The sequence below is a fragment of the Mauremys reevesii genome, linkage group 2, assembly GCF_016161935.1.
Source record: "Mauremys reevesii isolate NIE-2019 linkage group 2, ASM1616193v1, whole genome shotgun sequence".
Lineage (NCBI taxonomy): Eukaryota > Metazoa > Chordata > Testudines > Geoemydidae > Mauremys > Mauremys reevesii.
Genome location: NC_052624.1, coordinates 232,717,250 through 233,005,607, shown reverse-complemented (window position 1 = coordinate 233,005,607; position 288,358 = coordinate 232,717,250). Strand labels below are relative to the sequence as shown.

At 42.2% G+C, this 288,358-nt stretch overlaps 2 protein-coding genes across 18 annotated transcripts; one reads left to right on the top strand and one right to left on the bottom strand.

The window, feature by feature from the left end:
• Positions 1–110,646: 110,646 nt before the first annotated feature.
• On the bottom strand, positions 110,647–167,860 carry GDAP1 (ganglioside induced differentiation associated protein 1). 7 transcript variants are annotated; one of them, XM_039524032.1, is made up of 7 exons: positions 167,139–167,335; positions 163,301–163,545; positions 125,393–125,585; positions 123,458–123,631; positions 118,895–118,989; positions 118,277–118,391; positions 110,647–114,170 (listed from the first exon to the last, which is right to left on the bottom strand). In XM_039524032.1, exons 3-7 carry the CDS (start codon positions 125,496–125,498, stop codon positions 113,788–113,790), a joined length of 873 nt encoding a protein of 290 aa, XP_039379966.1. In that variant the 5' UTR covers positions 125,499–125,585; positions 163,301–163,545; positions 167,139–167,335; the 3' UTR covers positions 110,647–113,787. The 7 variants fall into 7 exon arrangements, with proteins under 7 accessions (XP_039379966.1, XP_039379971.1, XP_039379969.1 ...); XM_039524037.1 differs by lacking the exons at positions 163,301–163,545; positions 167,139–167,335 and adding an exon at positions 167,821–167,860 and having other exon boundaries at positions 125,538–125,585; XM_039524035.1 differs by lacking the exons at positions 163,301–163,545; positions 167,139–167,335 and adding an exon at positions 167,821–167,845.
• Positions 167,480–287,819, top strand: JPH1 (junctophilin 1). Of its 11 annotated transcripts, XM_039524022.1 has the most exons (7): positions 167,481–168,019; positions 174,444–175,200; positions 235,756–235,874; positions 265,616–266,277; positions 266,997–267,034; positions 285,244–285,339; positions 285,509–287,819. In XM_039524022.1, exons 1-6 carry the CDS (start codon positions 167,641–167,643, stop codon positions 285,260–285,262), a joined length of 1,974 nt encoding a protein of 657 aa, XP_039379956.1. In that variant the 5' UTR covers positions 167,481–167,640; the 3' UTR covers positions 285,263–285,339; positions 285,509–287,819. The 11 variants fall into 11 exon arrangements, with proteins under 11 accessions (XP_039379963.1, XP_039379962.1, XP_039379958.1 ...); XM_039524020.1 differs by lacking the exon at positions 266,997–267,034; XM_039524029.1 differs by lacking the exons at positions 266,997–267,034; positions 285,244–285,339; positions 285,509–287,819 and having other exon boundaries at positions 167,480–168,019; positions 174,444–174,629; positions 265,616–265,804.
• The last annotated feature ends 539 nt before the right edge of the window (positions 287,820–288,358 follow it).

The following is a 288,358-nucleotide window of genomic DNA, read 5'->3' as shown; positions in this document are numbered from 1 at the left end:
CAAACTTGATTGTCCAAAGGACAAAAAAAGTGGGATTGTGGAATACTTCTTGGTGGGCTCCCAGAGCATGAGTCCAGTGGAATTGCATCTTCCCTGCAAAGCAGTCAGGCTTGAAACCTGGGCCCTGGCTTGACTCAGTCTCAGACCCTCCACCCCTATGGAATACTGGAACCCAAGGTCCAAGTCCTGGGTTAGTGTGATTTGTATGTAGATAGAAATGGGGGTTAGGTTTGAGCCTGAGTTCAAACCCTGGGCTTACATTTCACTGTAGACATACCAATAGTGAGAACTTTAGTACACCTAACTGAAAAGTTCAAAAGAATTTTTTTTCTTCAAAAGAAAAGTTCAAAAGTTCAAAGTTAGAAAACCTATATGCAGATTTTCACGTTTCAAAAATGCCCCATTCTCATTTAAAATGAAGAATTTTTCAAAAAATTTCTGAGGACCACTATTTATCATTTTTCAAACAGAAGTTCCCTTGCTGACAAATATACAGTGCAAAATTTTGAATTCAAAATTATATTTTTCAAAACATACAAACTGTTCTAAGCACTTTTGAAAACCCCACCCTAAGTTTCTAATGCCTGCCTTTCATAGGGTGACCAGATAGCAAGTGTAAAAAATCAGAACAGGGGGTGGGTGATAATAGGTGCCTATATAAGAAAAAGCCCCCAAAATCGGGACTTTCACTACAAAATCAGGACATCTGGTCACCCTATCTTTTCATATGACAATGAGAATTCTACAGAAGTCTTTTGAAAAAAATGGCAAAGTTTTGAAATGGTCTGGAATGGCCCTTTACTTTTGCACAGCTTCACCTGTTCCTATAGCTAGTTCTTTTCCATTGCCACACCTTAAGCTTCCTTTACTAAACTTGTGAACCTGGCAAATTTAGGAGGATCCAAATGTGAAAACATTGCTTAGCATACACTTTGGTTAAACAGTGAGGCTGTAGCATGAGATCTATTTATGAAAGAAAGTATTCACAAAATGTGAACACGTCCTGGTGAGTTCACAAAACCTTTGAAAAGTTTGTTGAACTTGCAACAATTCAAACCCCACTCCATTCACTCATTCGCATTTCTGAATCTTGGACTCAGATCTTCTTAAATTAGTCTGATCTTTGGGAAGTAGAGAGATAGAAGTTATTGGAGGATCTGTTTGGCTAAATGAGTATGGATTCTGTGTAGAAGCCTGCTCTTTGGCCATCAAAAAGACACAGGCATGCATTGATGTAGATCATCATTAGTAGCCAAAAGCCCAGGGGTTTCAAATGTAATCTTGATATGTCCCTTGTTTTATGACCATAACTCTTTTTAGTGGCATTTCCAAACAATACTTGTCATTATTAAGGAATGCAAAGAAACATACGTTTCAAGGTCTACAGACAGAGGAAAGATTCCAGGGCTATCCACTATCCCTCCGTTATTCCCCTAACACCTCAGAATCATTAGTAATGACTGAAAAGGGAATCCCTTCTCCTGCCTAAGAAAAATTGAGTTCATCTAGTGCCAAGATGAATTGGAAAACCATCTCCGTTAATAACTAACATAATGAGGTAAATGTAACCCTATTACCTAAGTCTATCTAAGCTTAACAACTTGGCTATAAATAGCAAACATTACAGAGTAGCTGGCATACTTTTATTCAGTGACTTCACTTTTAATGATGTGGAGGTCATACTGAGTTAAAGACCAATTTTGGTGCCTCTTAAAAGTAAGTCCTTTTAAAAATTTAACCTATTTCGGGTCCCACTCTAAGTTCTCCCTTTTCTCCCTCTTTCAGGAAAAGCCTTCTCACTGTGCTGAGATTACCGTATTTTATGTCAGAAGCAAGTAGTGGTGCACTTGCGGCAGGCAAGAGATTGCTACTACCCTGCAGCAGGCTTAGAAAATGTGCTGCTGGCCTGTGGAGTCAGGAATAAGCCCTCTTCCATCCGCTCCCAAGATCGCCTAACCTAGAAGGCAGCAACAAGCACCCTCCACCCCACGACATTCACTGACCTAAAAGACCAGGCTCTACCTCTCCATGAACAGATCCTTGCTTGTGAACCAGGACACTCCTCGCCAGCCCTCAGGTGATAGGTGAATCCTTTTATACTGCTCACTGACCAGGGAGAGGCGGTTGGCCAATGGAGACTCCTGTGACTGTGGGGCTTGTTTCCGATCCTTAGTCCGTTCACATCTCCGAGCGGAGTTCCTCTGGGTGGTGTCTGCTGGCTCCCTTGATGCCTTCGAGGAGCAGTGGGCGCTGTCCGGGGTTCTCTGCTCGGTGTCTCTGTCAGGCTCCCTTCTTATGACCCTTTGACTGCACTCCTGTCCCTGTTCTTTTATTAGTTGTCCCCCGCAATTAGTGGGTTTCTGAGGCCCTGTGGAACCTCCCCTTAGGCTGGGGGGGTTCCGTTAGCATGGGGCGGGCTTTGCCCACCTCGTTTCCTGGAAACCCAATAGATACTGCTCACTTAAGTGTCAGCTTTCTCCAGCTCTTGAGACTCCCCTCCCCACCCATCAGCTATGGAGAAGAAAAAATAGAAGTGAGTCTTTCCTATTCACTTTCAGAGAGCAGGGATCTTGTACCCCTTGCTGAGGAAAGACTTTAGCTGATTTCAGCTACACTTAAAAACAGAAAAACGTACAGCTTATTAATCAAATACCGCATACCGGGCTTGATCCTGCAAGATAGTGAATGCACTCTACTCCACATCTCTCAGGAGGCATTCAGCACTTGACAAAGTGTGCCCATAGCAACCAGAAATGCTTTCTTGATAGGGACACAAGACAATATTTACAACCCCAGTTCTAAATTGATTTTTTTAAGCAACAAAATCTTTCACAACAATGGAAGACTGAACATGGGAAAAAACATTTTTGAAAAAGCTCTGAGAAGTGTTTTAGTCGTTGCTTAATTATACAAGTTTGCAAAATATCTGCAGCTGTTTAACCCCAGACTTACATCAGGACCGTCTCTAGTGCATGAATCAAACAGAGGCATAATAAAAGTACAAAGCTGACTACACTTCAGGAAGGTCAGGGACAGGAAGTTAGGTAGCTAGTTTTTCCAAGTTAGTCAAACAACAAGATTTTAACAGGCACAGTCTTTTGTTTACTAGGCATGGCCTTTTGTATACAGCACTGTGCAGCACAGCCATGAATGGCAGCAAATATTTCAACACTAGGTGTGCATCCCATGTGGATTCTTCCAAATGTGTGTGTGCATCTGCAACTAGCACTCAAATGCCATTACAAGTATACTCAATAGGCTGCCCAACAGATTGAGCAAGTATGTGAACACACATGGTAACAGTTTCTTCCTGGAGTTTGGAGATATTCCCAGGGTTTTGACTGTAGCGTCAGCAAGCTGATGGAATGGCATGTTTTTCATCTACAATAAGTCATTGGGTGGTACCCCTGTGGTTAGAAGGGACAAACGCAGCTAACATTTTCCAGGACAGACTGCAAATTAGCTGAGTGTTCACATGTTACTGCTAGCACTGAATAGCCATCTGAAAAAATACAATAGTACTTAGTTATGTGCAAGATGCCATCAGTACATTGATTAATGTACTCAGAGGCTGACTTGAGGTGTAATATTGTAAATAGATTTTGGGAAAAAGTGGAGGCCAAGGACCAGATTCACAATGGACTGAGATGCCTAATTGTCACTGTAAGCACCCCTGGCATTTGCCAAACCCCCGCTCAGCTGCCATCTAACCTGTACATGCCTAAACTCACTCAGGGCCTACATTTTTGCTGTAAATGTTCCCTAGGCGCCTAAGTGTCTGCCTCTGGGCGTGCGCACTGCTGCCTCATTCTTGGTGTCCAGATTCCTAAGACCCAGTATAATCCACAAACCAGGGGGAAACAGTGGTTCCCCTGCCTATCTGCACCTGTGGGACCCAATCCAGTAGGCATACTCATGCTTCAGTTCCCTAGGTCAGGCTATCCATCACTGAAGCATCATATAACCTCAGCTTTATCTCTCTATTTATCAGGGTGCTCAGTTTGCGAAGGACATTCTCACTGAGGTGCCCCATTACTTACAGCATTTTGCAGTACAGGCTTCAACTTCTTTGTCAGTGCCGGCCATATTATCGACAGCAGAGCCAAGGCCAGATGAAATCATTGACAATATTGTCCAGATGGTCACCCACTAAGACGCCTGGGGTACGTTCAAAAAGACCAATCAGAAGCATCATGTTGGTTTTACCTCGGTTAATTTTCAAGTGACTTTTGCCGCTGAGATTTTCCAGGGCTTTAAGGGCCACAACACTCAGCTTTGCAATGCCTTTGCAAATCTATCCCCAAGTGCACTCTTGATTTTAATTGGGGTGAGTGAACTTCTTTCAAGTAATTTTGAACCCACTCAAACTTTATGAATTCAAACTGTTCACACTGGAAGCTAGAATTAACCCAGAATGGAACTGGTTTTTGCCACTATAATCACTGATGCAGGACCTCCAGCAGCGGAAAGTTGTGGATGTGGAGCCTCTCCTGCACCAGAAGGCACAGAGGCTGCCAGCATGCCCAAAGAGTGGGCAGAGGCAGCTGGGAGGGATATTGCTAGTGAGGTCAGGAGACACACCGATTCAGTGAATCCCTTGTGCACCAGTGGATCTCCTAGGTAACCTAGGGTTGCCAACTTTCTAACTGCACAAAACCAAACAGCTCTGCCCCACTCCTTTCCTGAGGCCACACCGCAGCCCAGCCCCTTCTCTGAGGGCCCGCCCCTGCTTGCTCCATCCCCCCTCCCTCTGTCGTGTGCTCTCCCCCACCCTCCTCACTTTCACCTGGCTGGGGCAGGGGGGTTGAGTGCGGGTGGGGGGGGTGAGGGCTCCAGCCAGGGGTGCAGGCTCTGGGAGGGAGTTTGGGTACAGGAGGGGATTCCAGGCTGGGGAAGGGGGTTGGGGTGCGGGAGAGGGTTCGGAGTACAGGGTCCCAGTGGCGCTTACTGCGGCTTCCGGAAGCAGCCACCAGGTCCATGCGGCCCCTAGATGCATGGGCGGCCAGGGACGCTCTGCGCGCTGCCCTCGCACCTGCAGGTGCAGTCCCCACAGCTCCCGTTGGTTGCAGTTCCTGGCCAATGGGAGCTTCAGAGCTGGCCCTTGGGACAGGGGCAGCACGCAGAGCCTTCCTGGCCACCCATGCATCTAGGGCCTGCAGGGACATGGCAGCTGCTTCCGGGAGCCATGCAGAGCTGGGGGTTGCCAGGCGTCCAGTTTTTTACCAGAATGTCTGGTCGAAAAGGGACCCTGGCAGCTCTGGTCAGCACAGCTGACCGGGCTGCTAAAAGTCCGGTCAGTGGTGCAGCAGGGCTAAGAAAGACACCCTGCCTACCCTTGCTCTGTGCAGCTCTTCGGAAGCAGCCAGCATGTCCAGCCCCTAGGCGCAGAGGTGATTAGGAAAGCTCCACGTGCTGCCCTCGCCCGCAGCACCAGCTCCGCAGCTCCCATTGGCCAGGAACCATGGCCAGTGGGAACTGCATTTCCCGGCCAATGGTGGTTTGGGGATGCTGACCAGAGCTGCCAGGGTCCCTCTTTGACTGGGGGTTCCGATCGAAAACTGTATACTTGGCAACCCTAACTAACACGTTTTCATTGAGCATGGGCAAACAGATTTTTCTGAAGCTTACAAATCTGAATGAATTTTCACAGGGATACCAAAAAGCACATCCCTGACATCAGGGAGTGCTCCCTCCCAAAGTTCAAGACCCTGCTCCAAAGTATGGATGTGCTACAGCTTCTCAGACAGGTGTAAGATTTTTTTTTTAAGCATGGAGAAAACAATATATTTTCCTCTAGGTTCTTTCTTGGTAACAGCTGAACCATTTTAGCTGATCTTTTCAAAATCATTCAGCCTGAGGCAGACACCCAGGCAGGAAAATTTCAGTTACAGTTTGGCCGAAATATAAGCAACTGAAAACAAGGTCTTATAAGCGGAAGTTCATGTAACTTTAGCTATAGGTGTCACTATCAGCTATAGTAAGAAATACTGCTGCCAACAGTTCCAATTGGGCAGAGACAGACCTGGGTTTTCAGAACACATCCCAGGTAACACATGTTCTAATCAATATCTAAGAACTGTATAGAGACAGCTCTAAACTGAGCTGCTCCCAACCCACCCTTCCCTGCACAGCCTGGTTGCTTCTCCTCTCTGTCAGCAAGCAATAGCTGGCTCCAGCCTGTCTCCCATACAGCTGCTGAGAGAGGCAACTGGCAGAGCATGCGAAAGGGGGGCTCTTAAGCTACTGACAGGAGTAGAGCCTGTATGGGACACCGAGAGGCATGAAAGGCTGGTGGCAGGAGGAATAGAGAAAACAACCACAAGGAAGATAGAAGGGAGAACCAGCTAGAAAGGAGGGGAGAGAATGGGGAAAGCAGTTGCAAGAGAGCAAAAAGGGGCAGATCTGACAAAGCAGCCATAGCAAGAAGGAGGGACACCGTGATAAGAATGCCTGCACCCTGTCTCCTCTTGCTCCCACCAATGGAACTGCAATGGTGGGAGCAGAGACAAAGCTACTCTGTCTTTGTCTGTTGCTCTACTTTCCTCCTCCCATTTTTCCAGGTGGTGGAAGAGACAGAGGCCAAGCTTGTGGAAATAGTTTTCCAGGTTGCAGTGAGCTTGCCTGCTGAGCCCCAGTAACAGAAGGGATTCTTCTTGTCTCTTGCTTACATACTAATATAGCAGGTTGTCTCTTCATCTCTTTAGTTCTGGCTCAACACCAATGCAGTCTGGTTATGTGCCTAAGTTATAAGTCAAGCCAGAAAAGTAATAAATCATACAATGGGTTTTTATGAAAACAATTTAATTCCAAAACTGATTTTCTGTTAAACAGGCACGACTCTGATATCTTTTGACTGCTCTGCAAAATTAAAAAATTCATATAATAAGCAATTTAAATAAAATCGGTAGAATATATTTGCTTTTGTCACGTGATGATGGTATAATTATTGCCATAAATATTATCCAGGAAAAGGTCTAGTACAAAAGAATCATTTTCAGACAGGTATAAACACACACACACTTCCACTAAGCCTGCTGTAACTAAAAGTAAGAAAAGATTAAGTTATGTTGTGTTTTTCAAGTATCTTAAATAGGAAATTAAAATTATGCCAGCCTTACAGTACCTTTGGAAAGCGATTTGTTTTAATATCAGTTATGCTAATTTTATACCTTTCCTGGTGTTTTTATCCTTTTTTTTTTTGTTAGGAAATTTGAGGAGGGTTTGGGTTAAGAAATTTGTTTTCTTGTGGTCCGTGCATCTTAAACCCTAGTCCTGCAAACACTTATGCACATGCTTTCTGCATGTAAGTAGTCCTGGTGACTTCTAGTCAGGTGCCTAAATTTAAGCAGATGTGTGAGTGTTTGCAGGATTGGGGCCTTACAGTGTTTCTGGGATGTTCGCACAAATTGCAAAGAAAATCTGAGCCTCTGAAGAGGTATCAAAGCTAAAACATTTTTGGGATTTTCAGTAAAAGTCATGGACAAGCGAGAGGTCTCTGCTCATAATGAAGTTGATGCCAGAGCTGTAGTTCACCCTTTTCATGGAGAAAACCCAAAATAGTATAGGTAAGAACTAACTGTGAGGAACTTAAAGTAGCACTAACATACAAGAGCAGCAGAACTTAAAAGGTTACATACACTTCCACTAATGCTGGCTGTTTACCATCTTCTGCATCCTTATGTAGACCACAGTGTACATGAGAACCAGAAAGATTTACACAAATCCATGCAAATGTAAACTGCTGATCATTTTACCAAAAAACTTTTTACATAATAATAATAATAATAGTCAAATAGGTACCTAGGTGCATCTGTGCATGTGGGTAAGGTTGAGTACAATTTCACATTTGGGCATAAAAACTTTAGGCTGGCATTAACAAGGGGTGTAATGGGGGTTAGATGCCCAATTCCCACTAAAAATCAATGGGAATTGGGGGGGCTCACTGCCTTAGGATCCTTTGAAAATCCCAACTGGAAATCATAGTGTCCAGCACCTCTTAGTAAATCACAAAACCACTGGAAGGAAAAAGAGCTACAATGGAGTAAAGGGCTAGCCTACCCATTTTTAGCCTCTAATGTATAAAGAAATTGTCCACATATTAGATTGGAATTTCTGCTTACCTCTCTGCAGTTGAATTTTGCTAATGCTCATCTCTCCTAGTTCTTTTTCCACTGCTATATATTATATATAACACACACACTCACATAAAAAAAATCACACAGCCTCAGGTATTTACAACATATATTTTGGATTAAAAACTTGAAATGTAGGCCTCTAAGAGTATGTCTACACTGCAAAAAAAAACAAAAAAGGCAGTGAGTTCTCGGAGCCTGGGTCAACTGATTCAGGATCATGCTGAGGGGCTAAAAAATAGCAGTGTAGACATTCCCACTCAGGTTGAAGCCCAGGTTTTGAGATCCACCTCTCTCCCTGGGTTTCAGAGCCTGGGCTCCAGCCTGAGCAGGAATGTCCACACTCCTATTTTTAGCCCCTCAGCATGAGCCCAAGCCAGTTGACCTGTGCTCTGAAGCTCACTGTCACAGGTCTTTTTTTGCAGTATAGGCATTCCTTTAGTTGTGCCCACAAAACAACATATATGCACATATTGTGCGAACAAAACAGCTATTTAAGATTTCACATAGTGCTGTAAGAATAACTGTCATGCCAGACACGACAAAGTGAATACAGAGTCATTAATTCACTCTTTAGATTAAGTTTAAGGTTTGGTTTCCCAGTAAACAGACAAAAATTCCCACGTTTCTCATGACAACTTTTATATGCAAAATTTTAGAAATTTACTACCAATTTCTACATCCTCACACAATTAAACCAGACTATGCAGCTAACACGGAAGCCCATGTACTTCTCCAGGTCAAACCCTTAATGTCAAAGAAATAAGTTGAGCCAGCCTGGCTTTAGTTGTGTTATCCAAGATCTGTAGAGGATTTCCTCTGTTTTTCATGAATGGCTCACTCCATTGGAGGCAAAACAGCTTTTCAATACCCTTTAAACTGTTCATGCCTTTAACACGTGGCCCTTGCTGTTAAGTAAAACAGGTTAGCGAGGAGGTTCTTGGTCTCCTCCAGTGTTACTAGAAGAATTCTCTGCTTTCCACTTTGTCTGCCCAATCTTTATTCTGAATAAGCAAAAGTCACTCCACACTGAGATGAAAGCCACGGACCCTGAGAATACTCAGTTGAAAGCCCAGAATTTCTAAAATGGTACCCTGGCAAAGAGCCAGGTATGTGTGAGTGGGTGTGGATCAGCAGAATTGCAGCTCTAAGGTAAATGACAACAGTGAGAATGTGCAAAATTGGTGGCTATTAAGCACATGCAGTAAACAATGACAGAGAGATCAGTTAACTGAGCAGCTAGCTGCTCATAGCCCACTCATAATGGTCACAACTTGTTTTGAAGGTCAGCTGTCAATCGTAATGCTGAGGTAATGGTTGGTACTGATCATGTGCGAATGGGGTAATTGCTTAAGGCAGGGATCGGCAACCTTTGGCACGCGGCTCGCCAGGGTAAGCCCCCTGGCGGGCTGGGCCAGTTTGTTTACCTGCCACGTCTGCAGGTTCGGCCGATCATGGCTCCCACTGACTGTGGTTCACCGCTGCAGGCCAACGGGAGCAGCAGGAAGTGGCAGCCAGCACATCCCTCGGCCAGTGTGTGTTTTTGTTTTACTTCTGTAAAACTTAAAGTACAACTTTAGAACTGCTGTCAGTGATTTGTTACCAACTGGTCGCTTGTAACAAATCACTTCATTTAGAATCAATTAAATTATATGCTATTGTAGTTGAATGCTCTTTAACTTGCAATAAAGGATTTATGTCTCACAGATTTTGTGTTTTGCTTAGGATTTAGGATAAACTGTATTAGGGATTATTAGTTACATTAATAAGATACTTTGTTTTGGAAAGAATACTGCTTGTATCAATTACACTGCTCTACAGCCAAAATGCTTCTGAAATAAATGTAGTCAAACTTTACTAATTCTGGGTCACTGAGAACGAAAATGATGCTTAAAATTGTTGATTGGCTCTAGTTTTCAAGTTATGCTATTGGGTCAGTATATACAACCCTTGACTTGGGAATAGCGGAGGATAAGTGAGTTATAAAGGGAAGGGATCTCAATTTAAACCAGAAATGACTGAAATACATCTTTTATTGGATCTATGAATAAATCTATGACTGGGTTTGGACAGTACTTGCTTTTTAGGCAAAACAATGAATGATGCAATCTGAAGCTGGTATTGTGTCATACATGATATGAATTGCATCATGTTATTCCTAGAAGTCATGGATGATGCAATCATAATGAAGCTTACATCACTCTGCTGAACAAATTGCCCTATATCAGCTCTAGAAATCATACAGTGTCGTGCTCTCTTATTTGTCAGTGTTTGATTTTGCAAAGGGACACATTTCTGTTTAGCCAAAGTGAGCAGAGATGCCTCGTACTTGTGTGAACAGTGCAGATAACTTCTGCTATGTTTGTGGTGAAGTGACTTTTGCATCACAAAAGCACAATATAACCACTATGGTTAAGAAAGCCTATCACCTTTATTTTGGCTGCAAAATTGGAGATCAGGACAAGAGGTGGGCCCCACATATATGCTGCAACACTTGTGCAACAAATCTTCACCAGTGGTTGAACAGGAAAAGGAAATCTATGCCTTTTGCAGTGCCAATTATTTGGAGAGCGCCAACAGATCATACCAGCAATTGTTACTTCTGCATGGTGCCTCCAGTTGGGAAAGGTGTGTCAAAGAAGAAAAAGTGGACTGTGCATTATCCAAACATTCCATCAGCTGTACGCCCAGTACCCCACGGAGAAGGACTGCCGGTTTCTGATGCACCAGAATCATTCTCACTTGAGTCAGACGAGGAAGAGGAAGAGGATGAAACTTCTGGTCCTGAACCATCAATGTCACAGGACCCACATTTTCTCCCATCCTCCTCCTCTGAACCACACCTCATAACACAAGGTGAACTGAATGACCTTGTCAGGGATTTGGAACTACCCAAGAGTAAGGCAGAGCTGTTGGGCTCCAGACTACAGCAGTGGAATCTCCTGGCAGGTGATGTTAGGGTTTCCATGTTCCGTGACCATCAAAAGAATCTTGTCCCATTCTTCTTCATGGAAGGTGATCTTGTAGCCTGCAACAACATCGATGGTGTGATGGCAGCCCTCAACTTTGTTCACGATCCAGATGAGTGGAGACTGTTCATTGATTCATCGAAGACGAGTCTTAAAGCTGTTTTACTGCATAATGGCAATGTTTTGCCATCAATTCCAGTTGGTCATGCAGTCCATATGAAGGAAACCTATGACAACAGGAAACAACTTTTGAGGTGCATAAACTATGACCAACATCAATGGCAGCTTTGTGGCAATTTGAAGGTTGTTGCTCTCTTGCTTGGTCTGCAGACTGGATACACAATGTACTGCTGTTTTCTCTGTGAATGGGATAGTCGTGCAAGAGAGTCCCACTACATCAAGAAAGATTGGCCACTCTGACAGTCATTGGAGCCTGGGAGGAAAAGTGTTCAGCATCCACCACTTGCTGCATCAAGGAAGATTTTGTTACCACCCTTGCACATCAAGCTGGGTCTGATGAAGAACTTTGTCAAGGCCATTGACAAAACACAAGCAGCTTCAAGTACCTCCGTGGAAAATTTCCAAGGTTAAGTGAAGCTAAGATAAAGGAAGATGTCTTTGTTGGTCCTCAGATTCGTGAACTTCTTCGAGATGATGCATTTGACCATGCACTGCGTGGCAAGGAAAAGACGGCATGGAAAGCCTTCCAGTTAGTGGCAATAAATTTTCTCGGAAACAACAAAGCAGACACAGGGGCGGCTCTAGGAATTTGGCCGCCCCAAGCACGGCGGCACGCCGTGGGGGGCGCGCCGGCAGTCGCCGGTCCCGCGGCTCCGGGGGACCTCTTGCAGACATGCCTGTGAAGGGTCCGCTGGTCCCGTGGCTCCGGTGGAGCATCCGCAGGCATGCCTGCGGGAGGTCCACCAGAGCCGGTCATCCCACGGCTCCGGTGGACCTCCCACAGGCATGACTGTGGAAGGTCCGCCGGAGCCGCCTGCCACCCTCCCGGCAAAATACCGCCCCAAGTGCGCGCTTGGCACGTTGGGATCTGGAGCCGGCCCTGGGCAGACAACTACAGGTTGTTGGTGGAAAACCTCCTCAAGGCATACAAAAGCCTTGGTTGCAACATGTCACTAAAGATACATTTTGTGCACTCTCATCTAGATTTTTTTTCCACCGAACTGCGGAGCAGTGAGCGACGAGCACGGCAAGCGATTTCACCAGGACATTGCAACAATGGAGAAACGCTATCAGGGCAAATGGAGCCCATCAATGCTTGCAGACTATTGCTGGACGGTGACAAGAGATGCTCCATTTAATGAGTACAAGAGACAAGCCAAGAAGCGCCGAGTAGACACTGAATAGGACTAAACTATGTACATAATAGTTTTTTGCCTTTTGTTTCGTAATAAATTTTAGTTAGATAACCCTTTTGCTGATTTTTAAAGTGTTACATCAACAGGACAGGTGAAATATTATCATGTAAAGCAACCATAAACACATGAAAAGACCTAGGTTTATAATTTATGATTAAAACTCTACTATCTACACAATATACATAGACATAAAATGTAAAAACTTAAATATCTTAGAAACAGTAGCCAGTTGTTTTAATTGTCATATTTGAATTCAGCACATTAAAATACATAATAAAAAGGACATTTTATCACTGAAGCAGACGACTTCTCAAAAATTGTAGACCAGTGTTACTTTATCAGAAGGTTATATCACTGTTCTTTCTTTAACAACCCTGGAAACTTTTACCTCAGGAATAACAGACTGAGGTAGCAATAGGCAGGTTATTACAGCAGCATCCCAAAATCCATTTTTCAGGGTAACACCAGTTGTTGGATTATGCACAGACTGTATTCATAATGGAAAACTGCTTTTTTGGGGGGAGGAAAAGGGTCATCTTGGTGTTAAGGTAGGTGAGAAAGCTGCAGTCTTCATAACACATTGCCTGTAACTTTTCCTTTTCTACTCTTACAGAGAAATGTAATGTTACACTAAGTATTAAGTCAGAAGATTAGAATCTTTGGCCTCTTACCCAGCCATGATCAAACTTCTTTCCCTCCTCCCTCACCCTTTTTCAGAGGCTTTCCTGTCCAACCCCAACAGCTGTTTGTCTTTTACAAGCTCTGTCTTCTCACAGCTGCACTACAAAGCTTTTCCAGCAATCTGCCCAGTCTCTAAGTCTTTCTCTTGGCTCTACAGCTGATCCAAAGGCTCCACCTGTGTCTCCGGGTTATCCCCAGTACTCAAAGGTAACAGGATCTCACATGAATTTTACTGGCACCTTTTTAATAGCAACACTTTTTTTAACTTCACTGAAACAAGGAATAAACTGAAAAATATATGCAGAAATAAGGATATTTTACTGTCAAGGACATAAAGATGGATAAGAGTAATAGAGTCATAGAAACTGAACTGGTAAAGGACTACTGGCTACCTGGTCATTTTGTCTTCCCGATGCCCATTCAGGATTATTCCCCACAATATATTTAGAGGGAACGAAGGAGAAATTTAAAAATATGTCATCTTTTTGCAGGGCTCACAATGACTTTATTGCATTGCTTTGTAACCCCCTGTATTCTGCTTCAGGACACAGCCTTGTGTTCCTATATAGAATTCCCCCACTTTCCTTTCACTGCCCTTATTCTCCCAAAGTGCTTTGATGCTCCTCTTTTATTCATCTGTAACAGTGCTTGACTGGAGTGAGTGAAGCCAAGACCTCTAGATCATAAGCATGAGCCCTGACTACCTGAGCTAGTGGATGAGCTCTGTTAATTTAGAGATAACAAACAGACTCCTAAACCTTTATAGATTTTTCTAGCCATTAGTGGGGGACAGAGAGCCTCGCTTTATTTGTGTGGATTGTATATCTTAACTTTGCATTCCTCCAATGTCCACCATTCTTCCTCTTCTTAAGTCCTCACAAAAGAGCAACTGCAAAAAAACTTTCTTTCAGGACATAGCCTTTCTCAAGCCACTTTCCTGCTCTGTTGAGTCTGTCATAACATATTTCTTCCATGTGGATTTGTTAACCATGCTGATAATGGAAAATCTTTGATTGGACCAGAAGATTTATTTGTACAGCACACAGTGGGGTCCTGATCCTGATTGGGGCCTTTAGGAATTACTGCAGTATAAACAGCAATCATATACAGATGTTAACATATTTTTCAGATTTTGCCTAAGTTTTGATTCGTCCACAGAAATAGGCTCCTTGTCATTTTTGACACTTTTAGTCTCAAGTCCACTCTAGCCTACTGACAGTTGCAAGCTAAGTTTTACACGTGATCGAACCAAGGCTTCCATTTACCCTGAATTCTAAATCAGTAATTATTTCACTCAAGTAAACAACTAAGTGTTCATTTTAAATATCATGAAAATTCATCTATTTGATGAACTATTTGTAACAAAACTTTATTCAATATCAAGTCTGTTCTCTTAGGGCTTGAGCCTGCTTGCATTCAAGTTAATGAAAAAATGCCCATTGATTTTAACATAGCAGGCTCAAGTCTCTATTCCTCAGGCCAGCAAGAGTATGCCTTTGCAGAAAAGGAGTAGATTAGTGTCATGACCAGCCATACCTTGACTCTGAAGTGGCACACCTGTCATCCACAAACAGCTGAAGTCAATTATCTTGGCTAGAAAGGAGAGGCACAGTATTCTATTTTAAATAACACAGTTGTTAAATGTAATAATTTTTCAAACTTATAAATAGCATAATATTAAACATGACAAACATAAAAAACAGGAACTACAGAACTATATCAGAGGGGTAGCTGTGTTAGTCTGGTTCTGTAAAAGCAGCAAAGAATCGTGTGGCACCTTATAGACTAACAGACGTTTTGCAGCATGAGCTTTCATGGGTGAATACCCACTTCTTCTTGCATCCGAAGAAGTGGGTATTCACCCACGAAAGCTCATGCTGCAAAACGTCTGTTAGTCTATAAGGTGCCACAGGATTCTTTGCTGCCATTACTGAAGATTATCAGTATAGCGCATTATAACCATATCCATATACTTGCGCTCTGCATACATTGGAGTACAATTTTTACAAATTACATTGGACGGCCTTCTTGTAAAATTATGAAATGTCATTATTCAACTATTAGGAATCTCAGGAAACCTTATAAATGCTAAAAGGGAAGCACACAGGTGCATTTAGAAAGCAGAGAAGTGAGAAACTGACTTAAATACCAATTTAAGACCCACATTAAGAACTATTTTGAGGACTTACTTCTATGTGGTGTGTAGAACTTGTACTCAAGCAAATTCATCTTGCAGATTATGTGACACTATAGTTATGAAGTTTAAAAGTAGCTTTAATAAATGTAGGCCTTGTTCTTGCTCCACCTGAACATAAGAATGGCCATACTGGGTCAGACCAAAGATCCATCTAACCCAGTATCCTGTCTTGTGATGGGGCCAATGCCATGTGTCCCAGAGGGAATGAACAGAACAGGTAATCATCAAGTGATCCATCCTGTCACCCAGTCCCAGCTTCTGGCAAACAGAGGCTAGGGACACCATCCCTGCCCATCCTGGCTAATAGCCATTGATGGAACTATCCTTCATGAACTTATCTAGTACTTTTTTTAACTCTGTTATGGTCTTGGCCTACACAACATCCTCTGGCAAGGAGTTCCACAGATTGACAGTGTGGTGTGTGAAAAAATACTTCTTTTGTTTGTTTTAAACTGGCTGCCAATTCATTTCATTTGGTGACCCCTAGTTCTTGTGTTATAAGAAGAATTAAATACTACTTCCTTATTTACTTTCTCCATGAGTCATGATTTTATAGACCTCTATCATATCCCCCCTTAGTTATCTCTTTTCCAAGCTGAAAAGTCCCAGTCTTATTAATCTCTCCTCATATGGAAGCCATTCCATACCCCTAATCATTTTTGTCCCCCTTTTCTGTATCTTTTCCAATTCCAATATATCTTTTTTGAGATGAGGCAACCACATCTGCATGCAGTATTCAAGATGTGGGCGTACCATGGATTTATATAGAGGCAATATGATATTTTCTGTCCTATTATCTATCCCTTTCTTAATGATTCCCAACATTCTGTTTGCTTTTTTGACTGCCGCTGCACATTGAGTGGATGTTTTCAGAGAACTATTCACAATGACTCCAAGATCTCTTTCTGGAGTGGTAACAGCTAATTTAAACCCCATCATTTTGTATGTATAGTTGGGATTATGTTTTCCAATGTACATCACTTTGCATTTATCAACATTGAATGTCATCTGCCATTTTGTTGCCCAGTCACTCAGTTTTATGAGAGCTTTTTGTAGCTCTTCGCAGTCTGCAGGGGACTTAACTATCTTGAGTAGTTTTGTATCATCTGCAAATTTTGGCACTTCACTATTTACCCCTTTTTCCAGATCATTTATAATATGTTGAATAGGACTGGGCCCAGTACAGACCTTGGGGGACACCACTGTTTACCTCTCTCCATTCTGAAAACTGACCATTTATTCCTATCCTTTGTTTCCTATCTTTAACCAATTACTGATCCATGAAAGGACTTTCCCTCTTATCCCATTAAAATCAATGAGAGCAAGAACAGCCACTTAGAAACATTTTATGAAATTCACAGAAATTAAGTTTGCTGTCATATGCTAGAATTAGTAAATGTTGTCTTTATTCCAGTTTTTGCTGAGCAATTTCTGCTGGCAGAAACAGGTGAACATGGAAACTGGGCATGTGCTAAGAAGAAAGCACCTGTCACTGGCAAAAATTGTGTTTTGCATCAAAAATGCCTCTCAAAAATGTATAGGCAAATACACAATGGAGGTAAACCTCAACATCCTTAACATTTTTAATCAGGCCATACCCCAGTGATTTCAGTGGCAGGTTTGTCTGTGTGTAGATTGAGTGAACATTCAATATGGAGCTCAGAACAATGAGAATTATGCTTCATGCTCAAGCTATGGAAAACCCTTCCTCTCCCTATTAGGTTTGTTGGGCCTCAAGATTTTGACAAATAAATCGAATGCTTGTATTTTAATAGGCGAGGAGTTTGAAACCACTAGTGAGGTTGTCCAGGCGCATTTTATTACAGCTACTTGAAATGTTCTCATGAAAAGGTGCTTAATGTTGCTTTGCCTTGCCAAGACCTTTTTTTTACATAGTTTATTAAAAAACAGTCTAGTAGACATTTGGACTTCCTAATAATTTTTTTAATAATATACATTTAGCTGGTAAAAAAGGCTGAGCAAATGGTTCATTAATAATGACTAATCAAACCACACCAGCCTTTCAGAAGTGAACCATGCATATGCCAAACCTAAATTAATTAGTGCTTATAAACCAACTCCTTACAGTTTTGGACTGTGTCATATTTTGGTTATTAATTCCATATGTTTTCTACTTTCCATATTAAACAAGTGTCCCACAGCCCTCACTTTCCTACTTCTAGTTACTAAAATACAGCCTCCAGCCTCTCTAGCTTTCATAGCTACTGACAGCTTGAGTGGATCAATTTTGTTGTTTTGTTAAAATTCTAAAACATCAAGGACCAGATCCTCAGTTAGTGTTACTCAGCACAGTTCTGTTAAATGTAATGAGCTATGCTAATTTATACCAGATGAGGATCTGTCCCCAGATGTGTAAGATTATAGTGAAACCAATTTTCTCAAACGTTCTTTGTCACTTCAGTATGTGCAGCTTGGTATTGTGCTCCCCCTGGGTGAAATACACCCCATGGCAGACAGCCAACGCTGACCCTGTATGCCACTGAAGTCCCACCTATGCAGGCTCTCTGCACAGAGGTGAACTTTGCTTTCTTTTTACATCTTTCTGAGAGCAGATATAGCCTTCTAGAGCTATGCAAAGCTAGCACTATGTAGAGTAAAGGGGATTGCTTGGTACTTTGATGGGAAACTCCCAAGGAAAATGTAGACTGCAACAAGAATAGGTAGGGCAAATCAAACAGCACCACAGTTTATACTAAAGCAATGCATCAGCATAGTGTTACAGTGCAAAATGAAAATTCTGGCCATGTATAGTTAACAAGGTTCTAACTGTACTTTTTGAAGAATAAGGATTTAAGGCCCCAATCCAACAAAGCACTTAATCACTGGCTTAATTTTCAGCACAAGCAGTCATACTGAAAATGAGGGGACAACTCCCATTCTTAAAATTAAGGATTTGATTAATTGCTTTGCTGGATTAGGGCCTTGATTTCTGGTGCACTGGCCAAATTCCAAACCAAGTCATGGCAATCCCTTTCTGCCTACATAAGATTCTATTGTCATTTCAGCTGGATCTGTTATTCTTTATTTCCCTTCCTTTAAACCTATATTGGGTGAAGCAGCTGGTGCAGAACAGTTGCTCCACAGAGCTGGCTCCATTCCAGTAAGAGTGAAAAGATGTCTACACAGCACAACTGTGAAGCACTTTGGGCTGAAAGGTGCTGCACAAATGCAAATCATTAATAATTAACAATAGTGCTGGTTGCATAGATTTCTATGTTGCTATATTCAGCTAGCAATATAGTGTAATGAGATATATGCAAGGAAAAAGAAAGGACAAGTGGGTATCACAGATGGTAAAACTATTCCATTTCTTTTTCAGGAACTGGATTCAGAGCTACCAAATTCCAGCCACAGGCTTAAAGGAGATATGATCATTGCTGGAAAGAGATTGTATAGAACATGAGGGAGTACGGGATTAGCTTCCTTCACCTAGCCCTGCCCATCTCTCCCCTTCCTCAATTGCCATCCTTGCTGACACACTAAGAGAGCATCTATCAATACATTATTTTCCCTCAGTGCTCCCTGCTGCCTAATATCCATGGCCAGAATGGGGAGCCAAGCAGAGGACCCCTGTTAACTCCTTTGATCAGCACTTGTGTTCTTGCTCTGGTCAGGCATTTCACAGAGTGTTGATGACCAGAGTAAAGAAGTGGAGCAGAATGGAGGGTTGAAGAATTCCCATATCACTGGAAGGATTGTGAGTGCTGGCGAGGGACTGGCCCGCTCTGTTGCTTTTTTCCCCTCTATACCCCATTGTCTCTTGTCCCCGCTTCCCTCCTTAATTGCCTTGTTACCCTCACACTTTTCTCCCTTCTGTTGCCTCTCCTCCATGCCTGCTGCTCCCACAGCTCTCTGTGTTGTTTAACTGCAAGACTTCCAAGTGTAAATTTCCTTTTCCTCAGCAGTGCTTGAGGCACAACTGGGCTCTGCTTCTCTCCTCTTCCTCTGATTCAGAGGCAAATGGCCACTTAACAGTGGGAATCCTTGTGAGAGTTAAACACCAGGATTTGCCCCTTATTCCAATTTGCCTTAAAGTCCTGCAGCACAGGGTTCTATGGAACAATGGGATGAGGGAGCACCCAGAGGATGAAAGGCAACAAAAAGAAAAGAGTAAAGAGGAGGTATCTTAAGGAGGAGATAAGATACATACATGGGGAGGTGGGACAAGCTAACAAAAGGGAGGAGAGGGCAGAAAAGAGACAGCAGCCACCACTTTTCTCCATCCTACCAGTGATGTGGGAATGATCCACTCAACAACTCTACTCCTCCCCTTCAGTCACTCTGACCATCAGCACAGAAAAGTGATGGGGGGAGAAGCAAAGGAGATACTCTGCATTAGTGCCGAGTATTAGATAAGCCACATGAAAGAAAGATTCCTTTAATAGGGTACACTCATTTAACACAGGAGGCTTGACAGCAATGCTGAGAGTACGCGAGAGAAACACATGCTCTCCTTTCTGGTATCATACATTCTCAATCCTAGTGATGGCATATGAAAGATTAGGAAGGGAGGACCAAATTCATCCCAGGTGTCACTCTTATTGTTACAACAGGGTTGAGTTTGGCTAACTCAGTTGAGTTTGGAACTAGATAGCAGGCTGAGAATCTCATAAATTCAGTCTTCCTTGTCATATTTTAGTACTTTGTTTCCTAGTCCCAAGTGAAATAAGGGACAAAAGAGGCACATGAATAGGAAAAGAAACAAAGCAAACAATGAAAATACTTTTTAAAAAGTGTGGTTTAAGTTACCTCAGAATGGTCGTTTTAGCTGAACTTCCTCACCTCCACCTATCCTAACAATCCCTTTTGTCTTTCACTGTTTGTGACCAAAATGTTTTAAAATTAATAAATAAGCGAATTTTAATCTCCATGCTTCCATGTAAATAGCATCTTTTATCCCAAAGTGCTTAGGATACCCTCACAAATCCCCTGTGAGTTAAGTATCGCTTCTCAGCTCTCTGCGCTAAGAGGTGAAAACATTATCTAAAATTTGTATCTGCTTTACAGGTAGGAGACTAAGGCACACAAAGACTAAGTTACTTGTGCAAGGTCATTCAATGAGATCTTCTAAATCAGGGCACCCAACCTACACCCGTGGGCTGGACACTGCCTACTGGAGCATTTAATAAGGCCCACAGCGTACTTTGACACAATATACTAATGGCTGATTCATTAGTGTTTTGTCCTCATGTTTCCAGCATTTTAGTTTACACAAGTGTGTAAATAGGCAAGGCTGTACATTGGGGCGGGCAAATTTTTGGCCTGAGGGCTGCATCGAGTTTCAGAAATTGTATGGAGGGATGGTTAGGGGAGGCTGTGCCTCCCCAAACAGCCAGGCATGGCCCGGCCCCTACCCCCTATTCAACTCCCCCCGCTTCTTGCCCCCTGACGGCCCCCCTGGGACTCCTGTCCCATCCACCCCCCTGCTGTCTGTCCCCTGAACGCCCCTGGACTCCCTGCCCCTAACTTCCCCTGCCATCCCATCCAACCCCCTCCTTCCTGACTGCCCTCCGGGACCTCTGCACCTAACTGCCCCCACCACCCCATCCAACCCCTCTTCCTTCCTGACTGCCCCCCCGGGACCCCTGTCCCATCCAACCACCCCATCTCCCTTACCACCCCGGAACCCCTGCCCCCATTCAACCACCCTGTTCTCCGCCCTCTGACTGCCCCCACCCCTATCCACAGCCCCTGACCACCCCCCGAACTCTCCTCCCCTCTATCCACCCTCCTCCCCCACTCTCTGCCCCATTACCACGCTGCCTGGAGCACTGGTGGACGGCAGCGCAGGCTGCACCAGGACAGGCAGCTGCGCCGCCCGGCTGGAGCCAGCCACGCACCACGCAGCACAGAGACCAGGTCAGGCCAGGCTCTGCAGCTGCGCTACCCCAGGAGCTCGCAGCCCCGCTGCCCACAGCATTGCACTGATGGCACAGTGAGCTGAAGCTGTGGGGGAGAGGGGACAGCAGGGGAGGGGCCGGGAGCTAGCCTCCCGGGCCAGGAGCTCAGGGGCCGGGCAGGACAGTCCCGCAGTCCATATTTTGCCCACCTCTGCTGTACATAGAAACAACCTATCTAAATACATACAAAAGAAGCTGAACTTAAAATATAAATCAGTACAGGTGATTTTAAATCTTATTAAAATACATAGAATCTGTTTGGTCCACACAAGGTTGTGCCTAGGTTTACATGGCCCTCCTGTGTAATAACATTGGCCATCACTGTTCTAAATTCCAACTCTCCTCCCTTCCCCTCCCCTGATCATCATCTCTCTCTCCAACTCCTTCTCCTAGTTTTTATATCTTCCACTGCCTTTCCCCTAATACATGCAGGTAAGTGCACAGACATACCCACAGGTGGAAGGGCTGCTGTCAGTTTCCATCCATGTTTTCCTGGGGGAGGGGTTGTTTTTGTTTGTTTGTTTTGTTTTGTTTGGGCAATTACACCCTGGCAGAAGCTGTGTATGGAACAAGCAAATACGTTTTACAAATTCTGTCTCAGCTGTTGTATACAGACTTTCACCCTATGATACCCTTTCCATGCAAGGGTTCTTGGAGGAGAGTATATTCCTTTGTTTGCTGTCTCATTTCACTCAATTGATTTGAATTTACAGAAGCCCCACATCATCTAAACCTATTTAATCTGGATAGTGAATCAAATGGATGGCTTGACATAATACAAAGCAATTTCTTTATGTATAACAGTCTTCCTACAGATCATCAGAAAGGATTCCATCCTGCAAGTTGCTGAGTGTCCTTAGCTCCCATTAATTTAAGCATGAGATGAAGTCACATAACACATCTTAGGCGATTCTCATTGTTTTACAATTCATGTAGAGGGAGCCCAAAGATTGTGCACAGACTCAATCAGTCGCAAAAAAGGAAAGTGTGTTTTTAAAAAGCTGAGATTTATAGAGGTGTCTCAGATGGAGGAAGAGAGTGTTCCAGGGTGATGGAACAGCACAATTGAAAAAAAAACTAGCTGTAGAAAGTAGACAGAGAAGAGACAAAAGTGTAGGAGCAGAGTTAGCATAGGCAAGGTGTAGGGTTGCATTAGATGAATATGAGGTCAGAGGCTGGGTGGACCAAATCTCTGGAGAGCTCTAAAAGCCAGGGGCCTGACTGTCCTCTTGTAAATTGTGAGTAATGCCAGTGAAGCCAATGAGCTATTTTGGTTTTGAACTGGCATGAACAAAGCAAAGTACAATTGGAGTACAATTTGGAACTGGAATTGGTGATGTTAATGAAGGTGACAGAAGATGGGGAAGATACAATTCTTGAATGAAAGTCTGACCACAGCACTCTGGACCCCTGTCATTTTAAGAGCAGGCACTGAAATGGGAAAAAAAAGGAATTGTAACAATCAAGAGGGGAAATGATTAATGCGTCAATAAAAATTTTAGCTTAGGTGTAAACAAATCTTGCACTTAGTTTGAGCAGAGCAAGGCACTGGACATTCCTGCAATAACCAAAGTTCTTTGTTTCATAAAAATGTAAAACTTTGCATAGCATAATATACACAAATGGACCATAGAAAAAAGTCCAATACTGACCATTGTTGCCTTTTTCTGAAATTAAAGAGTTTTTACCTGCCTGCAGAACTTTCATGTATGTTTTAATCTTATATGAGTCTCCTCTTCTAATGGCAAGAGACTTCAAAGAGCCTATATCATATTATCTAGTAGTGTCTGTTTGCTCTGCTGAATCCTGCCCATATTGAAGCTAGTGATGGGTTAATTTCATATGGACTAGCAAACAAGTTTATTTGAATAAGTTCCCCAAACTGTGCATGTTTATCTGAAATTTAGTCAAAACTTTGGATCATTTTGAGCTTCCATGAATTCCACCTTGACTGAGAGGACTCCTATAAATAGGAGATAGATATATCTCATAGAACTGGAAGGGACCCTGAAAGGTCATTGAGTCCAGCCACCTGCCTTCAGTAGCAGGCCCAAGTACTGGTTATGCTCCAGGTCCCTAAGTGGCCCCCCTCAAGGATTGAGCTCATAACCCTGGGTTTAGCAGGCCACTGCTCAAGCCACTGAGCTATCCCTCCCCCCTCAGACCTTTAATCATCTATCCCATGTGCAGGCAAGTCTAGTTCAGCTATTCTGTACTCTGATTCAAGGTACCCTTCTTGGGATACAGCTCATCCACCCACAACTTGTGGAAGAAAATCATTGAGAGGCCAGATGGTGCATATGCCATAGAAGGCAGTGCTCTACTGTGACCAATTTGTATGGATGATTCAATGTCTTTCTTATTTCCATCCATCAATGGTTACATCCCTGTAGAAGAATCCACTAACACCTCCACGAATCTTCCTGCTGCAGTTCAGCAGTCTTAGTATTATTCTGTATTGCCCCTGCAACTCTTTCTAGAGTACACTCTACAATTCTGAAATCTGCAATAGGGTCCAACATAAAGCACCAAGAAAGCCCTAGTATACTCTTAAGATGAATAAGAAACCCTTCACCAGGGTCCAATAGAATGGCTACAAGTATCCCACTATCTACTCTTAACAGCAACAATATAGTTCAGTGGCATGACCTCAGCACTTGAAGTTAAGATTTCCTGAGGCCTAATCCAGGCTTTGACTCTGATTTGCTGTGTGGCCTTGAGCAAGTCACGTTACCTCAATCTCTCCATCTGTAAAATTGCAGTAAGATTTAGTAATCCACCTTGGTTGGGTGCTGTGAGGATTAATTAGTTAAATGTTTGATGTTGATGTGGAGCAAAATGTTCAAAAGTGTATTGTGCTCATCTAACTATTACGCAGTTACTACCTCTTGAGTGGCTTGCAGGTCAATTACCTCCCATTCCTCCTCAATAAGACTTCATACCAGAGGGTCACAGGGTGAAGGAAATCCCTAAATATGTCTGATGATGGTGAGATTGATGTAGTTAACCCTTATTGGTCCTTAAAGCTTTGAGTTTGGTCTGGGGGATGAATAAGTGTTCAGGTTTGTTCTTACTTTGTCAAAAATGGTTAGTCTCTGACATTGTAAGCTCTCACTTTGTCAGAATCATTCCTAACCCCCTTCATATTCCCCACAGGGTAGAGCTAGGCAAAGTTTCCAAAGAAAAAAAAACATTTTTTCAATGAAAAAAAAACCCACTGTTGACTTTCACGAGGTTTTTTAAAAAAAAATCACAAAATATTAATCAAACAATTTTTCATTTTCAAACACAAGGTTTAGTAAACAAAATAAAATGTTGCTATGTTTTTGAAAATTTGTCCAATAAGAAGGTCATGAAAAAGAGTCTATTTCAAATCCTGTGAAACAGAAACAACTGAAATTTTTCACAAAAAGTGATATGTTCTGAAAATGGGATTTAGAACTAGATAAATGTAGGTTAGTTTACCTATTGCTCCAAGTAGAATTAAAATCATATGCAGATAACACTATTCTCTCTGCAGCTGACAGAAGAATAATTTTAATGATAGATGCAGAAGATCAGCCAAACTCTGTTCTGCCTTATGGCACTCTAAATCAGGAGTTATGCCATTCAGTTGATTGGACTACCCCAGATTTGCAGCAGTGTAGATTAGAGCAGAATCTGGGTTTACATATCGATCGGTAGGTGGTGCTCTAAATTGGTAAATAGTATGAATCTGTAGTTTTGGTTGTATGCATTCTTATTCTGAAGAGAAGCAATTCCTGTTGGTTTGGCAACATTTTGCCTGGGTGCTGCAATGTCTTGCATTGCTGTACTTTACTGGTGACAAAGTATTGCACTACACATCATGTAGTTATGTTGCATAATCAATTAGTAATGACCCTGTTCCCTGCAGATGTTCTGACACAATTACAAAATATAACCTTTTATTTGTTACAGAATGTATTCCCTGTTAACGTCAAAGCCAAGTTAACACATAAGCACAACATTGACGCAGAGAAGCAGTCTGAGTAGTGTGCTTCTCATTTTTTACTGTAATGACAAAGCATTACCAAATAGGGACAGGAAACTACAAACACTTTGCTCCAAGAGAGTGACCTCCAGTGGCAAAACTAGGCAGAATAAATGCAACCTATATTGTGCAATAAATATATATGACATTTGGATGCAGACGGCTTTTGCTCATTCATGTGAATTTTTTACTCATGGAAGAGAGATGGCTAAAATAACTAGGTGAAGCAATACAGTGTGAGTAGGCCCAGGGCAGAATCTCAAAGAACTCTTACCATTCTTACCACATCCTGACGTGCAACATAGAGACTCCAGGGCAAAGATTCCAAATTGTAATAGAAGGTGTGATGGTTTCTTTTCTTTAAGATGTGATGCCTATGTAGCTGTGTAAAGTTGTTCAGACTGTCCAGAGTACTAGCAGAATGGGGTACAACTAGATGGAGTAGTTTTTAAAAGGCACAAATGGCAACCAGGTAATTTTTAAATCAAGATTGGATGTCTTTCTAAAAGATATACTCTGTTTCAAACAGGAATTAATTCAGGGAAGTCCTGTGCCCTGTGTTATGCAGGAGGTCAGGCAAAGCAATCCCTTCTAGCCCTATACTCTATGAACTCCCATTGACTTTTTAATCTCTCTGACCCTGCAGAGCACTCACTTTGTGTGGGTGAGCCCTGTTGCAATCTGTACTCATGCCGTGATTAGACTATAAGATCCCTAGGGCAGGTATAATGCTTTGTTAGTGCTAGGTACACTGTCAATGGGCAGGGAGTAAAAGTTTGAACAACAATCCCATTCCAGATGTGTTCGAGCCTGTTGAAATGAACCCAGGTGTTGTGAGCTAGTTTCAGCATGTGTTTTACATGAGGTCTCTACACTAATATCACAATATGGTGCTATTTGGCCCAGCCAAAATTGGTAGAGGGGTTGGGAGAGAAAAAACTGTGGTTCCATCCCACCTCTGCACAGGTCAGCAAAAGAGGTCACAGAGAACTCTTTCAAAGGATATATTATGGGTGTGCTCCTGGAGACTCATATCCAGGGTCTCATGCTAGGAGAGTGTAGTCCTTGCCCCCCTGCTCCTATTATCTATTCCCTACAGGTTCACAAGAGCCCTTACATAAAGTTTTCAAAAGCATCTGAGTGACATGCTAAGTCCCATTTTCAAAAGTGACCTGAGTCACTATGGCACTTCAAGTTTTACCCTTTAATCTGTTCAGAATGTTCGTTGCCAGAGATGAATCATAAGAATGGACGTACTGAGTCAGACCAATGGTCCATCTTGCTCAGTATACTGTCTACCGACAGTGGCCAATGCCAGGTGCCCCAGAGGGAGTGAACCTAACAGGTAATGATCAAGTGATCTCTCTCCTGGCATCCATCCCCACCCTCTGACAAACAGAGGCTAGGGACACCACTCCTTACCCATCCTGGCTAATAGCTATTAATGGACTTAACCTCCATGAATGTATCCAGTTCTCTTTTAAACCCTGTTATAGTCCTAACCTTCACAACCTCCTCAGACAAGAAGTTCCACAAGTTAACTCTGCGCTGTGTGTAGAAGAACTTCCTTTTATTTGTTTTAAACCTGCTGCCCATTAATTTCATTTGGTGGCCCCTAGTTCTTGTATTAAGGGAATAAGTAAATAACTTTTCCTTATCTACTTTCTCCACATCACTCATGATTTTATACACCTCTATCATATATCTGGTTCCACTTTGGTTTAGGTGGAGCCCGTCTCTCCTTTATAGGCTCCCCCCATTCCCCATGAATCATGTTAACCCTAGCATTCTGTAATTGTGTATATGCAGTAGCTACTAGCTTTAGAGTATGTGTTATTGAATACTGCAATAGACTGCCTAGGATGAGGGGAAGAGTTGTGGTTCTTAGCAGAAAAGAGGAATTTTTGCCTGCAAAAGAAGACAAAGGTTTTAATTAAAGCAAAATTTCCAAAGCTCTAAGTTGCTTGTCAAATCTCTAAGTCACCAGAGATCAGCTCTCTCCCCTGCTGTACTGACATAGTCACAATCTGAGACATTCAAACATGAAGCTCTCTCTTTGCAAGTGACAAAAGTTAAATGATCTTGATGATGGCCCTCTACTCTATTCACTTCCTACTTTGGTCCTCCAGAATGTGGACACCTTGAAAGGCTCATCTCGGCCCTTAGGCATTTATGAAGGAAGGGTGCTTACAGATGGCAGGGAATTATGTTGTTAATTGTAATAGATTATTAATTTCAGGAATGCTGACATATGGGAGAGTCACCTGTCTGCATAGAGAGCCTTAAACAATAACTTGCAGAGGGGTGAATTGCCCCCTTTCATCTCTATCAGGTAATAAAGCTGACTCATTGTCATGGAGGGCCCTGCCACCCCCAAAGAGGATTATCTGTGTAGCAGAAGAGGAAGGGTGTATTGGGTCCACCCACTCAAGTAGATACCCCAGAAGCCAGAGTGCAAGTACTGAAGGAATCCATGCCTCTCTCAGGGGTCTGTGTTGGGACGGTTGAGAGGGCATCTGCTGCTACTGCCTCTGCTCCTACCCAGAAGGGGGCCCTAGCATCCATTGCCACCCAAAGTAAGGGTGGGGCCGTAGCATGGGGGCATGGCTACAGTGTAGCAGTGGGAGCCCTCAGGTTCTGGTAAGTCTAGACAAGGGCAGCTGTATGTATTTTGCCACCTTAAGTATGGCAGGCAGGCGGCTTTCAGCAACGCACTTGCGGGAGGTCTGCTGGTAACGTGGATTCAGTGGCATGCCTGCGGGAGGTCCGCCGGTCCTGCGCCTTTGGCATACCCGCCGCCGAATTGCCGCTGAAACCACGGGACCTCCCACAGGCATGCCACCGAAGCCTGCCTGACTGCCGCCCCCCACGACTTGATGCCCCAGGCACGCACTTGGTGTGCTGGTGCCTGGAGCCACCCCTGTGCCTACAGCCCATTGATGGCCTTATTCTGGGGACAGTTATTTCACAGTCTTCACATGAAATTTCATAGCAGCTTTTGAAATGGAGCAAACAATAGTGACATTTAAGAACATTAGAATGGCCATACTGGGTCAGACTAATGGTCCATCTAGCCCAGTATCATGTCTTCAGACAGTGGCCAGCATCAGATGCTTCAGAGGGAATGAACAGAACAGGGCAATTTACTGAGTGATCCATCTCCTGTTGTCCAGTCCCAGCTTCTAGCAGTCAGAGGGTTAATGACACCCATAGGTTGGGGTTACATTCCCTGACCATGTTAGCTAATAGTCATTGATGGACCTAACTTCCATGAACTTACCAAATTCATTTTTTAAACCAGTTATAGTTTTGGCCTTCATAACATCCCCTTGCAATGAATTCCTCAAGTTGACTGCATTGTGTGAAGTAGCACTTCCTTATAATTGTTTTAAGCCTACTGTCTAGGAATTTCATTGGGTGATCCTGGTTCTTATGTTATGTGAAGAGGTAAATAACACTTCCTTATTCACTTTCTCCATACCATTCAGGATTTTCTAAACATTTATCTGATCCCCCCTTAGTCATCTCTTTTCTAAACTGAACAGTCCCAGTCTTTTCAATCTCTCATCCTATGGAAACTGTTCCATACCCCTTATTATTTTGTTTTCCAATTCTATTATATATATATTTTTAGATAGGGTGACCAGAACCGCACACAGTATTCAAGGTGTGGGTATACCATGGATTTATAGTGGGATTATGATAGTCTCTGTCTTATTTTCTATCCCTTTCCTAATGTTTCCTAACATTCTGTTAGCTTTTTTGACTGCTGCTGCACATTGAGCAGACATTTTCAGAGAACTATCCACAATGACTCCAAGAGCTCTTTCTTGAGTGGTAACAGCTAACTTAGATCCCATCATTTTGTATGTATAGTTGGGATTATGTTTTCCAATGTGCATTATTTTGCATTTATCAGCACTGAATTTCATCTGCCATTTTGTTGCCCAGTTACAAAGGTATCTCACAAAACTGGGTAACTCTTCACAGTGAGCTTTAGACTTAACTATCTTGAGTACTTTTGTATCATCTGTACACTTCATCCCCTCACTGTTTACCCCTTTTTCCAGATCATTTATAAATATGTTGGAGTAATGGTCCCAGTACAAATCCATGGAGGACCCAGCTATTTACCTCTCTTCACTGTGAAAACTGACCATTTATTCCTACCCTTTGTTTCCTGTCTTTTAACCAGGTTCTTATCCATGAGAGGACCTTCCCTCTTGTCCTATGACTGCCTACTTCACTTAAGAACCTGTGGCAAGGGATCTTGTCAGAGGCTTCCTGCAAGTCCAAATACACTACATCCACTGAATCACCCTTGCCCAGATTCCTATTGATACATCAAAGAATTCTAGTAGATTGATGAAGCATGATTTTCCATTACAAAAGCTATGTTGACTCTTCACCAACAAATTGTGTTCATCTGTGTCACAGGGTGAGCGCAGGTTCTCCTACTTTTGTGGCTGCACCCTGTGTTTAGGCTGGTTTAATAAAGAGTGTTCACTCCCTCTTTTGTTGAATCACCCCAGTGTCTTTATTTACAGTGCTCGTGCAGTGCCCAGATCCCCCAACAGTTAGTGCCCCACAGACCGTCCCTAGGGTTTCCTGGCCCTTGAGGCTTCCTTCTTGGCAAGGAGACAGAGATACTGCCCTCCTGTCTCCTCCCAGGCTAGCCTGCCCACTGAGGTTTGCCCAAGGCTTTTACAGCCTTCTCCTACCTCAGCTCAGCTGTCACTACTTAGCCCAGCAGGTTTGTCTGGGCCAGCCCTCGTTAGGGCTTGCAGCTGGGCTCCTGCTGGACACCGAGCAGAGAACCCCGACACGCCCACTGCCTCGGCGCCAAGGAAGGCGGCCAGCGGACCCGCCCAGGAGGAACCCGCCGGGGACGTGACGAGACGGAGGACGGAACAAGCCCCACAGTCAGGAGTCTCCTGTCGGCCAGCCTCCTCCTCTCTGGTGGGATGGCCTTTTTTTTTTAGGGGGGGAGGAGAGGGAGACCAGGAGGGGACCCCGCCACTGGGGGTGAGGATAGATATAGAGAGGAGGGGAAAGGGAGGTGAAACGTGCAGTGCAGAAAGAGGGTAACAGAATGAGGGGGAGGGCAGGGTATAGGGGCTGCAACTCATGCCAAACAAACTAGTCTCCAGGCAGGGGCGCCAGGGGGGGGGGGCAGGTGTGGGGTGGGGTGTGCTGACCACACACTGTGCACTCTGTGCCGGAAGGAGGAACCACCCTGAAATATACTGTAACTGAAGAACTGAAACTGATCTCCTAGAAAGGAAAGGTCCCTCAGCCACCTCCCCACCTTTTTTTGCCAGGCCCCCAATTTTTTTTTTTTTCCATCCCAGATCCTAAATGCCAATCCTCATTCAATGCCCAACCCACAAACCAAAAACCACTGACCTGCTGAGTACCTGTGTCTCTACCCCTGGCCTACCAGCCAGACAGCAGGCTGTAGCCAGCATTTTGGCAGGGCTTTAAAGGGGTTTTACCCCTGCCCTGCCACAATCTGATAATTTTGTTTTTTACTATAGTTTCAACCAATTTGCCTGGTACTGAAGTTAGTCTTACCAGCCTGTAAATGCCAGTGAAGACTTTTAAAAAAAAAAAAATCAACATTACATTAGCTATCCTCCAGTCATTTGGCACAGTGGCTGTGTCATAGGTCTCACCCCCACTTAGAGCTGTTGGGTTCCAAAATGGGGACCTGCCTTGGTTTCCCTCCAAACTAAAATCCTAGTTTAGATCTGGTAAAAGCTGCCACCACCCAATCAGGTGCATGGATTGGAACACAGTCCTTCCCCAAAATCCTTGGGGATCCCAAGAGCCCCAAATCTATGGAGTTCTTACACCCAGGAGAAATAAACCATTCCCCCCTGCTTCCTCTCCCCTCCCTTTTCCTAGGAGAGATACCGGGATCTAACTACAGAGGGATGCCTCCCCCTCCCCTTTCCCTGAGAATCCACCCAAAGAAAGATTAACCAAGTCCTTTACAGAAAAGATTTATTAAAGAATAAAAAGAAAGTAACTGTCTCTGTAACCAAGATGGAACAATACACAGAGTCTAACCTATAAACCTGGAGAGCATTCCCCCTCCCCCTTTCTTTCTCAGTAAAAGCAAAGTAACAGCAAACAGAAATAAAGAATTTCCTTCAGCAAACACACAATTGCAAATGTAGAAATCAAATTATAAGACTAATCCGCCTTTCTAATTAATACTCACTATTAAATCGTAGGAACTACTCCAGGAGAACTTGGAGACATGACTGGCCTCTCTTAGATCCAAAAAGAGAATGCAGAGCCAATAAGGAACACAGACAAAGGCTTCCCTCCACAGAGATTTGAAATTATCCTGTCCCTTGATTGGTCCTCTGGTCAGGTGTTTCTCAGGTTACTGAGCTTGTTAACCCTTTCCAGGTAAAAGAGACCTTAACCCTGATCTGTTTATTTATGACAGGCTGATTTAAGCAGTAGGTTACATACCATAGTTAGTAGTTAAATAGGAATTGCAGAACGTGAGAGCATAAGAATGGTCATGCTGGATCAAACCAACAGTCCATCTAGCCCAGTATCCCATCTTCTCACTGTGGCCAATGCCAGGTGCTTCAAATTCTTTTTTGGCCTAATTATACTTTTACATTTGACTTGCAGAGTGTATGCTCCTTTCTATTTTGCCTCAAATCACCTTTTTTACTCTGTTGCTTAGCCATAGTGGGATTTTTTGATGCTCTGTTTAATTTGGAATAACCATATAGTCTGAGCCTCTATTATGGTGTTTTAAAAAAGTTTCCATGCAGCTTGCAGGCATTTCACTCTTTTACTGTATTTGCCCCCTACAATGATTTTAAATTTAGTTACATTATGGTTACTACTGCTGAGTGGTTCTGCTATGTGCACTTCTTGGATGAGATCCTGTGATCCACTTAGGACTAAATCAAGAATTGCCTCTCCCCTTGTGGGTTCCAGGACTAGCTGTTCCAAGAAGCAGTCATTAATGGTATCTAGAAATTTTATCTCTGCATCCCATCCTGAGGTGACATGTTCCCAGTCACCATGGGGACAGTTGACATCCCCCATTATTGTTGGGTTTTCTGTTTTTGTAGCCTCTCTAATCTCCCTGAGCATTTGGTCAGTAGTATATTCCTACTGCTAGACCTCTTATTATTCAAGCATGGAATTTCTATCCATAGAGATTCTATGGTACCGTTTGATACATTTAAGATTTTTACTATACTATATTTGACTTTATTCTTTCTTTCACATATAGTGCCTCTCCCCCATCAGCACAACCTACTCTGTCATTCCTATATATTTTCTACCCTGGTATTATCGTGTCCCATTGATCATCATCATTCCTTCACATTTCTATGATGCCTATTTTATCAGTATCCTCATTTAATACCAAGCACTCAAGTTCACCCATCTTAGTATTAGACTTCTAGCATTTGTATAAAAGCACTTACAAAATGTGTCAATATTTAGTTGTCTGCCTTCATATGATGTACTTGAATGGGACTCTTTCCTTTGACTGTTTCTCTTCAGTTTCCACCTGTCCTTTATTGACTTCTATCCTCTCCTCTTTACTAGGCTATAGGGGAAGATTTATTAATGGATTTTCTAATGGATGTGATTGTCTGAACTGTGTGTTCCTTCACACCTGTCGGCTTTCCCCCTGCCCTTAGTTTAAAAACAATTTAAGCTCTCAGTATATATCATTAAATTTAATAGTTACAATAGTAAGGAGTTTTCAGGGTTTCAAAATCAGAAAGCAACACTTTCTTTCCATTGCTTCAGTTTGGACTTTGATGTTTTATAATTTACTTGTAAACATCAGGTCTTAGGCTCAAATACTTATTCTAAATTATTATGCTTTTTCCCTGTTTCTTAGAATTGTCTTTCATATAATGTTTTCCAGACCAGTGCAGCTTTTCATAAACAGTGTAGCAGAACAGTAATAGCACTGGTGCAGGTTTGCTGAGAGTGAAGCCATACTAGCTCTGGCTGGCTGTTGGCAGAATTTGCCAACTGTATGATGCAAGGTCACTCCATTTTTTTCTTGGCACCAGCCAAATCTCTCTATCGCTTTCTTCCAGCGTATTACATCTTTGCCAATTTTTTCCTAGTGCACTTCAGTCTAATTTATCCCTGAAGCAGAGAAACAACTATATTTTGACATTTGGCAAAAACAAAGTCCAGAGAATAATGACTCAGAAAAATAAAGTAAAATAACTAGCTTAGTCTTCTAACTCAAAGGTGCACAATTAATAGATGCTCAGGATCCTAGACCAAACTTTTCAAACCTGGCACCTAAACAAAAGGGCCCTTGCATTCACCATTGTAATCTGTGGGGGCTCAGCACATTTGAATATTAGGCCACTTATATTTTAGAGGCCCACAAATGGATTTATATGTTTAACTATAGGCAATTAGATTTGAAAAGTTTGGCCCTAATCTCTAAAGTAATCCAGCCAAAAATACGTGGTCAGACTGATATACTAGGGGAGAGAATGGTTACTAGCTGTGTCATACCCCTTCAATTGTCCACTCCTTTACATGGAAATATCAGGAGGAGCCATACAGCATTCGTTGTTTCTCATTGGATTCCAAGTGCCATAAGGATCAATAGTGAGAGGAGGAGAAAAGAAAACACAAGTGAGGTGTATAGAGAACAGCAGAGGGAGAAAAAAATAGGGTATACATTTCTGAATTAAAGACCACTAAGCATTATGATGGTAGGCTGGTACTTCAGTTAGTGTTCCTAAATTCTTTACAACCTGTCTCAACAGAAATATAGAAATTGTCATACCACAACTGACTTACAGCTCATCTGCTCTGAAGGCCTGCTAATGCTAGAAATGATTCTTCAAATGCTTCCATCATGCACTTAGTTGTGAATACTTCTCCTGGAGAGAAAATGCAACTGCAAATTCTGACCTTAATATTTAAGTGTCTAGTTTTTGTTTTTGTTTTTTAAATTACCATAACAGTGGGTCACCAAATTCTGTGCCTCTGCCAGCATGAACTCCTCACCTGTGCCTGTGACACCTAACAAGGCAGATAAGAATGTTACTCACCCTATGCAGTAACTGAGGTTCTTTGAGATGTGTGTCCCTATGGATGCTCCACTTTAGGTGTGCTTGCATCCCTGCATCTAGGATTGGATATTTTTGGTAGCAGTGCCTGTTGCGCCTTTCCACCTCCCCATCTTGTGTAGTGAGCAGTGGCTATATTGCACTGTACGGTCCAACTGCCCTCAATTCCTTCTTTACCTGCAGAGTCCATGTCTGAACTCTGAAGCAGAGGGGAGGAGGGTGTGTAGTGGAACACTCATGTGGCCACACAGGGTGAGTAACCGTCTCTTCTTCTTCTAGTAGTGTCCCATATGGGTGTTCTACTTTAGATGACTGGAGAGCAGTGCCCCTCATTGGAGGCATAGAGCTTTGGAATCGGATCTCTTAGTGATGATAACTCAGTCAGTCCTAATAGAGCATCTGATGTCGAGTCTTGCGCAATTGCATAATGTTCTGTGAACATGTGCGCTGACGCCCAGGTCGCTGCTTTACAAGTGTCTGTGATTGGTACATTGTTTAGGAAAGATATAGAGGTGGAAAGCAATCATGTAGACTATGTTTGAGTAATGAGTGGTGGCTGAAAATTGTGTTGACGGTAACAAAAGTGAATGCATTCAGAAATCCATTTTGGGAGCCTTTGTTTTGATATGGCAGATCCTCTTGATCTTTCTGCAGTAGGCAGGTACAGTCATAGTGACTTTCTGAACAGTTTAGTTCTTTCCAGGTAGAAGGGTGCTGGCTTCTAACATCTAGTGTGTGGAATAAGACTTCTCATTTACTTCCATGTGGTTTGTGGAAGAAGAACTGAAGGTGAATTGATTGGTTTAGGGAGAATGAAGACAGTACTTTAGGTAGGAACTTAAGGTGTAGTCATAATGTGACTATCTTTGAAGAAGATTGAGTAGGAAAAGTGTGCCATTTTCCGTTTTCTCTGGCAGATGCGATGACCCTGAGAAAGGCTGTCTTCATCAATAGATGTATGTAGGAGCAAGTTGCCATGGGTTCGAACGGGAAACCAGTGAGGCAGCTTGAGACTAGGTTAGGATCCCAAGGTGTAGTAGGGTCTCGTACTTCCTGGTATAGGTTTTGAAGTCCTGTGAGAAATCTCTTTGTCACTGGATGGGTGAAAACCGAATGATCATTGACCTTGTGATGGAAGGCTGTGATAGCTGTGAGATGTAATCTAATTGAGCTTGTGGATAACCCTGACCTTTTGAGTTCTAAGAGGTAGTCCAGTATCAATGGCAAGGGAGAGACTATAGCTGTGACCTGTTTCTTGTCACACCAGGTCTGGAATCTCTTCCATTTGTAGAGGTAAGTACACCTGAACAGATCATCTCAGCAGTCTGGGTCTCAAAGATGAGCAGTTCTTTTGGGAGTCAGAATAAGGATGACGCTGATGCTGGCACAACAAGAACTGTGAGGGGCATTCACGTTGGTGCCATGGGAGGTCTGTGTGTTGGTGCCGATGGTGCTGAGATCATTCTGCATTCTCCTATTGTCTAGTAAGTGGCGCCAAGGGTTTCACTGGTGCCAAGATACTCAATACTGTATGTTTAGTCCCATCAATCCTGTCTTTGAGGCTTTGGGCTTCTCTTTGCCACTAATACCTGATGGTACCATCTTATCCCGTCCTGCCCTCTTGGGGTCCTTGGATTTAAGCCAGTAGCAGATGTCCCAGGGGAATCAAAGATACTGAGTCTTCTGCCTAATGGTGTCGAGGCTACCTAAATTTTGGGGGGACCTTTTCCTCTGGGATAGCTCTTTGGTGGACAAATTGGTGGCCCATTTCTTGGTGTCATGGTGAAAGTCTGCTGACTTTCTCTTCATAGGCAGTGAAGAGTGCGGAGCAGCAGATGTCAGGACCGATGATGACCACTGTCCAGGAGGAGTGACGTGCCTGGGGTCTGAGACTGGCCACAGTGAACTTTCCATCATTAAGAGCTTCAGCTTTAGGTCATGGGCTTTTTGGGACCAAGCTTTCAGCTTGAGACAATGGGTGCACTTTTTTGGTATGTGTGTCTCTCCAAAGCAAAGAATGCACTGGGAGTGCCCGCTGCCGATCCGGATGGCCTTCTGGCAGGAGAAGCATCATTTGAATCCGGGGGATCCAGGCATAATCCCATGTAGGGATAACCTCCTTGAAGGGGAAAATGTGGGAATCACTGCTCTAACCTAAGGAGTAATGAGGAGGGAACAAAACAGATTTTTTTTTTCAATATGGAGGGAAAAAAAGGTGGTGGTGGGGAAAACAGAAGCGACTATTAACTATCTAATTTTAATGGAAATATTATCACTACAAAAAGGTACTAAAGAAAATTCTCTAGAAAAGGCTCTGCTAGGAACTCCCTCTCGGGCCAAGGGTTGTTGAGCAGGAACTGAGGGCAGTTGGACCACACAGCACTATATAACCACTGCTCATAACACGAGATGGGGGAGCACATGTGCAGTCCAACGGGCACTGATACCAAAAATCTCCAGTACCAGGTGCAGGGACACAAGCGCACCAAAAATGGAGCACTGGTGTGGGACACTACTTGAAGAAGAAACTGCAACTCTTGTTGATGCTCTTACTGTGACTTTGGCATTGCTGTGTCAGAGAACTCATCCTACTTGCTTTTCCTCCCCTGAGAGTGGAGACTTTCTTGTTTTTCAGGATGGAGTCACACCACTGACCGTCAGATCTGAGTGAACACTGAATTTAAACCAAATGCACTAGCTAAAAGAGACACAAGAAATAAAATAAATGTATCAGCTCTATTTTCATCTATGCTAAGACTGCACAGAGCCTTCCTAGATTGTGACTATGTTGTCTAGCTCAAAGGAAAAATGAAGCTATCTATGACCTTACACACTGGAAGCTGTGTGTCCCCCTACCGTACTTGTCTATCCCCTTCCCCTTATTTTTTTCCCTCTTTTTCTCTCCCTCTCACCCCCCCACCCCAAAGTTCAAGGCCAGTAAAAATGCAACTTGCTTCTTCTAAATAGTCCATGTCCCCTCTTTCAGGAAAAGTCCATCCTTCTGTTACATCTCCCAGAAACCTGTGGTATTGTTCTCTCACTATGTTGTACCAAGTTCTTGGCCCTGCTACTAGCCCTGTTCCAACAATTCACATGGGCCACAATGTCAGCTTAATCAGCCTCCTGAGGATTCCCCAGGTGGTATATAGCTGCCACAGAGGTTCTGAGCAATTCCTCCTTTGAGAGTTTGGTGCAGAGGCTTTGGCCATGGAAAGGAGTATGGCTGGAGCACCACAGCACTCCAGTAACCCATAGCTTCTGGAACAGTCCGTGGGAACCAGAGGCAGCTAAGCATAACTGAGGGTAGGCCTGAATCCACTTTATGTTGTGGTACAAGCTGGTTCAGCCCCTGGCAGGCTCCAGGATCTATGAGCCACAAAAGTAGTGTAAAGCCACTTTTAACAATCTTCTGCTTCCTAGTCCTGTGCAGACAGCAGGTTGGTCAGACTGGAGGAGCCGGCCCATTGTCTCCTATACATGCTTGCTTGTGCCTTCAGAACATGTCCCATCTAGCCACCAACCCTTTTCCAAAGTCTTAGTCTACAGTAAATCTCTTTTATTTTCATAACAGGCTCTTACTGGATCCAGCATCAGACCTTGCTTCTGCTCCTTCTTGGGCTTCCAGATAACTGCACCCAGCCACTTGCAAGTTAAATGACACTCCTTCTTGGGGGCTGGTTTATTAAAACACCACCACAGATAAGACACATTAACTTGGATCAGAACACTCTTTCCCCTAGCTAAGCTCAGCTGTTCCTTCCCAAAAACACAGATCTTGATGCTTGGCATTTCTTCAAGCCTCTTAGGGTACTTCCTCACTGCAGCTGGAAGCATGCTTCCCAGCACTGAGATACATGCCCTAGTGTTGCTTGAGCTAGCTTGCTAAAAAATAGCAGTGTGGCGTACCAGCCCGGGTATGTACCCAAGTATGTACCCACAGGTGTGAACATGACTGTACTCTGGTGGCTAGCATGAGCCACTGCCCATGCTGGTGGGCCATGCTGCTGTTTTTATTATGCTTGCTTGAGCAGAACCAGTGCATGTCTGTCTACCCACGCTGGGAAGCACACACCCCAACTGCAATGTAGCCATATACTAAACATTTCTGCTGCTGCCCCTCACTGCAGGCAGCTCAAGACAGGCTTTTCCATCTGGTTGGAGTGCAGAACCCAATTCCCCTGAGCCTGTCCCTGATACCAGGAGTCACCCTCCAGATCTCTCTCATCAGTCATCCTTGCACCAGGGCTTTATTCTTCATTGCATGCATTCTCAGTCCCAATGCCTCCAAGCATTACCAGGCCATCTTATAGGAAGCCCTTCCCCCCATCCCAGGCTGCCATCACATGATGTCTGGTCACCTGACCTAGCCACTGACCAAACCTATAACAAGGCAGAGGTGGACTAAGCCCAAATCCCATAAAGGGGACAACCAACTCTATGATGGTTTCCCTACAAAGACACTATAACCAATTTAATAGAGGACGCAGATGTACAAAAAAAAATAAGCTACCTTCAGATGTAGCCACCCACTGTGATCATCATGCTATTTCTTCTTCGTATTATCCCTCACCAGCAAGTTTCACGAGTTAACATGGGAGGGGCTTTGACAGTTCTTTTTAATTCAGCAGATTTCTAGACCGTGGGGGCCCTGTGTGTGACAATGCTGAAAAGCCTGTTTCTGGGCCTCACTGCTGTTAAACAGGGTGTTTCTTTGAGAAGCTGCAAGTCTGGCAATTGGCTATAACCAGACATTCAAACACAGAGCAACACACAGCAGAAAAGCTTGCTTGAAGGCTCTGCAGTTATCTAAGAGCAAATGCAAAGCAGAAGACGGCACTCAGGTTTCCAGCCCCTATTCGTTCCAACATTCCTTCTCTTCTAAGATCTACTATGAGAATGCAGTGTCTGCCTCTACATTGAGAGGGGGACTCTGAAGGGCATTACGGGCCAAGAGGACCAGGTGATTCTCACAGAAATAACAGTAAGACTGAACCCAAATACTGCTAGTTCCAGCTCTATCAGGAAATCATGAGTCTCATGCTGATCCAAAACATCATTGTACAGTAGGTGGCCTTTTGCAGGGATTCCTCAGCCCTTTCCTGAAAATCCAAATCCAGTTCTGAGAGAAAGATTTCAGATTAGCTAAATAATGTTCATCTCAGATAGCATAACCTAACGAATCTACTGGTGATTGTACTGGATACTATTTCCATGAGGTTCTGGTGGGATAATACCCCAACCTCCAAATCTTAAATTAGACATGTTGTGCTAAATTCTGTTCTTACATATGCCTGTGCAATTCATTTGAAATCAATAGGTTTACCTGTATGGTGTAAGTACCTGAAAACAGAATTAGGTCACTTATGCCCAAGGTACTGTTCAAATGGATTCAGGATCAGGAATGTTTCCTGCCAGAGATCCACTTCATGGATTACAGTATCCAAGCAGATATTGTCCCTCATGCTATAAGCAGCGTATCTGATATCATGGAAGCTAGTAACATTGTCACTAAAACAATAGAATTATAATGTTGGTCAGTAGAACCCTGTAACAGGGTTAGGACCTCTCTACTGCTCCTTCCCTGGGATGGGTGTGGCAGAACCCTGAGGACTCCAGAAGGGGGCCGTTGGGCCTAGTCCACCCCATCACAAGCCCATATTCACATTTGTATTCACATTTGTTTTAAATGACTTAGACAATGCAGTTGCCAGCATTCCTTTAAAAACCTATTCCACAAATGAATAGATTTCATCGGAGGGAACTTTTCTCATTTTTATCGGGGACTGTAATATTTCATTACAGCAGTGTGCCAGGCAGTGTACAGAGGTAGGCACAATGCCTACCCTGAAGATCTTATAGTTTTGCTTTAACAAAAGACCCACAAAAATGGAAAGGCTAGCAGTGGATCCAGTCACCACCATACAAAGCAGGCTGTAGCTCAACTCCCTAAAATTCTTTCTCCATTTATCAATTTGTCTTAGTGATACAAAGATCTTCAGGCGAACGGGATAGTGTCATCAACCCTATAAGCCAACTCATCGGAAATGGAAAGTGAGTCTATGAATCACGATCAGCTGTGAAGAACTTCTGCCAGGGTGTTCCCCAGATTGGAATTTCTTTAATTATAAAGAAGACATCTGACAATAAAATACAAATTGACCCAGTTAATAAAAAAAAATTCCAAAGCTCATGCAAGAAAGGCTGTATGGCATCCTAATAGCTGGGGTCTAGGCTGAAAGGAGGAGATTTTGGGGCAATTCCACTGCAAGATCAAGGATTCCATAAGCCTCTGTGAAAAAACTGTCTCCATCAGATTAGAAAGTCTATGGTCCTTTATAAAAAAAACAAAGAGGCTAATTCCAGTGTCGTGGTTAAATCCATTCTCAGTTGAACAGGTCCTAGTGCCTAATGCTCTGTATGAGTCTTGTGAGTGTATAATTCCCACTGTAGTTATCTCCAGAGACACCACCTTCATCTCTAGCAATCATTGAAAGCCAACTAATTACCAGCATTAATCCCCAGTGATAACCAAAATACTTCTGGATTTCACTTTGCAGAATGGAAAAAACTGATGTAATGGGATGTTCAGAGGGCCAGATGTCCTGGTTTCTAGTCTCTCTCCCCAAAAAAGGGATGGCAGATAAAGATGCCTGGCTCCTGCCCTAGACTGGAGGCATCACAGTCTCAGCCCGCCCCAGGGGTTACCTCTCAAGCAAAGCATGGTAGGAGGACCCAGGACCACCCTCTCCACTGGGTCCCAGGCCACAGCCATGTGGGAAACAGCAGTAGCTGAGTCCTCTGCACAGAGAATCTAAGCCTTATGTCCTGGACCATGTCCTAACTATATCCCTTTCAGCTTGGTGTGTGGTCCCCTACAGTCCAAACAATCAGGAGTTTACCAGAGTTCAAATGAGCAGAGCCCCTCAGAACCTGTGAGCTCTCTCTCTCTCTCTTTATCAAAAAAGAAAAGCGGGGTGGGGGGAATTGGAGAATGTACCATTTGTGGGGCTCACCTGTGCTGTGGCCCCATCTCAGGCTCAACCTTCTGTGTGACTTTGTGATGGGTCTTCCCTCCAACCTGTTCACTCTTCCACCCTCTCCTGGCCTCTGAGCTCTTCTTAGAGCCTAGTCCACCCCACACCTTTTAAAAATGGGAGTCTAAAGCATTTGTCAATCAGCAAGCAGGGTTATTACTTAATCATTGAGAATACTGTATATCTCTGGTCTGATATATTATAGTCCACCCAGTTAAAATGAAATCACAAATAATTTAGAGATGTTTATGCTAGGAAAACTGTGGGTGGATAGGGAAAGTTGACATCATCTCTGCTGTCTGATGTTGCCTTTGGAATAATGTACAATACTGCAGCATTCAACTTAAATTCTCAGCCTGATAAAGCTATAAAGAAAAAAATTGTTCCACAAATTTACTGCATCCAGATAACAAAAAACTATGTGAACAAGTTGTTCTTTAAAAAGACCATTGTAAGATCTTTTACACTCTAGATTTCCCCAAGGGGGAAAGAAGAACTCTCTTTTCTTTATTCATTATTGACTAGATTATCGGAGGTTACTTTGAAATAATTTTACGCAGTTATTATTGGAAGGCTGGTTTCTACAACACAAACTTCAGACTCTGTGAAAAAATCTTGCAGCTCTTAACTGTTTATATTAGAAATATGTTAAAAAAAAGAATTCCAAGATCAAACATCACATCTAAACATTCAGTAACATTTTGGACCACATCATTTTACAACACCTGCTGTGATGTAAAGAAACGATCAGATCCTCTGCATCATCCTGGTTATTGGAAATTTTTAAGCTTTTGTGAGAAAGCACATACACACAGAGAGAGAAAAGCAGAAAGGACCAAAGGAGCAGGTTACCCTGACAATAAACTGAAGTTAGCCAAATATGACCTAATTTCTCCACCTAACAATCCAGGAAGAATTGTTTCCAAATGATTTACTTACATGGAGAAAATCCTTTTTTGGTGTCCCCTGGCTGTTGCTGTTTAAAAAATAAATGCCCAAAATGTTAACCCTTTCTACAGTTATCTAAGGTGCTGAATATTCTTTTGTGGTTTACCCATTTCCCAAAGGGTCCTTTACCTTTAGAGTAGTGGTTCCCAAACTTGGGATGCCACTTGTGCAGGGAAAGCCCTTGGCGGGCTGGGCTGGATTGTTTACCTGCCACGTCTGCAGGTCCGGCCGATCGCAGCTCCCACTGGCTGCAGTTCGCTGCTCCAGGCCAATGGGAGCTGCTGGAAGAGGCGGCCAGTACGTCCCTCGGCCCGCGCCACTTCCAGCAGCTCCCATTGGCCTGGAGTGGCAACCCATGGCCAGTGGGAGCCACAATCAGCCAGACATGCAGACGTAGCAGGTAAACAAACTGGCCCGGCCCGCCAGGGGCTTTCCCTACACAGCGGCATCCCACGTTTGGGAAACACTGCTTTAGAGTCTTATTATTGAATATTTATATTGCAATAATTTCATGAGGCTCCAATCATGATTAGGGCTCCATTCTGCTAGGTAACATACAAACATATATGGAGACCCGGTCTCTGCCCTAAAGAGCTTACGGTCTAAGTAATGACTCTGGTGACAACTTGGTGTCATGAAACATCCAGACCAGAGCAAGCAGTGAACAGACCTACTAAGAAACAGGCAGTGTAATGACATCTAGTGTGTCTTAAAATTGTTCATTTGCCTGTATTATAACACTGAAGTTGCAACTCTAGAAGAAAGAAAGAAATTCAGATATATGGGACATAGTCCAGTAATGCCTATGGGCATACCACTCCAGGCTGCCATCTCATCACCTAAGAAGGGCCTAGCCCAGTGTTTCCCAGTATAGTGCTGTGTCAATAGTAATAGCACCTAGCTACAAAATAAACTACAAACAAATGCAAAAAAATATGCAATAGAATCAGATGTTGCTGGGATAATTTTGTGTTTGTGACTTGCTTTTATAAGCTCATTGATAATTTTCTACAGAAACGCAGGCTTTGCCTACATGAGGAAATTGTAACCTATGCAACGTCCTTTAGTGGATAAGGTTTAAGAATGGCTTAGGTCAATAAGCAATTGATTTAAACAACATCAGTATAAAGCACTCAAACCTATTTAAGAGTATGTTTACACAAAGAAACTGTACCAATTGAACTAAGGCATGGTCTACACTACCGCCTGAGTTGATGTAAGTTACATCCCTCAGGGGTGTGAAAAAAATCATCCCACTGAGCGACATAGCTTACATCAACCTCATGTGCTATCTACACTGTGCTATGTCAGCAGGAGATGGTCTCTCCCTGACTTAGCTTCCACCTCTTGGGGAGGCGGAATATTGAAGTGGATAGGAGAGAGCTCTGCCATTGACTTATCATGTCTTCACCAGACCCACTAAATTGACACTGCTGCATCAATCGCAGCAGCAGCAATTTAGCATGCCAATGTAGACAAGCCCTGAATCTGTTTAGGAAATGATTTTTGTTAAACTGGTGTAATCTCTTTGTGTAGATGACTCAGAGAGAAGGAGCACTAGCACTGGAAATGTCTGTCTCTCATAAATCAACTGAAATATGTGGCCTATATTAGTCATCCGTGGTACAAATGGAATCTACCTACTTATTGGCTAAAATGCTTCCTTACATGCTAGAAATGCCCAGCATGCAAGTGCTCAGCTCTTGTTCCTGCTTTCTAATCTCAATGTTTCCTGACTTGGAAGGTCAGACATAGTAGCCAAGATAGTCATTTGAAAACAAATATCACAGATATCTGAGACATCAGTGTTTGATTTGCCTAGACTTCCCAACAATCATAGAAAATCTGACTTCTCATTGTCAAGGATTGTTGGGTGGCTCCTAAATTCCTACACTGAAGGCACCTACTCATAGATTCTCCTGACTGGAATTCAGCAAGAGAATCAATCAACTGGTGACTTGCTGTTCTGTGTGCCTGCAAAAGTGACCAGTGCTTTCTCTGGTAATATATAGAATGAAGTCCTGCCTCAGTTAAAGTCAGTGGGTTTTGCCATTGACTTCAATGGAGCAAGCATTTCACCTACACTGTTTTTTTCTGCTGGGCTAGCTACAGCATCCATGGCAATATCCAGCCCTCCTCACAGAGTTCTGTAGCACTAGTAGGCAGAGGAGGACAGAAAACAAGGCAGCAATACAGCAGTGGGAAATGGAATGAGGCAATGAAGAGTCCCTGCCTGAAGAGAAGGAGAAAATATCGGGAAGGGAGACATAAGAAAATTGCAGGGAGAAAAGAGGAACAGAAATAAGAAATGCAGGAGGGAAAAAATAAATGAAAAGAACTAATTAAAGCAAGCGGGAATTTTAGAAAGATTTATAAAGAAAAGGGGATAAAATGGGACCAAGGACCCCACTCTAGGAGCCATGGTAGCTGTTTCTTAAATTATTTTATTAATCCAGTTACTTAGTCCTTTTTTCTCTCAGTATTCTGTGTAAAATGTAGTGCCATTTTATGCATATTAAAGGAGGGTGTCTCATATTTGGGTTATTTTTCCCATATCATGGAACACATTGACTGGCAAGCATGTTGAGAAGAATGGATTTGGCTCCCATCCCCAGAAACAAGACTGTCACAAACAGCACCACCACAACATTACTTTCATGTCCTCTTTCACTGTATGCCTGCTATTGTTTGCCAAAGCTCATGGTGGCAATCAAGGAAATTGCCAGTCACTGCTAGCGATTTATCTTTTTGTAGACAATTCCCTGGAAGATAGTCTCACAATCTCCATTAGGAGACAGAACAGTTCAGACACAACACATTGAATGACCAGATGATGGGATAACCCCAAAACAGCATAGCTATGAGTTTTTTTAAGTGTTGTGTTATATAAGTCTTCTTTGGATGTATTGTCATTGGTAGGTTTTGTAGAAGTGCATTTTAATATGAATGGAAACAGATGGGTCTTTTGGTATTCTAAAAGTACAGAGCAGTGTGGCTGAAGAAGGAGGATAGAAAATAAAGGGGTCATTTAGGAGAATGGGATGTGGGAAGAGATGAGGTCTGAGATGTAGGCAGGGTTGGTACTGTTGCAGAGCACTGAAGGTGAGGATGAGTAGTTTAACTTTGATAAGAAAGTCAAGGGGAAGCCAAAGAAGGGCGATTTGTTCAGAATGACGGGAGTGCAATATGCTTTTGGCATCCATTTTTGGACAAATGCAAGGAAGAAGATAAACTTAAAGGCCACAGAAGAGAAAGTTACAGTAGTTGAGGTGAGAGATGCCTCAGACAGACATTGAACAGTAGTTTAGTAGTTGCTCTAGGAAAGAAAGCACAGATTCTAGTAATATTGTAAAGGAAGAAAACACAGGGTTTGGCAGTAACCTGGTTCCTTTTTAAAATGTGCCAGCAAATGCAGAAGGCAAGCATAGAATACAGAACAATGCAGTACCTTGCAAGTAGAGTTAAAATAAATCCTTTCAGACATCTTGAGAAAATGTATCTAATTTACATCACCACCCAATCCAACTCCTAGAGCAGGGGTCGGCAACCTCTGGCACACAGCTCGCCAGGGTAAGCACTCTGGCGGCCAACAAATCCCTCAGCCGGCGCCGCTTCCCACAGCCCCCATTGGCCTGGAGCGGTGAACCGCAGCCAGTCAGAGCCACAATCGGCCAAACCTGCGGACGCGGCAGGTAAACAAACTGGCCCGGCCTGCCAGGGGGCTTACCCTGGCAAGCAGCATGCCAGAGGTTGCCAACCCCTGCCCTAGAGTTAGAGATGTACAAGACCTAGTAGGACATTTCAAATACTGTTCTCTAAACGTGTTCTGTCCTTACACTTTAATCTCATGCTCTCTCCCCCTAGTGCCTCAACTTATATGGCTCATCATCCTCTCAGACTCAACATGGCCAAACCAAACTTATATTTTTCTTCCTAAACCCTTTCCATTACAACCATTCTCCATGACTATAGTTAACATTTCTCTCTTTCTTTGCTCTTTTCCCCAAATGTAGGCTGGGGCCAAATCCTGTCACACTTCCTCTCAAAAATCCACCCCACCCTTTTCATTCCAACTGATAAATTGCTTGTACACGCCCATACTATTTCCCACCTCAGCAATTGAAACCTCTTCACTGTTCAGTATAACTACCTCGCCCCCTGCAGTTGGTCCAATATGCTGTCAAAGTCATTTTTTAAACCATACACAACATCCCCTGGTAATGCTTCACTGGGTCCCCACTGCACCACATATCACATACAAGATTCTCATCCTTCCTCCAAATGGCCCTGTATCACTCAACACCTAACTATAACTCTAGTCTTGAACCCAATTCTCAGTTCTAGCAAAGCTTTTCTTGTCACATGGCCCAAGACATGGGCAGAGGTATCCTATGTCATCATTGTAGCACTGCAATTCTGGTACTGGACAGAGGCTGATTTAGCCCCCAGTGTAGATTAAAAAAGACTCAAGGTTGCTCCAAATTGTGTCCTCACTGCTTTTGGCACCAAGAAACTAATCAGCAATTGAGTATAGCCAAAGTCAGAAAACCCAACTAATGTCCTACCCATGACACCTTTCCATACACCAGCAGGTCTGTAAGGAGGGTGAGGCCAGAACTCAATGCCACATGTGGATTGCCCCTGTGCTGGGGCAATTCCCAGCTAGCCATACTGACCTGAGTAACATGATGTATCGACCAAACACATATCCATTGGCAATGAATCAATAATAGTATGAAAGAGGAAAAAGACAGACTAACTGAGGAGGAGAACATACTGAAGGATCATTGATAGGTCATTGATCCATTTGTTTTCCATGGGGCTTTCCCAGGGTTGCCTTTTCCAGCAAACTTTCTGATCACACTGATTTCCCTTTCCAACAATTGGCTTGCCACACAAGATGATTCATATGTGATATGAGCCTTTGGTGAATCAGATATTTTCCAGTAAACATTCAGTCTTTCATCAAGGATTTCTTGAGGGAGCTTCCTGCTGTAAAATGGAGACACTTTTTAATTATTATGGTCTCTACATTTCACTATTTGATTGTAAATATTTTGCTTTCATGGAAAAAACCTGAATCCCTTGGTTTCCATAGTCTCATTTGTTTGAAAAGAGATCTCTCTTTGACACCACCACTCAGAAAAATACAATAAACGTTTCATACAGCTTGCTTCATTTTGGAATATTGGCACAGCACTCCAGCTTGTGTTGGGGATTTTTTGTCCTTTTTTTTTTGGCATTAGTCAGACTGTATTATGGTCCAGTTGCAGATGGACTAGTTCCAGCCCTCTTCAAGAGCTTTGGGCTTATTTTCAGGAATTTCCAAGATCTGTTAAGGCACCCATAAACCTATCTGTTGCACAGGAAGCATTCTGAATACTATAGCATGTATTTCTCCTACATGAGAATGATAAATAAGGAGTGTCAAACTCATGTGTGTCCTACAAATTAATTGGAGATTTCACTTGATATGTATGTAAATAATGGACAATTTTCAAAGGTTGTCTTTCATCCCTCTGCCCAAACCTATGTTTTTCAAATTTCTAAAGCCATAATATGTAGCTGTATTTAATTTTCTGAACAGAGACGTGACATGGCTGAAAATTAAGAGTGCAGTAATTGACTAAAGGGATTATGAGGAAATAGATTATTTCATTCAAGACAGTATATCAGTAGGCTTCATTTTGCATGAAAAGTAGGTCTACAAATATAGTATGAAAGGCAGGATTAAGAGAAATTTAAAATGTATTGCTATTGATCATGATTTAAATAGCTTTTGAATAGAGCTTGTTAAACAGGAGAAAGCTTTTAGACCTTCATTTGTTAATACCATTCAAACATCTGCTATGCACATTCATGAAACGGGGCTATGCTATGGGCAGCTGACTGCACACAGTGTTGTGAATACTTCAACAGATACAAAGGGTTCCAGTGAATTGCCCAGCGGGGATATCCTATCACACCCCTCAATTTTTCTGAAGTTGAATACTTCCTTCAATATTTGTTGGTCACACTTCAATCTAGACTGATAGGACTAGTTGGGTTGAAGGTATTTAATTAGCTGAGCAAGCTGGATCATTTTTACTGCACACCCCCTTCAGACTGTGTAAAAATCCTCACCACCTCACTGCCCAATTGCTTAGAATCTACAGTTACATTTCAAATCTTATTCCATTTTGCTATTTTCTGTAATGTGAGTTGTTTTCTGAATTTATCTTTCCAGCATTGCATTCCACACATGATTTTTGGCATTTCAACTACGGCATAATTGGTGTCTAGTCCTTTCACTCTGAGAAACAAGTACCTGTAGATTGTATCCTTAGTTCAGAAGACATTGTAACAGGCCGTTGTGGCTCCCCTCCTCCCCAGGGAGGGTTGAGCCCCGCCGGACACCAGAGGGGGTGGGGCTACAGAGCAGTGATCCCGCCCCTCACAGGGTCAGGCGGCGACCTGGAAGCATAAAAGCCGGCCGTCAGAGCTCAGTGGGAGCCCAGCCACCGCTGGGAGCAGACCTGCCAGAGAGGGCTCAGGACTGGGAAGCTGCTGGAGCCCAGGGCAGTTGCCCTGACTGGCTGGAGCTTCCCCTCACCCGCTACTGGGAGGAGCCGCCGGAGCTTCCCCACGCCAGCTACGAGGAGGAGCCACCGGAGACTCCCCCTCTCCCTTGCTGTTACCCCGAGGAACCCCCGGAGCAAGCCTGGCCGGACTTCCCGGAGGAGCTGCCGTATCTACCCTCCAGCCCTGGCCGCGAGGAGCCCATGCTATTGGACTTCCCGGGAGCTGACGCCACAGAACAGGTAGGCCCAGAGGGGGGAAATTGGAAGTGGCCCGAGGGCAGCCGACCCCAGTCAGGCTGCAGATCTACCGGTACCTATGTCAGTGTGTTGCGGTCAGGATCCCCACTGACCGCCAGCGGTGGTAACCGCTACTAGGGCCCCGGGCCAGGACGCAGTGGAGTGAGAGGGTCTGCATTCCCCCCTGCCACCCTCTCAGGGTGGCAGACTCCCCCTCTCCCTGGCCTGAGGAGGCCATTAAGACTAGTTTGTTTGCTCAGCCCCTGAAGGGCTTGAGCTGAGCTTGTTGCCCGCCCTGAGCCAGGGCCTGGGCTTTGTACACCTGAACCGCTTGTTGCCTCGCCCTGCCCCAGGATCTGGGCCTCTAGACTGTTTCCTTGCTCTGCCCTGAGCCAAAAGGGGCCTGAGCGTGGGGACTCGGCGTTTGGTGCCCCGCCTGAACTTAGGACTGGACTCCTTTAAACTGCATTGTTGCACAGCCTTGCCACAGAAGGCCTGAGCCCTAACTGCCTTTGTATATTGTTGCGCAGCCTGGCAGCAGAAGGCCTGAGCCCTAACTGTCTTTTTGTATTGTTGCTCAGCCTTGAAGAAACAGGGCAGGACCCGAGTAAGAACAACAGGCCGGTGTGGCTCCCCTCCTCCCCAGGGAGGATTGAGCCCCGGCCACACACCTTTACAACGTCCAGAGTTGTTGTGCATAGTATCACATCTGGTTGGGATGGGACACAGTGAAAGAAGCAGGACATTTCTATAGGACTTACCCTTGACACGGTTAATCAATCTCTCTCTCTCTCTTTCCCCCACGCCTCCTCTAAACTCTGGGATGATTCCTCCACCCTTACTCATGCTAACTCAGTAAGAGTGGGCACAACCGGGCTCACTGTGAAAGGCATTAGCTCATTCTGCTTAGGTCTGCTAAGTCCATTGTTAGGAAAGCTCATTCTTGCTTCCAGCCTGACCTCTCTAACCGTGTATCTTTGTGCGTGTGCAACATAAGGGACTGTTTAGAAGGAAATGATCTATCTGGCAATCCAGGAGGAAACAATGCAACTCTGAAATGTGTTTAAAGATTATCTGGCATTTAACTGCATGCAAAATCTATTAGATTTTTTTTTAATTCCTTATCAGTGCCAGCTATAAGAAAAAATATACAAGATGCAATAATTGTTTTGTATGTACCATACTGCCATTGTAATAATTACACTTGTGAGCTCCCTCCTCTTGTTTTTTTTTTATGAGGAGCTTAAGTGCAAATGTTTAATTCTGCAAAATATTTGCAAACTGAGGTTACAGAAACCCCCAAAGTCGAAGTTTAGGCTAGGAAATGAAGCTGTTTAATACATTCGTTTCCTTATTTACTGAAAGGTTTATTCTCTCATGCTTAGCCAAAAATAGTTGATTGTTTAGTTATTATGGTACAACTTTCTGCCATGTTTGAAGATGTCAGAATTACCACTGCAGGGCCGCCTGAGGGAGGGGGGGGCAAGTGAGGCAATTTGCCCCAGGCCTCGGGCCCCGCAGGGGCCCCCACAAGAGTTTTTCAGGGGCCCTGGAGCAGGGTCCTTCACTCGCTCCGGGGGGCCCTGGAAAACTCTAGTGGGGCCTGGGCCCCCCGGAGCGTCTTCCGCTCTGGGTCTTTGGCAGCAATTCGGCGGCGGGGAGTCCTTCCGCCGCCAAAGACCCCAGGCCCCTGAATCCTCTGGGCGGCCCTGTACCACTGTAGCCCTTAACCTTGGGCATTAGACTTCACTCTATACTAAAACTTGGATTTTAAACAGCCTGGTTTATAGTCTCAAGTCTCACACTGGGGAGGGAGGTTTTTTGTTTGGTTGGTTTGTTCTTTTGGAGCAATATTCAGAATTACTTAGAATGTAGTGGAGAGAAGTTAATGGACAGCAGACAAGCATGGGAAACTGCCAAGATAAAATATATGGAATCCAAACTTTATTGGATCCATTTTTAAAAAAATCCAGTCTCCCACAGCAGATTTAGGATGAAGATATACAACTGAAATGGTTGACTTTGGGCCAAATCCTGCAGTCTTTTCTCAGACCAGTCCCAATAAGACCTGACTTCAATGGGAATTCCTGTGTGTGTAAGGGGACAATTCAGTCTGTCATTATTACTGCTACAGACGTACAAAGGCTGATATGTCAGTGTGTGTTAATAATCTTACTGAAAAGATTAATGCTAATAGGTCTTACACTTTCACACTGCAGAGCAATCCATACAAACAGTGTAATAGTAGGTGTCTTATAAACTGTCAAGTCACCTTGTTTGATTATAATTCATTATAGCTCTACTCTGGAGATTGCTACAACATATAATAGAATATCAGGGTTGGAAGGGACTTCAAGGGGTCATCTAGTCCAACCCCCTGCTCAAAGCAGGACCAATTCCCAACTAAATCATCCCAGCCAAGGCTTTGTCAAGCCTGATCTTAAACCTCTAAGGAAGGAGATTCCACCACCTCCCTAGGTAACCCATTCCAGTGCTTCATCATTCTCTGAGTGAAAAAGTTTTTCCTAATATCCAACCTAAACCTCCCCCACTGCAACTTGAGACCATTACTCCTTGTTCTGTCATCAGGTACCACTGAGAACAGTCTAGATCCATCCTCTTTGGAACCCCCTTTCAGGTAGTTGAAAGCAGCTATCAAATCCCCCCTCATTCTTCTCTTCTGCAGACTAAACAATCCCAGTTCCCTCAGCCTCTCCTCATAAGTCATGTGCTCCAGCCCCCTAATCATTTTTGTTGCCCTCCGCTGGACTCTTTCTAATTTTTCCACATCCTTCTTGTAGTGTGGGGCCCAAAACTGGACACAGTACTCCAGATGAGGCCTCATCAATGTCGAATAGAGGGGAATGATCACATCCCTCGATCTGCTGGCAATGTCCCTACTTATACAGCTCAAAATGCAGTTAGCCATCTTGGCAACAAGGGCACACTGTTGACTCATATCCAGCTTCTCGTCCACTGTAACCCCTAGGTCCTTTTCTGCAGAACTGATTCCTAGCCATTCGGTTCCTAATCTGTAACAGTGAATGGAATTCTTCTGTCCGAAGTGCAGGACTCTGCACTTGTCCTTGTTGAACCTCATCAGGTTTCTTTTGGCCCAATCCTCTAATTTGTCTAGGTCCCTCTGTATCTTATCCCTACCCTCCAGCGTATCTACCACTCCTCCAAGTTTAGTGTCATCTGCAAACTTGCTGAGAGTGAAGTCCACGCCATCCTTCAGATCATTAATGAAGATATTGAACAAAACCGGCCCCAGGACCGACCCTTGGGGCATTCCGCTTGAAACCGTTTGCCAAATAGACATGGAGCCGTTGATCACTACCCGTTGAGCCCAACAATCTAGCCAGCTTTCTATCCACCTTATAGTCCAATCATCCAGCCCATACTTCTTTAACTTGCTGGCAAGAATACTGTGGGAGACCGTATCAAAAGCTTTGCTAAAGTAAAGGAATAACACATCCACTACTTTCCCCTCATCCACAGACCCAGTTATCTCCTCATAGAAGGCAATTAGGTTAGTCAGGCATGACTTGCCCTTGGTGAATCCATGCTGACTGTTCCTGATCACTTTCCTCTCCTCTAAGTGCTTCAGAATTGATTCCTTGAGGACCTGCTCCGTGATTTTTCCAGGGACTGAGGTGAGGCTAAGTTCAGTTCACAACTTGTAAAATGGATATTAAAAAATGACACAAATAGGCAACCAATTGAAATAAATCTTAATTACCAGTGGAGAGATCTTTTCTTGGTTAAAATACTGTATTAATAGTGAAGAAAAGAAGTGATGTAACTGAGAATAGAGTACTCCAAACAGATTTATAGATGGCCATTTATAAATAGTGATGTGAAATAGATGCTATAACATACATCTGTTTTCATGCTTGTGCCAATATTTTACTAGTTGTTCAGACTGAAGACTCAAAGCATACACTTTTCCAGTGCCAAGTGTGTTATTGCTGTAGCAGTTTAAATAAGACCATTAATAACATACAGTACAAATATGTATTCTGCAAAATACATTGCAATTTAAATGCATGAGAAGTGGAGTTTTATTTAAAGAGCTCTAGAATCTACATATCAGAATTACCTGATCCTCAGGAAACCTCCTTGGTTCACAGCATAACTATATATTATAGAACAACACTGGTGATATACTTAAGTCAGTGTGACCTGAGTTGGTAAAAATATGTTCTCTTGCTGCAAAGAGCTAATTTTCACTAAAGCTTAAACAAATTGGAAGCAACAACAATTTAGAAGAATGAGCATGCTCATGAGCACTATGCTGTAGTTTATCATTTTGTATGATAAACAAACCATTATGTTCCTACACCCAAGATCACTGGCATTTTTCAACCAACATTATTCTCTGTATTTATGTTCAGGTACAGTTGATAAGGAGATGTCTTATAAAGAAGAACTTTGAACCAGGAAGATTTGATAGTAAAGGAATAATAGTGTTAGAACAAAGTGAATGTTCTATGCATTTGTTGAAAGAGGAGTTCCCCTTCCTCTGTACAGTAGCCCAGTTTGTACTTTACAGATACACAGAATCTGAAACAGACATTTCTCTGCCTGTTGGTTTGCTTACAGCCTGTCTAGAAACCAATACACTTGGGATATTATAAATATTCTGTATGTGATCTCAGAATATAATAAATTCTACTTTGTCTACTTAGTAGACTGATGTTTCATGTTCCAGAATAAGTGACTCATTGAAGGAGCACCATGAGTAGAGATCCTACTCATTGTTATGAATGAAAAGAAACCTGTTAAACTACAAACAAAATAAATTGTGCATTAATTGCCACACACTGGGAGACAACATTGCCAGACAACGGGGAGATGTTGAGACCATCTTTTAGTTCTGTGTTTGCAGAGTGGGGTCCTGGACCATGTCTAGCACTCCTAAGTGTTATGATAATACAGATAATAATGAAAGTGATCAGCCAGAACATGCAGGAACTTCAATGAGAGTTGACAGTGCTCACCACATTATGAGGTGTCTCACACCCAATAGAGTCAGGCCCCTGGCTTTGATTTAGCTCACCTGCTCTGTTGTTTTAAGGGCAAAGTGTCCACCCCAGTCCCCCATTTGCAATACATAGAACAGTTCTTCCAAAGCAGCCAGCCTCACCTCAAATTCAGCTCTTCACTGCCTCCCAGAAGATCCACATTCCTTCCCATCCCAGCAGCAGAACCCTGGGTCTCTCTCAGGAGAGGGCATACTTCTTCCTAAACAGGAAGAGTCTTAGCGGAGCAGTTGGAACTTCATTTTTCTGACCCCAGGTGCTGCTCTGAGGATTCCCTTTGGGGTTGTCAAGAGTGCAGCACTAGCAGCCTGACCTCAAATCAGGAAGTAAAGCAAGACTGCAAAACAGGGTGTCAGGAGGCAGTACTGAGCTAAAGCAGGGGTCTTTTGTAGCCCCACCAGCAAGCCACAAATGTGTCTGGTGTGGAAGGAGTAGGCAGACCTGGGTAGCCCTAGAATCCTGGTGCCAGGGAGGATGGCAATGATTTGATGCTTTTATACTTCTCTCAGCACTTCCCATGGAAAGGAACTGGTCCCATGCTTTTCCTGGGTATGTGAGAGGATGGCTAAGGGGCAGACAACAACATTAGTGCAGACGACTCCTTAACTGGCTAGTCAGATAAATCCATTAAGTTAATTTGGCTCCATCACCTTCATGATATTACAATACAGGGAAGTTTAAAATGAGTATTTCATGATTGAATTTCAAGAATCTCTAAAACATAAAGTCATTAATAACATGAGTTATAGCATGGCCTATAGTAATTCCATTGTACTCAGGTGATCGTGGAATATCTGCTGAATAGTTCACTCCAACTACAATGAAGTTACAATGAGTTTGGCTTGGGATGCAATAATAACTCATGCTGCAGTCAATTATCTCCCAATAGACCATTGCTTATTTTACTTAAGCTTTGTAGGTGGTATCCAAACATCTGGTCAGCACTCAGAAAGCTGACTGTCCACAAAGTCAACACACAAATCGTTGAAAAGTCAGACCAATACCAAAATGTTGACAGAAGTACCTGGTGGTGCAGGCTGACAAAAGTTTAATAAATTATTACCTGACATGCCAAGAAAATCATATGTTTTTTTAAACAGGTTTTACTATTGTTTCCTGAGAATATGAACAGAAAAAAAATTGCTGCTTCAGATTCCTAGATGACAATTAGCTTTGGCAGAAATTATTTGGATTGGCAAGATCTTTTCAGTTATCCAGCTTTCATTAATACAGGTAGCTAGCTATATTCTGAACAGATGGATATTTTTGTGTTAACTTCTTAAGAAACAATAGTAAAACCAACACAGAGACTGATTTCCTTGGAATATCAGTTAGAAATGTGGTACTGAGAGAGACCTCAAGAAGTCACCTAGTCCATAGACCCCTCACTGAAGCAGGATTAAGTACATATAGACTATCTAACATGTTCTTTAAAACCTTCAGTGACATGGATTCCACAGCTTCCCTCAGTAACCTGTTCCAGTGTTTAACTGTCCTTATAGCTAGAAACTTTTTCTTAATATATAACCTGAATCTCTCTTGCTCCAAACTTAGCCAATTACTTATTGTCCTACCCTCACTGGACACAGACAACAATTGATGACTGCCCCTTTTTTATAACAACCTTGTACATATTTAAAGACTTATGTCCCCTGCTAGATTTCTCTTCTCTACACTAAACATCCCCAGTTCTTTCAACCTTTCTTCACACATCACAATTTCCAAACTTCTTATTTGTGTTACTCTCCTCTGACACTCCAATTTGCTCACCCCTATGTGTGGTACCTAGGGTTGCCAACCCTCCAGCATTGTCCTGGAGTCTCCAGGAATTAAAGATTAATCTTTAATTAAAGATTGTCATGTGATAAAATCTTCAGGAATTCATCCAACCAAAGTTGGCAACCCCTGGTGCCCCAAACACTCCAGTTAAGTGCTAAGTACAGTAGAACAGTTACCATCCTATTGATCTGAATCAAGAGATATTAAAAATTTGACCAGAGAGTGTTGTGGGGTAGAAAGGGGGTAAAAGTCAAAATTGTTGAATGCCAAATAATTTTATTTTAAAAGTTACTAAAAATATTTAGAGAAATGGGAGTGCAGCTCTTACTAATTTGTTTAGCTTATTGCTAATTCATGGCTGTGACTCCCACTACTTCAGTCAAAAGGGTTCTTTTACATACCCCAGGGACTCTATGATTTAGACCAAGCAAAATAATCTATTAACCTAGGCCAGAGGTTCTCAAATTGGGGGTCGGGACCCCTCAGGGGTTCACGAGGTTATTAGATGGGGGGGGGTCATGAGCTGCCAGCCTCCACCCCAAGCCCAGCTTTGCCTCCAGCATTTATAAAGGTGTTAAATATATTAGAAAGTGTATTTAATTTATAAACAATAGGCTTGCTATGTGAACGGGGTCACCAGTACAATACTTTGAGAACCACTGACCTCAGCTATATTAGTATTAAAGAAAGGAAAAGAAAATGTTAAACAAAATACAAGTAACAGAACTCCAATGATAAACTTGTTATTTCTGTTACCATCTCTTCTACACATCTCTCTGTAGAGAGGTATCAACAGAGATTACCCTTTGAGAGTGGACCACCTCTGGGGCCATTCTTTGTTTGGTAGGTTAATACCAAAGCAGATTGTTTCTCAAAATTATTGTGCACCAAACTTAGTCTATCATAGATTCTGAAACTGCTCATAATTTGTTTCAGGACAGGTGGATGAACTCCTTGGCTATTAGTAATAACCAACCAGTTTATAGATGGAATAAGTAAGCAATCTTAGCTAAATCTTAAGAAGCCAAAGCAAATATTTCAATCAGTTATACAGAATAAGCCTTTAGGGAGGTATTTTAAGAGATGCCAACTACTAGTATTAACATCTTTAAATTAAAAAAAATGCCTGTATTTCTATGTTAACCAATATTTAGCACCCTGTCTTCTCTTCAGGAATAAGTAGTCTAACCATTGGCAATTAATAGGAGAAACTGTTAGCATCTTAAATTACAACAGCATTTCCATAATCCAGTAAAACTATTAGAAGAGTTTTAAGTCTAATCCCTGCTCAGTATCTTAGGTAAATTTCTCTCGCCAATCCATTTTAATTCTTGGAGAGGTTTCCCTTGGGTTGGTTTCCTCTTCAGGCGTATCTATTCTTTTTAGCTGTCTGTAATAGCTTGCTTGTAGAGACAGACAAGGATGAGTATGTGGAGTGTTTGCTGTTTTGAACAGGGTAGCAGAGGGTGTGTGTGTGAGGAGTGCTCACTTCAGAGTTTTATAACATTTCCTTCCTATTTCCATGAAATTAGGAAAGCACACTTCAGGCTTGTTTAGAAATAAAAGCTCTTTGCTGCCATCTTTCCATTGGCTTCATGTCATTAGGGGTTGGCTTAGATGATACCATCAGCTTCCAGATTTGCCCTCTGTTTAATGAATATGCAACATTTCTAATTGCATTGTTCTTTTTGTGACAGGAAAAGTCTAAATAATCTTCTAAAGTTAGAGTTTAAACTTCCTTTCTATTCATTTTCTGAGATATTCTTTGAATTTTCTTAGCATGCAACAGGAAATAAACATCTGTTTTTGAAGAATCTAAACAGTCCTTTTATAGGAAAGGTTTCAGTTCTCAAAACAATCTTTTAAAATTAAATAACTCTTAGAAAGTCTTCAGCTTAAGTAGTTATTATAGAAGTTGATTTTTAAAATAGATTTTGGAGGGATGATTCTTGTCTTCCTGACCTGGGTCAGGGAGTTGTTTTAGCACTGACAGAAATTAATTCCCCATTAATAAAAATATTCTCTATTTGAATGGCTTCTTACATTAGAAATTAGTTTAGCAAGGTCATCAGATTCCAACTGGGTAAATAAAGTATTTTACCATTTATATATCGATGACATTAGGAAATTATATTAAGATCTTTGTATTTAGCTAACGTATTTGCAAGTATGCATTTCACAGAGGTGTTTGCCATTAGAATATCTAATAAACAAAAGGTTTAACACATTTCCATTGACACCAGTTTTTCTCAGAGGTTTTTCTGAATAAAGTGTTTAGAGTAATTATACAATTCACTTCAACTAGGATGTTTCTTTGTGGGGGCTTACTTAGAAGTTTTTTCTGGGGAGGTGAAAAAAGCCCATCTTATCTCTAGATTTTTTGCTCTGAGAAATCAACCCTAAAATTCCTTTTCACAGACAGATCTTTTCCTAAAACATGAATGTTTGACATGGCTTGTTCTCTAGCTATAAGGATTACATTTGTACCAAACTGGTATCTTATACATAGTGGAATGTTCTGGTCTACCTTAAGACACTCTTGGGGGTTGGCCTCTTGATCCAAGTTCCTTAAGTTATAATTTGTCTGTTATAGCAATTAAACTTTTATTAAGTCTTTTGTACAAAGCACAGATTTCAATACCCACCATATGTTTTAAACATAGCACAAAACAGTGTAAAAATAAAAGTAAGGTAAAGTTTAAAATGCAACTTTTCTGAGTTTATATACCACTTTAAGGGTTAAAAAGTATGATTTTATGGTTAAGGAGGGGTTATCTTACTGATATTTGTTTGTCTTTGGGAGACAATTTCTTTACTCAGCCTGAACATTTTATAATGTAACTCAATGTACACTGATTGTAATATTTTCAAGCATCTTGGCTGTAACATACTTGTAGCTATACAAAGCTTTTAAACACATTTGTATGACCTAGTTTTTAAACATTTTATATTTGTATTAATATTTTGGTTTAATATTGAAATCTGTCCCCTGCATTGTGAAGTTTGCAGTTTGTCGTCTTTTTACCTGACTGTCAGTCTTATAGAATGTCAATAACTAAGCACTCTTCCAACTCTAACTAGTCAAACTGGATAATTAGGAGACTTTCATGAGACTAAAAGCAGGCCACTCAGAACTCTGTGGAAGACAGGGTCTAAGTCTGTCAGCAAAGCTAAATAATTTGGAACACATGTAGAGTGGAGATGATGCAACAGAAATCACAGTGATGGACTGCAGAACCAAGCCACTTAGAAATATAGTGCCAAGCAAAATTGTTTGAATTCTCACAATCACAAAACAGTTATGGGCCCCCCCAGTACTGTGAACTTTATTTGAACCCCATGGCTTCTGGACATTGATATTAAATATTACCCCATTTGCACTGACCAATGCTACCAACTTGGAAGCTGCTAGAAAGTACAAATAGGAGAGGTTGTGAAAATGATACCAGGTTGAAACACCCACTGGATCAGGCCCATAATCCTGGATTTAAGGTACACTTAGTTAGTTAATAAATATTTTAGAACACACTGTTATGAGCTGGGCTAAACCTTGTGGTGGGATGACATAAAACCTCGCTGAAACCAATTGGTGAATGTGCTCTTTGCTCAAGAGATAGTTAAGAGGCTTGTGTCTAAAACAAGGCCTAGTAGAATCTGCTCAGAAACTAGCACCATGGGAGCAGAGGGTTCCATGCGGTATTGTTCGGACCAAGCATGTGTGTGTCTGTCTGCAGGTGTGAAAAAAAAAAAGACAAGCTGTTCTTATGACAGTGACAATGTAGGAATTGAAGTTGTGCATGGCTAAGCAAAAAGGAGCTCTTCTCTGTTCTGACCCTAACAATGGAAATAACCTTAGGGAAGATTTAATGCAATTCCTTTGTGAAAAAAGGAACTATTGCAAATAAAGTTGCAGCCAGTTGTAATGATCACAGTTTTGTGAGATATGTAATTATTACCTTTTATTGTTCACTTTCAGTATCATCTTAGACCTATATGAGGTATAGGGAGTGTACAGTCACCTGAGTCATCCCCACAATATGAAGGAATAGCATTACAATTGTTCAGGGAAATGGATGGCCCTAAATGCGGGGGTTGGAGGGCTATCTGGTACTTTTTTTGCAATTATGCATTCAGTAGTGTGCTAAAATGCTCAAATTGTCACCAAAGTTTACCCTTGCCACAGGAAAATAAACACACACACACACTTATTTCTAACTTAGCAACTTTAGATTCAAAATTTTTGTTTTTCATTCTGTTTTCCATTTAAAGTAAAAAAAGAAGACAGAGAGAATTCCTCTACTTTCTTTATAGAACAGTTTCTTGACTTAATTGTAGAGATAATTTTAAAAAGTTAATACATTTCCGTACTATTACCACAATCTGATCATTCCAAGGTATTCGTTTTATTAAAATTACACTTATCAATATTATAAGTCAAGAGCATATGTTAGCTCATTTTATCTGAAAAAGGATAGTATTGGTATAACAAACAAGATTACATTTTTACAAAAAAACCAAAACTACAAATAAAGAAGCTCCCCGACTTATGCAAGACATTCCGTTCAACCCGGGAAGCAGCTGTAATTTGCTTAATGGGCATGCAGGCCAATGATGTGTGGGAAATTTTGAGAATTACCTGCTTTTACTACTGGATACCCTAAAATTACTCATTTCTTATGGCTACCCCATCACACTTTCAAGACTGGTTGCAGTAGTGCATTTAGCCATTAGAGGGAGCTCTAAGATAGACTTCCCAGAAATAATGCCCTACCCAGGAAGAGAAGTGTCTCTAGGTTCTGTGTAATGTGATATCTGATGTCAAAAGGCCAGGTCAATATTACCCTGCAAAATTTGAAATTTTCTGTTGCAACATATAGTTTCACCATTTTACTGCTGTGGAGCTGATAATATTAATTTTGAAATAACATAAGGACCAAGAAACAACAAAAAATAATACAACTCTATGCTGCATCTCCTTTTGATCAAGCCAAGACAGAGCTGATACTTCACTCTCTCATTGCTGGGCAGAAGATGGATTAAAGCCATTTGGCTTAGGATCAGTTCAGCCAAAGTGTAGGTTATTAATATGGGCTGTGTGGGGAAACAAAGTCTTTAATTACATGATCACATACTATCCTAATGCACATGCACAAAGAGGCCAAATTAAGGTTGCACAGCCAACTGGGATCCAGGTCTGAAAGCCAAAGCCCGGAGCCCCACTCCGACACCCAGGGCTGAAGCTAAAGCTCAAGCAACTTAGCTTTGAATGATCCCCTGTGGCATGGGATCCCAGGCAACTGCACAGCTTGCTACCCCCTATCGCAGGCCCTGGCTTTTAGAAGCAGAAAAACAGTTGTTGTGGCACAGCTGGGCCATGGAATTTTTATAGCATGTTGGGGGAGGGAGGGCTCAGAAAGAAAAAGGTTGAGAACCTGTAGCAGGGTGGATCCTGCCCTGAGGGGTTTAAAAGCAGCCTGGTAGGGCTTGAGAGCTGCTGCTCTAGGCTGGGCTGATTAAGGAAGTGACTGCAGGTGAGGCCACGCCCCAAACTGAGCGACAGTTGGCCCCTATAAAAGGCCAGGGAAGCCAGAAACTCAGACAGTCTCTCTCTGCCTCCAGACAGAGAAGGGCTTGGCTGCAGGGAGCTAGAAATTGGATACTTGAGTGAAGCAGGGCTGGGGAAAGGCAGAGGAGCTGGGGAGCTCCAGCCTGGAAAGCCCCAGGCTGCGGCCTAGCAGAGGGCCAACAGGTACTGGGGGTTGCAGAGGGCAGCCCAGGGGTAGGCCAAAGCAGCAGGTCCAAACCCCTTTGCCTGTGATGAGTTGGCTGATACTGCAGTCTGCCCCAGGACGTGGGGCTAGACAATGACTGGCAGTAGCCATACATTGAGGCAAGGTGGAGATAGAGGGTGGGGGTTCCCCAAGGAGGGGAAACCCAGAGAGAAAGGGGTTACTGCCAGGGGGCAGCACCCCCAATAAAAGGGCACCGGGTCCAGGGAGGGACACGGGGGGCCTGAAGACAGGCGGATCACTGGCCTGCAGAGGACGCTCCAGCGCTGGACAGAGCTAATTCCCGGAGTCACCAGCAGGAGGCGCCGCAGGGGTGAGTCCGGCCCGTCCACAGAATCCCTCATCTAGGGGAGGTCTGAGCGTGTGGAATGAATTTCCACAGGAATTAAAAGCCATCACATATCTCACCACTTTGCACTCCAAGCACAAGGTGCATTTCTTTGACCTTGTCTTCTCTAATATAAACACGTAGAAACTGGTGTACATATTTTAAAAAATAAAATGGTAGGAGGCTAGAACCATTCAAGTTTGTAAAAGTGCTTTGAGTTTTAGTTAATATAACCGTGCACTTCTCTAGCACCTTCCATCGAAAGGTACACCAGGAGCTTAATCATATTTCATCATCATATGTCCCCTTGGGGAGAGGGTGAGAAAACAAACCCATGACAGATGTTCAGTCACTTAACCTTCCAGCAGGGCATTAAGTAATCAGATACTACTTTGATGAGCGCCATATAAGAACCTATATAGAATAGAAGGGGTTTTTAAAATAGGAAAATGTTACTGAAACAAAAATATGGGTAGGATGACTCAAGGGTAGATGCAATACCTGAAAGTAATAAACTATTTCAAGCTGACACTTAATTTAAATCCTCTAGATATCAGTGGGATTCATGTTTTATACCAAGTTAACAGAAGAAAAATCAAGGCACAAAGTAGTTAAATGATTTGTCAGACTACAGAACTTAAAAGTAAATACAATGGAAAATAGCCTGAAGTAAAGAGATCTAATCCTCTGCTCTGATCTGTAAACCACACCATTCTTGAGAGCATAGTGCTGCATGTGTTTGTTTCTGGGCAGAGAGAGAGAGTCATTTAAAATGACATTGTTGCTTTGCTCAGAAAACACTAAAATAAATACAACTGAAAAACGCTTACTTCTCATTTATCACCAACTGCTGACTATATAAAATACCTTCAAAACCCCGGGCCCCCCAAACCTATTTATTCATTATTGGCTAATAAAAGCTTAATAATGGGTTTACTGAACTAAACTCAACTGCCAGGTGCCAAATCAAATCCTAGCCAATGCAGTTTACTTCAGGATAGCCAGCTCTGCTTGACCTCTTGTTTTCCTTGGAGCCAGTGGCAGTTTCCTTCATTTGTATCTGGAATAATTACATTGCACTTAAGGAGCTACCAATAGAAGAAAGCAAAATAAATGAATTAGATGACTGCACAAAAATAAATCATGGTCCTCTTAATATTTAATTAGACATGCATCTTAGCTCATTTTAAGCTAAAGAAGATTCACTGCAATGCAGTGATTAGAGACAGCTCACTGGCAGGTAATGAGCTGTAACAGTCAGATCTTACTAACCTGCAGCCTTACTAACACTAGCATCCCTTAATGTTAACTTTTGTTTCGGAATTATCCAAAAGCCTTTAATGCCTCTCTCAAGATGCATATAAAAGTTAAAACCAACATTTCCAGAAGTGTCTGATTTTCATAAAGACAAAGCACCTATTGCTCCCAGTAATTTCAGCTGGAGTGTGTTTTGGACAATATGCTCGGCAAGATTTACAAGGAGTGTTTGGTTTGGGTTTTATTAATTTATACGTTTTACTTTATTAATTAAAGTAAAGAAGGGCCTAAGCAAGCTAAACAAGGACAAAGAGAAATAAGAGAGCATAAAAAACACATTAACACACTGGACATGCCAATCCCTTTCTGCAGCCTGAGGTCTTCAAACCACAATTTGAAGACTTCAGTAACTCAGATATAGGTTTGGGGTTTGTTATAGAAGTGGATGGGTAAGATTCTGTGGCCTGCTTTGTGCAGGAGGTCAGACTAGATGATCATAATGGTCCCTTCTGACCTTAAAGTCTATGAGACAGCTAAGTGCAAGCTACAAGCCATTTGCCATTATCAGTGCTGTGCAAAGACTGAACTGCATGCTTAGGCCCACAGCCAGCCTAAGAGAATTAGTGAGGCTTTGTGGAGAGGCAACCAAAGAATGTAACTAAGCAGTGGGGTGAAAAGGGGTCCTGGGGTGTCATGCTCTTCTCTCACACACTCAATCTCTCCCTTCCAACCCATCATACACTCTGTCCCAATTCTTTGATCTTTAATGCATGCCCTCTTTCTCCATCACCCACACACTCTCCTTTTTCCTAAGTTCCAAACATGCTCACACCTCTCATCCCAAAAAACTCCCAGTCAGTCACTCTCTCCCTATACAATGCTCATTCTCCCTCCATTTCTATTCATCATACTATCTCTCCAACCCACAGCTTTGATTGAAATTAATGGAGGGGAACTTGTTCGTTCCACTATTTCAGAGTGTGCCTTACAATAGATGGAATAGATGGAAAAGGAAAAAATGCAGCTACTGTTCCTACTTCTGTGGACCCAGTGAAAATGGCATAGGTGCTCAGGCACTGCAGTGCTGGGGGATGTAAATAGACATTTTTAATACCTGGACTATCAGCAAATATTCTGTTAAGATACTAAAAGTTGATGATCAATATAACACATCACCCAAAAGCAAAGCCTGTTTTTCTAGATACAAGTTTCACAAAAATGCAAAGAATGTTGGAAGCATTTGTACAGTTTGTAACTAAGTTATATGTACTATAAAAATTCTGGTTACACAGACAGTGATGAAATGATACAGTCTTTAGTACAAGTGCTCCCCAAAGAAGCAACACTTTGCCTAGGGGGAAAAAAAGCAACAGAGCATGCCAAGTTCTGATGAACTGACTAGCAAAATTCCAGCTAAAAGCAAAGGCTTCTCAAATTCAAGTTCATTCAATGACAGCAAGGATATGCAAACTCAGAATTGGAGCTGGCTGGGAAACAAGAATTCCATTTCCCTAAAAGAGTGTTGAGTTTGACATTTGTTGTTCCACATCAGAAAGAAAACTAGACCTTTCAAAATTTCTCCCAACAAACCATCTCAGAATAGCCAATAACTCAGTAGTTAGGATACTCCCCTGGGATGAGAAAGATCCAGGTTCAATTCCCTGCTTTCCCAAATTCAGAGGAGGGACTTGTCTTGGGTCTCTTTCACCCCAGGTGAGGGCCCTAACTATTGAGCTACTGGCTATTCTGGGAGCTGAGTCAGTCTCTTTCCTCTGACCAGAAATTCCTTCCTGGACCTGAGAAGCCTTCTTGGCAAAAATGTCATTTCCACAAAACTTTGTTTCAATTAATTGAAAAATTCCCAATCAGATCTACTCACAAGTAGCCAAAAAGGACTCTGAGAGGCAGCTGAACTCTGCAAAGTGAAATAGTAGCATCAACATCCCACATCAACAGGCACAAAGAAATTTTGCGGTTCGATGGAGAAAGACAGTAAATATGAAACTGGCCAAGCCAAAGGACATCGCTGCACTATATATATTAAGAAAGAGATGAGGAATCATGTAACAGTATCCAACTCAGACCAAACAGTGACAGAACCATGCTTTGCACCCCACAGAGTATAGATGCTGTCAGTGCCTAACAATGCTCAAACAAAATCATACACTTGCCAGGCATTTGGTGATCACATATAGCCCAGTTGCTCGTGTTGGTCACAAATGTCCAGTTTTAATCTAATTAAATGTTATTTCAGAGCACACCTTTTGAAACTTCAAAATCTGAGTTCCACTGCAGTACATGAACAAGCACTGATGCACCTTTTGGAATTGTGCTACCCATAGAACCATTTGAGAATAAATAACCCAATATATGCAAGTATTTTCCAAAGGAATTGCAATTTCCCAGGGAATGTGCCTTTTACCTTGACCCAAAAGTTACCCTACTAAGTATGGTGCTCTGCTAAGGGCACTAAATATATTCCACGATTGCCACAAATGGGAATGAGATCAAAAAAATCATTACTAAACACACAAGTCAAAGTATAATATTCCCAAACCAGAACTCAGACCCTGATGGAGCCTTGAGAAGCATAAAACAGTCAGTTGACAATTTTCCACCCTTTAAAGACATTACACTTAAACTCATCAGCCTGCATACAGCACTCTGACATTACACAGTAAGGTATTGGGTGACTAAGTTCTCAGTTGTCATAACTTTTAGCAGAGATTTTGGTACATGCAGATTTCTTCACCTGCCTTTTGTCATCATATCAGCACAACTCAAGAGCAGTATGACATATGAAGGACTTAATGATGTTGTGGCAATCGCTCAACACACACTGTTATTTGGTTATTCTAGACGTATGATGAGCCAATCTTCTGAAGTTATATAGAAAAGGTACAGTCTGAGCGCTGAGAAAAGCCAGATCTGTGTTCCAGAATTCAGTTTTTAGACATCAATTTATTGCGTATGGGAGCAAATCTGGAATAGCCTTCCAAGGGGAGCAGTGGAGGCAAAAGACATATCTGGCTTCAAGACTAAGCTTGATAAGTTTATGGAGGGGATGATATGATGGGATAGCCTAATTTTGACTATTAGCAGTAAATATGCCCAATGGCCTATGATGGGACACTAGATAGGGTGGGATCTGAGTTACTTCAGAGAATTCTTTCCTGGGTGCTGGCTGGTGAGTCTTGCCCACATGCTCAGGGTTTAGCTGATCGACATATTTGGGGTCAGGAAGGAATTTTCCTCCAGGGCAGATTAGTAGAGGCCCTGGGGGTTTTTCACCTTCCTCTGCAGCATGGAGCACGGGTCACTTGCTGGAGGATTCTCTGTACCTTGAAGTCTTTAAACCACAAGTTGAGGACTTCAATAGCTCAGACATAGGTCAGTGGTTTGTTACAGGAGTGGGTAGGTGAGATTCTGTGGCCTGTGTTGTGTAGGAGGTCAGACTAAAAGATCATAATTGTCCCTTCTAACCTTAAAGTCTGAGTCTAAATCAGACTCTCCTAAAAATCATTGTGAAAAAAGAGCCACATAATTATGATCCACAGTACTATCTCAGCAAGGTTATCTGTGCAATTAGCCACATCTCCAGGCTTGAACCAAGCTTGTTGAAGTCAGTTCAGCACTCTATTAATAAAGCAAGGCAATTAACTAATTTGAGATAAAGTAATATGATATTGCTTTCCCTAAATAAAGAGGGCTTAACCATAAATTTTATCCTTTAGGTCTCTGGGTTGGATCACTCTCCAAATGATCAATAGGAACAAGATGGAACCCTTTTTCTTTATCACAAAGGAACAAAATGTCCAATACTTCACTATTTGATTTCTACTAGACAGCTGACTCTACCAGCATCCAAATGTAATTTAATGCAGTAGTGCTTCAGAAAGGCTATCCACTATATCAGCATCACACCAACAAAGAAATGTTATGTACAAATAGAAAAGGAATTATTTGCAGTTGTATTTGACTGCAAGTACTTTTATAAATATATGCATGATCACAGTTTTATGGCTGAGCCTAAAACAATGGATTGCATGTTCTGTAAAAACCCTCTTTGCAGCACCATCCAACTGACTAGACTACAGAGAATTATTCTCCAATTCCAGAGACAACATTCAAATTATGCATCATCCAAAATCATATCTGTTACTGATGAGAATCTGTCATTGCTAGCAATGATAATGCTATTGAAGGAATGGACATGGAGGGACACACAGTACTCCAAATTCCTCCAGTAAGTGATTAAAAAGTGACAGAAATTAAGGAGGGAACTAAGAAGGGTGAACACATGGGAACTGTAAAACAAACAATACTGGATAACTGCACAGACATTAGGAAGAAATATCCCTGACTCACCCTCTAATCATATCAAATAGCATAATCTGTCAAGGTCAGAACATCGGCTGGAGAAGCATCTAGAATACACTCACAGTCTGACTTCACTTGTCAGAGCAGCAATCTGCTTCAATTGTAAGTTCTCTGGGCATGGACTGTGATTTTTGTTTGTCTGTAAAGCATGTAGCAGATTTTTGATCCTATATTATAACAAATAAAGTAGGAGCAGAAAGATGAACTAGGGTAAGAAAGGGCAGATATAAATAGAGGGTGACTCATGTGAACCTAAAAAAAGTCGAGAATTTGTTCAGCGTATGGGCAAAGGTTCAGGCTAGTTCAGAATATGGCAAAGGTTCAGGCTAGTTACCTGAAGGCACCCCAACAAGCATCCCACTTTGTTTCTACAGTTTCAATATCCAGCACAGCCAGAAACACATAGTTTCATGAAGTGTGATGTGTTGTTTAAGTCCAGCTTGGGAAGCAGAATTGTTTTTGCCCTGCTGGGTCTTATCAGCATTGTACAGCAACCTGGCCCAATGTAGCTAAAAGTGTATACAATCAAGTCTTCTAAAAGCAGGGAGTGTCTTCCAACATTAGAACATAAGAATGGCCGTACCGGGTCAGACCAAAGGTCCATCTAGCCCAGTATCTGTCTACCAACAGTAGCCAATGCCAGGTGCCCCAGAGGGAGTGAACCTAACAGGCAATGATCAAGTGATCTCTCTCCTGCCATCCATCTCCATCCTCTGACGAACAGAGGCTAGGGACACCATTCTTACCCATCCTAGCTAATAGCCATTTATGGACTTAGCCACCATGAATTTATCCAGTCCCCTTTTAAACATTGTTATAGTCCTAGCCTTCACAACCTCCTCAGGTAAGGAGTTCCACAAGTTGACTGTGCGCTGCGTGAAGAAGAACTTCCTTTTATTTGTTTTAAACCTGCTGCCTATTAATTTCATTTGGTGACCCTTAGTTCTTGTATTATGGGAATAAGTAAATAACTTTTCCTTATCCACTTTCTCAACATCACTCATGATTTTATATACCTCTATCATATCCCCCCTTAGTCTTCTCTTTTCCAAGCTGAAGAGTCCTAGCCTCTTTAATATTTCCTCGTATGGGACCCTCTCTAAACCCCTAATCATTTTAGTTGCCCTTTTCTGAACCTTTTTTAGTGCTAGAATATCTTTTTTGAGGTGAGGAGACCACATCTGTACACAGTATTCGAGATGTGGGCGTACCATGGATTTATATAAGGGCAATAAGATATTCTCAGTCTTATTTTCTATCCCCTTTTTAATGATTCCTAACATCCTGTTTGCTTTTTTGACCGCCTCTGCACACTGCGTGGACATCTTCAGAGAACTATCCATGATGACTCCAAGATCTTTTTCCTGACTCGTTTTAGCTAAATTAGCCCCCATCATGTTGTATGTAAAAAATAACCCCAACTATACAATGTGCATTACTTTACATTTATCCACATTAAATTTCATTTGCCATTTTGTTGCCCAATCACTTAGTTTTGTGAGATCTTTTTGAAGTTCTTCACAATCTGCTTTGGTCTTAACTATCTTGAGTAGTTTAGTATCACCTGCAAACTTTGCCACCTCACTGTTTACCCCTTTCTCCAGATCATTTATGAATAAATTGAATAGGATTGGTCTTAGGACTGACCCTTGGGGAACACCACTAGTTACCCCTCTCCATTCTGAGAATTTACCATTAATTCCTACCCTTTGTTCCCTGTCCTTTAACCAGTTCTCAATCCATGAAAGGACCTTCCCTTTTATCCCATGACAGCTTAATTTACGTAAGAACCTTTGGTGAGGGACCTTGTCAAAGGCTTTCTGGAAATCTAAGTACACTATGTCCACCGGATCCCCCTTGTCCACATGTTTGTTTGACCCCTTCAAAGAACTCGAATAGATTAGTAAGACACGACTTCCCTTTACAGAAACCATGTTGACTATTGCTCAACAGTTTATGTTTTTCTATGTGTCTGACAATTTTATTCTTAACTATTGTTTCGACTAATTTGCACGGTACCGACGTTAGACTTACCGGTCTGTAACTGCCGGGATCACCCCTAGAGCCCTTGTTAAATATTGGCGTTACATTAGCTAACTTCCAGTCATTGGGTACCGAAGCCGATTTAAAGGACAGGTTACAAACCTTAGTTAATAGTTCCGCAACTTCACATTTGAGTTCTTTCAGAACTCTTGGGTGAATGCTATCTGGTCCCGGTGACTTGTTAATGTTGAGTTTATCAATTAATTCCAAAACCTCTTCCAACATTCTTGCATGCAAAGGTATAACAAAAGAGTTATCGATAACATCCATTTATGCACTTGAAGTTAAGAATGCCATGCCATCAGCAGTACCTTTGCAGTTTATGAGTACAGAACACAGCTGCCCTTTAATTGGAAAGGAATATCATCTTCTACTGAGGAGAGCAGGTGACTGGGAATAAGGGTGGATAAAAATCACATTTTAAAAATCACATTTTTCATTAAATTAAATGCAGGCTTATTTTTAAACTAAATCTATTTGAAATTATAACTTACTAAAATCATTTACATTAAAGAATATTAAGCAGTATGTGTTTGTTACCAAGTTTTAAAAATAATAAAATCACTGACTAAGCACCTGAAGCCAGTCCTAAACCATCTTTTGACAGCAGTAGCCTTTACTGCAGGTGCTAGGAGAATATTTTCTCCATTTCGGTTTATTCAGCTAGTTCAGTTTAATGACTAGATCATTCAAAGTTTAAAAAAAACTATTGGGAGTTGAAAAAGCAGAAAACCTTGTTTTCCTTTTCCAATCTATGAATAAAAACTTGGTGTGATAGGATGAGATCTACTAGTTCTAAAAGCTTGAAATATATGGTAACCAGAAGCAATCAGTTCAATACTACACAAATAATACTTCCTTTGTTTAAGAAATCAGTTAATTTTAAATCTAAAACATGTTTTGATAAACTTTCTGATAAGAAAAAAAGTTTGTATCCAGCACATTTAAAGTAATACAAAAATTAAAATGTTTTTCAACTGAATTTGAAATACGGTCCAAATAGAGCTTGACACAAATAACAAGTAAAAAAATAATCCTTATCTAGTAAGTAAAAAATGCATCATTTACCATTCTCTAACATAAAAAATGTAAAAATTAAGAATCTGAATAAAAGTAAGTTAAAGTGTATAATTACTTAAACAAATGTGTACAGATATAGTGTATTCTCCTGGTGAGTAAAAAGATGCGCCAAATTTAGTGTAAAGGCTGTATTTAGTTGCAAACCAACACGTATTAATGGTTGCCACCCAATGACAATCACCCTTTCTTTAGGCAAATAACTAAAAAGGACTAATGCAAACCGAGATTAAAACTCATTATTTAAATCAAGATTACTGCTTGCTGATTTAAACAATTTAAATCAGATTTTAAATCAACCCACCCTGCTTGGAAATCAAGGCTGGGTTTTTTTTCTCAGTTTTATCATGGATGTGCGATTTTTGCTCTCTGTCAGTTTGGGCAAGATTCAGAAGGTAATACAAGTCATAGGTCAATAACTGGTGTAAATTGGTCAGATTTTGTTGCAGTAGTGTAAATCCCAAATCACTCCATCAGAGGGCCAAAACCTGGTCCAGTCAAGTCAATGAGACCATGATTTGGTCTTGAATCTGGCACAGTGAGTGTAAGTTGTACATCAAATGGATAGAAATGCAGAGATTTATTAAGAAAAGAAAAAAGGGGGGGGCATAAGAAAGTGTGTGTTGAGGGCAAAACATTCCTACCTTTTGGCCTCTGACACATCAGTTATATCAGCATATTGCACCATACCTGCCATCTGTTACTTTGGCCCAGTGCTCTCAATTCCTTTTTCATTTTTATACCCAAAAATAACTGTCTTCATTTTCTCTAGAAGTTTAAGAAAATACAAACAGAAAAAGATAGTGTTGGAGACAGACATTGCAGAAGATTTAACGGCCTTTAAAAAAAGATATAAGTTGATTCCCAGAGCAAAGTCTTATTTAAAAGACATCTTACAGTTTTAAAAAACTATTCAGTTTGACTCAATTTCAAAAATTCAAGTCAATGCTGTCTCTTCAATTCAGACCTGACAGAAGTCACCTGGCATAAGTCACATTACAACTTTGAGGTAAATTACACAGCAGGCAAAAGAGGCATAGTAATAACTAAAAGAAGGCAGAACTTGGCAAAATGGGTGTAGCAGAAACAAACAGGAGAGTAATGTAAATTTGCATCAGTCTTCAATATCTTACACACTTTCATACACTTTTGTTAAAGTAATTTATTTGTTATATACCGCATTCTGCCCCCAGAGCATGGAAATTATGCCCATTTACATCCACTCATGCCTATTACCAACTTACACATTATCTATAAATGTAATCCTTAAAGATAACATTTTAATTTTTATTAAATTGCACATCCATTAAACTTTTTTTGGAACACAAGGCCAAATTGTCTTAAAGGTCTGATGTTGCAAATTTTGCATGTTCCTATTTATACATATTTGCATGTTCAAGTGTTGCTATTACATGTGCAAATAGTTGCTCATGCAAAACATTGCAGGCACAAATGTCGAGGTCTGTTTGAAAATTTGGCCTTTTCACCCTAGGATTCTGCAGAAGAATTTCCTTGATGTGGCCTTAGATAAAAAAATAAGTATTAAGTTAACGTATAAATATAAAATGTATGGTTACTGGCTTTGTGATGTGTTTTGTGTACAATTAGTTCAGTGTTTCTACATTAAAAATATCAGAACACTGAACTTTCATGGCTGCCAAGAAATACATCACAAAATGGAGAATAAAAAGGATAAGGGTTTTCCAGGGTTGCAGCTTTTAACCACTGGCCAGTCTGGTCAGGGCTGGCTTTAGGGCCGATTCCCGGGAATCAGGCCCTGCGCCTAAGAGGGCCCTGCAGCATCCAGAAGAGGGGCCCCGCGCCTCCGCCGAAGTGCCGCCGGAAACAGCAGCAACCGATTGAGCTGCCGCCAAATTGTCACCATCTTCGGCAGCATTTCAGTGGCAGCTCTTTCAAATCAGGCCCCGCACATCCTAAAGCCACCCCAGAGTCTGGTCTTTAGTAGTATAATGAAATGAACATAAGAACATAAGAAAGGCCGTACCGGGTCAGACCAAAGGTCCATCTAGCCCAGTATCTGTCTACCGACAGTGGCCAATGCCAGGTGCCCCTGAGGGAGTGAATCTAACAGGCAATGATCAAGTGATCTCTCTCCTGCCATCCATCTCCATCCTCTGACGAACAGAGGCTAGGGACACCATTCTTACCCATCCTGGCTAATAGCCATTTATGGACTTAGCCACCATGAATTTATCCAATCCCCTTTTAAACATTGTTATAGTCCTAGCCTATAATGGGGAAAAGTCACCACTGTAGTGCATGCAGTATTATTCCAACAATGTGTTCTTTATCCAAGGAACATTGAAAAGCAATAATTTAATCATCTGAAATAAATTAAACCCCCAAATGTTTCATTTTATTATTATTTGGGTTACAGCAATGCCTAGAGATCCTCACAGAGGCTGGGGCCCCACTGTGTTAGGTATTATATAAGCATATTTCTAGAGAACTCCTACTTCTATATAGTTTGCAAGCTAAGTAGAAAATACAAAGGGAGGGCGGAGAAACAGAAGTACGAAGAGATAAAAGAGTACAAAGAGACTGTAGAAAGTCAGTCACTAGAGCTGAACATAGACCCCAGGTCCAGTGCTCTATCCACTCAGTCAGTTACATTTACACATTTTATAGCTTATTCTCAAAGCAAGGATGAACTAGAAAGTCACCAAGAAAAACCCTGTCTGTTTCTTTTTTCTGTTATCATTGTTTTCTTATACTTTATGGAATTAGAAAGTTTGCATGTCTTCAGTTGTAATGAATTGGATTAGAACTCTGGTTTGAAATTGTTTAGCTGTATAACAGTCATCTTCCAATTACTCTGTTTAATCCTTAGCATGTTAAACTAACCACAGCTGTTTCTGTTGGCTGACCAGTTATTCCTTCTGAACTTGTGGTCCTATAAGAGGAGCTGACCCCTTTCTGGAAGGCAATCCAGAATTTTCATTTATCATCTCTCTCTCTCTCTCTCATTCTCCAAGAAAACGTAGCTGTTAAGTATCAGATAATCTGACACTCTTTCGAACACCATATGTTCTTACTTTCCGCTCTGGAATGATGTGTTTTGCTAAACTAAACAAACTTTATTTTAGCAAGAATAACTCAGATTCAAACAGCATAACCCAAATTATTTTCTGACAAAGATTATACACAATTCAAAGATATGACTGTGCTCTTCTATAGCACCTGTCGTATCATATGAGGATCTCAAAGCACTTGACAACCCTTAATTCGTTAAGACTTCTGAGACAGAGAGACAGTATTTTTCCCATTTTAAAAGATACAGAAATGGAGTTTACAACATTAAGGACAAGCTGAGTTTTTCCAAATAGCCTGAGGGCTAATCTGCATATGAATTTATATATTTAAATGAAAATGCAGACTCAATTTATGTATTTGTCCTTGACTCTTCCCCGATAAATGAAATTTATTGTTTGAATTCACCAGAATAAAAATCTGCAGTTAAATCATATGTATCCTCACCTGCCAGATGGAGGTAATTAGCCATAGATTACATTGTGGGCTGCATTTGGCCCTTTACTGCCTGTTGATTTTTTTTCAGACACCTCGAAAGTATTTAAGTCAACAAGTCCTGAAATAATTCATCCTAGAATGCTAAGGAACTAACATTATAGCAGCTGAGTATTGCCTCTTTTTTTCTCTCTCTCTCTTTTTTCCTCTTTTTCTTTTTTAAAATAAGAGCTGCTAAGGAAAGGTCGCAGATCAGCAGAAAAGATAAAACAAAGTACAGACCCTGTGCTTAAGGAAGAGTAAAAAGCAGACGAAGAAAGTGAGAGACCCATAAATGTGACTTTAATATATATTCAAATTTGCTGCAACAATTAATAAAGTAGAGTGGGGTTTTCAAAAATGCCTGAATAAGCTGTGAGCACAAATCCTTGTGTCTGTCAATGGGACTTGTTTTCCAAAGTTACTTTTGAAACTCCCACCCACAATCAATATATATGCTCCTGTAGTGGGGTGGTCACCCCGCTCCTGCCCTGAGGGGGTTAATGCTGCCCTGGAGGAGGCTGCAGCGGGGAAAAGCCAGGCTGATTGGGGGAAGCAGCCACAGGTGGGGCCACGCCCCAATAAGCCACAGCTGGCCCTATAAGAGTGCTGAGGGCCAAAGACTGAAAAAAACACACTCTCTCCAGCTCCATAGAGAGAGAAGAACCTGGCTGCCTGGGATGCTGAGGAGGGTACCCAGGGCAGAGCAGAGGCAGGGCAGAGGGAGCTCCAGCCTAGCAAGGCCCCAGGCTGCAGGCCGAGTTAAGGGCCCACAAAGAGGGTACTAGGGCTGCAGAGGGGCAGCCCAGGAATAGGCAGAGGCAGCTGGTCCAACCCCCCTTGCCAATGATGAGTGGTTTACACTGCTGTCTGCCCCAGTGAGTGGAGACTGGCAGTAGCCACTGAGGCAAGGTGGGGTTAGAGGGTTGGGGGTTCCCCTGGGAGGGGAGACCCAGAGTGAGGGGGTACTGTGGTGGGCAGAACCCTGGGCAAAGGGCACCAGGGTCTGGGAAGTACATGGGGCCAGCGGCAGGTGAAACACCGGCCAGCAGAGGGTGCTCTGGGCTGGAAAGAGCTAATTCCCTGGACGACCAGCAGAAAGCGCCATGCCAGTGGAGTCTTTGCCCCACCACAGCTCCTAATGAAAAATAAGGTGACAGCAACATATATGCTTAAGAAACAAATCATGCTAAACTCATGGTACTTTTTAGTGCCTAAAGGAAATTACACTTGATCTAGTACATCTGACTTAACTAAGGTATTTGATAGGTTCCTGTGACATTCTGATAAGGGAAAATAGAGAAATATGGTTTAGATAGTTATTATAAATTGGATGTTAGGTAGAATATGAGTCAGTGCCATCACAATAAAATGAAGGTGATATCAAATTGTATTGTGATAGAAATATCACATTTAAGATAAACCCGGTAACTATTCCACTCTACTCAGCATTGGACTCATTAGGCCACAACTTTGTTCAGACACAGACAAAATGGAGAGTTCTGAGACTAGGCCTGATTCTCAAATCTGTTATACAAAGTTTTTCACTGATGTAAATCCATTGAAGTCCATAGATTTACATAATCTTAAAACTGATTAAAAGGAGTAGAGAATCAGGCCCTGTATCTTCATATGTGTGTGGACAACACCTAGAATATTTGCAGATGCTACACAAATATGGGTAACCAAACAAATAATAATGCAAGTACAAATGAGAAAAGTCTTTGAAATTAATACCAAGGGGGAAAATAATACCAAGGAAGGGTTAAGATAAGTAGGCATGTTCACTCTAGAGGAAGGTATTGTGAAGGGATATGATTGGCCAGATTCTGTTGTCACCTTTGCCACGGTAAATCTGGACTAACTCCACTGATGTAACCAAGAGCCCAATTACTGTCTACATATACTAATGAGAGCTTTCATAAAGCAATCTATAATTCTTACTAGTCATTGATGACATGAGTCAGGGACTTAGGTTGCAGAAAGGAATTCTTAGGTTGAATATATTTTAATGTTCCTAATAAGAAAAATTAAGAATTGGAACAAGTGATAATTAGAATTCAACTTCATGGGAGATATTTAAGGATAGACTTGACATTTGTGTGTAAATAATAACCCTGTCACAATGGAGAGAGTGGATTAAATAACCAACTAGCAGATTTCTCCAGTCAAGATGATTCTCTCAATCAAATACAGAAGTGTGGCTGTTACAGAGCTAGCCATACCTGTGTCCCTTTCCTGGTGTCAGTGCACCGTCTCGGACATCAGGCCTCATGCCTCTACCTATCCTGGGGTGGAATTCCACAATTCTCCCACTCTCAGAGCAGACCTCGAGTTACAGTACCCACTGTATCAATTGTGCTTACCCAGTAAATCCAACTGGGGTCAGCAGCCGCAGTTCTTCCCTTCCAGAGACTGAGCAGGAGTGTATACAGTGATCAGACAGCCTTCTTAAAACCAAAGCATTGTTTATTCTCACAGTAGAATCAAAGCATAAGAAAAAAAGAGATTACTGGTTTTAAAATCTCAGACATCTAACTTACCTAAGGCTTACCGTCCCCTCATGATAACCAGTGTAGGCCTAGCTTCTTCAGACACCCTAGCAAGTGCGTTTGTTCCAGCCTGGTTCCTGCCTGAACATCTCCTCAATAACTATGTCTTCTTTAAAGAGAGAGAGAACAAACCATTTTTAACCTAGTCAGAGTCCATTTGTTCTTGTCAGTTCCTGTGCTTTTGCCCTTTTGAACCAAACCAGTCCAGGGATGTAAGCAGGAGGTCAAGTCAGAACCCTGAAGTGTATGGTGAGGATTGGTTTATCTTGGCCTATTCTGTCCTTCCTGCTTGTTTTTCCTTTCAGCCAACTATGAATATATTCGTATAGTTTAATAGCACAAAAATCCCAGTTACCAGGTAACATGCAGCATTCATAAGTTATCACACAGCAGCTCCACACCCATCACAATGATTGTTAGGGTATAACTGGACATAGAAGCCCTGTCTTGAGGGACAAAAAATGTGTTTTCCATGATATTAGTTCAGTTCAGTTGAGTTAGCCTGCATCCTGGCAGGGCTTTACAAGCATGTTACTCTAATACCTTTAAAGTGTGGGTGGAACCTAAGCGAAAACACAGTTACAAACATGTTGATTCAAATTAGAAATATGGTACAGATTTTTTAACAGAGAAGGAACAAGCTACTAAAGGAAGTGGTGGATTCCCTACCTCTTAACGGCTTCAGATCAAGACAGGATGTCTTTTTGGAAGATATACTTTAGTCAAATCAATTATTGGGCTCAATGCAAGGGTATCTAGGTGAAATTCTATAGCCTATGCTATACAGGTGGTCAGACTACATGAGCTGATGGTCCCTGCTGGTCTTAAAACTATCAGCCAATGAAAGAGGGTCTCAGTGTCAAAACTCATGTTCAGATTGGTCATTTTGGCCTTTTAGTGTGCAATAGTTGTGCAATGGCTCCCGATGCCACACTTCACTGAACGAAAGAGGAGAATCCCTCTAATATATTAGATGGGTATAATGAAAAAAGGAAATAAGGGGGAAATATTTTACTACCTGCCTCCACATTTCTATTTCAAGTGTGCTTGCCTCCTTTATGGAATCCCTTGTTACATAATCAGATGAAAGAATTTACAAAATAGTCCCTGGTCTCTATTTTATCCACAACTCCAAATATTTTTCTTTTTAAACTGCCATAATTGTGTTTTAATTTTTTTCCAATGATTTGACCTTTACTTGCCCTGCAGTACTCAGTTTGAACACTTTAGTGTTTATGCATTCAGAGTCAAGCACCAGCTGTAACCATAGTTCATCTCAGAAGCAATACATCTTAGATCTGTCTACTAAAATGTAAAGACTTATAGCTGCATTTTGAATATATTCCTACTTTATTACCTGTCATGTTTAATAAAATGCAAAGGCAATACTGTAGATAAAAGATCTACCCCAGAAGGATTAATTGTTTGTTTATTTTCTTTGCATTTGATAATTTGCTGTAATTGCCATTATCAAATATGATTGAGACAATGAGCAATGAGAGCCAAATTCTTATTTCCAGCTGCAATTCACTTCACAGGTGCAGCTTTTTTCCAAAGTTCACCCCCACATTTGCACATCATGATTGACAAATCTGGCTTCCTCCCTCAGCATACATAAAAGGACAGAGCAGAACAAGCGCAGCTGTGGTGCACAGCAGAGGCAGAGTTTAGATTCATACCCGCTTCATGCCAAAGAAAATGGCTCCACCAGAGTTCCCAAGGCCCAAACACATAACGAAGGTTTGGGCACTTTGAGTCCAAGGGAGAAGACCCCCAAACGTTGAGATTTTGTGTAAGTCACTTTGTAGGAGATAAAGAGCCTTTCAGTCACCAACTTCAGTATTTGGCCATTTCTTGCTCACTTTTCTTTACCCAGCTCTTCCCTCTCCCTGTTTCAAATCCAGCACAGTTCGGTGTAGTGGACAAAAGCCATGTAATTTGACAGCTGCTTGGTGACCTTTGCAATCAGTTACACCCAGACCATTTCCCCATGGATAGATGGCCACACTACAGAACCTTCTAGTACAGCTGGCTCCACTTTGCAGAGCCAGTAAAGGGTCCAAGGACTGAATCGACGTGATGCCTGAAGTATCTTCCTACCTTTCAGAGGCAACTCACTAAACAGGAAAGTTTGTATCACTGCTAGTCATGCCATAGTCTGTCTGTCTCTCTTGTGGACAAATCAAGAACTTCAGTTTCCAGGGCTGTCAGGCCAGAACCTTTCACAAGCACTAAGTTCACTTTAAAAATGAACAAATGACTCACTTTGCTTCTGCTTGTCCCTTCTTTAGTTCTTGCACTTAAATGACTACCTAATCTGAGATAAAAATGCATAAATGGGATAAATATTATTGGCCCCTCATTAATACAGTCTTCAGTATCAAGGTGGAGGATCTCAGCAGATTGTGTAAAGCCAGATCACAACTCATATCTAGGGACTTCAATTTTTAAGATCAAATCACACTCCACACGAACTTCTTAGGAACATCTTGTCGATAGTAACCATTTATAAGTTCTCCATAATTTCAAAGATCAGAAATCTTTTTCAGTGTTGGTAATAGTTGTGCACATGCATAAGTAAGTAAAAAGCAAGAATCAAGAGTGGCGTATTTTTAAGAAAAAAGGCCTTTTAGCTTATGGATTCCTCTCTTACATCCCATGTGGCCATCAGGCAATTGAGGCCACTAAATTCTAAAACTTTTTTTGGACAGTTCTACTTTTGCCGTGCTACTAGATCATCAAGGAGTTTTTAAAATGTTGCCTCTTCCACAATTATTGAAGGAGCAAGATATGACTAATATCTGTATTGTGGATGGCTGAGAGAGGTTCCAAGAGATGACTACAGCTGTTCTAGCTTCGGTAAACATGCCGGGCTAAATTCATCCCTGATGCAACTCCAGTTCAGTTGCAGCTTTGCTGCTACCCTCAGAGTCTATGGAGTTACACCAGGAATGAATACGACACATCACTTTTCAATCTTGAAGCACAGTAAATAAAATGCCAAGCATGTTTTCTGTCAGAAAAAAAAAAAAAGCAACTCAATTCATTGATAGGAAGCAATATTTCTGAATGATCAGGAAGGAGTTTTCATAGACCATCTAAGTCAGCAGCAACTATGCTGAGTGTGAGATGGAAGGAAAGAGACGTAAAGGCAGAAATGTATTTTAAAAGCAGATCTGTGTTACAATCAACTGTCTACCACATGGAAGGATTTTTTGTTTTTGTTTTGGGTGAATGAAAATTCAAACACTATACTCATGGTGACAGATATGGACATTGAAAAAGGGAATAGTTAGATACACATCCAAATATGGTGGTATATATTTTCTTACTTAGTATCTTTCATCCATTTTACAGTATTATCTAAAAATGTTCAGATAATAAAATAAATTATATTTTCACGTTTATTCTGAAATGATGTACAACCAGAAGCTGATGTGTTTATTTTTGCATTTTATTAAAGCCAACTATGCAACACGTGTAACGATAAAATAATGAAGGTAAAAATCAGGGCCATAAGACATAATAGGCTAAAACACATTGGAAAAGAAACAATCTGGAAAATTTTATAGAGCACTGTGGATATGTGGGGTGGCCAAAGGAGCCGAGAAAGGGGAAGTGTACACATACCCAGGGAGAGTTCCTAAACAGATGTAAACTAGCATAACTCAATGGCAGACATTGGAGCTTCTCCAATTTATACGAGCTGAGGATCTGGCTTGTGTACTTTGCAAGGTCATATCAAATGGACTTGGTCTGAATTAGTGATATGCAAAACTCAAAGCAAGGGGGACAAAGGAATGAGGAAGGGGAGGGAAATGTGAAAAGAGATTTGGGGATCTAGGGAAAGGTGAGTTGTGAGGAAAAAAAAGTAAAGAGAAATGGACTGAGAACAGAGGGACAGAAAGAGACACAGGAAATCAAAGTAGAGAGAAAAGATCAAGCTATTTGAGGATGCAAGTGCTTTTCAAGCCAACAGAAATTGGAAGTCATTTAGCACCTCCCAGGAATACTCAGCAATTTACAGAAATAAGCCCAAAGACCAAGAAATGAAGAGAGGAACTATAGATAAGCCTGGAGGGGATGCAGCATGGAGCTTAAAAGAAATAAAGTAGGTACAGAATCATGAGAGGAGAGAAAAGAAGAGAAATGCACAGCTAGTAGGGAGGGGAAGAGACCAAGAAAAAGGAAACCAAGAAGGTGAGGGGACAGAGTGACATGGAAGTGACATAGCAGGACTAAAGAGGCATCGGAAGAAAATGGAGAACAGCAGAAACTTTGGGAGCAAGAGAGAAGAAACAAAGAAAGGAATGGGAAAGAAGAGAAGTGAACTACACACTGAACAGGAGAAGAAAATGAGGGTGAAACAAAATATAGGGAAGAAAGAAAAAGGAAACCTAGAGATGGTTGGTGGCCTGGAGAAAAGCCCAGCTGCCTCAGCTGCAAGACAAGAGACTAAGAGATGGAATTTAAGTAAAGAGTTAGCACAATGAAGAGGGAAAGGTAATAACATGAGAGAACAAATGAAAAGGGTCAGTGAAAACATTGCTTTATTTCCCAGGCAAAACTGTGTTGTATAAATTGTGGCTTTTAATATAGTTTTCCAGGTACCGGTTTTTCCCCTGCAGAAGCAAACAACTTGTGGTAGATACCATCTCTGGAACAACTTGGCACCATAAAGGAAAAGGCGCCATCACATCCCAGCTGCTGCTCACCCAGACTGTAAGGCAACAAAACAATCTGTACTTCCCCCATCTACTTGCCAGCTGTCTCATTTTTACTGGTACTATCCTAGGTTTTAAGATCAAATCCCAAGCATTTAGTACAGGCCTGACCAAAGTTTACAGGCATGTGCATCTATGTTTTTTTAATAAGTTGCCTTCTTAGCACGTTAAAGAGTGCTGTCCCCAGACGGCAGCAGTGCGCCCAATGCACTATGCCTTGTGGCTAACTAGTCCCCATCCACCCCTTCTGTACCCTTTATACACAAAGATACCAGCAGAGCAGAGGATGAGGGAGGAAGAGAGTGGAGATTAGCCAACCACAGGCTTCCTGCTTGCTCCAGTGTCAGGAGCACTGTCCCCCTCCCAAAATCTCTCTGTGGCTGTCCTGGCAGGCACAGCTCACCTCCATAGGGGGTAGTCTATAAATTAAGTAACACTTTTCTGGGGATTTTCAAGACCCACCCACCCTTGTATCACTGAAGCAAACATGCAAAATTAAGGATCCCACCCACACCCTAATGTATTACACAATTTATAGACAGAAATGTCTTAGTTGCTGTATTAATCACACTGGCTCCCACACATCTGCCAGGGACAGAGGCCACTGGGAAACTGATGTCCACTAGGCCCTAGGAGGCACAGGATTGCCCACCTAAGCACCACCGTGGAAAAAGAGGAGAGAATTTGGCAGCAGAATCTTGAATTTTTGTTGAGTTTTCTTTCTAATTTCTATCTGTATACTGTGAACATGGATGACAACTGAGGAAATTTTAAATCTGGATGTTACAGCATGTTCCAGAGCCAGATTCTGAGCTGGTGTAAATCAGTATAGCTCCACCATAATTAATGGTGCTACACAGATTAACACCAGCTGAAGATCTGACCCTAACAATACACCCATTATTCTGATCTAGTCCACAGTGAAATGACTGTTAATGGTGTCAGCAGCCCTGACAAGTAACACCAATGAGAAATGTTATCAAATGCCTTGATTTTAAGACTGGCCTTTAAGTAGCTCTGCGTAAGGGTCTGTGTGGTATTGTGTTGCTTATTATGTTTGTCAGTTATTTCTTAATAAGGGAGTACTTCTGTCACCGAGATAACAACTTAAAGTGAGGCACAAAAGTAAGAAACCAAAACACTTGGTGTGTCATCCAGGTTTGTTTGTTTCATTTCACTAGATTTCCCTCTCATGTTGCCTCTCCTGCCTTTAGTCCTTTTTCAGTGACATTTTTTTCTCCAGCTAACTTTTTTCCTGCCCTAGCTCAATCTCTGCCTTTTACTCTCTCCCCAGTGCTCTTTATCCCCTTGTTGGTTTAGTCCCTTCCCCTGCTTCTGGGCACTTACCACCACTCTTCCCCTGCCAGCTAAGGGTTCAGTCCCCTTGCTTGCTCCTCACCTGCTTGCTCCCCTTATTTTCATTCCCTATCTTTTGCACCCCCACCCAGCCCTTCCTCCACTCTCCTGTGTCTCTTTACTAACATCTCCCGACTCCTCCCTCTGAGTTGCGATCTTCTAATACTGAACAAGGAATTTCATCAGTGTAAAGGAAAGTTTTATGGATAATACTGCTGTCTGCTTCCCTGAAAAGTTTCTGCCTAAAACCTTTTCCAGTCCCTCCCATCCGGCTTCCTACTATGTCATGATTTAAAGAAATAGTACATACAATGTCACGCCAGTTACTGCTGCAGAAGCTTATCCCGATCGCCACCTGCTCCCCTCTCTGCTTCCACTCAGTCTTGTAACTGCCTCCATCTGCTCTGTCCTACCCAGCTTGGTTCACAGTGGCTCAAAGAAATAGCGCTGCTCCTTTCCATGACAGGCAGCTCATGTCCTTCGATCTGTCAGCACCTCTATACCCATGAGAGGAGAACAGGAGTGTGTGTGAAGACAGGCAGGGGAAGCTGCTGAGCCACTGTACTGCTCTGGGACTCATGGAAACCCAACTCCCTGCTGGGCTATTCCCTGTTGGGGCTATTCACCATCAGGGTGAATGGGATGAGTTAGTCTCCTAGCACTGCCATCCTAGTGATTGATCTAGAGAAATATAAACAGTTTGCTCATCCCAGCAGGTAGGGAGGATGTGTTGAGAGCCTGGGACTGCTCTAACTTACAACAGGCTAAAACTGACCCCCAAACATCCTCAGGAGAAGTGCAAAGGTAATTTAAAGTCAGCTGTGCCTCCCTTGTTGATGCACTAAGCTTGGGAAGAGAGGAACTCAGGCCTGGTCTACACTAGGACTTTAAATCGAATTTAGCAGCGTTAATTCGAACTAACCGCTCAACCGTCCACACCAGGAAGCCATTTAATTCGAACTAGAGGGCTCTTTAGTTCGAATTTGGTACTCCACCCCGACAGGTGGAGTAACGCTAAATTCGACATGGCTAGTTCGAATTAGGCTAGGTGTGGATGGAAATCGAACTTAGTAGCTCCAGGAGCTATCCCACAGTGCACCACTCTGTTGACGCTCTGGACAGCAGTCCGAGCTTCGATGCTCTGACCAGCCACACAGGAAACGACCCGGGAAAATTTGAATTCCTTTTCCTTTCTGGACAGTTAGAATCTCATTTTGTGGTTGGACATTGGGGCGAGCTCAGCAGCACCGGCAGCAATGCAGAGCTCTCCAGCAGAGGAGTTCATGTAATCTCTGAATAGAAAGAGGGACCCGGCATAGACTGACCGGGAACTCTTCGATCTGATCGGTGTGGGGGGCGAGTAGTCTGTGCTTTTGGAGCTGCGCTCCAACAAACGGAATGCAAAGACCTACAAGAAGGTCTCCAAAGCCATGATACAGACAGAGGATACAGCCGTCATGCAACGCAGTGCTGCGTGAAAATCAAGGACCCCAGACAAGCCTACCAAAAAATCAAAGCGGCCAACGGATGCTACGGAGCCTGCCACCACTGCCCCACCAGTGACCATGGACTCTGATGATGGGACAGTGTCGACGGACAGTTCCTCGACGATGTTCACGGACGGGAAAGATGAGGAAGGGTTTGTGGAGGACGAGGCAGGCGACAGCGCTTACAATACTGCTTTCCCCGACAGCCAGGATCTCTTCATCACCGTCACGGAGATCCCCTACCAACCCTCCCCGGCCATGAACCCGGATCCTGAATCAGGGGTAGGAGCAGTCGGTAAGTGCTTTAACCATGTTAACTTTTATTCTTAATATAACAGGAATCTGAAGTGTGTGAAAAGGAGGTCTCTGTATATATGGTGATAGAACAGAAATCCTCCTGGGAGATCTCCACGAAGCTCTCCTGCCGTTAATCGATAAGCATCAGCAGGAGGTTCCTGGGAAGAGCTGCCTTATTGGGTGCTCCGTGATAGCACACTTTTCCGCGCGAGGCTTTCATGCGGTATTCAGGGAGCACTGCCTCCCAGAGCACGGCTGCATAGGTCCGTGGTTCGTGCTAGATTTCACGCAGCATGCACTCTCTATCTCCTTCAGTGCCCGTCCTCACGGTTATCTCACTCGGAGACTCCTGCATCTAAGTAGGGGAAGAACTGTTACGTTACGCCTGGTCCAAAGTATTTTTAATAAATAAACGGACAGACGGCATAGCACAGACTCAGCACGCAGCTGCATGACGAGCGTAACGGAAAGCCAAATAATCAAATGGACGCTCATGGAGGGAGGGGGGAACGAGGACGCAAGGTATCCCACAGTTCCTGCTGTCTCCGAAAAGCATTTGCATTCTTGGCTGATCTCCAAATGCTTCTAGGGTCAAACACAGTGTCCGCGGTGGGTCGGGGCATAGCTCGGCAATTTACGCACCCCCCCCCCCGACCCGCAGAAGTTAAAGGGAAAACAATCCTCTGTTGACTCTTTTACATGTCACCGTATCTGTACTGAATGCTGCAGATAGATGCGCTGCTGCAGCACTCAACAACAACATCCTTCCTCCCACCCCGCCATGGGTGGCTGATGGTACAATAGGACTGCTACCCGTTCTCATCATCAGCCTATTGGCACATGGGGCAGTGCAAAAGGACTGGTAACCATACCAACTTGCTTGGGACAGGTCGATCAAGGTCGCCTGGTCCTAATTTTTCATGGTAGATGGTGCAGTATGGCTGGTAACCGTCCTCATCATTGCAACAGGGGGCTGAGCTCCATCAGCCCCCACCCTTCATTGTAAAGAAAAGATTCAATTGTCCCTGGACTAGCAGAGGGATGATTGGCTCCCTCCTCCACACCCCTTAATGTCATCTCTGGACTATCATTGCAGCTGGAGGCTTCCTTCCACTCATTTCTCACAAACGACTACCTGTGTCTTATTCATGCATTCTATATTACTTCATCACACAAGTGGGGGGACAATGGTATTGGAACCCAGGAAGGCTGGGGGAAGAACGGAATGAACAGCTGGGGTTGTTTCAGGAGCACACCCTGTGAATAGCATTCAGCTCAAAATTTATGCATGATTGGACAGAGAGCAGCTGTGCTCTCTGGTTCTATGATACAGTGGTTCTCTAGTACACTTGCCCATATTCTAGGCAGGGCTGATTCTATTTTTAGATACCAAAAAAGGAGGGATTGACTCGGGGAGTCATTCCCAAATTTTGCTTTTGCGCCCCTGGCTGATCGGCCAGGGGCACTTATGACAGCACCAAATGGCGCAGTGCAAAAGGACATGTAACCATGACCATCTTATTACCGTCTTCTTACCAGTTCATGGTATGGTAGACAGTACAGTATGCCTGGTAACCATCGCTGCTGTCATGCAAAAGCAAAAGCATGCTGCTGTGTAGCGCTGCTGGTCCGCCTCTGTCAGCGGCATCTAGTACACATACGGTGACATACACAAAAGGCAAAATAGGGTCCATTGTTGCCACGCTATGGCGTGTGCCAGGGCATTTCATGGAAAACGTGCTCGAAATGATTGTCTGCCGTTGCTTTCCCGGAGGAAGGAATGACTGGTGACATTTACCCAGAATCCACCGCACAAATGATTTGTGCAACAGCAGGCACAGGGGTCTCAACAAAAAATTCACAGAGACAGCCTAGACTCAGTTAATTGTTCGCAAAAAAGTATCTTTGCAAGGAATTCACTAACTGTTTCCCATCTCACAGCTTCCACTGTCTCCAGACCTTCCACAGCATCCCCCTCGCAGAGGCTGGCGAAGATTAGGCGGCGAAAGAAAAAGACAAGGGACACGATTTTCGATGAATGTGTGGGCTGCTACCTAGCCGAGGCGGACCAGCAGAGGCAGTGGAGGGAGAAAGTCTCTCTGTACCAGCGCTCACACAGCGAATGGGAGGAGAGGTGGCGTGAGGAACACAAGCAGGCGACTCAAGCAATGCTTGTACTAGTGAGGGAGCAAACGGACACGCTCCGGCGACTTGTGTATGTTCTGCAGGACCGCTGCAGCACAGAGCCCCCGGCAGTATCTCTGCAACCGCCCTCCCCCGCCACAAAGTCACATACCCCCCTCACCCTAAATAACCAGGAGGATGCCCGCCCTGGGCCATGAATACTGTCACTGCACCCCAGCAGAGTGCTCAAGTAACCAAAAGCTCTCATACCCTACGTTTGCATAAGTCCTTCCCTTCCGGACTCAAACAAGTCCCAATCCCAGTCCCATCCCATAACTGTGTACTTAAGTAATAAAAATACTTTGCTGTTAAGTACTGTTTCCGTCATGTTTTTTCACTGAAGACTGTGTTTGAATGGGGTGCGTGGGGAAGTGCGTTGCTAATTTCATAGGACAGGCACCTTTCCCAGGGCACAGACACGGGGGCCGGATCAGCAGCGGGTCACACACACAGTGCAGTCAGTAGGCACCGTGGTCGGTATGGGAGGTGGTTTCCAGGTTCTGTGTGGGCGGTGGGGATGTGACTTTTTAGCGGTTACAGATCTTATACAGCGGTCCTTGTCCTGGACCGCTGAGTCACGCAGCAGAGGAATCTGTATCCGTCCTCCTCCGCCACAAGGCCACATAGCCCCCCGCACACAGAATCCCAAAAAGGAGGGATGGCAGGCTCCGTTGAAACAAGCAGTCCGGCAATGCGGACCGCTGTAGGAGCAGGAGCCTGTCATTCCTTGAGTTTAGAGACGGTCTTTACATCAGCGCACACCCTACCCACCACAGTCTGCATTCCAGTTTCAACCCTTTAACGAAAAGTCATGAATAAAGAAACCTCTCCTCAGTAACAGTGTGACATGTATTTTATTTTTACACGTGTCTTGGAAGTGGGTGAAACGGGGAGAACGGGGTATTTAACCGAAGAGGAGAGTCAACAGTAACTGGGTAAAGAAACAGGGGCAGGTTCAGCTTCTCTGTAAAGAAACTGAACAGTCACAGGTCACGCTGCTCGCTGCTCGCTGGTATTTAAAGAGTTCCTTGTCGCTGTCCCAGGCGCCTGTATAGGGCTTCACGAGCAAGTGCATTAGCGGGCAGGCTGGGTCACCGAGGATCACTATAGGCAAATGCACATCCATAACAGTTATTTCGTGGTACGGGAAGAAACTACCTTCCAGCAGGCGTCTGAGCAGCCCACAGTTCCTGAGAACACACGCATCAGGAACCTTGCCCGGCCATCCGACGTTCATGTTGGTAAAACGTCCCCTATGGTCCCCCAGTGCTTGCAGAACCATTGAAAAGTAGCCCAATTTCTCAGCAGCTGAATGTGGAAGAGGTGGACAATAAAGTGCGAGGAGGAGAAAACGGCGAGGATCGCAGCGGACTCCATGCTTGCAGTGCTGTGGCGTCCACGCTGTCACTGACCAGAAAAGTGCACGAACAGATTGCCCGCAGGCGCTTTCAGGGAGGGAGAGCGTGAGGGCGTGATTGACGGTTCAATGACGACAGTTACCCAAAACCACCCTCGACACATTTTTTCCCCCAGCAGGCTTTGGGGGCTCTACCCAGCATTCCAATGGGCAGCGGGGACTGCGGGAACTGTGGGATAGCTTCCCACAGTGCACCGCTTCCAAAGTCGACGCTGGCCCCGTTAATGTGGACTCAGAAATTCGAATTAGTGTATTTAGTATGGATACACAAATTCGACTTCATAAGGTCGAATCCACAAATTCGAACTAAGTTGATTCGAAATAGTCTTGTAGTGTAGACAAGGCCTCAGAATTGGGAAAGTCATTTAAACCCTTTCAGCTGAATTGACCAGAAGACATGGCACCCATTTAACCAGCAGGAGATGTGACCCTCTGTATCTTATCTTCTCCATCTTAAAAATAGGAGTGATGTTTCTTACCTAATTCACATGGCTGTTGTGAGGATTCTTTATTTAATGTTTGCAAACAGCATTAGCGAGGTAAAGAGCCATCTAATGGCTGGTACTTAATTACTATATATTATTTATTAAAGTCAGATGGAAACTATTTCATGGTGTATGACATTATGTTACGAGACGGCCAATGTCACAAAAGTAATTTCAGCTTTCTGGCAAGACAGCATAGGCTTAGAAGTGACAATTGCAGAATACACACGTCTCTTTGCAAATGTTCACCACTGTAGTTGTTTTTTCCACGGTGAGAAATGCTCCTTACCTTTTAAACTACCAATCTGCTGGGATGAGCAAAATGGATTCAGGTTTTTGTTTTGTTTTTTTTCCCCAAGCAGCATGGGGGTCAGGGTTGTTCTTTTGGAACATGATTTCTGTAGTCTGCATGAGGGTTTATGGCAGTCCAAATGGATTGTGACTCGCTCTTAATTTAAGTTTCTGGCAGGATCTTGCTCTGTATCAACAGGAATTATGATTTCAATACCAGGACTGTTGGAACTGTGCACATTTATATTATCATTCCAAAATAAATTCTCAATGATGGCAAATAAACAATGTCATAAAAATCACAGTTTATTTATCATTGCTAACTTAGAATTCATTTGGATTAAACTGACCCTTCAACAGTTTAATTTTATTTGCAAGCATTTTGACTTTATTGCCACGGCACTAGAAATACTTAAGTTTTCTCTTACCTGCTGTGTCCTTCTGTGTAATAACAGCCTTTCAATTAGCAAAAATGCTTTATAAATAATGGCTTCCATGAACAGATGCTTATTGAAATCCTACCATGTGGGTAATATTGTTATAGTCCAGTGTCCACCTTTTGTCAAGATAAGTGTTTAATCTTTCTCTCTCAAATGCTTTTAAAGCAATTAGTTTACTGGTCTTTAATGACTTCCAATGCATTTTTGGCTTCTTAAAAAATGTCATATGGGAATAGTTACAACTCAGGCCCCCTTGTCAGACTCTGTCTTATATTTCTTCTCTTGGATACACCATTTTAGCAATCTTACTCCCCTGACAACTCACTATAATGATTTTATTAACATTGAAAAAAGCCTCACATGTTAATCTGGAAAGTTTATATTTCTTTCTTATTGGTCCTGAAATATGTAACAGGCTTCACTCACCACCAGGCGCATCGTCATGGCAAAGGTTGGCATAGTAGCTGTCTCACAGGACTAGCGCCTTGGGTTGCCAACACTCCTGGATTGGCCAGGAGTCTCCCAGAATCGGAACTGATCTCTTAGTAGCTACTGAAACCAATCCAGGAGATTTTAATAGGCCACTAAAAGTCTGTTTGGCGGTGCAGCTGGGCCAAGGCAGGCTCCCTACTTGCCCTGACTCCACATGGTTCCCAGGAAGCAACCAACATGTCTGGCTAGGTGCAGGAGCGGCCAGGGGGTCTGAGTGCTGCTCCCACCCCAAACGCTGGCTCTGCAGCTTCCATTAGCTGGGAACCATGGCCAATGGGAGCTGTGAGGGCAGTGCCTGCAGGCAGGGGCAGCGCGCAGAGCTACCTGGCCACCCCTGAGCCTAGGAGCTATACATGCTGGTCACTTCCGGGAGCCGCCCAAGGTAAGTGCTGCCCAGCTGGAGCCCATACCCTTCACCCCTTTCTGTACCCCAACTCCCTGCCCCAGCCCTGAGCCCCCTCCCACACCCAAACTCCCTCCCAGAGCCCGCCCCCTGAAACTCCTCCTATACCCCAACCCCCTGTCCCAGACTCAGCCCAGAGCCCACTCCAAACCCTTTAGCCTCAACTGCCCAGCTCAGAGCTTGCACCCCCTCTTGCACCCCAACCCCCTGTCCCAGCCTGGTGAAAGTGAGGGAGGGAGTGGGGATGGAGAGAGCAGGGGCGGGGCCTCAGTAGGGGCAGGGCAGAGGTGTGGCCTCAGAGAAGGAGAGGGCAGGGGTGGAACAAGGGTATTTGGGTTTGTGTAATTATACATTTGGCAACCCAACTAGCGCCATGGTGGTTTCTCAGCCAATAACGTCTGGTGACCTAGTCCTCTGGCTAGGTAAGTCTTTAGTCCACTCATTCCAGGGTCCTAGTTTTCCAACTAAAAATCCCCAACTTGACTAATACAAAATAAATCCTTCCACCATCTCTGGCTCCCTTCCTCAGTCAGTCCTTGGTTCAGCCTGTAGCCCCCTAGAGAAACCCTATCCCACCCTCAACTCTGGGTTCCAGCCCAGGGCCTTGTACCAAACAATTAGGTCGTTTGCCATCCTCTTCACCCATGCTGCAGTTTTCCCTGAGAAACAGGGGCGGCTCCAGGCACTAGTGCAGCAAGTGCGTGCCTGGAGCGGCAAGCCGCAGGGGGCAGCCTGTCTGTTGCTGTGAGGGTGGTAGTCAGGCAGCCTTCGGCAGTATGCCTGTGGGAGGTATGCCGGTCCCATGGCTTCGGTGGCAATTCGATGGCGAGTACATCGAAGGCAGACGTCCCACAGAAACGCCACCGAATCCGCATGACCAGCGGACCGCCCTAAGGTATGCCGCTGAAAGCCACCTGACTGCCATGCTTGGGGCAGCAAAAAACAAAGCCACTCCTGCTGGGAAACTCCCTATCTGCAGGCTTCTTGCTGACCCACTGGGTCTCCCTGTCTCTTCCCTGTTTAGTCAGGGCACCTCCCAGACTAGAGAGCTTTCCTCACTCTCCCTGCTTGGTCAGGGTCTCTCCCAGCCTGGAGAGCTTCCCTCCTTACTTTGATTCTTTTTCCAACACAAGGCCTTGCAGGAGCCTTCTCAGAGTCTCCACCCTGAACTGAGCCTTGACAGCCCTTAAACCTGGCTCCTTTTGTACAGGAATTACCTGATTCTCACAGTTGGGGCTCATTCTGTAATTGGGGTTGGGTTAGGCCCAGACTCTCCAGACCAAGGGCAAGCCACTCTGTTACATAATCTTGCGTTTGTGCTAGTCCTAGCTAGGCTGGGGAGATATGGGACTTCCTCCTTCCCCTGCATGGATGCTCTTGGAGGGAATTCAAACCTACCTCTAGCTGCAGGAAGGTGGCTGTAAGGGTGGCAATCCTGCAACTCCTCTAAAACAGCTTTGTGACTCCCTATGGCCCCCTTTTGGGTCAGGAACCCCATCATTACAACACTGTGAAATTTCAAATGTAAACATCTGAAAACGTGACATTGACCAAAATGGACTGGGAATTTGGTAGGGCCTACCCATTACCATCAATGGCAATGCCATCTACGAAAGGTCTGTGGATGGGACCCCCACCAGGGGCTAGATTTACAAGAGGGTTTAGTTGCCTAATTGCCACTTTAGGCATCTAAATCCCAGAATCCGGCCCCACTGGGATTCACAAAACCGCCCGCTCAGCTGCCACCAAACCCCACAGGTGTTTAAACTCATTTGGTGCCTAACGTAATAATTCCCAAGGTGCCTATGTTTTTGCCTCTGCATGCTGCAGCCCTATGCCAGGCATCTAGACACCTATAGTCCAGTATAATGCATGAACCAGAGAAAATATGCATACCTCCACCTACCTCTTCTGTGGGGTCCAATCAGGTAAGTGTGCTTAGAGCCTGCTGGATCAGGTCCCTATAGGTGAGCATACTCAAGGCAGCTGAGGGAATCTCCCTCATAACTTTTAGCCCAGTGATTAGGGTACTCTCCTATGAGAGCCCCCCACCCCAGTTTAAGTCCCCTCTACACCTAAAAGTATTTGAAAAGGGACCAACCACCTCTCAGGTGGTATTCCCTAAATCTCTCCTGTTGAAATTGTTCCTCTTTCTGCTAAAATGGCATAGGCACTTAACACCAAGAGAGGGTTTGCAGCTGAAAATCTCAAGCTGAGAGTGGAATCAAAATTCCTGGAAGGGACAGGGTTTAGGACAGGTCCCTCTCCTTGGCATCTCCTATTGGCTATCTTAGGTAAGGAGCTACCTAATATGGTCTTATCTCTCCCCAATCATAGTACAGGTGCCTAACTTAGGCATTGTGAATCCCAATGATTGTCTAGGCACCATAAGTTAGATATGGTGGCGCTGAGCATTGCAACACTTAAGTTTCTTTGTGAAGCTAGCTCAAAGTTAATGGATATTCTGCATGCAAAAGGACTGTTGGTCCAGCTTGCTCTAAGGAGAGGAGTCCAAAACCAAATGCCCAGATTCCAGAAGGGTATGTTACTTCATCATGGTAGATCCAGCTCCACTGATGTCAGTGGGAGTTTTGCCATGGAGAAAGATCAGGCTGCTAGTCACTGGAAAACAGATTTACTCCCTTTAGAGTAAAGAGAGAAAATCTTCAAAAGGAATTCAGTTCAAACCATTATAAATAAAGCATTATTCTTATTAAGAGACATTGTCAAAAAAAAACTTTCGTTTAATATAGAGCCCTTTATACAACATGTGGAAAATCACAGATCAACAGGAAATCTACCGTACATTTAAATAAGATAGGAGACCCTAGGACAGGTCTTCTGTCCCCATTCTACCCTCATTGCATTGTTTGGCAACACAAGACAGGAGAATCTGCAATCCCTCATAGAAGGTAAAAGGAGGAAGTGTAGCCAGAGTATGCTGCACTCTAACTATCCTCAGCTGGCAGACAGCCCCTCTAGGCAGTTGCCTGCTGATGCAGGTGGGAGCAGCTCTTAGGCAGGACAGAAAATTAGGGGGCTACAACCAAGTCCATGATGGGCCCTCCCTCATCTGCTGCTCTCCAAAACAAAATGCTGCAAGGAATCTGGCCTATCAGTGATGTTGGCAATGGAGAAGAGGTGGTAAGAATACTTTGTTTCCTGATAGTTTATATGTATCTTGCTGAGAGAAATGGCTCAACACCAAGACACTGTACTCAGCCCCACTCCCCAACTTTTGAAAAGGTGCAGATCCAGAACCAAACTTTACAACTGATTCCTCTCTTATTACCTATAGTTAACACAAGTTTGTATTGCAGAGGCTAGTTTTCAAACAGAAGGAGCTTGACTGGAAGACCTGAGGTCTGTTCCCAGATGTGAAATTAACTTGCTTTATAACTTTGGGCAAGTCACTTGGCCTCAGTTTCTCTGTATGTAAAAAGTTTCCACTTCTGTAAACCTTTGTAAAGTACTTTGAGTTCTACAGGTGGAAACATAAAGTAAGTGCTGAGTGTATTAATTATTATAAAATATCCACTCCCTCATTTCAACCTTCAGATTGGCATCTACAATATACACAAACACCTCTTTTATATGCCTAGTGTATATGCCAACTGGAGCGCCCAAATGCGGAATAATTATCTGTAGAGGGTAGGAAAATAGACTCAAACATACAATTCACAACACAGACGGCTCAGCAGTGCCATTTGCGCAGACTCTGATGTAGCGAGCAGTGTACAGACCTACTACCCATTTTGCCCCAGCCTGTCTATTGAGCACCCCACCACTCTAAAGAAAATGCAGCTTGCTCTGGCTGATGTATGAGCCTTGCTGTGGACAGCAGTGTGGGTCATGGCCCTCTCTCCCAGAGACAGTAAGGCTTGATAGGCCCTGTTTACAGGAACTGCTGGTGTAATGGCCCCCTGGCTCACAGAATTAGAATCTGAGGCCTGAATTTGTGCACTCAGTAACATCCATGATTTCTCATCTCTTGCTGCCATGGTAACAGCTTTCCCAGCTACATTGTTTTTGCATACATTGCGCAATGTGATTGCTTTATTGTGCCTGAGTAGAGCTACCTGGTGTACAAGATGGTTGGATCTGGCTCCCCGTCACATACTGTTTATCATCCCAGCACCTTATAATACTTACTCCCAGACGTTCCCTTTTAGGTACACAAAGTACTAAATATCTAGTTGCTCGCCCCTTGTGTGTGATGAAATATAAAGCAGCAGCTATTCATTTACCAGCCTTTGTTGGTTCCCTTGTTCACAAAATGATCCAGAGAGCACAACTTCCCAGAAATTACAAGTCTCTCCATCCTCACCAGGCACACGCCACATCAAACAGTCTGGAGATGAAAGTAAAAATAATTCACTGAGAATGAATAAATAAAAAAATAGAGCCACTGAGGTTCGTGTTCAAACATAAGTAATACGTTTTGGACAACTAACACTGGGCCTCACTATATTATCAAGTGGTCTCTAAAAGCTACTTGAGCAGACAGTGTGGAGACACTGGCACTTGAGAAAATTATGCAAATACTGTACCCAAACACTGCTAACTTTAAGCCATCTACTTGTACTGAGTTCCTCTCAGTACAGCACAATGGATACACTTCATCAGCAACAGTTAAAATGTAAGCATGTAAAACCCATAAATATTTGGTGTGGCTTGTTTAGAAAGGAAAATTCCCCCATCTGCATTCATTTGAAATCTTAGCTTTTTCCCATGTAGCACAGGAACACTAAGACAGTCACCCAAATAAAACAAGTAAGCATGTACTGGGCTTTTCTCTAGCTTAATGAAAGAGGAAATTCACATTCACAAATGGCTTGCTAGTTCCTTTCCCGACCTGTCCTATAGTAAGCATTTGTTTGCAAGCACCAAGCAAAATGAAAATCATAACATTCTGTTGTATACATAACCTTTGCACTTCTAGAGTGCCTTCCATCTGATGATCTTTAAGAACGCTACACATATTAAGGCCAGATTGTACAACCATTACTTCTCTTGTGGAGAACTTGCACCAGCAGTCTCACCTAAGTTGATGGGACTACTTGTGCAAGTAAATGTTCCTCAGGGTGAGTAAGAGTTGTACAGTCAGGTTTTAATTAATTAATCTTTACTACATCTATATTCTGTTAGTGCCAGATCCTGAAATCCTTATTCACATTGATTAGCATGTGCATGGTCCCCACTGATTTCAATGGGATTGTTAGTGGAGTAATGCACTTGTTCAGTGTATCAGAACAGGCACAAAGGTAGGTAAAGTCTGTACCAGATTGTGTCCTCCTACAGGAAGATGGGTAAGAAATTCCTTAAAGGAATACAGAGCTGGGACTAGAATCCAAATCTACTGACTCCCCATTAGGGTGACCGGATGTCCCGATTTTATAGGGATAGTCCCGATTTTTGGGACTTTTTCTTATATAGGCTCCTATTACCCCCCACCCCCTGTCCCAATTTTTCACATTTGCTGTCTGGTCATCCTACTCCCCATTAGAAACACTTAGGTGAGCTTGACTTTCAGGTAAACCTAAGATAATACATGGTTTTGAGACCTGACACAAGGCAACGTCAATTGGTGTCACCTGAGTGTTTGCACTGAGTTTTCGGTTTGTTTGTCACAAATCTCAAATTAATATACAGAGGGTGTTAACCCAAGTCAGAAAACATTTTCACAAAGTCTTATGAAGTGAAATTGCCAGTGAATTTGTACAACTGCACAATCCATTAGATTGATCTTTGTGTCACCACACGCTCTCTCTGATAGCAAATACCTGTCACCTGCTGTTGTGGTAATTAGATTACAAAAATGTAAATACTAGACAGATGTAAATTATGAGCCAAGCTCCAGAAGCTGCCTTGACATGAGCTGAATTATGCACATTTTCCGTGGGCCTCATTTTCAGAAGTACTGAATACCCACAATTCCTGTTGAAGTCAGTGGGAGCTGCAAGTGCTCAGCAGCTCTGGAAAATCACTGTATTCTCCTAAACATTCATCTGTCTGAAAAACTGGAAAATACCATTGTTTTGAGGGTGAAGCAATCGAACTGTTAAATGGAGTCCTTTCATTTAAAGTAGTGACTTGGTATTCTCATTTGCAGATTACTGCAAGAAACTCGCATTGAGTTATGGGGATGGAATTTGAGCTCAGACTGGTGGAGATGGGTAAAATGAGAAATATGCATATATTCTCCTAACAGAAAAAAGCTAGGAAATACCAAAAGCATCTGTCACATCAATTAAAGCTAATGCCAGGCAGCTATTATTACCAAGGCCCTCACTTTAGATATGGCATAATAAATTCCTTGCTCTCTTATGCGCAGCTAACAATTTTTCTAAACTAAGCCATTCTCTTTCAGTCACATGCAGCTCATGCAACTCCAATCACCCTCACACATTATACTGTAAATGCAAATTGTGACAATAAAAATATAAACCCCCAACATTCACATTGTTTAATAAAAACATTTAAAGAAAAAAAAATCCTTTCTAAGCTTTCACACTTGTTTTTACAGAATCTAAGCTTCCAGGAAATCTGGCAGAGCTCCCAGCCAATCCTAGGTACCTACAGGCTCTGGCAAGAGCCCTGTGATACTGAATCAGTCTCTGTCTCAGTTTTTCTATCTGTAACACAGGGATAATAATGCCTCTCCACATTATTGTAGTGTTGTGAGAATACAATTCACTAGTGTTTAGAAACTGCTTTGAGCTGCTCGATATAAGGTGCTATCCAAGTACAATGTATTGTTGGTATTGTTTATTGACTTAAAATGTCACCCAGTGCACTGATAAACAGTTGTGTTTGAGATTACTACAGAGCACACCACCATGCAGAGCATGTACCTAGCTGAGCCAGGAAGAGGCAATAAGGTAATAAGTAACAATCCAAACAAATGGATGGCAGGAGGGAGATCACTTGATCATTACCTGTTAGGTTCACTCCCTCTGGGGCACCTGGTATTGGCCACTGTCAGTAGACAGGATACTGGGCTGGATGGACCTTTGGTCTGACCCAGTATGGCCATTCTTATGTTCTTAAAAACCATTGAGGTACAGTCAGAAGCAGCCCAAGATGTTTTGCAGGCCAGGCCAGAAAATGTTTTTGGTGCCCCAGCTCCCTGAGCAGCTGAGCAAAAGAGAGGAAAAAAGCAGAACAGTTCACTGTCCCCTGGAAGTTGGTGCCATGGGCAACTGCCCTGCTTGCCCACCCCTAGAACTGGCCCTGAATACAGTAAAGCAAAAGATGAAGGACCGTGACATAGCTGAACAAAACAAATTCCAAGGTAAAATCATTTTGTGGGATTAATTCCACATATATGCAAAAATATAGCATTTGTTAATGCTTAATACCTGAGAAATGATTGCTTTCTGAGAGTCGTGGCTCATTAATGGAGAAAAGAACTGGGGAATAAGGGATCATTACTTTGGGGAATTATTTGAAATATCACAAAATAACAACTGGAGTACAATCTACCAAGAGTGTATAATTAAACAGAACAGAATGGGTATTCAACAGAAAAATTAAGTGTCAGTGTGATGAAGTTATCTGCCCCATAAAGGTAGTGGTGCCTAGCCATCAGCCCACCCCACTCAGGTGGCATAACCCTTTCAGATTTGCGGAGGCTTTGATGTATGCAAAGGCCTAGGAAATAAGAGGTATTAGTGGAGAGGAAGCAGTCCTGGGAATTAGTGTCCAGGAGAAATCAGTTACTGTTTCTTTAAGGGCCTGGGGGCCGGAGACTTACAGAGGGACAGGGCAAGGCACCCCTCTCACCCAACCATTGGGGAATGAGGTAGAAGAAGAGGAATTCATACATTCTGCTTCTTCCCTCAAAATATAGAGATTAAAGTGTTAGATCTGACATTTTGGGCTAAAGTCAGGGGAAACAGACAAATAAAAATACTGGACAAATATATCAAGAATATTAGGAACTAAGGGGATGAAATGTAGCCTGACACAATAAACTCGCTCATGCTCATAGGGTTAAAATGTGAGAAAAGAGTTAAGTGAAAAAGAAAAGACTAGAAGAGATTAAAATCTATAGTACATTATACCTGAAAAACCATCTCTCCGGCTGTTGATTTAGAATCATATAATAAAATAAAGGAGACGAAAGAGACAGATAAAGTTTGAGTTTATGATAAATGGAGTCTCCATTGCCAAATGCATGTCAATGGATCTAAAGATGAAAAAATAGGTAGGGTGGAAGCAGCCTTTGCATCCCTAAGACTGGAGTTGAGAAATCTAAAAGAACATCTAATTTTATAGCCATTATGGGTATGTCTACACAGCAGTGGAACAGCCCCACAGCCCAAGCCCCACAAGCCCAAGTCTCCTGCACGGGCCAACCACGGGTGTCTAGTTGCTGTGTAGACATACCCCATGACAGCTGATTTGGTGAGAATAATGCTAGCATTAAACTGGATATTGACATCTGGCCTACCACAGCTGTTCTCTTTTCAGATTCATTATCAGCTATACTGACAATTCAAAGGGATACCTCAGGTGTAATAAAACATGAAGTATTATTTTTTCACACCAGAGTTAGTAGGGCCAGGTGTGAACATAGCACTAGCATAGATTCCAGCACACACAGGAATACCTGGCAGCGAAACGGCACATAAAGAAGCAAAACATTATTTAAAACATAGAGACACTGATGTAAAGATTCCTTTAAATAAGCAGGAAATGAAAAGTTTAGTTTAAAAAGGAATGGTGAGAACTGAGGACCAAGGAAAAAGAAAGATTCCATGAAGTAGGCCCCAGCATAGACGATAATGCGCCAGTGCAAAGTTATGAAAGGATCCGTGATGTCCTCATATTTAGATTAACTGGTCGCTGTGGTTTGAATAATAATTTACATTTATTGAATAGAGACGAAGATGGGCGATGTAACATATGTAAGGTTAAAGAAACAGTTGATCACCTGATATGGGAATGCAGGGAGTGTTGCCCAGAAAGAAAGCCTCTTTATGAAGAATGTAGACAAGGGGCAGGCAAACTACAGCCCATAGGCCAAATCTGGCCCACAAACCGTTTTAAGATGGCCTTCGAGCTACCACTGGGGAGTGGGGCTGGAGCTTGCCCTGCTCCGTCACTCCAGCTGGGGCGCTGGGTTGGGCGGGGGTGCACCACGCCGCACAGCCCTGCTCTGGTGCTCCAGCCGGGGTGCTAGGTTGGGCAGGGGCATGCCAGGCCACACAGCCCTGCTCTGGCACGCCAGCCAGGGTGCTGAGTGGGGGGCGCACACCACATGGCTCAGTCCCATTCCGGCACTCCAGCTGGGGTGGGGGCCGCACCACATGGCTCGGTCCTACTCCGGCGCTCCAGCCAGGGTGTAAGCTGCGGCATGGCCCCACTCCGGCTCCTATGTGCTCCAATGGCCCCCTCCAGGGCTCCAATGGGAGCTGCAGGGGGAGTGCCTGCAGATGGGGCAGCATGCAGAGCCACCTGGCCGCGCCTCTGCGTAGGAGCCAGAGAAAGGACATGCCACTGCTTCCGAGAGATGCTTGAGGTAAGCGCCACTCGAAGCCTGCACCCCTGAGCCTCTCCGCATGCCCCAACCCCCTGCCCCAGCCCTGATCCCCCTCCCGCTCTCCAAACCCCTTGATCCCATCCTGGAGCACCCTCCTGCATCCCAAACCTCTCATCCCCAACCCCACTCCAGAGCCTGCACCCCCAACCAGAACCTGCACTCCTTCCCACACCCCTGCCCTAACCCCGATTCCCCTCCCACCCTCTAAACCCCTCAGTCTCAGTCCAGAGCACCCTCCTACACCCCCAACACCTCATCTCCAGCCCCACCCCAGAGCCTGCACCCCTATCCAGAGCCCTCAACCCCTCCCACACCCCAACCCCAATTTTGTGAGCGTTCATGGCCCGCCATACAATTTTTATTACCCGATGTGGCCCTCAGGCCAAAAAGTTTGCCCACCCTGATGTAGACAATTAAAGGTGATACTCTGAAAGGTTTAGTGCAAGTATGGGGAAAGTGGAGTAACATTAAGAAAGCTCTGCTATGCTTTTAAGGCTGTTGAGGAGGGTGAGAGTCTAGTGGCATGAATGTACAAGGAATATAGTAGGTAGTGGTTACGGAGTCAGTAGATGAGTCTACTTCCCCATAAAGCATAATAAGAAGAGGAAGAACTAAGACACTAGTGGGAAAAGGCTACCTGTTGAGCCTGGGGACTAACTGGAGGCATGGAGCAGCTGAAGGGGAAGCTGGTTGATAGTCACAGCTAGCCTAAGGGACCAAGTACAACCCAACAATGGGAGTTGCAGGTTTCCTGTGCCAAAGAGGGAGAAGCTATTGAGGATACTCCACCTCCCTGTTTCCTGAAAGACAGCTGGGAAGACCCTTGTACCTGAGGGGAGAATCTATAGGCCAGCAAGGCCAGGACTAAAATGACTGCATAAACTAACTAGTTCCTTTTCTCTCGCACAACCCAGTGTAGCTCAACGGCATCACCATGAGGCAACAGAACTTCAGTAGCTTCATGCAAGATTCTAACACCTGCTAATGGGGTGAATGGGTGGAAAAACAGAAGAGCTCTGCAGCCCTGTTGCACCTCCTTCTCCAGAGCATGCTGCCTCTTGGGTTCCCCTGTGTAACTTATATCTTCTGTTGGAGCCAGAGGATCCAATCTCTTCTCCGTCTCAGGGTTTCTGAGATAAGGGCCATGAACTTCTGAAGTCCAGAACGTGCTTCTAGTCTCTCCTCAAGACAAATAGCCTAGTAATGAAAGGGACACTCCTACCTCATGTCAGCCCACCAGCCACCCCACCCCTTCAGTTAGAGAGAGAGAGGTTACAGCTACAGGATTTGTGTATAAGTCCCCATGGACATAGGTGACCTAAAAGTGTTCTCCTGTCTGCAATACCTCAGCTCTGACTAAGCTCTCCTATACAGTATTGCCAACTGAAACCATTCAAAATCATATTAGCTTTAAAGTAATGAGCTTTTAACAAAATCACAAAATTGGGAGAAGAGTTGTTAGCCTTCTAGTCTGTCAGCCTTTAGGGCTCACATTTTGAAGCTTTTCTCCACAAACTTGAAGGCTAAATATGTACCTTTTCTTTCTTTTTCAGGAAAGCCAAGATTCTCCCCTAATCCCATGCCTCCAGCATCTGGGGCTTTACAAAAAACACCAACTGTCATGACACAGGGAATAAAATCATGAGTTGGCAACACTGCCTATATAAACCTGTGGGCACCCACCTTCTAGCTGCACACTACATTCTCTGAACATCCTGAGCCCTGAGATCTCAGCCAGACCACATCAACAACCATACTAACCATCAACACAATAGCAAGATTTCCTACATGAAAAAATGCACAGGAAGAGTAGCCAGTGACTCCTTTCCAGGTTCTGAAAGTGTGTCTTTTCTGGCTCCCTCACACTAACTTTTCTCACTTTCAGGACACTCCTGAGTCTATGTTGATCTTTCCATGAGCTCGGCCGCCCTCTGTTCCTCTCTCTGATCCACAGCGTCAGCCATTGTGAACAGCTGGTGCCAGCACACCCAAGACTTCATCCTCCCAAACGGATTAGATATAAACTTTGCCAGTACTACAACATCTATTCATTCTCCTGTTGTTCAGCCAATGAGCTACCTAGTCCATCCAATGTCAAGCAACGCCCATATTGCTGGAGAAAGCGACGCACTGTCAAAACTTCTGTTGGTATTTTTCCTCTGAACCTTGCCCCCACCCCAACTAATCGGTAGCAGTTTGCTCATCTAGGGCTTGGTATGACAGTTGTGCATCCCCTGTTAGAAAAGGGAACAAAAAGTCACATGATTCCTACCACTGAGCGGTAACATTTACCCTCACCAATGATCAGGAAATCGACTGGGACATCCTCTGATCCCAATTTGAATAGGACTGGGACTACCTCACTACCTAACCCAAACAACCAGATTAAGGAGCTTCTGAATCAGCTGCTCCTGGAGCTCTTACTGCCAGGCTTGTTGCTTTTCATGGTGAGCTGGATTTGCAGCTCCTCCCAAATTGCAGCTAAATTTGATGGGTTGCAGTGTGGACTTCTCACTGTTGTTGTTGGACTGCTGCCTATATTTGTTGCTGCAGCAGCAGGATTGCAGTCTGAGCTTCTTGTTGCTGCCGTTATTCTGCTAGCCATTTTGGGAAGGTTTCCATTTTCCCCCCATTGGTACAGAGGGTTTCTGGGAATTTCTGGTACCAGATATGAATGGACTGACCCCTTATCCACCGTATGGTTTGTATTGTTCCTAGGAACAATAATCAAAGGGAAAAAAATCACTCACATTATAAATTTGTGCTGCCTAGGACCTTGTCTGGTTGCTGAAGTCTCCCATATTATAATGGTTAGACAACTAAGGAAAACTAAAGTAAACTGTAGCCTTTGGTACTCTCTTAAACACACAGAATACAAAATTTATGGTGCTATTCTGGAAACAATCCTAACCATACATACTCAAACTTGTTTTAAAAGGATTCCTTATTCCAAAAATAACTCCATATTCTAAAAATTGTGTTCTGTACATAATGCCCATATTAAAAGCTTAAACAAATTGAATGCACTTCTGTGCTGGGCTCCTGTTTTAAAGGAAGCATTATGTGACTTGCAATATATTTAAAACAAATGAAACTTTTAATGTAAACTCCTGAAATGTGATTTGTGGAACAATGACTTCAGAAATCATATGCAAGCCTGGTGTAAGTGGATGTAACTCCACTGAAGTCATTGTAGCAATGGCTCAATCTGGCCCACCTGTGTAAACTCAAATTTTGATTCCCCTAATATTGCCCTGTGCCAATGTTGTGGTTTCTGTCATTTTTTACCTGCCTCTGCCCAGGTGAATCCAGGGTCATGAGCTACTTTGTTAACACCTGCCCTTAGCATGAAGAAACCTTGTCTGTCTGCAGTGGGTCAGCTGCATCAGCCACAGGCACTTTCCTCCCACTGTCTCTCTACTGGCTAGCAACAGGCACACTCCATCCCTCAAGTCCTTTGAGCATCTCCCTGGAGCATCCAGCCCCTGGTTCACAGGACACTTGCACTTTCATAGATTCATTGCTCCCAAAGAAGCACTAAACCCCAGCTTGCCAGTTTCACCTGGGATCACTGCTCTGCTTAACTCACAGCACTTAGATATGTTTATAGTGAAATCAAGTATAAGTGTATTTAACAAAGCACAGAGATTCAAGTATTAACATGTAGAAGTACTGGGAACAAATGATTACATATAAAATCATAACACATTCTAGAGCCTAGACTGAATTAACAATATACTCCTGTGTCTTGTAGGGTACTGTTCATCTAAAATCCTAGAAGCGCTTTACAACCAGGCTAGCTGTGATCCTCCTTTCATGAGACAAGCAGGCCGTTAGTTTGCTTCTTACGTAAAGGATTCAGTGTGTCCAACAATACCAGAATAATCATAGAATCATAGAACTGGAAGGAACCTCGAGAGGTCATCTAGTCCAGTCCCCTGCACTCAAGGCAGGACTAATTATCTAGACCATCCCTGACAGGTTTGTCTAACCTGCTCTTAAAAATCTCCAGTGATGGAGATTCCACAACCTCCCGAAGCAATTTATTCCAGTGCTTAACCACACTGACAGTTAGGAAGTTTTTGTCCAACTTAAATCTTCCTTGCTGCAATTTAAGCCCATTGCTTCTTGTCCTATCCTCAGAGGTTAAGAAAAACAATTTTTCTTCCTCCTTCTTCTAACAGCCTTTACATACTTGAAAACTGTTATCATGTCCCCTCTCAGTCTTCTCTTTTCCAGACAACAAACCCAATTTTTCCAACATTTCCTCATATGTCATGTTTTCTAGACCTTTAATCATTTTTTGTTGCTCTTCTTTGGACTCTCTCCAATTTGTCCATATCCTTCCTGAAATGTGGCGCCCAGAACTGGACACAATACTCCAGTTGAGGCCTAATCAGAGCAGAGTAGAGCAGAAGAATTACTTCTTGTGTCTTACTTACAACACTGCTGCTAATACATCCCAGAATGACTATGACCCCCAGATCCCTTTCCGCCATACTCCTTCCTAGGCAATCATTTCCCATTTTGTATGTGTGCAACTGATTGTTCCTTCCTAAATGGAGTACTTTGCATTTGTTCTTATTGAATTTCATCCTATTTACTTCAGACCATTTCTCCAGTTTGTCCAGATCATTTTGAATTTTAATCCTATCCTCCAAAGCACTAGCAATCCCTCCCAGCTTGGTATCATCTTCAAACTTTATAAGTGTACTCTGTATGCCATTATCTAAATCATTGATGAAGATATTGGACAGAACTGGACCCAGAACTGATCCCTACGAGACCCCACTCATTATGCCCTTCCAGTATGACTGTGAACCACTGATAACTACTCTCTGGGAATGGTTTTCCAACCAGTTTTGCACCCACCTTATAGTAGCTCCATCTAGGGTGCATTTCCCTCGTTTGTTTATGAGAAGGTCATGCAAGACAGCATCAAAAGCTTTTCTAAAGTCAAGATATACTACGTCTACCACTTCCCCACTGCCACAAGGCTTGTTTCCATGTCAAAGAAAGCTATCAGGTTGGTTGGACGTGATTTTTCTTTTTTGACAAATCCTTAGTCTTTATTCATAACCAGGACACTACCCTGCTATTTGTTTCTTCCTGCAGATTTCCGCTTTAGTAGATTTTGCAGTCTCTTAATTAGCACCTGACCAAGTATGCAAATAGGCATACAAGACACAAGTGGCCAGACATGGAGCTAGGTGTGTGTTACCTTAGAAACTATCCTTTCAGGCAGGAGATACATCACCTCCTGGTGACCTCCTTAACTCAAGACCACAAGAACATTATTTTCAGGATAGATATATACCAGTAACTCTTAAATATTATCCATTCATACATTTTGAAATGATTATGACCACAAGTAGGCTAGTGGCTCTTAGTAGCAATGTTGCATGCCACTCTTTGGTGAACTATTATGTATATATACCAGACCCTGGGGATCCCTGTAAAACCCTATGTGCCCCCTGTGCCCTCTGCCAGTTGGCACCAAGAGGTCCCTGGGTCACACTCTAATATTACAACCTGGGTCAATTTTATTGATTGACACTTTTTTTACCTACTTGTTTCTCCATTTCTTTAGCGAGAAGAAGGATGCGCAGTGGCAAAGGATGGTCTTGTGATTAAGGTGCAGGACTAGGACTCTGAAGATCTGGCTTCAGTTCCACCAGCCTTCCTGAGGGAGCTTAGCCAAGTCCATTTAAATAAAACTCTGTGCCTTAGTTTTCCCATCTGTAAAAAGGGGGATAATATTCCTTGCCTTGTCTGTTTGGGCTCCGATTCAGCAAAGTATTTAAACACATGCTTACCTTTAAACACGAGCATGTGCTTAAGTGTCTTGCTCAATCAGTCCCTTTGATTGTCAACACTTGGGGGCAGGGATTCATGCTTATTTCGGTTTTGTACAGCAGCTAATATAATGAGGCTTCAATTTCAGATAGGGATTCTAGGTACAGCTATAATGTGAATAAATAATAATAAAGCACCAAGCATGCTAATTTATTTTCCAAGTACATACTTCTAAGATATTGTCATAGCTCATGCACAGTTAGTGTGAATTCAGTAAATACCATCAACAGATATGTTCCTTGTAAGGAAGGACTTAAAAATGTATAGGATTCTGCAAGTTGGAGCCATTGGGAAGGCCTTTTTTCATTTTGTCAATTTTAACGAAAAACAAGTTTTCACAGAACTGTGTTTTGTAAATATTGAGTTATGCTATTATCTTTGTAAGCATAATTTATGTGTTAATATACAAAATACAGATATGTGGATATAAAGTTATTCATGGATATTTTAAGTGTTTGCAGGATCAATGCCTAAATGTAAAAATTAGCACTGATGCAGTGTTAGGAGTGAAAAAACAGGAACCCAGTAGATAAGACTGCTCCCACAATACTCACCTACATCTTATATATTTTATGGTACATACTAAGAACAAACAATCCATACTTTCAGACCATTGTCACAATTCATGCTCAGTTTGTTGGGCCATAAGATTTTAAAGTAAAAGGAAAACAGAAATAAAAAATACTATGCATGTACAATGTGTCTGAGGGCTTGTCTACACTGAAAAGCTAGGTCACCCCAGCTGCAGCACTCAGGGGTGTGAAAAACCCACACGACGTAGTTAAATTGACCTAACCTCAGTGTAAACTGTGCTGGACCAGCAGAGGAGTTCTTCCATAAACCTAACTACCACATCTCAGAGAAATGGGAAAACCCCTCATGTTGCTGTATTGAATGCTTACCATGAAGCGCTAGAGTGCTGCTGTAGCATTTTAAGTGCAGACATAGCCTTAGTTAACAGTGTTGAAGTAACCTTAGCTTTTGGGATTTTCTGACTTTGGAGTGCTTGATATCTCAGCCTTGGGATCGAAAGTAGAGATTTCCTTTAAAAAAAAGGAAAGAAAGAATAAATTCCAGAGCTACTTCGTTTGCAGAGTTTAGAAGCACCTTTGACTTCCTCAGCACAATTGGTAAGTCTCCCTGACCTGGAGGTATGTGACTTGGGGCACCCTTGACCGAAACCTTCTTAACAGAGGCAATTCTTAATTGAGGCTTTCTTAATAACCCAGTCCTTTAGCCATCAGCTTCTATCTTGCATAGCACAGTATGCACTAGCTAGCTAGATGACAGACCAAAATTATCTGATCTGATCTACCCTTCAACTGAAGAACTGCAAACTGAATCAACTACTGAGTCTACAGTAGAATTCACTCTTGTAAAGAGAGCTCATGCAATGTTTTCTGCATCACTCAGGCCACACATTGACCTGTTTCCCCATTTCTGAAACCAGTCAGGTAACCAGACAACAAGTGTGAAAAGTGTGGGGGGTAATAGGAGCCTATATAAGAAAAAGACCCCAAAATTGGGACTGTCCCAATAAAATTGGGATATCTGGTCACCCTAGAAACCAGCGGCACCTCTCTGCCAAGCAGTATCAGATATCATGCTTAGCAGATCAGTTTACCAGTGGAGGAGAAATTAGTGATGTGAAGTTTGGCTATATTTTAAGTATACTTCGCTTTTCTCTCTCTCTCTCTCTCTCACACACACACACACACTCTCTCTCTCTCTCTCTCTCTCTCTCTGAAATGAGATGATCAAACAGCATACAAACCATTCTTTCTTTCAGAAATCTCAGCCCAGCACCAATGCCCAGGGAGAAACACTGCCTCTAATCAGAGCCCAAGGCAAGGAGCAAACTCTCCTGTCATTTACACAACTCCCTCTACCCAAAACTTTGCTTAAGCAAAAACTATCATCAACATATACATTTCTTCCAAGACTAAAAATTTGCTCATATGCTATGAAAAAGAACATGAAAGACTGAGTGTAATTGTTGTGTCTGGTGCTGCCTGTCCTAACAGACACCATCGCCAGTCAGGATCCCATTCCCTTCCCACTATATGAACAAATAGCCAAAGTATTATTGAACCTGACCGGTTCTGTACACTCGTAACAATCATATACTGCACTGAAACTATAATAGGTTCATACTTTAGGATGGGCAGTTAACATATTCCATGCAGTCACTTCTGGTAAAGCTAGCCACAGTTTGCCCCTGTTCCATTGTGAATCCCAAATTAAAATAATATTCGATTTGCCTGCCCCACTTCTCACATTATTATCCGGGAAGCAATAAATACATAACTAAATAAACAAACCCCAACCTTAACAGAGACAGACTGCAGATTGTAATAGATACTCCTGAATATGTTTAAAAATACTAATTCAGGTACCAGGTGACCTTAAGTGCAGCTTTATACTGAAAAGTCACTCTTCAAATATGGCATTCTGGGATTCCATTTTCACTGGGTCAAATTCTGCCCTTGTGTGTATCAAGTGTAACTTTATTGATTTCAAATGAATTATTCCAGGTTTAAATCAAGGCAACTGAGAGAAGAATTTGGCCTCTTGCCTCTCAGTGATTTTCATCTGAAATGGGCCTGGTTGACAAGATTATTTTTTATAAACTGTTAATCCTGCCAATTCAGCCTGGGAGCTGAAAGTCAAGCCTCGTATTCTTGAACTTTGTCACTAGTAGTAGAGGTTGCACAGATCAACACAGACCCTCATTTATACTTGCATAAGTCCATTGCCTTTAAATTATACCCTTAGTAAAGCCTGTGACACCCTGCTAATTTTCGCTGGAGTTGCACGGGTGTACATGACTGGATTTTAGTGAACAATTTTGCTTGTATGGTGCACCAAGAATTAAAAGAATCAATTGTATTGTCTCTTTCCAGATCATTTGGTTTCCACATTTATCCATACACCTCCATTGCTGTCAGCACAAGGCAGGTAGGTGTGTGTGACAATTTGCTTCCCTTCAATTGACAACCAGCTCACCAAGCCTTTCCCTCACACACCTTCACATGACACCCCATCACATCTACCTTATGTTGTCTTTGTTAAGTGCCAACATTGTACTCCATCTCATCTCCTGTACAGAAGGACTGGGGACCAGCTATTGTCTATAGCAATTTTGGCAGATGGCAGCCTGCTACTCCTTAAAGGTCTTTGTGGCAGGGACCCTCACCCTAAAGTGCCATTTGGCAGTCCTGTGCAGCTTCACCATTAGTCTCTGCCTCAGTTTCCCATAAAGGGCTTTCAATAAATTCAGTGAGGCTTATGGATATTGAACAGGTGGAACATAATGTAGATAGACCTCCACCCAAGCAGGATGGGGACAAGGCTGAGTTAATCTTAGTTCATCAATCACACTTATATCTAGGCCCCATACTAATAAGGCTCTCTTGACTCAGAACCTTCTGAAGACAGGGTCTTTTGTCACCAACAGGAGAAGGGTCTCTCCTCTTGGATCAAGGTCCCCACAGAGGTCAAACCATCAGACGCTTCAGCAGAGCATATAATTCCTCTGATCTGGGACTTCTGCTGCTTTCTGGTGAAGTCCTTCCAATCAGTTTTGCTGATTTGTCACTCATAGCACCTCCCTTTCAGACCCAGGAACATTCTTCCTTGGTTTCCCTTTCTCATGAGCCCTCTCACCAGGTCCCCCCTGAGAACCGTCCCTTTGGAAGCTTTGTCTGTATGGGGGCTGTTCCTCATGCAGGTGCTTCCCTGCTTAACTGCCTCCCAGTTGCTCAGTGAGTTAATTAGTCCCAACTGAACTTGAGTTGCCGCATTTGCCCTTGTGGAGCCTGTCAGAGGTAGGGTGAGCACTATACCCATAATCTAATCTAGGGGATTAGGACAATAAACACCCACCATCATTGCAGTTGGGAACAGCACAAAGCTGTCCTCTGCTGTTGCCTCTGTCAGTGCCCTGAGGCAGAGACATGTGTCATCAGCTCTAGTGAGTGGTTGCTAGTGTAACACTAAGACTCCAGCCCCTTAAAAAATAAGGATGCAAATCTGTTACCTTTATTTACATGAACAATCCCTAATCACAAATATTTCCACTGATGTCCATAGGATTTATTCATGTGATCACAAATTATTCATGTTAGAGACATGGTGTGAGAGGCAGGAGGTATGGTTCTGTACTGACTCGCTGTGTGACCTTGAGCAAGTCACGTCACCTTTGTGTGCCCGTTTCCCTTCTTTTCTACTTAGAGTATAAGCTCTTCAGGGCAGGAACTCTTCTCTCACTATGTGTTTATACAATGTCTAGTGCAAAAGGGCCCTGGTTTTAGTTGGGGCCCTGTAAACACTACTGTAATGCAAACTATGATGTAAGCAAAGATTACCAGGCCAGACCCTAAATGGGAATTTAGTAATTTTCTCATTCTCTCAGAGACAGCACACAAGATGCAGCCTCTCCTTCTGAAGAAACATATTAAAATGGATTCTGCTGACCCTCCTCAGTATATCAGATAGGCTCAGCCAATCATCGAGCCAAAGGAAGCAATGTAATTGTAACTATGTTACTTCCACATATGTGCACAAACTCAGTGTACAACTGTCTCCTGAATTACACGTAAATTGTAAATGTATGTGGCTTAATTCCTTGAACAGCATCAGCCTAATTAATTCCACCTTACAGGAAAACCTTGTGCTTCTCAAATGTGCTGCGTTATGTTAAGCCAAAGGAAATGCATTACTCCAGAACATCATTTCAGGTCCCATGTTTATTTTTCTGAGCCCACATACAAGCATATGATACAAAAAAAAATATTAGCATACTGCTGTGCATCAGCTGTGTGACATACAGAGAGAAAACAGTATATGAAAACCAAAGGAGGAGACCATCCAACCTACAAAATGGCCACAGGAAGCAGTACTAAGCACTGCTGGAAAGAAACAGGGCTAAAAGGCAAGCAACTTTACAAATACAAGGTGAAATTCACCCCTGGGCACATGGCCCTCACAAGGTCAATGCACACTTAAATCCCACATCAGCCCTATGTTGAGGTCTTAAGTGATGTGATAGGTCTTTTATTGGCCCTCTGCACAGGAGTGAATTTCACCCATGAAGAAGAGCACTCTAGAGCAGTGAGAATGAGAAGCTTATCACGTAGTTAATTATAAGGCTAACAAAAGCTACTTAGTATTACAGCTTTAGTTACAGACATATGCTCTAACTAGCAACCTGAACTTTCCTGAATAGTGTTATCCATAAAGGGTTCATTCAGGTAGATATATTTCCCTGCTCCTCAGTGGTGTTCATGTTAATGTGAAGTGTTGTTTTCATTCTGCCCTCTGGTAGACAATCCCAAGTTATATAGGTCCCTACATATTTACTATAAAAACTATGTCATTCAATAAATATTCCAGGTTTGAGAACAGTTTGAAATCGCATGGCAAATAAATTGTGTCACACCATTTTTAACCACACTAGCTCCCCTGAGGAGGATACTCCCTTTGTCTCAGACCGAGAGCAGAAATGTTTAATTTGTGAGAGTTTCAACGACAATTCAACTGGATTCCCAAAGTGCAGCCCTAGCAGAGCACTGACATCTGGTGGTCATTTCAGGTCTTCCCAGCAGTACATGTCGCTGTTGGCAGGCAATGAAAGTGTGTAATCTCAAGTGCACAAAAGATCAAGGATAACAGGGAGTGAAACTATATAGCCTGACCAATCATTAGTCTTCATCACAGATATACATACAAATTGGTAGTGTGGGCTGGATACTTGTGCTAACAGAAAACATTTCTCTAGGAAGACAACTTGTGGATTTAAAAAGCAGGGAAAGAAGGTGACATTCATTCTGCATAGTCCATATTTAAATCATGTTAATTTTAGAATGACTTGAACAGATATTTTAATGTTTCACTTTCAAACTCCTTGGAAATATGATATGCTACTGAAGCATCCAGTGAGGCGTATTATTTTGTGGAATTTTCCAGATACAAAGTAAATATAGATGTGCTGCAATATACAAACAACAAAGCAAGAGACAATTAAAGCTAACAAAACATTAACGGGGTTAGTGGATTAAATTTACTGTAGAGATATTAAGTTTTTGTAAACAGAGCACATTCAATTTATCAAGATGTCCAAAACAATTGGGTCATTAAAAGGAATTATATGAAACTGCCTTTTACCATCAACAGACATACAAACAAACAAAAAGCACTGTTTACTATGTATGAATATTTCTTACTAATGAAAAGAAGCAGTAAGATTTGGGCCATCTTTTGTTAAATATTTAACACTCTGTTAAATTATATCCAGCAACGTTCAACAAACATATTACCCCTTTCAACATCTGCTTGACACCAAAACTATCCAGGTAAAATCCATATCTGCTCATTTCAAATGACCATTAGACATTACTTGAGATAGGTTATAGCAAACAACTAAAGTTTGTGGGCATTGGGATACAGGAGTTTGATTCAGGCCCATTACTACAGATTTTACAGGCCCATTTCAGTAACATTTTGTCTACTAGTTACTGATAGACAAACTTCAAAAACTTCAGACGTGTTTTGGTTCAGACATAAATCCAAAATGCTTGAAACATTCTGGGTCTTCACAAATGAGCTAGAAATCTTGTTAGGTCAGACTTTTTGTAGTTTGTGCTTCCTGTCAGGCCACTGACTGACACACGAACAAAATCTGGCCTCAGATAGGTGCACAACTGCCATTAGAATGGTGAGTTGGCTTCAGGTTGAACAATACATCCATCAGTAGCCATTAACTGGTGGATTGCATTAAAGCATCTGTGTTATTTACACTGTTTCTTCAAATCCAAACTGTAACTTTATGAAAGAAACTGCAATACAAATTTCCTATTCCCAGGTTGTACAAACAATGTTCACTCATTTTCACCAAGTTGTAACCGTTCAGTAAATAAGTAGACAATGCTGGAGAATTACCCACTTTGAATCTTTATGTTAGCCAATCAAACTTGACAGATGGCTGACTCTTTTCCACTAATAAAAATAAACAAAAATGAAGCTATCCTCAGAAAATCTTACTCATATAAAAAGCTATTTTAATGGATAAGATATTTTCAGATAGACTGTGGCACTTATGGGCAATATTTTCATACAGAGGCACATGCAATCACTTATGTACAATTATACCCACCTAATTTGTAGGCAAAAATATCCAAGGTATGTAGGCAAATTGGTTATTTGAGTGCACACAGGCCAAGTTAGGTGTCTGAATCTCAATGGGAGTTGAGAGCCTACCTGCTAGTTTTCCCTTTGAAAAATCTCCTATCCCAAATTAGCTGATTTTCACACACACACTTCAGGTATCTTCGCAAATAAATGAAATTCATGCTACTATTTGAACCTCGATATGAAAACCTATGACAGTTTATCTCAGTGAAATTCTCTCCCATGCAAAGGTCAGACACAAAGCCTATGGGCCACTTAAGTCCCACTTAAATCCTGTTTTCAGGGCTCAAGTGGAGCCTAGGACTTGTGCTGGTCTTCTGCACACTGAAGAATTTCACCCACAGTGAGCACCTCTTGCATTGCTGAATGAATACCTATTGAATAAAAGTTCTAAAATTACATCAGTCATTTGGTAAAAGAGACAGAAACAATGATTCTTCTAACAAAGCATTGCCACAGGATCTACAGCTCCTCATTGGAAAATAACCTATTTTATTTTTTTTATTGTCCCCTCGACATTTATTATCCACAAATATCTCAGCTTTTCCAATACATGTATACAATTGTAGGAGACTATTATTCTGTGACAATGTTTTGCTCCATGAATCTTTCATATATGTTTATCTTGGAGATTTTCCTGGGAGTTAGAGGTGTCCTCCACCCACAATCAGGCAAATTGGAGTCTAAAAATAAGGTTGTCTTGTTCTAATTGATAACATAATGTTGACAAATCTCTTCCGAAGACAAGTGAAAGCAAAATAACCCATTCCCGCTAGCAAGCCAACCAACATGGTTGTGCCAAGAACTCTTGGTGCCCTTTTCTTGGCCACCCGGAATGCAGTTGGCAGAACTGCTGAGATTAATATGTTGTTGACATGTCCTAAAACTTTGTTAAACGTTTTTCTCTTCAAGATACGTTCATAATAGGCTTCCAAGTTGGGTCGTTTTCCATTTCCCCAGTTTCTTCTTGCAAACCCGAGAAACTTCAGGCGATGTAATGTAACAGCAAGCGATACATCTGCCAAACTAAAGAATTCGCCACACAGCCAAGGCTGCTGTCCATCTTCTAATCAGAAATAAACACACAAAGAATTAGGAGCTAACAAAGTACAAGGGTATGCGTAAGGTTGCCTGGTCTATTACGTGTATGTTTACTGCTAGTACATAAACAGATTCTTAAACTACAGTAGTAGTTTGAAAGTTAAAAATCTAATTTTAACAGCTAACTTCCCTCTCCATCCCCTTCCATATTCTATACCAGTGGTCTCCAAAGTGGGGTGCACAAGAGGATCCTTCGGGATGTGCAGCAGGAGCAGCACCGCTTTTTTTTTTCCCCCTCCCTCGGCAGTTTGGCTGGGAGTCCAAGAGGCTTCCCCCACCCCCACCCCCTCCCTCGGCAGTTCGGCCGGGAGTCCTAGCGGCTTCCCCCACCCCCACCCCCAGCCTCGGCAGTTCAGCCAGGAGTCCAAGCGGCTTTTTTTTTTTTTCCTCCCCCTCCCTCAGCAGTTCGGCCGGGAGTCTGATCAGCTTTTTTTTTTCCCCCCTCCCTCGGCAGTTCAGCTGGGAGTCCAAGCAGCACTTTTTTTTTTTTTTGCGCTTCGACAGTTCAGCTGGGAGCAGGGGGTGCGTGCTCAAAAATTTGTTACTGATGGGGTGCGCAATCAAAAACGTTTGGAGACCACTGGTCTATACAGTGCTGCCAAGTCCACCTCCCAGTTGCCCAGTAAGATCCACACTTCAGTTTTGTGCTTTAAGACCCAGTTTTTGCTCCCAATTACATTTTCTCAAGACTAAATTAATTCAATAGAGGTGAAGGGAAGCAAGGGAGCTCAGCTTTCATCTTTTCTGAACTCTAGCAAAGGCTACAGGTTCCCCTAGTAAAGGCCTGAGAGTGTCATCTTGTTTGTGTCATTCTATTTAAAAAAACTCAAATAGGAGCTGCTTACAGCTGATGAACATTTTCCAAGCAAAAGGAAATTAACCTGTTGATCTGGCCATTAGAGGAGCTCTGCATTGACCCATGGCCTACCCAGAACTTTTAAGATGTGACTGTAATTCTTTCTGGATTGCCAATTTAACTACAAGTCCCCTAATTGCCCTCCTATGGCCCAGTCAGCAAGTTATGTTCTGGTTAGATCTCAAGTGGAAACACTCAAATGGAAATACAGTGCTCTCTGCTGTATTTTTTCAAATCAAAATAAGTATATGATCTCTGAGCCAGGGAGATCTGTGGTTATATCTAGAACGCTGGGGAGAGAGACCTGTGCAGGGAGGGAATCAGTTCTGTGCAGCTGAAGAGAGATATGGAAGTTAACCTTTACAAAAGGAGAATAAAGGGGAAGATCTAAGCAGCTAACTGTGTGAGCAGAAGACTTGTGTGAGGAAGAAGACTAGGAGGGAGGGAGGGAGAGATTGGAGTAGTAAAAGGAAGTAATAGAAGGTCAGGGACAGATTGAGAGGTGACTTCATTGTGGTATATAAGTACATTCACTGGGAGAAAATACTCAGTACTACAGGGCTCTTTAATCTAGTAGTAAAAGTAGTAACAAGAACCAGTGACTAGAAGTTAAAGACAGACAAATTCAAATTAGAAATAAGGCACTTTTTATTTTAAACAGTGAGGATGATTAACTATTGGAACTACCAAGGGAAGTGGTGATTCTCTGTCTCTTGAAATCTTCAGATCAAAACTGGATGCCTGTCTGGAAGATGTGCTTTATTTAAACACAAGTTGTTGGGCTCCATACAGGGTAACTGCATGAAATTCTATGACTTCTGTTACACAGGAAGTCTGACTAGATGATCCAATGGTCCCGTTTGGCCTTAAAATCTATGAATCTATAGTTGGAAAGTCAGAGAGATAGAATAAACAGGTAGAAAAGGAGATCGAAAACATGAAAGGGATTAAAAGAAGAAGAAAAAAGAAAAACTATACAGTAAAAGCTGTGTTATCTGGCACTTTACCAACTGGAAAGCTCTAGAAACCAGCATTTCTGATGGGGTTGCCAGGTGTCCAGATCTGGGTGGTGTTCACCTCGGGCGGCTCCCTGCAAGCGGGAACATGTTTCTGCTACTCCTAGGTGGAGGCAAGGCCAGGCAGCTCTGCGCGCTGCCCCCACCTCGCCCTGACTCCACAACTCCCATTGGTAAGTATAATTCTTAGTTAACCGGAATTTTTGACTAGCCGGCACCCTCCATTCCCTCAACATGCCAGATAACAAAGCTTTTATTTATATTGAAAATGGGCTTTATAATTCTGCATGTTAATCTTTATTTCTGTTTAGGATTCTGACTAATAGTGAGAAGTGAAACCCAAACTGTTTGGAGATTTGGTTCAGATGGGCACCCAAACATTTGAGCTTATTCTTATCTTACTGAAAGTTACATACATTGTAAAACGGAAATGAACTAATTACTTCAGTAAAGAAGACTCTATAAAAGTCTCATGAGAACACACTTTCCCATGTGTGTTGTGGTTTTACCTGCTTCAGGCTGGGCTGGAAAATACTTAGAACCAGCCTTCTAATTCAATTTTCAAACAACCCCTTCCAATCCCAGCTGGAGCCAGGATGTGAGGAAGAGAGCATGAAAATGAAAGAACTGTGAGAATTGAGAAAACCTGTTTGCATGGTATCTATGGCCTAACCAAAGCAAGAACTAGATATCTCATAAGAAAGCCTGTTATCATGAGATTTTTCTGCTCTATCTGTAGACTCAAGAGGTTTGGATAGCTTAGATGAAGTTCAGAAAAGCATCTGATTAGTCAGAAGTCTGTCATTCAGCCAGACGCCACCTCCCTTCCCCTGGTATACTCTTGTCAAATCTCAAACTAAGTGATGTCATGCCAGGGCACTGTTTGGAAGATCTCTATGAGAAAACAAAGTACTTCACAAAGTAGTGTTGGTACATCTCATTTGTTCACTGAAATGTTATCATCTGATCACTAGAGCTGCTATTCATGATGTGTGTTTTGGGGTGGGGGGGGAGTTTGGAGAAAGAGGAAATTGGAAGTCAATCTCAAGAAAGAAAAACCATCAGAAACAGTCATAAAAATGTTTAAATGTTGGTTAAATCCACTCAGCACTAGAATGAGATTAAGATTTCTAAATTCAGTTTTTTAACCAATTTGGGTAACTCTTCAACAAGGAGTCCAGAAAGTTCCAGGCTTGATTATTGTTTACAAATGCAAGAAACTCTAGAGTATCTAAATGAAATTCCAGATGGCATAGATGGCATACCTCAAGGGTTTGGTAATGGGGTGAAATTCTTTGCTGGTGTAATTCCACTGGCATTGTGGCAGTACAGAATTAGACCAAAAGATTTATTCACTACTGTATCATTCATTGGTTTTAATCCAGCCTGTATTGATAGGAACAGTATTGATGTTACCATCTGACATCTGGTTTGCTATGTGAAGTGAGTTAGTTGTCTGGGTTCTGTTCTCAGTGAGTAGGAGTTCACTTACATAACACAGTTAATACCAACTGGCATCCTTATTGGTAGTCTCAGTAGAAGGGTGAAGGATTGAGGGCTTGATCCAGCTCCCAATGACGTCAGAGGAGAGGCTCCCATTGATTTCTGTGGGAGCTGGATCAGACTCTGGATGACTATAGAGAATGAGCTTCTTTTATAAGGGATCGGCTAAAGTTAGGACATAGTGGCAGGAAAGTGTGAGAGAACTTGCGCTGCACTGCTCTGCAGTGTTTTAATCTCCAGGACTGTCAGTTCTGTACCTATCTCCATCACTACGGGTTAAATTCAGCATGGTATTTAAGTATGTTCCTAACTTTAAGCACATGAGGACTACTGACATGTTTAAGTTAGTCACGAACTTGTTATGTTGAATTGGGACCTCAAGCAATTTAAGAAATGGGTTTTTTTAAAAGCGGTATGGAATGTTGTAGCTAATTCTCTACACATCATGCTGAAAATGTGTGTGATCAAGGTCTCAAAAGCACACTTAAAAGTGTTCATATATGCTCCTAATGAGAGTAGATTGCATTAGACTAAATTAGTATCGAAAGCCATATTTGATAGGCTCAGTGAAGTTAGACGGGTATAAATTAAAACCGATACATCAAAAAATATCATATAGAACAAATGTTGCTCTCTAGATGAATCAGTTGTGTCAAACATAACTGTCAATAGAATTAAACAGAAATCATCTCTTACCTGGTGTTTCTTCATTTCTCCTTTGTAACTCAGTCTCAACCTGATCCAAAACTTTTTCCAATTCATCAAGTATTTTCTTCAGGTACTTTATATTATCATGGTCCAGCAGCTTAGACTGCAAATACACATAGGTTATAGTTTTAAACAAGCATACATATATATTATGGTTAGTGTTTTTGGAGGAAGATTCATTTTGGGATTATAGTGCATATTCATAAAATGTGCACATTTTCCCATCACAGTTAAAAGCCAAGTGGAAGCTATTGGAAATACGCATATTAGTGACAACTTAAATAACAGAAAAAAATTCTTTACAACATGGAGATATTCTGTGAGTGCTTAATCCTGCAAGGGGGTGAGTGCTCTCACTTCAGTCCAGCAAAACACTCACATACAGGCTTAACTTTGAAGTCAGTGGGACATCATGGTGCTTTAAATTAAGCATGTACTGAAGTATTCTGCTGGATGGGAGACAAAGTGCTCAACGTTTTGCAGGGCTGTCTCCCTGAATGAGCACACTGGTAATGACAGGTGAAATAGAATTTTAGCATCATTCTATGAGAAGTCCAATATTACCATTCAATTAGTTTAGCAGTGGGATACCATTCATTTACTCACTTTAAGACGCTTCTGTTTTGCTATATAAGCATCTTGGAGGTCTGGATTTTCTTTGGCAAGCTTCTTTAGTTCAGATTCTGTGTTACCTATCTGGCCTAACAAAACAGAAACAGGAATTATATCAAATCACCCACTATATTCATGTTTTCATCCACAAAAATTAATGAGCAAGTAGTGTTAAAAATTGCTATGAAACATGCCATTTTAAATAGGAAGTGGTTTCTCAATGAAGTTTCCATGTCAACTGGCTCACATATATAACAGTTTGGAGCAGTGATATGATGAATTAATAAGGGGCCCAAAACATCTACTCCCTATTTTGTGATTAATTCTGTAAACCAGGCACTTGCTTCCAGGGAGAAAGCATGAAGGACTGGGGAATCTATTCATTTGTTCTTTCAGTAAATACAACTGCTTTGTTACTCATTCCAAAGAGGGAAGGGCAATGGCACATGGCAACAAACGTAGTAAACAGCTACATCTTTGTGGCAAATGCTTATACTTTGTTCCTGAAAAATATTTGCCACCAAGTTTTCAAAAGTGGTCTCTAATTTTGTGAGAGCAGTTTCTGGGTTCCCAGGTTTGGACACCTGGGCCTGGAGCACCCACAGCTCCCTTTAAGTTTGACTGGTGTTCTGAGTGCTGAGCAGTTCTTAAAAAATCAAGGCACAAGGGGCTAGATTTTCACAGGTATTGATGCATCTAAAGATCTTTGTCTATATGCACCTTTAGGTGCCTAAATACCTTTCGAAAATCTGGCCCAAAGTGTCCCAAGTTGGTCAAAAATCGAGACACCTAAAATCAGCAGCCCCTTTTGAAAATGTTGGGCAGGGTGTATACTGATAGGCTAGCAAAAGGTTCCGTTTGTGTAATGTGAAGAAGAAATGTGAGTGAAGACCCTATAGTGACATTATTATGATTTATTTGTATCACAGAGGGAATAACTTTCATTTTTAAGCAAGTGTGTAGTTTGTTTGGACCTTGGAAGGGACTCAACTAGCTCATAGACTCATAATGTCAAAAGTTAGGCTCAGAGTAAGCAAGTTTTTATTAAACACAGATATCCTCAATAATAAAAAACTGAACATAGGGCCTGAACACTTATAGGGCCTGAGCTTCCTCTCACATTCACTCGTGGAAATTAGGTGTAACTCTTTTAGAGGGCTTGTCTACAATCCAAATGTTTTGCTGGTATAGCTGTGCCAACAGAGACCCCTAGTGGAGATGCAATATAACCCAACAGAAGGAGTTCTGCCAACATAGCTCAACCACCTCTCTGAACAACATTAGCTATGCCAACATAGTCAGCTTAGCTGCATCTATACCAGGAATTTTGCTGCACAGCTGTATCAACTAGGAGGTGTGATTCTCTCACACTGCTAGACAACAGCTATGCCATCAAAACTTTGTAGGGTAGATGAAGCCTAAATCTGTGGAGTGAAATTGAATTAAAATTGCTGTAAGAGAAGAATAAGGCCCATTATTTTATATGTTTTTTGTTTCAAGCTTAAATGGCTATGAACATCATCTTTCAACATGCTACCTACCTGGCCTGAGAAAACAGAAACAGGAATTATATAAAATCACGCACTAGATTCATGTTTTAATCCAAAAAAATTAAGTAAATGATGTGAAAAATTGCAAAGAAACATGTCATGTTAATAAGCCTGAAGAAATGGGAAGTGGTTTCTGAACGAGAACATGTCACACATTAAATGGCTTAAAAACTGGCTAACTGATAGGTCTCCAAATTTAATTTAAAGGAGGAATCATCATTAAGTGTCCATTTCTAGTGAGGACCCAGAGATCTGCTTTTTGGCCCAATGCTATTTTTATTTTTATCAATGACCTGGAAGAAAACACAGAAGCATTACTGATAAATTTTGCACATGACACAAAGATTGGAAGAGTTGTAAATAATGAAGAAGTGATATACAGTGGGTCATTTGCTAAACTGGGGGGCAACCAATGAAACAAACAAAATTGATTTCAATGTGGCCAAATCTAGAAACAAAGACTGGAGGCCATACTTACCGGATGAGGGATTCTATTCTGGAAAGCACTGACTCTGAAAAAGAGTTGGTGGTTATGGTGGATAATCAACTAATCGTGAGCTCACAGTGCAATGCTGTGGCTATAAGAGCTAATGCAATCCTTGAATGTATAAATAGGGGACTCTTGAGTAGGAAGTCTATATTACATCTGTATTTGGCACTTGTGAGACTGCCCCTGGAATACTGTGTCCACCAGTTCTGATGTCCATGTTTCAAGACAGATATTGAAAACTTGAAGAGGGTTCAGAAAAGAGCCACAGGAATGATTAAAGGATTAGAAAATGCTTCATCGTGAAAGACTCAATAAACTCAATCTATTTGGCTTATCAAAGAAGAAAATGGGGTGATTTCATCACAGTCTACAAGTACCTACATGGGGAACACAAATCTGATAACAGAAGGCTCTTTAATTTAGCAGGCAAAGTTATAACAAAATTCAGTGTCTGGAAGTTGAAGCTTAACATAGTCAAACCAGAAATAAGGTGCAATTTTTAACAGAAAGTGTAATTAACCACTGGAATAACCAAGGACTGTGGTAGATTCTCTAATCACTGGAAATTTTTAAATCAACATTATATTTTTTTCTAGTAGATATGCTCTAGTCCAGTGGTTCCCAAACTTGTTCCGCCGCTTGTGCAGGGAAAGCCCCTGGTGGGCTGGGCCCATTTGTTTACCTGCCACATCCGCAGGTTCAGCCAATTGCGACTCTCAGTGGCTGCGATTCGCTGCTCCAGGCCAATGGGAGCTGCTGAAAGTGGCGTGGGCCAAGGGACATACTGGCTGCTGCTTCTAGCAGCTCCCATTGGCCTGGAGCAGCAAACCACGGCCACTGGTCGCTGCGATCGGCCAAACCTGCGGACGCGGCAGGTAAACAAACTGGCCCAGCCCACCAGGGGCTTTCCCTGCACAAGCGGCGGAACGAGTTTGGGAACCACTGCTCTAGTCCAACCACAGTATTGGACTTGAAGCAGAATTCAAGTCAAGGAAGTCCTATGGCCTGTGTTATGCAGAAGTCAGACTAAATGACCACCATGGTTCCCTCTACCCTTACAGTCTACATACTAGGAGGCAGAAATTGGTCTAATTGGAAAAATTGATGGATGAAATCCAGGCCTCTCTGAAAACAATAAGAGTTTTGCCATTGACTTCAATGGAGCCAGGATTTCATCCTATATCCTGCTTTGAAGATTCCCAAAATGTGGAGTTGTGCAGATCCAGGATTTGGGGACAAACTGATCTTTAAAATTAATTTGTCAGATGAACCCACGCTGCTTATCCTTTTTTGCCCCTGGGTGCGAATATAAAGGTATTTCTCCTACAAAAAATGGGGCCAGATTCTCCTCTCAGGCAAGTTTTATATCAGTGAAACTCCACTCTTTGTAAGGCTACTATTCATTACACTAGTGTCAGAGAGAGGAGAGTCAGGTCTATTATTTTAATAGATGTTCTGCTGCCATTGTACATTTCTACATTTACAAAGAATATATTTTCTTCACTGTAATGGTTTGGTGCAGGCACTATTAGTGCAGACTACAGGAAAATATGTATATTGTTTTATAACCTAAAACAGCAAGATAAAAAAATTAAACTTTTGCAAATGCCATTACTGTCTGTGCATAATAAGCACAAACGGCACTGCTATCCTTTCCTGTTGTTAGCAGAATTAACTCCACAGATACTCCAAAAAGGACATTTCCTTTTCCCACATTTTCAAATCTTTCAAAATGTTATGCAAAATATCTTTTAAAATTAAACTGACACATACTGGGCTAGATTCTGCCCTCAGTAGTTTGCTCATAGCTCTACTGATGTCCAACAGGGCTGTGATCACAAGAGATAGTAGCTATGATTCAGATATTTTATGGGCTGGCGGTTGAAGCTGAACAAATTCAGACTAGAAAGAAAGAGCAGTTTGGGGGAGAGGGTTGTTACCAGCCTAATATAGCAAAGGACATATTCATTCTAAAACAAACACCTTGATGAATGCACTCCTCTTTCAGCCCACAAAACTATTATAGACAGCTGTATTTCCTGTCATTATGACTGAATGCTCAACATTGGGAGAATGGAACTGAACTTTCTTAAATCCTTGGGTTTGAGTTACTGAATAAATTTTTCAGAAATTACTTAGAAGCCTAAGTCCTCATACGCAACTTGCATACTTTTGAAAATTTTACTGTTCATTTTAAAGGGCCAATATTTTCAAAAATGAGTGCCTAAAACTAGGCCAATAAATCCATATCATGTTACTTTATTGAGTGAGCTGATTTTCAAAACTGCTGAGCACCCAGCTGCTCCCAGTTATTTAAGTGCTTAACTGTAGGGCATCCGTTTACCAAACATAATTGCCATCAACAATGTATGAGTGTGAGTTGTTTATGTGGTAAGCAAATTTTTAAACTATATTCTTATTCAGGTCTCATGGATCTTTAAATATAAAACATATTTAGAACCAAGTAAGAAAGATCTGTTAAATGGCAACATCTTTGGGTTTATATTCACTACATACTGCGAATTCTAGTTGTCGCATAAGCTGGAATCATGGAATCCACTGTTAACTCTGGGTGTAAAATGCAGCCATGTGTGTAGGCATCCATAGGCAAGGAGTCCAAGAGCTCTCTATAGTGTTGCACCCTTGGGTGATACATGCTTCCTTCTTCTGGCATTAATCTTGGTGTCTTCTCTGAAATATATTTATTTAGGAGATTTTAAAAAATAAATCAGAAGAGCTATATAATATATGTAATGATATTATGATAAATTATAAACATGATAAAAGTAGTGTTATTAATGGTACTTCAGTTGTTCCTGTGTAGCACAGATGACATGGTTATCAAGCGAAATCCTCACTATTGGGTGATTTCCCCCCCACACACACTATGAGCCCAGTTCAACAAAGCACTTAAGTGGATGCTTAGTTTTCAGCACATAATCCCATCCCTCTTCAGCAATGTACTTAACCATGTGATTAAAGAGACCTCAGCAGACCAAAGAATCTGCTCCATAGCATATTACATTCAAGCAGTTTCAGCAGAATCCATTTTTTTTACATTCCAAGCAATGTCACTACCAGGGGCGGCTCTAGACAGTAGGCTGCCCCAAGCAGCGCGGAGCGCTGCGCCGCCCTTCCCCGGTCCCGCGGCGGGTCCCCTCTTCCCGCGGCTCCGGTTGAGCTCCTGCCGGCATGCCTGCGGCAGGTCCACCGGAGCCCGGGACCAGCGGACCTGCCGCAGTCATGCCTGCGGGAGCTCAACCGGAGCCGCGGGAAGACGGTCATGCCTGCGGCAGGTCCGCTCGTCCCGGGCTCCGGTGGACCTGCCGCAGGCATGCCGGCGGGAGCTCCACCGGAGCCAAATGCCGCCCCCCCGGGAAACGGCCGCCCCAAGCGCCTGCTTGGCGCGCTGGGGTCTAGAGCCGCCCCTGGTCACTACGTATTGAGGTACAATAGACATCTCTATGGCCCATTCAAAAGAAAGAATTGTAGTGATTCAAAAAATCTATTATAAAATGATACTTTAAATTTTTTAATTTGTTTTTAAAGAGTTCCATTTTACAGCAGCATTAACAGTTCATTTATATCTGTATCCATAGATTGTTAGCTACTCTCAGCTTTATTCAGCTCTCTACTTCCTCCAGACAATCATTATCTGACCGAAAAGCAAGCAGCTAAGAATTAATTCAGCAGGTGTTGAACTGCTAACAGTGACATGTTCTTACTGCTATGGGAATCTCTAAAGTCCATTGCAGAATCATTTTATCCCTGAAACTACATTTGCCAGTTAGGAACATAGTGTATCAGAGCCTTAACTGGAGAGAACCAATACAAAAGGTTGCTTCTTCTCCTCACCCCAGGAAATACAGTTTCTGTGCACAGGCAAAAGAAATCATTTTCTTTAAAAATGGATCCTGCCTATTTCCTAGTAATGACAAGTATTGTGAAATTTCAAGGTATACCACTATTCCTTTCTTATTACCATGGATGTACTCTTCCCACTTCTGTCTCCTTATTCCATTTATGCGTGTGTGCACATGTGCGCACATGCACGCATGCGCACACCCACAAAGTCACTTTTCTTTCTCCCTTAAAGGGCATAATTTAAAAAAAAGATTATTCTGAAATTATTCAGGAAACTGCACCATTTTTGTGTGAGAGGTTCTTTCCAAAAATGGCAAATGTTTTGCAACCTCCCATGAAACTATTATTTTATATTAGTCCTTGCTACACAATTAGTACAGCAAAGTTTTCTCATATTCCTGACCTCTGTGGGCTAGCAGGATAAGTGATCAGAATATCAGTTATCTTGCCAAATAGATGTTAAAGTATTTTCAATGCAATCAGTTTGCTTGGGGGATTGGAAACCTTTTACGGATCTGAACAAAATTCTATACAGAGACACGTAAGTACTGCATTAAAAATCACATAAACTCAAAAAAATTTCATTACCATCCACGAATGTCTCTTCAAGATAATCAATAATCTGTGTGGCCTCACAAATAATATTTTCCCCATGGATAAGGACAGGCACTTCTCCAGATGAGTTTAAACGCATAAACCAAGGTTCATTGTGTTCACTCAGGGGTAAACTTACATCGTGTTCTTCACACTTCAGTGCTTTTTCAGCAATTACTAAGCGCACCTGAAAAATATAGTAAGAATTACTTGATTACGCTATTTACCATGGATAAACTGAGTCTGTTCAATTACAGGGGCAATATGTTTCAGTGGGAGTCAGGAGTACTGGGGTCTATTCCTAGCTGTGCCACTGATCTGCTGTGTGACCTTGGCAAATCTCTTCACCTCTCTGTCTTCTCTCGTATCCTTTATCTACTCAAATTGTGTTCTCTTTAGGTAGGAACTATGTACAGTTCCTAATACAACTGAGTCCTAATCTCAGTTGGGGTCCTTAGGTGCTACTGTAATACAAATAAATAAATAACAACAACAACAAAGAATAATTGTAATTGCCTAAAACTCTTCTTTCAACACATTTATCATTATCATAAAATAGTTGATGGCTATTTGACTGACAGGTATTCCTAGAAACAGTTGATAAAATTTAAGTGAATTAACACAAAAAAAAATTTTAAATAAAAAAAAACCTGGTGCTATAGTTTTGATGATGTCTAAATTCCTTTCCCATATAATCTCAAATATGTTCTGTATATAACTGGAACTGAGGCATACTTTTTTGGAACTTTTTATTAAGGCAAAGTTACAATAAAATATTAACATACTACACTGGACATTACTGATTAAGATCAGGTTAATATTCAAAAAGCCTGGCTAAAAATTTGCTGGTTAGAGAGCTCTTCCTTTTGAATAAACTTAAAAAGAATGGCCACATTTCGAAATACCTGCCCTCTTTTTGGTGCTTCTCTTGTGTATGTACTTGGTGTAAAAGCTTTTCCATTACAAGAATAATCTATATTTTACAATACCATAATTGTTTGCTTTGGCAACGGAACCATTTGCAATAAAGGTGAGAAACAGCCCTTTCCTAAAGAATATCAAAATGTCTTCTGCATCAGAACACAAAATAGATGGATATGCTCATGTCGTCTTGTTATAGCTGCAGAATCCAGAAGTGCCATTCAAAATTATGTTACATTTTAACAAGTCAAGCAGTGTTATATTGTTTTAAAGCCCCTAGTCATCCTTCCTCATACAGCACTCCTCCCCGCTCCCTCCTGTGCTGGATTCAGGGATTCTGCATTTCGAAATGATCACAGTTCCCTGGAAAGCCTTGCAAGGCTTTCAAGGCCTAAAAAGAAAGCTTTGTGGCCTTGCCCCTCACCATCTCTTCCTCCTCCCTATCCAGATCTAGGCAACAGCGCTACATCCCTCTGCCCACGCCTCAGCACTCAGCCTGGGACCTGCAAGGCAAGAAGCCCATTGAGCTGCTGCGGCTGCCGCCACGCCCCAGAGAGGGCAGCAAGGCCCCGGGGGATCTGTCCAGGTGCTGATCCCTGGCACCCGCGAAAGCAGCCAGGCACTCACCTTTTGGGAGCAGAACGAGTGGGTCCAGTGGTACAGTATTAACTTGGCCTCTGCCTTGCATTCAGCCAGGAGCACGGCGCCCGCTGCCGCGCCAGCCTCCTCTGGCGCCATCGCTCCCAGGGGCTGAGCGGACCCAGAACCGGCTCCCCAGCGGACCGGACTCCGCAGCTGCTACTGAGCGTGCGCCGGAGCTCGGAGCATGCTCCGTGACAGCCGCTGCCCTCGCCTGGCATCGGTACCTGCGCCCTGGCTGCCCCGGGGAGGGAAAACAGCGGCGGGCGGGGAGGGGCACAGCCAGGGGAGGGGGGCAGAGATGCAGAACTAAGGGGGAAAGAGGGCAGGGGGCAGAAATAGGAAGAGAGGGGGTGGGGCGGAAGTGGGATCAGATTGTGGGGGCTTGTGCTGCACCATGGACCGACGGTGCATCGCTGCACCTCTGCCACCCCCTGCACAGGACTCTGGCGTTAAAGCCCCAATCTAGCCCAATGCCTAGGTAACCTCTGCGGGGAAAACCCAAAGCAGGGGGGAGGGATAGCTCAGTGGTTTGAACGTTGGCCTGCTAAAGCTAGGGTTGTGAGTTCAATTCTTGAGGAGGCCACTTAGGAATCTGGGGCAAAAATTGGTCCTGCTAGTGAAGGCAGGGGACTGGACTTGATGACCTTTCAAGGTCCCTTCCAGTTCTAGGAGATTGGTATCTCTCTCCCCTTATTACTGAGCTGATGCACTGACTGTCACTCTCCTTCTTCAGCTGCCCCCTGCACAAATGTTTGCTTAGAAAGTGTAACCCTGGTAAGGCACAAACTGCAGGGCAGAATCTGACATAAAGCCCCTCCAGAACCAAAAAAAATCTGTGTCCCCCATCTTTACATGTGTTTATAGCCCTCAGTCAAGAATGGCCAATTTGCTAAGGTGAGCCCAAAACATTTAGGACCCAGTCCTTCACTGTATATCCCATGCCCAGCATGTTTTAGCTAAACTAAACAGACTGTTCCTTATGCAGGTGTGACATTATTGATATAAACTGGGACCATATAGAACATGGGTTGCAACCAAGGTCCTGTAGTGGCACCAAATCTTAGGTAAAGGGGGTCATATAAGGTGTCTAAGACCAGGTTATGGGTTGCTGGTTATGATTATGCTGTCTGTGTGCATGTATCATTTTTAGTTGAAGTTATGTATATTGGCTCTATACTGTCTGTATTTCAAGTTGGTGATGTGCTTCTGGGTGATATCCCAGACAAGTTGGTGTTAGCTCTGCTTAGCCTGCTTGATGGCCCATTAAGGACCATCAGCTACACAATTGATCCATGGAGAGAAGGCAGACACGCCTTGTGACTCAGCAAGGTATGCAGAGACTTGTCCATGTGACTGCAGACTCCATTTTGCTGGAATTTTCCACAGTAAGGACAAAGAGATTCTTACACCTGGAAAAGCCTATATAAGGCTGATGCTTAATCTCCATCTTGTCTTCAATCCTGCTTCTTACCTCTGGAGGGACTTTGCTACAACCTGAAGCTCTGCACAAAGGACTGAGGACCCATCCCAGCAGGGGATGTACTCCAGAGACTTGATTTGAACCTGCAGTTTACTCCAGCACTGCTGCAAGCCTGAACTAAGAACTTTGCCATTACTGTATGTAATTGATTCCATTTAACCAATTCTACCTCTCATCTCTACCTTTTTCCCTTTGTAAATAAACCTTTAGATTTTAGATTCTAAAGGATTGGCAACAGCATGATTTGTGGGTAAGATCTGATGTGTATATTGACCTGGGTCTGGGGCTTGGTCCTTTGGGATCGAGAGAACCTTTTACTTTTATTGGGGTGTTGGTTTTCATAACCATTCATCCCCAGGACGGGTGCACTGGTGGTGATACTGGGAGACTGGAGTGTCTAAGGAAATTGCTTGTGTGACTTGTGGTTAGCCAGTGGGGTGAGACCGAAGTCCCTTTTGTCTGGCTGGTTTGGTTTGCCTTAGAGGTGGAAAAACCCCAGCCTAGGGCTGTGACTGCCCTGTTTGAGCAATTGGTCCTAATTTGGCACTCTCAGTTGGGTCCCGCCAGAACCGCACCATCACAGCAGGCATAAATATATATGTACACATAGAAAGTCCACACTTCAAGAAAGTTAATTTATGCTTGATGAATAAATGAATGTTTTAACAATCACATAATTACATAATGACTCTCAAGGACAATATGTTTTGCTGAAGAGAAAAAACATGATGGATGTCATCATCCAACAAGAACATTAATCAGACCTTGTTACATTACCTTACCCACCTGTGTTTCTTGTACTGCTATTATTACACTAAAGAGTGGTAGAGGTGTGATTACAATTTTAGCAAACATATTTGGTCCTTCATATTTGCTTTCCTTCAGCCTAAACCAGGGAGTCAATGTCCCTTGAATTTTTAAAGGTGACATACAGAGGAAACAAAATATTTTTGCACCCTTTTTGTTATCTACAAGGAATAAAGAAGGCCTAAAAGGCACATGGTGGGAGGATTCAGCCATATCCATCAAAAATTGCTCCCACCATACCAGGACATGAGGGAAAGTGAGAAGAAGCGATTTCTGACAGTGTCACCACCATATATCAGAAATTATGTCCCCTAGGCCAAGAAAGTGCAAAAAGTATTTTTTGTGGGCAAGTAAAAATGGTACATAGCTTATATCAGATTTTGCAGCTAGCAGGAAATCTGATAGGAAAGCCTTTTCTGGAACTACCCTGTTTCACACTAAATATTCCCCCCAGCTAGGGCAGGACAAGCCAAACTTGAATCTAGGATGTTGTGAGTTCTAGTCCCTGTTGGTACTAAGTATGTCTCATTTCATTTTAGAAATAGTGAGTAAAATCCTCACTCTACTGAAGTCAATGGAAATTGAGCCATTGATGTCAACCGAGCCAGGATTTCACCCACTATTCATAGCCACTTACCTCTGTAATGTAATTGTGACCAAGGCATTAAAATAAGGAGGGAAAGAGGGAACAAAGAGTCAGCTCCCACCCCTGTAATATTCACAAGAGTGAGGCACAAATGCAGTCCTTGGATTCCCCTGAACCTACGGACTGTGGCAAGTCCAGCATTATGAACAGCACAAACTTCCTCAGAGGAGGTCAGCAGTATTTCAGGGGAGTGACCCTACACAGCTCCACCCCCTTTGGGTACTGCTCAGTACAGTTCTTGGGGTACATTTTGCACCCTGCAACAAAGTGATGAAGGGGAAGTTATGATTCTTCTGCAAACTTTAGGCACAATGCCTCCCAGAGCTCACATTGGGAAGTGTGGACATGACAGAGGCATACAAAGTAATGAAGGGTATAGAGAAGTTAGAATGGGTGTTCCTACGTACACTCTCATAACACAAGAACAAAGAAACATTGAATGAAACTGAAAGACAATACATTTTAAACTGATAAAAGGAAATTCTTCTTTATACAATCCAAATTAAACTACAGAATTCATTGCTACAGGACATAACTGAGCTCAAGAGTTTATTGGGGTTATATAAATGTCTGTCTATATATGTCTTCATAGTTACATCAGATAGGATAAAATATAGAAAGAATATAACCCTTCATAGTTTAGGATACTATCTTAGAAAATCAGGCTCATGTTATATTGCTCATGGATCCTGAATTCTAATTAGAGCTAGTACAAGACAATTATAATCAATGCTATCATCTCTGACCTAGCTTCAAAAGCCTGGAAAAGCCACTGCAGAAAAGAAATTAGTCCTCTTGTTAGGAGGGCATCATCTCAGACTTGAAATCTGCAAAACAGGAGAGTGTAATTGGCATGGCTCAGAAAAGCTTTCCTAAATGAGAACATTTGAATGTCTGCTTTGTGGTTTGTGATGAGCTAAAAGAATAAGAAGATACACTGGGGCACATGAGAACATTTCTCTTTCTAAACTACAATGGTGTATTTCTGTTGACTTCAGTGAGAGTTGGATCAGCCCCCGGAACTACTACTCAAACAAGTCATATAAATGCATCGTAGTGTCTGAGAATTATGAACATTCCTTGAGATTTTGTACATTAAAATATGGGGAGCCCAATATTAAATTTTCCACAGTATGTTGTCTGAGAGAGGTGAAAGTAATTATTTGTACATGATAACAAATCTTCATAGCCAAGTGGTTCTTTGACTTCGTATTTATAGCAGTGTTTAAGTAGCCTTAATTCTTTCTGATGCCTTCACTGTTATGAATTTTCCCTTTAACATGAAAAATAAGTAGCATATCAGCCCTCTGAGAAATTCATTGTCTGCAGTACTTGGTCTGTTGTCCAGTTAATTCTGGAATTTGTAGGAAAATGAGGCATCATTTGTTTATCCAAATACAAAATATCAGAGATTTTTTGATCAATTGAAGATCATCCCATACAGAAGGCCCTGTTCGCTATTGTTTGTACACCTCAAACTCCCATTAAACAACCATTCACTCTAATGAAAATTTTGGGTGTGCAAAGAATGGAGATCAGGCCCTGCTTAAACACTGTTGCTTATATATTTTATTAAGTGTTTTGTTACAATGTCTGGCTGTGCAAATGTCTAGTGCCTGAATCTGTAAACACTTATGCCTATGATTAACTTTAATCACGAGTACTCTCATTGACTTCAAGCAAGCACTGTGCAATTAAGTGCAAATTATTTATTATTAACTAATAATAATGAATTTTTGTTGTATTTAGGATGAGTTGTTACCTTGGGAAACAGAAAATTCTTCCTTCCTCCCTTGATGTATCTGGCTCACATCCCTGAGTGCAGCTCTAGAGGAATAATATAACTAAAGGATGCATCGTCCGAAGAACAAGCATTTACCAGTCTGAATACATTAACATTTAGAAATTAATGAATAATATTAATTCTAGTAAAGAAAATTGTTTCCTTACATGAATATCATTTCAAACAAAGAAATGCCAATGAAATGATAAGAAACATATACAATAGTTTAGAAAAGCAAAGGTTTTTTATCTGGATATGTCAAACATGTCTACCACTGTAGTAATGGTTTGAATGATCATGAGTTAATTCAGTTACAGCTAAATGAAAGGATAAACTAAAATAGGTCTGCAGCTAGGGTCCTTGATTTCAAAAGGGCAAACTTGAAAAGAAATGAAGGGACGTACTTAGGGAAGTGGAGTGGACAGAAGAACTCAAGGAACTGAATGTGGAGAAGGCTTGGAATTACTTTAAGTCAAAGTTGCAGAAACTATCTGATCAAGAATGAACTCTCAAAACTAGAAACTCTCTTTAAAAACCAACCTTCCATACAAACTTCCTTGTGGCTGGTCTTTACAAAAACTAGACAAGCCATTTACAACACACACTTTGCTTCTCTACAGAGGTAAAAAGGACACTAAACTCCTACATGCCACAAGGGGCCACAATAGTGGTTCCCTTAACTCACCCAACAATATTGTTAATCTACCCAGCTATACTCTTAGCCCGACAGAAGAATCTGTCCTATCTCGGGGCCTCTCCTTCTGCCCCACCACCCCCACAACATGATACAGTTCTGCGGTGACCTAGAATCCTACTTTCAACGTCTCAGACTCAAGGAATATATCCAACACACCACTGAACAGCACACTAACCCACAGGAAGCTTCCTACCAACACTACAAAAAGAAGAATTCTGCATGGACTCCTCCTGAAGGTCGAAACAACAGACTGGACTTCTACATAGAGTGCTTCCACCGATGTGCACGAGCTGAAATTGTGGAAAAGCAACATCACTTGTCCCATAACCTCAGCTATGCAGAACACAATGCAATCGACAGCCTCAGAAACAACTCTGACATCATAATAAAAAAAGCTGACAAAGGGGGTGCTGTAGTCATCATGAATAGGTCGGAATATGAACAAGAGGCTGCTAGACTCTCTGACACCAATTCTACAGGCCATTAACCTCTGAGCCCACTGAGGATTACCAAAAGAAACTACACTACCTGCTCAAGAAACTCCCTAAAGAAGCACAGGAACAAATCTACATTGACATACCCCTAGAACTCCAACCAGGGGTATTCTATCTGCTACCCAAAATCCATAAACCTGGGAACCCTGGACGCCCCATCATCTTAGGCATTGGCACCCTGACAGCAGGATTATCTGGCTATGTAGACTCTCTCCTCATGCCCTATGCTACCAGCACTCCCGGCTATCTTCGAGACATCACTGACTTCCTGAAGAAACTACAATCCATTGGTGATCTTCCAGAAAAAAAAATCCTAGCCACTATGGATGTAGAAGCTCTCTACATGAACATTCCACACAAAGATGGACTACAAGCCATCAGGAATAGCATCCCCGATACCATCATGGCAATCCTGGGGGCTGAACTTTGTGACTTTGTCCTCACCCACAACTGTTTCAGATTTAGGGACAATTTATACCTTCAAGCCAGCAGGACTGCTATGGGTACCCGCATGGCCCCACAGTATCCCAACATTTTTATGGCTGACTTAGAACAGTGCTTCCTCAGCTCTTGTCCCCTCACACCCCTACTCTACTTGTGCTCCATTGATGACATCATCATCTGGACCCATGGGAAGGAGGCCCTTGAGGAATTCCACCAAGATTTCAACAATTTCCATCCCACCATCAACCTCAGCCTGGACCAGTCCATACAAGAGGTCCACTTCCTAGACACTACAGTGCTAATAAGCGATGGTCATACTTATCTACATGCCTCCAGCTTTCGTCCAGACCACATCACACAATCCATTGTCTACAGCCAAGCTCTAAGATACAACCGCATTTGCTCCGATCCCTCAGACAGAGAAAAACACCTACAGGATCTCTATCAAGCATTCTTAAAACTACAATACCCACCTGGTGAAGTGAAGAAACAGATTGACAGGGCCAGAAGGGTACCCAAAAGTCACCTACTACAGACCCGACAGAGAAAGTAACAGAACGTCACTAGCCGTCACCTACAGCCTCCAATTAAAACCTCTCCAGCGCATCATCAAGGATCTATGACCTATCCTGAATGATGATCCCTCACTCTCACAGACCTTGGGAGACAGTCCAGTCCTCGCTTACAGACAGCCCCCCAACCTGAAGCAAATACTCACCAGCAACTACACACCACACAACAAAAACACCAACTCAGGAACCAAACCCTGCAACAAACCCCGGTGCCATCTCTGTCCACATATCTATTCAAGGGACACCATCATAGGATCTAATCACATCAGCCACACCATCAGGGGCTCATTCACCTGCACATCTACCAACGTGATATATGCCATCATGTGCCAGCAATGCCCCTCTGCCATGTACATTGGCCAAATTGGACAGTCTCTACGCAAAAGAATAAATGGACACAAATCTGACATCAGGAATCATAACATTCAAAAACCAGTAAGAGAACACTGCAATCTCTCTGGTCATTCAATAACAGACCTAAAAGTGGCAATTCTTCAACAAAATAAATTCAGAAACAGAGTCCATCGTGAAACTGCAGAACTGGAATTAATTTGCAAACTGGACACCATCAGATTAGGCCTGAATAAAGAGTGGGAGTGGTTGGGTCATTACAAAACTTAAACCTATTTTCCCCAATACTAATTTCCCCCTACTGTTACTCAAACCTTCTTGTCAACTGTCTGAAATGGACCACTCTCATTACCACTTCAAAAGTTATCTTTCCTCCCTTGGTATCCTGCTGTTAAGTGAATTGTCTCATTAGACTGACCTCATACTTGGTAAGGCAACTCCCATCCTTTCATGTATTTATACTTGCTCCTGTATTTTCCACTTAATGCATCTGATGAAGTGGGTTCTAGCCCATGAAAGCTTATGCCCAAATAAATTTGTTAGTCTCTAAGGTGCCACAAGGCCACCTCATTGTTTTATCTGAAGCATGCATCTCAAGCAAGGGGAAAAATTGTAAGGAAGAGTGTTGAACCAAATTGGATGAATAAGCATCTCAAACAGGTTATTAAGAGAAAGCAGAAAGCCTACAAGGAATGGACCACAGGATGGATCGGCAAGGAAAGCTACCTCTAGGTCAGAAAGTGTAGGGTAAAAGTGAGAACTGCCAAAAGCCAAGCAAAGTTGGACCTTGCAAAGAAAATTAAAACCAATAATAAAATGTTTTTTAGCCATATAAATAAAAAGAAAACTAGGAAAGAAGTGGAACTGCTAAACACTGAGGCTGGGGTGGAGATTAAAGATAATCTAGTTATGGCCCAGTGCCTAAACAAATACTTTGCCTCAGTTTTTAATAAGGGTAACGGAGCAACTTGGGAGCAGTGGCAGGGTGGCTAATGGGAACAAGGATATGGAGGTAGAAATTACCACATCAGAGATGGAAGCCAATCTCAATCAGTTTAATGGGACCAAATCAGAAGGCCTGGATAATCTCCATCCAAGAATATTAAAGGAACTGGCACATAAAATTGCAAGCCCAATAGCAAGGATTTTTATTGAATCCATAAACTCAGGGGTGGTACCCTATGACTGGAGAACTGCAAATACAGTACCTATGTTTAAGAAAGGGAAAAAAAATTATCTGTGAAACTACAGGCCTGTTACTTTGACCTCAACTGTATTCAAGGTCTTAGAATAAATTTTAAAAGAGAGAGTTGTTAAAGACATAGAGGTAAAAAGTAATTGTGATAACATATAACATGATTTTACAAAAGGTAGATCATGCCAGATCAACATGGCCTCTTTCTTTGAGAAGATAACTGATTTTCTAGACAAAGGAAATGCAGTACATCTAATCTACCTGGATTTCAGTAAAGCATTTGATACAGGTCCACATGGGAAAATATTAGTTAAACTGGAGAAGGTGGGCATTAATACAAGAATTGAAAGATGAGTAAGGAACCGGTTAAAGGGTAGACTACAACATATCATGCTGAAAGGTTACTAGTGGAAATCCTCAAGAATTGGTCTTGGGACCAATCTTATTTGACATTTTCATTAATGACCGTAGCACATAAAGTGGGAGTAAAATTTGCAGATGACACAAATTTGGGAGGTGTTGCCAATGTGGAGGAGGACCAGAATATCATAAAAGAAGATTTGGAGGACCTTGAAAACAAGTAATAGCAGTGGGATTAAATTTAATAGTGTAAAATGCAAGGTCATACGCTTAAGGACTAACAACAAGAATCTTTGCTATAAGATGGGGACATATCAGTTGGCAGTAACAGCGGAGGAGAAATATTGGGTATATTGGTTGATCACAATTGATTGATCCACATCAACTTGGGTGTATTGATTGATGCAGCTGTGAAAAAGACTAATGCAATCCTAGGATGAATCAAATGAGGGATTTCCAGTAGAGATAGGGAAGTGTTATTACCATTGTCCAAGGCACTGGTGAGACCTTACCTGGAATACTGTGTGCAATCCTGGTCTCCCATGTTTAAGAAAGATGAATTCAAACTGGAACAGGTGCAGAGAAGGGCTAATAGGATGACCAGCACAATGGAGACTCCATTACGAGAAGAGACTTAAGGAGTCTGGCTTGTTTAACCTAACAAAATGACAGCTGAGGGGAGATGTGTTTGCTCTCTATAAATATATTACAGGGATAAGCACCAGGGAGGGAGAGAAGTTGTTTAAATTAAGGGAAAATGCTGGCACAAGAAAAAATGGATACAAACTAGCCACCAGTAAGTTTAGGCTTGAAATTAAACTAAGGTCTAGACTTCAGAGCAGTGAAGTCTTGGAACAGCCTTCCAAGGGAAGTACTGGGGGCAAAAAATGTAACTTGTTTTAAGACTGAGCTTGATAAGTTTATGGAGTAGATGGGATGATTAGATTGCTGCAGTGGCATATGGCCCATCCATGACTGCCATTAGCAAATATGTCCAATGGCCAGAGATGGGACACTAGAGAGGGAGGGTTCTGAGTTACTACAGAGAATTCTTTTCCTGGTATCTGGCTGGGGGCCCATGTGCTCAGAGTGCCATATTTGGGATTGGGAAGGAATTTTTTCTCAAATCAGATTGGGAGGATCATTGGGGGTTTCACCATCATGAGGCATGGGTCACTTGCTGGTTTGAACTAGAGTAAATTGGGGATTCTCTGTAACTTGGGGTCTTTCAATCAAGATTTTAGGATTTCAGTAACTCAAAAATAGGTTATGGGTCTATTATAGGAGTGGGTGGGTGAGGTTCTGTGATCTGCAATGTGCAGGAGGTCAGCCTAAATGACCATGATAGTCCCTTCTGGCCTTAAAGTCTGTGAGTAATAGATATTCCTGTGTTAAGAGAATTAAAGATATGCATGACATGTATGATGAGCTTGCATGATCTTAGGGCTAACACAGAAACCCCGGAGTCTAGTAATCTTGGTTCTGTTCCTAGCTTTGCCATAAACTTCTTGTGTGTACTTGAGTAACACACTTAATTTGTCTGTGCCTCCATTTCCCCATCTGTAAAATGGTGGTGGATAATACTTTCCTACCTAAGCCTAATTCACTTATGTTTATAAAATGATTTTAGAGCTTCTTACAGAAATTATTATAGTATTATCTGAAAAATACAATCTGTTTGCCATTTTTATATGTTTGGGCAGCAAAAGAGTATTCTAGAAAATTCCTGTTTCATCCTACAGTCACACACCCACACCCAAGTACAATAAAAGACAGGAGGCAAAGTGAGGGAATTAATCCCCACCACTTCTGGCTTTCTTAACAAGCTCAGTGTATCCACAAACACATCCAAACCTTTCAATTTTTTTCTAGATTTAAGACACCAGCCACAAGTGCCGACTTTCAGCTTTCCCCAGGGGGTGCTGCATCCCCGCTTCACCCCGAGGCCCCGCCCCCACTCCACCCCTTACCCCAAGGCCCCACACTCACTCCGCCTCTTCCTGTGCCCACTATGCCCCCTCCCTGAGGCTCTGCCCCACCCCACCTTTTCCAACCCCGGCTCCGCTCCCTCCTCCAAGCGTGCCCCGCTCTCGCTCTGCCTCTTCCCACCCCTGTTCCTCCCCATCCCCAGTGCCTCCTGCCTGCTGCCGAACAGCTGGTTGGCAGTGGGCAGGAGGCACTGGGAGGTTGGGGGAGGAGCTGATCGGTGGGGCCTGCCTGCCAAATAGCTGATCAATGGGGCCTGCCAAACAGCTGATCGGAAGGTGGCTGGTGGGTGCTGAGCACCCACTATTTTTTTTTCTGACAGAAGTTTAGCACCAACATATCCGTATTTCCACACTTGGCCTGGGTAAACAGTACTCAAGTTCAAAAGTTATTTTATGGTGGAACACAAGAGATAGGGATTCTGAAACTTGGTGGGGTGCTTGGCCTGCTGATTTGCATATCAATAACCAGGACAGTTTTCCAACTCAAAACTATTTCACAGGAATACTGAGCTCAGAACCCTGGGAACAGACCCAGGTTAGGGGAGCTGTGGTTGTACTGAAATTAATTTCCATGAGCCTTGTATAAAGATGTTTCTCTCAATAACCACAAGAGGTCCCCTTTTATCTAAAAATGTGACAAAATGCTGGCATTATCTAGTTCTTCAGAAAAGTGCAAAAAGAATGAGGTATTATCAATACTTTTTCTGATCCTTACAGGATCATCCATATGCACTTTTTCCTCTCCACCTTTTTTTAAAAAATCTTCAAATGCACAAACATGTTTCATCAAGAGAACTAAAAGCAGAAAGACATTCGGAACATCTTGGAAAGCCCTCTTCTCTAAGACATCTCCACAAAGCCCACATGGTTGATCATAAAATTATTCTTCATAATTCATTGCAGATACTTTTGTATACACTGGATATGTACCTAAGTACATAAAGGAACAGCTGGGTGCATATCCAGATCATGAGACAATTCTGCCACTTGCTTTTTGATTTGGCCAGAATATATATAGTCAGAAGAAAGCAACAAAGGACTCTTTGCCACAGGACTCTTTGTCGCTTTTTACAGATCCAGACTAACATGGATACCCCTCTGATAGTCAGAAGAGTCATCACTCTATGTAAAAATGGCAATTTCTTACACAGCAGATCAGTTCCCATGTGTATTCAGAGTCAGATCTGATTATTTTACAGATAAAAATAAGCTTTAGCTACTTTTTCATGCCAGACAGAAGTGCAGAGCCAATACAGGTACAGGCAGGGGCGGCTCCAGGCACCAGCACGCCAAGCGCGTGCCTGGGGCAGCAAGCCATGGGGGGCGCTCTGCTGGTCGCCCCGAGGGCGGCAGGCAGGCTGCCTTCGGCAGCATGCCTGCGGGGGGTCCACTGGTCCCGCGGCTTCGGCGGACCTCCTGCAGGCATGCTGCCGAATCCGCGGGACCGGGGACCTCCCACAGGCAAGCCGCCGAAGGCAGCCTGCCTGCTGTGCTTGGGGCGGCAAAATACCTAGAGCTGCCCCTGGGTACAGGAAAATTAGCTGGATGCTATTCTGACTCATACATCATTAGGTGAATTGTTGATTCTGTTCAAGTTGCAGAATCTGAATTAGTGATGATGATGCAGTAGCTAATACAGCTATAGGAAAACAAGCTGGATTCTATTCTGGATCACTCATCATCAACAGCTATTGACTAAGTTCCAGTTGCACAGTCTGTATTACTGGTGATGACGCATGAGCCAGAAAGAACACAGCATGACTTTCAGATCCCAGGGAGAGATTGCAGTGTTGACAGAATAAATATCTTTTGACTGTAAACTGAACAAATTCATATTGAAAACTATTGAGAGACAACAAACATCGATCCTTACATTACTAATATGGGTATAACACCACTGCATACAACATTTTAACAGTCACACATCAAAGTATAACTACAATTCAGCCTATCTGTGCTTCAGTTTACCCATGTGTAAAACAGTGTAGGCAGGTTAAACTACATAAAACTTGTATAGCCTTTGGAAAATACTTGGAAGAAATCTTGTATAAAAGCGTAGAGTACTGAATTACAATTTTACACCCAGCCCAATACATATGTGCATGTGTTTCAGTAAACTGAATTTTCTATCTTACTTACTGAGTTGCTTACAGTATCGTATTCAATTCCCCTCAGACATGTACTGTTCAGAACTCTACCCTACATTCTCCAAATGCACAATTCCTCCCCTTTCCTACACAAAGGGATTTCAAATGTATTTCCAACAATTCTTTACAAATTGAATTTCACCTCAGAAAACTACCCTCTGTGATTGTGGAGATACTACTAATAAAAATCTAAACAATTTAAAAACAAAAAAATTACTAGGAGCCCCAAACTTCCCTGCTTTTCTGATGTTTATTAAAAATGAAACATTCAACTGTCCTAATGCCATCAAACCTTCAACAGTTTTGACTATTAGAATCAAGTAGCAGGAAGGGGCAGATTTCTAATCAAATGTGAAAATAGATCAGCTGAATGAGGTCCAAGGGGCTCTACTACAAGCCTTAAAATTCAGGCATTATTATTCAGACTTTATCTGATCTACCACTCTTCTCTCTGCAAATAAACTTTGATCCCAACTATGCCTCCAGACTGAAGCAACTAACACATGTGATCAAACCCAAAGCTAACTAGTAGGAATCTTAACCCATGTCCCACTCTAGGACATGTTTTTTTGTTTGTTTGTTTTTAAAAATGCACTTATCACACTGCTTCAGTGTGCATATGTAATACACTAGCTAGGGGGCTTGATACTTCTTTTAGTGAAGAAGAAAAAAAAACTTATTGAGACCTAAGGCTCAGTTTTGCAAACACCGATGCCCCTATTTAAATTTACTCACATTAATTTCAATGGGACAACTCACATGAGTAAACTAAATGTGTGCTTAAGTGTTTTCAGGTGAATTTCAAGTTAATTTGACTATTGCTTATTATACTTATATATATATATATATATATATATATATATATATATATATATATATATATATATATAATCACATCACAGTCCAGGAACTATGACGTGATTGGAATAACAGAAACTTGGTGGGGCAGTTCACATGACTGGAGCACTGTCATGGATGGGTATAAACTGTTCAGGAAGGACAGGTACAGGAGAAAAGATGGAGGAGTTGCATTATATGTAAGAGAGTGGTATGATTGCTCAGATTTCCAGTTTGAAACTGGAGAAAAGCCTGTTGAGAGTCTTTGGGTTAAGTTTAGAGGCGAGAGCAACAAGGGTGATGTCATGGTGGGCCTGTGCTATAGACCACTGGATCACAAAGATGAGGTAGACAAGGCTTTCTTTGGACAACTAACTGAAGTTTCCAGATCACAGGACCTGGTTCTAATGGGGGACTTCAAATCACCCTGGCATCTGCTGGGAGAGCAATACAGCAATGCACAGACAATCCAGGAAGTTTTTGGAGAGTGTTGGGAACAACTTCCTGGTACAAGTGCTGGAGGAACCAGCTAGGGGCTGTGCTCCTCTTGACCTGCTGCTTACAAACAGGGAAGAATTGGTAGGGGAAGTAGAAGTGGTTGGCAACCTAGGCAGCAGTGACCATGAGATGGTTGAGTTCAGGATCCTGACAAAAGGAAGAAAGGAGAGTAGCAAAATATGGTCCCTAGACTTCAGAAAAGCAGACTTAGGGCTAGTCTACACTTACCAGCCAGGTCGACACGGTGAGTTCGACTTCTCGGAGTTCGAACTATCGCATCTAATCTGGACGCGATAGCTCGAACTCCGGAAGCGCCGGGGTCGACTCCGGTACTCCACCACTGCAAAAGGCGGTGGCGGAGTCGACCTTGGAGCCGCGGACTTCGATTCCGCGGCGTCTGGACGGGTGAGTAGTTCGAACTAGGGTACTTCGAATTCAGCTACACTATTCACGTAGCTGAACTTGCGTACCCTAGTTCGACCCCTGCCCTTAGTGTAGACCTGCCCTTAGACTTCCTTAGGGAACTGATGGGCAGGATCCTCTGGAAGGCTAATATGAGGGGGCAAGGAATCCAGGAGAGCTGGTGGTATTTTAAAGGAGCCTTATTGAGAGTGCAGGAACAAACCATCCTGAAGTGCGGAGAGAATAGCAATATGGCAGGCAACCAACTTGGCTTAACAGTGAAATCTTTGGTGAGCTTAAACTCAAAAAGGAAGCTTACAGGAAGTGGAAATTTGGACAGATAACTAGGGAGGAGTATAAAAATATTGCTAGAGCATGCAGGGGTGTAATCAGGAAGGCCAAGGCACAATTGGAGTTGCAACTAACAAGGGATGTGAAGGGTAACAAGAAGGGTTTCTACAGGTATGTTAGCAACAAGAAGATGATCAGGGAAAGTGTGGGACACTTACTGAATGAGGGAGGCAACATAGTGACAGATGATGTGGAAAAAGACGAAGTACTCAGTGCTTTTTTTGCCTCGGTCTTCACAGACAAGGTCAGCTCCCAGACTGCTGCACTGGGCAGCACAGTATGGGGAGGAGGTGAGCAGCTCTCAGTAGTGAAAGAACAGGTTAAGGACTATTTAGAAAAGCTGGACGTGCACAAGTCCATGGGTCCAGATCTAATGCATCCAAAGGTGCTGAGAGAGTTGGCTGATGTGATCTCAGAGCCATTGGCCATGATCTTAGAAAATTCATGGCGATCGGGGGTGGTCCCAGACGATTGGAAAAAGGCAAATATAGTGCCCATATTTTAAAAAAGGAAGAAAGAGAACTACAGACCGGTCAGCCTCACTTCAGTCCCTGGCAAAATCATGGAGCGGGTACTCAGGGAATCCATTTTGAAGCACTTGGAGGAGAGGAAGGTAAACAGGAACAGTCAACACGGATTCACCAAGAGCAAGTCATGCCTGACCAATCTGATTGCCTTCTATGATGAGATAACTGGCTCTGTGGATATGGGGAAAGCGGTGGAGGTGATATAGCTTGACTTTAGCAAAGCTTTTGATACGGTATCCCATAGTATTCTTGCCAGCAAGTTAAAAAAGTATGGATTGGATGAATGAACTATAAGGTGGATAGAAAGATGGCTAGATTGTTGGGCTCGATAGGTAGTGATCAACTGCTCGATGTCTAGTTGGCAGACGGTATCAAGCGGAGTGCCCCAGGAGTTGGTCCTGGGGCCAGTTTTGTTCAACATCTTTATTAATGATCTGCATGATGGGATTAATTGCACCCTCAGCAAGTTCTCAGATGACACTAAGGGCAGGTCTACACTACGGGGGAAAATCGATATAAGATACTCAACTTCAGCTACGTGAATAACGTAGCTGAAGTCGAAGTATCTTATATCGAATTATGTACCGTCCTCACGGCGTGGGATCGATGTCCGCGGCTCCCCATGTCGACTCCGCTACCGCCGTTCAGGTTGGTGGAGTTACGGAGTCGACAGGAGCGCGTTCGGGGATCGATATATCGCGTCTAGATGAGACGCGATATATCGATCCCCGAGAAATCGATTGCTACCCTCCGATACGGCGGGTAGTGAAGACGTACCCTAAGCTGGGGGGAGAGATAGATACGCTGGAGGGTAGGGACAGGGGCCAGAGTGACCTAGACAAATTGGAGGATTGGGCCAAAAGAAATCTGATGAGGTTCACAAGGAAGGTGCAGAGTCTGCACTTAGGAAGAAAGAATCCCATGCACCGCTGCAAGTTGGGGACCAACTGGCTAAGCAGCACTTCTGCAGAAAAGGACCTGGGGATTACAGTGGATGAGAGGCTGGATATGACTCAGCAGTGTGTCCTTGTTGCCAAGAAGGCCAACCACATATTGGGTTTGAAAACAGGTGGACTCACCCCTGCGGCGCCTCCTGCTGGTTACTCTGGGAATTAGCTTGTTCAGCACCAGAGCGCCCTCTGCAGGCTGGTGATCCACCTATTCTCAGGCCCCCGTGTCCCTCCCTGGACCCGGTGCCCCTTTTCTCTGGGGTACTGCCCCCTGGCAGTAACCCCTTTTCACTCTGGGCTTCCCCTTTTGTCTCAGGGAACCCCCGACCTCTATCCCTACCTTGCCTCAGTATGTGGCTACTGTCAGTCATTGTCTAGCCCCACACTCTGGGGTAGACTGCAGTATCAGCCTATTCATCATTGGCAGGGTTGGGTTTGGACCTGCTGCTTTGGCCTACCCCTGGGCTGCCCTCTGCAACCCCCAGTACCCATTGGCCTTGTGCTAGGCCGCAGCCTGGGGCTTTCCTGGCTAGAGCTCCTCAGCCTTTTCCCAGCCCTGCTTCACCCTAGGTACTTATCTCAGCTCCTAAGCAGCCAGGCCCATCTCCCTCTGAAGGCAGAGAGAGAGACTGTTTGCCTTTGGCTCCCTGGCCTTTTATAGGGGCCAGCTGTGGTTCAGTTTGGGGCGTGGCCTCACCTGCAGCCACTTCCTCCATTAGCCCAGTCTTGAGAACCACCGCTCTCAAGCCCTGCCAGGCCACTTTTAAACCCCTCTGGGCCAAAGCAGGGGGTCACCCTGCTACAGGTTGTATTAGTAGGAGCATTGCCAGCAGATCGAGGGAAGTGATTATTCCTCTCTATTTGGCACTGGTGAGGCCACACCTGGAGTATTGTGTCCAGTTTTGGTCCCCCCACTACAGAAGGGATGTGGACAAATTGGAAAAAGAGTCCAGTGGAGGGCAACGAAAATGATTAGAGGTCTGGGGCACATGACTTATGAGGAGAGGCTATGGGAACTGGGAATATTTATTTTGCAGAAGAGAAGAGTGAGGGCGGATTTGATAGCAGCCTTTAGCTACCTGAAGGGGGGTTCCAAAGAGGATGGAGCTAGGCTGTTCTCAGAGGTGGCAGATGACAGAACAAGGAGCAATGCTCTCAAGTTGCTGTGGGGGAGGTCTAGGTTGGATATTAGGAAACACTATTTCACTGGAAGGGTGGTGAAGCACTGGAATGGGTTACCTAGGGAGGTGGTGGAATCTCCATCCTTAGAGGTTTTTAAGGCCCGGTTTGACAAAGGCTTGGCTGGGATGATTTAGTTGGTGTTGGTCCTGCTTTGAACAGGGGATTGGACTAGATGACCTCCTGAGGTCTCTTCCAACTCTGATATTCTATGATAATCATCTTAGTGACCCTGTGCTCCCCACATGTTTTTGTTGTATCTACCTGTTGCCTCTGATCTTATACTTCAAGTGTAAGATCCTTGGAGTAGGGAATGTCTTATTACATTTGCACACTGCCTGGCCCCCCTAGGCACTGCCATAATAAAAATAACAGTAAGTGTGCAAGGGACCATGTTTCCTTCCGGTTGGAATAAGAGCTTGTTACTAAGTACTAATAGAGAAATTCCTTTAGTGTTTGACCCAAAGCCCATTGAGGTCAGTGGGAGGACTCCGATTGACTTCAATGGGCTTTAGATCAGATCCTTACGGCCTGTCTTCATTCCAGTTGAAGTCGGGTGGGAAAACACCCATTGATTTCAATACAAAGTGAATCCGGCACTTGTTAAAAATAGCATTTAAAAATGTAGTAGATCAATGTCAAATAAAACTAAGAAACTCAAATGTCACGACTAGCTAGAAACAAAAATAGTTCTAACGAATTTATCCTTCCCTATTATTCCTGAATTACATCATGCCAAATCAACTCCTGATTAGACAGCCTTTCTATCCTTATGACAGAATGAATTTTCCCCATCTCTTAATTTCTTCTGTCCCTACTCCGTCTTGTGTTCTTCCTGTTTTTCTATCTCGTCTCTTATTGTTATTATTCACATTAAAATAGCACTACAGGCCCCATTGCGTTAGGCACTGTACCAACACATAATGAGAGGCCATTTACAATCAAAATAGATGAGACAAACAAAGGTTTGCCCAAGGTTATGCCGCACACGAGTGGAAGAACTGGGATTAAAATCCAGGTCTCTTGAATTGTGGTCTAATGCTGACTCTCCACCATGCCGCACTACCTCTCTTTTGGGGGCATCCCTTTTATTCCCACTAGCCTCTTCATCTCATCTTTTCCACACACTCCCCATGCTTTCTTCTCATCTCAATCATGTTCTTCACCTCTGTCCTCTCTTATGCCTCCTTTGTTTGTTCCATTCCTTTTCCCTTAGCTTTGTCGCTCTCCCTTTGCTGTGTGTTCCCCCTCCCTCTTCTCCTTTCTGGTTCTCTTATCATATATAGGACCATAATATTCCTTCTTTTTGTGCAACTGGAGAGGGCGAGGTGGAGAAGAGCACCAGGAGGTTTATGCCTCCCATCACACAAGGGCTAGGTACAAACACAAACCAAGCATTTGAGGAACAACCAGAGGAGCAAGGAGAGATGCAAAAGGATTGGTGCCTCACAAAGATATGGAAAAGTAGCAGTGCTCACCCTTGGGAAAGATGGTGTGCCCCACTCACTCTGCCTTCATGCCAGAGAGCTGAGGGAGGAATTGTGTCCCAGAGCTTCCCTGGAATGGTACAGCTTCACATTACCCCCAATCCACACAGGTGTTTTAGGGTTTGTCTTCATTGAGAGTCATTCCTGATTAACTACCCAGATTAAATTCCTGTGTGGATGCTTTTATTCCAGAATAAGAGTGTCTACACAGAGAGTTAGTCAGGAATAGCTATTCTGCTTGAAATTCACACCCTACCTTAATCTGAATTAATTTCTCAGTGTAGACAAGTCTTTAGTGGCACAATCTGACCCATATTCTTCAGTCTCCCTACTCAGTCCCACAAACAACCTCATTCATGCATGCCCCAGTTCTGTCACTTTTTGCCAACATGCACACAAACAAGCTGAAATTTTAGGGTTTTTACAAGGCTTCTGTCCCTAGCCAAAGATCCTTTAACAGTTCATTTCCCCTTCTGGTAGCAGCTCAGTGATAAGCACAAGTAGCCTTTTTGCTGGGCCCCACTGCTTTTGGTGCATGTCAAAGATGGTGGTGGCCATACATGGCACTGAGTGGGGAGCTCACAGAGGATAGATACAATTTTGCAAGATGCTACGCAGTTTCTCAAGTCTATTCTCTAACTTGCAAATACTTTAAAAGGGAGAGGGAGAAATTATGAAAACATTTCAAAATTGAAGGGGTTTCCATTTCTCAGAATTTGATATGGACCCAATTTTTGGCATTTTCAAAATGTTTCATTACATCTTTTTATTACAATTTTTATTGAAAATGTTACCAAAACTGGTATCAACAATTTTTATTTACCAAACAAATTTTTTGTAAACAAAACATTTCAATAACCGATTTGATAATGATTTAAAAGTTTTCAGTGAAAATAGATTTAAAAAGTTTTGAATTTTTTGGCAATTTTTTTTTAAAAAACTGAGATTTTTTGGTGCGTGAAAGTTTTCGTTTATAAAAAAACAATAAGGGCATTTTTCTACTAATGCACCTTCCCTTTGCACCCATTTTCTTTCAAAAAATTTCCACCAAGGGAATTTTTTTAGCTATTAATCCTGACAATATTGACCCCCAATGCAATATAAAATCTAGATCCCCGAATCTGTTTGAGACATTCTATTGCTTCTACCCTACTGCTATTTGTCTAATTACTTATATGCTCATTACCACACTGTGATATTCTATATCTTGGGGGAGCATCCTGTAACCCCCATATTCCTCATTTTTATATAATCGTGATCTTACATATAAAGCATGCCTTGTAAGGTATCAGGGGAAAGGTTATAATCTGCTAAAAGTCATTTCTCTATCTATATATGTATACTATTAATACATATGATGTTATTGTGTTGTATGGTTGTCACTAAAACATGCTGTAAGTGGGGGAATCAGCCAGATATTAGTTCACCAGAGGCAACAGCAAGGAAAGTAACCAACACCCAGGTGGGGTGACAAACAACCCATCAACAACCATTGTCCAGCAAGGGAGCTACAGTTCAATGACTCACCTGCATGAGGCCACATCAGGGGAATTGCTCAACCTTGCCTGGAGACTCAGCAATACCCACCCAGACATTCCTGGACTTGTGTTTTCCAAGCACATGGACTGAAGGTATAAAACAGACACAGTGGCCACATGCAGGGCCTTTCTCCTACCCCACCTATGCTGCAAGCAATAAAGACACTGAGAAGAAGACTGAAGACTCCAACAGAGGAGACTGGCCCAAATTTAAGGGACAAATTTGTATATTAAGGACTGCAATATCCCGTGGGGTGAAAAAAACTGCTTAATCTAGTTGCTGCCCAGTCTAATAGGGCTGAGAGTTTAGACTGCGTACTTCTATATTATTTCTTTTGGTAACTAACTCTTTTTGCCTATCACTTAATATCACTTAAAATCTATCTTTTACAGTCAATACATTTGTTTAACTGTTTATCTTTACTAGTGAGTTTGTATGAAGTGTGTGGCAAATCTGCTCAGGTTTTGCATAGGCTGGTATATGGCCACTTTCCATTGATGAAGTGGTGAACCGATTAATAAATTTACACTGCTTGCCTTGAGCAGTGCAAGACACTATTTTCCCAAAGTACAGTGCTGGGAGCTGGGGGGATTCGGCCAGTGCCTTTCTCTGACTGCACCTCTGCCTAGGAGCCGGAGAGACATGTCATCACTTCCCGGGAGTCACCTGAGGTCAGCGCCTCCTGGAGCCTGCAGCCCTCAGCCCCTCCTGCATTCCAACACCCTCCCCCAGCCCTGAGTCCTCTCCTTCACCCAAACTGCCTCCCAGAGCCCGCACCCACTCACACATCCCAGCCTCTTACCCCAGCCTGGAGCCCCCTCCTGCACTCCAAACCCCTCATCCCCAGCCCCACCCCAAAACTTGCACCTCCAGCTGGAGCCCTCATCCCCTCCCACACCTCACCCCTGCCCCAGCCCAGGGAAAATAAGTGAGTGAGCGAGGGTGGGGGAAAGCAAGCAACAGAGGGAGGAGGGATGGAGTGAGTTGCGGGCGGGGCCTTCGAGTAGGGACAGGGCAGGGGCGGAGCAAGAGTGTTCGGTTTTCTGCTACTTGAAAGTTGGCAAGCCTATTCTGAGCTGATTTAGCATATCAAAAGAGAGATCAAGAGAGAACTTGATTACACCATATGAATACCTTCACAGGGAGAAATACTAAGTTCTGAAGGGCAATTCAACCTGGTAGAGAAAGGCATAACAAGAACCATTAACTGGAAGTTAAAGCCAGAAAAACTTAACAGGGAGGATGATTAATCATTAGAACAAACTACCAAGAGAAATGATGGATTCTCCATCTTTTGAAATCTTCAGATCAAGACTGGATACCTTTCTGGAACATATGCTTCAGTCAAACACAAGTTATTGGGCTCACTGGATGAAATGTAATGGTCTGTGTTATATAGGAGGTCAGACTAGATGATCTAATGGGCCCTTTAAAATCTATTAATCGCTTCCCAAAGTTAATAAAGAATAATTGAACAAATGGATTAATATGGTGTAGCGGGGCCAATAAACCCCATCCCCTAGAGGTGGGGCAAGGGCGTGGTAGGCCAGCAGTTAAAGCCAATAGGACTACCCTAGACTGCAGGGAAGCATGACCTAATGGCCAAAGTCAGTGGGTCTCCCCTTGGCTGCGGGGAAGCACAGCCTGATGGCCAGAGTCAGTGGGAGATGATTTGGTGGCCTGCGTCCCAAGGGGGCAGCCAGGTAGGAGAACCCAGGCTCTCCCTGCTCCACCAGGTCCCAGCACAGGGCCCTGATAGTGATAATAGGTTCTGTAATTAGATGGAAGGGGTTCCCCAATAAGTAATAATGCCGGCCTTCACTGCCCACTTCTTGGCTAGTGCCTCTTTCTCAATGGTTGAGGCTCCCTGGGGAACAGTTTCCAACTTAGGTATAGGACTGGGTGTGCTTCCCCATCAGTTTCTTGTGAGAGGATGGCCCTGAGTCCAGTTTGTGAAGCATCCATAGTTTGTGAGGCATCCATCTGTAGGATGAAGGGTCTCATAAAGTCGGAGTGGGTTAAAACTGGCTCCTGGGCTAGCCTTTCCTTCAGTGTCTGGAAGGCCACCTCGTATCTTTCAGACCACCAGACCTTCTGTGGTTGCAAGTTCTTGGTCAGGTCTGAGAGAGGGGCTGCTAGCACTGTGAAATCAGGTATGAACCAGCGATAGTACCCCGCCAGTCCTAGGAATTGCCTCATCTGCCTCTTTGTCCTGGGGCCAAGCCAGTTCCTTAGGGTTTGTACCTTAACTACTAGAGGCTTCAGCTTCCCACTTCCCACTGTGTACTCCAGGTATGTCACCTCCCAGTTTGCCATGAGCCTGGCCTGTTTTAGGATGAGGGTCTGGCTGCATCCAATGTCTACCAGGGCCTGTGTCACATCCTGTTCCCCTTATGGGGACCACGAGTTTCTCTGCTGGGTAGTGATCTGCTGCATCAGTTGTGCTTGGTACTGCTGCTGCTGAGTCGCCTGTAGTTGTTGGCTCTCTAACAACCACTTCAATGGTTTGTCTCTCTCCATCTTGCTTTGCAGCAGTTACTAAGCAGGGGAACTCTGTGCTGGCTTCAGGCAATCTCCCTTCACTCAAGTCCCGTTAGTAGGTCCCATTGTCTGCATTCTCCACCATGTGTTGCGGGGCCAGTACACCCCATCCCCCTCGGGGCAGGGCAAGGACATGGTAGGCCTACAGTTAAAGCCAATAGCATTCCCCTGGACTGCAGGGAAGCACGGCCCAACAGCCAAAGTCAATAGGACTCCCCGTGGTTGCAGGGAAGTGCGACCCTCTGGCCAGAGTCAATAGGACTCCCCTGGACTGCAGGGAACTGCGGCCTAATGGCGAGAGTCAGTAGGGCTCCCCTTGGCTGCGGGGAAGTGCGACCTGATGGCCAAAGTCAGTAGGGCTCCCCTAGGCTGTTCCCTTTTATACTGCAGCAGCAGTTGGAGCATGCCCAGCAGGATCGTGGGGCATGACTTCTGCTGCTAAAACCACTGCTTTAATCCCTTCCATGTGAGTGCGGGGCCAGTACACCATCATATATGATAATATTTGACATGTGGCTATAATGCTTGTGGTTGTTTTCCTCAGTTATAAAACTAATACAGAGCTGAATCTTCACATTAGTTGAGTGGGAGAGCACAAAGGAACAGCTTACTGTTAAAGGGGCTCTTTCTTATGAGTCAATATATCCAGTGCTCTCATACGTTGTTAGGGATTTTGGTGCTGTTAGAAGAGATCAAACATAGTAGAGGAGTTAACCACAATGGTTCTGTCAAAATTCCAACTTGGCTAATTATATTCTGCCTACCTAAATTTCATTGCAATTTCAATTGGAGAAGTTATTCTTCATTTCCCTCCTAAAAAACTGAGTTGCATAGTCTTGCTGCCCAAAAGTGGCTGCTGTGCTCCAGCCAACTACACTGTGAGTACATATGGTGACTACACAGGTAAGTGACCCATCCTTGTAGTGCAGGGATCAGCAACCTTTGGTACACGGCCCATCAGGGAAATCTGCTGGCAGGCCGGAACAGTTTGTTTACTTGCAGCGTCCGCAGGTTCAGCCGATCGCAGCTCCCACTGGCCGCAGTTCGCCATTCCAGGCCAATGGGGCGTGTTAGAAACAGTGACCAGCACATCCCTTAGCCCATACTGCTTCCCACAGCCCCCAATGGGGGTTGAGGTGTGGGAGAGGGTGCAGGCTCCGGTTGGGGGTGTGGACTCTGGGGTAGGGACAGGGATGAGAGCTTTGGGGTGCAAAAGGGGACTCTGGGCTGGGGCCAAGGGGTCTGGAGTGTGGGAGGGAGTGCGGGGTGCAGATTCTGTGATGGAGTTTGGGTGCAGGAGGGGTTCCAATCTGGGGCAGGGGGCTTGGGCTGTGGGCTCTGGCTGACCTCAGACGGTTCTCGGTCAGTGGCACAGTGGGCCTGAGGCAGGCTCCCTGCCTGCCCTGGCTCCGCACTGCTCCTGGAAGTGGCCAGCATGTCCAGCCCCTGGGCGGAGGCCTGGCCAGGCAGCTCTGCGCGGTGTGCGCTGCCCACACCCGCAGACGATGCCCCTGCAACTCCCATTGGCCGTAGTTCCCAGCCAATGGGAGCTGAGGGCAGGGGCAGCACACAGAGCTTCCCTGATTGCCGCTGTGCCTAAGGGCCAGACATGCCAGCTGCTTCCGAGGAGCTGCGAAGAGCCAGGGCAGGCAGGGAGCCTGCCTTAGCCCTGCTGCGCTGTTGAATGGACTTTTAACGGCCCGGTCAGCAGTGTTAACCAGAGCCGCCAGGGTCCCTTTTTGACTAGGTGTTCCAGTTGAAAACCGTATGCCTGGCAACCCTAGCTCTGACCTCGGCTCCTGCTCTAACCACAGGACAGAATGCCCACATTTTGGTTGCTGACAGGTGCAAATACACTTGAGCATGCTATAAGTATGGAACTGCATTTGCAAGTTTGACATAGTCTAATACCTGCATGTTTTTGCACCTGCAATATGTACATGGTCAGTTTTTCATGCACACCTGTGAAGGCTAGAAAGATGCCACAGTGGAAACTAACACCTTTATTTTTAAAACCAAATGCTACATTCCAGGGACCGCTCTCTGAACTTTACTCCAAAGACTGAAAATAATGAAGACTGAGTCAAAGCTTTTTAATAAAAAACTATATTTAAATAATATTAATGGCCTGGGTAAAGACCATAAAAATAAGGTAATGAACTGTTACTGACCAACACTTAAGCACAACCAAATACCCTTTTAATTAATTTCTTGGGTGCCCCATTGTGCCAAGAGGTTGAAAATTAACAAGACAAATAAAACCAATAAGGCCAGAGAAGCTTCAGCTCCTTCAAAAATCCCTACTCACTTTCTGAGCAGAGTGAATTAGTGAATGCCTAGTATCACTGTGCTCTGCACTGGCTGCCAGTTAACCTGAAATTAAAGGTGCTGGTTGCTCTTCAACATCCAAACCCCTAAATGGCTTAGGGTCCACTCTTAACCTCAAAGACCAACCTTCTTCTCTGACCCACCATATGCATTCAGCATTCATCCAGAACACCTAACCTCTGTGATCCAGTTGAATTTAGTGCAAGACATTCTCAGGTCTTGGCCTCTGAAATTAGCTTCCATCAGAAATACATAATCTATGTTGGAGTCTGGCCACATTCAGAAAGAGCTGTAAAAACTTTTTGTTTTGTTTTGTTTAGGCTTTTTACTAGCTTCCAGGTCTACAGGCAAGATTATTTCCAGCATTAACCTTTAAGAATGCAGTGCTTCACGGATTCATGGGGCCAGACTGGAGAGGAGTGCAGACAAAAGTGGGTTTAAGTTCTATCTGTTGTGATCATGGATCACGGGGCAGCCCAGAATCCTGGCATGATGGCTGCTCTATGCTACAGCAGTTCTACATCACATGAGGATTCCCTCACACAGGGGAAACCTCAAAAGGCTGGGTAAACTGGCTTTATGATTTTCTTGTGCTACTGGAACGGGGGGGGGGAAGGGGGGGGCGCTATAGATATATTGAAGCTATAAAGTTTCTTTGCTTCCTATACTTGGGGAAAAATGTTTTTACTTTCAATCCAAACCATGTAAAGTGTGTCCAAGTACTTTATGATGGGTGCATCATAAGTCCTTATAATGACAATAAAGAGAAATTACAGTGATTAGTTATAATATCTTATACATAAATATTTACTAAATAAAAAACAAATTAGCTTTTGTTACACTTAATGAGTTGCTCTTGCTATTTGACTACCTCCATAATTATCTCTTATTGAAGCTATGTTATTGATCTTTCCCAGAAGGAGGTCCTGTCTATGCAGGCCTCAAGGGAAAAAGTTCCATTTTCTATGCTAAAAACAACAAAAAAAACCAGGAGACTTTCAACGTTGTTATAATGCAAGTTCCATTCTATTCAGCCAGATGTTAGAATTCTATTTTGTTAGACATTCAAATGGAGTGACATTCCCTCTATGCTATTCTTCATTAGACTACCAAAATGGCAACTTCCTTTTTAATCAGTTAAATATTCTCTCAAATTTTTTAGTGATTTAACTTTTTTAATTAGATATAGTGAATGCTACAAAACATAGGATCACATCAGTAGCTTGTGTAAACTAGTGAAATTTTACAGAAGTCAACTCAGTGTGGTCCCATATTAAAAAAGATTCTATTGTATATTAATCTTTTTTTACTCTATCCATTGATCATAAATAGTTCTCTGCAAGTATTTAGGAGTCAACATTTGAAATTTGAGCTGCGTTGCTTAGTCCTGAATGGTCAGTTGTTTCTGCTCCCTGATTGGATGAGCACACACAAGTACTTCCAGCAGAAGTCAATTCACATCTGAATTTAAAATATGTTTTCTGCAAATAAACACAATAGGCACATAGCCAGCGCTGAAGCAAATTTGTTCTTTTTTTTTAAAAAGCAAATACAATATTCACCCAGCTCTTAAACAAGACCTCAGTTGTGAAAGTATAAATAGGACAAGATAAGGTTTTGGGCAGCAGTGGATACTGGGCACTGAATAGTGGTCTATGTTCTTTTGGCACGGACTGCAATATGATGGCATGATTTTTTCTTAACTAAATAGCGTCATTGGACTGCTGCTCTGAAAACACACTTCCTTTATCATGTTTGTCTCAGCAAGGTTTCCATAAGGAGAGAAATACATTGATTCCACCAAAACAAATTGAAAATTATAGTAAAAAAGCAACCAGATATACTATTTAGTATATATTGAGTTATCATCGGACAGAAAATATTAGGCTATATAGAGGAAGGGATGAATTTAGATCCTGTGTGTGTAACTGATACAAATGAAAGTATGAAGTTGACTCTGTGCCCTGTGGAAGACCGTAGGGGAGAAATGAGTGCAGCAGGCGTTGGTATGTGTCTGAAATAACAAACCTACTCCAGTAACACTCCAAGTGACATAGTGGGTGGGCAGAAGAAACCAACAAAGCAGAGAAGCTGCAAAAGGACTGAAACCAGCTTTTCAAATTGTGAAGATAGGCATAGAGCTACAGGGCAAATAATGCCCAGATTTACCATGTGCAATCCCCTATAGTTCCGAGGAGCTAGATAGTGTGTAAATGAGCGCAGAATTTGACTTACACGTTATAGTCTCGGGTAAGCAAAGCATGGAAATTAGGATAGAAATTAACTGCGAGTTAACAGCAGAGTCAGGTTGGGGGAATCACATGAAAATGATGAGTAGAGTTTTGTATACAGAAGTAAGAGGTCATTTTTGGAACCTGGAAAAAAGATCCCCTTTTTCTAAATCTGAGAAGTTAACAGGGTTTTCCCAGCCAGCTGAACTAGCTTAACCACTCCTTCTCATACACTGTGTGTGCCACTGATCATGCAGAATATTATGTCTTACTTCATGGGATATTTTTAAATATATGAGAGAACAGTGAAATAAACACCTTTTCAGTCTGGGATTTTCTGCTCCTTCATTAAGTGAGGCACCTTGATGCCACTGTGATAGGCATTATATAAAACATAAGACAGTCACAGAGAGAGAATCACTTTGCAGTCCACCTTTCTCATTATGCAAAACCTGTGTGCTTCAGTGGCCATGAGTCAGCTGCAAATAACAGCAAGTTCCCATGTAGATGTGAGTGGAACAAGAACACAGTTCATATCTTGATGCATTGAACCAGCTGGTGATTAAAAAATTTTCTCCCCATAGACTGTATGGTGCCTGCGCACTGTGGCCCGTGATCACATCTCCTCCTTTTGCTTGATGTCAGCTTGTTTGACGCTGGAATAAGGTCTTCTTAACTGCAGTTACATTTGTAAATGTTTCATCAAAGCTCCTGAATGTCTGGTAGCCAATGGACCCAATGCGTGCTGTAAATGTGATCTGGGTCTATCTGAGTGGAGGAACAGCATGACCATATTTACGGTTGTTGCTATTCTGGGGGCTGTATGACGCTTTTCTCCCTTTGGCTGACCACCGCTTGGCTGCTCATCTTTCAACACTCACTCCAAGCATGATAGGATGAAATAAAAAACAAACAAAATTTACTGGTGGGAAAGTTACTTGCAAGTCTAACACTTACTTTTAAATATCTTTCTATACAGTATTTCCCTCAGTAATACACACTAAAAATAATCTGATTGGACAGTGTTTTAGAGCATTTTTGATCCACCTGGGTGACATCAAACACTATCGACCTAGTTTTCTAAGAAAAAAACAACTAAATTGTTCAACAGATTGGTAACAGGCTGCCTTGCTCCTCTGTTTTATGAGTTCAAATCTAAGACAGATTGGCAACATTTGGTTGCTACCATCACCTGATGGCTCTCAAAGCCTGCTTTCCTGTGAAAAGTGAGTCTCTGTCCAGTTGCCAATAGACGTAATGCAAGATCCATCTCTCTGCTATAGTTTTGCTAGTATAATAAGGATTTGTTTAAAAGCCCACTCCTCATGGGAAGAGATGAGAGAAGGCAGTCACACTTTATTATTAAGTTCCATTTATAAACAGTTTATAAAAGGTTCATAAATGATTAATAGCTATTATAAGCATGACATAGACATGATTAGTAAGTGTTATAGATGGTTATAAGCAAACCAGGACAGGATGTCACAGATGGTTATAAGATACCTATGGACCTGTTGGACTCTAACAGTTGACTAACCATTTATTAAAATTTATAATTTATTTATTAACCCATTTATAAGCTATTTATAAATGGAAGCTTAATAATTCAGTGGGATCAAGACAAAGAAGAATTATAGGTCCAGGTGTACAGTGTTAGTTGGGATTTATGTTAATTTCTAAGGAACTCAAATATTAAGGTGATATGGCAAGACAGACAAATGAAAAACTCCCAATTCCCCCCCCCACACTATAACTGGCGCCCTTATATAATAGAATTCAGAGACTAGATGATGAATGGACACAAAATCTAAAATACCCTCTCCCCCAAGTCACATCTGTGGAAAGATTTGAGAAAATTCACACTACAACTGCTAGCTCTGAATCTTTTCTGTGCTTAAATTGAGGATTTCAGCCTCCAGAGCTTTCAAGCAATCACACCTTTTATATGTGCTAACGTCTCTAAAATAAATGCAATCACCAAAACGCAGCTGCCTCCTTCAATAGGAATGAAAGGGTAACTTCTGAAATCAGTAAAAAGGCACACCTCCATCTTTAAAAGCACAATTCTGGGCACCACATTTCAGGAAAGATGTGGACAAATTAGAGAAAGTCCAGAGAAGAGCAACAAAAATGATTAAAGGTCTAGAAAACATGACCTATGAGGGAAGATTGAAAACATTTTGGTTTGGTTAGTCTGGAAAAGAAAAGACTGAGAGGGGATATAACAACAGTTTTCAAGTACATAAACAACAACCATAAAAGGTTGTTACAAGGCGGAGGGAGAAATAATATTGTTCTTAACCACTGAGGATAGGACAAGAAGCAGTAGGCTTAAATTACAGCAAGGGAGGTTTAGGTTGGACATTAGGAAAAACTTCCTAATTGTCAGAGTGGTTAAGCAGTGGAATAAATTGCCTAGGGAGGTTGTGGAATCTCCATCATTGGAGATTTTTAAGAGCAGGTTGGACAAACACCTGTCAGGGATGGTCTAGATAATACTTAGTCCTGCCTTGAGTGAAGGGACTGGACTAGATGACCTCTGAAGGTTCCTTCTAGTTCTATGATTCTATGATTGTAAGCCAAAGAAATTCATAGTTAAGGTTAAACTTACCAGAAATCCATATGTTAAGGTATGGAAAGGCACTTACAAACAACCTTAAATCTGCCCTGCAGTGGCACCATGAACAGGGCCGGCTCCAGGCACCAGCCCAGCAAGCAGGTGCTTGGGGCGGCCAACGGAGAGGGGTGGCACATCCAGCTCTTCGGCGGTGGGTCCCTCAGTCCCTCTTGGAGCGAAGGACCCGCCGCTGAAGACTGAAGTGGAGGCGGTAGTGCTGCAGATCGCGATTGTGGCTTTTTTTTTTTTTTTTGCTGCTTGGGGCAGCAAAAACCCTGGAGCTGGCCCTGACCATGAAGAAGGAAAAATTAAAGAAAATCTAATGTATCTTTAAAAACCAGTTTAATCTAACCTAGGACAACAAACAATAATATGCCTTAATCATAATGAAAAGATTATTGCATGATGTCACTGCAGGGAAACCTAATTTCTTTGAATATAGCCTAGACACAAGAATCCAGTGCTTTTTATTTACATTAAAAGTTTAAAAAGTCTGTGTTACTCCACTATTAAGATCATTCAGGACAAAGAAGAGATTGACACCAATTTTTTTTTTATTAAACCTAATGCTAATATCTAATACACAGGTTAAGGAAAGAGTGTCTATACATCTGGGTATAATGCTTAAATTATCCAAAAGTTTGATTTTAAAAGCCATAAAATATGTATAGTACGTAATTTGCAATATCCCACATTTAGGCTAATAAATGTAATGATACAGTTACAAATTTTAGCATCCAAATATTTGAATACATCACTCATAAAAAGTTAGTGGCATGTGGAAAGCAAATATAGCAACGAGTGTAGATTGTCCCTCAGTAATTGAGAATCTAGGATAGGTTGTCCCTCAGTAAATACAATCCAACAGAGAAGTAATTTACTGGTAGTTACTTTCCTGACTTTGATTCTCAATGGCACTTCAGCTCATCTCTCCTGGTATTGCTGATGTCCAGTGATGTGCTCATAGAATCATAGGACTGGAAGGGACCTCGAGAGGACAGCTAGTCCAGTCCCCTGCACTCATGGTAGGACTAAGTATTATCTAGACCAGTGGTCCCCAACCTTTTTGGCACCAGGGACCGGTTTCGTAGAAAAAAAAAATTCCGCAGACCTGTGGGATGGTTTTGGGACGATTCAAGCGCATTACATTTATTTGTGTACTTTTATTTCTATTATTATTGTAATATATAATGAAATAATTATACAACTGACCATAATGCAGAATTAGTGGGAGCCCTGCCCCCTATCTGACCCCCACCCACTTCCTGCCCCCCCGACTGCCCGCCCCCCTCAGAATCCCCGACCCATCCTGCTCCTTGACCCCCACCACCCTGGGATCCCACCCCTGCTTCCTGTCCCCTGACTGCCCCAACCCCTATTCCCCCCCCTGCTGAGTCCTGACAGACCCCCCCCGGAACACCCACAATCCAACCCCCCCATTCCCTGCCCCCTGACCGCCCCCCCAACCTCCACCCCCTCTCTGTGCCCTGACTGTCCCCAGGACTCCCTGCCCCTTAGTCAACCCCCCTGGCCCCAGCCTTTTACCCCCGGCTCCCTCCTCACCCGGAGCCTCAGCGCCTTACCCGACAGCTGCAGCGTGTCTGCAGTGGGGCCTGAGCTCCGTCCCGCTGAGAGCCGCGTGGTGAGGGGGCGGGGCTGGGAGCTCCACGCCGAGCGGAGGCAGCTGAGCTCAGCCCGGAGCTCACAGCCCCACCCCCTCACCACGCGGCTCTGAGGGGGCGGGGCTCAGGGGCCCCGCCGGAGACACGCCGCTTGATGTGCTAGGGGTCGGTTCGCGGCCCGGTTCCTAACAGGCCGCAGACAGGTACCGGTCCGCGGCCCGGGGGTTGGGGACCCCTGATCTAGACCATCCTGACAGGTGTTTGTCTAACCTGCTCTTAAAAATCTCTAATGATGGAGACTCCACAACCTCCTGAGGCAATTTCTTCCACTGCTTAACCACCCTGACAATTAGGAAGTTTTTCCTAATGTCCAATCTAAACCTCCCTTGCTGCAATTTAAGCCTACTGCTTCTTGTCCTATCCTCAGCAGTTAAGAACAATATTATTTCTCCCTCCTCCTTGTAACAACCTTTTATGTACTTGAAAACTGTTGTTATATCCCCTCTCTGTCTTCTCTTTTCCAGACTAACCAAACCAAAATGTTTTCAATCTTCCCTCATAGGTCATGTTTTCTAGACCTTTAATCATTTTTGTTGCTCTTCTCTGGACTTTCTCCAATTTGTCCACATCTTTCCTGAAATGTGGCACCCAGAACTGGACACAATACTCCAGTTGAGGCCTAATCAGCACAGAGTAGAGCAGAATTACTTCTTGTGTCTTGCTTATAACAGTCCTGCTAATACATCCCAGAATGATGTTTGCTTTTTTTTTTTTGCAACAGCATTACACTGTTGATTCATATTTAGCTTGTAATCCACTATGACCCCCAGATTCCTTTCCGTAGTACTCCTTCATAGGCAGTCATTTCCCATTTTGTATGTGTGCAATTGACTGTTCCTTCTTAACTGGAATACTTTGCATTTGTCCTTATTGAATTTCGTCCTATTTACTTCAGACCATTTCTCCAGTTTGTCCAGATCATTTTGAATTTTAATCCTATCCTCCAAAGCACTTGCAACCCCTCCCAGATTGGTATCATCCACAAACTTTATAAGTGTACTTTCTATGTCATTATCTAAATCATTGATGAAGATACTGAACACAACCAGACCCAGAACTGATCCCGGTGAGACCTCACTCATTATGCCCTTCCAGCCTGACTGTGAACCACTGATAACTACTCTCTGGGAACGGTTTTCCAACCAGTTATGCACCCACCTTATAGTAGCTCAATCTAGGGTGCATTTCCCTAGTTTGTTTATGAGAAGGTCATGCAAGACAGTATCAAAAACTTTACTAAAGTCAAGATATACCATGTCTACCACTTCCCCCCATCCGCCAGGCTTGTTACCCTGTCAAAGAAAGCTATCAGGTTGGTTTGACATGATTTGTTCCTGACAAATCCATGCTGTTACTTACCACCTTATTATCTTCTAGGTGTTTACAAACTGATTGCTTAATTATTTGCTCCATTATCTTTCCAGGTACAGAATTTAAGCTGACTGGTCTGTAATTCCCTGGGTTGTCCTTTTTATAGATGGGCACTATATTTGCCCTTTTCCAGTCTTCTGGAATCTCTCCCGTCTTCCAAAACTTTTCAAAGATAATAGCTAATGGCTCAGATATCTTTTCAGTCAGCTTCTTGAGTATTCTAGGATGCATTTCATCAGGCCCTGGTGACCTGAAGACCTCTAACTCATCTGAGTAATTTTTAACTTATTCTTTCCCTATTTTAGCCTCTGGTCCTACCTCATTTTCACTGGCATTCACTGTTAGCCATCCAATCACCACCAACCTTCTTGGTGAAAACCGAAACAAAGTAGTCATTAAGCACCTCTACCATTTCCACATTTTCTGTTATTGTTTTTTCCCCCCTCACTGAGTAATGGGCCTACCCTGTACTTGGTCTTCCTCTGCTTCTAATGTATTTGTAGAATGTTTTCTTGTTACCCTTTATGTCTCTAGCTAGTTTGATCTCTTTAGTTGTTTTTCCCCTTAGTCTTGCTTCCCATAGGATCTGACCTACCAACTCCCTGAATTTGCTTAAGTCTGCCTTCTTGAAATCCATTGTCTTTATTTTGCTGTTCTCCCTCATACCATTCCTTAGAATCATGAACTCTATCATTTCATGATCACTTTCATCTAAGCTGCCTTCCACTTTCAAATTCTCAACCAGTATCCTCCCTATCTGTCAAAATCAAATCTAGAACAGCCTGTCCCCTAGTAGCTTTCTCCACCTTCTGAAATAAAAAATTGTCTCTAATACATTCCAAGAACTTGTTGGATAATCTGTGCCCTGCTGTGTTATTTTCCCAACAGATGTCTTACTAGCTGAAGTCCCCCATCACCACCAAGTCCTGTGCTTTGGATAATTTTGTTAGTTGTTTAAAAAAAGCCTCATTCACTGGTTAGGTGGTCTGTAGTAGACCCCTATCATGACATCACCCTTGTTTTTTTTTTACCTATTTTATCCTTAATCAGAGACTTTCAACAAGTCTGTTTCCTATTTCCATGTCAACCTCAGTCCAAGTGAATCTATTTTTAATATATAAGGCAACACCTCCTCTCTTTTTTCCCTGCCTGTTCTTCCCGAGCAAGTTGTACCCTTCTATACCAATATTCCAGTCATGTGTATTATCCCACCAAGTCTCTGTGATGCCAACTACGTCACAGTTGTGTTCATTTACAAGTTCTTCCTGCTTATTCCCCATACTTCTCACATTAGTATACAGACATTTAAGATACTGATTTGATTCCCCCCCGCGCCCTTCTGTCATCTCTCTCTTATCCTTGCTATAACAGCTCATGCTCCCCCCAAATTCCGACCCTTCTCCCAGGTCTCCATGTTTTGTCTTACTGTAGCGAGTCGGTGTGGCTCCCCTCCTGCCCAGCAGAGGGAGCTCCCTCCCAGACGCCCAAGTGGGCTGAGTCATCACTTCCTGTCCCCGCCCCCTGGAAGTCAAGGGGCGGGACAGGAAGTAGAAAAGGAGAACGCCAAAGCTCAGTCAGGAGCCTGCCACCGCCGCGAGCAGACGTACCGGCGGGAGCTCCAGACTGGGAACCCTCTAGGACCCGAGGTGGCGATCAGGACTGGCCCCCACTGCCCCGCGCCTGGTACAATGAGGAACCCGCGGAACTTCCCCGGGATCGGAACCCGGAGCAGCCACCAGGACTTCCTCCCGCCCGGTACGAGGAGGAGCCGCCGCCGCCGCTTCCGCCCTGCTGTTATCCGGAGGAACCATCGGAGGCAGCCTGGCCGGACTTCCAGCAGGAGTTGCTGGACCTGCCCCCAAGCCCTGGTCCTGCAGACCCCATGCCGATGGACTGGTCCGAACTCACGGTGACCGAGGAGCAGGTACCGGTAGAGGGGGAAATGGAATGTAGCCCGGGGATAGCCGACCCCTGTCAGGCTATAGGCACCGAGGTGCCCATGTCAGTGTGTTTCGGTCAGGACCCCACTGACCAGCGGCAGTGCTAGCCGCTAATAGGGCCCCAGGCTGGGACACAGTGGAGTGGGTGGGCCTGTGTCCCCCCTGCCACCCCACTCACGGTTGGCAGTCTCCCCCTCACCCCAGCACAGACAGAGACGCCTGCACTAACCTGAGTTGCTGTCGCTGCTCAGCTCCTGACATCAGGGCCTGAGTCCTGTGGACTATGGTTTGTTGCCCCGCCCGGACCAGAGGGTCTGGGCTTACTAACTCTGTAATTGCTCAGCTCCTGAGGCAAGGACCTGAGCCCTAACTGAACCGCTGTAGTAAACTACTGTTGCCCAGCCCCTTGCTCCAGAGGGCCTGGGTTTATATTGAACTGGTGTTGCCCAGCTCCTGCTGTAAGGATCTGGGCGTAGAACTGCTATTGTGCGGCCCCGCCCTGATTGAGGGCCTGGGCTTACACTGCTTGACTGGGTGCCTTGTGTTCAGCCCCCTGCTCCAGAGGGCCTGGGCTCATATTGAGACTGATTGCTGTTATCCAGCCCCCTGCTCCAGAGGGCCTGGGCTCATATTGAACTGCTGTCACCCAGCCCCCTGCTCCAGAGGGCCTGGGCTTATATTGAACTGCTGTCACCCAGCCCCCTGCTCCAGAGGGCCTGGGCTTATATTGAACTATTGTTATTCAGCCCCCCCTGATCCAGAGGGCCTGAGACGTGAGACGGTGCTAACCCTGATTTCTTGCCACCCCACCAGTTAGAGGGGACAAGGAGCGAGTCGGTGTGGCTCCCCTCCCGCCAGCCGGAGAGTTGAGCCCCGACCAACAGCTTACACTTACCTATGGGCTTTGATCACCTGCCTTCAAACCTAGTTTAAAGCCCTCCTCACTAGGTTAGCCAGTCTGTATCCAAATATGCTCTTCCCCTTCCTCGATAGGTAGACCCCCATCTCTGCTTAGCAGTCCTTCTTCCTGGAACAGCATCCTGTAGTCAAGGAAGCTGAAGCCCTTCTGGTGACACCATCCTCGCAGCCAGGCATTCACCTCCAGGATGCATCTGTCTCTGCCTGGGCACCTACCCTTGACTGGAAGAATCGAAGAGAACACCTCTTGCACTCCCAGAGCCCTGTAGTCACTTCTGATCTGCTGAGGGTCATACCTTGCAGTATCATTAGTGCCCATATGGATGAGTAGCATGGGGTAGTAGTCAGAGGGCCGGATGACCCTCCACAATCCCTCTGTAACGTCTCACATACAGCCCCCTGGCAGGCAGCATATATCTCGGGATGCCAGGTCAGGGCAACAGATGAGTGCCTCTGTCCCCCTCAGAAGAGAGTCACCAACCACCACTAACCTACGTTTCCTCCTGGGAGTGTTGGCTGTGATCCTCCCAGCCTTGGGGGTACATGGCTTCTCCTCCTCTACTTTTGGGGGTGATTCCTCATCACTCGTTGCAAGGGCAGCATATCGACTTTCAATCACCATCGTGGGTGGGTTGGGAGTAGGGGTGGAGCACTGCCTGCTGCCAGAAGTAACCAGCTGCCAGTGACCTCCCTGTGACAGAGCCATATCCTCCTCCCCAGTGGTGTGATAGCAGTCCTCTGTAGCTGGATAGTTTCCTCAGCCTTGGACGTCTCCATATCAATACTCTCAAGGAATATATGTCCCTTGACCTCCTGACTACATTTCTTACAAGGCCCTCTCTATGTCATCTCTTTCACCCTAGAGCCCCCTCCCTGAGCTGCAGCTCCCTATTCATGGCTTGGCCCTCAAGTCACTAAGGTCCTCACTTCCAGGGTCGTCAAAGTCCTACTGGACCAGCTTTCTGGCTGGTGTTTCCAGTGCTCTGTGCCACTCCCTAGTGGCTGGTAGGAGAACCCTGCCCTCTACATTGGGTTCCAGCCCAGGAACCCTATAACAAGCAGCCAAGGTCTGTACAGGCTACCCCTTGCTGCTGTTTTCCTGTGCTTCTTCCTACCTCTCTAGCTTCTCCCTCTTTCTGGGTTTGCCAGCCCAAGTTCCCACCTCACAGAGTGACTGTACACTACTTCCTTGCAGCCCCCTTGCTGCTCATAGTTCCTGGACTTTATAGAGGCCCCTCCTGTTCCTGCCCAACTGAGCTCATTTCCAATTAGTGGCCTGCTCCCTGTCTCCTTCTTCAGGTGCATCCTGGGCAGTTAATTGGCCTGCCTAGCCACTTCAACCTCTCCAGACCTTGTGTGGGGTAAGCACCCCATCAAATTCCTTAACGTATTAATAACATTTGTCGTTTTTTCTCTTTTTGCAGAAAATCCTATGGTGTTGACATGCCAGCATACACAGTAACACTTTTGTGACTAATCTATGTGATATTCAATTTGTACAAAGCGATATGTTCCTGTCTACAGCAAACAGACATCATTCAATTGTGTTAAATATAGTCATAACTAAATATATGTGTAAATTTATTAACTTGGATAACATAAAAATGATGTCTGCCACCATGAAGCCAGGAAAGAATTTTCCACTTGTCTTTGAGTTTTCTCATATAAAGGCTTTTATACCACTTTTACTCCTTTCCTCCAGCCCCTGGCGTCCACAACCGCTGCTGTGTACTACTCAGCCACAGCCAAGGATCTGGCTTCATGTGGCAATACAGCTTTGATGATCGCAAAGGTTTTAAACTGCTCACATAAGCCCCAATTCAGCAGTCTATACCTATTCTGCAAAGCATTTAAGAATGTATTTAAATATTTTGCTTAACTGGATCCTAGGTGCTTGATCCTGCAAAGTGCTGAGCTCTCTGGCCCTAGTCGGGCAAAGCACTTAAGCATGTGCTTAACTCTAAACACATGAGTAGGGGGAACTACACAAATCCTTGACGTTAGATGCATGCTTAGGCCCTGATTCAGCAAGGAATTTAAGTGCCCAATTTTTACTAATGCAAAAATTCCTTATACAAGTAGTCCCACTGATTTCAATCAGACTACTAGCATTAATAATGGTTTGCATGCTGTCTCCTGTAAAATAGTCACCACTGTTCTCCAGCTTCCATAGTTTAGTCTACACTTACTATAGTATCACTCTCTAGTACTCTGTAATCTCCTTGCAGATGGGACCTTTTCTTCTGTGATTCAAGAGCCAAGTGTACTCTTATGGCACTAGGTAATAATTATAGTCCCCAGTACATGAATGACAAAAAAATCCACCACTTTTTGTTGTTCACGATTAAAGCCGTAGCTGAATTTCACAGCTTGAAATGTCACGGGTATCTAGTCCTCAGTAAGAAACAGACCTCTGATACATTAGGCAAAAATATTTAATAAAGTTAGAAACAATTATATTCATTCATAATTACTTGTCAAACTGCATTACAATTGTGCAACTCAGTACAACCATAAGGTTGTAAATTTGTGAAAGAAAGCCTGAACAGTAGAGTTAACTCAGCAACATTATATAGGTGCAGTATTTTCAGTTACTGTAGACTTAAGAAAATGGAGCTACACTGGCTTACTCCTGGGCTGAATTTAGCTTAATGTATGTGTCATGGTTGTTACTCTTTCATTTCCTGACTTTTTTTCCAATTTTTTCACCTTGCATTAATAAGGTTTTTGCTTATAATAATCTGTAGTTTCTATTAATAGTTTATTTTAGACAGTGCTTAACCAAAACACTTCTTAGCATATGCGCAACATGCCTCAGGTGGCACGTGACCAGGATTCATCACCAAATTTGGTCTGTTGGTTGCATCATTAGCTTCCCAGCTTGGGCCAGGTACTGATGGTGGGGACTGTGACATGAACACTGATCCAAGCCCCCCAATCAAACCACTTTTTCTTTATTCTGCTCTATCAGCGTAGGAGGTCACATATCACAGGAGATGAAATTGAGGAAATTATGAGATGTATATGTACTCTCCCACTCCCCAAACACCCGTTGCAGTGAAAAGTTTGTTTTAAAATGTTCTTTCAACCCGTCTGTAACTTTAAAAGAATGTGAAACTAAGGTTTCAGAAAACATCAATCCCTGCAGTTCTGAGCTATCACCAACCACGATTTCTGTTTCTTCTCCACTAAATCTTGTCCAGTGTTTGTGCCACCTCCTGTCACTTCCCTTATATTTTTATCTGATTACCAAATGTCTGGTGAAGAGTGCTTGGCAGTATTTGAAGCTATCCAGTCATCCAACGACCATCAAGTTAAAGGCATAATGAGACTTCTTAAAAGGTGACAACCATTATGTCTTTGAAAGATCACAATTACAACTACAGTATCCTGTGCCCCATACTCCTAGACCTCACTTCCTGCAACTATTGTCAGTTTGGCACAGTGTTCATTAGCACCACAGCGAGGGTGGGTCTTCTATGCTGTTTAGGATGAGATAAAGCTTAGCTTTACTCAGACAACACTAGCTCCTGGGACCACCCCTAAAGCTCTGAGAAGTACAAAAGAAGAATTATAAACTTGGAATATGTTTGAGCGTGTTGGTAAAGTTAAACCATCCTCTAAAGGGGGACACTGCTACCACCTGCAAGACAGAGAGGCTGCCCCCAGGATCCTCTTTGTGCATTATCTATAAACACACATGTGTAAACATTTACAGTCACATATGCACCCCCACACCCACTTCCGAACACACTGTATCCTTTCCGCAGACAGCTACAGATACTATATAACTACAAAGCTCTATTAACACATACCTACAAATCTCCGCAGAGAGCCACAGCTGTATTCTCCCACATACTGTGCTTGCAGCCAGCATACACCCCTGCATAGCCCGATGCTCGCGCACAGACAGGCACCCATCCCGCATTGCTCTCTGTGCGCCCAACGCACCTGCCCCGGGGAACGCTGGCACCCAAGCAGAGCTCACCCTACACGCGCCTCCAGCCACGCGCGGCTCACCCCTGCACCCACAGCGCGGGCGGGGACCCTTCCGGGGGTGCCGGGCTCCTGCCCTCACCGCCGCGCGCCGCTGCCTCCGGGTGTGTGAGGGGAGGAGGGGCGGGCTGCGGGGGAGGGGCGGGGGGCGGCGCCGGCGCCGAGCTCCGGGGCGCCGGCGGAGGAGCCCGGGCAGTCCTGCCGCGCGGGGCGCTGGAAGCGGAGGGGCCGCGGGGAGCGCAGCGCAGCGCCCGGAGCCCGGCAGTGGCGGCAGCAGCAGCAGCGGACGGAAGGAGCCGAGCTCGCTCCGCGCTCCCCTGAATGACGGGCGGCAGGTTCGACTTCGACGATGGCGGCACCTACTGCGGCGGCTGGGAGGAGGGCAAAGCCCACGGGCACGGCATCTGCACCGGGCCCAAGGGGCAGGGCGAGTACGCGGGCTCCTGGTCCCACGGCTTCGAGGTGGTGGGCGGCTACACCTGGCCCAGCGGCAACACCTACCAGGGCTACTGGGCGCAGGGCAAGCGCCACGGGCTGGGCGTGGAGACCAAGGGCAGGTGGATGTACCGGGGCGAGTGGTCCCACGGCTTCAAGGGGCGCTACGGGGTGCGGCAGAGCCTCACCACCCCGGCCCGCTACGAGGGCACCTGGAGCAACGGGCTGCAGGACGGCTACGGCGTGGAGACCTACGGGGACGGAGGTGAGCGCCCCGCGGGAGGGAGGGGAGCAACGTGCCTGGCGGGCCACACGCACTGCATGTGTGTGCGCGCACACACGTGTGCCGCCGCTGCCACCTGGCGCGCCCCACGCACACAGCCCCGGGCGCCTGGGCTCTCGCAGGAGCTGCTCCGCCCGCGCACAGGACCCAGCGGGGGCACGGCTGCCAGGAGGCAGTGGCAGGCGCAGGGGAAGGAGGAGTCTCAACTCTTGACAAAGTTTCCCCCCCCCCCTTTTGTGCATAGATTGCGCGCGCGAGCAGGGCCGCATTGAAACCGCGGGAGCGGTGCATCTTTTGCCAGGGGCAGCTGCTGAGCCTGCGAGCAGATTCCCCATTGTCAGTGGTTGAAACTGCAGCCAGCTGACAGAGAGTTGAGTGAGGCCTCGATCCTAGAGCTGGACCTAATGTGACACCGAGCGGAATGGAGGAAGGTTCATAAAGGAAGCTACGTTGCTTTACACTCATTAGGGCAATGAAAACAAAGTGTTGGTTACACTGTTGCAGGTGACCTAGGGTTAATATTAATTATCCTGTTAGAAACGCTGCATTGGAGTGATAAATGAAGAGGGGATGAAACTTATGAGCTGTTTCACTTTTAAAAGTTCCACATTCCCAGGGCTATCGTTTTTCCTTCACCAGCTGGTAGAAATGTTTGCAGATTCCTAAGCATTAGAAATAAATTGCGATTGCTTGAAAACATTGGTTTTTGCCTGTTCTTTGTACAACTGCTGGAGGTTTCACAGGTCGTGTTCTATTGATTTAGCAACACTTACATATTGTATCAGAGAGAAAACTGGCAAATAAATCTCACTCACTTTTGAGAGATTGTATGGGAAAACAATATTGATAAAGTCTCAAGAAAGCTAACAGTGGCCAAAGAGATTATACATTATTAGATGTAATCAATCTTGGACCCACCTACATTTTTATAAAATGAGCTTATTTAATTAACACAGAAATATTGTAACTTAAAAAAAACCCACATGTGATTCTAAATACAAATCATGTTTTGAAATAAGGCCAGCTGCTGTTTCTTTCCCTTACAACCCCCCCCCCAACCCAACCCAACCTTTCTTAAAAACTCTCCCATATTTTGTGACTTCTGCCATCATATTTAGCATATCAAGGTTAGCATCATATTTAGCATATCAAGTTAAGGTTCAGCAAGGTGACTCATGAGTAAAGCTTACACAGTTGCACAGTTTCATTTAATTGTAGTGTACATGTGTCATTTCAAGCACCATACAAAAGACAGATGGGCCTGTTTCTGCTCTCACGCTGATTTTACACTGCTGTAGCTTTTGGAGTTACAGCAGTGTAAAAGCGAGAGCAGTGACTAATGGAATTACTTGATCTATCCCAATGTAAGGGGAGAATCTGGCCTAATTTTTTAGAGCTGAAATCTTTAAAAAATGTTACTTAGTTTAACATTTATCACGTACATTTGGCAAGTTCAGATTTGTGTGAAAGTGTGTGAGTGCTGTGCAAGAAGTGTAATTTAGCAAAACAATAGATAACATATAAAATCTGCCTTCCTTGTGACTTAAAAACAGATCTTTGGTTCAGGCCTCTTAAGTAATGCTGTGTATCAGTTTCTACATGAAGTTTGATTTGTGACTTGTGGGCAAACCCGAAAGAGATGCATCAAAGAATGGATGCCCATGTGCTAATGGGGAGTTGAGCCCCACACTTACAAATGAAGCTTTTTATTCCAAAATTTAGTGAGACCATAACATTAATTTTATAATAAAGTTAAAATACATTACTTTATAAAACAGATTGATTTTATAGTTTTACGTTGGGATTTTTAAAAAAACGTGTTTTCACATGCTCATAGTGATCTCTGGGGGCTGAAAGTTTTCATGCTTGGTCTCTGCCTAGAGGGTACATGCATGTTTTTATTTAATTAATTCTAAAACATGATCAGAGTTTTAGTTTACTTTCACTGCACTGTAAGATTGTTTTGTTTGTTTTTCTGGTGGATTAGAAGTTTAAAAAGGGCTGATGGCAAGTATAATTCATTGTAGCCATATTTTTAAAGTAAATTAGGATGCTCATTATTGTTAGAAATAGGTTTCTCAATAATTAACATACACTGTTCTTTTTTTAGGGTAACTGTGGGAATCCATTTTTCCCCCTCTTAATGAAGCAGAATGTAATTCACAAGACAATTGTCTTCATAGATAGTTTGGAAGTCAGTAGCTTTATTAAAAAAATCCACACTATCCTATCTTAAGAATTTTTGTTCTGTTAATGTATATCTATTGCTAAGGCCCCAATTCTGCAAACACTTAAGAACATGTCAGTATATTTGAGCATGTGCATTCCTGTTGATTTTAAACCGCTCATGTGAGTTAAGTTACACACATGCTTAGGTGTCTGCAGAGTCAGGGCCTTAGTTTTGAGGCACTGCAAACAACACAGCAGCAAATGAGAAAAATATCTGAATTGTTACTACAAACAAACTGAGCATATACCAAAGCTGCTCAAAATAAGCAGAAATTGGGCTTGTTTTATGCTGAGTCGGCTTGTGCATTGCGTGTTGGCGAGTTTTGCTGGCTTGTTATTGTTTTTAAAGTAGCTTGTAATTGCAGGCCATTGTTTGCTGTTCTGGAGAACACTAGCATAATGAAATAAGTTTATATATGTACTGATACTTAGATTGTAGTGATTTTAAAAAAGAATCTAAACAGATTTTTCTTAAAGTTTTTCTTAAAGCATGTAAGTGTGAGAGGGATGTACATATAAGTATAGAAATAACAAACACTGGCAACAAGCAAACTTCTTCTGCTCTCTGTCTGCATACAAAACTTCCTTTAATTTTCATCTGCACCACAGCATAATACAGTCCATTGTGTGTATGTGCTTTTTAAACTGGTGTTCAACTAAATCTCCATGGAAAAGGTTATAAATTTAGGTTTTAATTAGAGCTAGGTAAACTTTTTAGATCAACAGTTATTTGCTGACAAATGCAATTTGGGACCATCCAAAACTGTTAGTGAATTTAACTGTAGTGAATTCAACTATTTTGCTGTGTGGCCCAGTTGTAGCTCGTTTCTTTGAGGAACACATGCAGTTTTTAAATCATTTGGTAATTACAATGGTAGCCTTAAAGCCACTATCAGTGGTACTAATTAGTTATCAGTTAATAATAACTAATCAGTTATAGTTAAATGAACAGGAACCAAAAGCTTTCTGTTAAGTTTTTTGTAGATCATGTTGTTTATTGAATATGTTAGCCTTTAATTATATTACAGTGTTATTATGGATAAATCATACTCCTCTAACAACTTCTTAAATTTTCACTTTGGAAATAATAGATGCAACTATAATTTATGTAAGACCATTGTTTCCACATTTATGTATATGTATGCTTTCAGCAAACATTTTAAATGGAATATATTTTGAATATAGCTGTAAAACTTAATGCAAGAGTGGACACTTTTCTACATGATACCGCCTAGTAATAATAAAGAGGGATACCTTTCTGTTTAATGCCTAATTACAGCCAAATATCTGAATCCTTGAGAATTGGTGCACTGCAAAACTACACACACGCAAATCAGATGAAATATCCATGGCATGGTGTTTTTGTTTATTCTCTTCCTTCCCCTCCCCTCCCCCCATGTTTGATTTATAGAATATTCCACTTCCTCGTTAGCTAATTTTTCTTTTCTTTTTTTTTAAATAAGGAGCTGGCCTTGATTTCATTGTCCCAGTAGAAAGAAGAGTCTGATAAGCACATAAGAGTAAATTAATTGTCCTGGTTTTAATGCTCTCTGGGGCAAATCATAACCATTTCCATTTTCTCCTACAAAGAAGTGAAAAACATACGTCATAATTGTTACATGTGTTTGATCTTCTGCATTCCCTTTTCAAAACAAAAATATTGTATGATCAAGAAAAACTGCCTACCATCCTAGCTTTGATATTTATGATAACTTTTTTTATTTACATAGAGTGGACCTGATTCTGATCTACACTGTTCTGGCAATATAAAGAGGCCACGTGGTGGGTTGCCAACATGGTGTAATGGGGCCTAGTCTAAATGAGAGTGAAGTGTATTTATTTTAAAGTAACAGAACAGTTATTACTGGCATAACAAATTGGACAGTTGATATATGTAGCAGCAAAACAGCTGTAGCCAGATTCTCCCCTCTGGGTTCTAAAGGTACACCTTTCGTAATCACATGGATGGAAGTGGGGGCAAAATATAGCTTCAGCTGTGCTAGAATATTCATACATTTATTTCCAGGAAAAATATTTATTAAAGTAACAAGTGTCAAGAAAAAGACTTTACTTTTAAAACTATTTACAGACCACATCCATGTATTATGCTCATGTTTTTTATTTGCCCTGCTCCATATGTTGAGTATTTCTAAATAACCATGTTTCTAGATTCAGCAGCTTTAAAAACCAGTGCTTCAGCAGGTATCTAGGATACAGAGAGGGAGAGAGAATCTAAGAAAGTTGCTTACTGGTGATGTCAGCAGCCATCTGTTAGAAAGGAAAACCTTCACTTGCTAGAATATTTTAACACTAAATAGTTATTGTTGAGCTTATTTAACATTATATGAAATATAAATTGGTTAAAAAAATCTTTGTGACAAAGCTTATAAATTGATGCTTTTAAATTAGCATGTTCAGACAGGTATGATAAGTGGCAAATGGTAATAATATTGTATATTGATGAGTAATTTTCACACAAATGCATAACCAAACTGGACTATGTACATAAAACTGAGATTTAATTTCAAACAATTACTCAAAATAAACTTTAAGGGATGTTAAAATTTGAGGCATTTGACAAATGCAAGCATTTACAGAAAATCACTGACTTCAAAATGTCAAATATATTTATCTAAAGAGCAATTTAATGTGTTATGCAGCTAACAGACTACAATCAAACAAGATATTTTAAAAAGTTTCTTCTTAGTACTTTTCTAAGAATATCCAGAGTTGTGTATGTTAGTGTTTTGGGCAGTTGGTGGAGGGTAGGAGGAGGAGGAGAGAGGGAGATAGAACCTCCATGTTTCAGGGTTTAAATCAATCTCTAACTTTTAAGGATTAGGACAAGAACTTCTTGGGGGCCAAATCTGGCTATTGTGGGGTTTCTTGCACTTTCCTCTAACACATCTGGTATTGGCTATCGTCAGATGCAGGATATTGAACTAGGTGAACCACTGGTCTTGACCCAGTATGGTAGCTCCTATGTTCTTAAGGAGACAACCATGTACCAGGGAGTAACCTGAATTCACTTTTTTAACCCCAGGCAGTACATCATCAACCACACAGATATCTGTTACTGCCTCTTTTCAAATGTTATGCAACTCCCTCTTCTGTTTCCATTTTAAAAAAAAAATCAGTGTTAAGACTGTGACATAACATATTCAGGTACAGCTAAAATGGTATCCCTTAATTCTCTGCTATTCTGCCATTGGTCTGTCCTAATTACATACAGATGAGCACAAATGAGAGGGAACTTCAAATTCTTTTCATATTTAAGTGAATAGTGAGAGAAACTTGAAGTTTCTGCCTTAGGTCTGATAGCCTCATCACAAATTTAGTAATGCAATTATTTAATTAAATATAAAAACAAAATTTACAAGCAAAACTATTTTCCATGTCTCGTCAGTCATCATTGTTCTAAATTTCATTAGGCCTTGAACATGTTGTCTTTGAACCTGAACTCAGTTGTTTCTTAAGCAGATCTCCCACTGATTTCACTGGCACTTTTGCATATGATCAGACCTCAGGATAAGATGTATGCTGTTTTTCCGGGTTCTTTGTGGATGTCTCATAATACAGTATTTCTCTTGCTACAAATAGAATAAAGGTCTGAAATGAAACACAACCTACAGGGAAGTTATTGATTTTATAGAGAACACAGCTATTAAGTATTCATGGTAGTGAAATATATGTTGGCAGCAAAAAATGTAAATGCCAAAATTTCACAAGGAGTAAGAAGAGGCAAAGGTAATATACTACAGTTTCATTCCTGGCATCTCAGCAAAATTAGATTTTTTTTTCCTGTTAAAATATATTTTGACACTAGTGTGCAAGAGGTCATTGTGCAATAAACCATTAGGAGTGCCTTTTTGTTGAGAGACCCAGATTAAAATCAGACTGGACACTACTGGATTTTTAGTTGTCTTAGTACTGGGTTAATTTGAAATGCTAAATTTTTATTAAACAGCAGAATATTTTTTTTAAAAAGTTTGAAAAATATTTTTCTATTCTAGGATTCTTTTTATCATGTAATATGTGTTGCCTTTTCTGATGAAATTTTGCCAAAAATGTTTGATAAAATAGCTGGCTGTAGGTATACTATTATAGTGTTGGCATCAGTTCCTCTGTAATTGAATTGCTTCTTAAATGTTGTTTCCATTGGTTATTCTTTTAAAAGGTACATACCAGGGACAGTGGACAGGAGGGATGCGGCACGGATATGGTGTACGTCAAAGTGTACCTTATGGCATGGCAACTGTGATCCGTTCACCCCTCCGAACATCTCTAGTCTCACTTCGTAGTGAGCAGAGCAATGGCACTGTTCTGCATGACATTACTTCAGACAGCCCAGCTGGAACAAGAGGTGGGTTTGTTTTGAATTTTCACAGTGAACCGGAAGCCATGGGTAGTAAGAAAAGAGGAGGCTTGTTCAGAAGAGGATCCCTTCTTGGTAGTATAAAACTTAGAAAATCTGAATCTAAATCATCAATATCTAGCAAACGTAGCTCTGTCAGGAGTGATGCTGCTATGAGCAGAATTAGTTCTAGTGATGCCAACTCTACGATTAGTTTTGGAGATGGTGACTGTGATTATTGCCCTATGGAAGACCATGTTGATGCCACCACAACAGAAACGTACATGGGAGAGTGGAAGAATGACAAGCGCAATGGTTTTGGTATTAGTGAGCGTTCAAATGGTATGAAATATGAAGGAGAATGGCTAAATAATAAAAGGCATGGATATGGATGCACCATATTTCCAGATGGCACAAAGGAAGAGGGAAAATATAAAAACAATGTTTTGGTCCGTGGAATAAGGAAGCAACTTATACCAATAAGAAACACCAAAACTAAAGAAAAAGTGGAGAGAGCCATAGAGGGTGCACAAAGGGCAGCTGCTATGGCAAGAACCAAAGTGGAAATTGCATCTTCAAGGTATGTAATTGCAAAATGCATGCTTTTGCCACTTCGTGTGTAGCAACAAAAATGTATTGTTTGCAGTAAATTATATTGACAGAGGCTCTTAAAAGTTTGAGTACACATTGTTGTCTTCAATGGGCACCCAAGTTCAGCTCTGTTTCATATGTGCATTTTGACTGACTTTAATGAAGTTGCATGTATGAACCTGAGCGTAGAATTTGCCACCATAACTTGAGAGAAGTATTACTTGCACATTTCAGAAATATACTATCAGTCTTGCACGCTTGCACTTAAACTATAGAACTACTACTAAAATATATCATTGTGTTCCATTGTACACACGGAATAATAATTTATATGCCATCTTGAAAATTAAGCTGGTGAAGAATGTGATGGCCTGCTTATGAAGTGGAATATCTTTCCATAAGCATGTTACACTTTTGCTTAGGGATTTGTTCTTTACTGCAGGTTTTCAGATAAAATTTAAGGTGTTGGTTTTAACACTGAAGGACTAGATTCACAAAAGAAGTTGGGTGCCTAATTAGCACTTTAGGTGCCTTATTCCCAGAATCATGTCCCACTGGGATTCACAGAACCCCTGCTAAGTTGCCCTTGAATCCTTTATAACTTTCAGGACAGCCGTTAGAGAACTCACCTGGAATGTAGGAGACACACTTGTACAGTTGTGCTCTAAACATCTATTTATTAGCAACACTCCCTTCCCCCCAGTTCAAGTCCCCCCTAATGCCAGGAGAGGGTTTGCAGCTGAGAATCCCACACAGAAGGAGAAGCATTCCTGCCTCCCAGACTTAGGCGCCTATCTAAAAGGGAGGGGCAGATCTTAGTACACCTCTTGGCATGGCAGCTCCCATTGGCTAAGTTACGGGAGGCATTGTCTAGCATGCTGGCTTTAATGAATCCTGTTTTTGAGGCACCCATTTCTCTGTACATTCATTGTATAGGGATCTAGGTGCCCAACTCAGGCTTTGTGAATCCAAGTGATTTTCTAAGTACCTAAAAGTTATACATGGTGATGTTGAATGTCACCATACCTAAGTTTCTTTGTGAATCAGGACCTATCTACTTATTTGGGAGAGAGCCTCTTTTCACTCATTTGATCTGGAATCTCCTCAGTCTAGATGGGGATAGGGACCCACTTGCCAGGGCATTCTGAGGGGACTCTCAGTTTTGAAACTTGCTTCCCCCATTGGATCTGAAATAACCAGAATCTGATGACATTCAGGGTGTGTTGCAAACGTCATGGGTTTTCTTTTCCCCAAGTGTTTGAAAATGAGACAGAATTTTGAGGGTAGTTAACAGGGAAAGAAGGAAGGCTGTTTCAACTTTTTTAATGTTTTTGTTTTTTGGTTCAGGGCTGAGATGGAATTGCCACAATTTAAAGTATAATATAGGCAGTTTATGATTTTTAAGTGTTTTGTTAAGGGTGCTTAAAGCAAATAGATAGGCACCTTTTTTATTTTTTATAAATGTAAATAAAGCTTTCTGGCAACTTTCCACATTTCAAATTACTTTTCTCAGTCAGACTCTACTTGCAATTTACTGTCATCATAAAAACAGCTTTTTAAAAAAAATGCTGTGAGGAAATATTGACTGGCATGTTAGAAAGAGTATATGCCATATTACACTTGTTAAAGTTGACCTTCCACTACTGACACCAACTTTTGCTTGAATTGTACAGCCACTCGCGCATAGATTTAAAAAGATCTATTCGCTACACATAAGTAAAGAGTGAGTACCAAATACATGGAAGAAGTTGGATTTGTGGGTGATTTATACTGAAAAGCAGTTAAGTGGCAAACACATAAAGAGGTTATTGGGCTACTAATCCAATTAGAGGTAAAATCTGCTTGGTAACACAGTTTGCCCTCAAATGAGTGTTGGTAGCTGGATTTTGCAAAGAAGTCAGGGAGGCCTTTGGCAGCGTAACCATTTAGCAAAGAATTGAAGCAATAACTAATTTTAAAACAACATACAAAATCCAGAATAAGAATTTAAGTTTTATCAGAAGAATTAAAAGTAGGTTGAGTAAAGAAATGCGTCATACTGTACACATTTTGATAAAACAGATCATAGTATATTATGAAGTTAAAAAAACATGGATCTAAAGAAAAATAAAGATGATTTTAAAGCAGTGTACTGCTTCCTAATAAAAATTAGAGTAATATTTTAAAGAATCTTTAAGAGTTTGTAAATGATGTTGTAACAGGGTACAGACTCAACCACTGCAGCGCCTCCTGCTGGTTGGTTTGGGAATTAGCTCTTTTAGCAGTGCAGCTTCATTAGTGGTGTCTCGCACTCCATTATTTTCTCAGTCTCCACCATCCTCACAGTTGGACCCATGTCACTCTCGTACTGCAGCATCCCTTCTGGACACTGCCCTCCGGCTGTGCCTGCTCTGCTAGCTCTCAACCCGGCCCTCCTTCCAGGGGACCAGCAGCTTCTGGTTCTATCACTCGCCTCAATGGCTCACTGCAGTCCTCAGTCTTGCCCCTTCCTCCAAGGGCAAACTGCAGTCTGACTTAGCCACTCTCATCACTGGCAAGTGAGGGGGAAAGGAGGGTGCCCAGGCTTGCCCGCTATTCTGAGCCCCCAACCCAGGGACCCTCTAACAGCAACCACTTACTGCCCTCCTCCAGCTCTCCTCTACTGCCTGTTTCCCTAGGTCCCTTCCCTGTAGCCCCAGCACCGTATCTGACCCTTTGTGTCAGGGCCCCAGTCTGGCAGTCATCAGCCTAGAGCTCTCCCAGCCTCTGCTGACTCTGCCCAGCTCTGTCTTAGGTGCTTCTCTCTCTGAGAGCTAGTTCTTCTCGCTTTGCCCCCAAGGAAAGAGACTCCACTCTGCTCTGCCCTGCACCCTTCTTATAGGGTCCAGCATGGCCCTAATAGGCTGCTTTCAAGCCTCCACTTGATTGGCTCCCAATAAGCCCTTCCAGGATTGGCTGGAGCGCTGCACAGCCTCTTTGGCTTGCTTTAACCCCTTCCACTACAGATGTACATAAGGTCTTCAAAAGATGTAAATTAGTAAAGGCTGGATATGCAGAAACACCATTTTAAGGAGGTGGAGGTAAGGGTCCCCCAAAGTATGACTATGGAAACTATTTGTAACACTGTATTCATTTCTGAACACTGTCTTCCTAAAAATGTAGACAAATAAGGTAGAATTTAAAGGAGAGCAATAAATATGATAAAAGGGTAGAGGGACTGGTTGTTACAAGGAATTTAAAGAATAAAATTATCTATAGATTTGCTGAGCAATAGCTGAGCCCTGGTCTACACTAAGAACTTATGTCGGTGTAAGTAAGCTCAGGGGTGGGGAAAATCCGCACCGTGAGCGACATAGTTATATTGACCAAACTCCCAGTGTAGACAGCACTATATTGATGGGAGAGCTGCTCCCATCATCATAGCTACCACCTCTCGGGAAGGTGGAGTACCTATGCCGACGGGAGAAGCTCTCTTGTTGGTGTAGGTAGCGTTTTCACTAAGTGCTGCAGCTGCACCATTGCAGCACTGTAAGTGTAGACAAGCCCTAAATGTGATTTGAGAAAGATTGTTGAGACTGGTACCGTGTGTAATTGAAGTTACAGGATGAAATTAAGAAAAAGAAATTGGTAATGAGAGCTGGATATATACCTAGATTGATGTACAAACGCTCCTTGATGGCCCTTGAAGGGTATTCTCCACCTGTACTTTTTGTAATCAGCTTTTGTCATCCTGAAGCAATCAAGTGATAAAAGAGCAAACACTTAACAGAGCATCAGAAAATACTTGCGTGTCAATCATAACTAAACAACAAGGAAGTTGTAAGGTAGGATTAAAGACCAGTAGTGACTTGTCTTGAAGGACATTCATATAGGGAAAGCACAGATTATATTGACCCTCTGCTGTCCTAATTGTTTAGGACAGTGGAGATGGGATGGAGAGATGGTTATAAAGGATTAAGAGGGTGGAGGAGGTGGTTGATAAACATTTTGAGAAGTAGGGTAGAGTGAATCTGTGAAATGTATGTGCATATAGTTCCATAAATTAATGTTTATGGGAACATCAGGGAATATTCCATGTCAGGAAAATATAACCCTTTAACAAAAAAGAGAGGCGGTCTGGCCTAGCAAGACTACCCATTTTGGGTTGACCTCCATTCAACTTTCCTTTTTATTCACCATCACCTTGCTTCAGTCTCCTCCATAAGTCAACCAAACTCTATAACTTTTGCTTAAATTGCCTTTAGTCATTTTGCATCAGAGGGGTAGCCGTGTTAGTCTGGATCTGTAAAAAACGACAGAGTCCTGTGGCACCTTATAGACCAACCATAGAAGCATTGGAGCATAAGCTTTCATGGGTGAATACCCACTTCATCAGGTGCCACAGGACTCTTTGTTGCTTTTTAGTCATTTTGGAAACTCATTCTGTGTTTATTAGTAGCCTCTGCATTAAATACTGGTAGCATAAGAATAATTCCCTTTTTAATCCTAGCTCTGGGCTTTATCTTAATTTTTGACACTATTCAATAGTGTGAATAGTTTCTCTTGTCTTTTCAAAGGGAAATCATTCAAACTCATTAAGCCTTTCCATAACTGATTTTCTTGAGACTGTGATAAGAGCGATGCTCTGACTTAACAGATTTGAGTTTGATGCAGGAATTAGTAGGTGAAATTCTGTGGCCTGTATAATACAAGATACCAGACTAAATTATAATAATGGTCCCTTCTGGCATTAAAAATCTATGATGCTCCCTCTCAAAAGAATCAATTTGTATGGAACAGTAAACAATTATATACACACAATTCTATTTGGGGGTCTAACAAGGGTTTATCCAATAAAACAAGAACCATTCTTTTTCTTATTGATCATTCTTTAGGTAATACAATCAGTTTCTGCTTCCCTTCTTTTATTGCAACTGTATTCCTGGTTGAGAGTTTCAGCAATTGTTTTGTAGTAACTCTGAAATTCATTTCCTGATCCATTCATCTCCAAATGCTTTTCTAAAAGATACACTCTAATTCCAAAAGAAATTAGTTCAGAGAAGTTCTATGGCCTGTGTTATACAGGAGGTCAAGCTGGATCATCACAATGGTTCCTTCTGGCTTTCTAATCTACAACTATAAGAATGAATGTGCAGAATGACTGTTCTATTTAGCACAGATTCCCTAGCTGCTTCATTCTTTATTCCCGAACTAATTATGTTACATTTTTTAGCATTTTCAATCTACTTAATCATTCAAATTATGCCATTCCCTTTTATTCTAGTTGTATTGCAAATTATTTTTTACTCAGATTCTAATTTCAGTATTATCTACAGATTTGGAAATTTTTGTTTTCAATATCATGGCCAAATTATTTAATTGTTTAATAATTGTTACTGAAATGTTAAAACTGAGCCTGGATTCATAACCCTTTTCAACTTGTAAAACTTCCGTTTGTAGCTATCTTTTTGTTTCCTTTTATCTAGTGCTCTGTTTTGCTTCCTGTTCTCAGACTCTTTGTTGCCATTAATCTCTTGATATATGGAAGGTGTCAAAAGCTTTCTGAAAATCTGTTTTATGTACCCTGCCTTTCTTTTATCATGGCTGTAGGATCTATAAAGTAATCTAGCAAGTTAGTTAGACATGACCTCCATCAACCTAAATTCTATCCTGACTCAGAATGTGCTTTCCAATTTATTTTTATTGGTGTCTTTTTGACATAATTACTGTCATAGCAATTAATCAAAAAATAAATGGACAGGATTACAAAATCACCATATAAATACAAAGCTGTTCAACAGTTAAGCATTATAGACCAATCCCTGCTACAACAAAAGTCACAGAAAGACGAGATACATATCTAAAAAGTGAATATTCATTAACCATGCATAATAATAAATTGTTTTAACAAACACCGGTATAACTTGGGGATCGTGGCATAAATCAAAAATATCTCAGAACATATTAAACAAAGAGATAACACTGGAGCTCATTTATTAAAATCTTGGAAGTAGAGACATTTCAGAAATATAGAGGTGCTTCCCCTATTTTATCACTTTAATAGTCACTGTGGAGAAAATCTTAAAACTATTTTAAAGTCACTGAGACAAATCCATTCATTTGCCTTCAAAAATGTTACACTGGGGATAAATCTAGACTACTTCTCCAGTTTCCTGTATTTGGAAGGAAAAATGGCTACTTGCTAGTCCTCAAGAATATTGAACGGGGAAATTTCTCCTGTGTGTGTATTCTAAGGACATACAAACTATGGGTCCAATCCTGCTGCATGCTGATTGCCTACTGTGAGATATTATGGATGTTCAACACCTATTGAAGCAGTAGTCAATCAGCAGGTTATACCAGGAGACTCCAAAGACTTCATTTTTTCATTGTTGGTTTTTGAACTTTTTTTAAAAGGCAGTTATACATTTCTAGAGTTATAATGTCCGAGTATTTTTAGCATAAAGGTTTTATTCTTGCTAACTAGGGTTATGTGAGATAAGAATACTCCCTCTCACATCTTGATGGTGTTAGAAAAGAAGGAGATGGAGGAAATAAATAAGATTAGTTCATTTTTCTTTACAAAAAACTATTTATTGTGATGGAGTTGCTTAAAACAATTTGAACATATAGTAGTTCAGTCTTTTGTCATTAGCTAAGATTTTGTCCAGATTTTAAACTCCTGTTTTCAGGAGCGTACACCTCATCTGAAATATTTACTATGAGCACATAAGCAGTTTCACTATTACAGTTAAGTATTTGTGTGAGGCTTCGCAGGGTCAGGGCTAACCCTGCCAGCTCCCAGCCACGGCGCTCTGCTTCCCGCCATTGGTGAGTGTGGAGAGGTTGGGGAAAGGATGCCCCCCCGCACTCACCTGCGGCGGGAAGTGGAGCGACATAGCCCCAGCCTGCTCTGCTTTCGTTGCCCCGGCCCCAGCTTTGTCACTGTGGGGCAGCTGAGGACTCACCTGCGGCGGGAAACAGAGCGCCACAGCTGGGAGGTGGCAGAGTGGAGCTGGCTGGGGCTGGGCTGCTCCACTTCCAGCCACCGGTGAGTGCAGGGAGGTTGGGAAAAGAGGCAGAGAGATTCATTTCTACCCTGCAGGGAGGTTGGGGAAGGGACGCCCCCCGTACTCACCTGTGGCAGGAAGCAGAGCGCTGCGGCTGGGAACTAGTGGAGTGGAGCAGGCTGGGGCTGGGCTGCTCCGCTTCCGCCGCTGTTGGTGAGTGCGGGGGGGATCCCTTCCTCCAAACCCCCTCCCCTGAGCGACACGACTGGGGCAGGGGTGAGGGAAGCAGAGCAGGCTGCTCCCGGCCCCCTGCTAATTCCCAGGGCCACTCTGGGACTGCGGGGCCCCCAAAGTGCCTTCCCACAGCTCCTGCCCCCCAGACCCTGCAGGGGGAGCCCCTGACTGCCCCCGAGACCCTCTGCCCCTTATCAAATCCCTCAGCCCCGGCCTGGCCTGACACCCTTAACACACTTCTCAGAGCAGCGTGTCAGAGCTTTACCGTGTTGTGTGTGAACCCGCGTTATATCGGGTTGCATTATATCGGGGTAGAGGTGTAGTATGGAGATGCATGTTAATAATTTAGTCTTTGATCTTGTTAACATTTACACATGTGCTTATCTTCATTACGCTGAGTTTGTCACAGTTAAAATGGCAATGCTCATGAGTCTGAAACAGAAATTGCATAAAGTCATTGAGCACAATATTTCAGTAAACTATATTTTTCATCACATATTTGTTACAATACGTTGAGGTGATAAAGGCCGCAGTCCTAAAAACATATAAGTGTATCTGTAACTTTGCTAAAGTGAGTAATTTAGGTTTGTTAAGTTTTTGCAAGATCAAGAACAGATTCAGTCATACTTCACAAGTTTGTAAAGTTAGAAAAATTCACACAAAACTCTAGGGGCCAGATCCTTAGCTGGTATAAGAAGGGACCTTTAGATCATCTAGCCTGATTTCCTCTATATCACAGACAAAGTACATTTGCTTTTGGTTTTGATTTTGTTTAAAATTTCATGGGAATTTCAATGTTTGTTGTTGTTTTTTGAAAGGGTGAAAATTAATGTAAAAATGAACTCAGTATTCTGGGTAAATATCAGGGTTAAAAGCATCAACTAAAGAATAGTAAGAATACTGAAAGTAAAAGTAGTTTAATGCTGTGGTTTATTTCATCAGCTGTACATTAACAGTATGTTTCCACATGTGGGTATCTTCTACTACATTACCTTACTTTAACAGACAGCCTCGTATTTACAATTAGACTAATTTATTATTAACAAACACATCTACCTAATGTAATGCATTGGATTTTCTTAACATAATCAGTATTTTCATGTACTTGAGAGGTCCAAAAGTCAAATGAAAATTGGTAAAAACTGAATAATTGTTGTAAAAACTGACAATGAAAGGCATTAATCACAGGACATTACATTTCACCCAGTTACCTCTGTATTGAGCCCAGTAACTTGCATTAGCTTACCCACGCTAAACATCTGGGCCTGAAATTTTTTAAAAACCACCAGCTATTGTTTGTTTCAAAAGCATGTTGTGGCTGTCTAAATTACATGGTTTTAGAGATCTCCTTGCCCTCTAAGCATCTTTCTTGAACTCAACACTTGGCCCCATGCTGACTCTTCTCCCTCTCCCCTCCCCCTTTAGAAATAGGTGGAAGTCACAGGTTCTGTGACAGCCTTAATTAATTAAACCAGAATTGGTAATATGAATAATCATGACAGCAATGTGTCCAGGAAACCTAAGACAACAGTCACAGTTAAGACAACCTATTTCTAGTCTTACATAGAGGATGCAATCCAGGGAGTTTGCCATTGTATGTATGACTATTTTCAAGTAATATAAGTATAAACTGATCAATGCTTACTCATTTCAGATATTTAAAAAATCAGATCATTGTTATAGGATCACAAAACTAAGCTTTGTCAGCTTTTTATCCTTTTCTGTGTGCTAAATATTGTCCATAGTAACCGTTTATTATTATGAAAAGTTGTCTGCATGTGTATCATAATATTCTGAGAACTTTTTTGGTCATAAAATTGGATTTTCTTGACATAATTGCACTACTACAGTATATTTTTTCAAGAAGTAGATGAGTAGAGAAGGGGAGCTGGATAAGAGTTTTGACTATATTCTTCTTTATACAACCTTATTAACATGCATAGGTTCATGTTATGGATAAATACAGAATTACAGGAGATTCAAAATAAATACAACTGGTCTTGAAAAAAGCACTTGCATTCCCACTAGTGGTGAATGGAAAGCTTTCCCTGTGGGTGGTAGAGAGGGGTATAAGGGTCTCTGGCATATACCCTTCTCTCTCCCCCTCCCCCCCACCATCCCATAAATTTATGCACTAGAAGCCAAGAGACTTGTCTTTGGGTTGGAATTCCCTTCTTTCCTTGGTGTGTGTTTTTGTAACTACTATATGGATGAGATATAATTATAAAAGGATACAGTTTATTCTTAAGAATAATAATAAGCACATGTGCCCTATACTTTCTGATACTCTATATTACTGAGTTCTTCTGATTTTTCTTACTAAGATAAACACTTCTGGTAGTTTTCTAGTTCTAGCTGTGACTATACAATGTTAGAAACAAGCATAATGATACTTATCATTTACATAGTTCTTTTCATCTTCAGAATCTTTTCATTCATTACTCCTCACATCTGGGTTGTAGGTAGGTATTTTACCAATAGGGGGATCAAGGCAGAGAGATTCATTTCTACCCTGCGATACAACTCCTACCGCCGGCCCATGTCAGCTAACTCGGACTCTGGCTGCAGGGCTATAAAATTTCAATGTAGACATTCAGACTCTAGCTGGAGCCCAAGCAGTGGGACCCTCCCCCCTTGTGGGGTTGCAGAGCCCGGGCTCAAGCTCAAGCCCTAACATCTACACTGCAATTTTATAGTCCAGAAAGCCTGCGTCAGCTGACATGGGCCAAACGTGGGTGTTTTATTTCACTGTAGACATACCCCTAGTGACTAATCTGAGGCCAGAAAGAGAGTTTGTATCAGGAGCTGTAGCATGAGTTCCTGGAGCTCAGTCATTTGCTCAAACTATGAAATTGTGCTTTTCCCTCCAACACGGAGAGAATCACAAGAATTGCTACTTTTAGCATTGGGTTGATGTGGAAAGGGAGAGAGAGAATAAACGTTGAAAGTGCATAGGGGGAGAAAGTGGGAATAGCAATGAATGGGAAAGAAGATTAGTAGAAGAGAGGAGAGATGGAGTGGAAGAGAAGAGAAGGGATGGGGAGAAGAAATCAAAGGAAATGGAAGACTTTCCTGCTTATCCTTTCCTGTCCTCATACTCCACAAAATATTTTTGACCAAATCCATACTACCACCTAAATCAGATTTAGACTCAGCATTCTGAGTGTGGTGTAACAAGCTTTAATATGCATAATTATGTAACATTCACTGATCTTTGAGGTGGATAAAACAATATAAATAGATTTTGTTCATTAACCTTTTTATTCACTACAGCAGCTGTACAACTGCCACAGAGTCCAGCTCTCTGCAGTAAAACTCTTAAATTGAGGCAAAGTATTGTCCTGTTAGGATGCTGTGAACAGAACAAACAGGAATTAAAACTGAAGCCTCCTGTAGATAATTACAGTGCAGTGTCCATTACCCTGTCTCACTCATGGCCTCAGTTTTGACCTGGACAAACCGATTTCAAGGGAGAGAATTTAGCGTGTATTGAGTATGTATAGTTTGTGTCCCCTCTGAACAGCAACTGCCAATCATGCCAAACCATGTTGAATTATGTGCAGCGCACAAACTTTCCACTGTGGATTAAGCTGACTCTACCAATCTCACTTTACTCAAGGCACTAAACTGGACACTCGCAAAACTAGTGCCTTGCAAATCTTTGAGATGCTTTACTTATTATAGATGAAATATGAACATTGTGTTTAGAAATAGGATCCAACTAATACCAAAGGTATTTATGAGTCTGCTTGCATTAGTACAAAGATAACTTGAGTTTAGAACAAAATCAGTTATATTCATTTTACTGTTTAGTCTGATTCATGATCAAAAATCAAATTTTGTCATGGTAAAAATTAAATCAAGTTCTATGGATAAAATCAAGCTGCTGTATAATACATTATGTAGATAGTCTTAAAGTATAAGCCACTAACTCTACATTCTGTGGGTGAAAGGCTGGCTCTGTTGAAGTCAGTGGGCCCAGGATTTTACCCATTATACAATTATTTCACTGGAAAAAGGAATGCAGGTTTGGACATTTAAAAGTCCGATTAGTAACAGTCCCTGTAGTGCGTGTTGGTGTGTATATATAATATATCTATTTGAAGTGTAGAAATTACAAAACTGTCAATGGCTACTTCCCTGATTTGACTTTAATATTTAGTTCAGATGAGTTAATAGCTGAAAAGGGCCAATGTTCTTATATGTTAGCTTTCAGTTAAGCTGTAAATAAAAAAAAAAAACCCAAGTATTTGATTTTTCAATCAAATCATGGAATATTAGGGTTGGAAGATACCTCAGAAGGTCATCTAGTGCAATCCCCTAATCAAAGCAGGATCAACCCCAACTAAATCATCCCAGCCAGGGTTTTGTCAAGCCGGGCCTTAAAAACCTCTAAGGATGGAGATTCCACCACCTCCCTAGGTAACCCATTCCAGTGCTTTAGTTTTTCCTAATATCCAGCCTAGACCTCCCCTACTGCAACTTGAGACCATTGCTCCTTGTTCTGTCATCTGCCACCACTGAAAACAGCTGAGCTCCATCCACTTTGGAACCCCCCTTCAGGTAGTTGAAGGCTGCTATCAAATTGCCCCTCACTCTTCTCTTCTGTAGACTAAATAAGCCTAGTTCCCTCAGCCTCTCCTCGTAAGTCATGTGCCCCAGCCCTGTAATCATTTTGGTTGCCCTCCGCTGGACTCTCTCCAGTTTGTCCACATCCTTTCTGTAGTGGGGAGCCCAAAATTGGACACAATACTCCAGATGTGGCCTCATGAGTGCCGAATAGAGGGGAATAATCACTTCCCTCGATCTGCTGGCAATGCTGCTACTAATGCAGCACAATATACCTTTAGCCTTCTTGGCAACAGGGGCCCTGTTGACTCATACACAGCTTCTCATCCACTGTAATCTCCAAGTCCTTTTCTGCAGAACTGCCACTTAGTCAGTCGGTCCCCAGCCTGTAACAGTGCATAGGATTCTTCCATCCTAAGTGCAGGATTCTGCCCTTGTCCTTGTTGAACCTCCTCAGATTTCTTTCTCATCAGCTTTAGATTCTTAAGATTTAGAGAAAGCGATCTGAAAAAAGACAGCGGGCCCTCCGGAATATTAGTGTGGACTAACTTTTGTCTGTAGGTATTAATGCTAGATCACTTTCACAAGCAACCCCAAACTAAAAACATTATTATACAGAAATAAAAAATAATTGTGCCGTCACGTTTACTTGTGGAGTTCCTACTGATTTCAGTGGAAATTGTGTGTGCATATTAGATCCAGAAGTTGGTACAACAGAGTTGTTCTCTTAACATGTTAAAAATTGAGAGATTTGAGAACATGGATGTATAGGAAATTTCTGACTTAAGATAAAATGTAAATTTTGCTGACTGTATACATGTTTTAGTTAAACTGAAGCTCTGTGCACCAGGCCTTTCCAAAGACCCATATAAGGAAAACCTTTCCAATAAGCTAGACTTTTGTAATGTTTATCTGTACAGGGCAGATTATTACATATGTATTTTTTGTTGATTTGCAGACTAATTAACTTAGGAGCTGAAAGAACCTTTATAAAGGCAGCCCAGTAAATATATAATTTTTTTAAAAACATGTTTTGTGGGTCTTAGATCATATAAGTGTAGGACCAACATCTCTTGTTAGGGCCAGATTGTGAGAGAAGACATTCTGTACACTTCCCCTTTAGCTATTCCAATACATATCACTTCTGATGTACAATACCACAGTCATTCCAAAAGCTAAGCCTTTGAGCAGTGTCTGCCGCTTCTTCTGACTTGGAGTAGAGTTTTTGTGATGGAGAGATGTCTGTTTAGAATGAAGAGACCACCAGATGCATTTTCACTTGTAATCTGAAGTACAACTTTGAACCTAGGTGAAAGTAAAAGGTTAATGAATTAACCTACTGTATCCTATCAAAATGTTCTGCGGTAACTGTCATGCTGTCTGGAGTGGGTCACAACTGAGTGCCTACCTCAGGGCAGACTGTCAGAAAGCAGGACAGACACCCCAGGCTGGTGGTGTTTTCTGTAATTAGATTTCACCAAGCCAGCAACAAATGTGAACTCCTGGGTCATTATATCAGTGTTACCATGGAATCACAGACAGTCCCCTTAGACCAGTGGTTGGCAACCTGCAGCCCGTCAGGGTAATCTGCTGGCGGGCCACAAAACAGTTTGTTTACATTGACCGTCCACAGGCATGGCTGCCCACAGCTCCCAGTGGCCAAGATTTGCCGTTTCCGGCCAATGGGAGCTGCGAGAAGCAGGAGCCAGCACATCCCTGTGGCCCATGCCGCTTCCCACAGCTCCCATTGGCTGGGAACGGCGAACTGTGTCCACTGAGAGCTGCGGGCGGTCGTGCCTGCGGAGGGTCAGTGTCTCATGGCCTGCCAGTGGATTACCCTGATGGGCTGCAGGTGGGCCACAGGTTGCCCACCTCTGCCTTAGACTCTCCAGTCTATCCTGACACCCAAACAAAGTGGACTTTGTGATAAAAGGTCACTTAAACCAAAAAAATCACATCACCTCACATCAGGTTGCTCCCTGTCCCAAGATATCAGTCACTTACCTCAGATCAATTGGCACTCTAGATCTTACACCAAAGATAACACTGGTAGCAAATTCTATAGTAAACTAACTAAAGGTTTATTAGATAAAAAAAGGAAATGAGTTATTGAGAGGTTAAAGCAGGTAAAATATATGTAAAGGTAAGTCAGAGTTTGTAATTCCAAATGGTGGCAGTGATGTACTAATCTGCCACTTTCCCGAAAGTCTTTTCAGGGTACCCAGATTGTCTCTGGGGCTTTCCACTTTGCACCTAGTACACTTCCCTGTAAGAGTCCAGAGATAAAGGATCTTCTCCTGAATCCAGACTTACGGTTTCTTCTCACGAAAACATGCTGACAGGGTCACTACCCGCTTTGGCTTTTCCTTTGATGACAGAGAGCAAGGAATATATTTGGAGTCTTAGACCTCGGATCATCACACTCAATTACCACTTGCTTTGAAATTAGCAATTTTCTGTTAAAGTTCTTCTTTTGCATTTCACAAGGCTTCTTTCTCATTTAGTTATTTATTTACACAATGTAAATGTTTAATAACATTATAACAGGATATTGATAAGTGAAGACAATGTAAGTAATAGCCCATTAGTTTTTATGAAATGAAGAAAAACACTCTTTTATACATTTAATAATCATTTTGATCTATACTAATACATAAGTGAATTGGCCAGGGGCTTTGGCATGAGCTGGCACCTGGTCTGCCAGCATCACAGTAACATTTTTTGATCATACTAATGCATTTATTGCATCATCTTTAGTGTTTGCTAACTATAAATATTTTACTAGTAATCAGAACTTGAGAAATTCACATGGCACCCACTAGTTTGAAAACTAAGCCTGTTAGGAAGAAAAATACCTCTGCCAGTACAACCCTTCCCTTCCCCCACGCTTCTTCCCTTACAGGAATAAAAGTCATGTGTTGTTTATTTGTACTGTATTTAAGTGCAATGTTATCAATCAATTTTCTATTTAATTCTTTTTTTAAATGTAACTTACTATAGGTATTTATTTAACTTACCGGTATTTGATTAATTCCTTCTGTATTAAACTAATATATTTGCTGAATAGTTTTGAGTTGAGCATCTAGCACAAAAAGTATTAATTAAATAATTTATTCCACAAATGCTGTAAAATTAACTGAATAATATATTTGCTGAATACTATTTGACCAGCCCTACTAAGTTACTACTTACTCTTATTTTTGTTAGATATTGTTCCCTTTCTTGTCTTTAGTCCACTTTTCCTATTTTATTCCTATCTTTTTCGGAGTTGACATCAGTGTCTGTTTCCTCTCTTTTCTACTATTGTATGTTTTCTGTCTTTTCTTCCCAAACTCCCTTTCCCTGGTTTCCCTGCCAGAGTTCTCTCTAGGGTATTTTTTTCTCTCTTCTCCCACCATAGTTTATCTAATCAGTTTCTCCCTTTGCTTCATGTACTGCATGCTTGGTAATAACAAGAGAGGACTCCATATTTCTAAAATGAAACTGGCTCTTTATCGAGAGAACCATTTAAAGAGATGCTGCAGCTAGCATTCAAGCCATGTGCAAACAGACTGATTTGCTTGTGCCTCCTCCAAGCTCTTCCCTCTTGCCACCTGTGCTCTTTCCTCCAAATTCCATGCAGGTTGTTAAACATTCACAGCCCTCACAGGACTTGGAATTTTACCAGACACCCAATAGGTGACTAAACCTACAGCTACAGTGGCTATGAAAGATGGGATGCAGGAGGTCCTAAGTTCAGGAACAACGGCCAAGTAAGAAGCCAACCCCTGGTCTCCTCTAGCTGCTACGAAAGAGAAGGCACTAAGTTTCCTATCAGTGTGCTATCCCTGGACACTGCTTGGGGAGCCATAGTTTTTAATAAACATTATCTATTAATTTCTGGATGAATTTGAAGCCATCCCAAATTCTCCCTTCCAGCACTCAGAAAGGGCAGAATTATTTTCTCTCTGTTCTCTCTTTCCAGTCCAGAGCCTCCTCTACTTTAACTTTCCCTAGTTTTCTTGTTATGATGTGTCTCCTCCACTGTACCCCTCTCTCAGGGTACGTCTACACTACGGGACTATTCCGAATTTGCATAAACCGGTTTTGTAAAACAGATTTTATAAAATCGAGTGTGCGTGGCCACACTAAACACATTAAATCGGTGGTGTGCGTCCACGGTCCGAGGCTAGCGTCGATTTCTGGAGCATTGCACTGTGGGTAGCTACTCCGTAGCTATCCCATAGTTCCCGCAGCCTCCCCCGCCTCCCCTCCCCCGCCCCTTTGAATTTCCGGGTTGAGAAATTCATTGTCGCGGGTGGTTCTGGGTAAATGTCGTCAGTCACTCCTTCCGCTGGGAAAGCAACGGCAGACAAGCATTTCATGCCTTTTTTCCCTGGATTGCCCTGGCAGATGCCATAGCATGGCAATCATGGAGCCTGTGTAGCCTTTTGTGACTGTCACCGTATGTGGACTAGATGCCGCTCACAGAGGCGATTCAGCAGCGCTACACAGCAGCATGCTTTTGCTTTTGCATGATAGCAGGGATGGTTATCAGCCATATTGCACCATCTACCATACCATAAATTGGTAATAAGATGATTGTGGCTACCAGTCCTTTTGCACTGTTCCATTTGCTGCTGTCATAAGTGCCCCTGGCTGCTCTTAGCCAGGGGCGCAAAGTTAAAATTGGGAATGACTCCTGAGTCAATCCCTCCTTTGGTATCTAAAAATAGAATCAGTCCTGCCTAGAATATGGGCAAGTCCCTAGAATATGGGCAAGTCCCTAGTCCTGTCTAGAATATGGGCAAGTGTACTAGAGAACCACTGTATCAGAGAACCAGAGAGCACAGCTGCTCTGTGTCAGATCCTGCAGAAATTATGAGCTGTATTCTATTCACAGGGGGTGCTCCTGCAACAACCCCACCTGTTGATTCCGTTCTTCCCTCAGCCTTCCTGGGCTACCATAGCATTGTCCCCACTTCTGTGATGAAGTAATAAAGAATGCAGGAATAAGACACAGTGATTTGTTAGTGAGATATGAGTGGAAGGCAGCCTCCAGCTGCTATGATAGTCCAGACAGGACAGTAAGGAGTGTGTAGGAGAGGAGCCCAGCATCCCTCTGCTAGTTCAGGGCACTTGAATCTTTTCTTTACACATGAAGGGTGGGGCTGATGGAGCTCAGCCCCCTGTTTCTATGACGATGATGGTTATCAGCCATACTGCACCATCTACCATGAAAAATTAGGACCAGGCACCCTTGATCGACCTAACAGATGCTGGTCATCATGGTTACCAGTCCTTTGCACTGCCCCTTTGCCAATAGGCTGATGATGAGGACGGGTACCAGTCTTATTGCACCATCAGCCACCCATGGCGGGGCGAAGCAAGGATGTTGGTGTTGAGTGCTGCAGCATCGGGTCTATCTGCAGCATTCAGTAAAGATAGGGTGACATGTTAGAGTCAAGAGAGGATTGTTTTCCCTTTCACTTCTGGGGTGGGTAGGGGTGTGTGTAAATTGCCGAGCTATGCCCTGACCCACCGCGGACACTGTGTTTGACCCTAGAAGCATTTGGAGCTCAGCCAAGAATGCAAATACTTTTCGGAGACTGCAGGAACTGTGGGATAGCTTGAGTCCTCCAGTCCATGAGCGTCCATTTGATTCTTGGGCTTTCCGTTACGTTTGTCACGCAGCAGTGCGCTGAGCCCCTGCTATGGCGTCTGTCTGGAGATTTTTTAAAAATGATTTTAAATTTCGTCTTCTGTAACGGAGCGCTGATAGAACAGATTTGCCTGCCCTTACAGCGATCACATCCGCATGGTCCATGCGGGAGCTCTTTCTTTATTTTGATTTTTAACTGCATCGCCACCCGTGCTGATCGGAGCTCCACGCTGGGCAAACAGGAAATATTCAAAAGTTCGCGGGGCTTTTCCTGTCTACCTGGCCACTGCATCCGAGCTCAGATTGCTGTCCAGAGCGGTCAGTGGTGCACTGTGGGATAGCTCCCGGAGGCCAATACCGTCGATCAGCGTCCACACCAACCCTAATCCGATATGTTAATACCGATACTAGCGTTACTCCTCTCGTTAGGGAGGAGTACAGAAACCGGTTTAAAGAGCCTTTAAAATCGATATATGGTGCCTCCTAGTGTGGACGGTTGTGGCGTTAAATCGGTTTTAAGCTCCTAAAACCGGTTTAAACGCCTAGTGTAGACCAGGCCTCAGTTTACTGACTGCTGCAGAGAGATGGGGGAAGATACATTTCTGCTACTCTACTCTTCTCCAGCCTTCGTTTTTGGAGTTTCCCTTCCCAGTAAATAGCTTCAGGACATGCATCTGTTGTTGCTCAGAATTTTCCAGGCCCCATCTGAATGAAATTAAACAGTTGTGTGTGTGGAGGGGGAGGGGGGGTTGGGGTTTGTTTTTAGTTTGTTTTTTGGTCATTTTTCACTGCTACCCAAAGGGATCTGAAAAATAGCAATGAAAATTGACAAGAATCAGATGAAGCAGTCTGTCTTCAGATTTGGGCAAACATCATTGCATTGATTCACACTTGGATCACATTTGGAAAGCTGTTTCCACAACTATAATGGCTAGAAACTTAATTTTTGATTAACTTAATGAAAGCTTAGTTTCTACAGAAGGTAAAAGGCATATGCCCAGGGAATATTCCTACTTACCTAGCAGCACAAGTGGAATTTTCAAGTCCTGTTAATAATAGTTCATTGTGTCAGTTTCACAAACATCTTCAAAAGAACTGGAAGGTGGTGTTGAATGTTTTGTAATGGCAAGCTGTAAAAGAAGGAATAGTAAGGTGAGTAAAATGTAAGATAATGTGTGATCAGTCCAAGTTAATGTTATAGCACGTCAGTTAAAATCCTTTGCCTAAACAAAATGGATTTTATTTGTGCTAAACATTTATCTGGAATCATATCCTTCCTTCTGTGGGTCAGTTTCACTATTGGGACTAATTCCAGATGTACCAAAAATCTAGACTAAAGTGCACATTTTATCCATACATTTTATCCTTTTTAACTATTGTTTTGTGAATCAAAAGCACTTTATTTCTGGAAGCATTGGACTAGAAAATATTGTATGACACTCACCAAATCATATATCTAGAAATACCAATTGCAGAATGCCATGGTGGCTTTTTTGTACTCCTATAATGTTCAGTAATATTTTAAGTTGTACGCGTGTATTCAAGTAGTGGGAGGTTGCCTTTGGGATAAAGAAGCACTTTCATGTATTTATTGAGGGCTAGATTCATGTTGTGGATTTAATTACTCTATATGTGTATTAAGTTTCCAGATACCTGGTGAGTTACTGAATGGTGAAATGTCCAAATATAAATTAATTCTTCCTGTTTATATCTTCAAGTTACAATTTCACTATTAGAAAAAATCAAAATGGCTATCTCCATTATTTAAGTACATATTCATAGGGATATATCACTCCCGTGTAGTTGGGCTTCTTTTTTCTAATGTAGATTTCATCATCAGTTTCAACAGGGAGTCTTGCAGCAGAATATTTGGATTTGGAGGAGCATATCAAAGCTGTAGCTAGTATTACTTCCTGTGTCTTGGGAATGAGATTCTATCTATAATAATTATATAGATAGATGTTTATAATTTAATAATACAAAATAAAAAAAGATTAAAATAATTTATTAAGAAAAATTGCTCAGCAACCTTGGGTAAAAACTTGAATCTCTGATATGCACTGATGTTCTCTGTAATGTACAGCATTTCAAATGAACAACTGCTTAGTGGCACTCCTGGGAACAACCTTTGGTAGCAGACAGATTAGAAAAATTGACAGCATTGTGCTTCCAGCATTGAGTAGAGTTCCCTGACAATGGAATATGTGGTTTGGTTATTCAGAATGACAGCTCTGTACAAATTTACTGGGTCTTTCCTAAAAAACTTGAATATGAAAAACTGTTTTAGTTAATACATAAAATCCTCCACATTGTTTTGCAAGATTCTATTTAGGGAAACATAGGGATGGCAGAAGCAAAATTGTAATGGCTTTTCAACTTTGATATTAAGCTGCTTATGAACCATTTACTGCTGAGTTATAGTTTTGAGACATAGGTATTTGATGTTAGTTCATTTGCATTCTGGAGTCTCATGTTCATTAAAAGGCTGTAAAGGGATCTTGAATTTAATATGATAGTTATTTTGTGGCTATGTAACAGCTGTGAAATATAGCCCCCTGATGATGGCATAATCATGAGATGACTTTTTTAAAGTATTTGTCTTGGACCTTTTCTGTGAGCTGTGTGCACACTTGGTCCTGTATATAGCATATGGATCCTGCCTCAGCAGTTCATAATACAATACAGATGGGATTTTCAAAAGTGCTGGGTGTTGATCTAACTTTATGCTGCTGTTGAAGGTCAGTAGTAAAACTTCCACTGACTTCCTTGGGAGCAGTGTCAGGCCAAAACCCACCCTACAATTCAGAGGCGCAAAATACATCATCTGGCAGTACAAGATTGTAACCATGGATATATCTGAAAGGTAATTTCTGAGATCCATTTTAGTCAGAGTCCTTTTTATTCTTTTACTGGGGAAATACCAGGGTTTTCATCTTCCAGGAAATCTCCCCATCTCTTCTAAATTTTCAGAGGCAAATCTACTTCTAATCATCACATGGCCATAGCAAGATCATTATTTAAAGTAGATTGAAAAGGGGGAAGGGTAAAGTTCTCACCATGCCAGCTAAGGGGGAATGGGAGCACTGCTTACCAAGCCAGAGAGATGAGGAGGAGCACCCTTGTGTGTTTAGCAGAGGAAAGGGAGCAGTCTTTCCCCCTTACTTTAACTCCTGACCAAATATTTTCTTAGATATACTCCCAAATCCTCAGTCCAGCTCCGGGGATACAGCAACTGCTTTTCAGGAAGGCATTCCTGAATTCCAAACTTGTCTGCCAGTTCCAACTATATTCTGTCTTCAACTGTTCTCCAATCCACTGAAGTCATCTCCACAGTTACGGATGTCAGACTTGTTTGTGATCAGGCTAGAATTCTTTTGCCCAGAGAAGGCTCTTTTGAGATGCCTATTGTTTCTTTGCCCATTTTGGAATAGCGAGAGTCCAGCCTACACTTAAAATGGTTACGCCTATGCAAGAGTTGATAAAATCTCAAATATTTTTAAATCAAAATTGGACTTTAATGTATTTTTATTTATTTTAAATTACATTAATTGGTTTATTTTCAAAAACTAGACCTATTTAAAATTACTTTTGAAAATGACAATTTGTTTAAAGCCTGAACTTACTTATCTTTGGAAATAAATTAAATTAAATACAAAGAATAACATTAAGTGGTACATTTATTGCCAAATTTTTAAAGAAAGTCTGGCTATGCACCTGCTACCACAGTTTGCTGAAATGCTAAACCAGCTTTTGACAGCAGTACCTTCTGCTGATGCAGAGGAGAGAATATTTTCTTCATTTGCTCTTTTTTTTCTTTTTTTTTTTAGTTGAGTTTCTTTAGCTAGTTCAGTTCAATGACTTGTTCAAAGTTTTTTTAAAAAAATTGAGAGTTGAAAAAGCAGGGAATTTTGTTTTGCTTTTCCAATCTATGAAAAAAACTAGGTGTGACGGTGTAATCTACTAGTTATATAATCTTGAAGGATAGGGTGACCAGAAACAATTAGTTCAGTTCACTAACTATAGTGAATACTTCTGTGATGGGGTGTGTATATCCTACAAGGCAACAGACACCAAAGGGTATGAAAAAGGGAGCTGTTATCTCCCCAGTAGTAGTCTATGGGAAGGCTAACAACAGCTGGGATAAAAGGCTGCAGCCCAGCCAAATGGGCAGCTGCTGGACTCAGAGCCACAGTGAAGGGACTCTATGAGGTCAGACTGGAGGAAGCTGCCCAGAGATACCAGTTTTGCCAGAAGGGATCAGAGAAGATTGCCAGGTAGGAAGTGCGTACAAGGCCCTGAGGTGGGAAGCAGCCCAGGGGAGCAGTAGGAGAGTTAAACGCTAACCAGGGTCTCTGGGCCTGAGTCCCCTTACCATCTGTGCACAGGCGGGGTAGAGACTGCGAAGAACTCTGACCGGGGGTGGCAGCAGTAACAGAATATGGGACTTTGTCTTGTGTTCCTGCTTAACTTACATTATTTCTGCTCTGAAGAAAGAAGGGAAGAAATCTGTAAAGGGGGCTGTGCCGGAAAATGGATTAGGAGAGAGCCTGTGACAAAGCTCCACTGAAGTGGCCCCTAGAACTTTGGGTGGAGCATGACTCCTTTCAGTCCCAAAAGAAGGTGAGGGATAGCTCAGTGGTTTGAGCATTGGCCTGCTAAAGCCAGGGTTGTGAGTTCAGTCCTTGAGGGGGCCACCTTAGGGGTCTGGGGCAAAATCAGTACTTGGTCCTATTAGTGAAGGCAGGGGGCTGGACTCAATAACCTTTCAGGGTCCCTTCCAGCTCTGTGAGATAGGTATATCTCCATATATTATTATTATTATTTATCCAGCCAGAGGACTGGAGTTACAGACAGACATATAGGCTCCATCCTTGAACCAATTAAGGGAAACTGAGGCAGAGAGAACTGCACTTCTGTGACTGACTGCCAGGGGTTACTACAGTACAGGTCCCTCAGTTACAGCTTCCTTTGTTAATAAATCATACTGCCTTTGTTTAACATATTTGTTTTAAATGTAAAGCATATTTTGATCAACTTTTATGTATCCAGCACATTGAAGGGAGTAGTATTTAATAAAATTAAAATGGTGTATTTTGAATTGCCATCCAAATGGAAATAATATTCATCCAAATCACAAGTAAAAAATTAATAATCTCATATATAAGAAGTGCATCATTCAACATTTTCCAACTTTATAAGAAATGTAGAAACTAAGATCCTGAATACATGTTAAGCTACATAATTGCTTAAATAAATGTGTATAGTTACAGTATTCTCCTGGCTAGTAAAAATCACCAAATTTAGTGCAAAAGCTATATTTAGTTGCAAATCCTCATACTATAATAATTACCAATGAGAATTAACCTTTCTTTACGAAAACTAAAAAGTACAAATGCAAAACAATTATAATCTGTGATTTAAATCAAGGTTTTCTGCTTGCTGATTTAAAACACGATTAAAATTGGTGATTTAAAAGATGATTAAAATCAATCCACCCTGGCTTGTGCATCACCAAATGGAACTTCACTATATGAGTACTTTTATTTTATCTCTATGACTATAAACCTAGAAGACTTGGTAGCGTCTAACTCTACTGGATATATATCTAAATTTTCTAGAGTTAATGGTAGAAAAAAGACCTAATTTGCAACTAAAAATTTTCTCTAATGTGATTTGTGGTTCTATAGTCCATACAATTAGAGGCATTGTGGTTGAGAAGAGTGACCTCAGGGTAGCAAGGCATGAAAGTCTTATTTCAGTCCCAGCTCTGTTAAGGATTTAAAATATATATTTACAAAACAGACTCCAATCATTCCTATTAGAACCATTGTTGAGTATAATGCAAATCTGAAATAAAATGGGGTTTTTGTTTTTCAAAGAAGCTTTCCATATGCCAGGGGCATTTGGGTCACTATGACCCGTTTCTGGAACTAAGACTCCTTTCCCTTCCAGTTGTTCATTTAAATAGATGATCGGTTTTAAGGAACTATTTCCAGAAACTTAAGCTAGTAGGGATCCATTACTAATTTATACTAGTCATTTTCACTAAACTGTGTCCAGAGTTTCCCAAAGTGACTAGTGGTTTTGGGTACCCAACTTGAAACACTGTAAAGGGGGCTGATTTTCAGAGGTTGAATGCTCATTGCTTTCTGAAAAATCAGGGCTCTTTAGTGCACACTCAATCACTAGTCACTTTTGAAAAACTTGGCTTTTCTGCCTAGTACAGATCTTTTCAAAACATGTTGGGTTTTTTGTTTTTTTTCAAGCGGCAAATATATTCTTATATATTAAACAATGAGTTATTAAGCTAGATTAAATTTTGTGTGCTATATACACCACTACCTCGATATAACGCCACCCGATATAACGCGGTAAAGCAGTGTTCCGGGCAGGGGCGGCTCTAGACACCAGCGCGCCAAGCAGGCGCTTGGGGCGGCCGTTCCCCGGGGGGGCGGCATTTGGCTCCGGTGGAGCTCCGCGCATGCCTGCGGCAGGTCCACCGAGCCCGGACGAGCGGACCTGCCGCAGCCATGACTGCGGCGGGTGCCGTGGTCCTGCGGCTCCGGTTGAGCTCCCGCAGGCATGACTGCGGCAGGTCCGCTCGTCTCGGGCTCCGGTGGACCTGCCGCAGGCATGCCGGCGGGAGCTCAACCGGAGCCGCGGGAAAAGGGGACCCGCCGCGGGACCGGGGAAGGGCGGCGCAGCGCTCCGCGCTGCTTGGGGCAGCCCGATTTCTAGAGCCGCCCCTGGTTCCGGGGGGGGGGGGGGCTGCGCACTCCGGTGGATCCAAAGCAAGTTCAATATAACACAGTTTCACCTATAACACGATAAGATTTTTTTGGCTCCCAAAAGCAGCGTTATATCGAGGTAGAGGTGTATGTAAATTGGCATGAGTACTCATCTACATGTTTTCAGGTTTGAGCTCTGAGACTCTAAGCTCCTCTAAAAACATGATGCACTATGTAAATAATACTAGCATTAAGTTGATACTGTAACTCAAAAGCATCTTTTTTGCACTGGAGAGAGAAAGAAAGAGAAGAAGAAGGGCTGCTATTCTTTTCTTGGATTCTAGCCATTATATATGACTGCTGTAGCCGGATGCGGCCCTGCCCATGGCTTGGCCTCTACCAGGCAGGAGCAGCTCCTGCTCCCTGGGGAGAAGGGGCAGCCCATGGCCCCCCTACATCTGCCTTTCAAGCAGTGTGTCTGTGTCTGTGTGGGTTTCCTGTTATGTCAGTTACCTTGTTCCTGTCTGAACCACAAACAGAAGCAGAAGTCCTCGCTGATGCGAGGGGCTTGCTTAAAGCTATATTACCAATTGTATTCATGCTTATGAATATGTAATCAATATGTAAGGAATGAGTGAGATAATATGAGAGTAAGAAACCAATCGCAAGACTTGAACCGAAATATTACTGTGTAAGGATAATCAAGGTGTATATGGGACTGTATATAAACCTACTGCAGTAATGGCCAGTGAGAGATGTAACCTATGACAGCAAGAACTCAGGACCGGACCAGAAGCAGTAGAGCCCTCCCGCAGATCTGAAGGGGCTTCAGGGACTCTCGTCGCCTAGTGGTTCGATCTCTGGGAAGCTGGAACCTGGCCAGTTTCAGTCACCTAAGATCAAAAGCAACATCCTCAACTGCAGCCTGTCACCAGTATGAATGGAATGTGTGTGTGAGCATAATAATGCAAATAAGGGAAGCAAGCAATACATCAACTCTCAGTACTCCTTTAGTTTGACCTTTGTGGTTATTTCTTGGTCTGATTCCCAGGAACGGGCAACAACTGTCACCAAACAAGTTAATAGGTTATTCCACTGTATTTCAACACAAGGTGCCTGGTATCTTTCAGGGATTTTTTTCATGCCCTTCGGCCAGCTGTCCATAGGTATCATAGAATCATAGAGTTGGGAATTGGTCCTGCTTTGAGCAGGGGGTTGGACTACATGACCTCCTGAGGTCCCTTCCAACCCTGATATTCTATGATTCTATGAAATAGTGACAAGCCACTGCCCTTAGAGATATTTAGAAGCTGAGTAAAAGTTAATAGCTCTTACCTAGATTTAGCTGCTGATCTTGCAGGCCTTGCTTGAAGAAAAGCCCTCTCTCCATTAGTTGGTTCTTCAAAAAATTTCTGCTAATTCTCACTATTCCCTGTAGGACCCTGACATTGCGAATATAGGTGTTGTCAAAAAGATATGTAACATTCACTTCAGCAAATTAGACTAATTTCTCCTGTTCCTCAGTCTCCTTAATAGAATGCCCTTTTTACTTAGTGGAAAGAGAGAGCGATTCATCTTAAACCTGCTACAGAGTAGTGGTTAAGAGTCTATTAGAGGGATCAACATAGTAACATTTGTTTTGAAAACAGTCTAAGATGTGTAAACTAATTGCTGGGGAGAGATTATGGCTGAGGGTCAAAAACCTCCCAGTAGGCTTTTACTGTGGCAGGGAGCATTTATATTTCCACCAGACACTTCACAAGATTGAAACTGATATGAGAATATACTTTGTGTCCTTTTACCTATTTAGATTTGTTTTTCCCCACAAATGAAACCACTGTCTCTATATTTCTAGATTCTGTTTTCTCTACACTACTGCCTTAAAATTTGCCTGTGACTCCCATCTGATGGGTAGCTTCTATGCTCTGTGGAAGTGCTTTGTAGCTTAGATTTGAGCTTAATTTCCCTCTGAACCTGCCTTTCAGGAGTCCTAGACTTAAAAGATTTAGAGCAAGTGATTGAAGATTCTTGGAACAGGGACTGTGTCTGCCTGTCTCTCTTTGCTATAGTTCATAGCTGAGACAATTGGTGGAATGGTAAACAACAGTAAGTACAGGGCTTTTATATAGAGTGATCTGGATTGCTTTGTAAGCTAGGCTCATTCAGAGAACATGCTCTTTAATACAGCCAAATGCAAGGTCACATAGTTTGGGCAAGGGTGTCTGACAGAAACACAGGATCTAAGATTTTATTCAGAAATTGAAAGCAAGTGTCTAGCCCCATGGGTGCAGCGATAACCTTCTAAATGTGAACTGAATGTAATTGATACGGTGATGGCTGCCTGAGTCTGCAGACAGCTTGAACCAGTGACTCACAAGGGTGAACTCCTCTATTGTTCTGCTTGGAGTGTCTGCACTAAAGCCCAGTGATGACACCTCGGTTGTCATTAACTATTTAATCATTGATCACTGTAGTGTAGCTAAGCTCCTTTGTTTTCAGTTTAAACCGATTTTTACCAAAAAAGTCCCAGGTTTTACAAAAAGTATTATTCATTTTTTTCCAATTTTCACCCTACTTTTGTATTATTCAAATATATAAAAAATAACTTGTTTTATTAGGAAAATACAATACATTTCATGAGATATATGTATTACGATAATACATTAGTGCATATATGCAAAGCTGCCAGTTGAAGTAAGGCTATGTATTAGTCTAGAAGATGCACACAATAAACAAACAGGCAGACATGCAAGCACATCTGAACGTATTGGTGAATCCACGCTCACCACGTACACATTTCAAGCTGTTAGCACATAACAGTTTAAAGATTTGACCCACTAAAATGGGAAGAAAACAAAAATCTGTATAAGAATACATTACAGAACACAAGGAAGTATTCAAAAGTTTTAAAAAAACAAAAACAGGAGAGAAGCATGAAGTTGAGTGTATGCACTGCAAATGGTGTGGCCCAATTATTCAATGTTAATATTTATAGGCTAATAGTGCTAAGTCTACAACAGTTAAACTGTTTATTCAAATGAAAAGTTTTATTTGGGGATTAGAGTTGTATTGTTTTCTTAAACTCAGCGGTGGCATTATGTTTTGAGTTCTGTTTTAGTTCTGCAGCAAACCACATTGAATTCCATTCAAAGCATTAATCTACTGTATACTTTTCCCCCTGTCCTTCGGTCCACCAAAATAAACCCCTGATATTTACCCAGAAAAAAACAATAGTTTTTTTCACTGATTTTCATCCATTTTGTTGTAGTCATAAAATCGATAAATTCCCTGGAAAAATTAAATAAAAAATGAAAACAAAGGGCCCTATGTGTAGGGAGTGGGGGTGAAGCACTCTGAGCTGTGAATTTGAAGTTGCTGCAGAGAAGGAAATGGAGAGAAAACAACAGGGAAAGAGGAGGGTGAGGAAGCAAGAACAATGCAGGGCAGAAATATTGGTACCTAAAGGGGAGCATTTACTACTCAGCAGAAAAATCTACAACAGTAAGACACAAACAAATAACTAAACATTTAGTTATTACATAAAAGCCATTTTCTGCCCTTGATTTCTGTGCAAACATCTTATAGACATCAGTGGTCATTCCACTCAGGGCCAGTGCAACCATTTAGGCGACCTAGGCAGTCACCTAGGGCGCTAGGATTTGGGGGGCGGCATTTTCTTCGGCAGCGACCATGGCGGTCGAATCTTCAGCCACCCCGGTCGCCGCCGGCATTTAGGTGGAGGGAGCTGGGGCAGGGGAGTGCGGGGAGAGCCACCTACAGCAAGTAAGGGGTAGGGGGGTGGCACGCAGGGGAACTCCTTGCCCCAGCTCACCTCCTCCCCACCTCCTCCCCGAGCACGCCGTGGCTGCTTCACTTCTCCCGCTTAGGTGCCGCAAGCCTGAGAGGCGGGAGAAGTGAAGCAGCGACGGCATGCTCGGGGCGGAGGCAGAGCAGGGGTGAGCTGGGGTGGGGTGCCTCAGGGCAGAGGGTGGGGATGGGGAGCTGCCGCGGGGGCGGGGCTCAGGGTGGAAGGGGAGCTGCCTCAGGGCGGGGGACGCCTCAGGGTGGGGGGACGGGGGAGGGCGCAAGGTGGAAGTTTCGCCTAGGGCACGAAACATCCTTGCACCGGCCCCAATTCCACTACAAGAAGTACAAATGGAAAACAAATGGTAAGCACCCTGGCGGGCCAGGCCAGTTTGTTTACCTGCTGTATCGGCAGGTTCGTCTGACCGCGGCTCCCACTGGCCGTGGTTTGCCGTCCTAGGCCAATGGAGGTGGCGGGAAGCCGTGGCCAGCACATCCCTCGGCCCACACCACTTCCCGCAGCCCCAGTTGGCCTGGGATGGCGAACTGCGGCCAGTGGGAGCCGCAGTCGGCCGAACCTGCTGACGTGGCAGGTAAACAAACTGGCTCGGCCCGCCAGGGTAAGCCGCGTGCCAGAGGTTGCCAACCCCTGGTATAGTCAGTATTTATCACCATACCCTTCAGTATTTTAGAATAGTACATCTCATTGTCACACTTCTAGTTTTTATTCACAGATTGGAAGAGGAAAATAAATTTACAGGCTTTTTCAGCTTCCAATTGGTTTCTTAACTTTGAATGAACTAGTCATTGCATTGAACTAGTAGAATATTTTCTTCATTTCAGTTTATTCACTCTGCACCAGGGGTGCTGGAACAATTTGTATAGTGGGGGTGCTGAAAGCCATTGAACAAAACTGTAGATGATGGAAACCACTTCAAGCCAGGGGGTGCTGCTGCACCCTCAGTTCCAGCACCTCTGCACTGCAGAAAAGGCTGCTGCTCTCAACAGCTGGTTTAGCGAACTCTAGTTCCAGGTATTTAACCAGAGCCTTTCAGCATTTCTGAGGTGTTCCTTTCTTTAAAACTTCAACAGAAAGCATATGGTTTATTATTAGTTACTTAATTTAAATTATTTTAATATATTGCACTGTAGTAAGTGTAGGCTTTAACATAGGTTGTAATAATTTCACATTTAAATTTAAATACATTTTTCTTTTTAAAATATAAATGTATTTAATTTACATTTTAAACCTATTTACATTTAAAAAATCATTGATTTTTATCTAGCTTTCTCCCAGTCAAAAGCCTTAAGTCTACCACCTTGTTCTCCTTCGAGCAACTCCTCACAACTCATCTTTGTGGTAATTCATATGGTAAAGTACAACCTAATAATGTGGAGCTGTGATCACTACAACTGACCAGCTAAGAATTTGCATATCCTAATTTATTACCTTCATCCTACCTCAACCTGCTTGTTTGTCTATCTACCTGTCACATCTTGTCTTTTAGATTATAAGCTCTTTGGGAGTAGGGACTATAATTTAATATGTTTTTGTACAGTGCCTTATGTAATGGGGCCGAGTCTGGTTGTGGTCTCTCAGATGCTACCGCAATATAATAAGAGTAGGGAAAACAAACCTCTTTTGCTCTCCAAGATTTCTTGAACCTTGTTTTTCTCAATAGATCCAGGAATATAGAAACTCAAAAAGGCACACTCTTAACAGGACCAGACCTGAATTTAATAGTCTTCCTCAATATCAACTGTGATCTTCATATTTTATTATAAGGAAGCTAACAAGCTGTCTCTAGCCTCCTCTCTTAGAGGAACGACTGTCCCCATCTTGTGAGCAATGGGCATGGGTTTAAAAGAAAACTATGCCCTACCACTTCTGCAAATGGGTATTGGGGGAGATTTGTGGAAATGCTGCCAACCGCATGAGAGAATGTTAATAGGCCTATGCAAGGTGGCCATCCCTCCCTTTAATTTTGGGCTCTATTGTAGTTATAGATGGGCCTTTCAATTATATCCTTATACAGAGGGACGTCATCATGAAGTCTTGCTATTTTAATAAACATATAGGGGGCAAGAGGCTATATTGGACCACATGGCTAAAGTAACTGCTTCAAGCAGAGTGTTTTAAAAACTGGTACTGGGTTTTCATTTTATAGCAGAGGACCTCACTTTATAGTAGGAATATCTACATGTGAAAACATGAGACTTCTTTTAGTAGAAGTAGGCCTTTGTTCTTACAGGAGAAAAGGAAGAGTATTAGTGTTCTAAATAGTGGGTGTTTTACTTTCTGTAAATTCTGTACTTTCAGTTATGTAGAATAAAAAATATATATATATTTTCAGAACAAAGAGCTCTTTGTAGGAAGCTTATGAAAAGACCCGTGTTCTTGAAGTGTCCTCGTCTTCTAATTCAAGCCCATGTCCTGTTTGATTAGCTAAATTGAAATGTGCCCTCCTTTAACAGCATGTCATATTTGAGATTACTGACTATGTGAAACTGCTGCAGTAGTCTTTGCTATTATTTTCAACCCAACATGCCAGATGGGCTGTAATGATATCAGCTAATTGTTTTACTCCTGTATATTGTGCCTTTCATTCTGAAGGATCCCAAAAAACTTCACAAACTCTGTACAGCAGTCATATCCACTGTTATTCAGCTATTTCTGGGGTAGAGATCAACAGCCAACCAGTGAATGCTGCCCAACGGTAGATGAGGGGGAAATTTGGCCAAGAAAATTGCCTACTCTTAAAAATGCCTGGGATCCATATACAGCAGACAAAACTTCCGTTTTTAAGGGCTCCTCCAAAAGGAGCACCCCATCCACATAGTGAACTGCATTATTCTCCATTTATCCATGCCGGATGAAAAGCTGACCTAAACCTGCCTAGTTTGAATCTATTCACCGTAAAGTCCAACACTCATGCAGTTGAAATCCTGGTCCCACGCATGTCAGTGGCAAAACTCCCATTGACTTCAGTGGTGTCAGGATTTCATCCAAGGAAAAATATTTCAATAATTTACATTCTTTGGGAGTGGGAGGCAGGGATTTAAAAAAGGCTAAAACAAGACATCTGTAGGTCTCAGATGGACCATAACTATTAATTAAGTAGAGACAGTTCAGCTGCTCATGGGGAAAAAACTTCCTCAGATTCTCAGCCTGCTGTCTTAAGTGTCAACTTTTCATCCTTTCCAACGAACCTCTTAAATTCTGGGCCTGACTCATGAGTGAAAATTAAAAAGGATATTAAGAAAGCCAGACAAAATTATGCATTTTACTAAAACCCAGAGAGACATTTTTGCCAATATTTATTGCAAATCTTGGGCCACTTCTTGTTTGTTGTTGAAAGGAGGGCCAGAGTTCCTGTAGCTTCCCTTGCAATTCTAAACAGACTAAAGTACTTGCAGAAAGGTCTTCAGCTGACTTCTCTTAGTACTCAAAGGGAGTAGCATACAGATTTATCCTGTGGTTTAATAGGCCCTAAGATACAGTATTATGCATATTACAGCATCTTAATTCAATTCTTTTTATTCCCCATCTCAGTCTATGGACTCCATAGTTTCTGGTCTGTCTGTCTCTGAATGTGATTTTTCTTGTGGTATTTATTTGCCTATATCAAATGAGGCGGGGAGGGAAATTACATTCCTCACTTTCTTTTTTCGGAAGGCTATAGTGATGTTTAAAATAGCATCATGTTCTTACTTCCATCAAGGAAATTCTCTTGCCACTTTTTATCCTTCCCCTTCCATAAAAAGAAACTTCTATTAAAACCCAAACATCTGGGTTCATATTCTGCCACCCTTACCGAAGCTGAGTATTACCTTACTCTGCAAGTGGTCCCATGGAATCATTACAGAGTAAGGTACAGTAGAGCCTCAGAATTACCAACACCTCAGGAATGGAGGTTGTTTGTAACTCTGAACAAAATGTTCTGGTTGTTCTTTTAAAAGTTTACAACTGAACATTGATTTAATACAGCTTTGAAACTTTACTTTATGCAGTAATGAAATGCTGCTTTTAACCATCTTCATTTAAATGAAACAAGCACAGAAACAGTTTTCTTACCTTCTCAAATCTTTTTTTAAACTTTCCCTTTATGTTTTTAGTAGTTTGTTTAACACAGCACTGTATCATATTTGCCCCCTTCCCTTTTTTTGTGCGTCTCTCTGCTTCTGCTGCCTGATTGCGTGCTTCCAGTTCCAAATGTGGTGTGTGGTTGACTGGTCAGTTCGTACCTCTGGTATATGTAAGCTTGAGTTCTACTTTATTACTCAGCATCGGTAAGGGTGACAGAATGTATACCATAAAGAAAATTCATTTTGGTCTCTGAGTCATATTTCTGAAAATCTGATTCTATTTGCTTTATTTGACGAGCATAATTAAGAACACCATTTCATACTTTGACAAGTAGTTTAGATCTCTTTACTAGAGAATCTGCATTGAGAATCTTACTGTTGAGAAAGAGATGAATCAGGTCTATGTTTCAGAACTGTGCAGGGAACCCAAACACTGGGTCAGACATTGCTATTGTTGAGACCCTAAATTCATATAGTCACACCAGCTCAAGCCAGTCAAGTACTCTGCTACTGACTTGCTTGAATGCTGCATCCATGGACCAACAGATAAACAGTCAATGAGCTATAGTTGATTTTACTTGGACACAAAAGCCCATTGTATGTCAAACTTTTTTTTCATTAGAAAGTGTTAGAGTGATCTGAAAGGGAAAAACATGTGACAGTGAACTCTCAATGGCTCTCTTAACAACACTAAGGCTTTGTCTACACTACACAATTTTTAGCAACATGGCTGTGTCGCCACAGTGATGCCGCTAAAAGTTGTGCAGTGTAGCCGCTGTTTGTTGGCTCTCCTGCCGACAAAAAACATCCATCTCCAACGAGCAGCGTTTGCATTGTCAGCAGGGGGGCTCCCGCCGACAACGTGCTGTTCACACTGGCACTTGTCATGGCAAAACTTTTGTCTTTCCGGGTTTTTTTTTAAAACAGCTCTAAAAGACACAAGTTTTGTTCAGTTGCCAGTGTAGACAAAGCCTAACTCACAGCTTACCTCTTTTTAACCACACCCCTACAACGTAACACTCATGCAGCCATAATGCATCTGGTTCTTAGGGGCCCTATTTAAAATGGGCAAGTCGTTCATCTTTGAAAAACAGCTTGTATTCAATAGACGTATCCTCATTCGCAATGTGCCTAAATATGTGATTCTCAATGGATCTTTCTTTTCTCAAGAGTGCTGCTTTTGGCAGTAGCTGTGAAATATAATACAGCAGATTGCTAATGACTGGCAGACCCAATGTGGATTACTGCATTTTACCAATTAGCAAGAGAAACATGACGACAAAACTTTAGGGATACTGCATCACAAAATGTACTTTGCTAATTTACCTTGACAAGTACAGTTTAAAGTATTTATACTTCATAATATGTTAGTAAATGCACTGGAGCATAGTTGATAAAAATAACGAAGCTTTACAGAGGAACCTTAGTACAGCAGTCTGCTATTAAATCTTTTCTAAGAAGTGGGGTGAGTCCATTGGGTGAGTTATCAGATTAGCAAAGTGAGAATTGACAAAGTGGTTCTTTAGATAGAAAACATCATATTTCAAAATTATTTTCTTTTGTCATATAACATCAAATAAAGGAACTATTCTGACTGGTTTAGGAATATTCTGAAGGAATAAACAGTTGAAAATGATACATTATATCTGTTTAGAGAACTAAATTTTGTTTGCTAACTTTTGTCCAATGTTTAAAAAAACAAAACACATAATTCACAGGCACTACATACATGTTTACTTGAATGTCTTCTCACTGTCTTCCAGACTAAAAGACTTATTTGAAGTGTAGGGTAAAAATCCGCTTTATAGAAATAGCTGTAATTTTTTTATGATTAGTTTTCTTTCTTAACATAGGCGCACACTTTAGACAGTTGTTAGTAAGGCAGATAAATAACTGGTAGGATATTTTTAAAAAACAAGCCAATAAGGCTCTTTCAATAAACCTAAATAAAAAGTTTTAAGCAACTTAATATTTGTCATAGTATTACTAAAAGGAGGAGCAAGAGCCTGTCCAGACTGGAAACAGCATATGCATTTGTTACTGTGCTTAAGTGTGTCAGCAGAGAAGTCTGACTAAATAAGGCAATGCCGGAGTTGAACTTATCAGCATTTGACAGGAATATAGCCCGCTAACAGCTGAAACTGTAGCCCATCTTTTCTGTGCTATCAGCAGCTCTCTGCGTTGCACACAGATGTATGTTTATCATCTGCTGTGTTGCTGACTGTGCTCAAAATTTATTCATCTGCATTTTTTTTTAACTTTATCCCAGAAGTTATGAATGATCTGTGGCTCCTAGAAAACTTTAGGGTCTGAATGCCCCAAGCAAAACTAGATTGAAAGACAGATCTAGTGTTCAGAAATACAAATCTAATTTGAATGTTTCTTTTCCAACAAATGCACAGGTGTTCTGCCAAAGATTGCTGGACGTTTCAGAGCTCACTGAAGAAATGTCTTTTTTTTTCTTTTTTTAATATTTTAGAGAAAACAGGGTGGAAGGATATTAAGTGCAGTTAATATGAATTAACAGTGTGTATTTCAATGCTGATGGGTGTCACTTGGCTAACACACTGTGCTGAAAAATTGTCATGGATAGCTTTTATGAATACTCCAAAAACAAGTCCTAGTTGGCCTGATAGCCTTACCTCGCCATCAGGGTGTGATTTTATGTCCATTGAACTCAGTGGCAAAATTGCTCTTGATTTCCATAGGAACATAATCAGGCCCTTAAGGGGTTGATTTTAAAGAAATAATATACACATTAAAATATCCTTAATGTTATTTTCATAATGGGGTTCATATTTAAATTAAGCTTTTGGAGCCCAATCATGTGTTGAGCTAAGTGCACAGGGCTAAGACTTTTAACCCCGTTTGGAAATGTTACCCAACAGCTAATAAACTGAGGACTAAGCATCCTAGTCAGGTTATAAAATCCCTGTGGTGCTAGTCACACAACCTAAGGCCATGTCTCCTGAAATTCAAAGGTGACCTGCAAAGGATTTTTTTTTCATTGTTCTTTATGCTGTTTAAAGGAGGCCTGAAAAGTTTTCTATTTAGGTTTCTTGTACCTTAAAAGTATCAGGAGTGGCAAGTCTCTGGTAATCCTGGGTTATGCCAGAGGACCTCTTGGGAGATCTCACAGCCTGTTTATTGTGATCTATAACATCCAACTGAAGGAACAGAGATGATGAATCTTTAAGAAAATATACCTTTATCCAAAGTGCTCATTAGTCTTTGAAGTTAAATATGCATTAGAGAAACTAAACTTTAGGACAGTGAATAGCAATCCCATCCCCATCTCACTTGTTCACCTTTCACTTTGTGTGTCTTTCTTTTTGTTTGATCTTTCTCTCTCTCTCTCTCTCTCTCTCTCTCTCTCTGGCTTCATTCCACTTTTCTTCTCCTTTCTTTCCTGTATTTAGTACTGTATCTATTCATTTGTTGTTTTTGTTTTTCTTTTCACATTCTAGCTTCTCACATCTTTCTTTCCCTTCACTTGGTTTGATTCTGCACTGCCTTGCACCTTGTGTTATCATTTACATCTGTGCAAAAAGTAGGTGAAAAAAAGATGTTGATGAGCAGAGAATTCTGGCTTGGTAGTGAGTTATATCTGCTTTACATTGACTTTCATCAGGTGTAAATGACTATGCAAAACAATGAAAGATCAGGCCCACTGTGCTCTTTACCTCCTCCCCTATTTTATATACCTCCCCCCTGACAAAAAATTCCTCTTGCCCTTTCACTACTCCCACTCTTTTCTTCTGTAGCCCATCAATATCTTCCCTCCTCCTCCTGCTCCCATATCCATGTACCCATTCATTCACCCACTCACTCACCCTAGTCCATAGGATTTGAAATAGTTGCCAGAGGACTAAACTACGGCCTTGGCTACACTTGAGAGTTACAGCACTGTTGGTGGCTTTATAGCGCTGTAACTCACTCCCCGTCCACACTGGCAAGGCACATACAGCACTGTATCTCCGTGGCTACAGCGCCGCTTGTACTCCACCTTCCCGAGAGGAATAAAGAGTATAGCGCTGCTGCTGCACTGGGGCGCCAGTGTAAACAGAGAATAATCTTAGTACGCTGTGACTGACCTCCGGAAGCTTCCCATAATCCTTTTAAGTGAAGATTACTCTCTTTGTTTTGTTGTGATGCCTCTCTTTGTTTTGTTGTGAACTCCGAGCTCCGGAGCTGTTTATCAAAAAAACAAACACAGCTAGTGTTTGCTGTGAATGGGCAGAGGCGGGGGGCTCCCCTTGGAATGCCCACAGCTAGTGTTTTCTTGAAGAGAGGGGGAAGGAGGGGGCTTGAGGAGAGAAGCATTGCGGCAGGAGGGGGGGGGTCCGTTTTGGCGCGGCTGCTTATCTGGTCTGTGAGGGGAAAAAAACAGTTGCTGTTTGCTTTCAGTGAGTGAGAGAGGGGTAGGGGAGGGGGTCGGAACTTGCAAGGCAGCTGCTGACACAGTGTCGGCTCCAAAAATCCACTGTCTCTCTCCCCCACACTTCCTGTCACACTCCATTCCCCACCCCCCTTTTGAAAAGCACGTTGCAGCCACTTGAACACTGGGATACCTGCCCATAATGTACAGCTCCAGATGCCGCTGCAGATGCTGCAAATGTGGCCACGACAGTGCGCTGGCAGTGTGGACAGACTGCAGTGCTTTCCCTACTCAGCTGTACGAAGACAGGTTTAACTCCCAGCGCTGTACAGCTGCAAGTGTAGCCATACCCTACGATGCGAAGACCCAGTGTAACTAACAGTGGTCAACATCCAAGTGAAAAGCTAAGTTCTCTGTCAACAGATGATTAGAGGGAGCTTGGAGTCCTACCAGGATGATCCAGATCACTATGTAAGAACCCCAGATCTTGTAAAAGTAGTTTAATGTATAATGTATAAAATGGGTAGGATGAAGCAGACAAATAGAGGCTTGAAACTGCATTATCCATATTCCTGAGGGAAAGGTCTTTACATCCAATAACTTAAGGTCATTCCTAGACCTGAGAAAACAGGACAAATTCATTTCAAAGTTGAAGTCCAGAATGTCATTCTTAGCCTCTATTATCCCTTCCCTAGTTCCATAAGAAAGTGAACTATCACCTAATGATCAGGTGCCTGTGTTTCTGTATTGGGGAGGGTTGTTACCAAAATAAACCCTATCAGGGAATTTTGTGGGAGCGGGGGAGATTTTCCTCCCTGGACACCACCTGAGGAGCACAAAGGGAACAGAAAGGAGCCAAAATCTGAACCAGAGCTAGTTTATGTGAATCAAAGTCCAGATTCACCGATAGGGCACTGTTTGCCTTTTTCTAAAGCTGCTAACTTTCGTGGTGTCATACATCCTTCATCAGACCCATTGGAAGGCTCAGAATAAAACCCTGGCAGTTTCAGCTGAAAGATTTATTTTCCACAGTTCACTGACCTGGAAACAAAGATGTCTGTACTTCAGGAACTTTGTCATTCAGTAGCTTAGTGTTGCGAATACACATGAAAAGGGTAACTTTCTGACCTCTGAATCCAGCTGGTAGCAGAAGTGCATGCCACTGAGTGGGGAGCTCACCTGAGTCAGCTCACTGTACAGATTCTGTAGAGGGATCACAATACAGCATCATGGTTGTACAAGTTATTATGAAGTGCGTAATATCTCTCAGCCGTGGGAGAGGGTTTTGTGTTTGGTTTTTTTATCTAACTCCTTTCATACTAAAGGGATATACTAAACCACCTTTACCGTAAGGAATGGTAGTCCAGTGGCTGTGAAGGTGCATGTAGGCAGAGATGTTATCTATTCTGCAATAATTCAAACAGCCCTGAATATTAGAAATATTTTTAAGGTGGGAATATCAGCCAGGACACCAAACTTGTCCCCTCCTGGGGATGTCAGATAATGTTTAATTTGCATGTGGAAGACCATTAAAGAAAGGCAACAGAGACCTTTGTTTAACAGATTTATAGATTCTAAGGCCAGAGGGACTGTTATGATCATCTGCCTGAGCTCCTGCATAACACAAGCCATAGATACTCAGCCAATATTTCCTGCATTGAGTCCATAACTGCTGGTTGAGCAGCTGCTTGAGCTAGACTTTATCTTTTAGAAAGACATCCAGTTTTGATTTAAAGACTTCAGTGATGAATAATCCACTATATCTTGCAAAGAATGCACAGAAAAAAGATAAAAGATAGACAGAAATTATGATAGTGAATAACAGGTGAAATAAAGATATTGGTGGATAAAGTGATGATGAGAGAAAATCTATGGCATCTAAAAAGTTGAGGAGAGTATTGGAAAACAGAGAGAAGAATAGCAGAGAGGGCAATTGTTTAATGTTAGGCCCCAAACCTGCTTGCAGATCTTAAAACTGTAAACGGAGTGGAGATTAAGGATAAGCTAGGCATGGCACAATATCTAAACGAATATTTTGCCTCGGTCTTTAATGAGGCTAATGAAGGGCTTAGGAATAGTGGCAGAGTGACTGATGGGAATGAAGGTGCGGGGTTGGAAATTACAGTATCCGAGGTAGAAGCCAAACTTGAACAGCTTAACGGTAGTAAATCCGGCGGCCCGGATAATCTTCATCCTAGAATATTAAAGGAATTGGCGAGTGAAATTGCAAGCCCGTTAGCGATAATTTTTAACGAATCTCTAAACTCGGGGGTTGTACCGTTTGACTGGAGATTAGCTAATATAGTTCCTATTTTCAAGAAGGGGAAAAAAAGTGACCCGGGTAACTACAGGCCTGTTAGTTTAACATCTGTAGTATGTAAAGTCATGGAAAAAATATTAAAGGAGAGAGTAGTTACGGACCTTGAGGTCAATGGCAATTGGGACAAATTACAACATGGTTTTACGAAAGGTATATCGTGCCAAACCAACCTGATCTCCTTCTTTGAGAAAGTAACAGATTTTTTTAGACAAGGGAAATGCGGTGGATCTAATATATCTTGATTTCAGTAAGGCGTTTGATACGGTACCGCATAAAGAATTACTGGTTAAATTGGAAAAGATGGGGATCGAAATGAAAATCCAGAGGTGGATAAGGAACTGGTTAAAGGGGAGACTGCAGCGGGTCGTATTGGAAGGTGATCTGTCGGGTTGGAGGGAGGCTACCAGGGGAGTTCCTCAAGGTTCGGTTTTGGGTCTGATCTTATTCAATCTATTTATCACTGACCTCGGAACCAAAAGTAGGAGTGGGCTGATAAAGTTTGCGGATGACACGAAGTTGGGAGGTATTGCCAATTCGGAGAAGGATCGGGATATCCTCCAGGGAGATTTGGATGACCTTGTAAACTGGAGTATTAGTAATAGGATGAAATTCAATAGTGAGAAGTGTAAGGTTATGCATTTAGGGATGACTAACAGGAATTTTAGTTATAAGCTGGGGACGCACCAGTTGGAAGTAACGGAAGAGGAGAAGGACCTCGGAGTCCTGGTTGATCGCAGGATGACTATGAGTCGGCAATGTGATGTGGCCGTTAAAAAAGCTAATGCGGTCTTGGGATGCATTAGGCGAGGTATTTCTAGTAGAGATAAGGAGGTGCTAGTCCCGTTATACAAGGCGTTGGTGAGACCTCATTTGGAGTACTGTGTGCAGTTTTGGTCTCCCATGTTTAAGAAGGATGAATTCAAACGGGAACGGGTACAAAGAAGGGCCACTAGAATGATCCGAGGAATGGAAAGCCTGTCGTATGAAAGGAGACTTGAGGAGCTCGGTTTGTTTTCCTTAACCAAAAGAAGGTTGAGAGGAGATATGATTGCTCTCTTTAAATATATCAGAGGGATAAATACCAGGGAGGGAGAGGAATTATTTCAGCTCAGTACTAATGTGGACACGAGAACAAATGGATATAAATTGGCAGTCGGGAAGTTTAGGCTTGAAATTAGACGAAGGTTTCTAACCATCAGGGGAGTGAAATTCTGGAACAGCCTACCGAGGGAAACAGTGGGGGTGAAGGACCTCTCTGGCTTTAAGATTAAGCTTGATAAGTTTATGGAGGGAATGGTTTGATAGGATAATGTGATTTAGTCAATAGGTCAATAACGTGCGACCACTGGTAATTAGTACCGAGGGTCAATGTTGGGATATTTAAAGTCTTTTTCCTGAGTGTCTGGCTGGAGAGTCTTGCCCGCATGCTCGGGGTTCAGCTGATCGCCATATTTGGGGTCGGGAAGGAATTTTCCTCCAGGGTAGATTGGCAGTGGCCCTGGAGGTTTTTCACCTTCCTCCGCAGCATGGGGCAGGGGTCGCTTGCTAGAGGATTATCTGCTACTTGAAGTCTTTAAATCAGGATTTGGGGACTTCAACAGCTGAGTCAAGGGAGAGAATTATTTCAGGAGTGGGTGGGTCAGCTTTTGTGGCCTGCATCTTGCGGGAGGTCAGACTAGATGATCATAATGGTCCCTTCTGATCTTAAATTCTATGATTCTATGATTCTGTGATAGATCCAGGTAGGTGGACTCTTGCATCCATACCGAGCCAAAGGAACTCTGCATGTGGCAACAATTGCAAGATCGGGGCCTTAGTGTACAGTCTTAATTTTCAGCGATCAGTTTAATTAATGCCCATTAATTAGATAAACCTTACAAGTAGTCTTCCCTAAATCACCTCTTCCAGGCTGAAAGGGCTGGGGGAGATTCTCTGAGATAAAAACTGAATTGACTGTATTGAAGCAGTTTTAAAAAGAAAAGCCCATATATAATGGTATTCTTATATAATTGTTTCCAAATATTTAGTCTTATATGAAAATTTCTTTGTAAAAATTAACCTCAAATATCAATCAACATGCATCCATATTACAGATTTGTTTTAAACTAGACTAATGCTTCCTTTCTACAGTTAGGAATGACAAAATCCTATTTCTTTTTTGTTTTTTTTTAAACGATATTTACGTTTCAGTATCTTGTCTGTTTGAATATAGCTCTCTTTAAATGGAAAAATCATGTGCACATACAATCTGTTTTGCAATTGTAGTGCATTGTATATCAAACTTAAAATCACAAACAATTTGCACTAGTGTCATGCATGTGTGTTCTTTTTTTTTAATGTCCAGTCCACTGTCATATGTGTATCAAGATGGTTGCAGATTGAAGGATGGTTTTACATTTTAAAATATCCTTTTATTGTAATTGTTGAATTATTTTAACATTTTATCAAGGCTGGTTCTAATTGTATATAAAATATCAATAAGTGGAAAAGCTAGGTACTGTTAGAAATTAAGAGTCTAATTTAAACGTACAGTATTTAAACTTTAAAGGTGGGTGATTCTGTTCATCAGATTTTTACTATTGACAGATATTTCATAAAGTAAGGGATTAATTAATGCAGTTTGGCAGTGTGATTGGCTTTTATGAAAGTTGAATGTATTATACTGAAACTATCCTGAAATGTCAGTGCATTGGATTCTCAAACTTTTGTATGTATATTCTTAGTGAGTCAATCCTGCAAAATACTCCCTTTCATCCTCACAGTGAACTAATTATTTAGTTCTTATCATGTGTTATCTCACAGAAATCTCATGTTTCCCTGAGTTACTAAATTACAAGATTTCATCATGTGTGTCAGGTTTTAGCTTGGAATACTTTTTTAGCTGATTTCCAATTAGGCAGCAGTCAAAATAGATATAGAGCTCCTATCTTTAGACACCAATGTATTTTAAGGACATAATCGCTATAGTTTTATACTAAAATGTACTTAGAAAAAAATACTTGACTACCAATTTTTGTTTTATGAGTAGATGTGTCTGACCTGATTTTTTTCTAAACTATTCTTTCTACACTGCTTTCTTTGTAATAATCATTTTCTAATAAATAAAAGGAAGAATTTGGGCTGAACATTTCCTATGACTATTAATAAAATACATTTTGAACTTATTTTTAAAAAAATTTTAAAACCTTCATTTCCTCTGCTAAGAAGAGAGAGGATTAGAACCGGGCAGTTACAAGCAGAAGTATGATCCCAGCCCAGCAAAAAAAAAAAAAAAATGGGCACCAACTGATTATAAGAGATTTTTCTGCCAAGACTGAAGCAACTAATTTTGCCATAATCAAAGCTATATTTTCACTGGCTCATTAGACTATGTACAGTACTTGTGCACTGTAAATGTTCCTTGCCACCTCTGACCTCAAGCTCTGCTTGATTAATGAATAGAGACATTAACGTCATCTATACTTTATCTTTTGTACCATACTGTATACTAATATCTTAAAGTATATTATGTATTTGGCAGATTCGTCATCTGTATACCAACCAAGCATGTAAAAATTTTCTCTGTCATGGCTTATGTTAAAGGCATATTTTCTCAGTTGTGAATACTGCATCTCCAGCAATAAAAAGTACCGTATGTGTCTTGCTCATGTTTGCTTTCATGTCCTTAAAATAATCAGATTTTAATGATTTTCCTCTATCATGTATGAAAATAGATTGAGTATGTTAGGATTTTCTACTTTTGGTTTTCCAAAACTGCTATGTCAATTCTGTTCTCTCTCTGCTCAGTACTTAAATTATTGAATGAGATCCAACAGAGAAATATCTTTCTATCATTTTATTTATTTCATCATTCAAGATTCTGTGCAAGTTTCAATCTTGTACAATGGGCATATGCACTTTTAAATATCTGGAACAGTTTTCCGGCTTTGTTGCCTGATATGTAGTGTACAGATCCTGCATTTGGGCACCAAAATACCTATTTTAGGCACCCAAGTGCCAATTTGTGTGCTTTAGCACAGGTGACTAAACTCGAAAACTGAACTCTGTTAAACTGGAATATCCTGTTCTATACACTGCACATTGTTAGTCATAGTAAATTTAAAGGGACATTGTCTGAGAGTTTAGGCTTAACATTTAAATGTCATAAGTTACTACATTTACATATTTCATATGCAAAACAAAAGCCAAATTCTGTTCTTTTTTTACATATATAAATCTGGAGGTACCTTACCAAGGACAATGGAATTATTCCAAATGTAAACAGTGTAAATGAGAATAGAATTTGATTTTCCTCCTTTTTATTCATTTGAAATTTTTTTCTCTTTCTTGGTGTTTGGGGTCAGGAAAGTGTGGCAGGAAAAAATATTGCTGGTGTTTATAGTAATGACTATCATCCTGCATATGTAAATAACTGGCCAGTGCCTTCTTGAAGTAGTTAGTACCATAAGGCCAGCCCCACAGTTTTTTCCTATCAGTGGGTTATAAGGGAGGGTTATCAGGCAATATGGACAGTTACCTGAAATATTTGTGGGGAGAACTGTTGTCTATGAAGAGTGTACCGCAGTAAGAAGCCCCACTCCTTCTTTCCCTTCCCCACAGGAGAACAAGAAATGGCCTTCCCCTCTACCCATGAAGGTGTAAGGAGAGGAATCTGTTCTTCTGGTGTTTGTTTGGAATAAGAAAATAAATTGGGTAGGGGTGGAGGTTGTTCCATGATGGGGATTGATTCAAGTGTTAGGTTTTGTTGCTGGTGGAGGGGATTTGATCTGGACATTTAGTTTATTGGAGAGGGCAAAGAGAAATTGCTAGCTGATGGATGTTGCTGCAAAAGAAAATTTGGATAAGGCGTTTTGATGCAGTGGCAGAAAATTGCTGGAGAGCATTATAGGGGAAATATCTTTGGGGTAAACAATGTGTCAGGGACATGTCTGAGATGAAAGAAGGGGAATTGCTCAGGAATCCTAGGCCCCAATTCTGACCATATTAGCATGATTATAATTTTCAACCCTTCCTTGAAAGTTGCAGAGGGCAGAAATGAGCACTGATATTTGAATGGTAGGAGGTAAGTGACTACATGATAGGAACTGAGGAAAGGTGATCTTGTTAAGGCACAGAACTAAGTCTGGGTCCATCCCCATCTCTGTCACTTCATGTTTTGATATTTGCCAAGTTATTTAGGCCAAAATTTTCAAACACGAGTGCCAAAAGTTAGGCCTTTAAATATGTGGTCTGACTTTTTAACAAGTGCTGAGCACCCATAGCTCCCAATGAGGACAGTGTGAGTTTTCCCATTGACTTCAAAGTACCTTGGATTAGGCATTTAGAGAGTATTGGAGATGAGTGCAATAGGCTTCTGAGCAATGCATGAATATGATGGAGTCAGCATGCTGATGCACCTGAATGACACAGAACAAAGAAGGACCAGTTAGATTTAAAACGATTTAAGTTTGAGATTTCCAAGATGTTACAGGTGGGGAGAGGGAAAGTAGTATAAAAACAGTAAATGTTTAAGATGCAAACTAACTTGCAAGACTCTAGAGAAAATCAGTTTCCTAATCAGATCTTTTACAATTAATCAGGGTTATGTCAGACAATTATTATTGTGAGGAGGTAGAAATATCTGTCACTAGAAAAGAAAAGGAATCTATATTTCTTTTGTGTTAAAGATTTTAAAATAACTTTGTGTACAACAAAAGCTGTGTGATATCAGCTGGGACTTCTTAAACATACAGTTTTCAATAGCAATAAACACATATATATTAGACCAGCTGTTCTCAAACTGGGGATCGTGACCCTTCGGGGAGTCATGAGATTATTACGTGGGGGGTTTTGAGCTGTTAGCCTCCACCCCAAATGCCGCTTCACCTCCAGCATTTATAATGGTATTAAATATATTAAAAAGTGTTTTTAATTTATTGGGGGGGGGTCTCACTCAGATACTTGCTGTGTGAAAGGGGTCAGTAGTACAAAAGTTTGAGAGCCACTGTATTAGAGACTTGAAAATGAGTAAGTATACATTGTTAATTAGACCAGCAGTGCTTTTTCTACCTGACCAGAGCATTTTTTTTTCACTCTCAGGCCTGGTCTACACTAGGGCTATGGCTACACGACGAGACTTTTAGTGACACGGCTATGCCACTACAGCCGTGCCACTAAAAGGCACACAGTGTAGCTGCTGTTTGTTAGCAAGAGAGAGCTTTCCTGATGAGAAAAAACTTCCACCCCCCACAAGCAGCAGCGACTTTGTCAGCAGGAGAGCACTCTTGCTGACAAACCGCTGTTCACACCGGTGCTTTTTTTTGCTAAAACTTTTGTTTTTCGGGGGGTGCTAACACCCCAGAACGACAAAAGCTTTGCTGACAAAGTGCCAGTATAAACAAAGCCTAGGAAATTAGATCGTTATAACTATGTCCAACGGGGGTGTGAAAAAACCACACCCCTGAGTGATGCAGTTAACTGATTCATCCTCGGTGTAAACAGCACTAGGTTAACAGGAGTATTCTCCTGTCAACCTAGCCGCCATCTCTCAGGGCGGTGGATTACCTATGCCGATGGGAGAACCCCGGCCGTTGGCATGTGTAGAGTATTCCCTGAAGCACTGCAGCATTTTAAGTGTGGAGGAGCCCTAAGTCAGACTAGGTTTCCTGGGGAAAGTTCAATTATTCAGAAATACAAAGGTGTGTGTTTAATGAAAATTATAATTTTTCTCTAAGTACTGGATCTGTTGCTATGAAATGGGTTCCATTGTGGATAGGATCAACATATGTCCTGTTAGTATTAGGAGTACCATATGCATTTTTCATTAAATGTCTTCCTCAGGTGAAAGAGTATTAAACAAAGAAGTTACACTTGAGGATTTTGAACTAAGTTGTCTGCATGGGCAAGTAGCAAAGGATGATCTGCCCTTCCCCCTTCATTGTTAGGTGGTAGATTGTTGCTATGGTGATCACTCTTTCCATCTCATCAGCCATAACCTGGTTTTCCACATCATCTGAATAGCTGCAAGCAAAGCATGATCTTTATTATATTTTTCTAAAATGGGTTAATATTGTTTTACTACATCGTTATTGAACTGGGACTTATAACACTGAGATGAAGTGAATGTATACAAGATGGTCCTAATTCTGTCGAATATAAATCAGTATTTGTGCATTCATTAAAATAAATTTAATTTTAAATCCTTTAACAGTTAAAGAACTTAAAGTGGGAATTTTTTGAGATGGTTTATTCTTGTTTGGGTATAGGAGATTGATTTGATCATCTGTTGTCTTTTAGAAGGATGTAAGATAAGAATCAGTAATATATATGTGAAAAAGTTATCAGTTCCTTGATTAATTTATCAATTAAATGATTTGTTGTTTGTTAGCTAATAGAGTGAAAACAGGATTTTTATATTAGTAACAGTAACACCCCACTTCAACAGTTTCAGTCCCTTTTAATGCAACCATATTCTGTAAGGATAGCACAATTAAGAATATGATTAATATAATTTTTTAAAATATTTTTTCTCAAACTTCAGTAATACTTATAGGGTTTAGGGTTGAAAAGTTCTGAAATTCCGGTTTAAACTATACACAACTATCGGTAGTCAGCATTTCTGTTTCCCTGTGCTGTAAATTACTCTTAGGCCATGTCTACATGACTGGGACTATAACCGCATAACTACAGTGCTGTATCTATCCCGGTATAACCCCATAGTGTAAACACAACCGTAGCAAAGGAAGAGGTTTTCCCTTTTTTCCCGGGGAACCATTGAAGGACTTGCCAGAAACAGAGAGGAGTGGAGGAGCTTTGTCATTGCCCTAAACCCCAGAGGTGTAATGGGAACATGATGATGTAGGAACACCACCTCCCTGAGCAACAGTAGGTAGTTCAACAGAAGCATTCTGAGATGTAGGTCGGCATAGTTATGGCATCAGGGGTGTGGATTTTTGAGACTTCTGGGCACTGTAGCTATGTCAACCTACATTTTAAGTGTGCACCAAGCCCCATTTTACCATTATTGTTATATCACATTATACTAGCAGCATCCCAAAATGGGGATTGTGTAATTTATCATGGGACGTACTTCTTCTAGGTATGTTGTAGAGATTTCTACAGAAGGTGGAACTTCATATGGAGTTTATGTGCTACACAGGGCCTTGCACAGACCACCTGCACATACCATAAGGTCACAGTATTGCAACAAAACCTATGTGATTGCAGCCAAAAAGCATGTGTATGACACACTTCATTTTATTGACATGCATTACACATACCGCAAAATGCTAATACCCATAGTGCACAAGGATGCAATAAAAATTGTTCAAAGCTGTATTCTGAATTGCTAGATGACAAATAAATGGCTTAATATATTTCATATTTTATGCAAGCATCAGTATATATGGGGGCAAGTTTTTTAAAAGTTTTCTTTGGAGAGTTTCTTTTCCCATTTTTTCTGAAGAATATGAATACTCTTTTCATTTACACAGCAGGAACAACATTAGAGAAAGATCATATCTGCCACAGAATAACTTTAGTCAGCATGTAGTCCATTATCTGCTTTATGGACTGCAAGTCCACTTGAGAGTATTACAAAGCTGCAGTGTTCCTCAAGGACTCCTACAGCATTTAGATCTGTAATTCAACATTTGGAAGCATCCAAAATTATCTGATGTGAAAATATTGATGGGGATCTTGACTACTGTCTACTGGTGTACTAAACTTTTTCAACCCTGTATACATACAACACTGTGATGTCTAATATTATGCTGCCCTAGGTACTCTTCCCATTACATATTCTTGACCCATGTTTGCGATGCGACATTTTGCTAAATAGCGTCAAAGATAATCTCTCAAGTGAACAATATTTAAGATGATGTGTTAAGACATTCATCTTTTAGCACAAATACAAATGTGTTTCAGATAGAGCCAATTTTAGGATTATTATTGGTGTTCTTTCAAGTAAGAAGGGGATGTCTATGTGCTCTGAGGCTAGAATAAGTCACCTTGAATTACCAAAAAGCTTAAATCTTTTGGGGCTACCTATTGGCTGAATACCAAGGATCTAATCCCCTTACTCTGTGCAATGCTGAGTAAGTGGGTTTTAAACAGGGGCACTCCATGGAACCTGAGGAGATGGAATATTCCCCTGAGGCTGCAGAGCACATGAAAGAAGTTCCTGACAAACTGTGTGGCATAGCTCCACAGCCACAAGAGCTGACAAAGGACTGTCAGAGTGTCCATGAAGTCTGCCACATCTCTGCTCAATGCCCATCATAAACAACTAGTATGGCGGAGCCTATTGAACCCCTGCAGAGACATGCACCAAAGCTCATAAGGCGCACAACCCTCCCATGTAGCCTTTCTGTGACTTGTTCACCTGCACAGCAGATACCTATTGTGTCCTACGTGCCTGCAAGAGGCAGGGCAGGATCTGACCCCATCCATGTGTTTTTGAAGTGTGAATCTTCAAAGAATTCCAACTTCCAGATCCACAGACTGAAACCCTGTGTTTGCAGTCTTGAAATCTGGCTATGTTTTGCTGCTCTATAGCTACCACGGTCTGGAATGGTGAAGGTCATTCTGTCCCCTTTACTCTTGTTCTCCTGCTCTTTGGGTGATTTCCAGTATTTGCTATGCCTGCACAAGAGCCAGATAGGCAACTAATAACTCTTGCTCAGTAAGGAAATATTGTCAAAAGTCTCCAATTGTTTAATTCCAGTAGACAACAGTGTCAAAGAAAAAAATCAGTGCAACAGTCTTTCCACAGAGCTTAAGAACAGTGTTCTGACTCAGCCTCATCAGTTACCTCATTCCTTATCTGAAAAATGCTAACACCAGGACAGTTAATTCCTGGTCTTCTTCCTTGCGGACTCGATGGTGAACACCTGGTCCAGTGACAAAATGAAATACTGGAGCAGGAAGTCCTATGAATCTTTAAAGTTCTAGAAAAGGTAAAGGACACTGAATTTACTGCTTTGGATTGTAGGAATATCCAGCTTTAGAAAGGCATATATGTTCCTTAACTGCGCCTTGCCGACTTACTTGCCTTCCACTCCAGGTCTGGGATATTTCTACGGTTCAGCCCTCTGGAAGGGATAAAATGTACTCTGTTGGAGTATTGAGATAGTGGGAACTTGAAGCCCTGGGGCGGGGGGGAAATCACTCAAGCAAAATGGCAGCCAGAGAAGAAAATAAGTTAAACAGTCAAGCTGCGCACATGTGATATAGTATTTGTATATAGGGGGTTCTTATATTTTGTTACGACTTTCTAATTTATTTTTATAACAATGCCCATGTCTGTTGCCTCTGGAGACCATATACAAATTTATCCATGACAAAACTGATGTAACAAATAATTGTAAAAAGATTTCCCTACATAGGATCAGAGTATAAATGTTACCTCTCCCTAGTTGCTCATGCAAAAGTTTGTCTAGGCCATTACACGCACGCACGCGCACACACGGAAGGACACTATCAAGTAGTAATTCAGGTTTTTTTTAAATGATCCTACATTGTGGTAAAGGGGAGGCAAATAGATTTTGTGACTTGGCTGATATAATTTTTCCTGACAGTTTTCAAAGCTGGTTCTATTCCTCAGGAGTGTTAAAGCAGACAAGTTTGATATTAAAAGAAATTACATTCAAAGCAATTTAACGTCTTTCATGTCTGTGGGTGTTCTTTATTGCTTACATAAGAAAATAAATGTAACTTTGAAATGCAGTTTTGTTTGTCATCCTATATATTAACCTGCTGCCAAGAAGCTTTACTACTACTTTGTTGGCCAATCGTATAGAAAGAGACAGGCAGACAAACCATTGGTGCCTGCTAGTAGGATGGCTGCTCTCTCAAATTTAAATGTACAATTTCAAATATAGTTTTAATCTAGTAGTGGTAAGCTTATCTTGATGAAAACAAGTTCCTCTGCTCCTCTGGCTTCCAACTGGACCTGTGTACGTCTCTGGCCCACCATCAGGAACAGTCACATTCACAGACTTTGCACTCCCTGAACATTATGACAGCCCAAGGCTGGCATTGCTGCCAAAGCCAGACACCTTAAATTAAGTGGAGCATACACTGAATATTGTCAGGCAGAGCAAATTGGAGATCATCTTCCTGGAGTGAAGCCATGGACCTCATCATTTCCCCAAAAGGCACAGGATAGGCTGAACCAATGAGGATGGAGGAAAGGCGCTTTCACTGGAGTCAGTAGGGCGAGGAGCAAGAGCCAAGCCAGTGAGAAATCTTTTTTTTTTTTTTTTTTGCTCACCCCATATGGCCAGGATGTGGAACAGACCTAAAATGACTAAATGAGGTTGTGTCCTAGAGATGGTTTGGTTCACAATTTGTTCATAATTTCCATCAATTAAGAACCTTCCTCAATAGATTTATTGTGTTCTGACCTCCACACTGCCATCAGAGGTACTTTTGTACTTCAAGACTGTGCTCCATTGTCAACACAGAATCCCCTCATTTGGATGTGCAGTGGTCTTTAGGGCCTTCAAAGTTTTGACAATGTGTTTGTGAGGAGTCTCAGTAAGTAAATCTACACCTGGATGACTTCCTAGATGAGTCAACACTTTGAGACAAAGCAACTTAACCTGTTAATAGTTCACCCTTATTACACCTTGTTATTCATAGTCAACATAGAAGAATGCTAAAATTCCTTCACAAGCATGCTCTCCTATTTGAGTTCTCTTGTGAGGTGGAAATACACTCCACCTTTTTGGAAATACACAAAAAAGTTATCTTCTACCTAGAAATTTTGATCCAAAATCTCTACAACATTCACTGATGGAAGAACCTAGTAGTCACTTTACATTTTGCCTGAAATTAATTCCAGGAACTATCTGCTATGTAAGACCACATTATACCTTCCTCTACTTTGCAATTCACAAATGAAAAGACCTAGACAACTTCTAATTACATTCCTTCTTTCCTGCCTGGTATTGCTGAAATCAGGGGTTCTGGAACAATTTGAATAGTGGGGGTGCTGAGAGTAATTGAACCAAACTGTAAACCCTATATATAATGGAAACCACTTCAAGCCAGGTGATGCAGCAGCACACACACCCCTACCCACACCCCTAGTTCCAGCACCTATGGCTGAAATTGTAAGAAAAGAGTTATTTTTCCCCACCCATAATTTTAATTTTCTCTATTTTGGCTATACCACTCCAGAGGCACTCCCAGTTTGGTTATACTTGTCTTATTTTCTGTGCCTTTTCATCCTGTAGACTAGCTGCTTTTGGATCTTAATTGCTGAAAGCATATCATATTTCCTATTAACCTGTTTGGCTCCTTGCCTCTTAAACTTCTGTTCTCTGACATAAGCTTACCACTGTTAAGAGGCAATACCATTGTTCTGGAAACTTGCTTAAACAACATGTGCTTTGTTCCACTTGCATATACACTATGGAAATGTCATCTAAGGAATCACAGTGGAAAAGTGGCAGGCCTTTCATCGATATTCTCTGCTGTGATTAGTGGCACTCTTGTCTGACCTATAATTTTTCATCCTAGAAAGTACAGAAACCAAAACTACAGCTAAGAAACATGAAGTATTTCTTCCAAAAGGTATTGTAAAAACAGAGAGCAAGCAAGCGGGGGGAATTGATCAAAACAGTATCTTTTGGTGAGTAGTACATAAATTAATATGAATCATTGGAGTAAAGAATGTGGGGAGAGTGGAATAGTCCTATTGCTGCTTATTACAATAAATTACAAGCCCAGTCACTTAATATATAACTAGAATCTTTCATTAGAGCTGAAATGACCAGAAATAGCTGTAGAGCGTAAATAGGTAGTATTAGCTCTGAACATTACCTAGTGATACAGATAAGTGTCCTTTGTAAAGTTATTGGGTCAATTTCACCCAAAGGCCATCAAGAGAAAGTGGGTGTAACTTCCACAGAAGTCTCCGGGATAAATTCCTAAATTGAGAATGACAGGAGTGCCAGTGTAAGGAGCGAAGTAGTGCAACCTGTACTGCGTTGGCATTAAAAGGGCCAGATTATTCAAACCTGGGTGCTTTAAATTGAGCACCATATTAAGGCACCCAATAATATTCTATATTGAGACACCCAAATAAGCAGTCTGATTTTCATACTTACTCAAAAGAAAACTGTGGATGCTAAGCACTGCTGAAAACCAGACCACTTATTTAAGTGCCTGACTTCAGGCTCTTGACATTTTAAAAGTTTGAGTTAGATGCATAAAGTGATGTATAATTCACGTGTGATGTGGCAGAAGAGGAAAATAAATTATCAGGAGGATATTTGGTAAAGATGGCCCTACCTAATTTATTACCCTGTGCTGGCTCCAACAGGGCTAAATTCAGCCCTGGTGTACACAAGCACAGATCACCTTCCCTTACATAGAAGCTTTATTTCATTGCAGGAGGAGCTGAATTTGGTCCTTGCAAAATTCCAGACTACAATAAATTACACTCTTTTTGCACCACCAGTGAATGCCAAATAGGTGCCAGTTCTTTATTGCATATGCAGCATTGTGAATCCCGCTGTAGGTGTGCACATGCACATCTGAGGTGGTTTTATTTTTTAATATCACTGTGCCCTGTGCTGCCTCATGCTCCCACACGAGGACATAAAGGGCAGGGCAACCCTTCCTCAGTTCCCTCTTACAGTCTGTGGCAATCAGACAGAACCTGACAAGCATCCAACACACTAATTCTTAGCTCATAGTTTCAGACTGAACTTCTTCAAAACCTTCCAAAGTCTCTAGAACTACTTCTGATCTCCTACATTCAACCACTGTTAATTAATCTGTCCTCCCTGGACTGAACTCTACTCAGCGGTGGCTCCAGACACCAGTGCTCCAAGCGCGTGCCTGGGGTGGCAAGCCGCGGAGGGCGCCCTGCCGGTCCCTGCAAGGGTGGCAGTCAGGCAGCCTTCAGCGGCTTGCCTGCAGGAGGTCTGCCAGTCCCGTGGATTTGGCGGCAATTCGGCGGCAGGTACGCCGAAGCCACGGGACCCGCAGGCAAGCTGCCAAAGACAGCCTGCCTACCATGCTTGGGGCGGCAAAAAAGCTAGAGCCGCACCTGACTCTACTGGTCAGACCTCCCCTTACAGGGCTCTTTAGTACTGCAGATTTGAAACCTGGGGGATTCAAGCCCTGGCTATCCAACAATGGACTAATTCCCCTAAAGGAAGCACACAGTAGGTGTTACTTCTGCTGGGGAAGTCGCATATTCTGAGCAACTTGTTCTTTTCTGCTAGAAGCATTCAAGTCACAAGGCAGAAATTGGTTCTTCTGAAACAGTCGATGATGGTTGTGTCAAATCCCAGGGACATGAGTTTCAGAATCCTGCTAGTGGAAAAGCCAGCGCCCTACCAAGCAGACAGGTGATGCCTAAGACTAGCGGAGAAGACAGTGCCAAGGAAAGATCCAACACTGATGTTTTCACTAGCACCGATGCCAAATACATTGCAAAAATAATAAAATACAACGCAATCTGCAATAAATGAAACTCCCCTACTAATTTAACAGTGATTGTACTACAGCATAGACAGGGACAGCTCCATTTTCCCACTGGGGCTGGTTTGCATCACTGCAGCAAAACAAAGCCCCCTTAAAGCTGGCTTAAACAAGACAAGCTTTCAAACATCACACCTTCACAACTGATCTGAGGAAGAGCTCCGTGTCTCTCTCACTAACATTACATTACCTCACTCACCTTGTTGCTCTAATATCCTGTGACCATCAGAGCTACAACAACACTGCATACAACAATGTAGGTTCAATTTAGAATAGCTAACTGAATTTGTCACAAATCCAATTTTTCCATTTGCTTCATGTTAACTAGTTTTTGGTGTAGTCTACTTTACCTGCTTTGTGTCTGAAACATTCTGGCATTATACCCAAATGCCAGTGTGCTGTGTTCTTCTATCAGGAAATTAGATATTTGCAAATTAAAGCACTGTCAAAGCTTATTATTATTGCTTGTTTCCAATGTTCAGGGTCATGATCTTTAACATATAATACGAGCAGCTTGATTCATCTGGGGTGTATGCCATGTGCATTCTGTCACCCCTGCACCTGAGGACCTACCCCTCGGGGAGAGCTTAGACCCCTTGCTACCTTTGAGAGACTCAAACCTCAGCTAGTGAAATACTACTAGTATCTAAATTACCAAATTAACTTGCACATTTCAAGCATTGCTCTCACTAGACATATTGAGTAAGAGAAGTTTGAACTAAAAAACTCATAACTGTTAAGTACACAAACTAATCATGGGGAAGTTTATTAACCTTTTTCTAGGAATTTTGTACCTGACTAAGGGACATGAATGAGTGCAGAAAAGGAAAGGTTAAATTAAGAGTAATTCACAATTTAGTGTGGAATTTAAGACTACTCTATAGGGGACATTAACTGCAAAAAGATGATTTCTTTAAACAAAAATCTATTGAAGTCCCAAGATTTTAAACACAGAGAGATACTGAAAAGACTTCAGCAGGACTAAGATCTCTATAGATTTTAGCCTTTTGAATAATATGACTTCATAATGTCAGTGTCCATTATTTAAACAAATATTAGCTACTCTTTCCTTTCCAGAGCTCTGAACATCCATATTAGTCCTATAAATTCTGTAATTATGTCTCACAATGGGTTGTTTTGTCTGCCTCTGTTCTACACTCTATTCTTTAACATCCACCCCAAAACTATCTCAGCTCATATGCTGTGTTGTTTTGCAGTGTGTCCTATCTATCAACATTTGCTATTAGGATTTCATTCCACGCTATTTTTATTCTGAGCAACGACCAGTGCTGGGATATATTTATGTTTCATAGCTATGTGAAGGGAAAGGTGGCAAATGAGCATGGTGCCTCCATGTAATCCAACTGTATTTTTTTTTCTTTAAAGTAAGCCTTTGTATATTGATATTTTTGCTTACATCATATACATCTATGGAATTCAGACTCTTCAATTATTATAGCAGAAGTGTAATCAAATGAGACAGTGATGAGTATCAAAGTCTCCTATTAAAAATCCAAGGCATACTCTTAACAATATTTTTGAATACTGCATTTAGAAATCTCATACTGCAAAACTAGTAAAATTAGCAACGTATTTCTGATCATTTATTTTTATCCTGAAATATATTTTTATTTAAATCAGATTATTTTTATTTAAATTAAATATAGATTTTTTTAAATAAACCAGTTACGATTTATTTGAAATGGACATCCTATGTTAAGACCAAAGCTGCTTATAATCTATTAATCATTTAAATGAATTGCAAAAAAAAATAATAATTATGTAGTACTTGTTTGCTGTCAGGTTTAAGTCAAACCACTGAACTGGTGGAAATCACTGGCTAAGCACCTGGACGGGAGCTTGTTGAAGTGGTAAAACAGATTTTGACAGCAGTAGCCTCTTCTGCATGTGCAGAGAGAATATTTTTTCATTTCACTTTATTCAGCTAGCTAATTCTTAAAGGACACGGTGACCAGAAACAATAAGTTCAATTCACTAACTATAGATAATGATTCCTTTATTTAATAAATATTAGTTTTCAATGCAAAAAATAAACATTTTGATAAAAGAAAAAGATTGTATCTAGCATACTTAAGTTTTATTTAATTAAAAATGCTGGTTTTGTGTATTTAGTTTAATTGTATTTCCATCCAAATAAAGCTTGACATAAATCACAAATAAAAGAAAATCTAATAAATAAGAAATGCATCATACACCATTTTCTTATAGTATTTTTTTTAAATCAGACTGTTATGCCATATAATTGCTTAAATAAAGATGTATAAGTGTAGTATGTCCAAAAAGAAGCACCAAATTTAATAAATGCTATATTTAGTTGCAAATCAACATGTTTTAATGGTTACCAACCAGTGAAAATCAACCTTTCTTTCTGATAATAATTAAAGTACAAGTGCAATTAAAATCAATTATTTAAATCAAAGTTTTCTTCTTTAAATCATTACCAAATTGGTGATTAAATCAATCCACCCTTGTATATTTGTACATTACACAAATAATCCAGATTTATTTTTCACACAATTGGCCTAAATCCCTAACATATGAAATGTGCTCTAACTGGTCAAGTTATTAGTGTAAAATTTAATTTGTTCTAATAATCTGCCTCAGATGAAGGAAGCGCAATATATAACATGTATATTGTCTATTTTACTGTAACATCATATGAGAATAGTTCACTTCTCACTTCTCGTGTAACACTGCAGATTTTTATGCCCTAAAAGTTAAATGGATTATTCTAGTGGACCAGATCCCAGCATAGAGGAGATGGGAGATATGGGCCCTTCTTAAGTACTTTTCTTAAGTGATTTGTCTGAATGAATCCATCCATGGGTAGATCTAGTTGAAGGTTTTCTAACTAAAAGCTGGGAAGGGGGAGAATATTCCCCTTTCCCGGTATTGCCAACATTTTTTTGTTTTACAATTGTTTTTTGAAAAACAAGTTCTCAAATGAAAAATTTCAATAATCGTTTTGATAACATTTTGAAAAAATATTGAAAAACTTCCTCACTGATGCAAAGCTCTTATATATGAGACTCCGTGAACTTTCTTTCATTTCCAGTTTGTTAGGAGAGTCTCATCTTGGCAGACAATGCCCTGGCATCAGTTATACACACCTTTGTCACCTCCTATCTGGATTACAGTTATTTGGTATACTTGGGCATGGAGCCATCAACCCTTTGGTAACTCCATATAGCAGAATATGCTTTTTTTTTTTTAAATCCTACCATAACAAAACACTGCTCTGCATGCACATTTTTCCCCTCAGGGAGAGAACAACTCATGAATGATAGATGTTAATCACATCACTTAATGCTCTAGGAAGGTGCTCAGATACTATGGTAATGAGGTTAGTATAACAGCCTCTGTAGAATAGCTTAAATATGTTGTAACATCAGAAAAAATATGTAAAAATAAAATGTGATTGATCCCCTTAACAACATTTCATTTTGTCATTCATCATGATTCTCCCACCTTGCAATTTGTGGATGTACTGTTGATTTCTACGGGAGTTTTGTTTACCCAGAGCTTTCAGCATTGGGCACTAAATGGGTAAAAGGAAAAAAGCAAATGTTAAAAAGATTCTTCCATGAAAAGAGAAAATTAGTGAAAACAGGACCTACTGTTATTGGCCACACAGAACTCTTAGCTCTAAGAACTGAGCATTTATTTTTCCAAAGATTGTAATTAGAAAGAGGATAATAAACTTCAAGAAAGTAATGTTACTCATTATTTAGGAGAATCAAGAAACCATCTGAAAGCAATTAGGAGGAGCCACATGATTGATAAAGAGCACAGGTTCATTAAGAACTGATTGAGTCAGACACACTGAATTGTTCTCTGAAGAAAAATCAGTTTCTGTGGGAAAATATAACAAGGTACACTTAACTTATACTAAAGCTTTTGATAATCCAACAGGAAAGGCTAATAAAATAGTAGTTGAGATGCTGTCTGGTTACTAAGAATATTATAGTGTTTATTCAAAATTTTCTGAGAGGTGGAAAACAGAATAATTAATGGTGTGCCTTTATACTGGGGAGAAATCTGATTACTAGAAATGTTTATTTTGAGATCAGTATCTTCAATAAGGTGCTGGAGAAGTACAGTAAATTGTACATTGATCACACTTACAGATGCTCCTCAACTAGCAGGTATTGTAAACATACTGGAGGATGCTGTGGAGAAATAAAATTATCTGGCGGTCATAGAACAATGGAGACTTTTAAATGGAATTTAAATTGAGATAAATGTTATACAGTATGCTTTTGGATCCCTGATAACTGATATATGGAAGACATATGGCACTACATGTAAAGCACATTTAGGATTAATGCAGAATGCCAATTAATGTTGCTTAAGCTTTTCAGCCCACAGTACACCTCGTTTAAGTCACTTTTCAGGTATAAGCAGATGGACATCTGTAGGATTGTACCAATGGGACTGATTTTGAAAAGCCTCTGATTTTGTGCCCACAGTTCTGTGGGTGTAATTGATGTCATTTAGATATTTAACTACCCTCGTGAATCAAAAAAGCAAGAATACATCTAAAGACATTAGTTGCACCCACAGTTTAGAAAGCCGAGGCTTCTTTCAAACTGAAACCCTATGGTTTAAATCCAAATATAGTTTATAATAAAAGCAAGTACAGTAAAACTGAACTATTGACATTATAAAGAGAATGATGATCAATTGTTCTCCATGTCCACTGCAGTAACAGAGATTTACTTTATATATTAGGAAAAACTTTCTAACTATAAGGATAGTTAAACACTGGAATAGGCTTCCAAGGGAGGTTGTGGAATCTCTATCACTGGGGGGTTTTAAGAACAGGTTAGACAAACACCTGTCAGGGATTCTCAGGTCCTGCCTCAGTGCAAGGGGCTAGACTAGATGGCCTTTGAAGTTCCTTCCAGCCCTACATTTCTGTGATTTCTGTGACTTCCTCACTATGCACACTGTAGATATTTAGGGGGCCTCAGGTCTAGGAAGAGGTACAGAGTATATAATATATGCTCATTGCTATAGAGCTATATTTATTGTACAAGAGGACTGTAGTTCAACTGCCACTGAAATAGCTTAACTGATCTTCAATGATTGTGGTTTAGGAAACATTTTGGCCTCAGATGTTTTAAAGGACAGCTTTCTGATAGATTCAAGAGCCCTGTACTAACAGGAAAAGGCATTAACAAGATCCAACATCTGGAAACCAGACTATAAGCCACCATTTTTTAACAGTGGGGATAATTAGCAATTAGAACAATTTATCTAGGGATGTGGTAGATATTCCATCACTTCAAGTTTTTAAATCAAAATTGGGTGTTTTCCTAAAGGGTAACTCTAGCTCATTCAGAAGTAACAGGCTTGATACAGGAATTGCCAACTTAATGTCTATGAATGGTGTTATGCAGAAGGTCAAAGTAGATTATCATAATGGTCACCCTGGTCTTCAAATCTAATCCACTAGTTTCTATGAACTTCCATACTAACAGTGGCAGTGTTTTTTATTCTTTTCAGTACGTTTTTATTATTCATACCTATTGCCATATTAGACACAAAAATACCGTAATTACTCATTTATCTAGCTTGTTTATATATTACTATGATTACATTTTTGTAGTAAATAAGCATCTTTTCTTTTATCATGGGCACTACTAAACTCTTCAGTGACCTGGGGGTGGGGGGCGGAAAGTGGGGAAGGAGGGGAGGGGAGTGGGGAAAGAGATGAGGGAAGGACAGTGAAGAATACTAAGAACTTTCCCCACTCCCTCCTTCATAAGGGTCAGCACAGTTTGGATCTCTGGGTATGTCTACACTGCAGTCAGACACCTGCAGCTGGCCCATGACAGCTGACTTGGGCTTGAGCTGTGGGGCTGTTTAATTGCAGTATAGACTTTCAGGCTGCACCCCGAGCTCTGGGACCCTTCCACCCCACTGGGCCCTAGAGCCTGGGCCCCAGAGTAAGCCCAGAAGGCTGCACTGCAATTAAACAGCCCTTCAGCATGAGCCTGAGTCAGCTGGCACAGGACAGCCATCGGTTTTTAATTGCAGCAGAGATCTACCCCCGGAGCTCGGGAGCACAGAAACTGCTGCTTCTGTCTGCCCAGAGCACGCACACTGCATATTACTTTAACAGACAGTGCAGACTGCAACACTAACCCTCACCCTCACCCCTCACTCATCAGCAGAGGAATCGTGAAGAGCTGTGCTGCCCCAACATAGGGCTGAGTCTTTAAATGCACAAACTACCTCTGAATAATCAAGGATAAACCTAAATAGACTGTTTAACGTGTGTATTAGATGTCTGCAACCCTATTTGACTTCAGGATGTTGTCTTTGTTTGCCTACATAATGTTTACACTAGCTGAATATAATTCATTATTTTGCAAAGCACTTCAAGACATCTTAAATGTAAAAGGAGTTATATAAAACCAAATTACATTCTGTGCAATTATAGTTGGTATCATCTGGATGACGTCCCATGTACTTGGAGGTGGATATTTTTCTAGTTCTAATTATTTTGGTTTGTAAAGCTGTTTGTGGTTGCTGAATGTTGGGGGAAGTTTTATCAGGATCCTCTGACTGCATTATAATGATTTTTTTCTAAATCTCTTTTCCATTATGGTACTTTTGTACCTGTATGATCCGTTCTGTCCTCTATCAAAGCCAGTTACATTTTTTTAATTTTGCAAAATAAAGAACATGGACCTACTGTATAAAACCCTTTCGCATCTATTAGGAACAGTTTATTTTAGATCTCTAAACTTTGCAACATGAAGGCTTAAATTGGCATCTATAAATCTCCATGATATTTTCATCAAAAGTAAATGTATGTGATCATTATACTGTATTTGCTTGTATTACCATCTCTATTGATAAATGAATACAAATTTGCTTGTTTGAGTTCACTGGCAAGAAAACCTTGCAACTGATCAGCTTTGTCTTCACGTGGTGCCACCTTTTAAGGCTGGGCCATATTTCCTACTGACTGTACTTCATTAAAACCACCTTTATATAAATTTCAACTCAGCAGACTGAAGAAAAATTCCCCCAAGCATCAAAGAAAGATATTTTCCATTCACTTCCAACCTAGGCTGATTATAACAGACCAATACTTGTCCCAATATTATTTTGTGTAGACTTCATGGGTCATAACAACTTGTATGAAGGTTTGCTGTTTTGCAGTTATTCACAATCAACAGGCATAATACTCTGATTATGCTTCATCATTTCTTTTCCAGAGACAATAATACTTTGCTCTTGGGTGTATTAATGTAACTAACAAAATGGCTTCTATGCATATAAACCCTTTTCTGCTCTGTATAGAACGGCACATGCAAGAGCTAAAGCTGATGCTGCGGATCAGGCTGCTCAGGCTGCTCGCCAGGAAAGTGATATTGCAAGAGCAGTTGCCAGAGAACTTTCACCAAGTTTCTACCAACCAGGTAAAGTTTTGTTTGGTTTTGTTTTGTTTTGTTTGGGGGATATTTTCCTTTTTATATTTTTAAAGGGTTCTTTGTTAAATTAAAAAGTTCATCCCATTTTTAATTTAATCACTTACTCAGAAACTATAGTTTTGTGTAGGCAATGAAGGGCACTTATTGTTCAAGAGGGTTTTGTTTTTATTGTATTATCATTTGGTAACAAATTGCGCTTTCTATTAAACCTTTCACTGTTGGAGTGTCAGTGTCAAGAGTTTATAGGAGTATGCCGTGTCTCCCTTAAGTTTGAAGTTAGAGTAAGTCTTACTCTGTCTTTAGAAAAGATAATACAACTGATTTTTCAGAGTTATTTCTATGCCATGTTCATTATAGGCCAAATCCTGAAATCATTACTGAATCTTGGAAAGTCGATGACAGTTTTGCCTGGACTAAGAACTAAGTAAAAAAACAGAGGGCTAGATTGTGCCTGACCCTTACCCAAATATGTTAGTCCCCGGACTCAAAGTATCACAGAAATTGCTCCACTCCAGTTTCCCACCTGTAGATCTGCCCATTCACAGCACATATTCATTGGCCATGTGGTGGAGATGGGATAATAAGAAGCACTGGAATGTTTACCATATGTTAGGTGTCCTTCAAAGGTCATTTAAAAAGTAATTGATGAAAATAAAGATTCAAAAACATGTAGACCAAAAAGAACTTCAATTCTTCAAGTGCTTGCTCATGTCGATTCCATTCTAGGTGTGCACACCCATGTGTGCAGTTATCAGAGATTTTTGCCTTAGCGGTATCTGTAGGATCAGCTGTTGCGCCCCCCCCCCCTTGAGTGCTGTGCTCATCCATCGATGTATCAGGCGCCGCTGACCTCTCAATTCCTTCTTACCGCCCGTGGTGGTTAATCAGAACACCTTTGCTTGCATAGCAAGGGCTAGTGGTTTCATCTCGTCTGACTGCAAGCCTTAGGGCCATGTAAATAGTTATTCATATTAGCGGTAAGTAGTTGTTAAGTGTAGTTAGAACACAGTGAGTCCCACTGGGGACTTCACCCCAGGTGGGGCATGCCCCGGTCTCCGGGGTTTAAGCCCTGCGTGGACTGTAACAGGCCTATGCCTGTGAGTGCTCCCCACAGCAGCTGCCTCAAGTGCTTGAGGGAATCACAAGTGAAGGGCAAGTGTTTGTATTTGTAAAAACTTTCGACCCAGGACTCAGAAAGAGCATGCTATTTGTTTGCGGGCTCTCCTCATAGTGGCTGCCCTCCAACTGGCTTCTGAGCCCTCCCGGCCTCAGCCTCGGTGCTCAGCGCATCCCCAGCACCGCTCTCCATCGCCGTTAGCCAAAAAGAAAACTATGAAGCACGGCTCCCCGGCACCGGGCAAGAAAGGCCATGGGGCATCAGGCAAAAGACCCAGTTCAGGCAGCCCAGTCACTCCAGAGCCATGTGGACGTGCCTCCCCAGTCAGGGCCCTTAGCTCCTTAAAGGATCCACCACCGACTCTCAGGAGTAGTAGGGAACCCAAACTTGTGGCGACATTGACACCTTCCCAAGCTCAGCCCCACGCCAACAGAGCAGAGGCCTCTGCCTGCGCTGTTGGCAGCGCGTGTGCCACAGGACGCGGCAAAGGCTCCCTACAAGGGCAAGCCAGCTACCAAGACCCCCCAGAGGACAATGGAGGGCTGCTGAGCCCCTGAGCCAAGGGAGCGCTCTCTGTCTCCATGCCGCAGATCTCTGGCATCACAGCCCAGATCCTCAGGGGCTTGCCCTTGGTCACTGGCACCGCGTTCACGGTCCCCACCATCTCAACACAGATCATGTAGGGGGAGGTGCCAATCACTGTACTACAGGCACCGTTTGCCCTCCCACTGGTCATCCTCCCGGTGCAGATCTCTGTTGCCTGCCCCGTGGGAGACTCCCCGTTGGGATACCAGTCCCCCCGGCACCGGTCCCCACGACATCAGCACTGGTCCTCCCACTCCAAGCACCAGTCTCTGGCGGCAACACTCAGCAGGCAAGCACAGGCTGCGATGGTCCTGCCATGCGACCAGAAGAAGATTCTTCCAGAATGGAAGGGCAGTTCAGCCCCTTGGCGAGACTCCACCTTGGCAGCATGGCCAGTGGCCCTATTGGAGTGCATGGGGCATGCCCGTGATGCCAATGCCCCCTTCGCACTGCTTATCTGCTGCCCCCTCGGAGAAACAGTTGATGGCACCGGGCTCGGCGCATGAAATGTGCTCGGAGGTCGGGATAGAGGAGACAGTGCCCACCCCAAAACCCCTTCCCCATGGGAGATAATGTCCTGGGGCCTCCCCCAGCTGTACAATCATCATCTTCGTCTCCGGACAAGGCGGTCACGGGACCCTCAAGGGCCAGCCCGCTGGACGATTTTAAGGAACACCAGGCCCTGCTTTAACGGGTGGCTGAGAACTTGGGCAAGAGATGGAGGAGATGGCTGAGCAAGCAGACACCTTGTTCAGTGTTCTCTCAGCCTCTACCCCTGCCCGTGTGGCACTACCAGTGCATGACAGAGTCATGAAAATAGCTACGGCCCTCTGGCAAACCCCATCGTCCATCCCTCCCACCTCCAAAATGGCCAAAAAGAAGTACTTCATCCTGGCCCAAGCATTCAAGTACCTATATACCCACCCACCTCCGGGCTCGCTGGTCGTCTCTGTGGCCAACAAGAAGGACAAGTAGGGGCACACCAGTTCAACTCCCAAAAATAAAGAGGCCAAAAGACTGGACCTTTTCGGGAGGAAAATGTATTCAACAGCCAGCCTGCAACCACCAGGCCTCTTGGGCAGGTACGGTTTTAACTTAGGGGACTCCCTCTATAAGTTCAAGGAGTCCCTCCCTCAAGGGTTGGCCCAAGAATTCGGCACCCTGGTGGAGGAGGGTACTGTGACAGTGTGGTGCTTTCTCCAAATGGCATGGGACATGACAGACTCGGTGGCTAGGGTGGTCACATCGGCGGTGGCCATGAGGCGCAGCTCCTGGATTCAGACCGCTGGCCTGTCCCAAGAAATGCAGACATCAGTCCAGGACTTCCCATTTGGGAGCAAATAGATGCGAGGCTGCCCGGGTTAAAGGAAACTCGGGCCACCCTTTGTTCGCTAGGTATGCATATGCCGCAGTCTGCAAGGAAGAAGTTCCGGCCGCCCCTGCCACCAAGGCCTTCGCAGTCTCATCAGGGGTCTGCAAGGAGAAGGGATAGAGACACAAACTTTGGATGTTGCCTCCCTTCCTCCTCCCACTCACCCACGCAGCCTAGCCCGGCAAAGCATCCTGGGGGCCAGAAGTGCTCATTTTGAAAGTGTGCTCGAGAGCGACACCCCAGTCAGCTCCCCGGATCCACCTTGTTCTTTCCTCGACCATCTTTGTCCCTACCATTCGGTCTGGTTGCGGGTCACCTCAGACCGCTGAGTGCTGGACATAGTATCTCGGGCTCTACCCTGCAATTCTCGTCTGCCCCTCCGTCCTACCCCCCCCTTCCCCATACCTCTTCCGGGGCCCTTCTCACAAGGAATTCCTCGTTCAAGAGGTCGAAAGCTTCCTGCGCTTGGGGGTGTGTGGAGGAGGTCCCTCGGGACATAAAAGGAAAGGGCTTCTATTCCCACTACTTCCTAATCCCAAAAGCAGAAGGGGGCCTCAAACCAATTCTGTACCTGCGTCACCTCAACAAGTCTCTCAGAAAGTTGAAATTTTGCATGGTCTTCCCGGCCTCCATCATCCCCTCCCTGGATCCGGGAGACTGGTATGCTCCCCTCGACTTGAAGGATGCTTATTTCCATATTCCAAGGTCATTGACATTTCCTCAGTTTCATAGTGGGCGGATGCCATTTTCAGTTCACAGCACTGCCCTTTGGCCTCTCATTGGCCCCAAGGGTGTTCACAAAATGTATGGCACCAGTGGCTGCTTTACTGAGATGTCAAGGGGTCCAGGTCTTCCTGTATCTTGACGATTGGTTTATCAAGGGCAGGTCTCGGGAACAAGTGCAGAGGAGCCTTAATGCGTTCCACCTGCTGCAACCTGGGCCTGTTAATAAATGAGAAAAAATCCCCCTTAAGGCCAATCCAGTGAATAGAGTTCATAGGTTTAGTTCTCAATTCCACGCGAGCCAGGGCCTTCCTTCTGGTAGTGCGTTTTCAGACCATGTCAAACCTGATCTCCCATGTGAAGAACCACCCGCTCACCACCGCTCACATCTGCTGCAGTTGTTGGGCCACATGGCCGCGCCCAAACTTGGCAGCACTGCACTTGACAACATGGCTACTGCATGGCTAGTTGAATGCAGACGAACGGGAATGCTCTGCCCGGGTTCAGCAGGTCTTGTTGGTAACGGAAAACCCTTCCACCAGAGTGACTTGCCTGGCCAAGTGGAAAACATTCATGGGCTGGGCCTTGGAACGGCATGTCCAGGCGTTGGAGGCCTCGCTGCAGGAGATCCTGGATTACCTGCTGCACCTCAAACTCCAAGACTTGTCCCTATCTTTGATCAAGGTCCACCTGGATGCTATCTCGGCTTTCCACCCTCCATTCCAAGTCAGGACGCTCTTCGCTAACGACATGACGGACTGGTTTTTGAAAGGCCTGGAGCGTCTCTACCTGCATCTCAGGTAATAGGTAATGGTAATAATTGGAGATATACCAATCTCCTAGAACTAGAAGGGACCTTGAAAGGTCATTGAGTCCAGCCCCCTGCCTTCACTAGCAGGACCAAGTACTGATTTTGCCCCAGATCCCTAAGTGGCCCCCTCAAGGATTGAACTCACAACCCTGGGTTTAGCAGGCCAATGCTCAAACCACTGAGCTATCCCTCCCCCTCCCTGGGACCTGAATCTCATGCTGTTGAGGCTCATGGGGCCTCCCTTTGAGCCTTTCGCTTCCTGTTGTCTCCTGCTTCTCTCCTGGAAGGTTTCATTCCTGGTTGCAATAACATTGGCCCACAGGGTGTCCGAGATCAGGGTGGTTCAGAACCACCCTAAATGGTCTTCTACAAGGATAAGGTCCAGCTGCGACTGCAACAGGCGTTTCTGCCTAAGATAGTTTCCCAGTTTCATACGACACAGGAAAGGACATATACTTACTCGTCTGCTTTCCAAAGCCTCATATGTCAGATGAGAAATGCAGGCTGCACTCCCTGAAGGTTGGAAGGGTGCTTGCCTTCTACATAGACGGAACGAAGGCGTTCTGAATGTCAATGCAGTTGTTCGTTGCAGTGGCAGACAGAATGAAAAGTTGCCCAAGGTCTGCTCAAAGGATTTCATCCTGGATCACTGCCTGCATCTGCTACTGCTACTGCTTTGAGCTGGCAAAAGTCGCTCCGCCGGCAATCGTGACAGCACACTTGATTAGGGCACAAGTGTTGTCAGCAGCCTTCCTGGCCCAGGTACCAATCCATGAAATCTGTAGGACCACTACCTGTTCATCTGTCCACCCATTCGTATCTCATTATGCACTTACCCAGCAAACTCGAGACGACGCTGGCTTTGACAGAGCAGTGCTTCGGGCTGCATGACCATGAACTCCGAGCCCACCTCCATGGACTCTGCTTGTGAGTCACCTAGAATGGAATCGACATGAGCAAGCACTCAAAGAAGAAAAACTGCTTACCTGCCTTTTCATAACTGTTCTTTGAGATGTGTTGCTCATGTCCATTCCATTACCTGCCCTCTATCGGAGTTACCAGCTGGAAGGAACTGGGAGGGTGTGGGGCAGCTGTGCCTGATATACTGACACATGAGCTAGGGATGTAAAAGTTTAACCGGTTTCTGTTAACAATTAAACTCCGCTGGGGTCCCGGCTGCCAGCCCCATGCACCCAAGATCCCAGCTGCCAACCCCGTGCACCTGGGGTTCTGCTGCCGCCTGTGCCCGGAATCCCGGTGCACCAGGATCCCGGCAGCCGGCACTCTGGGTGTGGGTCAGCAGCCAGGACCCCGGGTGTGCTGGAGTCCCCGGGTGCGGGGCCAGTAGCGGAGCCCCACGTAAAACATGGAGGTGCTGCAGCACCCCCTCTGCCCTGCACTCCTAGTTCCCCGGTTAAACATTTAACCATGTAACCGATAGAATTTTAATCGGGTACATGGTTAATGTTTTTACACATTATTTATATCCCTAGCATGAGCGCGGCACTCAAGGGGGCGCCATGGCCGATCCTACGGATACCGCTAAGGCAAAAATCTCCGACGACTGCGCACGTGGGCACGCACACCTAGAATGGAATGAACATGAGCAGCACATCTTGAAAAACAACACTTATGAAAAGGTGAGTAACGGTTTTTTATCTAGTTAACATGTATTTTCAGAATATTATCTGCTCTCTTGCCTGTCCAATATGAACATTAGAACAGCTGTACTCGGACAGATCAGTGATCCATCTAGCCCAGTATCCTGTCTCTGACAGTAGCCGGTGCCACATGATTTAGAGGGAATGTACAGAAAAGAGCAATTTCATGTGATCCACTCTCTGTCTTCCAATCCCAGTTTCTGGCAGTTGGAGGTTTAGGGACACCTGGAGCATAGGATCATGTCCCTGACCTGGGCTAAAAGTCATTGATGTACCTATCCTCCATGAATGTATCCTTTGTGAATCCAGTCATACTTTTTGCCTTCAGAACGTCCCCGACGAAGGTTCCGTAGGTTGACTGTGTGTTGTGTGAAGAAGAACTTCCTTTTGTTTGTTTTAAACCTGCTGCCTGTTAATTTCATTGGGTGACTCCTAGTTCTTGTGTTATGTGAAGTGGTAAATAACACTTCCCTATTCACTTTCTCCTTACTATTAATGATTTTATAGATCTCTGTCATATCCCCCCTTAGTCAAGAGTTACAGCTCTTTGATTATCTTTCTAGGGCAGAGGTCTCCAAACTTTTTACCTCATGCCCCACCTTGCTCCTCTCTCTCTCTCTCTCTTCCCCCTCCCACTCCCCCAGCAGAGCTGGGAGCAGGGCCGTGGCTCTGGGAGGCTGGGACACAGACAGTGGTAAAGAGGTCGAGGCTGGGGCCACGGTGGGTGTGGGGCCAGGCCTCAGCCGTGTTCCCCCCCCCCAAATGTTCCTCCATGCCCCACAGGGTGGGGACCTCTGTTCTAGGGCTTGTCTTCACTCCAGGTTATAGCTCAATTTTCCTACTAACTTGTCCTGCTTTCAAGACAAAAAACCCTCCTCCCTCATTTATGGGATATGGTTGAAATCATATGGTTCATATGGTTAGCTAACATGGTTCAGGGAGTAAGGCAGACCTCAAGTGAGCTTTCCACTCAAGCTATCTGTAGTGTGTTGTAACCCTGTAGTTGAAGGCCACTAGTCTTCCAGTGCCTTCCCACAATCTCCCAGGGCCCTCACCCTGTGACTTTTTCTTACCATCAACCTATTCCCTCTTTCCTTACCAAAAGTCACCAACCACTGGAAATAAGGCAGCTTAGCATCCTGGCTCCATAGCTGCATGTGCCTTCCAGTACTTGCAACTATACTCATCTCCAGAGCATAAGCTCAGAACAATTTCTGGGAGCTACATGTGGAGACAATACATGGGAGACCACACATTTCATGATCTTCTGAAGTTTTATTTTAAAATGAGTTTATTTTTTTGGTCTCCGCATGCTTTATTCTCATAATCTTGGAACTTTTTTTTTTTCAGACTGAGCCAAAACAAAGAAATTCATTATTACATCTCAAACTACAATACATCCTCATGATTATAATGAGCAGTTTCTTTGTTTTGACAAAACCTTTCTAGTTTATGTTTATATATAATATAAATACAGGATGCGCTATCACTATTTCTACCCTACTTGATTTTCCTAAGATCGGTATAAGGTCACATCCTGGAAGTGCTCCCAATGATTTCAAATGTTTCAGTAAAGGCATGTATCTAGGACAGTGGTCCCCAACCTTTTTGTGGCCAGTAGCACATTCATGTTTTCAGAAGAGTGTGGCGGGCGCCAACAGTTTTTCTAGGCTTATTTTGTATTTGTACATTAAATAATACAAAAAACATCATATTTAATATTACATAATATATGAATCCATAAGATAAAAAGGGTAATTTTACATGTAAAAGGTATTAATTAAATTATTTGGCAATTACTCTTTCATCTTACTATGAAATTCATCTTACCGTGAATTTGTTCTTTTTTATCTACCTGTAAGAAAAATTAAGGAGTTTTTACAAAATAAATATCATAAACAGTTTTCATCTTACTTATTTTAAAGAAGTAAAACATTGTTGAACTGCTGGTCCAAATATATTTATTATTCTTACTTTAACATAGATAGCCCGTTATGGTTAATGAAAAATATTCTTTGTTTTGTTACTTGTATCTGGATTTCAATAAACAAACAAATATGAAAAAAAGTTAAACACAAGTTAATCATACGCGCTCATCAACACTTAATGGAAAATAGGTATCATTAATTCACGTGGTTTTTCTAATAAAGTCAGTGTGATTTTTGGCACTGCATTTCTTCAGCCAATTTTTCGTAGTTGGGAGAGTTGAGAGGATGATATTCCTGTTCGTAAGCAATCGTCAAGATGTGCATCTGTAAGTCAAGATCTGTATTTTGATTTTATGATGTTCGTTGTAAAAAACAGAACTTCGCATAGATAAGTGGAACCAAAATAAGATTTTATTTTGTATGCTACATTTTTTAAGGCAGGAAACTTTTTTTCAGTCAACCAGATTCCAAAAGTTTTCATCTGTTGTGCAGGATTTTAGAACAATATCATTTTGAAGGTCCAAAATCTCCAGTTCCACATCTTCTGTTCTTACATGAATGAGACTCGCAATTGATGTAAATTTCTGTTACCTCTATTTGGCAAGTAAAAGGATTCATAAGAAAGGCAACTACAGGCTCAATGATAGTGAACTGTTGAAATCTCTTTTCAAATTGTTCCAGAAGTGTTTGAATGTGGATAACAAATGGTGATGGGTTAAAATCACTGTCACATACCATTTTCTTCATACTTGGGAAATGTACGAGAGACTTCGTCTTCATATGTGACATCCACAAGATCATTTTGCTTTGAATGATTTTACAGAACCTATCATTTGAGCCACATGTTTGTCTTTTCCCTGCAGCTCAAGATTTAAAATGTTAAATTTGTCAGTGATGTCGGCAAGAAAAGCCAAGTCCATTAACCAGCTGGAGTCTTCTAGTTGCTCAAAGTTCTGATTTGTGGACTTCAGAAATTCTTTGATCTCTTCAGTTAGGCTTAAAAAACATGCAAGAACTTTACCTTTGGTCAGCCATCGTACTTCTGTGTGCAAAATAAGATCAGATTGTTTATCATCAACATCTTCCAACAGAGCCTTAAACAGTCAGTGTTGCAAAGGTTTCGCTTGAATAAAGTTAATTATTTTAATAACGACATTCATGACGTGTTGAAAAGAAAGAACTTTGATGCACAAAGCTTCTTGGTGGATAATGCAATGTAAGACAAAGTTCGGAAAGGATTCATTCTTCTTACAGAGTGCAATGAATCCATTGGCGCTGCCCATCATTGCTGGTGCCCCATCAGTGGTGATTGCAGACAGCTTGTGTAGTGGCATACTCATTGATGTTGCATATGATTTGAATAAATTATAGATGTTCTCAACCTTTGTTCGCCCTTTCATAGGCAATACTTTTAGTAACTCTTCTTTTACGGTGAAATCACTAAATACCATCCTCACCATAACTGCCAACTGTGCTGTATCCGATATATCTGTTGACTCATCGAATTGCAGTGAAAACCAGTCACATATTTCCAAGTCATCCTTTAGCTGAGTTTGCATGTTGCTTGAAATTGCATGTATCCTCCTCGTAACTGTGTTGTCTGATAACTGCAAGTCTTGTATTGCTGACAAAATCTCACCCTTGTTAGGAAATCCATGAAACAGGCAATCAGCACCAGTCAAAAATGCTTCCTTCAAGAATTCACCATCTTGAAAGGATTTTTTCTTCTTTGCAAGCAGATGAGCAATTTTAAAGGAAGCAATAGTAGCACTGTTAGACTTTACCACTTGTCTAGTGAAAACAGATTGCTGGGCAAATAGGTTTGATTTGAGTTGATTAATTTTCTTCTTCCTCAAATCAGATTTAAGTGGATGGCTAATGTCAAAAGAGCCGTGATTAGTTTGGAAATAGCATTCGACATTATGTTTTTTCAGCACTGCAACAACACCCCCGCACAATAAGCAAACACATTTCCCTTTATTTTCAATAAAACAATAGGATTCTTCCCACTCTGCACTGAAATAATATGGATGTTGTCTTTTATTTGAGCCACTCATTTTGGGGCAAAATGTTAAAAAAATAATAGCAGCAAAGAATCCTGTGGCACCTTATAGACTAATAGACGTTTTGCAGCATGAGCTTTCGTGGGTGAATACCCACTTCTTCGGATGCAAGCATCATGCTCATGCTGCAAAACGTCTGTTAGTCTATAAGGTGCCACAGGATTCTTTGCTGCTTCTACAGAACCAGACTAACACGGCTACCCCTCTGATACTTAAAAAAATAATAAATTGCAACGCACAAGACAACAGCAGTATCAGTGCAGGAAGAATACTCACATACAGGGCCAGCTCCAGGCACCAGAGTTCTCTGTCCCCGGCAGGTGTGGGGCAGCGGCTTCTCTCCCCTGCTGGGTACTAGGTGGGTGCACATAAATGCCCGGCGGGCGCCAGGGCACCCACGGTCTCCAACCTTTTTACGCCTAAGATCACTTTTTGAATTTAAGGGTAACCCAGGATCTACCCCGCCACTTCCCCAAAGCCTCTCCCCGTCGCTTACTCTTCCCCACCCTCGCTCACTTTCACTGGGCTGCGGGTTGGGGTTCGGGACGGGATGCGGGCTCTGGGCTGAGGCCAAAGGGTTCACAGTGTGGGAGGAGGCTCTGGGCTGAGCAGGGCCGGCTTTAGCAAGTGCGGGGCCCAATTCATACTCACCCGGCAGTGCTCCGGGTCTTTGGCGGCACTTTGGCAGCAGGTCCTTCACTCGCTCCAGGTCTTCAGCGGCACTCAAGGACCCGCCGCCGAAATGCCACCGAAGACCAGGAGCGAGTGAAGGGCCCGTCACCGAAATGCTGCCGAAGACCCAGAGTGCCGCTGGGTGAGTAAAAATTAAAAAGGCGCCAGTGCGGGGCCTGATTCCGGGGAATCAGCCTAAAGCCAGGCCTGGGGCTGAGCCTGGGGCAGAGGGTTGGTGTGCAGGAGGGGGTGCTGGCTCTGGGAGGGGGGTCAGGGCTGGGGCTTGGTGCAGGAGTGGGTGAGGGGTGCAAGCTCTGGGAGGATGTTTGGGTACAGGAGGAGGCTCCGGGCTAGGGCAGAACGTTGTGGTGCAGGAGGGAGTGTGGTGTGCTGGCTTTGGGAGGGGGTCAGAGCTGGGGCAGGGGGTCGGGGTGCAGGAGGGGGGTATGGGGTGCTGGCTCTGGGAAGGGGGCTCAGGGCTGGGGGTTGAGCTGTGGCCTCCCGCAGGTGGCACTTACTGCAGGCGGCTCCCGGGCGGCGGTGCAGCGAGGCTGAGGCAGGCTCCCTGCCTACCCTGGCCCTACGCCACTCCTGTAAGGGACCAACACACCTCTGCGGCCCTTGAGAGGGGGTGGGAGGCATGTGGCTCTGCACGCTGCCCTTCTCTGCAGGCACCTCCCAAAGCTCCTGTTGTCCACAGTTCCCCATTCCCGGCCAATGGGAGCTGCAGGGGCGGTGCTTGCAGGCAGGAGCAGCACGTGGAGACCCCTCCCTACCCCCTGGCCACAGGGGTGTGCTGGCTGCTTCTGGAAGTGGCGTGGGGCTGTGGCAGGCAGGGAGTCAGCCTTAGCGGCAGCCCCACTACACCACCCAAGAGCATGATCGACTGGGAGAGTTCCCAGGATCGACCAGTTGATCGCAATCAATGGGTTTGTGACTACTGATCTAGGAGAATCACTGGCTTAAACACAGTGCAGTCTTTCACATGAACCATTTAGGTAGGCAGTTTTGTCTCTTTAGAGTACAAAGTGACATTAATGTAACTGTTATGTAAATATTTATTAGCTTACAGACTTCAAATGCAATGAAAGGTCAAATAATAATGATTTAAATTTGATTATCTTAAGTTTCTTCTATAATTGTTCATTTTGGATTATATACTGGTATATGTAAAGCAAACAAGTGTCAAAAGGCGTATGGACAGAGAAAAATAAATCTAAATTTTGAATACACTCACACATCATGGGTTGAGAATAAAGTCACAGAACCAAATTTCTTGAAAGGACTGCATTGCTTTGAAAATATATGTGCTTTAAATTTTTAGTAGGCTTTGATCTACTCCAGTTGTTTGGCCACATCCAATAATCATAATAGTAATATTTTTGAATAGGCCCAGTTAATACCTCTCCATGAGTGAGTAAGGTAAGAACTTGGAAACAGGGACCTTGTCAAAATTAAATAGGTTAGAGGAGGATAATAAGGAGTATGGAAGCCTGCAGAAAGAGATGTGCTAGAAGCTCCCAAGATTGGGAGACAGAAGGGGCCCTAATAGCCAGACATTAAATGCTAAACTGTGTCAGTGTGAATCCTGGCCCCCTGGACAAGACTTCTATCTGCCTGAGATGTTCCTTTTCATTGCATACCTGGAGATCAAAAGTAATGTTATTTAACATGGCTTGATTTTGGTGTAAAGGGGGTGTAAGAGGATCCGTTTCTCATAAAGAAGAATTTCCATTTTACAACTGTTTTGTTCCAATTATGTGGGACAAATCTTGACCTCCCTCCTCCGCAGATGTAGAGACCCTCTGCAAAAGAACTGTTTCACCTTACTGTACCAGAGAAGAAAGGACAGTATTGAGTCTGCAGGGGGTGCATGCCCCTTGTACATCTTAGCACTCAGTTCTTCAGGGGATCTGCAGCTATACATATCCTTCTGTCAAACTTCCCACAAAGGTGTGTTTGCCAGACTATGTTGGCTACTTCAGTCATTGAGACAGTGCAACAGTAGAGCAGTTTACTGCCCATCTATGATCTGGGTGGAAGGATTCCTCCCCTGGTCCTGGTGACATTTGTGATGCAAGGCTAAGTCATTCATGCTCAATTCTGCAGGCAGGATTATGGCCAGCAAGAGAACAGAAGAGGAAAATTCAGAGGCAGGTAGATCACGTAATAGTTTTTAGAAAGTTTTTGCTGAGTCAGTCTCTTGTGTGGGAACATTTACAACCTGTGTAGTTAGAGATTGAAAGAGCAGGCTTTATGAATCTTGATTTTAAGTTTCCTAATCCATTATAAACATTTCCAGACACGTGAAATGTATATTTTAATTTCTGCTCCTTTTCTTAAAAAGCTTTGTTTTGAGGGACTGAAATATTCAAAGATTTTGATCAAATTTTAAGTATCCCATATCAGCCGCAATACAGCATAGGATTTCCAGAGAGTATCGTGTTGAAATTGTGCACCTGTGAATCTCCTCAAAGGTGCATTAATTTTAACATATCCAGTTTCAGGCTGAAAGTTCTGAATGTTTTGCTCAAATAGATCACTTCTGTCTGGTATTACCCAGTTCTGAACCTCACAGTACACTGCAGTGTTATGTTTAAATGTTTCCAGTATAGCATAGCTATGACTGATAGAGCACTATTTCTTATTACCATATATCATTAACAATAATAAACAAGGCACACCCGTAATAATATTTATATATCCCTCTCCAAGAGCCATTATTCAAAATAATACTGGGGTTATGCGTGTTTAAAAGAAAACAAACTCACCATTGTTGTCTCTGTTATAGCAATTTCTCAGTTGCCCAAGCCTACAGTATTAGGTTTACAGCATCTCCATAGAATCCCATTAGGTATTACTGAAAGATAACAAAGCATGAGATATTCTCAATCTCCATGACTCTAGTTAAGACACAGCCTTTCATTGCATTGAATTGTCTTGGGGAAAAAAATATATTGTGGGAAAATGTAATTTTACCCTCTTCTTGGCTAGAACTGTATGTGTGATAAGCAAGCAGTCTGTCAGCAAGGCAGACATGACTGCACATGGGATATCAACAGTCTTCTTTAAGAAAGAGAAACAGAGTGAAGGCTAAAGTCTCCCATTTGAAATGCAGACATTTCTCCTTAAACAACTGATTATTGTGTCTTTTCTCTTTTAGCCAGATCCTGTCTGATTCTCCTGAGGCCTAAGCCCAGTGAAATCTATGTGAGTCTTTAGATCAGGCTCTTAAATTTTGAGTCCTCAAACTCTTGCCTCCTACTCAGTATATACTGGTACAATGTGAGGTGCAATTTACAATTATGAAATGAAACAATTTTAGCTTGCCCCCTAGCATGATGCCTCTTACATTCCAATTGATGTACCTATTTTCATATTAAATATTACACTCATTTTACACAGACACCAGCAGGTGTCAAAATGTTCCATCTGTTATACTGTAGTTTAGAGGGAGAATGAAAAGGGAGTAAAGCAGTAAAACAAACTAGAATATTGTAAAAGTGAGATGTCAGTCTGAATCGTGAATATTGAAATACCATTAAAGTCCTGACATTTACCTTTTCTGTAATTAGTTACCTTAGTATTTGCATATTGGGAATACAGTACCACAAGTGTGACTGCAAAGATAAATAGTGTGGTGAAGAAGAAGCCCTGCCTCTTAGTCTACTCATGCTAGAACCATGCATAATCTGATTTCTAGCACTGCAGACAGCAACAGGGTATGACTAGGGGTCTAGGGCAGGGTGGGCAAACTTTTTGGCCCAAGGGCCACATCTGGGTGTGGAAATTGTATGGCGGGCCATGAATATTCACAAAATTTGGGGTTGAGGTGTGGGGGAGGGTGAGGATTCCAGGGTGGGGATGAGGGGTTGGGGTGCAGGAGGGTGCTCCGGGCTGAGACCGAGGGTGGGAGGAGGATCAGGGCTGGGGCAGGGGATTGGGGTGCAGGACAGGGTCAGGGGTGTAGACTCAGGGTGGCACTTACCTCAAGCAGCTCGCAGAAGCAATGGCATGTCCCCCCTCCGGCTACTACGTGGAGGTACGGCCAGGCAGCTCTGCGTGCTGCCCTGTCCACAGGCACTGCCCCTGCAGTTCCCATTGGCTGCGGTTCCCAACCAATGGGAGCTGCAGGGGCAGCATTCAGAGCCCCTTGGCTGATCCTACGCGTGGGAGCCGGAGGGGGGACATACACAGAGTGGGACAAGCCCCCGACCCCACTCCCCAGCGGGAACTTGAAGGCTGGATTAAAATATCTGGCGGGCCAGATGTGGCTCCAGGCCATAGTTTGCCTACCTCTGGTCTAGGGGGCAGTGGTTCTGCAAGGGTCAGAAATTTACTTTTTGGAAAATGAAAACTGAGAGTCTCACATAATCACATGACTTGGGGAGAAGCAATGCATCCTTTAATGCAAACGGGGTATGAATTTTGTTATACCGTAGTCGGAGATGACTGTGTGATTGTGAGCCTGATTCTGATCTTACACTAGTGAGAATCAGAAGTTATTATTGAAGTCAAGGAGTTGTTATTGAAGTTACCCTTATGGAAAACTGATGTAACTGAGCTCAGCATCTTGCATAATGAGTCCAAACCAGTGAGTATTTAGCAGATAAAAGCACTCATATCTGAACTATGTTGTGTTCCTCCATAGTGACACAGCAGAATCTTGAGGGAACAACACTGCATCTTCTTTGTTTTGAATTTCAAGCTAATATTGCTCACTGAAGTTCTAAAGGCATAAGGAGTGCTCTGAGCTACAACCTATGAGTTAGATCAGCGTCCTGGATCTGTTTTGTTGCATCAGATTATCAGCATTTTCCGTTTTGGGGAGTGGGTTGTCATCTGTCTTTAAGGAAGCTGTTTTGAAGCCTGGGGTTGGGGAAGTCTTTACTATTACAGTTTTGTTAAACATCCTCTCTCCAATCTTCCTATAGTCCATGAGAGGAGTATCCCTTATCTTCTGGGTACAGTAAACCTCAATGGGGGTGGAGGGGATTGTTTTGATGCTTCTCAACTTGAATGCTTCCCCAGGTTAGAAGTCAGAACTTATCAGGCTTTCCTCTTGAACAATTCTACCCAGCCATCAACTCAGAAATCCACTAGTCATAAACAGGATGATTGTGCCCTTTGCAGCACTAGAAGCACAATGATGCAGTGAGAGATGGGCTGAGAGACGAGAGCACCCCACACCAGTGAAAGATATCATTTCTCTCCCACCCCCACTTTGCGTATTTTGTTCTTGTTTAAAATTTCTTACACACACGGTTGTAGTTTTGACCTAAGGCTGGTCAGTCTATATACCTGGAGGATTACTAAGGTTGCAGTAATTTCTGTTGGCTGTGTTATTTAGATGGATGGAAGGATTGGTTTGTCTATTTACAGATCTCAACTCCCTGCATACAGTTCTAGATCTCATTGTGGTGGAGATTTTTATTTTCTTCGGCGCTTCTTGTTCATGTTGATCTTTCCTCTAAATTGGTCAGACTGCTATGGAGCCTACATGGCCTTGTAGAGATTCTGAGGGCTCAGCTGCTGCTCTTATTTTGTATAGAACTACTCTGTTTAATTTACTCAATCTCTGCTTTGGCATAGTAAATATTAATTGCCGGTAGCAATCCAAAAGTCCAGGTTTCATTTAGGGCATGTTAACTAAACAGCCCCTCTCCCCTCCCCCTGCCCCCCAAGTCCAAATATGTGCAGGAGGGAAAACTTGTTACTTGTCTTATCATTAGAAATTTTGTACATTCATTCAGATGCAGTGAGGCAAATTCTTCTCCCTCCTTTGTGGTGACCTGTGGCCCAACAGGCAGTGGAGCCAGGACAGCTATGCAAATCCATTAGCTCAACATCATGATGGAATAGGGGTCACACATAGAAACCTCTGATAGAGTTTGTGACAGTTTGGGGAATCTGTCTGTACAAATTATGAATTCTGGTCCATATTATGAGGTTGTTACTATGAAACACCTGAATGACAGGTTGGCTGATGAGGCTGAAAAAAGGTACTTCCTCCAACTTTTCTGCAGGGAGGAGGAAGTGGAACAAGTGGAAGATCCAACAGAACAAAGGGACAAAGCAAGAGTTTTTAAAAGGACTCTTAAGGGGAAGGCTTTGGAGAGAGACATGGGAAGTTTGGGCAGGAGATGTGAAGAGGTAGGCATGCTTTCGAACAGGAGGACTAGATTTCGCTGCAGAACCAATGAAACTCAGAAAACACAAGCTGACCTAGGGAGAGAGGCTCCATGGTTCAGAAGTCAAGACATGAGCTTCAGCAAAAGGATCCTGGACACCCCAGAGGATGTTCTAGAGTGCTGAGGAAACTAAGGCAGGGAAATGTGTGTAAGGGTTATAATTTTTGTATTGAGTTGTGTGTGTTTCTCATTAGATTAGGTCAAGAGCATGGGGTCTCAGCTCGCGGGGGAGAGTGCTAGACAAAGAATTTGCACTTCGAGTGTGCCTGGATTTTGTTTACACTCCAGAGGCTTAAAGAACATGGGGATTCAGTGTGTGAATCCCCTCACAGCAGTCTGGGAGTGCCCAAGTTCAATTAGATCTTTAACGCAGTTATGCAACACATGTTAAGGGGATGGGGGGGACTTCTCTAGGTTAACAGAACCATGAGCAATAAACAGCTTGGCTTTTTCAAGAACCAGACCAACTCTATTGAAATTTTCAAATATGACTTCACAAGAGACTACTGTGAAACCATGCTTTGCTAAAACAAGACATTACAGTTACTGCATTCCCTTGCCTGCTAATTTTGTAATTCTCTTTTTTAAAAAAACATTCCAATTGGTGTAGATATGAGCATTGGCACATGGACTGAAAACTATGTGTCATTTTACCATTACCTTTTTTTTTTTTTTTTTTTGGTCCTGAGAGAGCTCAGGGAGGAGGCATCTAATGAGATAACATAGGAAGTAGTAGTAGTATTTCCATTAATTAAATGTAGAAGAAGCACACAATATATTAAATCATCCGGTGATAGTAAAATGAGGTGATGCAAGGGCAAGTGATGACAGAGAAAAACAAAGTAGTTGGTTGAAGTTACAAATATGGACTGGAAATAATTACTGGTGGACAGAAATCAGTGATACCACTCTCATGTGAGTAACTGCTCACCAGTGCAAGTAAGGGATTCACAATTTGACTGTGTCTGAGACAAAGCCAAGCTAACGCATAGGGCTGAAATCATCAACCTAAATGTTTAAAATGAAAGGAAGAAACTTGACCATCAGTAATAATATCAAAGAAACATAGGAGTGACAGGAGTCAGCATATTAGATATGAGATGTGATCATATGCTCATTGAAGTCATTTGCCAAACTCTCTTGGGAGCAGAATCAGACCCATGCACTTGAAATGTGATATGGCAGCAAAATAGCTAATGCTATTTTAGGCTGTACACGCAAAGGCAGCACGTCATGGAGAAGGAAGGTATTAGTCCCTTCTCCACGTGACTGGTGACACTGCACCCAGAATACTAAGGTTATTTGGGGGCACCTCAATACTAGAAAGATGTGGACAAGCTGGAAGGTATTCAAAGAAATGTTACAAAAATCAGTGTGTCATTCTACTGTGACAACTGACTGTAAAAACAGCTGTTTATGCCGCATATCTTCATATATTCAGTCATATCTGCTTATTTTAGTGACTTTACTTCTTTTCACTAGTGTCAGTCCTGCAGAATCAGCACATCATGGAGAGCATGCATTAGCTCTTCTGTTTGATACAAAACCATTTTTAGAACAGAATACTATTATGCTGCTTTAGTTAATATTGGTTAAAACTTTTTGATGTTTTTATTCAGATTTTACAAAATATGATCAAGAGTTACTGTTCAGAGAAATTTTAAAAGGAATAAATGACCAGAGGTTCTAATAACTGCACTGTGCCCACAAGAAGCCCAAATGAAAATAAATATTTTTAAAAGGATTTCTATTATATTTGCAAAGCCTAAAACTTTATTTATCTTGTCAATTGTCCCATATCAAGGTGTCTGCCTGTGGGGGAGCAGCTCACAGGCTAAGTGAGCCTTTAAAAATCAGTGGCACTCATGAAGATTACAGCATGTGTAAGTTATTCGGCCAGGAAAAATTAAGCCTGTCCTACCCCAGCAGCCATATCTCATTGGAATATGATCTTGTCAAATATAAACTAAGTACAGTCAGTCCTGGTTAGTAAAGGGATACTTAGGAAAACAAAGTGCCTTCAGGAAGCAGTGTTGGTGATTCAAGACGTTCCATTTTTTCCTCTGAGACAATGAACTAATGTCCCAGCGTGGTGTTGTAGAGAAATGTACTACTCACAGTGCCATCTTTCATTAGGGGATGACCAGATGTCCAGATTTTATAGGGACAGTCCCAATATTTGGGGCTTTTTTTTTAGATAGGCGCCTATTACCCCCCACCTTCTGTCCTGATTTTTCACACTTTCTATCTGGTAACCCTATCTTTCATATCAGATCCAAATCCAGGCACAGTATTTCCAAATGGAGCTCCATAGATGTAGGGGCCTATCATTGCAGGATTAGACCCTAATTTACAGTGCAGATACTCACATGAGTTCAAAATGTGCTGTTTACACAAACCTTCCTCCTGCTCTCCTTTAGACATTTGCTAGGATAGTCAGTCATAGAGGGTATGTCTGCATTCCAATTATAAACCTGTGGCTGGCCCATGCCAGCTGACTTGGACTAAGAGACTGTTTAATTGCAACATAGACTGGAGCCTGGGCTCTAGGAACCTGCAAAATGGGTGGGTCCCCAAGGTCAGGCTCCATCCCGAGCCTGAATGTCTACACTGCAGTTAAGCAGCCCCTTAGCCTAAGCCCTGTGAGCCCGAGTCAGCTGGCATGGTCCAGCTGCGGGTGTCTAATTGCAGTGTAGACATACCCAAAAAGAACATAGAAGAGGCACAAACACTCTTGTCACTTAAGTGTTTATTGATAGCCATTTAAGAGATTCATTATTCTACTATTTACACCATCAGATCAAGTCCCTTAATACATATTGTCCATCTTGTAAATATGTACTTGGAAATTTTTTGAAAATTTTGCTTTTAAGGTTTATTTTGAATAATGAGAAATTAGGGTCTTTTTTTACTAATTTGAAAACAGTTACAGATATTACATGCAAAAATCCTGCCTAAATACTGTATTAAATTAAGTGAATGATAGGGAGACTTGTGCTTAAGGTAGCTTTGCAGGAATTGACGGGAGGATTTGATGTTGCATTGAATGATTGAGAAATGCTACCTTTCAAAGTTTTTGCTGTTGGATACACTTGTTTACCATGCTGTTTGAGTTGCAAGTTCATGATGTTGCACACAACCTGGACCATTTTATGCAAGTTCACCTACATTTTTGACACCCTTATATTTTCTCTAGCAAGTCAGGTAATGCTTGGATGGAGTTTTAACCTTTGTTATACGTTCCTACAGTTTGTGAGTTAAGTATCACGTTATGTTCTGCTAACAAAGTCATTTCCGTTTTATAATGCATTTATCTCTGAAAGGCAGGAGGTTTAGAAGTGCAGCAGCCAATCTCCAATCCATGTCAACAGTTTATCCCCAGCGTGTCAACAGCAGAGCAGAATAAATGACAGACTTGGGAACTGACCTTGGCCAGGCCTGTACATGGCCTGTAACTAAGTGACTAAGCATTTTTGGAGTTTGGCTAGAAGCAGGTCAAATTGTGTGTTTGATTGTAAGATTGGAAGAGGCCCCATCTTGTTCACAGATGTCATGGGAGAGTTAAGCACCAGTAGAGGTTTTGAAAGAATTAGGCATTGTAGCAAAATTACTTGGAATTTGTTTGTAGTGCACTATGATATTGGTTCTGTAAAGAAATAAAGCAAGCATTTCAGAGTGCTAACGATGTACTATATTTTTTAAGCATAATGAATACATGGGTTTTTGCACATGGGGTACATAGTGACTAAAGGCCTGCAGCAGTTAAAAATTAAAGTAGCCTCTCTTACTTTATGAGAGAGGGAGAGGTGAATTTGAAACTGCTTTAGCGCCAAATGGGGATTTTGGGATGCCACCTTTTAAAGTTTGCCCTCCGACATATTTGTGCATCATGACATTTACATCACACCATGACGACATGGCATTGTTGGATTATAGCACAATCTGCCATGGCACATCATCATGTTACGTCATACTGACCTCAGAAGATATTTTGGCTCACCTCTGAATTTGCATGCCCTGTCCAGTCACAACAATTCCACATACAACAATCAGATCTGGAGGATACCCTAAAGAATGTTCAAAGGCCAGAGCAGAACTATTGGAAGGCACTGACATCACTATTGCCTCCGATGTGAAGCGGGGAGGAAGAGTAATGATAGAAGAAGCAGCACAATTAGCCAGAGACTTTGGCCTGGTCTACACTAAGGGGGAGGGGGTCGAACTAGGGTACGCAAGTTCAGCTACGCGAATAGCATAGCTGAACTCGAAGTACCCTAGTTCGACTGACTTACCCGTCCAGACGCGGTGGGGTCGAACTCTGCGACTCCAAGGTCGACTCCGCCACTGCCGTTCGCGGTGGTGGAGTTCCGGAGTCGACCGGAGCGCGCGGGGAGTTCGAACTATCGCGTCTTGATTAGACGCGATAGTTCGAACTCCGAGAAGTCGAACTCACCGCGTCGACCCGGACGGTGAGTATAGACCTACCCTTTGAATCCCAAATCTAGGGGGAAAGTAGTTTCAGCTTGGAGAATTTGTGTGCTGTGGAGAGAGCGTTGTGGAAGAGCACCAGGGCATAATGGGTTTGCTCAGGCAATAAACGCAGGTGCTGCAGAGCATTACTGACCTACATCCCCAGAGATCCAGGATTCAGCAGCCTTTCCAATCATTGGAGAACTCCGTGGTCGGTGCTCCCTAGGCCCTCCTGTGGACAGCCATCTCTGCCTTGCTGCGGTCTGTCCGCTTCTTTGACTCAGCCCCATACACATTTCATAAAAGCATCAGACAACATTACTGTGGCTGACTGTTAAAGGTTCTTTTAAGGCCTCCCTCACCCACACAGCTCCACAGTTGGCTCTTCTAATAGCCTTGGGTTTTGGCTGTTGAAATTCAGCAGACAGCCTGACCACTTCACCCCTTCACTGTGGCAGTAGCTTTTCCCCCTTCACCTCACAGATATTATGCAGTACACAATATGCAGCTATAATCAGGGGCATGTTTGCCTTGCTGAGTTCCAGTCTACTGAGTGAACAGCACTGGCATCTCTTTAATGTATCAAAAGTACATTCAACTGTCATTCTATACCTGCTGAGCCAGTAGTTGAAACTTTCTTTGGTGCTGGGCAGGTGGCCACTGTAAACCTTCATGAGCCATGGGAGCAAGGGGTAGGCTGGGCCCCTCAGAATAGCTATTGCTATTTCAGTATCACCAGTGGTAATCTGGCGGTCGGGAAAGAATGTCCCTGCTTAACCATGGAAAAGTATCCCTTTCTGCTGATGTACTCGGTGGCAAAGTGGACTGGCGCCGGCATAGTGATATGGGTGCATCTACCAACCCACAGCAATTCAGGAACCCCAGTGTTGTAAATCCATCCATACGTCCTTTACATTACCCAGAGTCACAGTCCTATGTAGCAGGAGATGCTTAACTGCCTTACGCACAAGGATGACAATGGCCCCCATTGTGGATTTTCCAACTCTAAGCTGATTGACCACTACAGATAGCAGTCCGGTGTTGCAAGCTTCGCATGGTTGCCACTTGCTTCTCACTGACAATGCAGCTGTCATTTTCGTGTCCCTATGCTGGAGGTCTGGGTGAGCTTACCACACAGATCCAGAAATGTGATCTTTTGCATCCAAAAGTTCTGCAGTCACTACTCGTCATTCCAAATGTACGTTATGCTGCAATTACACCAATTGGTGCTCATTTTTTGAGACCAGAAGCAGAAATCCACTGTGTGGAGCTGCTCCCTGAACAGCAGCAACAACCTGGCATTTTTTTCCCATCATCAGCCCGTTTCTGCACTTTAACATCTCCATGTCTTCCTCTTTACAATCCCAGTTATAATAGTACTTGCTCAGGTTCTGCAAATACCAGAGAATTGTGCATTCTGTATTAGCAACATTCATGAGAATTGTGCTGAGCTGTTCAGAGTCCATGCTTCTGCCAAAGAGATGACAGAGACTGAAAAGCAGCATGCAGGACCCAGGGAGTTTTGCAATCAGCATGAAAGTTGTGAGCTGTGGAAAACATTATGGAATGGAGAAAGTGGCATGGTAGGAATTTGACCCCAGCTCCCAGAAATCCCTGGGTGAATCATTGGTATTTCACAAAGCATGGCAAAAATGTCCCACAAGGCATTGTATCAGATGGTAGCACAGGACAAACTCAGATACCTACCCGTGGTGCACCATATTTTACATGGATGCAAGCACTTGTGAGTACATGCAGCACCAAATCACGCACCCACATATGCATGAACCCAAGCAATATACAGAGGTCATCGGCTGTACACCGAAGTAACTTAAATTGACCAAACTTTGTAGCATAGACATGGCTTTTTGTCTTTTAATTTGCCTATCTGGGCAAACCTATTGACCCTGAGACATCTCAATGCTAGAGCTAGCAAGTAGGAAAAATATATTATTGCCAGGGAGGCAAGGACCATTTTAAAATCCAATCCAGAGAAGTAAAGCTTAATGACTTCCTGGGCACACTGCTGACTGGCACTTAAAAATCCTGGGTATACTAACTAACCAGCCAGAGGCTGAAAATGCAAATCAGCTTCTGACCTCAGGTTCCTTGTAAACAGCACTGAATGCTGTGTCATCAACTATCCTTTTCCTTTCAAATCCCAGCTGAAATTGTATTCTAAACCTTTGCCTAGACCATGCATTTCTCCCTCCTTCTGCTGCTATTCATTTTTAAACTACACAATTGTATGAACCATGTTCTCAGGTTCAGTTACTATGAAAGATGCTGTACAAGTGAAGTTGTACTGTTTCTGTAACCACTGATTTGACTGTGTTACTCAAAACTTGCCCAGAGCTTGTACAAACTTAGTCTGACTGTTTATATCATACGAACAAGATGGAACATGCTACTGAGTAAGTCGTGTTATTTTGTCATTTTTTTGTACAACTGAGTTCACTGAAAGGTGCTAGATCTACAGTGTTCCCCTTCAAAACGCCTCAGATATGACCAGGAATGGGAAACCATCTTTAGGAGCTAGAAGAATACTTTAGTGCTAGATCCTGCAAGGTGTTTACTACTTGAAGGAGATCAGCACCTTGAAGGATTGAGTCTGCAATTCCATTCAGTCCTTGGTCACTGTACAGATACTGCCAGCAAATCTCACCAAACATAAATAAATCCACAACCATAGTAAGTGGTTATGTAGACAAAACTGTCCACTCACCCCAGCAATTCATTTTACATATGCCTCTAAACAGCCATCCATTGACATGTGCCGCCTAGCAGTGGAAAAGCTCTTTTTTCGTGTAATTTAACCTTTAGAAATATTAAAATAAAACAGGAGGTTCCAAAGACTTTAATTATAGCTCTTCCTCCCTCCACATACATCCACAATGAAGTAATAATAAAAAAATCCCGTCTTTCTAAAGTTTACTGAATACAGTTATTTTCACCCTAGTGCTGACTCACTGAAATACTTAGTTTAAGAGACTGATGAAGGATTATTTTTATTTCCTTCCCCCACAGTTATCATCCTGACTTCTGAGAATTGCTTACCTATAAAGGTCCTACCCTGCAAGTCTCTAACATGAAAAAGTCTTGCTGAAGTCTATGAGCATTCTCCATGATGGGGACCTGCAGGATAGGGACCCTCTAATAATACATCTTTGAGTTCAGGTTGAAGTCAGACTTCAGTTATAAATATTCAGTAGCATATAAAATAATTCTCACTGACAGCACAGATATTGTTGGCAGCTGTAGTGTTATAGAAAAACATTGATCTCCTCACAGGATAACGAAGTCACAGGATTTTCACTAACGTATTCCTCATACAGTGAACAGCAATCAATAGTTGTCATACACTATTCAAAAAAGATCATTCCGTTTTTTAAACAACTAGAGCTCCAGCTTTCGCTACAACCAGTGTGCTCTTGCTTTGCTCCAGCGTACAACACAGTAAAGACTTGTGTATTTACCTGATAATTATTTAGTATTTCTGTCTTCCAGACCAGAATGAATGTAGTAATTACTTTTTAATTCACTAAATGTAACTCTCAATTCATCCACAGTGGTATAACATATCAATGTATCTATGTTTTGTTTCTGAGGGCCAAGCTGGAGAATGGGCTTTTAGTTATTCAGACATTGGACTGGGATTCAAGAGATGCAAGTTCAATTCCTGTTCTGCCCAAGACACTCTTTGTGACCTTGGGCTATCACTTAGCCCATGATATAGCAAAGCTCTTGAGCACATACACAGTTCCGTTGACAACTGACTATTGAGTTCAGTGGGACTATTCAGTTCAGCATGTGTTTAAGTACTTTGCTAAACTGGGGCCATGCTCTCTCTGTGCCTCAGTTCCTCATCTGTAAAATGGGGATTTGATATTTCTTTTTGCTGCCTTTTTTCTGTCTTATATAGGATTGTAAGCTCTTCAGTCTCTCTCTTACTATGGATACGGCCACTGCTTAGCACAGTGGGGCACCAGTCTTGGCTGTGCACTTTAAGCATGGATGTAATACAAATCTTAGCAATAAATTCTTCACTTAGGCACTGCACTGACTTCAGCAAGCAATGAATCTAACTAACAATGTCATCATTACACAGTTTGGGGTGTGGATTGGAACCAAGTTGCGTGGACATCTCAGGGCAGAATTTAGCCTTAATTCAATATAACTACACTTATTATCATTAAAGTGAACAGAAATGTCATTCATTACCTAGGAATTAAATCTACTGGGTCCAAAAGCAACTATCATTATTATTAGTTAATCAGTTGTATAGAAATAAAATAAGTTAGGGGATGTTACATAATTACACACTCCAGTTTAAAAAATAGGAATAGGTGTATGCTTGATAATTACCACTGAAATACTCTGAAATCGAATTATGTACTATCATCATGTACTGTACTTTGAATGACATAAGATTCTGTATAGAGAGTTTCCATCTTTTCTTTGTCTACAAAACCCTGCTTATATAAAATTGCACCATTTTAATTCTTCCATGCTAGGTATCTCCAGGTTTTAAAGTGGTGCCTTTTTTCTAGAAAATTATTTGTACAGTGCTTTTCTGTACAAGACCTTTAAATATTTTTTAAATTTAATATAAGTCTATACAGAAGGAAAGACTGAACAATGTTTACTGTATATACAGGTGTGTTTTGTTTGTCATGCTTTAGATTCCCTTCTCTACTGAAGAGCAAACACAGTTCAAAACTAGTCTCTAGAGTAAGCAGTACATGGATCTTTATATTTTAGTCACCATTATTCCAATTAGTCTCTTAGGTAATGCCAGGTGACTCTCAAACCAGCATTTCTGCATACAGCATGTAATGATAATACCACTTTGTAGTTTTGTAGACCTCCCGCCCAAACCACTTAAGGATAAAATATTAAGGATTGTGGCTGGGCCTGCGTAGGAATGTAAGTAGAGAAAAAGGACACAAGGAGCCTATCTTGTGCAGGGAGCCAGCCACGTTAGGAGTAGAGCGTTCGTTAGCGCTGTTGGTATGGCTAGCCTCCAGAAGGGGAGCTAAAGGGGGTGGGCTAAGAGCAGAGCCCCAGACCCACTTCCTTCAACACCAGCAAGTAGAGTTGGTCTAATGGGGAGGATGCATGTTTCACCCTTCAAAAAGTTGGTAGAGCTTCTTCTACAGCATGTTCTTACTTACAGGCCTAATAGGCATCTGACTTAGTCATCTGGACTCCAAATGCTGCATGACCCAGCTCAACTGTCACTGTTTGGCCTGGGCTCTCAGTGTTTTGCATACTGGGATACCCACCTCTCCATTTAATCATAGAGAAAAACCCTCTTCTCATATTCACTAGACTGAGAACCCAAGATCCCTAGCCCTAATGAGTTAAGCTTCAGGCAGTAACTCCTAAGAGGGAGCACATTCATAGACATAGTTAAGAGTGCCCAGTTGGAAAGATTTTACTGGTGCTAACAGGATTTCCCATTTTAAAACAGGGAATAGCTCCAGAACAAGGGAGATATTTTCAAGCAGGTGAGTCAGTTGCGCCCACTAAATTATCCCTTTTGACAGGCGGGCAAACTGAGGCAAAGAAAAGTTGTGACTTACCCAAGGTCACACAGGAATAGAAGTAAAACTCCCAAGAGATTAGGATGGAGTGTATTCATTCTTTAAGAGCAACTGAACGTGTACTATTACACTAGCAGAATAGGTAATTTAAAATAATATATTGTCATGTAAACCATCAAACTGTTACCTGGTTTATGTGTTAGCATGCACAGCTGAACCAGAAGATGAACTTGTTCACAGTGAAGACACTGTATCACAATAAACACTGCTTTTTTCCAGTTGAGACACAAAGGCAGAGACTTGATTAGGCCAGGATTTTTCTATCATAAAAAATGAGTCATTTGTACTAATTACGTTTCGTGAAGAGAGAAATTGCCTTTAGAGCTGGCAAAAAATATATATATTTTTTTTCATTATCTCTCTTCAGATATAGAAATAAATATAACAAAATACAACACATGCTCATTAAATTACACACTAATGAGGCTGGGAGATTCACTGCAAGATACTGAATTTTGGATATTTAGTGATAAGGGTTCAGATCATGCCTGTGAAGCACAAAAGCCCTGAACTGAGGAGACATGCTGCCCCTGGGAAATAGCATGAGGAATCATGCTTCAGGGAAACTAAATTCATCCCTATCCATCCTAATGCAGACGGGAAGGCTACATAACTCTATGGGGTGCACCCTGCCCCGCCCCCAGCTTTAGCCCCTCTTCCAGGCTGATGAGGAGGCAGGAGCAGGGCCATGGCCTTGGCCCCATCTCCTCTGCCTCCTTGGGGTTCTCTGTATCCCAAGGGAGTAGGGATGGAGAAGTCCCTGTGCTCCCTGGAGTTCAGAGACTACAACTTTGCCAGGCCCCAACATGAGCTGTCCCTCCTTTTAAGCCCCTTACACTCTCCCAAAAATACTTCAAAGCTGAGTAAAAGACGAAGCAGAATGTTGCTCTTAGTGAACAAAGGCAATAAAGTAACCAAGCTCCTGCATTACAGACTGTGCTTTATTACTCTTTCAATTACATTTTAGCTTTAACTAGCTGTGAATAATGCATCATAGAATATTGCTAAATATTGCTAAATATAATACTGCCAACTCTTGTGATTTTTGTGATAGTTGGTGTTTCATTAAAGTCAGCTTCTGGAATCAAGCGATTATGTGACAATCTCAGCTTGTTGTTTGTTTGTTTTTTTAAAGTATATTTCTAGCTTTCCTGGTTGTGGAGAAAAGATTGGAAATGTGACTACAGTATGTCCTAAGAGGTAAAAAAGGAGACAAAGAAAACAATGAGCTTTTTAAAAAAAAAATCTCATTACTATTAAAACATTGTCATGATTTTTGAACCCTTGAAGACAATACTGTAAATGTAATGAAGTATATTTTGTACAAATAATGACAAACTAATAATAAGACCTTACTACAGATCAGTATTAAAACTTTAAGAGGGAGAGAGACCATCAATTTGTATTTGTGTGTTAGGAAGTCTGTACTTCACTGAGTTTCTGTTGCACAGGGACACAGCCTTTTAGTGGCAAACTAATTCCCAGATCTCAGCAGCAACAAGTTACAATATTCTTTACCAGATGCTATTATTGTAAAGGATTAGAAAGCACCACTAAACTCAGATAAGGGGGCTGGGGTGTGTGTAAGAGGAGCTGGGTGAAATTGCTGAGTAAGAGCCCAGGTTTACTCTGCAGTGAAGACGTACCCAACGACAGAGACAATACAATCCCTCACACAAATACCCACTCATAATCAAACCAGAAAACTGATAAAAGATTCAAGCTCAGTCTCCTATAAGTTATTAAGGCATAAGAAGAGAGATTGCCTCCTAAGTATTTAACAACCAAAATAACAATCAGGTATCATGGTGATGAGGGCCATGTATGGTAGATAGACAAAAATGAGTAATTAGAGAAAAAATGGCAGATGTATGCATGAGACAAATAAAAACTTAGCCACTTGGGGATGAGATTCAGAAAGGTATTTAGGCACTTAACTCCCATTGATTTCAATGGTCTCATTTGGGCCTGGTCTACACTGGGGGGGGGTTCGAACTAAGGTACGCAAGTTCAGCTACGCGAATAGCGTAGCTGAACTCGAAGTACCTTAGTTCGAAGTACTTACCCGTCCTGATGGCGCGGGATCGAAGTCCTCGACTCCCCCGTCGACTCCGCCACCGCCATTCGCGGTGGTGGAGTTCCGGAGTCGACGGTAACGCGTTTGGAGTTCGATATATCGCGTCTAGATGAGACGCGATATTTCGAACTCCGAGAAGTCGATCGCTACCCGCCGACCCGGGCGGGTAGTATGGACGTACCCTTGGAGACATTTTCTATGTCCCTTTGCAAGGTTGAAGGCAAAGTGATCAAACCAATAGTGAAAAGCCCAAACTACTGCCAAACAGAGAGGAAAAGGTGCAGCAACTTTAATTAGCAAATGCATTATAATATAAAGTCCAGAAATGAGTGAGTTTTTATTTTCCCTCTTAATTTCAGCTTCGTCCCAGATCCATACCCACAGCGTGGCAGATTTGGCACCTGGCCCTATTCTTGTTTTAATGAGATAAGATTTTGTTATACTGTTTTTCAGGCCCTGATTATATCAAACAAAGATTTCAAGAAAGCGTGGAGGTAAAAGAAAACCCTGAAGAAAAGGTTCAAGAAAAAACACCTTCCCCCAAAGAGTCTCCTCATTTTTATCGAAAAGGCACCACACCTCCTAGGACACCTGAAGTAAGCCCAAAGCACAGTTCTCCTCTTCCATCTGAGCCTTCCCCTACTAAACAATTGAAAAGACAAAACTCCAGCTCAAAGGTCAGACTCACTCAAGAAAAAAAGAGTTTAGCTAGTGAGACTGTAACAGCCGTGGTCAACAAGCCTCTATATTCAAAAGTACCCATGAAGGAGGAGATAGTGGTGAAACATCAGCCAAAGTTTTCAGCCCACCACAATCCCATCAGCGCAGAGAATGGGGAACTGCATGGTCATTACCATGGCTACTACGTAAAAATGAATCCAACACTGCTTCCACATGAGCTCAGGGAGGAGGATGAAGATGTCAACCCATCACCTTCAGCACTCACACGGATACCAACTCCACAGAAGCCAAGTCCTGCCAGATCTGTGACTAATCCAGATGCCAAAGAAAGCAAATCTGATACAAAAGTAAAGAAACCTGAACTTGCTGCACCAAAGAATTCCGCTAATAATGAGTCCCATTCTTCAGCAGAAAAAGAAGTGGAAATCCATTCGGTAAGTACTATTGGCAGCCCCTTCCCCGTCACTGCTCCTCTGCCTGCTACATCTCAACTTTGCAGTCTATGTCCAGGCAAAACTCGCTGACTTCCATAGCAGTTTCATCTAGTGTATGGACTGCTGGATAACACCCAATGGGAGTAAGGAACTGAGGTTCTTTACCTCACTGTTGCCTTTCTTAAAAATATGGAAGGGACAGATTGTATCCGGAATATTGACAGTGGCAGTTCTTAGAATAAATTCTTGTGTATTGATGTAACAGCAAGATCCTTACACACACAAATGTTTTGGTGTTTTTTCATGTGTTCACCTCAAACCAATATGTTTTCCTTATTGGATATTTTGGCAGTGGTGGTTACACTGCTAGGCTGATGCCAGAATCTAACAATTTCTAGATGTATACCCAAAAAATTATGCAGTACCTTCCAAAAATCCAATGTTATGAGTGTAACAAACATTTTTCCCCATTAATTGTTAAAGTGCCAGTGGGATTTACTGAAGACTGTCATTGAAAGGTTTATAGCTTCCATGTAGCTTTGCTGTAAACCTGCATATAAACATTATCAGCACAGGGATTATTATTTGTTTGCCCTGAGAAAGGTAATTTCCAAATGCAGAGGGCTGCTGCTGAATAGTTAACAATGAATTACTGGGCAACCAATAAAAAAATTATATGTAGTATCACATCAGGCACATGTGTGTTTTTATAATTTCAGCTTCAGAATCAACCTAACAGATCAACTTCATCACCCAGGTAACTCCCTTGAGCTAAGGGTTACCCTGTAAATTGATATGAATGTTTGGGACTAAATCTATGTCAGTATATCAAACAGGCCTTAAATACCCAGTGATGTGATACGACTTTAATAAAGTCCTGATTACAGATTCTTATTAAATATCAGCTACAAAGGTTATATTTCAGCCTCTTGGGGGTACGTCTACACTGCAAAGAAAAACCCGCAGCTGGCCCATGCCAGCCAACTCAGGCTTATGGGGCTCAGGCTGCGGGGCTGTTTCTTTGTTGTGTAGACTTCTGAGCTCAGGCTGGAGCCTGGGCTCTGGGACCCTTCCACTCCATGGGATCCCAGAGCCTGGGCTCCAGCCCGAGCCCAGAGATCTACACAGCAATGAAACAGTCCCGCAGCCCAAGCCCCATAATTTAGAGTCGGCTAACGCAGCCAGCCACAGGTGTCTAGTTGCTGTGTAGATGTACTTTTAGTTCCATCATCGTCATCATTATGTTTCTATTACGCCTCTGGTGTTTAGGGCAGTGACAGAGCTCCTCCACTCCTGTCTGTTTCTGGCAAGTCTTTCAGTGGTTCCCCAGCTGTGCCCCAGGTTTTTCAGCTTGGTAAATACAGCAAATACAAAAATTTCATTTATACATATATATATGTAAAAGACCTGATTCAAAGTCAGTGAGAGATCTTACAGTCCATTAAACAATCTAAGGGCTAGTCTACACTTACCAGCCGGGTCGACGCGGTGAGTTCGACTTCTCGGAGTTCGAACTATCGCGTCTAATCTGGACACGATAGTTCGAACTCCGGAAGCGCCGCAGTCGACTCCGGTACTCCACCACTGCAAAAGGCGGTGGCGGAGTCGACCTTGGAGCCGCGGACTTCGATTCCGCGGCGTTTGGACGGGTGAGTAGTTCGAACTAGGGTACTTCGAATTCAGCTACGCTATTCACGTAGCTGAATTTGCGTACCCTAGTTCGACCCCGCTTCTTAGTGTGGACCAGTCCTAAGCAGTTGCTTTATTTCCTAGGAAAATAAACTCCCAAAACAAGTACCTTAAAGTTTTATAATGTTCAGCTCTTATACTGCCATGGAAAATTTAGTTTTCCTCTTTATTTTTTTAACAGAAATTCTAGTTGGATTAATTTCATAAAAATGAAAGTGAAGACTGAAATTGTGTTTTTAGACCATTGTGCCTAGATATTCCATTACTAGATGTGAAAGGTCGAATTGTCAATAATAATGCCAAAAAAGAAAAAACATTCAATAAACATTTGTTTTGTATTTGAAAAAAGCCAGATAATTAAGGCTGTCAATTAATCGCAGTTAACTCAAAAAAAAATAATTGCAATTTAAAAAAGTAATCGCGATTAATCAGACTGTTAAACAATAGAATACCAATTGAAATGTATTAAATATTTCTGGATGTTTTTCTACATTTTCAAATATATCCATTTCAGTTACAACATAGAATACAAAGTGTACAGTGCTCACATCATATTATCTTAGATTGCAAATATTTGCACTATAAACATGATAAACAAAAGAAACAGTATTTTTAAATTCACTTTGTACAAGTACTAGTACAAGTGCAATCTCTTTATCATGAAAGTGCAATTTACAAATGTAGCTTTTTTACATAATTGCACTCAAAAACAAAACAATGTAAAACTTTAGAGCCTACAAGTCCACTTAGTCCTACTTCTTGTTCAGCCAATCGCTAAGAGAAACAAGTTTGTTTACATTTACGAGAGATAATGCTGCACACTTCTTAATTACAATGTCACCTGATGTTTGCATAGCATTGTTGTAGCCAGCATCGCAAGTTATTTATATGCCAGATGAACTAAAGATTCATATGCCTCTTCATGCTTCGGCCATCGTTCCTGAGGACATGCTTCCATGCTGATGATGCTTGTTAAAAAAAATGCGTTAATTAAATTTGTGACTGAACTCTTTGAGGGAGAATTGTATGTCCCCTGCTCTGTTTTACCCACATTCTGCCATATATTTCATGTTATAGCAGTCTCAGATGATGACCCAGCACATGTTCATTTTAAGAATACTTTCACTGCAAATCTTTCAAAATGCAAAGAAGATACCAATGTGAAATTTCTAAAGATAGCTTTCAGCACTCAAACCAAGATTTAAGAATCTGAAGTGCATTCCAAAAACTGGGAAGGATGAGGTGTGGAGCATGCTTTCTGGAGTCTTAAAAGAGCAATACTCTGATGCGGAAACTACAGAACCCAAACCAGCAAAAAAGAAAATCAACCTTCTGCTGGTGGCATCTGACTCAGATGATAAAAATGAAAATGCGTCAATATGCACTGGTTTGGATCATTATCGAGCAGAACCCGTCATCAGCATGGACGCATATTCTGTGGAATGGTGGTTGAAGCATCAAGGGACATGTAAATCTTTAGCACATCTGGCATGTAAATATCTTGCGATGCTGGCTATAGTAGTGCCATGCAAACGCCTGTTCTCACTTTCAGGTGACACTGTAAACAAGAAGCAGGCAGCATTATCTTCTGCAAATGTAAACAAACTTGTTTGTCTGAGCAATTGGCTGAACAAGAAGTAGGACTGATTGGACTTATAGGCTGTGAAGTGTTACATTGTTTTATTTTTGAATGCAGGGTTTTTTTGTACATAATTATACACTTGTAAGTTCAACTTTCATCATAAAGAGATTGCACTACAGTACTTGTATTAGGTGAACTGAAAAATACTATTCTTTTGTTTTTTACAGTGCAAATATTTGTAATAAAAAATAAATATAAAATGAGCACTGTACACTTTGTACCCATCCAAAAATATTTAAATAAATGGTATTCTATTATTAACAGTGTGATATTAATTGTGATTAATTTTTTTAGTCGCTTGACAGCCCTACAGATGATATGTTCATATTATATGATAAAATAGTTTCCATTCCAATGGAATGTCAGGAGGATGTTAAACAGCAGCTACTAAAGTTAGACTTTTTAAAATCAGCAGACACAGATAACTGGCGTCCAACAGTTTTAAAAGAGCTGGCCAAGGAGCTCTCTGGTCTATTAATATTGATTTTCAGTAAAGCTTGGATCACTGGGGAAGTTCCAGAGACCTGGAAGAAAGCTAATGTTGTGCCAGTATTTTGAAAGGGTGAACATAATGACCTGGATAATCATATGCTTATCAGCTTAATATCAATCTGAGGCAAAATAGTGGTATAGCTGATATAGTACTCAATTAATAAAGAATTAAAAGAGGGTAATATAATAAATGCAAATCAACATAGGTGGATGGAAAATAGATCCTCTCAAACTAACTTGATATCTTTTTTTTATGAGATTATAAATGTGATTGATAAAGGTAATAGTGATGATGTAATTAATATACTTAGAGTTCTGTAAGTCATTTGACTTGGTATTGCACAACATTTTGACTAAAAGTAGAATGATAGAAAATCAACATAGCACACATTAAATGGATTAAAACCTGGTTAATTTATTGGTCTCAAAAATGTAATGATGAACAGAGAATCATCAAGTGGATGTGTTTCTACTAGAGTCCCACAGGAATTGATTCTTGGCCCTACACTTATTTAACGTTGTCATCAGTGACGTGACAGAAAACATAAAATCATAAAGTTTGGTGGATTGGTAGATAATGAAGAGGACAAGTCATTGATAAAGTAATCTGGGTTGCTGGGTAAGCTGGACTGAAGCAAACAATGTCTGTGTCAGTGCAGCCAAATGTCAAGTCCTACATCTGGGGGGAAAGGTAGTCCATACTTACCAGATGAGGGACTCTGTCCTGGGAAGCAGCAACTCTGAAAAAGATTTAGCCGCCGTGGATAATCAGCTGAACGTGCGCTCCCAGTGCAATGCTGTGACCAAGAGGCTAATGCAATCCTTGAATATATAAATAGGACACTGATGCAACTGCTACTGGAATACTATGTCTAGTTCTGGTGTCCACGCTCTAAGAAGGATGTTAAAAAATGGGAGCGGGCTCAGAGAAGAGCCATGAGAAAACAGGCCTTTCTAGAGAGAGACTCAAGGAGCTCAATCTACTTAGCTTAACAGAGAGAAGGCTAAGAGGTGACTTGATTAAATACCTACACAGGGAACAGAAATACAGGGTTCTTCAGTTTAGCAGACAAAAGTATAACATGATCCAATGGCTAAAAGTTGAAACTAGACAAATTCAGACTAGAAATAAGGCAAAAAAAATTAATAGTGATGGCAATTAACTATTTGAACAACATTATTGTGGGCTGTAATGGATTCTCCATCACTGGAAATTTTTAATCAAGATTAGATAAAGGATATGATCTAGTTCAAACGGGAATTAATTCAGAGGAGTCCTATGGCCTGTGTTGTATAGGAGGCCAGACTACATTATCACAATGTTTCTTTCTAGCCTTTTAGTCTATTTTGGAGCTGATATTGGCCTTTTACCCTGGGAGCCTGACATATGTGGATGGGTCAGACGTACACTACCATGAAGTTGTCAGGCCTTGAAAGTGGGTTGGGGGAGGAGTGTGTCCGAAGATGAACGGACAGAATCTCAGACTGAAATTTGAAACAGACAGTTTTCTGTTCAGCCCTTGTATAAGCAAGTGAAGTTGCACCTGCTTAGGCAGCATCTATCAGGCCAAATTTTTCTCATCTTTTCCACCATTCCTTCCAAACCAAATCATGATTGGGACCTGAGGGAGCTGCTAACTTTACTGACTAGCTGGAGCCTCTCTATATCAGAAATCAGATTTCAGAGTAGCAGCCGTGTTAGTCTGTATCCGCAAAAAGAACAGGAGTACTTGTGGCACCTTAAAGACTAACAAATTTATTTTAGCATGAGCTTTCGTGAGCTACAGCTCACTTCTTCGGATGCATAGAATGGAACACACAGACAGGAGATATTTATACATACAGAGAACATGAAAAGGTGGAAGTATGCATACCAACAGGAAGAGTCATCTCAATTGATTAGACTCTTCCTGTTGGTATGCATACTTCCACCTTTTCATGTTCTCTGTATGTATAAATATCTCCTGTCTGTGTGTTCCATTCTATGCATCCGAAGAAGTGAGCTGCAGCTCACGAAAGCTCATGCTAAAATAAATTTGTTAGTCTTTAAGGTGCCACTAGTACTCCTGTTCTTATATCAGAAATGTATCCCTCCACCTTCTCTGACAATCGACAGGGCACAGACACAAACACACAACTAGCCAGTGATCAGGAAGAATATGTCTTCACTACACACCACTGGCAGTGGCATGCAGAGTACGTGTAGCTACATGCTGCAGTGAAAAGCATACACACTGCAGCTTGTAAGTACACGTCAGTGAAAGGTGTGGAAAGGCTCTAGCAGCGGGGAGGCAGCAGGGACACTACACTGCTGTTTTTAGCAGACTAGAGAGGGAGGCATGACTTGGGCAAGTAGGATATGTACTCACATACATACCCACACCCTTCAGGAATGTCTTTACTAACCTAAGCTATGCCTCACAGTCTATGGCTATTTATACCAGTGTTTTGGGGGGCTCCATATGTACCTACACTACATACTACTGAAAAAAGCATGCAGTGTAGCCAGGCCCAAAAGGGCGCAGAGGGTAATAAGAGAATATCACACAGCAGACATTTATTTATTTATTGATGTGATAGTTAGCCTGGGATCTGTCCCACTGCTTCTGTTGGGGTACTTTAATTGCATTGGTCTTGATAACATCTGTGTGGTGGGTGTATGAGAGAAAGGAAATTAAGGTGTGGGAGTTCATTCCCAATGTGAAGGCACTTTACTATATGTCTTTAAAACTATTTTTTCTACAAATATGTGTATATATATATATATACATATATATATATATATATGCAGTAGCTGATTGTCAGAGATACAGTAAATTCTCTATTTGCATTTTTTAAAGTTCTAACAAGAGTAAAGCAACAAGAGGTACTCCAACAGCCTACCAGAACAAGGGTGTGTGTTGCTACAGAATAGTTATTTATGCTGCTTGTGCATTTTTCTCCAAAGTTTTCACCACCCCCATTTCAACCTCAGAAATGATTTCGCTCATTCCCTGATTCCCTCTGCTCTGAGTCTTTCCTGAACAGAGATTGTCAGCAAGTTAGTTACCCATCCACTGAACTAACCCTGAAAAATCATTGGAGATAAATCAGATGAGATTTGAATTGTGATAAAAAAGATGAGCAGATAGTGTTTTATCCTGTGCGCCCAAGTTCTTCTGCCAAATTGTTTGCATATTGGCTTAAATAAGGTAGTATTGGAGGAAGGGGCATGGCTCTATTATACTGTAAAAGACTATTTTGAGAGTAACTGGTATTAAACTACAATACGTAGCCCCGTTTTACCTAAATCTAAGGGCATTACAGTGTGCAGAATATCAAGTGGTATGGGTCTCCTCTTAACGTGCACTTGACATCTATCAATCACACAATCCAATGTTCCTGTTGTGAAGAAAATACAGAGCTCTTGCACTGATCCTGTAAACTCCTATGCCTAGAATTCCCACCAAAGTCAATGGCCATTCCTAATGCAAATGGATTGCAGGACCAGTCTTTATATCTCTTAGTTATTTCCCTGAAAAGTAGTGTCATCTTCTACCTCAAAATTAATTACATAGGGTTCTCTTACCTAAGGGAAAAGATGTTATCTTTCCTGCTACCGAAAAGATGAAAGAACAGTTTGATGCAGGACTAAAACTTTGCTGTTGCAACTTCTTTATTGCACCTGTTCTAGTCAATCCTGCACAGCACAGACTAATTTTGCCTTTTGCTATTTTAAGCTCCTGCAGGGCATTAAGGACTTATTTTTGGTGCTTCACCTTAAAGCATTTAACACTCAGAACATATTTCTAAAAACTGGTGTCATGCTTTGCATAGAACAAAACTCTTAAGACTGATCATTTTTGGAACATCAGAAAGCTCCACTTTCACAATTCTTGTTATCAAAAGAGGAAACAAAATATATTCACCACTGTGAATGGGGTGAGTCCCCGTTTGTGTCAACTCAACATGGGTTGGTGCCCCAAAGTCACCCTCTCTTCATTCTTTACTCAATATCAGTAAACATAATTCTTAACCTCCACTTCCTCATCAGCTTCTTCTTTCTAGGAAGGATGCCTTGTCTCGTATCCTACCCCTCTTTTACTTTAGAGGCTCTCTACCTTTTATTCTCCATAGTAAGAGCTAATGAGACCCACTTCATCTGGGTGATAGATGCATCAATAGAATAGCCCTCCATTTCCAGGCAGAGTTCTGGAACCTGATATCTTATCCTGGTGCTGTTTGAACTACAGCCCCATGTTGCTATTCAACTAAAAACTGTCTGTCTTGGAGCTCTCATTCCATGTGGAATGCAGTTCAGGATGTATGATAGGTAATGAATGAAATCCTGGCTCCACTGAAATTAGTAACAAAGATCCCATTGACTTTAACAAGGCCAGGGTTTCACCTACTCCGTGTAAACCAATAATATTATTTATGGCTAGGATTTTGAAAGGAGTTGTCACCCAGCTCCAACTGAATTTCAATCCTTTGAAAATCCAGGCCCATATTACTGAAGCATCTACAGGCTCCAGCATGTTAGACACCAGATGAACATGTAGTAAGAGCCAGTCTGCAACCCAAAGAGTTTACAGCCCAAATAGACAAAGGGAATAGAAACAGGAGTACTTGTGGCACCTTAAAGACTAACAAATTTATTTAAGCATGAGCTTTCGTGAGCTACAGCTCACTTCTTCGGATGCATAGAATGGAACACACAGACAGGGGATATTTATACATACAGAGAACATGAAAAGGTAGAAGTATGCATACCAACAGGCAGAGTCTAATCAATTGAGATGAGCTATCGTTAACAGGAGGAAAAAAACTTTTTGAAGTGATAATTAAGATGGCCCATAGAAGGTGTGAGGAGAACTTAACATAGGGAAATAGATTCAATTGGTGTAATGACCCAACCATTCCCAGTCTTTGTTTAACCCACAGTTAATAGTATCTAGTTTGCATATTAATTCAAGTTCAGCAGTTTCTCTTTGGAGTCTGTTTTTGAAGTTTTTTTGTTGCAAAATTGCCACCTTCAAGTCTGTCACTGAGTGGTTAGAGAGGTTGAAGTGTTCTCCCACTGGTTTTTGAATGTTATGATTCCTGATGTCAGATTTGTGTCCATTTATTCTTTTGCGTAGAGACTGTCCGGTTTGGCCAATGTACATGGCAGAGGGGCATTGCTGGCACATGATGGCATATATCACGTTGGTAGATGTGCAGGTGTACGAGCCCCTGATGGCGTGTCTGATGTGATTAGGTCCTATGATGGTGTCACTTGAATGGATATGTGGACAGAGCTGGCATCGGGCTTTGTTGCAAGGATAGGTTCCTGGGTTAGTGTTTATGTTGTATGGTGTGCGGTTGCTGGTGAGTATTTGCTTCAGGTTGGGAGGCTGTCTATAAGCGAGGACTGGCTTGTCTCCCAAGATCTGTGAGAGTGAGGGATCATCTCTAAGGATAGGTTGTAAATCTTTGATGATGCGCTGGAGAGGTTTTAGTTGGGGGCTGTAGGTGATGGCTAGTGGTGTTCTGTTATTTTCTTTTTTAGGCCTGTCCTGTAGTAGGTGGCTTCTGGGTACTCTTCTGGCTCTGTCAATCTGTTTTTTCATTTCAGCAGGTGGGTATTGTAGGTTTAAGAATGCTTGATAGAGATCTTGTAGGTGTTTATCTCTGTCTGAGGGATTGGAGCAAATACGGTTGTATCTTAGAGCTTGGCTGTAGACAATGGATCGTGTGGTGTGTCCAAGATGGAAGCTGGAGGCATGTAAGTAAGTATAGCGGTCAGTGGGTTTCCGGTATAGGGTGGTATTTATGTGGCCATCGTTTATTAGCACAGTAGTGTCTAGGAAATGGACCGCTTATGTGGATTGGTCTAGGCTGAGGTTGATGGTGGGATGGAAATTGTTAAAATCTCGGTGGAATTCCTCGAGGGCTTCTTTTCCATGAGTCCAGATGATGAAGATGTCATCAATGTAGCGCAAGTAGAGTAGGGGCGTTAGGGAACGAGAGTTAAGGAAGCGTTGTTCTAAGTCAGCCATAAAGATGTTGGCATACTGAGGGGCCATGCGGGTACCCACACATTTTACAGATGGGAACTGAAACACAGAGAGACTGAGTGATGTGGCCAGGGTCACTCAGAAAGTCTGCAGTAGAGCCAGGAATTGAACCCACTTCTCCTGAGTCCAAGTCAGTGCCTTAACCATAACCATCCTTCCTCGCTGGAGGAATATATCCTAACAGTGATGTGTATTGTATTGTTCTCTGTCCTTCTGCAAATGGAAAAGTGGCTTCAGTAGGAAGGGTCTCATAAGTGTATGAACCTTGGCCTTTTTGAGTTTGCAAGTCATGCCTGTTTCAAACAGGTTTGTCGTAGAAAGGGATCCCCGTATGGCTGTGGTGCACTGAACCATGCAGACGTAAGCATGATATAACCAGAGTAGTTATTATAGCAGCCTCTCCTATGATAATCCAAAGGCCAGTTTGTGGCAGGAGGGATGAGTCCCCATCTCTGTGAAGTGGAATGAAAGTGAATCTGATGGTCTATTTCAAAAACATCCAGGTGACCCATTGTTTCCTGTGGGAATTTTCTGTAGACAATATCACTGAAACCCGTTGTCATTTTTAACACACACTCTGCCACAGAAGGCTATGTCTTCACTTCAGAGTTAACTTGGCTGATTAGCACCCAAGTAAACCTAACCTGGGTGTGAGCAACCACACTGCAAAATCCTTCCTGAGTTACCAGCTGCTGCACTCACCCATTCATGGCACTAGGACTTCTTGGGGTATATCCTATGGTTCCTTGTGCTGCAGTAAGCTGGGCCACTCTTTGCCAGCAAATTGTGAGATAATGTCTGTCCTTGTGGGGACATGGGGAGAATTGCGGGAAGGCACTGGAGACTATCGGCACTTCAGTGGTTTAGCCTGCATCCTCACTGCAGAGCAGTTAGGTTACCCACCTGAGTGTCAGGCTTTATCATACAGCCTCAGGTAGTTCAAAGATTTGTGTATGTGGATGGGGTCTGGAAGAGGGGGATGGGGCAACACGTAAGTAGGGGTTAACTGCCGTGAAGACATACCCCAGCAGACACTTGTAAAAATTCAGCAAAGGCTTCAGGGTGTGACCCTCTAGCTCAGTGATTCTCAATCTTCCCAGACTACTGTACCCTGTTCAGGAGTCTGATTTGTCTTGCGTACCCCATGTTTCACCTCAGTTAAAAACTGTTTGCTTACAAAATCAGACATAAAAATACAGAAGTGTCACAACACACTGTTACTAAACAAGTGCTGACTTTCTCATTTTACCGTATAATTACAAAATAAATAGATTGGAATATCAATATTGTACTTACATTTCAGTGTATAGTAAATAGAGCAGTATAAACAAATCATTTGTCTGTATGAAATTTTAGTTTGTACTGACTTCGCTAATGTTTTTTATGTAGCCTGTTGTAAAATGAGACAAATAGCTAGATGAGTGGATTACCACCTGGAAGACCTCTGAGTACCCCCTCGGGTCCACATACCTCTGGCTGAGAACCACTGTTCTAACAATTTGTTGTCATGCAGAGCACTGTACTTATGCGGGTTGCATTTAACTGGCAAAACTACATAAAGGGGGGCAGCTCCCAGAGACCAGCTTTAGCCCTGTTGGTACTTCTTAATGGAAAGACTACTAGTTAATGGGATCATAACAGGGCAGTAATTCTGCTTGAAGTGGGAAGACTCCAGCTCATTTAGGGTACATCTGCACTGCAGTTGAATGTATAACACAGGTAGCCAGACCCACACTAGTTTTAATCTAGCTAGCACGGGTAATGGTAGTAGTGAAGTATCAGAGGGGTAGCCGTGTTAGTCTGGTTCTGTAGAAGCAGCAAAGAATCCTGTGGCACCTTATAGACTAACAGAAGTTTTGCAGCATGAGCTTTCGTGGGTGAATACCCACTTCTTCGAATGCAAGCAGTGAAGACACAGCAGCATGCACCCAAGTATGTATGTAGGGTCCCCAGTGGATTTATACAGGGGCTCCTAGCCCAGGCTGAAGCCCATGCCACCATAGCTGTACTGGACTGGTTAAAGCTAGCATGGGATGCTTATATGAGCAGCAGTTGCACCTTAAATTGCAGTGTATACGTACTTAGTGACATGACCCAAGATTTTTAGGAGTTGCTAGTGATAGTGTGCACCAACCTGAGACATCTTAAAGCAGTGGTGGGCAACCTGCGGCCTGTCAGCATAATCTGCTGGCGGGCCGCAAGACAGTTTGTTTACATTGACCACCTCCCGGCCAATGGGAGCTGCGGGCGGTCGTGCCTGCAGATGGTCAATGTAAACAAACTGTCTCGCGGCCTGCCAGCGGATTACCCTGATGGGGTAATCACCATTGCCTTAAAGGGTCTAATTTTCAGAAAGTTTTAAGTAACCACCCCCTGAAAGTTAAGTCATTAAGAAGTGCCTTAAATTGGGCACCCAAAAACTGAGTCACTCAAAATCATTAGTCACTTCTGAAAATCTTGCCTCTGGATATTTATTTTAAAGTTTCGCTCTTATGCTAGTTGTGTCTCTCTTCTCCTGGTCTTATTTGTTTGTTAGCTGTGATTTGTGCAGAAAGTTCTTCACCTGTTCCTGGCTGTGAGCCCACTTCTTAAATGCTAACTATACATGCTTGACCATCACACTAGGCAGATAGGCCCAGTACAGATAGTGCGCCTCCTCCCATCTCCGAGGGCCTCTCCATTTGTTTGACAGCCTCTTTGCATCTCAGCAGGCAGTAGCATTATCAAAATGGGAGCATCTCCGTATTGACAACTTCAAGAGATCAAAACTTATGGGGTGTGTATATGTGACAATTAGTGTTGCCCACTCTCCCACATGTAGGGGATAAAGTGAGTTTGGCCCCTGCTGCAGGAGCTCTCACCCCCACATCTGCTCCTCTCCTGCCCAGTAATTAATCCTGTCCTCCAGTCCTCCATCAGTTCTCTCCTCACCCAACCCCCCTTAACTCATCCCCCCCTACCTCATCGACCCCCACCGGTCTCATTTCACCCTCCTAGCACTCACACCATCTGCTCAGAACCCATCATCAATACAGCCCACCCACCCCATCAGCCCTCACCCCCGCACTTCAGCCCTGCCCTGCAGCCCCCACACCATAATTCAGCTCTCCCAGCCTCACCTATGCTCCTCTTAGGGTTCTGCGGCCTGTAGTAGGGTCACCTCTCCCTCTTCCCAGGCTGGCAGGGAAGCAGCCACCCAGGGTTGAAAAAAAATCCTGAGCTTTGGGAGTTCTATCGTGAGATCATGAGTGAGGCTTAATTTTACTTAGAAATCATGTCTCTCACAATAAATTCACTACAGTTGGCAAGCCTGGTGTCTGTTAATTGTTAACTCCATTTCTCCAAGACTAAAGGCCCCTGCAGCTACCATCTGCAGTGGGTTCTATTGTGAGAGTACTATGAGCCCAGTCCTTGAAAATACTTAGTGCTTAGTGAAAACACTCATCACTGTACACACTGTTCTCACAGTAGTAAGCACTTGGCCTGGTAGTAAATGTTTGCCTGTAATAATCTCTAAACCATTTTTAATACTATTCGATGTGATATTAGCACAAATACTGTTCATTTAAGACAGGCTTTGCCATTACAGTATTCTAGGAAACAGTTCTCAACCTGTATCATTCCAGGGATTATATGGCTGATGTCAATTATAGCCGTTAAATGTAGTGGAATTTTACAATACATGACATTTGCAGTAAGTCAATAAATTCTTGTTTAATATTTAATTAAATCTGGTTATCCCTCTTGTGATCTTAAGAGTGATAGTCCCATCACCAGGTCCAACAATCTTGCCCTGCTCAGGTCTTGCCTTTTTGTGAGGATCATTTGTGTTTTCCATAGGAATGAATTTTATAAGTGGTATGGTTTTCTTTGGTTTTTTTACTAGCAGTGAGTATGCATTTTTAAAAAATTAATCACATGTAAGTCTGAGTAAATATGCCAAAAATTTTAAAAGGAGAACCCAAGAACAGAGGCATCTCATCTGTTAAATGTATATGCCAAGCTATTCATAAGTGAGCATCTGTACAAATTATATCCTTCTGGGCACGGTTCAAAAAGCAGCAGTATATATCAGAAGGCTAATCAGAATCTTTGATCATCTGTTTCATATAAAAATGAAGAAATTATACAAGGATTAAGAGTCTGCTCTTTAATAAAATTTAGATTTCGCTTGGAAGGCGGGGGTTGTTTTGACTTGTACATTTCTCTATTAAATTGACCACCTCCATTTATAAAGTAAGGGAATTTTGCCATCAGTGTCTACAAGAGCAGGAACAGATCTGTAATTTTGCAACTGTTAAAATTAGAACATAAGAACGGCCGTACCGGGTCAGACCGAAGGTCCATCTAGCCCAGTATCCTGTCTACCGACAGTGACCAATGCCAGGTGCCCCAGAAGGAGTGAACCTAACAGGCAATGATCATGTGCTCTCTCTCCTGCCATCCATCTCCATCCTCTGACAAACAGAGGCTAGGGACACCATTCCTTACCCATCCTGGCTGATAACCATTTATGGACTTAACCACCATGAATTTATCCAGTTCTCTTTTAAATGCTGTTATAGTCCCAGCCTTCACACCCTCCTCAGGCAAGGAATTCCACAAGTTGACTGTGCGCTGCGTGAAGAACTTCCTTTTATTTGTTTTAAACCTGCTGCCTATTAATTTCATTTGGTGACCCCTAGTTCTTGTATTATGAGAATAAGTAAATAACTTCTCCTTATCCACTTTCTCCACATCACTCATGATTTTATATACCTCTATCATATCCCCCCCTTAGTCTCCTCTTTTCCAAGCTGAAGAGTCCTAGCCTCTTTAATCTTTCCTCATATGGGACCCTCTCCAAACCCCTAATCATTTTAGTTGCCCTTTTCTGAACCTTTTCTAGTGCCAGTATATCTTTTTTGAGATGAGGAGACCACATCTGTACGCAGTATTCGAGATGTGAGCATCCCATTGATTTATATAAGGGCAATAATATATTCTCTGTCTTATTCTCTATCCCCTTTTTAATGATTCCTAACATCCTGTTTGCTTTTTTGACCACCTCTGCACGCTGCGTGGACATCTTCAGAGAATTATCCACGATGACTCCAAGATCTTTTTCCTGACTTGTTGTAGCTAAATTAGCTCCCATCATATTGTATGTATAGTTGGGGTTATTTTTTCCAATGTGCATTACTTTACATTTATCCACATTAAATTTCATTTGCCATTTTGTTGCCCAATCACTTAGTTTTGTGAGATCTTTTTGAAGTTCTTCACAGTCTGCTTTGATCTTAAGTATCTTGAGCAGTTTAGTATCATCTGCAAACTTTGCCACCTCACTGTTTACCCCTTTCTCCTGATCAGTTATGAATAAGTTGAATAGGATTGGTCCGAGGACTGACCCTTGCGAAACACCACTAGTTATCCCTCTCCATTCTGAGAATTTACCATTTATTCCTACCCTTTGTTCCCTGTGTTTTAACCAGTTCTCAATCCATGAAAGGACCTTCCCTTTTATCCCATGACAGCTTAATTTATGTAAGAGCCTTTGGTGAGGGACCTTGTCAAAGGCTTTCTGGAAATCTAAGTACACTATGTCCACTGGATCCCCCTTGTCCACATGTTTGTTGACCCCTTCAAAGAACTCGAATAGATTAGTAAGACACCATTTCCCTTTACAGAAACCATGTTGACTATTGCTCAACAGTTTATGTTTTTCTATATGTCTGACAATTTTATTCTTAACTATTGTTTCGACTAATTTGCCCGGTACCAACGTTAGACTTACCCGTCTGTAATTGCCAGGATCACCTCTAGAGCCCTTTTTAAATATTGGTGTTACATTAGCTAACGTCCAGTCATTGGGTACAGAAGCCGATTTAAAGGACAGGTTACAAACCTTAGTTAATAGTTCCGCAACTTCACATTTGAGTTCTTTCAGAACTCTTGGGTGAATGCCATCTGGTCCCGGTGACTTGTTAATGTTGAGTTTATCAGTTAATTCCAAAACCTCCTCTAGTGACACTTCAATCTGTGACAGTTCCTCAGATTTATCACCTGCAAAAGCCGGCTCAGGTTTGGGAATCTCCCTAACATCCTCAGCCGTGAAGACTGAAGCAAAGAATTCGTTTAGTTTCTCCGCAATGACTTCATCGTCTTTAAGCGCTCCTTTTCTATCTCGATCATCGAGGGGCCCCCTGGTTGTTTAGCAGGCTTCCTGCTTCTGATGTACTCAAAAAACATTTTGTTACTACCTTTTGAGTTTGTGGCTAGCCGTTCTTCAAACTCCTCTTTGGCTTTTCTTATTACATTTTTACATTTAATTTGTTTATGCAGTGTTTATGCTCCTTTCTATTTACCTCACTAGGATTTGACTTCCACTTTTTAAAGGAAGTCTTTTTATCTCTCACTGCTTCTTTTACATGGTTGTTAAGCCATAGTGGCTTGTTTTTAGTTCTTTTACTGTGTTTCTTAATTTGGGGTATACATTGAAGTTGGGCCTCTATTATGGTGTCTTTAAAAAGCGCCCATGCAGCTTGCAGGGATTTCACTTTAGTCACTGTACCTTTTAACTTCTGTTTAACTAACCCCCTCATTTTTGCATAGTTCCCCCTTTTGAAATTGAATGCCACAGTGTTGGGCTGTTGAGATGTTCTTCCCCACACAGGGATGTTGAATGCTATTGTATTATGGTCACTATTTCCAAGCGGTCCTGTTATAGTTACCTCTTGGACCAGCTCCTGCGCTCCACTCAGGCTTAAATCTAGAGTTGCCTCTCGCCTTGTGGGTTCCCGTACCAGCTGCTCCATGAAGCAGTCATTTAAAGTATCGAGAAATTTTATCTCTGCATTTCGTCCTGAAGTGAAATGTTCCCAGTCAATATGGGGATAATTGAAATCGCCCACTATTATTGAGTTCTTAATTTTGATAGCCTCTCTAATTTCCCTTAGCATTTCATCATCACTATCACTGTCCTGGTCAGGTGTTTGATAATAGATCCCTAATGTTATATTTTTATTAGAGCATGAAATTTCTATCCATAGATATTCTACGGAACATGTGGATTCACTTAAGATTTTTACTTCATCTGTTTCTACATTTTCTTTCACATATAGTGCTACCCTCCCCTCCCCCCCCACGTGACCTGTTCTGTCCTTCCGATATATTGTGTGCCATTGATTGCTCTCAGTCCACCAGGTTTCTGTGATGCCTATTATATCAATATCCTCCTTTATCACAAGGCACTCTAGTTCACCCATCTTATTATTTAGACTTCTAGCATTTGTGTATAAGCACTTTAAAAACTTGTCACTGTTTATTTGTCTGCCCTTTTCTGATGTGTCAGATTCTTTTTTATGTGAATGTTTATCATCTGATTTGGCCCTTACATTATCCTCTGCTCCTGACTATAACCTGGAGATTCTCTATCATTAGATTCTCCCCTAAGAGAAGTCTGTGTCCGATCCACATGCTCCTCTGCAGCAATCGGCTTTCCCCATCTCCTAGTTTAAAAACTGCTCTACAACCTTTTTAATGTTTAGTGCCAGCAATCTGGTTCCACTTTGGTTTAGGTGGAGCCCATCTCTCCTGTATAGGCTCCCCCTATCCCAAAAGTTTTCCCACTTCCTAAAGAATGTAAACCCCTGCTCTCTACACCATCATCTCATCTACGCATTGAGACTCTGAAGCTCTGGCTGCCTACCTGGCCCTATGCGTGGAACTGGGAGCATTTCTGAGAATGCCACCATAGAGGTCCTGAATTTCAGTCTCTTCCCTAGCAGCCTAAATTTGGCCTCCAGGACATCTCTCCTACCCTTCCCTATGTCATTGGTACCTACATGTACCACGACCATCAGTTCCTCCCCATCACTACACATAAGTCTGTCTAGATGCCTCGAGAGATCCGCAACCTTCGCACCAGGCAGGCAAGTCACCATACAGTTACCCCAGTCATCACAAACCCAGCTATCTATGTTTCTAATGATCAAATCTCCCATTACTAACACCTGCCTTTTCCTAGCAACTGGAGTTCTCTCCCCCAGAGAGGTAACCTCAGTTTGAGAAGCAACCCCAGCACCATCTGGAAGGAGGGTCCCAACTATGGGAAGGTTTCTCTCTGCTCCCACTGACTGCTCTGCTTCCCTGGGCCTTTCATCCTCCTCAACAGCGCAGGGGCTGTCTGACCGGAGGTGGGACAATTCTACAGTGTCCCGGAAAGCCTCATCAACATGCCTCTCTTAGCTCCTCCAGTTCCACCACGTTTGTCTCCAAATCCCGTACGTGGTCTCTGAGGGCCAGGAGCGCCTTGCACTGAATGCACACATACACCACCCGCCCACAGGGCAGGTAATCATACATGCTGCACTCAGTGCAATAAACTGGATAGCCCCCACTCTGCAGCTGGGCTTCTGCCTGCATTGTCTCCTAGTTAATGAAAGGGTTGTTTAAAGCAAGAAGTTTTGAATGTAAAATTACAGTTTAATATTTACTAAAAGATTTCTGGGGGATCTCTATCTATCTTTTTTCTTAGCCAAACTACCTGCGGAGGGAAGGGAAAGAGGAAATTCCAGTGAGAGTACTGCCAGTGCCAGGGGGTGGTATTTTACATAACACAGTTATATTTTCTACTTTAAAAGAGATTGGAGTCTATGAAGAGGACCGAAGTAGGGAAGAGGTGCTGTACTATAATCTTTTTTTACTCCTACTGAAGTTCAAGTTTTGTTTTAAAAATCTGGCATAGTTTTTGTCTTGCACTATTTTGTTTTCTTTGGACAATCACAGTTCCCAGAAAAACAACTTAATCCTAACTTGATTAAACCAGTATGATACCACATTTAATTTCACCTGCATTTACAGCATCCATTGCATTTCTCACGCACATGATATTTAGCACAGCTGAATGCCAGAAATAATGAGTTTAAATGTTTTGTTTATCAGGAGTAGAGTCTGTACCTTTAGGGGTGATTAATCTTTCAGAGGCAGGTTTTAAAAGGTCAAGACAAGGTCATGATATATATTTCCTGTTGTGACTTCATTTAGAACATGCATTGTGTTCAGGCTTGCATGACTTTTTCATTTTAAAAAATGTAATCAAAACCCATTTTATTGTATTTTCAGGGTCCTAACTCAGTCTTGATTGCCCTGGTAATGCTGTTGAATATTGGTTTAGCCATTCTTTTTGTCCATTTTCTAACTTGACTGGAATTAGAGAAGGTAAGAAAGGTCTTGTTCTTATAGAAGATCACCATATCCAAATCAGTTTGATTCCCCAGTTCAAATTATAAAGATTTACAAACTTTTAATGTTCCCTACTTTAATTTTAGCTATGCCTGAATGTGATTCAACATAGTTACTTAATGATATAATTGTTTTGACCCTTCAGTGAAGTCATGACAACTAGTGGTGTTAGCCCACAATTCTCTGCAGTTGTCTCATCAGCCTTTTAAATGGCACCAGTCGTACTCAGACACAGGGAAGGAGGCTTGGAATTAGGATGGGACGCAAGAGAGATGACACTTGGAAAATTCAGCCAGGGGCCTGATCTGTTTCTCTGCTGATGATTTGTGGCTTTGGGGTCCTTTGGAAGCTGAAGCAAGCAGCCATGTTGGAAAACAACAACAAAAATCTGCTGAAGCAGCCCAACCAGTGAAGTGCATTGGCTACTCCATCTGTTCCAGCAGTGTGTGACTAAACTGGAAATGTACGGAGCTGCACTTTTTGTTGATGGGAGCTAACAGCTGCCTTATTATTTTACCGTCTGATGTTTTTAGTAGGGAGATCGGAAAACGACTGCCAGAGGAATGTGGTCAGAGGATTCAGTTGCTGTGGAAGTGATTCCAGCGTTCACTCCTATCTCATTAGAAGAAATAGTTAGCAGCATCACTCACCAGTCTTATTCCATTACCTGCTGCTTTTAACATCTCCTGCAATGGTCAGGGAGATTGAATTTCATTTGCTAGTGCATGATTCTGTTTTTGCTGCTGTTTTAAACCTGATGTATAGCCATAATATAGTATGTAGAGCAACCTGGAGAAATGTACTAGTTGCATCTAGCAGCAGAAGCTAAAATCTGTTATACATATATATATTTTTTTATCTGAAGGTACAATTCTTGAAACTTGTTTTCCTAAATTATTAAGGTTTAGCAGGTAATATACAGTAATGGCAAAGTTTTAAGCTGTCCTTTTTTGCTTCCAAAAAAATGCTCAAATGCTTGGGTCAATAGCAAGCCAATTTATAATACCGTGAGAATCTTCAGGCAGTACCAATACATTAGATAAAGGAGGCAGAATATCTTGAGAAATAAGATTCAAGTGTTGCATGGTTTTTCTCCGACACCAGTGTTGTGGTAATCGGTGATTTGAATGATTATATTTTAATACTGGGATTTTTGCCAGCAGTTAAAGACAAGTCTTGTCCAAGTGGACAGTAATGCCAATGAAAGCTCAGCTAGTTACTACACACAAAATTATTATTAATTTTAAAATACTAGCTTTGTGTTGAATACATTCAGGTAGAGCATTTAGATCCTTTAAAATGATTGTTTATCAATTTGATGCCTTTAATGTCTTTAAAGTCCGTATATAATTTTACCTCAACAACAACAAAAGAAAGAGCCACAGAAATTGTCATTTGGAACATTTGTCTTAAGTTGTTTTACAGTCCTATGTTATGCTGATGTGATCAGTGTTTTTTTCATGTGCCATTACACTGTAATTACTGTACCCTATATTACTCAAAAGCATGCTTCTTTACTTACAGAAGTTTATGTGGTGTGATCATTTTAAATTAAAATATTTACTTTCAAATCAAAAATAGAAAAGGGCTTGGAATATGGTTTATTTTATCTCTATTAGAAAAGATTTCATAATTTTTAGTTTTTGAACATGTTTGTAAACTTTATAATTGTTTGCATGGTTTAATGGAGAAGTTTCTTAAAAGCTACATTTGGTATCTTTTGATGCAGCACATAAAGTAACATAGGTATGAAATGAATATTATGTAGCCTGATACAGCTTAGTGCAGGGCAGTAACACGCTGTTTTATGCAAAAGTATGTTGAGAATCCTGTGGTTTGACCTGTGTGGAAGAAAGCCGACAGAGAGGAAAGGAAAATAACTGGTATATTTATTCATTTTTTAAAATAAGTAAGATCATGTTTTACTTTTAAATTTAAGAAAGTAATTTTAAAATTACTGTAAGCCTTGATGTAAGGATAAATGCTCCTGCCCACCCCATGTCTCCTTACAAAGAGAACTAATTTTGTAACTGACATTTAATTCTTATTCAATGTTTATTTAAAATACTTGATGCTCTGAAAATGGGGTAACAATCAGCTTCTGAAAGTGTTTATAAATTTAAGCATGTTAGTACAATTTATAAATATGTATGATTTATAAGCTTTTCTAAAACAAAGCTCAAAAATTGTTGGTATTTTTCTAAAATGTGCACAGCTGTATTTTACATGAAAGGCTATTTATAATTGGTTGTTATACTGTACACTACATTTCGGACAGCACATGAAGCCTGCCAATGTACTTAATAATGTCACTTTGTCTATTTAAAGTTTCTTGCTGTGAAAAAAATGAACTCTTTATGTAGGAGTTTCTCTATTTATAAAAGTCTTGAACCCAAAATGTATAACGTACAGTTTCCACAACTGTATTTGCTTTAATAAAAAGTTGGTTATTAAGAGTTGCAGGTGGGTTTTTCTGTTCATGCAAACAGTATACTGCAGATTTTTCCTTGGAAAAATGTCTATCATCTGCCAAGAGAATGGGCAAAAGCCTGGCTCCTTGGAAGTCCATGGGAATTTTCCCTTGTTTTCAGAAGAGTCAGGATTTTACCCAAGGAATGTATCATTTCAAAGTGGAAGAAGGTTAAAACTAGTGGATAGCTTCCTGAGGTAGGTGCTCTTCCTTTCGCTTCACAAATAGGATTTTTATGTATTTTTACGCAGACTAAACACAGCATATAAAACTCCATTAAAGCCAGCAGGGTTGTATAGTGAGTAGATCACTACAGAGTTTTACTCCCTCTCACTTGTTACCAATTAGTACTGGTTTAACATTCAGCTGAGTTAACATAAAGCTTCCCTTTAATAGAAATATATATTTTAGGAGCAGTTGTTCCTGTCTGTTTTGAATTAACTCAGTGTTTCTCAAACTAGGGTCACCGCTTGTGTAGGGAAAGCCCCTGGCGGGCCAGGCCAGTTTGTTTACCTGCCTCATCCG

Excerpts from the sequence above, each read along its gene's own strand:
- GDAP1 (XM_039524031.1), bottom strand. The coding sequence starts at position 127,057 with ATGGCGCCAGAGGAGGCTGGCGCGGCAGCGGGCGCCGTGCTCCTGGCT. Across the intron at positions 125,586-126,946 it reads ACTCGTTCTGCTCCCAAAAG|GTGCGCTTAGTAATTGCTGA; the intron begins GTGAGTGCCTGG and ends TATATTTTTCAG. Across the intron at positions 114,171-118,276 it reads GAGAAATGAAGAAACACCAG|AAGATGGACAGCAGCCTTGG; the intron begins GTAAGAGATGAT and ends ATTTCTGATTAG.
- JPH1 (XM_039524019.1), top strand. The coding sequence starts at position 167,641 with ATGACGGGCGGCAGGTTCGACTTCGACGATGGCGGCACCTACTGCGGC. Across the intron at positions 175,201-235,755 it reads GTGGAAATTGCATCTTCAAG|AACGGCACATGCAAGAGCTA; the intron begins GTATGTAATTGC and ends TGCTCTGTATAG. Across the intron at positions 235,875-265,615 it reads ACCAAGTTTCTACCAACCAG|GCCCTGATTATATCAAACAA; the intron begins GTAAAGTTTTGT and ends ACTGTTTTTCAG.